General features: G+C 40.3%; 1 protein-coding gene across 9 annotated transcripts; it reads left to right on the top strand.

Annotated features, from left to right (window-relative positions):
* The first annotated feature begins 72,253 nt into the window (after positions 1-72,253).
* On the top strand, positions 72,254-277,538 carry LOC132833495 (protein polyglycylase TTLL10-like). Of its 9 annotated transcripts, none has more exons than XM_060851808.1 (16): positions 79,673-79,937; positions 83,100-83,163; positions 129,774-129,821; positions 142,277-142,463; positions 145,562-145,641; positions 160,830-161,245; positions 197,225-197,381; positions 202,332-202,450; positions 206,561-206,681; positions 218,875-218,960; positions 221,502-221,673; positions 226,401-226,572; positions 233,270-233,410; positions 239,244-239,360; positions 276,462-276,555; positions 276,708-277,538. In XM_060851808.1, the coding sequence occupies exons 5-16, from the start codon at positions 145,622-145,624 to the stop codon at positions 277,319-277,321; spliced, it is 2,229 nt and encodes a 742-aa protein (XP_060707791.1). In that variant the 5' UTR covers positions 79,673-79,937; positions 83,100-83,163; positions 129,774-129,821; positions 142,277-142,463; positions 145,562-145,621; the 3' UTR covers positions 277,322-277,538. The 9 variants fall into 9 exon arrangements, with proteins under 9 accessions (XP_060707794.1, XP_060707791.1, XP_060707788.1 ...); XM_060851805.1 differs by having other exon boundaries at positions 79,673-80,013; XM_060851811.1 differs by lacking the exons at positions 79,673-79,937; positions 83,100-83,163 and adding an exon at positions 72,254-72,318.
* Positions 277,539-288,358: the final 10,820 nt, after the last annotated feature.

Below are 288,358 nucleotides of genomic sequence, written 5' to 3'. Positions count from 1 at the left end.
CCCTTTCAAGTTTCACAACATCTTGCTGATAAGAAGGAGACCAGAATTGCACACAATATTCCAAAAGTTGCCAATGTCCCGTATAGCCGCAACATGACCTCCCAACTACTGTACTCAACACTCTGACCAATAAAGGAAAGCATATTAAACGCCTTCTTCACTATCCTATCTACCTGCAACTCCACTTTTAAGGAGCTATGAACCTGCAGTCTAAGGTCTCTTTGTTCAGCAAAACTCCCTCGGACATTACCATTAGGTGTATAAGTCCTGCTAAGATTTGCTTTCCCAAAATGCACCTCACATTTATCTAAATTAAACTCCATCTGCTACTTCTCTGCCCATTGGTCCACCTGATCAAGATTCTGTTGTAATCTGAGGTAACCTTCTTCGCTGTCCACTACACCTCCAATTTTGGTGTCATCTGCAAACTTACTAACTATACCTCTTACATAAATGATTTAGATGTAAGCATAAATGATGAAAAGGAGTGGAACCAGCACCGGTCCTTGTGGCACTCCACTGGTCACAGGTCTCCAGTCTGAAAAACAACCCTCCACCACTACACTCTGTAATCTACCTTTGAGCCAGTTCTGTATCCAAATGGCTAGTTCTCCCTGTATTCAGTGAGATCTAACCTTGCTAACCTGTCTCCCATGGGGAACCTTGTCAAACGCCTTACTGAAGTCCATATAGATCATATCTAATGCTCTGCCCTTAATCATCTTTGTTACATCAAAAAACTCAATCAAGTTTGTGAGACATGATTTCCCACGCACAAAGCCATGTTGACTGTCACTAAATCAATCCTTGTTTTTCCAAATACATGTACATCCTGTCCCTCAGGATTCACTCCAACAACTTGCCCACCACCAATGTCAGGCTCACTGGTCTACAGTTCCCTGGCTTATCCTTACCACCTTCCTTAAACAGTGGCACCACGTTAGCCAACCTCTAGTCTTCTGGCACCTCGCCTGTGACTATCGATGATACAAATATCGCAGCAAGAGGCCCAATCACTTCCTTAGCCTCCCACAAAGTTCTAGGGTACACCTGATCAGTTCCTGGGGATTTATGCATTTATCCACTTTTATGCATTTCAAGATGTCCAGCACTTCCTCCTCTGTAATGTGAACATTTTTCAAGATGTCACCATCTATTTTCCTACATTCTGTATCTTCCATGTCCTTTTCCACAGTAAATACTGATGCAAAATACTCGTTTAGTATCTGCCCCATCTTCTGCGGCTCCACACCAATCCCACCTTGCTGAACTTTGAGGGGCCCTATTCTCTCCCTAGTTACCCTTTTGTGGGGGGACTTTACACTGCCAGGCACGAGAGGTGAGTTGGTTAAGATGGATTTCAAAACTAGATCAAAAAGTGTGGGAAACATTTAAATAGTTAATTTGTAACAAGTTATACATTGCCTTAACGGTTTAAAAAAAATCTCACAGGGAATCTGGTCCAAGCATGAAATATTAAAGATAGTGTTGGATTAAAGGAAGGGTCTTCTCATGTTGCCCAAAAGAGTAGAAAGGCTGAAGATTGTGAGGAAGGAAAAGCACGCAAAAAAATGAAAATAACAATGTTGTGTGGATTGACCAAGCAGTTACTCCAGGAATGTGGCAGTTGTAATTCCACAACAAATGTGTGAATCTTAATTATGGTTGAGTCATCGATCCCCAGTTGTTTGCTGGGGATTTGTCATGAGAGCACTACTGAAATTAGCCTAACCTCTCCAGAGCAGACCAGTCCCGTTGTAGTCCCAAATCCACATTCATCCTGTCAAAAAAAAATTGCTTGAAAGCAATCCAACTCTTAATTGTAAAACATTTGGGTACATGTAATATGCAGGAGAGCATTCTCAAATTACCTGTGAGCAACAGTACAGGAAATTTAGCCAGAATATTTTAAAGACTGGACTGTTTGAGGTTATTCATGTTCCATGGATTAATATATCAATTGTATAACCAGTGTGTTCTTTGGCTTTGGTTCAGATTGATGATTGATTTGTTTGTGTAAAAATATTTCCTGACTAATAATAACAGAAGATTGATAGGGAACAGGGACAGTGCTTTCAACAAGGTCACCTATCTTGCACCCTCCCAATATCGAGTTATGAATACTGTTCAGATTACTTTCTTGGCGCATTGTAGTTATAACAGCTGAAAATGTCGGTCCCACAAAATCATTAGTTTTTGGTTTAATGGTGAAATAGTGCCTGTTGCTGATACCTATTTTCAGCATGGCCCACATAAGTCACCCACTTAGTGAGAGTGTTATGATTGGCCTATGCAGTGGGCACAATAGCCACAACTATCTGTTTTTTGTGCAGTGTGTGGCTCCAAGGTGTGGAGAGATCCCCCCCCACCCCCCCACCCCATTTCCAATTGACTTCTGTTTTCCTAGGATTCCTTGATATCACATTCTATCAAATTTTGCCATGATTTTTGGGTCATCACTTTTACTTCATCACAAGAATTTAGACTTTGACCGTAATGATATCTGGCTTTGATGGGCTGGGATAGAAACTAAACTGAGCATTAGTGGGAAGATTGCTGCTGGTTAAGTGCTGCCTAATGGCACTGTTGATGCCATCCTCTATCATTTTGCTGATGTTTGAGAGTAGACCAATGGTAAAGACATTAGTTTATCAGGTTTGTTCTTCCTTTTTGTAGACGAAGCATACCTAGGGCAATTTTCCAGATATATGTAGACCAGTTTGATTGAACATAAAATTGATTTGGATTCACAGTTCATCGATATTACTGCCAAGAATGTTGTTGGGACCCATATATTTTTCTGTATCCAATGTCTTTAAGCTATTTCTTTATATCACATGGAGTGAAATGAATTGGGTGAAGACTTGCATCTGTGGTGGTTTGTCAAGACGAGGTTGAGTTATATTATCCATGATGCACATTTGGCTGAAGAAATACCTTTGTGGGAAGCTAGGGAAGAGATTGCTGGGCCCCTTGTTGAAATATTTGTATCATTGAGTGAGGTGCCAGAGGACTAGAGGTCAGCCAATATGATGTGGTTGTTTAAGAAAAGCTGAGGGGAAAAGCCAAGGAACTATAGACTTGAAAGCCGTATGTCAGTGGTGGGTGAGTTGTTGTAGGGGATTTTGAGGAAGAGGATTTCCATGCATTTGGAAAGACATGGACTGATCAGGAATAGTCAACATGGCTTTATGCATGTGAAATCATGTCTCATTAACTTGACTGAGTTTTTTGAGGTGGTGACAAAGAAGATTGATGAAGGCAGAGTGGCACATGTTGCCTAAGTGGACTTCAGCAAAGTGTTCACCAACTACAGAGGGGAGGAGCTGGGTAGATTGTCTGGGAACGGAGACCAGTAGGAAAGACAGCAGAACAGCAATGGCAGGAGTTTCTGGGAGTAATTCAGGAGACACAGCAGAGATCCATTTGAAGAAAAAGAAGCATGGAACAGGGAGGATGAGACAACCATGGCTGACTAGGGAAGTCAGGGATAGTATAAAAGCAAAAATGTGTTGAAGGGCACTGGGAAACCAGAGGATTGGGAAGCTTACAAAGACCAACAGAGGGCAACAAAAAAAGAAATAAGGAAGAAGGAGATTAAATATGAGGGTAAGCTAGCTAATAATATGAAAGAAGTCTGTAAGAGTTTGTTCAGATACATAAAGGGCAAAAGAGAGGCACAAGTGGACATTGGGACACTGGAAAATGATGCAGGAGGGATAGTAATGGGGAACAAGGTAATGGCCGAGGAACTGAATAATTACTTTGCATCAGTTGTCGTGGTGGAAGACATGAGTAATATCCCAAAAATTCAAGGGAATGAGGGAGCACAGCTGAGTATGGTGGCCATCACTAAGGTGAAATTGCTAAAAAAAAACTGAATGGCCTGAAAGTGAATCAGTCATCTAGACCAGATGGACCAAACCTCAGAGTCCTAAGGGAGATAGCTGAAAAGATAGTGGAGGCATTAGTGGTAATCTTTCAGGAATCGCTAGAATCAGGGAGGGTCTGAGAGGATTGGAAAATCACCAAATGTGACACCCCATTTAAAAATGGAGTAAGGCAAAAGATGGAAAATTACGGACTGATTAGCTTAACCTTGATCGTGGGTAAGATCTGGAATCCATTGTGAAGGATGAGATTTCTGAATACTTAGAAAAGTATGGTAAAACAGGGCAAAGGCAGCATAGTTTCATTGAAGGGACGTCATGAATTCTTTGTGGAAGTAGTGAGTAGGTTAGACCAAGATGAGCCAATGGATATTATCTACTTGGACTTCAAGGAGGCCTTTGACGAGGTGCCACCCAGGAGGCTACTGAGTAAGATAAGGGCCCATGGTGTTAGAAGCAAGGTGTTAGCATGAATAGAAGCATGGCTGTCTGACAGAAAGCAGAGAGTGGGGATAAAAGGGTGGCAGCTGGTGACAAGTGGTATTCTGCAAGGTTCAGTGTTAGGACCACGTTTCATTTTATACATTAATGATCTAGATGAAGGAACTGAGGGTGTTCTGGCTATGTTTACAGATGATACAAAGGTAGGTTGAAGGACAGGTAACATTGAGGAGGAGAGAAGGTTTCACAAGGATTTGGACAGGTTAGGAGAGTGGGCAAAGAAGTGGCAGATGGAGTACAACCTGAGAAAGTGTGAGGTTATGCACTTTGGTAGAAAGAATAGAGCAATGGAGTATTTTCTAAATAGGGAGAAAGTTCAGAAGTCTGAAGTGCAAAGACTCTTGGGAGTTCTAGTCCAGGATTCTGTCAAGGTAAAGTTACAGGTTGAGTCAGTAGTTAGAAGGCAAATGCAATGAAGTCATTTATTTTGAGAGAGGTTGAATATAAAAGCAGGGATGTACTTCTGAGGCTTATTAAGGCTCTGGTCAGACCACATTTGCACTATAGTGTGCGGTTTTGGGCCCAATGCCTCAGTACTGGCCCTGGACTGTGTTCAGAGAAGGTTCATGAGAATGGTCCCAGAAATGGAAAGCTTAATGTATGAGGCGATCTTGAGGACTCAGGGTTTATACTCAGTGAAGTTTAGAAGAATGAGTGGGAATCTAATTGAAATATACAGAATACTGAATGGCCTGGACAAAGTTGATATCAGGAAGATGTTTCCATTGGTCAGAGAGACGAGGACCCGACGGCATAGACTTTAACTAAAGGGAAGATCTTTTAGAATGATGATAAGGGGAAACATCTTTAGCCAGATAGTGGTGAATCTATGAAATTCACTGCCACAGCAGGTTGTGGAGGCCAAGTATTAAGTATATTTAATATTGAGATGGATAGATTATTGAATATCAAGGGGATCAAGGGTTACAAGGTTAGTGTGGGAGAATGAGGTTGAGAAATTTATCAGCCATGATTAAATGGTGGAGCAGATGCAATGAGCTGAATGGCCTAATTTCTGCTCCTATGTCTTATGGTCTTATAGCCTTATGGACAAGATTCCACATGGTAATCTGTAAGGTTAGGTTAAGTTAGATTAGATCACTTGGGATCTGGTGGGGGGGGGGCTAGCCAATTGGATGCAAAATTGTCTTGAAGGTAGGAGACAGAAGGTGGTGGTGGAGGTTGCTTTTTTGACTGGATGCCTATGATCAGCAGTGTGTTACAAGGGCTGGTCCACTGCTTTTTGTCATTTATATAAATGATTTGGATGTGAACATAGGAGGAATGGTTAGTAAGTTTGCAGATGACACCAAATAGGTGGTATTGTGGACAGTGAATAAGATTATCTCAGAGCACAACAGGACCTTGATCAGATGGGCCAATGGACTGAAGAGTGGCAAATTGAGTTTAGTTTAGATAAATGTGAGGTGTTCCGTTTTGGTAAGACAAACCAGGACAGGACTTATACAATTCATGGTGGGGCACTGGGGAGTGTTGCTGAACAAAAATACCTTGGGGTGTAGGTGCATAATTCCTTGAAAGTGGAGGTGTAGATAGACAGGGTGGTGAAGAAGGTATTTGGCATGCTTGCCTCCATTGGTCAGAACATTGAGCACAGGAGTTGGGAGGTCATGTTGCAGCTGTACAGGACATTGGTGAGGCCACTTTTAGACTACTGTGTACAATTAAATCAAAATGATGTTGCTAAATCTAAGAGGGTGCTGAAAAACGTGTTGCCGGGGCTGGAGGGTTTGACTTCCTGGAAAAAGCTGAATAGGCTGGGGCTTTATTTCTTGGATCGTCAGATGCTGAGGGATAATCTTTTAAAGGTTTATAAAATCATGAGAGGCATAGCTAGAATGAATAGCCAACAGCTTTTTCACAGTGTGTGGAAGTCCAAAACTAGAGAACATAAGTGAGAAGAGCTGAAAAATATGTTGCTGGAAAAGCGCAGCAGGTCAGGCAGCATCAAAGGGGCAGGAGAATCGACATTTCGGGCATAAGCCCTTTTCCAGCAACATATTTTTCAGCTCTGATCTCTAGCATCTGCAGTCCTCACTTTCTCCTAGTTGATTTTAACATAAGTGAGAAAGGCAAGATTTGAAAAGAATTCTGAGGGTGGAGGGTGGTGCATGTATGGAACGAACTGCCAGAGGAAGTGGTGGAAGCTGGTATAATTACATGATTTAAAAGGCATCTGGGTGGGTCTATGAATAGGAAGGTTTAGAGGGTTTTGGGCCAAATGCTGGCAAATAGGACTAGGTCAGGTTTGGATATCTGGTCAATGTGAACGAGTTGGACTGAAGGATCTGTTTTCATGCTGTATGACTCTATCACTCCATGATTCTAAGGTTGCAAATGTATCAATCAGGTATTTTGGACTGAAAATGCAGAGTCTCTCCCATTATTTAAGGATGAGATTCTGGGAACCACTACTTCTGGTTTGTTGTTTAAATATCCACTGCAGAAATTTGATCTGATCTGTGAGATTGCTTGGCCTTGTCCATAGCTTATTACCTTCTATGTTCAGCATGTTCCTCGCCCTAAATTGACCAGATTAGAATTTTATTTTTAGGTATGTCCCTGTGTTGTTCCTAGCATGCTCTTCTACACTTCCTAATTTAACCAAGGTCCCTTGGCTTGATGGTAAAAATAGAATATGGGAATTTTAAAAGTTTTTTTATGACATGCAGGTGCAACTGGCAGGGCCAATATTTGTTGCCTATCGCTAATTGCCATTTAACTGAGTGGCTTGCTGGACTATTTAGAGGGCAGTTACAAGTCAACATGGTCAGACCATGTAAAGGGACAGATTTCTTTTCTCCAAAAGGCATTAGTGAACCAGATGGGATTTTTTTACAATTTAAGATCATGATCACCATTATTGGGAATTGCTTTCAATTTTTTTATTAATTGCATTTAAATTTCAGTATGTGGTGAGATTTGTACCAGTATTCAGCAACATTGGCATTAACTTGGGTCTCTGGGCTGTTAATTTAATGATGTCGCCAATTAACTCCTGTCTCCCTCTAGATGCCAGGCCATGAGGTTATAGCTTGAGCTTGAATACAAATCTGCAGATGCTGGTGCTCCAAGTCATCTCCAGAATACCCAGTTTTAAGCTGCTAGATCTATCTGAGTTTATTCAATTTAGTGTGGTAGTGATTTCATGCAATTGCATAGAGAGTAAGCTCGGTGTTAAGACAGGACTTCATCTCCCCATCTCTCTGCAGTGGTTGCTTCTACTAATACAGTAATGGATAGATGCACCTGTGACAGGTAGAATGGGAAAGATGAGGTTGAGGCTTTTCCCTGATGTTGGTTCATTAACTATTTATCTTGGCTCTTCATGAATAGACAAACATTCATAAAAACAAATGAGTTGGCCGCAGTAAATGACCACTCAGCCTCTTAAGCCATTCAATAAGAGCATGACTGATCTGATTACTCCACATTCCCATCTATTCCTGATAAACTTCTATCTACTAACTTATAAAAACTCTGTATAATTCTGCCTTAAAAATACTCAAAGACTCTGTATCCATTGCCTTTTGAGAAAGTCTTTCAAAGACACTCAACCCTCCCCGAGAAAATAAATGACCTTTGTGAAAATTATTTCAAAAATGTCTCCTTTATGTTGGTGGTGTTGTCTGGTCTTTCTTTAAAACAATGTAGACAATTCCCACTAGAATGTTCTGAATGTATTTGCCCAGGAGTCTCACAATACTGAAGCGGTCAAATCAATATGAACACAAGCCAGTAGCAATACAAAGCAGTCTCAACTTTATTAGGAACAAAGTTACCGAGATCTATAATATTAAACTAATCTTTAATCCTATTTAGCCCTTTAAGGTTGTAATACTTCCCAAATCTCTTATAAATTTATGCAGTTGCACTCTCTGTGGCTCTGTGTCTGCAAAGCTGCTTTCTTCATTGCTCCCTCTGGATGCAGGAACAACAAGGGGTTGAAATACAGAGTAAACTTTCCTCTACTCAGTCAATCTCAAAGTGAACTAATATTCAAATCCCCTCAGCTCTGAACCTGTCGAATACTCCAAGGACAGGAACAGGGGTTTAAAATACATACAAAATTTTATTCTCCTCATTGGAACTGAAAATAAATAATGTAAAGCTCCCCTCACACTAACCCCATCAAACACTTCTGGGACAGGGATGACAGCAGATTAAAATAAAAGCTGCCTTGGTTTGTTCAAAGAGTCCAAGATGTCTCTCGGATTTCTACACAAGAGGCAAACATCTGTCCTCCTCTAGGCAGACTTCCTCACAGTCCCATTACACCTGCATTAGCTTTTTACTACTCATGGTCTGCTCGCTCTGGCGATAGAACACCTGGCTGATAGGCCCATTGTGGTCAGTGCCAGCATCTCGCATGTTCAGTTTATATCATGTCCTTCACATGGGGCAGCTGCCCTCTTAATAACCAGCTCAGGCTGAAAATGCAAGGTATCAGGCAATGTTGGAAGGTTATTACTCAACATACGTGACAGAAGATAGGTTAATCTTGATGAAGCATAAAGATTTATTATACATGACATTAACTGAATCTTCTGAGAAATCGTTGGACTTACCAGTAAATACACAATTAAACCTTTGCTTTGTGCTGTTAATACAAAGAATAACAACTGAAGAACTAGTTAGGAAACACTGCACAACTTTGAACGCATGTTGCAGTCTGTAGCATTGAAATCATTAAGCGTCTTCCTACAGTGCATTCTGGTCTTTGGGCTGTGGTAATTGACTGCAATTAGTACCTTCTCCCACTGCCTTCTGTATAAAGACATAGGAACATGGGAGAAGGAGTAGAGTATTCAACTCCTTTAAGCCTGCTCTGCCACTCAGTAAGTTCATGACTGATCTAATTGTGGTAGTAGCTAGATTTCCTGCTTGTCTCCAAAATCCCTTGATTCCCCTGTCAATCAGAAATCTGTCTTAACTCAGCTTTGAGATACTCATTGTTCACAGGGAAGGGAATGCCACAAATTAATAAACTTCTGCAAAAAGATGGGCTTCAGATTGGTATAACTGGTCAGCGCAACATCGAGGACTGAAGGGCCTGTACTGTGCTGTAATGTTCTATGTTCTATGTTCTTACCTTCACATTAAATGGAAAACCCCTTATTTTGAAACTGAGCCCTCTTCTTCTAGATTCTCCCACAGGAGGAAACATCAACAATGTTTCAATAAGATAATTTCTCATTCTCCTAAGCTCTAATGTGTAGAGGCCCAATCTGCTCAAACTTTCCTCTGTTTAGTGAATCTTCTCTGAACTGCTTTTGATTCAAATATATCCTTGGTTAAATAACGTCTTCAAGTCTTCTTTGCTGCTGCGGCCTGAGAAGTTTATGGGGATGATCGGAGATTTACTGAAATCTGTGAAAAGGATTAGGTGGGAGAGGGAAAGACGAAGGCTATGATCCAGAGGAGTGTAACCTGGCGTAAGAGGGGCTCAAGGTTCCTTTTGAGGCCTGGACGACTACATCTGGAATGTAAGATAAAACAGAGCACATTTTGCTTCGACTGTACAGTGCTTAGTCTATGCCATTTAACCAAGGGCATAGAACCAATGAACGTTATAGTGACGATAGGAGGTGTGAAAAAAAAGCTTATAAATGCATAATGAGGATTGGCTGACAGCCCAGAAATCTAATAGTCTGTTAGGACAGCTGGGCCCCGAAAAAATATTGCTTGATTAACAACTCTGGCACTGTGATCTCTGCTGTCAATTGCACAATTTTATTTAATCGAGATTAAGAGGACTCAAGTGAATCTGCTATTGACTTTTAAAGGGTTTGGATATTGACCCTTTCTTAGTCCTGCAGTAAAAGGATGATTTTTAACAGTGTATCAAGACTTACTTTTTTAAAAGCTTTCTTCACTAATACATTCTATTGCCATTGTAAGGTTAATTGTTTCTAAACAGTGTAAAGTCAATCAGTGGACATGGAAATTCAATAGCTTACCTTAAAGGTCTGGGAGCCAGGGAAGTGGGTGGAATTGAACCCTTTGTACAATCCTCTGGCCTGATTCAGCCTGCAACCACCCCTCGGGAATAAAGATCCATTTTTACAAGTCAGTAACTTACAAAATAGGAGCAGAAGCAAGCCACTTGGCCCCTTGAGCTGCTCCACATTCAATAAAATCATGGCTGATCTGTTTGCATTTTGAATGACACATTCTCATCTGCCTAGATAACCTTAGATTCTTGTTCGTCAAGGGAATCTAGCTCTGGCTTAGAAATATTCAGTGACACTGTCTTCTAGAGAGAGAATTCCAACCTTCACAATCTTCAGAAAAAAATAAAATCCTCATCTCAGTCCTAAAAGGGCAACTCCCAATTTTAATACTGTGACTTCAAGTTTTAGACCACCAAACAAGTGGAAACATCCTCTCCTTGTCCATCACTCTGCATCCTCTTTACTTCAACCAAATCACTCCTCTGCCTTCCAAACTCCAATGGAAATAAGGCCAGTGTCTCCAACTAATTCTCATAAGATAATCCACTCATTCTAGGTATCGATGGTGTAAACCATCTCTGAAATAAGGAGATGAAAACCAAACAGAGCATTGAAGCCAAACAAAGACACGCACAAGAATTTCAAGAAGCATGGCATTCCAACTGGAACTCTATCAATAAACACATCAAGTTAGACCCCATCTATCACCCCCTGAGAAAAGGAACAGGAAGTGACTTTATCACAGGAGAAACAACACCACAGGAAATGACATCACCAATCCAAAGAAACCCAAACATATAAATAGAAAGCAGGAATTTTCAGCATTGCTTCATATGAGGTCCACTTAAGATGTTACCTAGTTAGATAACGAAACATCCGGAAATGGACCTCTTAGCTCAGCGAGCAAACCTACATCCAGAGCATTCAAGATGTGGTTTCACCAGTATCATGTTTGGAGGATCCCTGATTTACAAGCACCTGGTTTACAAACGTGATCCCAAACAGTTGTGTAATCTTAAAGACCTGAAATACAAACATTTCTTATACTTACAAACGGCTGCTTTATGTTGTCCTTCATTGTGTCCCAACTTGTTTATAAATTTACTTGTGAAGGGACTCCTGACAGAACTCATTCACAACCCAGAACCTGCCTGTATAACAGAAGCATAACAACATCCTTAATTTCATATTTAATTCCTCTCCTAATAAAGGACAGTACCTCATTAGCCTTCTTAATTACTGCTGTAACGCATGCTAATGTTTAGTGACTTATTCACGAGAACACCTTGATCTGCATCTAAGAATTCCACAGTGGTTGCCCTGCTTTTTCATTCTTCCTACCAAAATGAAAAACTTTGTATGTTCCCACATTATACTCCATCTGCCAGATGTTTGCCCACTCACTTAACTTTCTCTACATACTTCTGCCATCTTTTTGTCTTCTTCTCAAAATACTTCCCTACCTATCTTTACCTCAAATTAACAAACTTTACTTTAGTTCTCCTCATCCAAGTTATTGTAAATTGGAAAGAGTTTGAACCTCAGCACAGACCCTTACAGGACTCCACTCATCATACTGGGCCGCTCCAGACAAGAGCCTATTTATGCATATTCTGTTTTCTGCCAGCCAGCCAGTGAACCTTTTATCAATACTAATATGCTTCTCCCTAGCACCGTGACCTTTCTTCTGTTCTAATAGCCTTTGTGGTATCTTATCAGATGCCTTGAGGAAATCCAAATGGCCATTTACAGACTTTCCTTCATTCATAACACATTGCTCATTTAAAGAAGTCTAATAATTTTTTTAAAACATGCTTTTCCTCTCATGAAACTTCTGAATTGATTTGAGATTTTCTAAATGTCCAGCAATAACTTCACTACTGATTTATACATCTGACACATGACATATGTCAAGTTAACTGGCATTTCTTGTTTTCTGCCTCCTTCCCTTCTTGAATAAAGAGGTTACATTTTCTACTTTCCAGTCTTCTTTGACATTTTCCCCAAGACAGATGCTCTTAGCCAGGAAATTTCCTGAGCCCAGCTCCCCTCCTCAAACTTGAAAATCCTTCACTTAATGACATCCAGACCAAATATGTACATTTAAAGTCAGAATCTCCTCCTTCCTTTGTCAGCTATGACTCAAATTGTGGACCTTTGCCTCTGAGCCAAAGGCCTCTGGACTCAAGTCTCACTTTAGGTATTGAGCACGAATGTTAAGTCTGATGCTCTAGTACAGTTCAGAAAACACTGCTGTGCAGTTAGAGTTGCCCACATTTGAATTAGATCTTAAGTCGAGGGCTAGTATGCTCTCTCAGGTGGATGTCAAAGTTCTCATGATCCTGTGTCACAGAGGAGTGGGGGTGGGGTTCACTGTAGTGTTCTAGCCAAAAGTTATCCTTCAAACAATGCAGAAAAACTAACTTAGCAATTTGAAAATTATGTTTATGGAGTTTGCTATAGACAAATAAGTTGCCACGTTTCCTATATTTTGAAGTTTAAATGTACTTTATCGACTAAAACAATTTGAGATGCTGTGTAATTGTGGGACACATTACATAAATGGAAGACCTCCCTTCTGTGAGAATTCCTTACCTGCTCAAAAGAACCAATTAGTATGGGGAAACAGTGGAAAGGAAGTGGGATCAGAGAGGTTAAATTGCATTTTGTAACTTTATTTGCAGACCTCCACCTGGTTAGAGGCAGGCATATGCAATTAAACTTGAGGCTTTTGTATGCTACACCGTTTCTATATTTGTTGATCTATCACACATGACTTACATTGCATAGTAATTAAAACATTTTTTGTAATCGTAGCATTTTATTATGTATTTGTAGCTGACTCAATTAGCTAGAAGTAGATCTTGAAGCAATTATTCAAGATATCACAGTGTGATTTTTTTTTCTAGACAGTCAGCCAAATTGAATTTCTTATAGTATAAAATCAACAATTTTCAGTACATGCAAGAAATTGTTCTGATTGTTTCTTTTGTTGAGGAGGCATTTGAGTTAATGGATATGTAGACATTGGACTATGACTGCCTTTGAATGTTAGCCCTAAAAAAGACCATCTTGGATAGAAACATTGAGTTTATTGCTTTTTGGATTGATCTGATCCCTATTGATTAGTGTTCAATCACCTAGTTTCATCATGACTGTCTCTACCATTGAACAGAGAGTACCACATGTAGAAAATGTTCCTCTTGATCGAACTAATATAACTAATTTGCCAGTTTTTTTTCAAAATTGATCAAGGAGAAAAATCTAAAATGGACCTGACGGACAACTGTTTCACACAAGGGTTGCTTTATACGTAGAATGAACTGTCAGAGGAAGTGATAAATGCAAGTACGTTGCAACATTTAAAAGATATTTGGATAGGTACATGTATAGGAAAGGTTTATAGGGATATGGCAAATGCAGGCAAGTGGAACTAGTTTAGTTAGGGAAATCTGGACAGCATGGATGAGTTGGACCAAAGGGTCTATTTCTGTGGCTATGTGACTCTTTGACTCTTTGACTCTAAATTTAGTGGCCCCGGTTGGTGCAACATTGAGGGCTGAAGGGCCAGTTCTACACTGTATCGTTCTATGTTCTAACTACTTTTCTGTTCGTTGTTGCTCACAAATTTGTGACTTACCTTGGAAGATAAAAATTAATCATGTAATCCTGTTCCCAGCAGGAGGGGAGCATGTGCTCTCAAGAAGTGCTTCTTCATGTCTACTTTCTTTTGTGTTATTTGATCCCAACATCTAGTTTTATCTAATTTTGCACTGTGGCAGTTAATGTTTGGACATGCTACCCTGAAAAATCAACTGATTACTTTCGTATTTGAATCTGTGCTGAAACAGTTTACTCCAGAAATGCGTTCATGCTACTTTTCCTTGTTGTCTTTATCTTAACTGGAAGAAATTGGTAAGTGTTCCTACAGTCCAGTAGCCCTGGTATGGATGTTTGGTGAAGAAAGTGAGGACTGCAGATGCTGGAGATCAGAGCTGAAAAATGTGTTGCTGGAAAAGCGCAGCAGGTCAGGCAGCATCCAAAAAGCAGGAGAATCGACGTTTCGGGCATGAGCCCTTCTTCAGGAATGAGGAAAGTGTGTCCAGCAGGCCAAGATAAAAGGTAGGGAGGAGGGACTTGGGGGAGGGGCGTTGGAAATGCGATAGGTGGAAGGAGGTCAAGGTGATGATGATAGGCGAGAGTGGGGGTGGGGGCGGAAAGGTCAGGAAGAAGATTGCAGGTTAGGAAGGCAGTGCTGAGTTCGAGGGATTTGACTGAGACAAGGTGGGGGGAGGGGAGGGGAAATGAGGAAACTGGAGAAATCTAGGTTAATTCCTTGTGGTTGGAGGGTTCCTAGGCGGAAGATGAGGCGCTCTTCCCCCAGCCGTCGTGTTGCTATGGTCTGGCGATGGAGGAGTCCAAGGACCTGCATGTCCTTGGTGGAGTGGGAGGGGGATTTGAAGTGTTGAGCCACGGGGTGGTTGGGTTGGTTGGTCTGGGTGTCTCAGAGGTGTTCCCTGAAACGTTCCGCAAGTAGGCGGCCTGTCTCCCCAATATAGAGGAGGCCACATCGGGTGCAGTGGATGCAGCAAATGATGTGTGTGGAGGTTAAGGTGAATTTGTGGCGGATATGGAAGGATCCCTTGGGGCCTTGGAGGGAAGTAAGGGAGGAGGTGTGGGGTGCAAGTTTTGCATTTCTTGTGATTGCAGGGTAAGGTGCCGGGAGTGGAGGTTGGGTTGGTGGGGGATGTGGACCTGACGAGGGAGTCACGGAGGGAGTGGTCTTTTCGGAACGCTGATAGGGGAGGGGAGGGAAATATATCTCTGGTAGAGGGGTCCTTTTGGAGATGGCGGAAATGACGACAGATGATATGATGTATGTGCAGGTTGGTGGGGTGGTAGGTGAGGACCAGTGAAGTTCTGTCCTGGTGGTGATTGGAGGGGCGGGGCTCAAGGGTGGAGGAATGGGAAGTGGAGGAGATGCGGTGGAGGGCATCGTCGATCATGTCTGGGTGGAAATTGCGGTCTTTGAAGAAGGAGGTCATTTGGGTTGTATGGTATTGGAACTGGTCCTCCTGGGAGCAGATGCGGCGGAGACGAAGGAATTGGGAGTATTGGATAGCATTCTTATAGGGGGCACGGTGGGAGGAGGTGTAGTCTAGGTTGCTGTGGGAGTTGGTCGGTTTGTAGTAAATGTCAGTGTTGATTCGGTCGCCTGAGATAGAAATGAAAAGGTCCAAGAAGGGGAGGGAAGTGTCTGAGATGGTCTAGGTAAATTTGAGGTCGGGGTGGAAGGTGTTGGTAAAGTGGATGAACTGTTCAACCTCCTCGTGGGAGCATGAGGCAGCGCCGATACAGTCATCGATGTAGCGGAGGAAAAGGTGTGGGGTGGTGCCAGTGTAGCTGCGGAAGATGGACTGTTCCACATATCCTACAAAGAGGCAGGCATAGCTGGGGTCCATGCGGGTGCCCATGGCTATTCCTTTGGTTTGGAGGAAGTGGGAGGATTGGAAAGAGAAGTTGTTCAGGGTGAGGACCAGTTCAGTCAGTCGAAGGAGGGTGTCAGTGGAAGCGTACTGGTTGGTACAACGGGAAAGGAAGAAGCGGAGGGCTTTGAGTCCTTCGTGATGGGGGATGGAGGTGTACAGGGACTGGATGTCCATGGTGAAGATAAGGCGTTGGGGACTGGGGAAGCGAAAATCATGGAGGAGGTGGAGGGCCAGGGTGGTGTCCCGAACATAGGTGGGGAGTTCTAGGACTAAGGGGGAACAGGACTGTGTCGAGGTATGCAGACATGAGTTCAGTGGGGCAGGAGCAGGCTGAGACAATGGGTCGGCCGGGGCAGTCAGGTTTGTGGATTTTGGGCAGGAGGTAGAAACGGGTGGTGTGGGGTTGTTGGGACTATGAGGTTGGAGATGGTGGATGGGAGATCCTCTGAGGTGATGATGTTATCCATAGCAACACAACGGCTGGAGGAAGAGCGGCTCATCTTCTGCCTAGGAACCCTCCAACCACATGGGATGAACCTAGATTTCTCCAGCTTCCTCATTTCCCCTCCCCCCCACCTTGTCTCAGTCAAATCCCTCGAACTCAGCACTGCCTTCCTAACCTGCAATCTTCTTCCTGACCTCTCTGCGCCCACCCCCACTCTGGCCTATCACCATCACCTTGACCTCCTTCCACCTATACTCCCCCAAGTCCCTCCTCCCTACCTTTTATCTTAGCCTGCTGGACACACTTTCCTCATTCCTGAACAAGGATTCATGCCCGAAAGGTCGATTCTCCTGCTCTTTGGATGCTGCCTGACCTGCTGCGCTTTTCCAGCAACACATTTTTCAGCATGGATGTTTGGTGGACCAGGATTGGATTTAGCTATTATTTCAAACAGCCTGGCTAAACTTCTATGGTTGCTTTGATGTATACAGTACAGCATCTTTGTATGTAAACTGTAGGATATGAAATACTACAATAAGAAAATGCTTTACTTTGAATTTGTGATGTTAATTTTTATACAGGTATATGAATCATCCTGATTGGGAGAAAGTGTCAGCTAGAGTTCTTACCTGCATTAAGGGCCAGTTGCTGATATCACCCACATTATGACAAGAGTGGGATTAGAATGGAATAAAATTGAAGCCTTGTTGAGCAAGAGGTGAGATGAGAAAAGGGGAGTGTAGGAAGGCTGAAAAGAGAACGAGGTTTTGCTGTGGGGGAGGAGCTTCTCAAACTGTGGTATGGGAGGAATGCTTTATTTTGGGTTTATATTACAAAACTGAGTATTCTCCAATTTATCAGGAGAAATGACATGAAATATTCACCAATATATTGTATATAGTGTTTTAATTCAAAATTAAATTAATCAGACTGCATGTACAATTGTCAGTACACTTGCTTTCAAAATATTCAAATATCTTTAGCCTGTAGTCATAAATGAATCCATCAAATCAAACAACATTATCTTAAAAGTTTCCATTATTTTTTTAATATGAAGGGAACATATATCAGCGGTACTGTACCAGGCAACGATATCCACTAGACCTCTCTTGCATAACTGAGGCTCAGATAACAGGCCATTAACTTTATGCTTTTGGTGGAAACTCACTGTTCTTAGCCTGCCATCATTTCTTTCATCTCAATTTAATAATTTATTTTGTTCATGTTTATGCAGAGGTTTTTAAAATTCTGTTTGCTGAATTAAGAGTCTTTTAAAGGGAAAGGTAATGTATATTTTCTCTTAACCATTATAAAACTAGAGAAAAACTAATTGTCTACAGTTAACTTGTGATCACTTAATGAAATACCTGATAAGTGCTTTCTTAAGGAAAATTACATTTTAAGTTTTTACTGCACAAGAGAATTTATGAGTCTTAAGACACAGCAACTAAAATTTGCTGATAAAATTGTTTTATTTTTGTTCATTAAGTAGTACTCTAGAAACAAATTAAGTTCTGCCTTAGGTCAGGCACTGGATGACTTGTAAGCTTTCTTTGAAACCAAAATGGTCAACATAAATATTGTACAGTTAGTTGAAGTGTGATAGTTACACAAAGTGTGACAAAGTACATTCCTGCTGAGACTACTACTGAAACTTTGAAACTGGAATATACAATTATTCTGTCGTCAAATGATGTCATTTTTCAAGGAAATGGGAGAAATGGAGGCAAAAAGGTATTGAACCTGTGTGAAGGAAGGTTCGTCAAACAAGCTATCATCAACAAAGTAATGGGCAAGTTTCCCGGATAGTCCTGAGACATTATTGAGGGCAACAAATGTAGTGCACCAAATTACTTCTACTTCAGGGAAATCAGTTGATGTTTCTACTTACTGTCTCCCTTGAAAGTGTGACATCAAATGAAGCTCAGTTGGAATGTCCTGTGCTGATACCATACCTGTCAATTCTTGTTGTTTGGATTTATTCATAAAGATTGATCATTTGTTGAGGTAATGGTGGGAAGTTTTAGCTGATATGTGTACGCTGGAAATGCATATGGCTTAAGCCGAGGTGAGAGAAATTGGAAGGAGGAGTGGATGGACCAGAAAACTATGAGCACTGAATAGTTTATCAATACGTTATGCGCCTTTAACTCGATAGGATAAACATGGGTTGTAGAAAATTCCTTTGGAGTTACTGTAAATTAGAAGTTAGATTACTTGGTGAGACACAACTTATAGAATAGAACTTGCTGAAATGCTCTGGAGCTAGTGAATGATGGAAATTGAAGATAAAAGCACGAATGCAAAGATAGCTATGTTTTCAAAATTGGAACTATTTGTCTCTGTCAAACAGTTCATTAAGTAGAAAGATGTCTCCTGGAATAAAACTGTTTCCCCAACCCGGAAGAATGCAAAATGCTTTAACAACAGTGTCACGTAAAGAGAAGTTGTAGAATTTCAAAAAGCACAAATAATTGCTATAACTTTGAATTGTGTTTGATACTCTTGATGCAGTTAACAATGTGGAAATTGAAACACAATAAACGATACATGTCAACAGTATTTTTCACATCCAACTATTTACACAAATGTTCTACAGCAGCAAAGGGCCTCGGAAAGGGCAGGGACTGAAAGGGACTCCTGAGCTGGCACTGACAAGCCACTGCTCTGAGTACACTTCATTTTTCTTAGTTCTGGAAACTCTTCAACTACCATTCTCATGGCTAGGCATGCAAGAACCAAATCATTTGGTGGTTGTCTCAGTTGTCCTTTTGGGTCTTCAATTGATAGAGAATGTTGTGTAGTTCTTCATATTCCTGGTTGAGTGCATATAAAATTGACCAAATATACCAATCAAGCTGTTGAGTGAATGCAACTCTTTACCTTCAATCTCTTAGCAAAGTATTTATTTGCTTTACCTCCGGTCTTTAGCTAACAACAGAGAGGACAACAGCTACTTCCTTTTTACAAATTCTAGAATCTTGTCTTTGTTCCGAGTTAGGGTTGCTCCAATGTAATTGTTAAGATAAACAGAAATGTTATATTTTAAGACAGGACAAATGCCACATAGGTATTTTTGCAGCAGTAATTTCGCCTTTGAGAAACTGGTTCCTCCAAGATCACTATGAAGTCCTTAACACAAGAGCAGACATTTGGAAAACCCTCCTAGTTACTGCTTTATTAGGAAGGACAAAAGAAACATTCATTTGTATCACAATATTTAGGTGTCTCCAAGTGCTTCATAAATTTGAAACAAATTCTCTATTGATATATGTAGGCATAGGCCACAGTCAATTTCAACATACCTATAAATTTCATAAACGTTAGTGAGAAGAATGACCAGTTAATTTGTTTTGGTAGTGTTGGCTCAGGATATTAGGCAGAATATACGGAAACTTATCATTCTTCATGGTAAAGTGCTTTGGTATCTTTTTGGCAATTTTTACGCCTCCTTCGAAAGAATTGATTTGGTTTAATGCCTTGTCTGAAATATGACATAACAAACAATACAGAATTAACTCAATGCTCACCAAAACATGACAAACTTGAATTATGTAACAAATTGTGCTTGAACCCACAGCATTTTCACCTAGGTGTCAGCTGAGGCCACTTGTTGATCCAAAAGTAGTGTCTATGGGATTCTCTGATCTTTATGATAAAGGCAACAACAACAAAACAACCTCCATAACCACGCAACAAATATTGAAACCTTTAACATTGCAGGAGTTCTCAAAGTAAGGCATCTACTGCTATGAATCCAGTTGAAATGTATCTATCCAGATTAAATGTTTAAGATGATCTCTGTAAAGTATTTATCTTTGTTGTCATCTGGATAAAAGATTTTCATTATATAGAATGGACTGAAACCTGACAACATTGTCAAATAACTCTGATTATTAGCATAGATTGAAAAATAAAAATAAGTTCCCTCACTTCCCCACTGCAGGGACACGTATTTAGTAGTTCTCATGACGTGTAATGACTGTACTATAGCTTGCATGTCTGAAGCCTTTGCGTTTTGTAAAACCTACCCCTTGTGTTTTCTGGGGCATGATGTTGGAGCCAATGGGAGCTTTTAATCTATACTGTGCATTTGTGATGTATCTTTCAAGTTCTAAGCAGAATTTGACGCTTTGTATATGTCATAATGTGAATTTACCATTTGAGCAAGATTCACTGCTTTAGGATTAATGGATTGATATTTTTTTCAGAAATTCTGCACCTGTGTAGGTTTTACACACGACGGGTTATGTGAACAGCAGTAGTTGTTTGCTAAACACACCATTGGAATAAACAATTACTTCATTTATGTGTGTTTTTAAAGCTCTTGTAGGTTAGTAAAGAGGATTTTTCAATGTAATGACCTCAGCTGTGTGCTTTAAGTGTGTGAAAGCAACAGCAAAAGTTTACAGTTTTGTCAACTTTTTCTGAGTGCTAAGTGGAGTAGCTTTTTAAATATTTATTAAGTTTTTGTAAAATTTACACTCATTTTGAATTATGAAGATAAACTGTAATTATTGGGTTTCATAAAGACTTAGTGTAAACTTCCATTACTATTATCTAAAACATCTCAGCCTTTCCTCAGTGGTTTAATACTTACCTCTGAATCAAAAAAATTGTGTATTCAAGTCTCACAGTAGAGCTTGATTTTGCAGCAAAATATTGAGGAAGAGCTACATTTTCAAAGACATGATTTTACAACTGAGGGATAAAGCAAATGCCCTCTCGGGTGGAAGTAAAAAATTACTATTTTGAATAGAATCCCTACAATGTAAGAAACAGGCCCTTCGGCCCAATAAGTCTGCACTGACCCTCTGAAGAGTAAACCACTCCCTTTCATTTAACCCCTGACTAACCCCAACCTACACAACCCTGAGGGTGATTTATCACAGCCAACTCACCGAGCCTGCACATCTTTGGATTGTGGGAGGAAACCCCCACAGACAGTCATCCAAAGCTGGAATCGAACCTGGGTCCCTGGCACTGGGAGGCAGCAATGTGAACCACTGGGCCACCATGTCAGTTGAGAAAATGTACCAGGTGTTATCCCTGGTGTCTCCAATCAATATAGCTAATGTAGATGCTGTTTTCAAGCCACTGATCAATATCAAATTACTATTTTTGGGAGCTTGCTGTTTGCAAGTCGACTGCTTAATTTTCTACTTTTCCTTCACTGGCCGTAAAATGCTGTGGCTTACCTTAAAGTCAAGAAAGGCCCCAATTAAACACAAGTCTTTTTCAGGTACAACATTTTTATTATTTTTCCTGGTATATAGTCAATTTCCCCAACTGATTGTGATTGGTCACTGGCTGAAAGTAGCAGCAGGATTCATGGCTTTGTCATTGCAATGACAAATCAAGAGTATCAGTAATTTGCAGCCTCTGATAGTAGGATAATTGTCTTAAGTTATAGGGAAGACAATCAATCCTCCGTGGTCCTCATGATTTATATAGCTTGCAACTTTTTACTTTGTGGGGTTTGTTTTGAGTTCTTTCAAAAATATGGTAGGTTCGTGCCTGAAAATCTTACAGTTAGAACTTGACAATTTGCTGACAGCTCTGCTGAATGTTTACAGGAAACTTCAATGCTTCATTCCTGTGGTTAACCTGCTTGAGTCTCTATCTTTGGAGTAGATGTATGAAATTTAATAAACTAATTAGAAAATGTATGATCATCATGAAGCAATCAGTACACAGTTTGATGCAGGCTATGTAAATGTTTCTGTAATCTGTAGGAAGTTATAATGGATTCCAGACATTTTTGTGCCTGAGGTTTTCCTCTTGCTTTTTATTGCCTACAATAGCTATCTTTCAATAGTTTAACATTCTATAAATAGAACTTGGTTCTTACCAAAAAGATTAGTAATTTATATTTATGTTAAAAGTAAGATTGTAAGGTGGAAAATGCTGCCCCATGCAGTGACAAACTTGGATGTGAGAAGAGCATTTAATTAGGTCAGTTGGTTGCATACCTGAACCTACCCATTGTCCTTCAGAATTAAGTCCTGGGAGGGAAGGACAATGTTTGGTATCCTGCCCTGGTGCCATTTGAGATCTTTAAGTGGCCAATTGATGACCACTTGAAGGACTCAGCTCTATGAACTTGGGACTCCTAGGTTGCTGGTTGGCAGCAGCCACAGCTTTCTGTGTGGTGGTCAGCTGTCACTAAAGTGGGTCTTATGTCTCTGAGGACTGATTCCAGAGCCTTGCCATGCCTGTGTGGCTTGTGGTTTGGTGTGCTTTCCCTGGAAGAGGCAGCAGTGGACTCCTACTAGCTCTTCAAACCATTGTTTCTGATTTAGATTTATTCAATTCTCTCATTCCTTCCTGAAGTAGAAAATGTTACCAATTTTTGTTGAGAACAACTAAAGGACTGTAACACAAGCCTATTGTCAGATGTTATTGTTAATACTAAAGCTAAAAAATAGTAACCAATGGTCCACCAAATTGTTTGCTGACATTTAGTTCCTGTATTAGGCAGTTCTTTAGGCAATGGATAAGAGTAGAGGTGAAACACACACATTGAGGGCAGAGGCTCAAAGGGGATCAACAGTTTTGTGTACCTTATGTGGAATGCACTTGTCACCGAACTTATAGAAGACTGTCAATGCATTGGAAGCAGTTCAGAGAAGGTTTACTAGACTAATACCCGGAATGAGCAAATTTCCTCATGAGGAAAGGTTAGACAGAGGCCTGTAACCTCTAGAGCTTAAAGTCACAGGCAATATTTTGTCTCAGCTGTTTGTGTGTACACGTGCTCCAACATTCTATGCACGGTGATCAGCATTGGCATAATGGCCGTGGCATTGATTGTGGTTTAGATGTTGCTGCTGCACACAGGTCTTGGAGGCCCTGCAGCTGGTAAGAAAATTCAAGGGAACACTCATCAGAGGTGAGTTACTTAAAACATGTAAAATCCTGAGGGGACTTGATGGGTGGATGTGGACAGAATGTTTCCTTTTGTGGGAGAATCGAGAACTAGGGATCATTGTATAAAAATAAAAATTGAAGACAGAGAGTAGAAATTTTCTTTCTGAGGGTTGTGAGCCTTCAGAATTCCTTATGTGAATATTTTTAAGGTAGAAGTAGATAGATTCTTGATTACCAAAGGGATGAAAGATTTTTGGGGTTATGCAGGATTGTAGAGTTGAGGTTAAAATCTGATCATATAATTTTGTTAAATGGCAGGGGAGACTTGAAAGGCTGAATGGTCTACTCTTGATCTTTATTTGTAGAGGACGTGCAATGAAGGTCTGCTCAAATGTTTGTATGGAAGACTACAAGAGGGCCTGAAATGCAAGGTACCATGAGGAATTCAATAACTGAATTAGGAACAAGTTGAGTGCTAAGGCCATATTTGATTACTTTGCAAGAGAAGTAGCAGCAAAAAAGATGTTTGTATTCTAAAAATGCAAGTGAACTATGTTTAATCAAGCTAATGAACTTTGAAGAATAATGAACAGTATACTGATGAATGGGGATTGAAGACCAAGACTTAGCTAATTTGGTTAAGGGACAGTTTTAGGCGATGAGTGATTGGGCCAGGAAGGAACTGATGGAGTTAGAAAGAGGGAGGCCAGTAGGCGACATGATACTGATGATGGAGGATGGTTGTGGCGGTTGGTAAGAGCAAGAAGTGGTGGCAATGAGGATCAGGGATGATATTGAATGGGATTGCCCTGTGTTCTTCAAATGTGGAATCAGGAAAAGTAGTCCTACTCCTTCCAGCTTCATATTCAATTAAGGCTGTTTTCAAAACTTACTTTATGTGTTATCTAAAAGGCAGGCCATATAAAAAGATTAAACCACATGCATCTAAAAGCAGGTTTTCCGGGGCAAACTAATTATTTGGTGGCAGACATTAAATTATTTGCATTTGGATCCAATGCCAGATTAAGTTGTGGACTCCCATTCCCAATTTAGTGCTTGACATTCTCTGGCTTGCAGAATGAATCCTATTTTCGTCCATCATACTAGTACAAAAGGAGGCCATTTAACACTCATCAAATAGGTACTGCATTAATATAATTCTCATCATTCGACTAGCTCTGATTCATGTCACCCCCAGATAACTTTCCAAGAGTTTAAATATCATCCAGCACAAACAATAGCTTGTTTTTTGCACTTTACTACAGAATGTCATATTCTTTGAGAACACTGACAAATATGTGAATTCACCATAAGACTTTTTTGTGGCACAGTGTAAATTTGCTGCTTGACTCGAATTCCTGATCAGTAAATATTTTGAAATAAAAACAGAAATAATGAAAACAAATGCAATAAGAAAGCAACAAGGATAAACAAAACAAAGCAAATTAATAAGAACTACTTTGAGGTGGGCATTCCTGGAAGAGAAGTAAGAGTTGATGTTTCCTTCTGGATTTCTGCAGCTGTGTAGATTTTACACATCTTAAGTTATGGACACAGCAGCAACTGTTTGCTAAACAGAAGACTGCAGTAAACACTGACTTCATTTATGGACTTTTTTTAAAGTACTGCACACTGATAAATAAGGATATATTTTGTACATCCATTACATAATTGTCTTTGTGTGTGAAATCAGCGGAAATTAACAACTTTAGTCATTTGTGTTTTATACACAAGTAAGTAGAACTTCCTCATTTATTAAAATGAATTATTAGAGTTTCAATTTATTAAAAATAAAAATTGAACTGAATTTATTGGTGGTTTTAAGGTAATTGAGATAGTCTTCAGGATTAATTCATTCAGTGCATCCAAACATCTCATTTGAATGTAATGTTTCCTTGGCACCAGTGCATTCATTTATAGGAATCTGAAATGAGGATAAAGAAAATTAAAAGTTTCAGGGCTAGCATTTAAATTGATGTTATAGCTATTTCAAAATAAATTATTCAATTAATTGAATGACAAAAAAGCTTGATGAACTGCGTTAATAAATTTGTATGCATTATGAATATATCATCATCATCTCACAAATGTCTGATGTGAAGGTGATGAAAGTAACTCCTGGGTCATGTAGCACCAAACAATTTGAATGGGTGGCTCAGAAAGCCTCAGGTTTTGTGGCAGTCTTGTAAAGAAGAATCAGATCTGTAAATTTGATTTTTAAAAGCAAATGGCCTCTGACAGATAATTACATCAATGGACAGGAACAAAATAGAGGGATGGGAAAACTGCACTCGCAAAGTTTCACTTTTCATTGAATATTATTGTATGAGATAGAAAAAATGTTTCTTTATGTTTAATATAAGTCCATGCCACTTCAGAATTTACACTTGAAATTTGTCAAAATAATAAAATATGGAAAATGAACTAAATTTACATGGTCTTGCCAATCAGAAATGTTTTTCCTCAAGAGTATAATTTAATTTTCTAATGGATCTTCTCAATTTGCACCATAAGTTTTTTCAGTAATAGGGTCATTACAGCACAGAAAAGGTACTTCTGCCAACCTGAGTCGAGAGTGTGGTGCTTGAAAAGCACAACTGGTCATGCAGCATCTGAGGAGCAGGAGAATCGACGTTTCGGGCATAATCCCTTCATCAGCCCTTCTGCCAACCTATCTACACTAATCCCACTTTCCAGCACTTGGCCCATAGCCTTGAATGTTATTACATTTCAATTGCTGATCCATATACCTTTTAACAATTGTGAGGTTTCCCACCTCTTCTTCTGTCCCCAGCAGTTAATTCCAGATTCCCACCACCTTCTAGATGAAAAAGCTTTTCCTCCAATGCCATTATACTTCCTGCCCTTCACCTTAAAATTATGGCCACTTGTTATTAACCATTCAACTATAAGAAATAACTGCTTCCGGTCCATGCCCCTCATAATGTTATACATCTAAGTCAGGTCTCCACTTAACCTCCTATGCTCTAAGGAAAATAACCCTATCCTATCTATGGGGCTAAATGATTCAACATCGTGGTGAATCTCCTCTACACCCCCTCCAGTGCAATCACATCCTTCCTAAAGTGTGACAACCAGAGTTGCACACAGAACTCCAAACATGGGTTACCCTAACCAAGTTTTGTACAGCTCCAAAATAACAAATAGGTCGTTTTTAACAGAGCTCCATCTTATAGTTAAATTATGCATTTTTATATTTGTGTTGTTATAAAACAACATATCACAAAGAAGTAGTTAGGAGTTGCTAATTTTAAATAATAGACTTGAGAGCATGTACAAAATAATTCATTTGTTGTTTTACTGATGTAACCAATAGAGATTGAAGTAAGGAGTTGTTCATGACAATTCTAAAGACTTGTCACAGCTTATTAAATACCAATCTATTATCCTTTCATGTCATGTGCACAATCTGAACAGAAAATTACATTTTGAAAAAAAGATATGTGGTTTGGAGTTAAATTGTAGCTCAAATTACAGGTTGTAAAGTTATAAATTAAGTGGAAGATCAAAGTGCTGTTCACTGGTTTAGGTTTTTATGTTTTGCTTCTAACTGACTTTTTTTTCAAATTGTTTTGGGGTGTAGGTGATATTTTGTTGCTAACTGGTTGTCTGAATTTATTTAATAATCCAATTTTGACCCTTTTGAATATTACATTTGTACTGTGCAATGACTTATGTTTGAACTTCGGCATCCAAGGCATTTTTTTCTTGAAAATTATTTTTAACTAGATAGGACCTTGGTGGTGAAGTATGAAATACCAACAGTACATCAAGTAGAATGGAATAGTAAATCTTCACAACTAGCTCACTTCTGCTATAATTCTGAAATTTGGAAATGCAGTGCTAGTATTTGCTCTCAATTAGAAGTGAGAGTGATAAATATGATTATTGCAATTATTTACATTTTGTCCATATGATCTTGTCTGACTTTGATTGCAAAATTTCATTCAAAAAAACAGCCTGTCTTGGGGGAGGGGTAATGTAGAGAGGTAATCGGAATTGACTGGCTGTGATTTCTTATAACTACACAGATAGCCAGGGTGAGATAACTCTGCTCAATAGCAAGCCACCCTTTCCAATTATGTCCCATGCTGCAGACAGGTTTTTGTTTTTGCCCTTGAAGAATGCACAAGAACCGATCTGTTTCTGTGTCCATCTCTATGACTATAACCAGGTATAAAACACCAGTTACAATTCTACTGGAGTGGGCTAATGGGATTGAACATTTTGTGTGCACCAGCCTCTGTTCAAGCACACTATTCCATGAAGAGAATTGTCAAAGTTCTATTACCTCCCAAGCCTTGTATTGCAGATAAAGTGGCTGCCATTCTTTCATTGCTATAAGTAAACTAGCTTGTTTCCAGACAAAAGGAAACAGGACAACAAAAGGACTTCCTCTCACCCTAAATGCTGAAATTCCATCATGGTTGAAAGGATTCAGAACTACGAATCTCGACAACCTACAAAACCAAATGAAACTGATTGTTCAACTACCGGAACTGCAGTGGAACAGCCGCAACATTCAACTACCCACACTTTGTGAAAATTCAGAGATCTGTACATCTGTTTTTGTTTCAGCTTTCATTTTGGACTTGCATCTTATTTCTAATTTGTGTGTATATGTTACTAATTATTCTCGCATTTAGTAATTAATGAATATGCTCTTTATTAATTCAAGAAAGCCCGGTTAACTTGGCTCCTTTTAATACAGAAGTTCATTTGTCTTTGAGAGGTACCAAAAGAGAAAGGGTATCTTTTTAAAAAGAACCTTGCTGAGACCATCTGAGTTGTGGGTAAATAAAGAAGGGGGATCAGTTTATGCCCTTCACCTGGGAGTTTAAAGATTTGGGGTATCCTGTCTGGAACAGTAACAAATTAAGGAACCTCCTCCAGGGTCTAGGTGTAACACTAGGTAACTATTGAGAAGGAGAAGACAAAATAGGAAGTTGAGAGAGGTTACTTGATAGCAGAATTCGATTGTAAAGCAAAGTAATGCAAAAACATATTACAGTACACCCACTCTTATTATTTTATTTCAGAATTACTCAATGAAAACATATTTTGAAAATAATAGATAAATGGGTTTATTGCCACTTTGGGTGTACTTACTTGATCACAGCAAACTGTAAGAAAACCTATGCTGAATATGTAGATGGATAACAATTTGATTTAGGAAACTGTAATTTTCAGTATTTTAAACACATTCACCAATTTTGAAATGTACCTCTCTTTTTTGATGGTGAGTACTTCTGATCATTTTTAAATTGCTGCAAGTTCCTGGCAAATTAAGTTTACAAGAGTTCCTGGCTATGAATGAAATAAACCAGTCTAACCAGTAATGTTAATGTTAACAAACCTGACATCTTACCCATCTGTTTTGTGTTGAACATGTTAATACAATTCAGTATAATCCTTGTTTTACCAGCAAGTTCTGATTCCTGAAGGTAGTGTGTGTCAATGCTGGACAGGTTATACTGGCTGTGAATAACAGGTGCTGTCATAATATGAAACAAAGTCACATAGTCATGAAGTGAAATATGATATGTCACAGTGCATTGGTTTTTGTGAATATGTTGTCATGCTTCTGGTTTTGGCGAACATTGAAGCACCCAACTTGTATTACCATGTTATACTTTCTCTCCAGCATTCTGCCAATCTGAGGAATTGGATGAGATAGGAGTACCTTCATTATCAACACACCTCTCCAAATGTTATACTTGGGTCTGCAAACCATGATGAAGATTGGCATAATTTTGCTTTTAACACCTCCTATTTCTCTCATTTGTATTTACATGGCCCACATATTGGGTAAGAATAGTGTAATAGTGTTGTTGTACTCCACAGTTCAAAATCTTCTTTTATCCTTTTCCTCTCTATCTCTTGATTGTGAAGTTTAATCTACCATTGTCCTCTCTCAAGTTCTCAGTCTGCTGATCCCAATTTACCTCTTTAATATCAAAATATATTTAAAATGGTATGTTTATATCAAATATAAAAAGCTATGCTGCGAAAAATAGTTGAACTTAAACTGATCATTGTGCTCTTAACTATAAGCCTAAACTTTTTGTTTGCTTTTAAAATAGAGTATCATTTTTAAATGAAAAATGTAAACTTTATTTTAAAATAATCATCCTTGTGTTTGAATCCTTCCATGACTTTTATGAAACAAAATATTAGTTATAGTAATTACCTCATAATTACATTGAGCCCAGAGAACCCTGGATATGTCTAGGAATATTCAGAATTGAAGAAGAAAAAGAAAGGCTTTTAGCAGGTACAAAAGGAGCAAATTAATGGAGACTCTCGTGGGGTATAGAAAGTAATTTAAGATACCAATTCAGAAAGAAAAGAGAGCACATGATAAAACACTGGCAATTAACTTAAGGAGAATCCCAAGATATTCTATGACTATATTAAAGGAAAAAGGACAACAAAGAAAAGAGTAGGGTCCAATTGGGACTGAGGTTGCAATCTGTGTGTGGAGTCAGAAGACATTGGCTGGGTGTTAAACAAGTGCTTTAAATCTGTCTTCACTTAAGAGAAGGAGAATTTAGGAGCATAATTTGAGGAGATGGATTGTGAGGTTCTTGAGCAGTTTGATATAGGGAGTGATGAGATATTGGAGATTTTGGCAGGCGTAAAAGTGGATAAAGCCCCCAGGACCAGATGAATTGTATCCTAGGCTAATGCAGGAAGTGAGGGAAGAAATTACAAGGGCTATGTCCCAATTTTTTAATTCCTCTGGGGCTACAGGTGACTTGCCAGAGGACTAGAAGACAGCTAATGTTGTACCACCTTTCAAGAAGAATAAATCATACAATTACAGACAGTGAATCTTAGACCTGTGGTAGGGAAACTATTGGAGAAAGTTCTGAAGGCGAGAATACATTTCCACATAGAGGCAAGGTTTGATTAGGAATAGTCAGCGTGACTTTATCAGAGGGCAGTCATGCCTAACAAATTTGAATTTTTTGAAGAGTTGTTCAGGTGTGTGGATGAGGGTAATGCAGTTGATGTACTTTAAATAGACTTTTGGGAGACTGACAAAGAAGGTAAAAACATATAGGACCCAGGGTAAATTAGCAAGTTGGAACCAAAATTGACTTAGTATAGGATGTAGAGGGTAGTGACAGAAGCAGTTTGTGTGCCTGGAAGTGCTGTTCAGTAGCATATCGCAGAGTTAAATGTTGGGTCCCTTAATGCTCGTGGTATATCTCAACAATATAGATGAGAATATGGGGAGAATGTTAAGTAAGTTTGCAGATGATATGAAGATTAGCCAGGTAACTAATAGTGAGGAAGACAATCTTAGGTTACAGGACAATACAGATGAGTTAGTCAGATGGACTGATAAATGTCAGATGGAATTTAAACCTGATAAGTGTGAGGTGATGCACTTCAGAAAAAGTAATAAAACAAGAGAGTACTCAGTGAATGGCAGGACACTAGGAAGTTCAGAGAAACAGTGGGATCTTGGGATACTTTACCAGAATATGTTAATCGGGTGGTTAAGAAGGCATGTCGGACACCTGCCTTTATTATTTCTGGCATAGATTTTAAGAGAAGCGAGGTTATGTTGGAGCTGTACAAAACTTTGGTTAGGCCACAGCTGGTGTACAATGTGCAATTCTGGTTGAAGAGGAAGTTCGCCAAGATGTAGCTTGAATAGTAGCATTTTAGCGCCATAGGCTCAGATTGTTTTCTTTAGAGCAGAGGAGGCTAAGGCCGGACCCCATTGAGACGTACAAGATTATGAGAGGCATAGGTAGGATGGATAGGAAACAGCTGTTCCCTTTAGTTAAAGAGTTAAAAACAAGTGGATATAATTTTAAGGGAAAGCTTTAGAGGGGATTTGAGGAAAAACATTTTCATCCAGGAGGTGGTGGGAATCTGGAATGCACTGCCTGGGACAGTGGTAGAAGTAGGAAAAAGCACTACCTTGAAAAAGTATGTGGATACGCACTTGAAATGTCATCATGTTCAATGTTATAGGATTAGTGTAGTTAGGTTGGCACCGACCCGATGGGCCAAAGGACCTTTTAATCTTTATCCTAGGGATAAGTACTGGTGATAATTGTCCTTGCATTGAGTATTTATTCAAGTGATGGGCATCAATTGGGAATTCACCTGTTTCCAAATAAAAATAGATTGAAACAGTTTGTTGATGTCAAATCACTTGGAAAGGGAGTCTGTGTCTGCAAAGTTTCAAATAACACGTTCTGTCTCCCATCGTCTGAATATAATTGTAGTTGTTTATTTAAGCCCTTGAATGTTCACTTAGATGAGTGTGGACCTCATCTTACTGGATGATCTCAATAGTGCCCAGATCCATGAAATATCAGAGGCAACAGCAAAGGAAGCAATTAACTTTAAGTTCATCTCAATTCTGAACTGTATGGAATGAGGGCCCCATTAAGGCAATGGTTTATACAAGCAGCAGGGAAAAGTTGGAACAGCAACCAATCACTAAACCAAACACTATGGGAGACTAACAATGACTTGGTTGAGGAGAAAATGAGGACTGCAGATGCTGGAGATCAGAGCTGAAAATGTGTTGCTGGAAAAGCGCAGCAGGTCAGGCAGCATCCAGGGAGCAGAAGAATCGACGTTTCAGGCATGAGCCCTTCTTCAGGAATCACTGAGCCCTTCTTCACTACCCTCTATATCCGATACTAAGTCAATTTTGGTTCCATCTTGCTAATTTACCCAGGGTTCTATATGCTTTTACCTTCTTTATCAGTCTCCCATAAATCTATTTAAAGTACATCAACTGCATTACCCTCATCCACACACCTGAACACCTCTTCAAAAAATTCAAATTTGTTAGGCATGACTGCCCTCTGATAAAGTCATTCCTGAAGAAGGGCTCATGCCCGAAACGTCGAATGACTTGGTTGAGTCGTGAATTCTATTTTAATCCAACTTCAACATTGATGCACACTATAGGTATCTCAGGTGGATGGAGTTGCCATAGGGTGTGCAGAACTAAAAGTGCACCACTGCAGAAGCAGCAGAATGTTGCAGAAAATACTTCAATTGCCATTACACAAGTCTCTTGAAATAGTGCAAAAATAGTTAGTTCTGCCTGCATTACAGAAGCTACGGTTTCAGTTATAGCATTCTTCATTCATCAGAGAAGCTCTTATTAAGAATGAAAAAAATGCACTTCTTAAAAGCACATTCTCACAGCAAGATTTTACCTTTAAGGTTCAAGATAGCCAATACTGAAGCACAGAAATTTCTATCAATGGTCACCAGGGATGACAATGTCACCCATGCTGACACACAACACAATTCATGCTTCGTTGGGCATGGTCTAATGAAAAATCTTGGATGCGGACATGATGCTAAAGAACAGGTAGTTAAAACTAAGATCCATATAAAGTGTAATGAATGACATCAACAATTTGGAGTCCGCACTTAAGAAAAGTTGCCAGAAGACACAGTTTACATTGAGATTGGTGAAGACTATTTGCAAATCTGGCCAGATTTGCTATTTAGCAGGAGAGCCTGTATAGCTCTCACCTTCATCCTTAAATTAATTGCAGTTATTAATCACACACCAACAAATGGGCTTAATCAATTTTATTGGGCAAGAAAGGGTAATACTGTATACAACATAACACTCATGGCACATGCCAAACGTATCTACTTGTTCACATCCAGGACGGACCTGCATCCACTTTGTCTCAATTATGTCTTTTACCTTGATTCTGTTTTCAGGAACAGCAGTGTTTCAAAAATCATGCAACTAACAGCGTGGTGCTCAGTCATAGTACAAGTTCTTGAACCAAATTGATCCATTAGAATTTATGTCAAATCATTGTATTTGAACAAAGAAAAACAACATGAAATATATAAGTATGGCTAACTTTGCAAATAGTCTTCACCAACCCCCTAGAGAATATAGGGGGATATACATAGACTGGAGAGTTGGGCAGAAAAGTGGCAGATGGCTTTCAATCCAGACAAATGTGAGGTGATGCATTTAGGCAAGTCTAATTCTAGAATGAATTATACAATGAATGGAAGAGCCTTGGAAAAAGTTGATGGGCAGAGAGATCTGGGAGTGCAGGTCCATTGTACCCTGAAGGTTGCTGCACAGGTGGATAGAGTGGTCAAGAAGGCATATAGTATGCTTGCCTTCATCAGACAGGGTATTGCGTATAAGAGCTGGCAAGTCATGTTAAAATTGTAGAAGACATTGGTTCAGCCACATTTAGAATACTGTGTACAGTTCTGGGCGCCACATTACCAAAAGGATATGGATGCTTTGGAGACGGTGCAGAGAAGGTTTACGAGGATATTGCCTGGTATGGAAGGTGCTATCTATGAAGAGAGGTTGAGTAGGTTAGGTTTATTTTCACTAGAAAAAAGGAGATTGAGAGGGGACGTGATTGAGGTTTACAAAATCATGAAGGGTATAGACAGAGTGGATAGAGACAAGCTTTTCCCAGGGTGAAGGATTCAATAACGAGAGGTCATGCTTTCAAAGTGAGAGGTGGAAAGTTTATGGGGGATACACACGACAAGTACTTCACACAGAGGGTGGTGGGCATTTGGAACGCGTTGCCAGCACATGTGGTAGAGGTAGGCACGGTAGATTCATTTAAGATGCATCTGGACAGATGCATGAATAGGTAGGGAGCAGAGGGATACAGATGCTTAGGAATTGACCGACTGGTTTAGACTTTTCATTTGGATTAGCTCAGGCTTGGAAGGCCGAAGGGCCTTGTCCTGGGCTGTAAATTTTCTTTGTTCTTCTTCTTCTTTGATTCGCAGTACTGTTTTGAACATTGGAGTCATATCAGTGTTATTAATGAAGTTTTGAGGAAAATGAGTAGTTGATGGTCTGACAAGCTCTCCATCTGGACATCCTCTAGAAGATCCATCAGAGATATCTATGAGTTTCGAAGTAGTAGGTAGGGCACATCAATTGATACATTTGGAATCTTTGTTGATTTTTAACTTTTTAAATCAGTTTTTGTTTTGGAGCTGAGAGCTGAAAGTAACCTTTGAACTGTGAACAGCAGTTTTTTTGTTAAAAATGAACAAACAAACAATTTATTTTTGAGGGCAGGTTTGGACGTAATTGCAGGTTTGTTCTTGTTCAAAGTACTTCAACTCCAGAGAGGCATTATACTGAAAGAGATGGCAGATGTTTGAAATTTAACAGGGGTCTCACAGGGAGTTATCATGCCCAAAAATCTAACAAAGAGACTTGAAAAAAGAACAAAAAGGGAAACCAAAGTTTGAATTGGTTTTGAACTGTTTGGATAAGAAGGGTTGTGCTGCAAGAGCTACAGGGCAGAGATTTGGTTGCTCCATGGTTGTCCTCTCATTATCAACTTATTGAAAGTTCAGAGAATAGAATCTCAGTTATAAGTATTAAGTGAAATTCCTCAAAGCCAATTGGAAGCTATTTGCAACCTTCAGTGTTGTCAGAAGCCAAGCAAGAACATTCCATGTGTTGGTGATATTATGAATTGTGGAAACTGCTTTAGTGAACTGGCTAGTTAAACACATTTTGGTTTTCTTTTGATTTATCCCTTAACTATATCTATCTCTGTCATAGATATTAATTAGATTATCTTAGTGTTTAACCTTTGCTCTGCCAAAGCTATTGTATTATTATTAATAAATTATTATTAATAAATTGTTAAATCTTTTTTTAAAATTGCAAACCTTGCTTTTAGTATTGGTTATTCGCAAAATCTAATACTGATTATTCAAAAAGTCTGGTTTGAAACTATTGGGGTCAATTTGAAGAGTCACTGAGAATTGCAATTTTACTGTGTTATGAATGCAGCGTTGGGGAGGCTGATTTGGTTGGGCTGCATGTCTCTTTGTCATTATACCTCGTTTCACATTTCCAAAGAAGTGTTCTGTAACTACACCACTGGTGCTACACATTAGCAGGGGCAGAAAAGTATCAGCCTTCCTACTTTCTAGACAAACGATGGAAATGTCTCGTGTTGATCTCTGCAAGATTAAGGGGACAATTTTGCTAATCTTAGTTGAATATTATTCCTGATGGATTGAAGTGCATAAATTAAATCAACCTACATGAAGGTCTGTGACAATCTATGTGAAAACTGATTTCCTTGTCTTAATGTTGGTGTGAACAAGTATGATAGAAGAAGGAAGGTTATGGGACAGACCAAATTCAAATCTTTAACTAGTGACATAGGGCTCATGACCTACTCGTACTGTAAAAGGAACCCATTTTATGCATCAGGATAAACAGTATGTGTGCCTGGCTTCAGCAGCTGTAGCATTTGTTTCAGTCAAATGCCAGGCATTGACCAGCTCCAATAAGAGAATCTAGCCATCATTCCATGACATCCAATGAAATTACCATCACAGAATGTCCTGTTATCAACAAACTGGGCATTATTATGGCTAGAAATTGAACTGGGCTAATCATATGTATACTGTGGCTATAAAAGCAGATCAGAGATCAGGAATCCTGTAGTGAGTAACTCACCGCCTGACTCCAAAAAGCCTGACACCATCTATAAGGTACAAATCAGGAATGATAGAATACTCTCCACTAGTTTGGATCAATTCAGCTCCAAAGACAATGGAGAAGCTTGACAACATCCAGGGCAAAATAGCCTGCTTGATAGACATCACATCTACAGGCACCATTCCCTTACCACCGATGCTCAGTGGCAGCAGTATGCACCATCGACAAGATGCATCTCAGAAATTTACCAAGGCTCTTAGACAGCACCATCAAAATCCACAATCACTACAATCTAAAATAATAAGGTCAGCAAATACATAGAGTTGCCACCACTTGCGTATTCTTCTCCAAGCCACTCACCATTCTGACTTAGAAATATATCGCCATTCCTTCAGTGTTACTGTATTAGAATCTTGGAACAATTTGCACTTGTTCTAAGCATAGAAGGATTACGAGAACTGGTAGACAGACTATTAATAACAAGTGTGAACTTTGGAAAGTCGGTGATGCTTATCCAAGACATTAAGAAATATTCATATATTCATAGAAGGGTAAGAACTAGAAAAAGTTCAAGAATGGCATTGTGGGTGTACCTATACAAAATGAATCGCAGTTCAAGAAGGTAGCTCACCATCACTTTCTCAAGAGCAGCTAGAGATGGGCAAGTGATTGTCAAAATAGTTGAAAAATAAAATTAGGGTTCGAAGAAATAGTGCAATACCTTTGGGAAATGTTGACCATCAATTTGAATTACATTCCATGGAACATTTATTGGTTCAAAATAGTTAATTGAAGGTAATTCATGTTGATTCATAAAGAATGTTGACCTGTGTCCTTTTTTCTGTCCCACTAGTATTAAAGTTAAATGGTTAATGTCCATTAAAAAATAACCCACTAGATTTCTCACTCTTTTAAGGGATTTTGTAGTCTGTGGCTCTGGTCTGTCATACTAAATCATGTTAGTAAGCAAACCATGCATCCAACAGCTGTCTGTTTCAAACTGATTTAATTGATTACACTTGATTATTGATATGAATATGAACAAAAAGTGCAAGTATACAGTTCTATTTATTGGCATGTTTTGGCATGGAATGTATCAAATATATTTTGATATATTCCCATCAAAATTTTGAAAATCAATGGGAATATATCAACTGGACATACATGCATTTAGATTATCAAATAGTTCTCAATTAATATTGTGTGATATGACTTGTGTGTGGGTTTGCAGATGTAGTGACTCTTTTTGTTTGCATGTTTTATTGTTTTGTACTGAGTTTGACAACAGTGGTGTTACAACATTTCTGTGGAAGCGATGATTTAAAATGTTTTTAATGATGTACAATTTAGTGTTAGAATTTGAGGGCAAAGGATGATATTAGTTAGATTTCCAGATGACACAACACTTGTTACAAAGACAGAAGAAGGATTACACAAAGTTGTAGATAGACTATTAACAATAGTTATGAACTTTGGAGAATAAGTGAACATTGACAAAAACAAAGTGATGTATATCCAAGTCATCAAGAAATATTCACATATTCATAGAAGGAAGAGAGCTAGAAAAGGTGCAAGAATTCAAGTTTTTAGGAGGAATACTGTCTGTACATGGAAGATGCAACAGCAAAAAACAAGATAGCAATGAGAAAGGCCACAATTGGTAAGAAGAAAAGATTATTAACAAGAAAGCTGAACGGAAAATGCAAAGTAACTTGTAAATAGCTTGATGTATAGTATTGTGTTGTTTGTATGTAAGATGTGGATCTTGTGTAAGGTGGGAGACTAAATTGCTTAGTATCATTGAAATGTTGGTTTGGAGGAGAATTGAAAGGATCTGCTGGACAGAAAAAAAACAAATCGAATGCTGTGGAGACTGGATGAATGAAAAAATATACTTGTTGAAAATCATTAGTCAAAAGCAGATTTTAAGAAGTCTTAAAGTCTATTTTTAAGAAGATACATAAGGGGTATTATGGAGGGCAGTCTCAAAGGAAAAAAAGATGAAAAAAGACAATCAGTGTTCTTAGCTTGAAAATTGAAGGAAGTTATTGGGAAATGAAAAGAATGGTACTAGATGGAGAGATATAGAAAGACTAGTAAGAACCAAGGATCTATCTTTGAGCAGAATGCATATGATGCTAACAACTTTTGTGGGAAGATCATATTAGTATATTAGGTATACATTTTAAAGGAAATTTAAGTAATCCTACTGCTGTCTTGGCTATGCACAACATATAAGGGACACTCCTATCAGAGACTCTTTGTGATCTTACTAGCAAAAGTTCAAAGTGAGTAGTTCAATGGATTTTTCTCCTTGCAGAATCATGCATCAAGAGGTCAAGATGAGGGTGGACTTACCAATCAATCAGTGGGATAGGCCATAACAACTGAAGATTCTTGTATATAATGTAGCGGCAGTGTTTGCAGTTCATATTCAACTGGGATTTGAAGGGTGATCTTTTGGGTTTCCAGTGACTTACAATTGGTTGCCATACACTACTGGTGGCATTGCAGCCCACTACAGCACTCAAGATTGTCAATGTCATTCTGGATATCAATTTTTCTATAATACACTATTGTGAGAAAGAGATAACTGAAGGCCTGCTCAACCCTGCATATCCATCAAGCTTCATTTTAGAAGGCATAAACAGTAGGGGTAGCAAGAGGTTTAACACTTTTCTGGCTGTTTCTACTACTATTGTTATTATTATTATTGGCAATATGTATAAAGTCACATGCATATCTATCAATAATTTATTAATCTTCAATTGGCCTGAGACTTTGGCAGAAAAAAATACGTTTCCTGGGAAGAATGACTCTACGCTGCTTTCATTCTGATGCAGTCAAATGTGTTGCAATTCAAAGCAAATGAAACTTGGAGGCTTGATTCTTCAGAAATGTGATTTAGTTGATTGATGTTTTGGATGCATCTTTACAGCAGAAACTAAATGTAGCCGGTCCTGATGTAATGCGATACTTCTGTTCTCATGCGATTTTGTGTTATAAGAAAATCGTGCAGTGGCCATGTCATTTAAACTGATGGGGCCAGAGTCATATTATAGCCAATGCAGGTAAGGAAAATTCGTGTTCTACAAATAATGATTTAAATTCTTCAATTGTGGTAAAGTCAAGTGTTGAAGAAACTCGCATTATAAACTGACTGTATAAAAGACCACTGTCATACCCAGGGTCCCAGATGTGCAAATATTCAAGGAAGGACATAAGATGATTCAGAGGAAGTTTATCAGACTGAGACCTGGAATGTATGGGTTTAACCTACCAGGCCTGTTTTCACTGGACTTTAGAAGTGCGAGGGGTGAGTCGGTTGACATTTATAAGATCATGCACATTAATAAAGTCAATTTGGAAAGGATGTTTCCTCTCATGTGTGAGTCTAGAATAAGGGGACATGGTTTAAAAATTAGGAATCACCCTTTTAAGATAGGTGAGAGTCTTATCTTCTGTGGTGGTGGTGCAACTTTGGAACTCTGCCTCAGAAGGCAGTGATTCTTTTGAACGCATAGGTGGATAGATTCTTAGGAACAGGAATGAAAGGTTATCTGGAGTAGGTAGGAGTATGAAGTTCAAAGCACAGATCTGCCATGATCTTATTTAAACTGGACCAGGGTAACTATTTAATACCTGACTTATTGGGCACGGAAGAATATTCTGATGAATTCGGTGTCTGAGTACCCACTGGGCTTTTTGGAATGGCGGAAACTAATTATGGAGCACATTCCCTTGGATTTTTTTCACAAATGTAGTCCACCACACAACAGACTTTTTTTGTATAAGACATGGCAGTCTTTTTTGAGTTATTTGGATACAGATTTGTCTGCTCTCTTAACTAGGACGTTCATCTAACCAGATAGTTAGGTTTGCTGAACCCTGGCCCTGGAGAGGGGGACTCCTGAGTTAATATGGGTATATATACAATGCTCCCATTTTTTTATTTGGGGGCTTTGCCCTGAGCATTTTATTTTGTGTTCTTGTGTGTTCTTTTATTTTATTTTATTAGCCACTTATTTATTGGTGTTGTTTTGCACAGTGTTTGTTTTTGTTTTTTTATTATAGGATAGATTAGTAATTAGTAGACAGTAGTTGTATTGTAATTTGCATTTTTTTATTATACCAGTATTTGTTATATTTTCAATAACTTTATATTTTTGTCAAGTCAAAAACAAATCTTTTGTGCTAATAAATAGTTACAAAAAAAAATTGGACCAGGCTCAAACAGCTGAATGGCCAACTCCTGCTCCTGATTCATACAAACATGTTTGTATTTACTGTGGTAATGTTTGGTGGTCTTACAGGACTTTATAATAAGAAAATTTGAACAAAATTTGAACATTGTTGCATCTGTGCATATTATCACAGAGTTTCCGCCATTAACCTCAGATTAGCAAGCACAACCAACTAAGTCTACAGAGGGATTATGTATTAAAATGAGCATATTTTAAAATGAACATGCTAGAGCTTCATTGAGTGTATTTCTTTCAGCATGCCATGTGACTGGTGGTCTGAAACGCAGATACATTGTTATTCAACACATGACTGCAGTACAGCACCCTGGGAAATCATAAATCAACTAGTTCTTGGCTCTTTACAAATAATACAATATAACAACATAACATCCTTTGTCTATCCATAATCAGTATTACTAACTGTTCCAATCATTAACTTTAAGTAAAGAAAATTAACAGTCAACTTTTAAAAATACACTGATCACCTAAGAGTCTTTTTATGACTTGTTTTATTTTCACAGAAGAAGCATTAATATATTGCTTAGGATATTGTGCTTCCATTTTGTGCATTTGTCATTTATTATTACCACTTGTGGTTTGGCATGCTACATAGACAATGTTATGCATGTTTCTTCTGATTCTGTAAGAATCATGCTTGATGCTAATACTCCATCACTTGCTGATCACAGTGATATTACTGACACTGTTAGTGTTGTCTTGCTCGTTAGTGAGTTATAGAATCATAGAATCCCTAAAGTGTGGAAGCAGGCCATTCGGCCCATCGAGTCCACACCAACCCATCCCAAGTTCATTCGCCATCCTGCATTTTCCATGTCTAATTCACTCAACCTTCACATCCCTGGACACTATAGACAATTTCCCATGGCCAATCCACCTAACCTCCACATCTTTGGACTATGGGAGGAATTCGGAGCACCCGGCAGAAACCCACGCAGACACGGGGAGAAGAGTTCTCATGTTGTTCATTACAGTTCTGTTTTTACTGATGTAGGTGTACATTGATGATAATCAAATAAACAGAACATTGGAACAGGAAACCTTGAATGAAAAGCAAATTTAAAAATTAAAAATGCAAATACCTGAAATATTTAACTCTATTACTTTCTCCGCTGCTGCCTAATCTGAGTTTTTGTTCCCAGCATTTTATTTTTGTTTTGAATGCAGACTCTATTTCTGTCTTCACAACAACTTGTTGCTGGTTCGAAGCTTTCACAATTGGATCCTCTAGATATGCAGTTTCAGTTCAACAGCTCAGAGGTTTAACTCTCTGTTAAAGTGTTGACCATGCTTGATCTATGCTTTAGTAAATTGTTGTCTGACCTCCTCATGGTCATTTGGAGGTAAATTGTGTATGGCAGAGTTATGTGCAATTTCATGTCAATTAAGAGGTGCAGTTGTGAGTGATTTAATAAGGCAAAGTTTGAATCTTACTTTGTCTCTTGGCATTTTGTGAGAGTTGTCTTGACCATCTGGGCATGTCTTTCTATACAAGAGTGTTCCTTTGGGTAATGTACTGATGAGGTAACAGTATTGATCCCATAGTGTTCCATGAATGTTTGAAATCCTCTGGAGGTGAATTGGATTCCATTCTCACTTATTAGTCTTTTAGGAATCTCTTGCTAAGTAAAGAGAGCTTATAGTGTTGAGAAGATTGTGATAACTCTCAAATTTTCACCTTTCAACTAAAAGAGAAATTTGAATGATCTTTGTGCAAATAATTCGGCCCCACTGGTAAACCATGGTACCTAAGTAGCTATTATCATTTTCTGTTGTCAACTTCTGGAATATACAGTATGTATATATCCTTTTGTCTGGTCAGCAGTGAATGTGTAACTCCAAAATACTTATTCACACAACATTGCACTCCCAGCTCTTTAAAAAAAATAATGTAACAGTATAACCAGATGCGTTTGGGAATATCTCACCTACAATTTGCCACTGTGACTTTCTATTAGACCAACTTAGAACTTGAAATCTGCTATTGTTTTATGAAATGACCACTTTGCATCAGGCCACTTTGCTAAGCCAATGCACTCTGATTTTGGCGGAGAGTGTGAACCTGATGTGCATTTGATACCTTATGCTGTTAACCTGATAATTTAAGTTATACACGTGTTTGACAAAGGCGGTCCAGATAAACCAATTGTTAATTTTATATTTAAGTCTAGATCTAATCTGAAATTTAGATTATTTTTTAAAAATTATGTTTAAATATTAAAATGAAACTTGTGTGAGGAGATTGTGCTTAATTGGATAGACTTACCAAAATGTACAAATTACCTGTTTGTAATTTCACTGTTTTCTGTCCTATGTTATTCTGATTCTATGATTCTTGATTCAAAATAACAATTTTTAGAAAATGGACAGAGCATTGCTGTAATTGGGGAAATTGGTTTGATAATGATAGGCAGAGACGTAGGATGCTCACCTTTGAAATTACAGTCATAAATATACTAGATTCAGCTGCGTTGCCAACAAGTTATTGCTGCCGCCATTAAAGGACAAACCCTTGTTCATGAACACATGGGAATCTTATGTAGAAGTTGTGAAATTAGTATTGTTATCTTTTATGCATCAGAATGGTGCTTTGGTTTAAAGAAGGTAGGTTTTGTTATAATTAAACATACTTTAGAATTATCTGTGTAGCACTATTTAGAATTCATGAAAGAGCTTGGGTAGAGATGAGTGTTTATGATTCTCTGGGTATGAAATTCCGGATTCTGTTAGGAGTAATGTACAGATAAGGAAGAATAGATGCACAAGTTGTCCCGTACTGCTATCATGCATGTCAAATTGGTTACGGTGTGGGGGGGAGCACTGGCAGGGATTTGGGATCAGATTGCCCTGTTTGCTTTGAACAGAGCCCTGCTTTGTTTGGGAAAAGAACTGTAGAAATGAAGTAAGATGCTAATATTGGATGGGAGAGTGTGGGGCCAGTTGGTAAAACCATAAAGTACCATTGCTGTTCTGAATTCAATAACTTGTTTTTCAATTCAAGTTGCTTAGTAAATATGATGAATAGGATTGAAAGGTTACAGTTGGATTACAAATCAGCCCCATTGTAATTAAAAGCATAATGGAAAAGATTGTTATTTTTGTTAGTTCATCACACCTGGAAGCCTCAGGCAGCATTGTGACATTTTTGGGTCCTTGTGAGACCAATTATTAAAGGTGAAGTCATACTGAGTACTGAGTGTGTTGTTAAGAGTGGGAATTACTGTAATGAACCAAAACTCTGGGCAGGGAGCACTGCTCAGGAAGCAAATGACAGATATTTAATCATTAAACAAGGGGAAAATTAATATCATGTAAAACTTTTAAAAATCTTCTCTATATCCTCTATTTTGTTTTAATTTCCTTTTTGCATATTCAAAAGCTTTTTAATGTTTTGTCCAAAACAATAGACTTTTCCACATTTTGTTATTTCCTCACTTTCTGCAAATCTTACAATTGAAATCCATGGCATACCAAACATGGTGCAGCGGGAGCTGTTTGATGCTTTGAGAGTTGGCTTGCAAAATAGTATGAAGCAGATTTATCCCCACGAGTGCCAATGCAATGAAGTCTTATTCTTGGTTAAGTGACTAGGGTGTTTTATTTGACAAATAGGTTATGATAAACTAGGCAAAAGTGCCATGAACTAATGGATCTGTCTGTCAAGTAATAAAATGATATAATTGAGTTTGCCTTGGTTGCTGTCTCCAAACACATTTGACTGAAATGATTGTGATCAGATTTTACTTGTATGTTAGTAATGCAATCTGAGTTTGTACACTTTGTATACACTTGCCTCGGTATTGCTGCTCTATAAGGCTGAACTCACAATGTTCTGAACTTGTCCTATGATTTTATTGGAGGAAGTGAGGACTGCAGATGCTGGAGATCAGAGCTGAAAATGTGTTGCTGGAAAAGCGCAGCAGGCCAGGCAGCATCCAAGCAGGAGGATTGCATTTTGGACATGAGCCCTTCTTCAGGAAATGAAGAAGGGCTCATGCCCAAAACATAGATTCTCCTGTGCCTTGGATGCTGCCTGACCTGCTGCGCTCTTCCAGCAACACATTTTCAGCTATGATTTTATTGCATAATTGCCTGGAAACTGCAAGAAATGAGTCATCTTGAATGTGATTCTTTCATAATTTAGATTTTAGTCAAATCACTTTAATACAACTGGGAAGGATTAAAACTTTGGAAACAATATTGGAAGTATGTATCCTATTATAGAATCTTGACCTATTCTGATACCAAATAATGGTGTCATGTTCAAACACTTGTGATGTGTATTCTTTGTTGAATGTAAAAGGGCACTGTTTTGTACTTTGGTAACCTTGACTTTTAGACAGCTTTCATTTAAGTTGGTATATCTAGAAATATCACCAACAAAATTTAAATCTGCAATTAAAAGCAGAAAAAAAAATATTTTTTGTTCATGAGCTATGAGCAATGCTGAATAAGCTATTGTTTACAGTCCACCCCTCATTGCCCGAGAGAAAGTGATTGTGATTGCCTGCTTGAACCGCTACATTCTTTGGCATGTAGGGACACTGTAGTGCTGTAGGAGGGAAATTCCAGGCTTTTAACCGAAAAACAATGAAGGAATGGTCTACTAGCTTCAAGATAGGATGATATGTAGCTTAGAGAGAGCTTGCAGGTGGTAGTGTTCATGTGCAAACATTGCCCTTATTCTCAGTGGGAGATGACATGTGTTTGGAAGATGATATTATCAGTCTAATGATGATCATGAAACCTGATTATTGAGGTTAACTATCTGCTTCACTAATGTCCTTTAGGGAAGAAAACTGTCACCCTTACCTGGTTTGGCCTACATGTGACTCCAGACCCAGAACAACATGGTTGACACTTAACTCCAGGCATTTAGGGATGGGCAATAAATGTTGGTCCAGCCAGCAATGCCCACATCCTGTGCATGTATAAAATATTTTTTGAGGAGTCTCAAATGATTTTGAACATTGTACAATTATCAGCAAACATCCCCACTTCTGGTTTTATGATGGAGGGAAGGTCATTGATGAAGCAATTGAAGATGGTCAGGCTTAAGACACTGCCCTGAGAATTCCTGTACTGATGCTTTGGAGGTGAGATGACAGTCTTCCAACAACTCAAACCGTCTTCCTTTGTGATAGGTATGAATCCAGGCAGTGGATAATTTTTCCCCTTATTCCCTGTTGACTTCAGTTTTGCAATGGCACCTTGATGCCTTACTTGGTCAAATATTGCTTGATCTCATACCTCAGGAGTTAAATCTTTTGTCCATATTTGAACCAAAGCTGTAATGAGGCCAGGAGCTGAGTGGCTTTGTGGAATTCAAACTGAGTTTCTTTGAGCAGGTTGTTCCTTTTGCAAGTGTGGCTTGATACAGTGTTGGTGACCCTTTCCATCACTTTTTGCTGCTGATTGAGAATAGAATGGTAATGAGTGGAATGGTAATTGGTCAGGTTGGAAACATCCTGCTTTTGTGTACAGCACAAATCTGGATACATTTTCAGGTAAATGTATGCGCTATAGCCATACCGGAACAGCTTGGATTTGGGTGCAGCTAGTTCTGGACCACAAATGTTCAGTGCTATTGTTGGTATGTTTTCAGGGCCAGTAGTCTTTGCAGTTACCAATATCTTCAGCTATTTCTTAATGGAGTGAATCAAATTTGTTGAAGACTGGCATCTGTGATGTTGAAGATCTCAGGAGGAGACTGAGATGGATCATCCGCTTGGCACTTCTGACTGAGAATGGATGCAAATGCTTCAGCCTTGTCTTATGCACTGATGTGCTGGGCTTTCCCATCATTGGATGGAAACATTTTTGAAACCACTTCCAATTACTTGTTTAATTCTCCACTGCCCATTCACTGGCGCTAGACTGCTGAGCTTAGACCTAATTCATTAGTTGAGGAGCTCTGCTTTAACGCTGCATATTATACCCATAGACTTGCATTGATAGGTCTTTTCATGACCAGATGTCTCAAAAAACCTTGAAGTCAATGAAGTACTTTTGGAGTATATCCATTTTTGTAATGTAGAAAATGAAGCAGTCACTTTGCGTAAAGCAAACTACCACAACAGTAATGTAACCATGAGCAGATAATTTGTTTTTGAGATGTTGATTGAAGGATAAATGTTGGCTGGGACAATGGAAATAACTCCCATGCTCATCTTCAAAATCTCACCATGGAATCTTTTACAGCCACCCAAGCAAACAGATGGGGCCCTCAATTTAATGTTTATTTGAAAGATGGTTTCTCTTGACAGTGCACCATTCCCACAGTACTAATACTTAGAGTGTCAGCCTTGATTTTTGTGTTCAAGCCCTGGATTGGGAATTGAACCTGTAACTTGTGACTCAGATGTGTGAGTCACTCTTGAGCAAGGATTTTTTAAAATTCTTAAATATAAATCTCATAAACCAGTTTGTCTCCAACCACTAAAATATGGCTAATTTCAATAGTATTATCTAACATCTTTCTTGAGAAAGCAATGTTAGGAGAGGCGGTGGCCTAGTGATATTGTTGCTAGACTGTTAATCTGAAGACCCAGGTAATGCCCAGGGGATCTATGTTCAAATTTTACCATCGAGACTTTGAAAATTGAATTCAATAAAAATCTGAACTTAAGAGTCTGACATTAAATTGTTGTCAATTTTTGGAAAACTCATCTGGTTCATAAATTTACTTTAAGGAAAGAAATCTGCTATCCTTACCATGTCTGGCCATCATATGACTCCGCCTTACAGCAATGTGGCTGACTCTTAACAGCCCTTTGGACAATTAGAGATGAGCAATAAATGCTGGCCCAGCCAGTGACACTCTCACCTCATGAATAAATAAAAAAATGTCAATTGAAGGCATTACAAAGTTTACTGTCAACTATATGGGCGGCACGGTGGCACAGTGGTTAGCACTGCTGCCTCACAGCGCCTGAAGACCCGGGTTCAATTCCCGACTCAGGCGACTGACTGTGTGGAGTTTGCACGTTCTCCCCGTGTCTGCGTGGGTTTCCTCCGGGTGCTCCGGTTTCCTCCCACAGTCCAAAGATGTGCGGGTCAGGTGAATTGGCCATGCTAAATTGCCCGTAGTGTTAGGTAAGGGGTAATGTAGGGGTATGGGTGGGTTTCGCTTCGGCGGGTCGGTGTGGACTTGTTGGGCCGAAGGGCCTGTTTCCACACTGTAAGTCTAATCTAATCTAATATATCAAGTCCTGACATAGTACCTAGGGAAACATTGTAGTTTTGAATATTATTGGAAGTATTCTTTTCTTAATATTTCAAGAAATAAATTCCAAGAATGTATATTTGATATAACGATGGTATTTGGGGAAAGAAAATAGCAGTAGATCTATGAGACAACACTAATACTACTTTAAGGTAAAATATACATCATTTTAATTTTTTAAATACCATTGAAAGCAATAGCAAATTCCACAGTAAAACATTAGTAAATTTTAAAGTAGGAACTAATGAGGTGTGGTACATCATTGTTCAAGTGTTGTTTGTTCTGGACCATTTATCTTGACATTTTGTTTGTTTTCTTTTGTTCATCATGGTCAACCTTGGTCAGGAAGATGAAATGGTTCTGTATATATTTACAGATAACATCTGTGCCGTCTTTTGGGTGTCAGTACTTCTCAGAAGTTATCTTTGTTTAGCTTAAATGTCTGTTTATAGCACATGACTTCTGGCAGGACAGTGTAGGCTGACTTGATCTAACTTAAAATATAGTACTTTGTTATTTTCCTTTGGATGTAGTATATGGAACCAGCTGGGATTCAAACCTTGGATTTTCTGGCTCTGTTTCAGCTATCATACAAAGATTTGGTTCTGCAGAGTGAAAAGCTCTACATTTCCAGCTCTGGCACTCATTGCTTTGCTCAACAATCCAGCTGAGACTGGCAAAGCTTTATCCTCTGTATGAAAAGCCTAGGTATGAGTATTAGTGAGGACCAGTATGTTACTCCATTCATTAAGAATGCTAATTCTTAAAATTTAAGTAAAATCTTATCCTGGACTCTCCCACCAGAGGAAGTAGGTTTTTTTTTATCTCTCTCATGGAACAACTGTTTAAAATCATCTTTCAGACCTTGATTGGATCCCATCTTAGTTTTGTGCAGTGAGTTTCTTCTATACAATATACTCATTCATAAGGATATAGTTTCAGGCATAAGCCCTTCACCAGGAATGAGGCTTATGCCTGAAACATCAATTCTCCTGCTCCTTGGATGTTGCATGAAGGGCTGTGCTTTTCCAGCACCACACTCTTTGATCCTGATCTCCAGCATCTGCAGTCCTCACTTTCTCCTAATTCATAAGGATATAGCCAATTACAGAGCATTGATGTGCCAGTATTAAAAGCCAAGTCATCTTAAATAACATTAGATTTAAGAAGAAAGATTACAGCACTTTTAGATTTTCACACTATGCTGGATAACCAGGTTTGTATTCCTTTGAGTCTGAAAGATTAAGAGATGATCTAATTGAAGTGCTTAAGATGATTAAAAGATTTTATTACAATGATACTATCTACTAAATAAAATGTCTGTGTGAGACTGCAAAGTACAATCTGAAATGGGCTTTTAGGCTTGATATCAGGAAGCATTTATGCACATTAAAGCATATGGAAATATGGTATTTATTCTTTCTGCATAATATATATAGAATTTGAATGTTAGACCAAAACCCACATGCCAGTAATTCATATGCATCAGGGGATTTAATAGTTAACTTGTCAGTCTGCTGAAGCCATGATTATAAACTAGTATGTATCAGAAAGCATGCAACTGAGGACCTTATGGTGCCATTATGAATTTGTTTATTTTGTGAGTTTTATGACTAGAGCGTGCAAACATTGAAGGACTTTAGCTTGTTCTTGGTTTAGAAGGATCAAAAATTGATTTGTGCTTAGGAGAACTCTTTGGATTGGAAAGCTTTTCAGGCAATTCCAGAAGACTTGGCTGGGGTCAGATTTAAGAATTTTTTTCCCCTGTAAAAAGGAATTAGTTCAGAACAATTAGGGAATCAAGTTACACTGTGTAAGGGTTTGAGATTGAAAATTCTTAACTAAATATTTGGTTAGAACTCTGAAGGGGTTATTTGAAGTTAAGAAAGTTTAAGCTCTTTGGTTCAATAATCAACGAAAAAGCTATTAATCTCTTAAGACTGGGAATTGAAAGCGACAGTTAATTCAAACCTGCACATACAATAGAGAATGGAACACTTTCTGTCTGTTTTTTAAGTACTGTATAGTGATGGTGTTGGGATAGATAGGATTTTATTTAGTTCTGTTTTTGAAATCTTTCAAATTTTTAGATATATAAATTATTTGGTCTGTTCTACTTTATTTTAATTTATTTTGTGCAATACATTTCTGTTATGTGTTTAAAAATAAACCTGCCGTATTGCATGCTTGTGTTTCAGTGAAAGATTCCTGAGTGGGTAGAAATAAAGAAGTGTGATTGAGCAAACTAGATTCCAGACTGCAGTCTGACTTGTCTACTAATAGCATCAGTTGGGATCATTATAACTCTCTCAAAAAGCTATTGAGGCAAGATCAGTTCAGAACATAAAAGCTGACTAAGAATTTTGTTATGAATTGTTGAGGCTGAATGATGTTAAGACTCAGAGCAGCTTGATCTGATTGAGCATCAGAACCGGCTTGAGGGCTGAAAGGTGTGCCGAGGAACCTCGATTATCCGAATATCAATGATCCGAATTTCGGATTATCCGAAGAAGATCCCAAGGAACCGATAGCAACATTACATCAAAGAGGTGTTTCAACACTGATTGCGTCTTTTGTTTACAATGATTAAAAATGAACCTGGCTTTCTGAAATGCTGCAGAGAACAGTCCTGTGCATCGATGGGAACCCAGGCACTGTCTCCAAATGACAGATCTCCCGCTCTCTCTCTCTCTCTCCACACTTTCCCTGGAGTTCTACACAGGGGTGTACCAAAACCCCACTTCCCCAGATAATCTCTCCAACATTGTCCTGTAGAGGGCAAAGGTGGAACCTATCAAATAGGTGCAGTAAAACATTGTGTGTATGTGTGTGCTGTTTTGAGATCACCCCCCCAAAGGCAGCAGCAGTCTTACTGCTGGTGCCCAGTCTGGCTGCTCTGGAGAGGGGGTGGGGCTAGGCAGTGGGACAGGGGCTCACGGGGGCAGGGTGGTGGCGTGGACGGGGGGTGCAGACAATGGGTGGGGGCAGACAGGGGGTGGGGTGAAGCAGGCAGAGGAAGGGGTTGGCAGGTTTGGGGGGGGCGAAGGGGTGGGGGGCTCATGCGCGGTATGCTGCTGCTTAGTCTTCTGAAAGGGGAGTGGACTTAGCAAGTGCTCGCTGTGTCGATCCCATTGAACTGATGGGGTGGGGTGGGGGCGGGGGAGTCTTCAGCAATGTGTGTGTGTCTGCTCAAAAACAAACCCTGAGACAGAGAGAGGGAGTAAGGTAGGCGGAGCGAGGAAAAAGGAAACTTCAGAAAACTCCAAGCCGCAGAGGAGAGGCATTGAAACACTTAACCGAATAATCAATTATCCGAATGAAATAGTTCCAGCGCATCTCGTTCAGATAATCGAGGTTCTTTTGTATTCCTGTTCCACCATGGAGAAAGGATGTTTGAGGAAGAAAGGTTCTTGGTGGTAAATGCAGAGTTATCAGCTGAGCAGTTAATATCTGCAAATATTCTCTGAGTTACCACTTCAGCTTTTCAGATGGTTGGGAGTGAGTTAGTGAGTATGATTGTACACATGCATAAAACCTATAGATCGTCATAGGTAGAGGCCACAAACACAATCCTCTAATGAATGCTCAACTTGTATTGTCCAAATTTTGTGGTAAAATAAAATCCATGGGATATTCACCGTACCTAAGTTGAACATGTAACAAGTACTCTTTGTCTCTGTAGAACCGAGTAACAGAGAGAGCAATATTCAGCCTTGTGTCCATGAACCAAAAGAGACTATAATCTTTCAGACACCTTAAAGGTTGCTGTTGAAGAAATAATTTAACTGAGTACAAAAATAATTTTGGATTGCTTTTACTCCTGGACCAGTGAATTCATGCGTCTTTTTTTGACGTTTTGAAATAGGCCGTCATGGTGTGATGTAGTGGTGACATTAAAACAATTATTTTTCTCTGGAATTTCAATGGCCAATTTAAAGAGCATGCATGGGAGTTGTATACACTTGCACCCACTGTATTCACTTTGGTTTCCTGTCAATTATAATGTCACAGTTTAGGACACATTATGAATATGGACCAGTGTAAATATACCAACTGCACATTCGTAAGATTAGCCCAATCTAACGAACATACTTAGATCACATCAATGTAGGAATTGTTTACCTTCTCTCTGTAGGTTGTTGGCTAGCTGAGGCACTCGAGATTCAATAGCACAAGGATATGCTAATTGCTTACTTTTATAAGGAGTTACAAAAATCCCATTCCAATAGCATTGGTCCTTGACAAACTAGCTGTGCTGCGATTTAACTGTATTTGCCCTGTATTGTTTTCATGACCTAAGACTGACAGTGGGCACTGCTTATCTCACGCTAAGGATCGTATTACAAACACACCTATTTCACATTTTTCTGTAAACGTATTTGTGAATGTCAGCAGTTCTGAGTTTCTCAAATCATATAATTAGGAAACAGCCTGAGGTGCCTGACTGCAGACTATGGAATGAAAGATGTTGAAATCTGCCTGCTTTGGAACAAAGTTGAATGTTGCGTCCATGGGTGTGACGAGTTTAAAATCAGTTAGTGGGTGTGTTGCTTTGTTAACAACTCAAATAGTTTTTTTCTAAATTTGTGTTGATTTTCAGACCGCTTGCAAAAGGTGAACTTTCCAACACAATACTGGTACTATATAGATAACTAAATCAGAATGCAAGCTGTTTAAAGTATAGTCCATTTTATTCTGTATATTTTGTTTTAGTGTAATTATTTGAGAAGAATAAATAATCTTAAAAGAGAAAATCTGAAGAAAAGATTGCAAACAACAATACTTCCTTATTGCTTATATATGAATGGGTTGGTCAACTATATCCTGAGCAAGCTACGTAGTTGTGTGTGTGTGTGTGATGAAAAGGTAGGTCTTTAATACTTAAAGCAAAGGTATCATATTTACTCATACCACAGTTCTAGGCAGTTAACTGTAAGGAGAAGCTCTTGCTTATTTTAGTGATGATGTGGATTATAACAAATTCAACCAACTTTGAGGATGTGTGGATTTCATGCAGGTTGCTGACGGAGTCTTAAAGCTGTTCTAAAGTGTGATAAGAGACTTGGTCAGTTAGGTAGTGTGATGCTTTTGAGTGAAGATTAAAAATTTTCCTGACACTTTGGGGGAAGGGAGAGTGTTGGTTTGCTCCAGGATTAATGGCTTAGTATTGCACTGGAGAGAGACTCTGGCTCAGGCATTTAAGTACTTTCAAAAAGAAAAGGCAAAGTAAATTGTCTGCAAAGGCGATTGTGTGCAGTGGTCTCAATTTGAAAGCTTTTAAAAGACTTGCTGTGTGTTTCAGCTTTTTACATTTAGGCTTACAACTGATTTTTCTTTGTATTTTCATTGAGAGTGACACCATGAAAGCGCCATAATAAACTTCTTCGAACGGGCCCATAATTGATCCAGCATTATTGAGCTTTAATATGCTATGACCTTTAATAATAAAGACTTCAATTTATAACACACCTTTCATGATCTCAGGACATCTCAAAGCACTTTATGACTAATTAAGTACTTTTGAAGTGCTATTACAAGTGAAATATGATAGCCAATTTGTGCACAAGCAAGGTTCTATAGAAAGCAATGGAATAATAATCTGATAAACCGTTTTAGTGGTGGGATGATTGGAGGATAAATATTGACCAGAATACTAGTGAGAATTCCCCAGCTGTTTTTCCAAATAGTGCCATGGGTTCTTTTACATCTGCTTGAGAGGGCAAGTGAAATCTTGATTTAATATCTTTTCTCAAAGACTGCATCTCTGATAGTGCAGCAGGCTCTTTGTGTTGCATTGGAGTGCCAGTCTAGAATATATTATGAAGGGTCTGGAGTGGGTCTTAAACCCTTTGGGAGGAAAGAGTGCTACCCACTAAAAGCTACAGGTCTGTGTTAATTTTTGTTCTCTTGGTAATAAAGGCAAATAATTGGGAAATCTATCTATTGACTAGACAAATAATTCTAAAGTAATTCTATACATTACTATAGTTATGTATACCATTTATTATAACCAGAAGTATTCAATGCTGTCAGATTATCCTAGGCCACCATTGCTGGTGTCAGTGCCATGCTAAAAGACCTTTGTGTGCCTGAGTGTTGGCAGTCCAGAACTGCCTGCATGATTGGACATGACAGACAAAGGGAAATTGGCACCCTGTTTTGTGTACAGGGACATGGACATCCTATTGAATTAGGTGGTGCACAAAAGAGATATCTTCTGCCCTCAGGATTGGCAGAGGAGGCCACTTGCCATCGCGGTGTGAGGTCAGCAGCTGGGTCAGTATAGTATCCACTTTTAGCTCAGATATAGACACCTCGAGATTAGGGCCAAAAGCAATTGCTGATGAGCATTTCTCTGCCATGTCTCTGCAAGTTGTTGACACTTGGAAGACTGCCAGAAACTAGGCAGTCCCAATCGGGAAAGGACCCCTGTGCTGTCAACAATTAGGGTAAAAAATGAGGTCTGCAGATGCTGGAGATCACAGCTGCAAATGTGTTGCTGGTCAAAGCACAGCAGGCCAGGCAGCATCTCAGGAATAGAGAATTCGACGTTTCGAGCATAAGCCCTTCATCAGGAATAAGAGAGAGAGAGCCAAGCCGGCTGAGATAAAAGGTAGGGAGGAGGGACTAGGGGGAGGGGCGATGGAGGTGGGATAGGTGGAAGGAGGTCAAGGTGAGGGTGATAGGCCGGAGTGGGGTGGGGGCGGAGAGGTCAGGAAGAGGATTGCAGGTTAGGAGGGCGGTGCTGAGTTGAGGGAACCGACTGAGACAAGGTGGGGGGAGGGGAAATGAGGAAGCTGGAGAAATCTGAATTCATACCTTGTGGTTGGAGGGTTCCCAGGCGGAAGATGAGGCGCTCCTCCTCCAGCCGTCGTGTAGTTGTGTTCTGCCGGTGGAGGAGTCCAAGGACCTGCATGTCCTCGGTGGAGTGGGAGGGGGAGTTAAAGTGTTGAGCCACGGGGTGATTGGGTTGGTTGGTTCGGGCGGCCCAGAGGTGTTCTCTGAAGCGTTCCGCAAGTAAGCGGCCTGTCTCACCAATATAGAGGAGGCCACATCGGGTGCAGCGGATGCAATAGATGATGTGTGTGGAGGTACAGGTGAACTTGTGGCGGATATGGAAGGATCCCTTGGGGCCTTGGAGGGAAGTGAGTGTGGAGGTGTGGGCGCAAGTTTTACATTTCCTGCGGTTGCAGGGGAAGGTGCCGGGGGTGGAGGTTGGGTTGGTGGGGGGTGTGGATCTGACAAGGGAGTCACGAAGGGAGTGGTCCTTGCGGAACGCTGATAGGGGAGGGGAGGGAAATATATCCTTGGTGGTGGGGTCCGTTTGGAGGTGGCGGAATATTATCCGCCGCCATTTCCGCCACCTCCAAACGGACCCCACCACCAAGGATATATTTCCCTCCCCTCCCCTATCAGCGTTCCGCAAGGACCACTCCCTTCGTGACTCCCTTGTCAGATCCACACCCCCCACCAACCCAACCTCCACCCCCGGCACCTTCCCCTGCAACCGCAGGAAATGTAAAACTTGCGCCCACACCTCCACACTCACTTCCCTCCAAGGCCCCAAGGGATCCTTCCATATCCGCCACAAGTTCACCTGTACCTCCACACACATCATCTATTGCATCCGCTGCACCCGATGTGGCCTCCTCTATATTGGTGAGACAGGCCGCTTACTTGCGGAACGCTTCAGAGAACACCTCTGGGCCGCCCGAACCAACCAACCCAATCACCCCGTGGCTCAACACTTTAACTCCCCCTCCCACTCCACCGAGGACATGCAGGTCCTTGGACTCCTCCACCGGCAGAACACAACTACACGACGGCTGGAGGAGGAGCGCCTCATCTTCCGCCTGGGAACCCTCCAACCACAAGGTATGAATTCAGATTTCTCCAGCTTCCTCATTTCCCCTCCCCCCACCTTGTCTCAGTCGGTTCCCTCAACTCAGCACCGCCCTCCTAACCTGCAATCCTCTTCCTGACCTCTCCGCCCCCACCCCACTCCGGCCTATCACCCTCACCTTGACCTCCTTCCACCTATCCCACCTCCATCGCCCCTCCCCCTAGTCCCTCCTCCCTACCTTTTATCTCAGCCGGCTTGGCTCTCTCTCTCTTATTCCTGATGAAGGGCTTATGCTCGAAACGTCGAATTCTCTATTCCTGAGATGCTGCCTGGCCTGCTGTGCTTTGACCAGCAACACATTTGCAGCTGTCAACAATTAGGGACTTCATACAAATGCACAAGCAGTTTCAGGAACAGCAGGCAGATTTGTTGTAAGCATTGGACAACCTGATGTAAAGGCTGCAGGATTGGGTTGTGGTTGGGACTCTGAGGACTCAGACACGTGATCATCTTGCCACCTCATGGACAGGTTCGAAGCTACCCTGGAGAGCCAAGTTGAGAAGTCTCAATCTGTTTTGTGTGTGTGTATATATATATATATATATATGTAGATCTGCATTCTTATCATTCTAGCCAGACAATGCGATGGATGGTGAGGGACCTTGACTTCACTCAAGATCTCCCTTTCTCACAAAAAGGCAGGGTGGTTCCTGTAGGCACCCAGTCAGAAGAGGAACCACACACAGGTCTTCCAGAACCTCCTTCCTGGTGGGTTTCAGCTTCAGTACATGAGTGTCTATGAAATAATGTTGCCCTTTGAAAGGCTTCACATTGCTAAAAATTGCAGCTCCTTCACAGAACAAAGTACTGGAATCCCCAACCGCAGGGAAAAGACTTTGCCTATTTTAGAGGAAGTTGTGGAGGCTGGTACAATTGCAACATTTAAGAGGCATTTGGATGGGAATATGAATAGGAAGGGTTTGGAGGGATATGGGCCGGGTGCTGGCAGGTGGGACGAGATTACATTGAGATATCTGGTCGGCGTGAATGGGTTGGACCAAGGAGATGCTGTACATCTCTATGACCCTATGACTTAGCCTACTTATCCAGGTCACAGCAGTTTTCATGCATGGTGGAAAGCAGCAGCGGTTGCTCCTTGAACAGACAGTCTCAGGCTCACCCTCTCTGTCCTGTAATTGCCCTTCCTGGTAACCCTCTAAAAAATTCACATAGATATTCGCTTCTCTGAGTCTCAACCTAATGTGTCAGTTGAAATGACTTAGCCTATCCTATCCAGGTCACAGCAGTTTTCATGCATGGTGGAAAGCAGCAGCAGTTGCTCCTTGAACAGACAGTTTCAGGCTCACCCTCTCTGTCCTGTAAATGCTCTTCCTGGTAACCCTGTCAAAAATCATATAGACTTTCACTTCTCCGAGTCCCAGCTTAATGTGTCAGTCGAAATGATCATTTGTTCACTTTATACCCTCAGCTCCAGTCATATCAAGTAAACATGCCAGGTGTGATAGTCCACCAATGCATGTACACACAAACTTCTCTCCCAAGCCCTATCATCTCCCCCAACACCAATTGTAGTTTTGTAATTCCCTCTGCATCCCAGCATTCTGATTTCAATCTCTATAACTGAGGTCCCTTACCTCCCTCTCACAGCAGTGGCCCCTGATAAAGCCTCTCGACTTTTAAAGGACAAAGTTCCAGAACTGATCAGAGCCACCACCTAGAGTGACTTTGTTGGGCAGCCCTCAAATGATGAGTGACCAGACTGCTAACTGATATCTGTTCAGATTACCAACTGTCCTCCTGCTAATCTTTGGGCACACAGGCTGACCCTGGCCCACTCTGTAACTCAGACCACCATGAAAAGCTGCCTGACTGTACCTAAGCCCCTAGACATATTTTGAGGCTGCCCTTGACTTACTATGTCAGGACCACCTGATTGAAGGGATTTTATTGAGAACTGCTGCCTTTATACTTTAAGACATGGTTACTTGTTGTTGCACATGCATTGTGTCTGTTATGAAGTAGTGCAGGTGTGAGATTAATGTTGAACTCAGTGTTCCCTCTAAACTGCATGGCTGCTCAGAAGGACTGTATATGCCTGGTACCTGAATGCATTAACTTCCCATGCTGGAAGCTGCTGCCATACACAGACCTTGCAAGTCCATGCAGGGGTGGAAAGCATTAAAGGGAATGTAACTTGGACTTGGCATTCAGAAAAATGTTCACTCCTTGACTGACGACTACAAATAAGCTGCAGGGCTTTCTATGTGTGCTAAACTGCAAGGCAAGATAAAAAATACTGAGCCTTTAAGGTGCGGCTTAGGGGGCAAAGTGCTAAAACACAGGCAGGATTCTGTGACCATCTAGGTAGGTGTAGTGAATGAGCAATAAAAGAGTGAGCGAGCAGCATTCACCTGCAGCCTGGTCCAGTCAATGAACTTGGTACCTGTTCCAACATAATTAATGTCTCTGCAGAAGCATTACAATTCTGTTGCACATTAAAGTGCAGGAGCATACTGTAAGTGAATTGGAGATGCGCTATGATGATGCCGAAAGGCTGGCATATGTTGGTTGCTAATGTCTGTTGAAGGAAGCCATCAGCAAAACAGCAGTTGTACAACAGGCGTTAGGACGGAACCGTCACTGGATGAGATCAAAATTGAGCTAGATGATTACAATTATACTGCAGGCTACACATCAGTCTCTGACGAGGTAAAACATTTCATGCTAACATGCAGCAGCTCAGTCGCCAGACGCTGCATAAACTTTAACCTCATGAGTCCAGTTGGACCTCCACTAACATAAAAATCAAGCTTTCCAACACTCTTAAATAGTAGTGTATTTCACACCGGCTTTGAATCAAAAGCAGTGTGAGAACATCTCCTTGATTTTATATCTAAGTTATGTTTAACAATTTATGATAATTTACAGTAGTTCAAATTTCAATGTCATGAATGTCTTACATTATGTACTCAAGTACAAGTTCATAAGTGATATGTTAAGATCAGGTGAGAAGAGATTCAAACCCTAACCCTATTTATCTTTTCTCATTCATTTGACCAAAACAAGTTGTTTGAAAAGGATTAACTTTACTATTCAGTGATTGCTTGACTGAATATGTATTGCAACCATAAAAGGCAATCAGGCAAGGTTGTTAACATTTTTTGCAATAAAAGGTTTCACATTATACTTAACTTTGTCCAGGTAAAGTAAGAAAAATAAACCAATTTTCTTTCTCTCATAAAGTGTACACACAAATAGTTTAAAAAGAGGGATGCGCAATGAGGATGTTATATAATTTAGAGTTCAGAAAAATAAAAGGGGTACACTGCCCTAAAGTTTGGTGAATTCACTAGTTTCAGGCTTAATTAAATGGTTCTGCTGCTTTCAAGCATCAAGGCAATTTAACATTGTAGACAAACAAATTATCTGTTCTTCAGGAGACAACAGTGCTAGGTTTGAATTATTTTTTATAAAATCTCCTTTGTCTGCAGCATTTGAGTTAAAATCAGCAAACAGGGTTTGAAAATATCCACATTTGTTAGAGGGAAAAAGGAAACCACTCTGTCTTGTTGCTTAGTGTGGCGATCGCTTTAGCCTAGTTCTGTACAGAAAACAGATGCTTAAGCACACAAAGGGTTGGCTTGTCATGTTACCTTTTATCACCACCTAAAGGTATTGGCTATTGTATTCCAGTCGTCTGGCTTACATGAGAATATGAATGAATGTAACTCTTTCATAGCCAAGGTCCCACTGTCCAAGTGATTACATCCAGTTAATTACACCAGGTTACTGGATGCTGTACGAATGGGTTAGGAGATGCCCATCAACATCTATCCCCCAACCCACATTCATCCTGTTTCAAAGCCAGTGTTCTGGTTTACCTTTTCAAATACATAGGGTTGAATCTTCACAGACAGATAGCAAGAAATTTGGGACAATTGAGAGAAATATTGAGTGAGGCCTTCCTTGACATAGTCTAACAGGTTATAATTTCCAAGAAAGCCCTGGACAAAGAGTTGAGATTCTTGCTAGTGAGCAATGTGAGGTGTTTTGATAGGAACTATTGTTTAATATCACCACATAATTTTATTGTAAAAATAAACTTTAATTATAAAAAGTCTTTATGTATAAACAGAGTTATTAAAGCAGTTCTGTACAGTCTTTGCATATACAGAAAAAAAATTTGGAATTTGACATTCTCTGCAGTTGCACAAATTCCACAGGTATTTCCTACTCTTGTAAAACTATTTACATACATTTGAGGCAAAGAGAGAGTCTTATGACTGAACAGTTCTATGTTGTACTTTGGCAGAAAGATCTCAGACAATGGTCTTTCCCCGTTGCGCTTTGATGACAGCTGCCCCGAACTTTAACGTGTCCCTCAGTATGTACTTCTGCACCTTAGATTGTGCCAGTCTGCATCACTCAGTCATGGTCTACTCTTTGCACAGGAAAATTAATGGATTTTGGGCAGACCAAAGAGTGTCTTGCACGTAGATGGTCTTGCAAGCGCAGTCAATGTTCATCTCAGTGCATGTCTCAGGGAACAGACCATACAGCACAGAGATCTGTTTCACGGAAGTGCTTGGGATGAATCTTGACAAAAAACAGTGCATCTCTCTTCCATGCCTTCCTTGCATAGGCACATTCCAAAAGGATGTACATGGTAGTCTCCTCCCTTCCTCGACCATTTCAAGGGCAGCGTGCACTGGCACAGAGAGCCCAGACATGCATGAAGGATCTGATGGGCAGTGCCTTTCTTACCACCAGCCAAGCTATGTCTTGGTGGTTGCTGCAAAGTTCTGGCAATGAGGCATTCTGCCAAATGACCTTGATAGTCTGCTCAGGCAACAAGATCAACCCGCTCTTATTCGAGCAAGGTCTCAAGGACACTGCATGCTGATCACTGCCTGATCGGCCTATGGTCAGGCAGCATCAGAGGAGCAGGAGAGTTGACATTCGGGCATAAACCCTTCATCAGGAATGTGGATGGGGAAGGAAGCTGACAAATAATTAGGGCAGTGGGGATGGACTGGTGTGAAGGTAGCTGGGAAGGCAATAGGTGGATACAGGTGGGGGGTAATCATGATAGACTGGTGGGGAGAGTGGAGTGGATTGGTGGGAAGGAAAATGGACAGGTAGGATGGGTCAAGAAGTTGAGTTGGAGGGTTGGATCTGGAATGAGATGGCGGAAGGGGAAATTTGGAAACTGGTGAAGTTGATGTAGATGTTGTGTGATTGAAGGGAGATGAGGCATTCTTCTTTCAGTTGTCAGGTGATTTGGATTTGGCAGTGAAGGAGGCCCTGGACGTAGATGAACAATGGACACAGTAGATGAGGTGGGTGGATATACAGGAAAATTTCCGACTCCCAGGAGTCTTTTTAATAAATTGAAATTCTTTCACATTTTTGTCTCTGCTGCTTTGTCACCTGGATACAAAGCTTGGCATTATCAGCAAATTTTATATTGTACAAGAACTGCTTTCCTCTATACTTATGAAGTTAGTGATCTGCAGAGGAGCAAGAGCAGAATTTCATGGAGCAGTGGTGGACACAGGTTTAGCAAGTTTAATTAATTATCAATACCCTGTACTATTGTTTCTTTAAAGGAGTGATTTGGGCACTGCAGTTAAGTTTAAGTTGCACCAAACACAAAATTAACCTAGCTTAAAAATGTGTTGCTGGAAAAGCACAGCAGGTCAGGCAGCATCAAAGGAACAGGAGGATCGACGTTTCAGGCATAAGCCCTTCTTCAGGAATGAGGAGGGTGTGCCAAGCGGCTAAGATAAAAGGTAGGAAGGAGGGACTTGGGGGAGGGGCATTGGGAATACGATAGGTGGAAGGAGGTTAGGGTGAGGGTGATAGGCCAGAGAGAGGGTGGAGGCAAAGAGGTCGGGAAGAAGATTGCAGGTCAAGAAGGCAGTGGGTTGGGACCGAGAAAAGGTGGGGGGAGGGGAAATGAGAAAGCTGGAGAAATCTGCATTCAAGATAAACGTATGCAACTTCCAAGCAAAAGGCTCAATATGTCTTAATATCAGATGAGCCAGTTTGGAGAATGTCATAGCTCTTAGTTGATTTTAATACTGATACAGTAATGAGTCTCCAGAACGAATAATCAGTAAAATTTGGAAATGGTTAAACTAGTTCAAGCCTGTCTTGTACACCTTAAAAGTAGAACTTCAGTTTGGACCAGTACCATTGTTAGATAAATGTGAACTGCTGCATTTTGGAAAGGCAAATTAGGGCAGGACTTAGACATTTAATGGTAAGGTCCTGGGGAGTGTTGCTGAGCAAAGAGTCCTTGCATAGTTCCTCAAATGTGCAGTCCCAGGTAGATAGAATATTGAAGAAGGCGCTTGGTATACTTTCCATGGCGGGGCAGAGCATTGAGTATAGGAATTGGGAGTAAAAAGTGAGGTCTGCAGATGCTGGAGATCAGAGCTGAAAATGTGTTGCTGGTTAAAGCACAGCAGGTTAGGCAGCATCCAAGGAACAGGAAATTCGACGTTTCGGGCCAGAGCCTGATGAAGGGCTCTGGCCCGAAACGTTGAATTTTCTGTTCCTTGGATGCTGCCTAACCTGCTGTGCTTTAACCAGCAACACATTTGCAGCTCAGTATAGGAATTGGGAGGTCACATTGCGGCTGTACAGGGCATTGGTTAGGCCACTTTTTGAAAATGGTGTGCAATTCTGTTCTCCCTCCAATTGGAACGATGTTACGAAATTTGAAAAGGCTCATAAATGATTTAAAAGAATGTTGCCAGGGTTAGAGGATTTGGACTATAAGGAGAGGCTGAACAGGCTGGGGCTGTTTTCCTTGGATGTGTGGAGGTTGAGGGATGAACTTGTAGTGGTTTATAAAATCATGAGGGGCATGGATAGGGTAAATAGACAAGGTCTTTACCGTGCGGTGGGGGAGTCCAGGACTAGAAGGCATACATTTAGGGTGAGAGGAGAAAGATTTAAACGGAACCTAAGGGGCAACTTTTTCATGCACAGAGTGGTGCGTGTATGGAATGAGCTGCTAGTAGAAGTGGTGGAGCCTGTACAATTACAACATTTAAATGACTTCTGGATACGTACATGAATAGGAAGGTTTTAGAATGATATGGGCCAAGTGCTGGCAAATGGGACTAGATTAGTTTAGGATATCTGATCAGTATGGATGAGTTGGACTAAAGGGTCTGTTTCCGTCCTTGCATTTCTATGAATCTATGACTCTATTTGCAAGCTTTATTTTGTTTTACTGGTTTTCCCTTTGCACTTGTGAGGGTAGCAGAGAAAGTTATGGTCATGAACTAATGTTCTCTGTGACAAGGGCATCTTCATTAGATTAAATTAGGTTACTCACAATGCGGAAACAGGCCTTTCGGCCCAACAAGTCCACACCAACCCTCCGAAGAGCAACCCACCCAGACCCATTCCTCTACATTTACCCCTTCACCTAACACTACGGAGAATTTAGCATGGCCAATTCACCTAACCTGCACATTTTTGGACTGTGGGAGGAAACCGGAGCACCCGGAGGAAACCCACACAGACACTGGGAGAATGTGCAAACTCCACAAAGACAATTGCCTGAGGTGGGAATTGAACCCGGGTCTTTGTGCCACCGTGTCACCCTAATGGTTTATCATTACTTTGGACCTGACAACAAAAAAGAAAACAAAAATATTATACAAGGACATTGCTTTGCAGTAATTTTGGCTGCAACACAGATAGCAGGCTAGACCAAATCAGATTCATTAACACTGAATTCACAACACAGTGCAATTAAAACATTCAATGACCCTCAAAATTGTCCAATTGTTCCTAACCAGACAAATAACAGATATTAAACACCAAATTTATTATTTAAACAAAAATGAACAATTTATTATTAATACTGTAACTTTAGCAGAGCGAAGCTAAACAACGGTAAAATTGGGACTAGATTAATTTAAAATATCTGGTTGGCATGGACGAGTTGGACTGAAGTTTCTCTAATTTAAACCAAATCTTCTTTGAGCATAACTCCACTCTCTCACACAGCCAGACACAGTTAAGGGATGAATTAAAAAGAAAATAGAAGGGTTGTAATTCACTAGTTTGATAATTGTTCAAGGATGAGTATCAGGTATTCATAGAATCTTTAAACAATGTGTTGTTTTACAGGCACGTGGGATTGGATATTGCTTGAATTTGGAGATCACTGCTCAATACTTTTGTATTGAGAATAAGGACTATTCGCTTATTTCTTATAATTAGGTATGCTTTTCTCAGAACATTCAACAATTCTTTAACTGAATATAAAACCATGGAGAATAAAACTAAAACATAACTTCCTAGTCCAAAAGCTTCTGAGCTCACAAAACCCCAGTCAAAATCAGTTCAACCTATAGTTTCTCTTTCTTTTTCAACATTCTTCAGCACTAGCCTCCCCTTGATTGTCCAATACAATATCCAACCAGCTCCCAGACCTTAGGCATAACATATCCCGGTGTCACGGTATCTGTGCTGCTCTTAGAACAATAATTAGCCTACATGCTGGTGTGGAACTGGGGTCACACAGTGCATGTCCATCTTTCTTGCAATCAGATTTCCACTCCTACCACAATAAAATGGAATAGAAGGTTAGGTGCTTCCTTTAAATGGGGAAAGGTGAACAGGCTTGTGCAGTTTAGGCACCAGCAGAATTGGATGGAAAATATGGCCTGTTTCTGTGCTGTATGTTTTATCTGATTCTATGTAAACCCCTGAAATGCTGATAGCGAATGTCACAAATCAAATTCAAGCAGCAGGTAAATGTTTTGTTCCTATTCTCCTCAAATCCTCAATCACACATTCCCTTCAACAGTTGCTTATCCAACATGAACCAACCTTCAGTATCACATCAGCTTATTTAGAATCAGCAGACCAATAAATATGCTAAATGACAGGTCTATCATTCTATGTTGCAGCAGATTTGGTTTTAGAAGTAAAACAGAAGTCTATTACACAAAAGAAATAAGAATAAAATAAACCAAATGAAGCTCTGTAAACAAAACAGTTTGAAAAATTTCAAAACACATGCATAACGTGTGGTTTGAAATCCCATCTCCTCCCTAACACCATCACTTTATAGGTAATCAAAGACTAGAAAAAAATTTCCTGTTTAATCTGTGAGATTGACTTAACTACTTCTTTACCTCAGTCCCTGTTTTGTGAGCCTGAAACCTTTCCCTCAATATTCACAGAACTGAGATGTTAGATTTTCTCAATTTTGAGTAACAAATGTATGTTTCTAACCAAACGCTCCTGGCCTGGAAGATACACAAACTGAACTCTTTCCTGCAGGTAAATTATTCCCTAACTGCTCTGAACAATTTTTTTTCCCAAAGGAAAGACTATATAAACATCTGACTTCAGTCAGGTTCCCTCCAAACTGCCCAAAAGCTTTCCTATCTCCATGTTTCTCTCACCTAAAATCAATTATATATACTGAAAAGGAAGCTAATGTATCTCAAGTTTTTCTCTTGCCTGTAATGAGCCCTCACAATACAAAGAAACTTCCATAAACACCATTGGATGCACATACTAGTTTAAAGTCAAGGTTCCAGAAAGATCGACCGCGTAAAGCTTTGAATCCTTTCACAAAGATAGACCAAATCTGATATGGCCATTAGTTAAAAGTCCAAAAGGAAGGACATTGTGAAACTGGAAAGGGTTCAGTAAAGATTTACAAGGATGTTGCCAGGGTTGAAGGGTTTGAGCTACAGGGAGAGGCTGAATAGGCTGGGGTTGTTTTCCTTGGAGTGTTGAATGCTGAGGGGTGACTTTATAGAGGTTTATAAAATCATGAGGGGCATGGATGGGGTAAATAGACAAGGTCTTCAAAGTTTGTGCGAAGATTTGTAGCTCGGGTGCTCGTTGTTGTGGTTCTGTTCGCCGAGCTGGAAGTTTTTGTTGCAAACGTTTCATCCCCTGGCTAGGCGACATCATCAGTGCTTTGGAGCCTCCTGCGAAGCGCTTCTTTGATGTTTCTTCCGGTATTTATAGTGGTCTGTCCTTGCCGCTTCCGGTTGTCAGTTTCAGCTGTCCGCTGTAGTGGTTGGTATATTGGGTCCAGGTCAATGTGTTTGTTGATGGAGTTTGTGGATGAATGCCATGCCTCTAGGAATTCCCTGGCTGTTCTCTGTCTGGCTTGCCCTATGATAGTAGTGTTGTCCCAGTCGAATTCATGTTGCTTGTTGTCTGCGTGTGTGGCTACTAGGGATAGCTGGTCGTGTTGTTTCGTGGCTAGTTGATGTTCATGTATGCGGATTGTTAGCTGTCTTCCTGTTTGTCCTATATAGTGTTTTGTGCTGCCCTTGCATTGTATTTTGTACACCACATTAGTTTTGCTCATGTTGGGTATCGGGTCCTTCGTTCTAGTGAGTTGTTGTCGACAACAACTCACTAGAACGAAGGACCCGATACCCAACATGAGCAAAACTAATGTGGTGTACAAAATACCATGCAAGGACTGCACAAAACACTATATAGGACAAACAGGAAGACAGCTAACAATCCGCATACATGAACATCAACTAGCCACGAAACAACACGACCAGCTATCCCTAGTAGCCACACACGCAGACAACAAGCAACATGAATTCGACTGGGACAACACTACTATCATAGGGCAAGCCAGACAGAGAACAGCCAGGGAATTCCTAGAGGCATGGCATTCATCCACAAACTCCATCAACAAACACATTGACCTGGACCCAATATACCAACCACTACAGCGGACAGCTGAAACTGACAACCAGAAGCGGCAAGGACAGACCACTATAAATACCGGAAGAAACATCAAACAAGTGCTTCGCAGGAGGCTCCAAAGCACTGATGATGTTGCCTAGCCAGGAGACGAAACGTTTGCAACAAAAACTTCCAGCTCGGCGAACAGAACCACAACAACAGACAAGGTCTTTTCCCTGGGGTGGAGGATTCCAGAACTAGAGGGCATAGGTTTAGGGTGAGAGGGGAAAAATTTAAAAGGGACCTAAGGCGCAATATTTCCATGGAGAGGGTGGTGCCTGTATGGAATGAACTGCCAGAGGTAATGGTTAAGTCTAGTACCCTTACAACATTTAAAGGGCATATGGAATGGTATATGAATAGGAAGGGTTTAGAGAGATATGGGCCAAGTGCTGGCAAATGAGACTAGATTAGTTTAGGATATCTGGTCGGCATGGATGGAGTTGTACTGACGGATCTGTCTCTGTGCTGTACATCTCTATGACTCTGTGACTTTAAGTGATGTTCATATGTAAGTTTCACAAATCTTTCAGCACCCTTTTCACCAGAACGGTGGTGGAGCTAAAGTTTTCAAGTTCTATTTAAAATTACACAACAGTCAATGCCCTCTCCATTATCTGTGTAAGTTAATAATGCAATAAGATTGGTGTTCAAAGAATGAAGGTGAAGGGTTCTTAATATTATTTGACTATGTGGGATTCATTGATGGCAACAACAACATTGAGTGTCACGGGGCAGTCAAGATTTCCTCTTATTGGACATGGCATGTTGAGCATTTGTGTGATGCAAATGTTACTTGCTGTTTTTCAGGTCAAGCCTGGATATTGACAAGGTCTTGTTGTATTTGAGCATACATTGCATCAGTACTTGAGGAATCACGAATGGTGCTGAACATTGTACGATCATCGTTGAACATCACCGCTTCTGACTTCATGATGGACGGAAAGTGGCTAAAGCAGCTGAAGATGGTTAGGCTGGGTCACTACCCTAAGGAGCTCCTGCAAAGATGGCCTGCTGCTAAGATGACTGACTCCAAAAATCACTCTTCCTTTGTACCAGGTACGACTCCAACCAATAGAGAATTTGCCCAGATTTTCATTGATTCCAGTTTTGCTAGGGCTCCTGGATGCCTCAGTCTGTCAAATTTGGCATTGATATCAAGGACTGTTACTCTTACTTACTGATGCAATTCAGATTTTCTGTCCCTATTTGAAACAAGGCTATAATGAGGTCAGGAGCTGAGTGCCCTGGAAGACCCTAAATGGGGCATCTGTGAGCAGGTTGCTGCTAAGCAGGTGCTGCTTAATAACATTGTTGAAGACATCTTCCAAGATTTTACTGAGGATCACAAGTAGACTTATAGGGTGGTAATTATTGTGAATGTGACATACCTGGGAAACTTTGCATATTATTGTGTAGGTGCCAGTGCTGTGGCACTACTGGAAGAGCTTGTCTGGGGGAGTAGTAAGTTTTGGAGCATACGTCTTCAGTACTATTGCCGCAATGTTGTCAGGGCCCATTGTGACGTTGGAGACCACTGTAAGTGGCCGAGATGGACCATTCACCTTGGCATTTCCGCTAAAGATTATTGCGAATTCTTTAGTCTTATCTTTTGTACTGATGTGCTGGGCTGTCCTGTCAATGAGGATGGGGATATTTATGGAGCTTCATCCTCAAATTACTTTGTTTAATTGCCTACCACTGTTGATAACTGGATGTGGCAGGACTTCAGATTTTGGATCTGATCTGTTGGTTGTTGGATCACTTAACTCTGTCCATCAGCTTTTCCTTGTATTATTTGGTACACAGGACTTCGGTTTGATAGCTTCACCAGGTTGACAACTTATTTTTAGTTATGCCTGGTGTTGTTCCTTGCATGTACATCTGCACTCTCCACTGAACCAGGGCGGGTCCCCTGCTTGATGGTAATGGTTGAGGGGGGCATATGCCAGGCCGTCATGTTGCAGATAGTCTTGGAGTACAATTCTGTTGCTGTTGATAGGCAACAGCACCTCAAGAATGTACAGTATTGCTAGATCTGTTTGGAGGAGAAAGTGAGGTCTGCAGATGCTGGAGATCAGAGCTGAAAATGTGTTGCTGGAAAAGCGCAGCAGATCAGGCAGCATCCAAGGAGCAGGAGAATCGATGTTTTGGGCATGAGCCCTTCTTCAGGAATGGGGTTTGTCCCATTTAGCATGGTGATAACGCCACACAATATGGAACATATTCTCAACATAAAAGTGGGTCTTTTTGTCCACAAGGACTGTATGGTGATCACTGTCACCAATCCTGGCATAGACAAATGCATCTGCAGTGGGTAGATTGGTGAGGATGAGATCAAGTACGGTTTTCCCTCTTGTTGTCCCCTCACCACCTGCCACAGACCCACCATAACAGCTATGTCCTTCACGGCCCAACAACTCGATCTGAAGTGTTGCTGCTAAGCCACACTTGGTGGTGGATGTTGAGGTTCCCCCATCCAGTGTACATTCTTTGGTGTTGTTACCCTCAGTACTTCCTCCAAGTGTTGCACAACATGGATGAGCCCAAGGTGAAAGTGAGGACTGCAGATGCTGAAAACCAGAGTTTAGATTACAGTGGTGCTGGAAAAGCACAGCAGGTCAGGCAGCATCCGAGGAGCAGGAAAATCGACGTGTCGGGCAAAAGCCCTTCATCAGGAATAGAGGCAGGGAGCCTCCAGGGTGGAGAAAAAGATGGGGGTGGGGGTGAAAGAAAGTAGCAAAGAGTACAATAGGTGAATGGAGGTGGGAATGGAGGTGATATGTCGGAGAGGAGGGTAGGGGAAGGTAGCAAAGAGTACAGTGGGTGGATGGAGGTGGGGATGAAGGTGATAGGTCAGAGGGGAGGGTGGAGCGGATAGGTGGGAATGGAGATTGACAGGAAGGACAGGTCATGGGGACAGTACTGAGCTGGAATGTTGGAACTGAGGTAAGGTGGGGAGAGGGGAAATGAGAAAACTGGTGAATTCTACATTAATGCCCTGGGGTTGAGGTGTTCCAAGGTGGAAGATGAGGCATTCTTCCTCCAGGCATTGGGTGGTAAGGGAGCGGCGGTGAAGGAGGCCCAGGACCTGCATGTTCTTGGCAGAGTGGGAGGGGGATTTGAAATGTTGGGCCACAGGGCGGTGGGGTTGATTGGTGTGCGCGTCCTGGAGATTTTCCTGGGAGCAACAGATACAATAAATGATATTGGTGGATATGCAGGTGAAACTTTGATGGATGTAGAAGGCTCCTTTGGAGGTGAAGGAGGAGGTGTGGACGGGAGGGTAGGTTCTTGGGGGGCGTGGACCTGACCAGGTAGTCACGGAGGGAATGGTCTTTGCGGAAAGTGGAAAGTGGTAGGGAGGGAAATATATCTCTGGTGGTGGGGTGCTGATTCATCAGCTATGGTTGCACAGCATGTGGTACTCAGCAGGAGGTATCCTTGCCCATGTTTGACCTGATGCCATTAGTCTTCAATGTTGAAGACTTCCGGATCTACTCCCTCCCAACTGTATATCACTGTGCCATCACCTCTGCTGCCAGTGGGACAGGACATATCAAGGGATGATGATGGTGTTGTCGGGGACATTGTCTATAAGGTATGATTCCGTAAGTATGACTATGTCAAGCTCTTGCTTGACTAGTCTGTGAGACAGTTGTCCTAATTTTAGCACTAGTCCTCAGTATATAAGGAGGGAATCATAGAAAGCTAGCACACAGTACATCAGGTAAACAGGAAAACTAATGGAAAGTTGACATTCATTTCAAGGGGATTGGTCTATAATAGAAGGGAAGTCTCACTGCAAAGGTTTGAGGTGCTGGTGAGTCACATCTGGAGTACTGTGAGCAGTCTTGGTCCCTTTATTTAATAAAAGTTATTACATTGGAAGCAGTTCAGAGAACGCTCAGTAGAATGATCCCTGGTATGGAGGAGTTGCTTTATGAGCAAAGGCTAAACAGATTGGCACTCTACTCACTCGATGCAGAAGAAGGAGAGATTATCTCATTGAAACATGTAGGATTTGCAGGGATCTCGGATTACAACAGGATCTGGACCAGATGGGCCAATGGGCTGAGAAGTGGCAGACGGAGTTTAATTCAGATAAATGTGAGGTGCTGCATTTTGGGAAAGCAAATCTTAGCAGAACTTATACACTTAATGATAAGGTCCGAGGGAGTGTTGCTGAATGAAGAGACCTTGGAGTGCAGGTTCATATCTCCTTGAAAGTGGAGTCGCTGGTAAATAGGATAGTGAAGAGGTGTTTGGTACACTTTCCTTTATTGGTCAGAGTCTTGAGTACAGGAGTTGGGAGGTCATTTTGTGGCTGTACAAGACATTGGTTAAGCCAATGTTGGAATATTGCGTGCAATTCTGGTCTCCTTCCTATCGGAAAGGTGTTGTGAAACTTGAAAGGGTTCAGAAAAGATTTACAAGGATGTTGCCAGGGTTGGAGAATTTGAGCTATAGGGAGAGGCTGTTTTCCCTGGAGCGTCGGAGGCTGAGGGGTGACCTTATAGAGGTTTACAAACTTATGAGGAGCATGGATAAGATAAATAGACAAAGTTTTTTCCCTGAAGTCGGGGAGTCCAGAACTAGAGGGCATAGGTTTAGGTTGAGAGGGGAAAGATGTAAAAGAGACCTAAGGGGCAACTTTTTCACGCGTATGGAATGAGCTGCCAGAGGATGTGTGGAGGCATTTGGATGGGTATATGAATAGGAAGGGTTTGGAGGGATATGGGCAGGGTGCTGGCAGGTGGGATGAGATTGGGTTGGGATATCTGGTCAGCATGGATGGGTTGGACCGAAAGATCTGTTTCTATTGCTGTACATCTGTATGACTCTATGAGTCCAAGTTGCAATGTATGCTGCCAAGGCAAATTACCTGGTACCCGCTCTGATTGACTCAAGTTCTTATGCCTTCGAGTTTGTGGATTGCAAAGAGGAAAATTTGAAGTGCAAGGTTATTTAGAGTATTAATCAGATTAAATACAAGGAAGTAAGTTTTTCACCACCTGATGTTGAAATTTTAAATTTGCCATCTAAGGCTTGAGGACTTAAATGAATGAAATTTTCTTGATGTTGAGGAACTGATTTTTGGATTTTCTCTCATGATAAACTCAGCTTGCTCTTCACCATTCTTGTCATCTCAGATGGCAAAATTCTGCTGTGTGTTTGTTTGTCATTTAATCATTTTTGTCCCTTTTTCTTATTTTTCATCTGTTATTTGCATTGCACCACATGCTTTCAAAAAAAGATAGGCTGATTAGACAATTTGGTCCCAACTCTTAGGTTCACTTTTGAACTAGCTGTTGGGAGGATAATGTGGTTTTAATGGGTTGTTTGATCTTAATGATTTGAGTGCATAAAGAAAATGTGCTTGCTAACCACTATGTGCTTTACCTGCTTCAAATAAATCTGAGTGAGGTGAAGTGATCATTCATTGTCTGTAAATGTTTTGATGCAGCCCTTATATATTCTCAGAAGCAATTGCACATTTCTTTGTGTTCTCTTTGATTTTCCTGTTGTTCAATAGAAATTTATGCTTTCACATATTTGAAGGCATTCCTACATATGCTGCTCCCACATTAAGCAATGTCAAGATATTATCCTGCATTGGGCATTAAGGAAAGTGGAATACTCCTTCAGACAGGGTGCTTAACATAGTATGGCGCTCAGGATTGTGTAGTCTGATTCTTGTAACTGCACTTATAATGATAGTCGATCAGAAAGGTGTTATGTAAAATGGCAATTTATGAATGTGAGATCTGTTTCAAATGAAGTGTCAGTTGAGCACCTGTGTACCTGTACACCTTACTCGTGCTTATCAACATTTGACCTGGTGCACTTTAAAGCTGGACTTTTAATATGGTGCCAACAGCAGAAATTTAGAATGTCCCAGCAATAGTAAGCATTTCTGCTGTTGGTGAATACAAGGTAGTACCAGGGCAAGATTCCCCAATTTATTGTGGTTCCAGACAGGATACCCCAAATTGTTATCCTCCTGGGTAAGCAGAGATGAACGGGCTTACCTTCTTTATTCACCACCACCCAATGCCTCATTTGGTTGGAGCAGTATCAATTTATAAAGGATCCCTTTCATTGTAGATAGCTTCCTCCCAGATCAAATGATCTTGTGCTTTAAGGAGCCAATTTAACTAGACATTCTTGAATTAGCAAAAAGGATTTATTAAATCATCAAGAAGAATTTGTAACTCAACATAAGTAAACCAAGATTAGAAATAAGAGATAAGTCCAAAAGGATTCTTGAAAATTACTAAAGACAAACACAGGAGCAGTCTCTGAATTGTTCGTGAAGAGCAGATAGTTTAATGTTGTACTGTTGCAGTGGATGTTGCTGATAGTGTAGAGGTTGATAATTGTAAAGTTGGTTTCATGGTCCTTGGTTTACAAATCATTGATTGCAGTTTTGTCCTTAAGATTCCTATCAACCATGATTGAATTCCAGCATTCCTGCAACTCAGGGTGATGAAGAGATAGTTCTTCAATAGTGAACTTCACAGCCCACTGAACACCTCAAGATTGGTAAGTATACAAAATGTTCAGTCCCACTAGCACATTCCAGTAGAATTGAACCTGGCTTTTTAGCCCTGTCCTTGTATATTCTTGAAAAGGCAAAACATAAAATGTCTACTGCAGATTGTTGACCGGGTGTGGTATGGATGGGAACATCACCATTCCCTCATTATGTTTGTTGTCACAAGAGATCACAGTCGGTCAGTTTTAACTTATCCTTTCCTTTCCCTCTGAAGGACTGTTGTTTGTAGTTCCTTTGTGTACACAGATCTGGCAGTCCATTGAGGTCTTTCTCTTGAGGCAATCACTTCATTTACATCTGCAGCCATTTTTAGCTGCATCAGCCCTCTTTTAAACAACACATTTTGGAATTCATAGAATAGAATCCCTTCAGTGCAGAAAGAAGCCATTCACCCATCAAGTCTGCACCACCCCACCGAAGAACATTCCACCCAGACCCAGTCTCCCACTCTATTTCTAAAACCCCGCATTTACCATTGCAAATTCATCTAGCCTGCACAACCCTGGACTATATTGGGCAATCATCATGGCCATCTACCTAAACTGCACGTCTTTGATTGTGGGAGGAAACCGGAGTACCTGGAGGAAACCCATGCAGACAGAGAATGTGCAAACTCCACACAGTCACCCAAGATGGGATTGAACCTCAGGTTCCTGGTGCTGAGAGGCAGCAATGCTAAACACTGAGCCACCATGCTACCCAGTTTAAAAATGGAATTACCAGTTAAAAATATCAGAGTTCTGATTCATGGTCATCACAGTAGCACAAGATTATTTCCATGGATGCCCTCTATATACCTAATGAGGTGAGCAGCAGAGAGTTGTATGAGGTAACTTATTGATTGGAACTTGTGGAGAAAAACCCACCATGAAGTCCCCCAAAATTGACATTTAGCTGAATTTTTTTAAAGTTCAGCCCAATATGTTTACTATTTTGAGAAAAAAAGTATTAACAAGAATCACTTCTTTGGACTTTTTAACCAGCCTGCCCTACAGGAGCACAAAGGATATTTTTAATCACCTTGCACTATTGTTAGCTGATTTCTATACAGTGGTTTAAAAAGTTATCAAGATTTTCTATTTTCGTTGAAGGGGTTAATAGAAGTATGTTCACTTTCCCAAGGTTTATGAGCTTTTATTGCATCAAGATAAATGTTTTTGCATCTACTGAGCAGCTGTTTCAGGAGTTGAGTGGGTGGTGCACAAGATGTATTTGAGCTGAAGATGTCAGGGTGGGACTCCAGCTCTTGTTTTAAAAATATCTTTGTTTTCAGTCGGATGGGAAACGCACCGATAGAGGTGAAGAAATGACTAAGTAGGCACAAAGTTGAGGCTAAACTAATACTGCAGAATTGAGGGTAAGCTGTGCAGGTAGATTATTGCTAATTGAGTTTACAGTCACAATGATGAAAGAAGGACATTGTTTTTTTAACCTAAAACCATGCTGATTTCACCTGAGGCTGCTGTAGTGATTGTTTATCTTGAGAATGTGGCCTTTATGCATTGAGCATGAAAGTACCCAATCAGAACAATGAACTAGTAGTTTTATGGTACTTTCCTTCCTTCTTTTCTACATACCTTTTTTGTTATTTGTATATTCCTTTCTCTTTTGGTAAAGGTTTTCCATAAAAGATGTAAGATGAACATCTACTTCAATTATGTTAGTCTTCAGAAGGAACTGCCACTCATAACTTGGCCTCTACAGCCACAGCCAATGATATACAATCCAGAAGTGGCATACATCCTGGATGCAGCCCATTCTCACCTGCAACAAGCAGGTACCTTCAACATGTATTTTTTAGATTGAAAAATTTTTAAAAATTGCTGGAGAAACTCACCAGGTGTGGCAGCATCTGTGGAAACAGAAAGAATTAGCATTTCAAGTCCAGTCAGTCACTGCACAGACTCTGCACAGATGCTGCCAGACCTGCTAAGTTTCTGGCAATTTCTGTTTTTTTATTTCAAATTTCCAGTATTTCCAGTTCTTTATTTTATTTTTCTGTTTTTTTAGATGTTCATGATGAAACTAATTAATAGAAGCATCTCTAAAATGGTAACTTGCCATATCTGTACAATCACATGTTGTATTTCTGTCTAAATATTTTTAATGTGGCAATCTATCACTGACTATTTTCTGCTACTAATAATCTCTTGTCTAATATATGAGCCAGATACTGAAAATGTGAAGATAGTTAAGATCTGTGCTAATAGCGTCAATTTATGTGCAGGTCCAAGTTGGTGGTTGGTGGTTGGTTGATCTTAATCCCTTAGTCAACATCACAAAAGAAATTACCTGGTCATTATCACATTGCTGTTCATTGAGAGGTTGCTGTGTGCAAATTGATTGTTGCATTTCCCATTTAGTTGATGACACTTCAACAAAGTACTTCATTGGTAGTACAGATCTCTGGAATGGCTGGTGGTTGTGAACTATATTATATAAATGCAAGTATTTTTAAATTTTATAGATCAGCTACGGATGGTCGTAGTAGAGGCAATTTAAGGTGATGAATTCATAGCATCAATAGATTTGCGTTAGTGAAATTTTCTTTCTTTATACTCTATTAAAACTAACATGTAATTAAAGTTGTTGACAAATTGTCTACTCACTGAGCAATGTTTTATAAATGATGCACCTGTTCTGATTTAAGTAGCATCCTGGTGCCTTCCTTGGTTGAATTTTTAACATGAATCACCACTTGGTTTTTATAAATATAGTGTCATGGGATTTTTACAGCTGCAGGTGTAATTTTGTTGTCTCACTCTGACAGCGCCATGCTTTATTTTTCACTGGAGTTTCAGCCAAGTTTGTTGTGGTCAAGTCCTGGAATTAGACTTGATCCAATCACAACTTTCTGACCGAGTGAAATGAACAGGGCGATGACTGTACTAAGGAACAATGTGAGTGAATCAAATACAGCATTTATTGTAACCTACAGATAATCATCCAAAATAATTTTGTTTTTCTTTTGTTTCTAACCCAGTCATTATGCTAATTTAGACAGCAATGAAGAATTCCTTTAACAACTTGTGATTCCAATGATCCAGTATCCCAATCACCCAGCAGTTTCCTATTATCTTTAACGCAGTTTTATCTAAATCCTGTCATTTATTTATTGAGTGCATTATTTCCTGTTACTCAACTGCAAATGATATCACGAAAACAAACAGAAAACACATACAATTGTTAACTTTTAATAAACTTTCTGCCATACATTAAAACCTCCCAGTTTAGTCTGAGGTATGTGGTCTCCCTAGTATCTGAATGCCTTCCTTCAGTCTTGGCAAGTAGGATTGAATGGAGAGTTCAAAGTGTGATCTGACCAGAGTCCTTTGACTACTGGTGTGCTGCTTTTGGCTGTACAACATTCTGAATAGTTGATTCTTTATTGTAACCTGTCTTTTACAATGAGAAGTACAATAAAATATGCTGAAGAGCTTTCATTCGTCACCACAATATGGCACCATTTTGATCGTTTAAAAATAAGAGAAAAATTAAAAGAAACAGCTTAAAGAGAAGTCCATCTATATTGAAAATAAACAAATACTTTTAATGGCTCCTATTATTTGAAACAAGTATTTACCTGCATTGTTACTGACTGTGTCTTGAAGGCTCGGCAAGATTATGGATGCTGAGTGTGTACTTGCAGTTGTGGTCAGCAAACATAGCCTAAAAGGAGAAGCTGAAGCATAACAGGTTGGCTGAGAGGTTAAAATAATGGACTGCTAGCCAATGGCTCTGCACATGTCAGTTCAAATCCCATCCTTATTAGGCATTTGTTAAATGTTAGGGCTCTTGTAGTATGATGGTAGTATTCCTACCACTTAGGCTAGAATATCTGGGTTTAAGTCTCGCCTGTGACATGTCTGACAGATTAATTAAAACAACTAAAAAGAAGGGGTAAATAAACAGAATTTCTTTATTCCTAAAACTTTGACCCAAAGATTATGCATTTTGTTTCAAGACTATATTGTGTATTCATTTTTGCTTATTATTGGAAATGTGAAAAGGCAAACTGGCATGTGATCATTGCTTCCATTTGTTTCAGCCTTCACCACTCTCATGCAAATATTATACTTTAGATGTTGTCCATTATAGACTCTGAACCTTCACTTTTTTGGATCTTCAGTGTGGTGCTGAGGTCTAACCGTCTGAAGATAGTGAACAGACAATCTAAAAGTTTACAGCATTTACATTTCTTATTGGATTCAGGCTGTAAATACAGTTTATATTTTCTCAGCTTAAATGTTTGTAAATTAACTTGTGCCAATCTCTCCCCTCATATAAAAGTAACTGCTAACCTTCAGATTATTCTACATTTTGTGTCCTAATTTGTGCCATGAAGTGAGCAAAGATGGCCAATCTTGACAACTTGATTGCATCTCTATATTTTAAGCTTTAGATTGTTACCCTTTTAACAGTGTAAATTTTTCTGTCTCAACGGCAAATATGTAACAGAGCAATTGCTAAGGAACAAAGACCTTTAATGTGACAGGCTATATGCCAGCTCTGTTACTTCAGCCCAAATTGTATTTTAGTGTGTTACTAACTGGCTGTTTATTTAAAATATGCTATAATCTGTTTAATGCTATAAACAAAATTGACATGTTAAATAAATGCAGACATTAATTTCGAACTTATATTATCTGCAATATAAAGGAAATGTAATTCTCTTCTCCTAAAATTGGATAAGTATGCCACTGCTATCTCGTATATACTCTCTTAGCTAGACACATCAAGTTCCTGGAATGCATCATTGAAGCTTTATGAAGTGTGTTGCCTTCCATCATGGCTTGGGATAAATACATTTACATTTTTAAAAACATTTCTTCAGTGTAACAATGTGAAATATTGTACGTTTCCCATGTCTCTCACTACTGGTTGTGAAGAAAGTGGGAAGATATAGATTGACTTGTTAAATTTGTACATTGGTACACTAGCATGAGATTAAATTTCTCATTTTACTCTTTCCATCCCTATCATCCATCCTTTCCTTGACAATTGGCAGACTCTCTTCAAATGTGGGCTGATTGTATATGTATTCTCATATTATGCCTTGCATTAATAGTCTAACACTTGCTTTATTTAAAATAAAATCAAGCAAAGGTGGGAAATCCACATCCACATTTGTTTAGGGGCAATGATCATCCATCAGACCTTTCTTTAACTTTTCAATTTTGCCTGTGCAATTGCTTCCCAAAATTACCAATCTACAAATTTCTTTGGAAAGTGGAGACTTACTAAGGCCACTAGCGCAGTAACATAATCACCATAATTTTGTGCAGTAACACAATCACTACAACTCTTTGGAAATCTGCTAGGTATACAGACCAAAAGCATTCCAGTTTTGATGTCCTTCTTTTGTTGAGTTAGTTGTCCTCATCTAAGACAAAGCCCAGTGGTGAGTTTGGGGCCACACCTAAAATCGGCCTTGTTACACCTGAATATACAGGAAGAAAATGAGCAAGAGTTTCTGTTCTGGTTTTCTACCTGGTGCATTTTTCTGGAATTCTGCATCAGTAAACGCTGGGTAATGATAGATTCAGTTTGATTTTAATGCTTACCCCATTTAGTTGTGCAAAGGCTCACAAAGGCATTCTGTTTAAGAATGAGATTGGCACCTTAGAACTGTATTCTAGTAAGGATATATTCAAGAGAAAAGTGGAGGTAGGGGAAATATGACAAAATGTTAATAATTTATGTGATCTCTCTAAACTTTTTAGTAATCGTTCAGTGATGGAACAAAGAAATCTAGTTAAACACCTGTTGTCAATTATGGGAAACATGCATTGCGCATGAGCCTTTTTTTACATCATTAGCGTATGGGTAGCGAGTTGCTGAATTTTTGTTGCTGAAAAAAATATACAAAATGCTGAAAACAATGCATTTTGTACATTATCAAAAACGTTTTAGCTATGCAGCTGTGAAAATGAATGATCAGTAATAATTTTAGGGAATTTCATCTGTAACTGCAATTGCCCAAATAAATGTAACTTTTAAATTATAAAATACACTGACATTTAACTATATAGTAATAAACTGGTTGATAAAGGCATACTTTGAATATTGTTTTGGTGTGCCACACATTGAGCATTTTTAACTGCTATGTTCTTTGCCTCTTGGCTTCATTTGTATCCGTCTGTATCGTTTTCTGGCAAGATAAGAACCAATTTATTTCAAGGCGACACACCTTTGTTTTGCCAGTATGCTAATTTATGTGCCTGGAATTTAGATATATATTCTATTAGACCAACTTGGCTTTCATTTGGAAACTCCATTATATTTCTGCAACAATAAGGCATTGTTTATATGGATTAAGTACAGTGTCAGGCAGATTCTAGACTGAAGATACTGTGTAGCAGCCATTTTGTACTAGAGAGCGCAGAGTGACCAAGCCTTATTGTGAAACAAATTCTGTGTTATGAATTGCACCTATGATGTAATAACGTAAATTAACTCTCATGGATAAAAGATCAAATTTCCTGGAGTTTCTGTTTCATGTGCGCTGTCTGACATGGCATCATAAAAGATTATAGAAAGCACAAAATTATGTTTGCGGAGAATTCATGAGCAACTTTACAATCTTAGGTACTAAGCTTTTAGAAAGAAATAGTGGAAGCATGCAGTTGATATATGGTATTTAGAATACAAGAATCTGAATATTCTGTAATTTAGAAATTGGCCGTGACAAATTTATTTCCTTTGTAGTAAAGTTCTATGCATCATTTCCACACTTCATAGTTTTTAAATATGGAACATTAAATATCATATAGTTCAATTTTTTTAAAAAATCACTTGTCGTCTAACCAAGCTAAAAATTAAGAAAAGAATTCTTAGTGTTAGTATTCACCACATCTTGTATGCAATAGCATCTAAGACATCTGGAACTATTCTGAGAGTGCATGTTAAGGATATATTTACAATTGTAATTATCTTCAGCTAAAAGTTTATTTTATAATCTCCTTTCTTTTTGTTTATGAAATTTTGTTTTAGTATTCAATTGAGAATCTTTTACATGCACAAAAATTATATTAAATAGTAATATTCATAGTGCAAAATATTCAGTAAATTTCCCCTGCCTGTTTGCATGTTTTTCTGGTAACGTAGGGAAAGAGTCTGGAATTTCTAGAATTGAGATCCATTCTCACGGAAACTGCGCAAGCATCACGCAAATTAGATTCTTTTTGACCTATCATTCTGCTGAAAGACACACCTGTCAACGGCCAAAGGCAAAGCAGATTGGTCTGAAGCAAAGAATGCACCTGTGTAGGGGAGGGGTGGAAGTTGCATGTAAGTAGGGACTCTCTCGACGTCCCCTGCCTCTTTGCTTCTTCACCTCGTTTGAGCAGCATCACTGCGATTGTCTCCGAGTTTCTTTACGTGAAGTTGGAGAACGGAGAGTAGCTTTTTTAAAATTTATTTTTGAACAGTTTTGAAATAGAGACATCATGGCTTTTTTTTAAAGATATTAAGTTGCAGAAAGTTCGACTGTGAAGTTCTTCTAAATCAACAAGTGGAGCCATCGGACAACAAAGAAAATTATCCTTGCTGCAACCTGAAAGCCATGACTTGTGAAAGTTTTCAGGTTTTGAAGCAATTGTGGAGTGTAAGGTTAAAGTGCTTGCAGGCACAGAATTAAAGCATTCTGTTTGTTTCACCGTCTTGCTGACCTTGGCGTGCAGGTATATTGGTTAAATTAGGAGGACGGTTATGAAGCAGAAGTATTGCTGGTAGAACAAATAGCCTTCTAATCTTAGTTTGCTAAGCTGTTCAGTAAAAATAAGTATTATTTTGTAGCTATAAGGTAAAAACATAAGTGGTGTCAATCTATTGTCAAAATCTGTTAAATGGAAAAAGCTGACACGTAAATTGAAATGTGCCTCTTTCAACCAGTTTAACCAGTTGGGGCAGGTAGAGACAGCATGAAGAAATGTAACGACAGGGAGCTGAAAGTAAAGCCTTATTTATCTGACCTTTGAATTAAACAGCTTCAGGAATTAGTGCTTTTAGAAGTTTCATATATTTAAAATATTCTCCAAAAGAGGCTCAGACAGCTCTTTTTAATCCATTCATATTTTTAGGAAAGGAAGGCTATCGTACCAATGGTGTATGTTTAAGTGAAGGGCTTTTATTAAACCGAAAAATTCGGCTAACATTGAAACAAATGAGCACCATAGATATTTTTGAAAAGAAGTATTTAATTTTCTTTTGCAGCAGGGTAAAATATGTTTGCAAGTGAATTTCATTTTTGTTCCACTTTGTCTTTATTTGAGGCCTTACAAACCTTGGCTTGTTGTTACTTGTTTGGTATGAGATATAGTTCTAAAGTCTCCAGACAAAAGAATACTACCTTTCTGTTTACCTTGGTAAGATAGAATCTTAGACTAGACACAGTGTGGAGCTCAAAAGTGCAATTTCTTTGTTCAACCTCATGGTTGGGAAGAGTATTTTTGTTTCCCGATGCAAGCATTCTTTTATTTTCTTCAGATAGTTATCCTAAAAACCTCAACCAAGACTTGTTTACTCAACAGGGCAATGTGTCTTGTAAATATAGGACATATTGTCACAACTTTAGCTGTATGAGTTTAAAAAAATACTGAATCCTTTGATTTCAGTGGAAGAGATAAGAAACCTTTACCTCTACTTTACTTCAGCAAAAACTTTAGTATTGTTCCAAATAATTAAATGTGCTTGTGGAAATTGACAAGACTTTTAACAGAAATTATTTTAAAATATATGCAGAATGATTTGATTGTTTGTTTACTGTTAAATTGTTCAATTTTAATCTGAACTGGAATTCAAGTCTAGTGTTATTTAGGCCCATTATTACAGCACGGCTCACCCCCACCCCCAACCCACCAACCTACCAACCCATAGAGATCTTAGAATCAAAAATTATTGCATTCTTTTCATCAGATTCGGTTTGTTTCACTCAAAACACATTTTAGCAACAGGTAAATGTCTAAACATTTTATGTAGTATTGATAGATTACAAACTGTTGCTGTCACTCTATTGGACTATAAATTATTATTTGTATTTGATTTGCTAATTCTCATAACTCAAAATTGGGCTGTTGGTCAACATTAAGCAATTTCACTTTTATTTTCATGTGTGCTATTAGATTAGATTACTTACTTACTTGTAAGAATTAGTTCTGAATGCAATCAGTTGATGATTTAATTTTTTTTGAAAGAAACAGTCATTTGACTGAAATTTCATAAATACCAAAAATGAGAGTTTGGAACCTAAAATTGAATAACCATATTTGTTAACTTAAATCATTGAAATACTTCAAAAGCCACAATCTTTGAAAAGTATTCTAAAATCCCAAGAAGCTATGGTGCTGCTGCAATTCAGTATTAAAACAAGATTTGTTTCTGCACATAATTTAAAATAGATGAATCAGTTATAGACACGTATCAATGATGCATTTACATAAGTATTCACTATGATGCAAATCAATAAAATAGCTGAGCGTAGCCTGAAGAATGGGTCCTTTTATTCTAAAGTTAAATAAATGTGTCCATATCTAGTCTAGTGTTGCCTTTGCAATGAACTAAATGTATAATTAGTGTAAGAATCAGATTATATATTTTAGGCAGCAATTTGGTTATTGGCCCTCTTCCCCAAAAACATTAGGGGGTGCTGCCTGTCTGCACTTGCGGTGGATAAAACAACTATATCGTTATTTTTCTAAACTGAAGCTAAATAACAGAGAAAACTACGCAAATCTAAAGTGAAGAAGATGGTGACTAAAGTAAGGCAGAAGAAACCATTTTGTGTCTTTTTTGGCATTTTGCACTAATATATTGATATACAATAGGAAAAAAGACTAACAACATATTGCCAAGATTTATAGTTTCTGTTTTATGTTCTGCTAGTTTGCAAAACATATTTCAATTTAATTTCTGTTTAAATTGAAAAGAATACTCTCATTCTTGATTTCATGGCCATTTGCTTAAGGGGTGGGGTTTGGTAATAATGGGACCAAGTTTAGATTTAAGTTAAAGAATGTAATATAATTCATTAAAAAATGAGTGCTAGGATGAGTACTAGTGTTATTGTATAATTATAAAAATCACCCAATACATGGCTGCATGTACTTTTGTTTCTACAAAACATTTTCAGTAGTTTTGTTTGATGTTTGAATATTTAAAAATTTTTGGACCTCTGTGAGAAGCGTGGTAAGGTTATTGTTTGCATAAAATATGATTTGAGTGACTTCTTTAGTTTGCACCTTAGGTATTAGTAGACATGTAAATTGCCACTGTGTAATTTAAGTTTGCTTATTAGCACTTGTGGTGTATAAGCTGCTAAATGTCTATGGGTCCAAAGTACCAGTGCGACTTACTCAGTTGGGGCAAAAAGAAAACAGGTCTTTTACTTCCCTATGGACTCCAGATGATACTCTGGAGATCAAGCATTAGATACAGTGTAGTGTTTCATCTGCCTTGTCCATTGCACAATTGCTAACCATTGATTAAGGTTCAGTCACAGTTAACTAACAGGTCGATCTCTTCACATCAAAATTGCATTCCACAGTGAAGTGTAAGATCTTTACTCGTGGTGGTAGGTTCACTTAAAACCTAAAATTTCGTACTACCTAGACATTCTTGAATTTGTTTGAACCTTGTCCAGGCGTTGGCTGAAGGGGTGTGGAAAGCAAAGGTAATACCAGTGGCTAATTGCTAGAATTAAACAGAGGAGGAGTTGGAGTATGCTTCTTGTTTTCTACATGTCTTATTCATTGTTTCCTTTCTTTCCAAGGCCTGCACATTGGTAATAATGCTGATGATTAACTAAATGAAGGCTGTAGCCAGGCAACCATTAGGTGGGTTTTATATTTCAAGGGTTCAAAATGACCAGAGAAGCCACATTATTCACGAGTCGGGGAAATTGAGATTTTTTCTTTGCACTCTTTGTATTGCCTTTCACAACGGTAAGGTTACAGGTGTTTTCTCCTTCCCACGCAAACTTTCTCTGCTCCTGCTTTCTTGGCACCTTTTCTGCTTATTAGCCCCCTCTCCCAAGATTTCCTTTCATATCTAAATCACAAGGGTTTGTCTCGTTTAAGCTATTTGTACTTTATACACCAAAGTCGGAATATTCTTATTAATTATATGTAGACAGAACACTTTTCAGGAGCTGGAGGTTACAAAATAAGTTCTTTTCAAAAGTATTTCTGAACAAATAAGTTGGGTTTAACTTTTTATGCATTTTCATTTTCTACTTGCAAATCTATGGAGAAAATAATAACAGGTCAATAGGTTCGGCAAAAACTTTTGGCTTGTTGTATAATTATGTAGACTATATTTCTGAATTGTCACTGGTAAAGCTGTGAGGATTCATTGCTATTTGGTTGATAAGCAAGTTTAAATATTATTGTAAACAAGGTTTAAGATTTCCTTTCTTGAATACTGCTAACAAAACTGCTTTTGTTTTACAGCGTATTTTCTCAATAGTCTTTGCGGTTTTTTTTTAAAAGATTCTTTATCCTGTATAAATTGATGAATCATTCTAGCACATTTTGTAGTTCAAGGGTTAATGTAAATGGGAGGTACCCTTCACCCTTTTATACAAACTAGGATTACAATCAACCGCCAAGTACAGAAAGTTCCGGCACGATATATTCCCTATCATAATTATGAGTTAAGTCTAACTAAACATGGATTCCAAAACTGAACTTTTACTGTACCTAAAAGCTAGACAAAATCAGGTGCAATATAGATAGTAAAAATTATTTTGTTTGGTGTTGGAACTTGAATGTGAGCAAAAAATAAGTATTGTGTTAGTTGAAAAAAAAACCGTAGCTAACCCAGTGATTTGTACATGTGTATCCTTTAGCTATTAAATCTTGTCTAACAAGCACCGAGGCCACTGCTTGGATAAAACTTGCTGCAAATATCTTGAAAACAGCATGAATTTTGATTGACATGTTGAGAAATAGCATTTTTAGCCGGCCTCAACACATATTAGGAACATTGGATTGCAGTTAGTGGTTGCAACAGTAATGGAGGTGTCATTGAATGACCTTCCCAAAGTAAAGGGTGTGTAGGAGCAGATTATCACATTAGTTTCTTTTCTGTAAGAAAAACAGATTATTAGAATATAAAAAGTTTTACTTTAATTATGAATAAGGAGTTGTTGTTCTGTAGGTATTTTGGTTGGAATGGGATGCTGGTGTTGAGGATGATATCGCAATGGAGCAGGGCACTTTGTACCTGCTTACTTTCATACATGCTTTTTAATGGCAAATGAAAACTTTCCCACTAAGAGAACTTGCATTCCCATGCATCAGTTCCATTTTCAGCAATTACTGAGCTCATACGTTATTTTAATTTGTTTGGCTGTGATACATCTTGTTTTTTAACTCAGTCAAAATGTCTCTTGTTCAACTCATCAAAATCACAGACATGTGGATATCTGAAGTGATCCAGATATAGAATCGCTGGAATATTTCCTTCACTCTTACAGAACAGATAATGTTTCATCCTCGTTGACAAAAATAATTTATTTTGTGCACATTTTTAAGGAAAGAAATACAGAAACTACGGACCGCATTTAGTTCTTTGTTCACATGATATTTATTGCAAAGGCAGTTTTGCTTTGAAGGATTTGGATTACAGCCATGTTTCTTGCTTAAGATATTTCACTGTTCTTTGTTCTTTACTGAACAAAACTTTTCCAAAGTCTGGCCTTTAAGCGTAAACTGTTGTGTTCACACTTATTAGAGAAACTAGTAGAGAGATTAGGCAAATAAGGGATCAGGAAGTATATAACCTAGCCTATTATTTCTGAGCATTTGGATTGCTTGCAACCAATAATTATTAGGTGTGTCTCTTTTATTTTCATATATTCTATATTAAAATTTTATAGTTTTGTTGCAATTCTTACATTAGTTGCAAAAGTTGAATATTGGCAATATGACTAAAATTAGGTAATTTTAATGTAAACTTCATTCCATTTGAATCATAGAAATAATATTTCTCACAGGTAAAGAGGGATGTTGACAATTCAACAGAAACTTAATGTTTTTTTTGAAAGACTGTTGTTTAAGTTACATTTACAAAATATGCCCATAGGTCATTGATTCCAATTGTTGAGACAGGTTTTATTTAAATAAAATCTGAGAATGAACTTTACTACTTTTTTTGTGTAGAATGAGCTACTTTTTTCTGGGTGTGACATTTCAAGGTGACGTGTCTTTGTTGCTGCACTAGGTTTAAGGTTAGCTTAATGACATGTTGAAGCTTGCTTTCATTGTATTGATTACTAGGCATTGCAATCAAATATAGAATTCTACTCATTCCCTTAGTACATTTCCATTAACATTAATATGATCTCTTAGGATAATCAGATATTTAAAAACAATCAGATAATGTCTACTTTTCTCATGTAAAACTTGAAAATGCAGGTTAGTCAAGGATTGGTGAAAGCTATGCATTATAACCAATGGGCAGGATGTAATATTTTTTGAATGTTTAGATTTTTTTAACATTTAGTTTACAAGACAGAAGTTCTAAATTAATTATAGGCTGCAAATAAACTAGAATTTTTGGCTTCCTTTAAGGAAGAATTATATATTTTGTAATCTCGAAAGCATGTTGAAAATATTGACTTTTAGATCACATTGCTATTTTTCTTTGAATTTAATATTTTTGCCAAAGTAATGATACATGGCTCATAAATGGATGTAATTGATTTTTATAACACTATCAAAAAAATTATTCTGTTCAAAATGTTACAACTGTTTTACATTTATTAATTCATTGGTAATAAATTATGATTTTGCTTGGACATGCTAAGACAACATATAGCAATCGATGAAAGGAACAAAGGCTGTAAATCTTTTTTTAAAAAAATGTAACAAAAGCATGGCTGGTCTGTTAGCACTTGTATACAGAACAGATCTTTCTCTGAGACTGGAGAAGTAAAATTTAACATAAATTACAATCTTTAATTGAATTACTACTTGCATGTTATCTTCTATAAAATCCTTTAAATTTTAAATGCTGCATTGTTGGGGATCGTACAAGTCAGAACCAGTAATGCTATCATTTCCTGTCTGCTTATGGTGTTTTAGATTGAAAGGTAGTTATTACTATTGTAGCATTCAGGTTACTGGAGGCCATTTTGCTTACACATAACTGCAATATACAAAATGGTGGAATTAACTCATGGCCCTTGTAAGCTTGAATCTAGACAGGTGAAGTCATTTTGTAGTCTGTTTTTCTTTACGTTTCAAGTTTAACAAAAAGCACATGACAAGAATGGCTTTCTGTGGGTGAAAGCAGATCGTATTATATTTCATTCCAGTGTTTGTTCTTGCTTTTTGTGAGTTGCTTTCATTTTGAAGAGAAAAGTTAGTGATGTCACTTCTTTACATAATATGTAAATATCTGCCTACATGATTCATATGAGGCTTCGTAGTCAAAACATGTGTTTTAATTAGTTTGAGATGCACGGTTTTTTGCATGGAAACAATCACAATAGATTCTGCCTTAATTCATAAAAGAAAGTGACTAGAGGCCTGAATTGCGCTGATTTTGTGATGACAAATGGAAAAAGATTCATTTCTAAACAGTGTATCAACTAAATTTATATAGTATCAATTTAAATTGGTAATTATTTCATGTTGCTCAAATCAGGGCAAAGACTGATTACAGAAAGATAAAACTTTCGTATTTTCAAATTGGAAGTTGTTTCAAACTTTCATAATTAAAACAAGTCAATGTATGCACATTTGGGATAGAACAATCGTTTGAAAGTAGATATGGGTAGAAATGGGAGATAATCAGCAATGTGCATTTTTAATTATTGATGAGTTACTACAAATAACCAAGACTATAACTGCTGGGAATACAACATTGAAAGACCTTTGGGGAGGTATTGTCATCTTACTGGGCAGCATTGGATGTAACTGGTATTCTAATACTGCCTGGTAATGATGATGATGGCTTTCTGATTTCATCGGAGAAGAAGTGAAGGCAAAGAGAAGAAGGAAAATGTTTAGCTTATAGGCTTGAGCAGTACAGAATACTTATAAAGTAGCCTAGGAACTGCATATCTATTATGAGGCCAAGTTACTTTTTGCAATGGACATTGGAATTGTACCTTTAGTTTGTGTTTTTCTATCCCATTTACAATATGCTTCCATTTCCTGCAGCACTTTAATGGCATCATTTGCTGGCCAGAGTTGCAGCTAATGGCTTTGTGAATGGGTTCAATCACAAAAAATAGTTTAAGCCACTAGGAGAAGAAAATGGTGGGGCATGGTTAGACATTTAAGGTGGGGTATATAGATATATTAATAAGTTCATTACTCAATAACTTAATTACACATTCTGCTACTGCTTTCTCGAATGGTGCAACCAAATTAGAAAAGGCACAGTGGCTCAGTGGTTAGCACTGCTGCCTCACAGCACCAGGGTCTCTGGTTCAATTTCAGCCATGGGTGACTGTCTGTTTGGAGTTTGCATATTCTCCCTGTGACTGCACTCCCGCAGGCCAGGTGAATTGACCATGCTAAGTTGCCCATAGTGTTAAGTGCATTAGACAGAGGGGAAATGGGTCTGGGTGGGTTACTCTTCGGAGGATTGGTGTGGACTGATTGGGCCGAAGGGCCTGTTTCCATACTGGAGGGAAACTAATCTTAAAAAAAACTCTTTTTCTGTGCCACCTGAGTTAAAATAACTTATAAACTAGTGGATAGTTGTATTTCATAGTATTACATTATAAAGAGGAAATGGCTGGCTTTTTCAGTTATATGGTGTTTTAATACTCTCCAGCATTATCATTATAATTCACCCTCCAGCATTTCTAATCTATAACATCCATTTCTGATTTGTTATTAATGTGAAATAGCCAATGATTTTGTGATGATTAATTTTAGATATAGACTGTTAGCTTTGAACTGATAGCAGGCAAAGAAATAAAATGGAGTGGTCAGGAAGGTTCAGAAAGAGTAATCTGAAAGAGGCATTTGAGTAGATTTAATAGATCAAGCTATCAAACAAAATTGTTGTTCATCCCAGAGAAAAAAGGGAGGTGAAGGGCCAAGACATAAATAATTGGGTGCTGATGAAACTAATTAAGAAATAGTGGTTAGATACCACCAGATTTGGTATTCAAAAATCCATGGAGGGAGTAGACTGAGGGAAATTGAGAGTTGCAATTGTGAATATTGGGGAAAAATGAGTTTCACGAAAAAATTGTGCCATAATTCATGATTTCGACATAATGCTTGACGTAAGAACACAAGAAGGCAAAATCAACAGACAGCAATCACACCTTTATCGCATTCCATACAAAATGTGACTTGTTACATTTGACTTGTTTTTGCTTGCTTTCTCTTATACTCATCTTCACTCTCTCTGACACAAATGAACACACATATACACACTCCAAACAATACAAAAGTCCTATTTTTGTTCTGATATTTTAATTATTCAAATGTTTGTATTAAGCTATGGAAATAACAGAAGTAGGAATTTGGTATTTTTTGAAAAGAATTGAGTTTGCAGATAATTAGAATTAAAGAGTAAAGAAAGATAATACTCAAATATTTTACAGGCAACTGCTTCTGCGTTAATTACCTCCTCAAAAGTACAGGTAAAATCTTGAAATGTAGTTATTCGAATCGATGTCGAGCTCAGAAATTTTGGATGATAAACTTGAAAAGGTGTAATTGGCTCCAAAAACTTAAGAGCTATGATATTTTGAGTAGTGGGGCAGGAAATTGATTGTTCACTTGTTGCTTGTTAGATTTAAAATGCAGAACTTTTGAACAGCAATAAGCAGGATCATAATGTGAATGATGCTATGCAGGGATACTGTTCAGCTGATTCGTTATACAGTTTCTTTTTCCAAAATCTATTTCACCCTTTGCACTGTATAGGGAATAGAAACGTTGCAATACATCAAAATTTTCAAGGTAGTTAGAAAATAAATTATTTTGGTCTGCCAAAGGCCCTAAGTAATCTGCTCATACTGATTAGTTTGGTGTCTTACTGAAAATTTTATCTGAGATGAGCTGATGAAGAGATTAAAGCTGCAGGATCTTGTTGATTGGTGTAGATTTACTTAGCCACTGGACAAAACGTTTGAAGTTCTGAAAACCATTTCATGAGTTCTTACTATATTAATTCTGTTTAAGAAGTCACTTTTTGCCAAAAGTTTAAATAAGTCAACCATCAGGAAGAAGTTTGCAGTTTGCATTCTATTTTAATTTCAGCTGATAATTTAATATTATTTTTATCCCTCTGTCTTTCCCCCACCTCTCAAAAACACAGATTATAGTTTTGTGGGTGCCTCCTGGCCTTTGGCACCTGTATCACTTGCTCAGGAAACTAATTTTCATGTCTGCGATTATCTTTTTCTAAATTGTTCAGGCCAGCATTTATTATCCTTCACCAATAGCCCTGGAGAAGTTGGTGATGAGCTGGCTTCTTGAACTGCTGCAGTCCTTGTTTAGGGACATCCACACTGCTATTGGAAAGGGAGTTCCAGGTTTTTGACCAAGCAACAGCAAAAGAATAGTGATATAATTCTGAATCAGAATGCCCATAGATAGAATGTTTGGCTGACTGCCCTTATGGCTGTCCAACAATTATATACTGTACCATCAATAGTTCAAAACTCTGCCAATTGCTTATACTCCATCATTCAAAGATACGTTCTGGTATCCTTACTGTCATCCCAACTCAAGATCACAACATTGTGACTGAATTCAAGGTCCTCCCAAGTATGTCTAGCTCAACACAACATTAACAAGTTGGGAAAGCTTTGTTTTAAAAGATTAAATGATAATATTACTATGGGGGATTATCTACATTCAATTTATGAAGTTGCTTTTGTTTTAAAATTGGATAATCATATATCTATCACATAGAATTTATAACAAGGAATGGTTACAAAAGGTACATTTTTAGTGAAAATGTTTTAAAAATGCCAGGAAGGTACAAGATAACAAGGAAAATCAACATATATTTTGTAAGTTGTCTATCTTGGTCCTATTCTGACATCTTCCAACAAATTTATTTATCATAGTTTGAGTAGGTAGTCAGCACGGGATTGAAAATGGCAATGTTTTCTTCCTATTACAGGAACTGAAAAACCTCTAGTTTGGGTCAAATCATGGTCCTCTGTGGGCATCTTACTAGACAGTGCTGGATTGCACTGCTATGTTCTAACACTGTCTGGTAACGATGTTTAAAGAGTGCTCCACAATCAACAGACACTGGATACAATTTATGCACTGTCAGTGACAGCTTCCTTAAACATAGGCTTAACTTACTGACCGGCTGAAACACTAAATGGTTTGTGCCAGAAATCACGCTGCGTACAAGTAACTGTGTTGCAGACAAGTGGTCTCAGAGACAAATGTGTCATAATTTAAATGAAATGTTTTGTACTGTGTTTGTAAATTAACACAATGTTGTGTTTGTTTTTTCTGCATGATGTTTGGTAAATGTAGCTGCAAAGACTATGTTTATTGAAACATCTATGTTTCAGTATCTTGAAGTGATTTCCAGGGATTTGGTATATGAAAAAAGGCAATTGTTTTCAAGTACTTGTGAATGCAAAGATATCTGGGAATTAATGTTCCCAGTTATCTAGAGAATATTAGTAGACTCACACTTAATAGACTGCTTGGGATGTTGGGAGGGAAAGACTTTAAGCATGAAGGATTGACCCAGAAAGTTCTTCCATTACAGTCATACCCCCTATTAGTTATTCACAGAGGTGAATTGGTGGTAGTTGTGAATTGGTCGACAGCCTGGAACATTTTGCTTCAGCCTTAGGATGGTAAGTAAGTAATGGTAAGTAGATGACATATATAAAGTAAAATGATCATTAGATTTTTATTTAAAAAAAATTAAAAACATCCACATGTTTCTATTTTCCCCCGTTTTAAGCCTCGTCCTCCTCTTCTTCCATTATTACTCTGTAGTTTTCTGACAGAGGGAATGCAGTTGCTCTTTCCATGCTCTCTGTCAATGTTGCTTCTTTGCCAACCACAGGGATTTGAGGCTGAAAGCATTGACTGACTATCACATGAATGGATGGCATTTCCCACTTTTTTATTTTAGCTGCGTTGTTCATGGATTATTCTGTGCCCTCTTCCCTGTTGCTGTCAAGGTAGAATATGTACTTTTCCTTTTTGTGGAAATGTGTGGTTTAATTGGGGTTGTATATTTTTAATATTTGATCAAATATCAATGACAAGTTTCTCAAGAGACTGTACAGCTCAATGTGTCAACATATAAAAATTGGATACAAAGTCTTATCTGGGCTCTTGTGCACACCAGTATCCAGATGCTACCTAATCAAATGGTGTTCTGGGGCATGCTATCTTTCCTAAGTTTTAGACCTTTTGTATTGTATATTACCATGAAGGAATGAGTAAGAGCATAAAGCTGTACCAAATTTTCTTTCATGATTAGCCCATGAAAATACTATTGGAAATATACCTTTCTGAAAAGAGACTTTTTAAAATCATCCTATCAAATTATTGATTGCACTTTGCTGCATTGAATGATAAATTAAAACACTACAAAAATATGAAAAGTGATAATATATGCTCAAATCCACTGTGTTATTGTTTCTTGGATTGGTGCAGTTATGATGTTGGTTAATTCTTAGCTGAATCAGTTCAAGTGATTGTTGCCCACGGTGAATAAAAGTGGCTTTAGACAGGTGAAAATGACTAATATTTGAAGTGATTGCCCATAAAATACAACTTATTATGACATACTGAAGAATTTAATACTGTTACTTTCTTTTACAATAAATCTGCCATGAAAAGATTGGAGACCCAATTCATCATTAGATTGTTCTAAATTTGCATTTAGCTGTGAATTTTGAACAGGACAAAATGCGAAAATGACTCTTAAAGTCAAACTGCATGTTACAGATTTAGTGAATGTAGATTGTCTTGTGATTTTCTTATTTTTGAAAGCCGATGCCCAAACTAAAGAAGGTTAATCCTCTAATTCATCAGAAAAAACTGACTTTAGGATCTTAAATCTTGTTGACATTTTCTTTTATTAATCCCTAATATGTAAAAGAATATTGAAAAGCACCTACTTTACCATCAGATTTTTGCTCCTACTTGCTTGTTCTGTTCTCTGTGCATGACATTCACAATCTGAATAAGAGTGAAAGATTAACTATCTGCAATAGCCTATATTTGTATAGTGCTATGCATACAAACCAACATCTCAGAGCACTTTACAAAGAGGTTGAAATCACTACAAAGCAGGAAGTAAGAAATCCTAAGGGGGAAGGGAAACCAAAGCATAATTCAGAGTAATTTCTTTTATAGAAACTTGTAGAGAATCTGAAGGGCGGATTAGTTTTGGCTGAGAACCTGAGTCATCTACCTTCATCATGCACAAATTTTGATTTTTTTTAAAGGTGTTGGCTTCTCTCTCATTGGTATTTTAGCTTTTAACTATCTCAAAACTGTGGTTTTCAATTACAAATGAAATTTACACCCACAATATTATATTGACTTCCTGCAGGAGAAGAAAATCCAGAAGTATAGGAAAGTAGCAAAGAAGTAACATTTATTGGATCACTTTCAAAAAACTGGCACATGCACAGTAGACCAAAAGGCTTCCTCTGTGCTGTGGTCATGTTTTTTAAAAAAAATAGTTTTTGTTTTGACAGATAAGTCAAGCAGTGGGTAAACTTTTAAAAAGCTGTTCACAATCACCCCGAGATTAAAGTGTAACACTTCTAACAGAAGCATTAAAGCTTTTAATCTAAAATTAACTGCGACATAATCTTTTGGGGCTGCGTTTTCCCGTGAATGACAAGAACCTAACTTCCAGACCATTGTCAATGCCCCTACCCTGCAACTTTGCCTGAAGCAGGCTTATAATTAGCTGCTTTGACATTTGTAACTAAGGATAGCAGGCTAGTTCTTGAGGTTGAAGGCCAAATACAATGACCCATGACCCTGGCTGGCTGATGCCCTGAATGAGAAAATGTGGGCACTGCTGTAGCAAAAAGATAAGCACACAAACACATTGAAATGAAGTTTCACTTGGAAGCAGCTGAATGTTTAAAACCAAAAAAGGCCCACAGTTGTTAGTCATCTTTATGGAGAGGTGATCTCTCCACAGGATTGGTTTTGCCTGTAGTGCTTTTCATACTTGTGGCTCATTCATTGGGCCAGTGAAAGAGGCCCAGATTCTCTCGCCAGCCACACGAAGGCCAACCACAAGGTGCTGCTCAGCAGGGTGCTGGTCCAATGTTTAAAGATGCAAAAAGTTCATCCAATCATCTTTCTGGCATTCACTTCTCCGTTGCTACCTAGAAAACCAGTTGCCTAACTCATCTTAAAAGTTGAGATGATAATTTCAAAGCTGAAATGTTAGACTTTTTAAATGAGAGTTCCAAAATGTACTAGTTACAACTGACTTTCATCCCCTGTGCTAACAGCCTATCACATTTAGAGGATAACTACATGCGTTAATTACAGGAGAGCTCTTCTTACCTACAGAGCAAAATCCAGTATTTCAGGAAATGTTGCGAGTATAGTTCTTATTATCTCTTTTTCAAAATAAAAGGATAATATTTGTGTCCAATGTACCATTTATTAAATGTCATGTATGAGTGTTGCTGTGGTGCAAGCAGGAATTGGAAGCAATCTTAAAAATTTCTCCCTAAATTCTCATCACTCTACTTAATTGTAAACCACAAAATCTTTTGGCTGCTTTAGGATTTTATCACTTTCAATGCAGAGCACTTAAAAGTCCTGTTGTCTAATGTAATGGTTTAATCTTTAAGATGTTAACATATTTATTAATCAATCAAATCTAATGCATTGATGTGTCTCATTCACCAAATTAAATGGTTATACCTTACCAAGAGTTCTTTGCTCATTTCAGCAATATGTTGATGTGATGAGAGTATCCTGAGTATAGTAGAAACTCAGAAATAAAAAATGCTGATGCTTAAAATCTGGACTAGAGAAATGGTTAATGTTTTAGATGTACATATTTTGTCAGGCTGGAAGCTGAGCTTATGAAATTTTCTTTGCATTCATAGTTCAGAGGAAAATGATTTATTTTCCTTCGTGTAAAATCTCGTGGATTTATTTGTTGCTTTTACCAATCATGAGATTGGATCCCATCCCTCAGTTGAAGCAGAGGATCTGTGTTTACAGAGCACTAGGCAAACCAGTAATGAAACTTAAGAGAAATTCATGAAGCACATGGAGTCCCCATTTGGAGGAATACTGTAAAGTTGCATTATTAACTCTCCATTATGCTTTTGATAGCATTTTATTTTAGGTGGGATTTATTGGGTTAACATCGCAATATATTATCAATCAAGGCTACATCAGGGGTCATATGTTGAACTGCTTCATCTTTTTCCCAGAATGCTTGTAATTGTGCTTATCTGTGTTTGGTTACTGGGTGCAGGTATTGCGTGAGAAGTACCTAATCCTTTGTTTAATATTAACTGAGCATGCAAACAAAACACACACAACTCTTGCCAGTTACCGCTGGCTAAGAGTACTGTAGTGTAATGTTGATATTAAACCCAAAAATGGATAAAGCAGAAATTCACTTTAACCTCTCATGTAAGTTGCTTAACAAGTTAAACCTATACTAAATTAGTGAGCTGTTAAAACATCTTTGACTTTTACCTGTGTACTTCAAACAGAAGGGTGTAACTTGGTGAGTATGGAAACTCTTACAGCAATTCACTTTCTGTGCTTGCATGTGCACTTTCTTAGCACTCATTAATTTAGTAAATGTTTTAAGCTAACAATAATGGTCAGTAACAGCTTAGTGGATGATAATCTTTCTTAAAAATGAATCTACCTCTGATTGTATTTAAAGTGCAGCAAATAGAATGAATTTGTTGATTAGAATTTAAATATTTTGGCAGAAGTTATTAATGAACATTGGAGATGAGCAATTATTATGCAATATCAATATTGCTTTATTCAGTTTTAGCATACAGATATTTCTATTACATACTTAATATGCAGAATAACTAAAATGCCAATTGGAGTATACAAACAAAGTTGCTAATCCACAGAATATCCTGCGTTAATGTTAGTTTCTTGGTAGCAATTGTTTTCAAAAGCTGTGTGTCAGTTGCTCAGTCATTCAGAACACTGACTATGTGCTATGGGGAGAAGAAAAACTACTAGAGATATATTAAAAAGAGAAATTGTATGTCTCCTGAAAGGTTCCAGGAATGAATGATGAAAATTCCTACTTTACCAAAGTGATCAGGTTTTAAAAAGTATACATTTGGCTGTTAAAATGTGATGGGAGTATTTGGAGGTATTCAAAGGTATAGTAAGGTTCGCTTTTCTCCAATATTTTGCAAAATTTGCAATACTATGGATTTAAAGTGGTTTTCCATGCATTTACCAAATGAAACTGTGAAATAAACCTGCACAATATTGTTTGCTCACAAAGTGGAAATTAGTTTAAAATCAATCTCTTATTTTGCCAAACAATGTATCCATGCATGGAGTCAATAATCTGGAACTATACTGGTACAATATACTTGATTAGTCTGTTTGGATTTTTAAATGCAGAAGAACAATTGAGTATTGGTTCAAATGAAGTTTCTGCAAATTCTTTGGCTAGTTGAAATTAAGGTGCTCGCAGTTTAGTATTGTAATCTTCTTCTGAATTATGTATAGTACAGAGTTGCTGCATATTTTTAAAAAATGTTAACTATACAAGAGAGTGTTATGGAGGAAATGTTTGCAAAATGCAATATGAGTTTTTTTTTGACTGCCTTCTTTTCCAAAATAGCCTCTGAGAATACAGTATAACCTTATCCATTGTGATCACAATTCCAGTATAATTCAGTGACCAAAGGTTACTGATTGTAAACGTTGACTGCATGTTGATTGATGTCTTACCAGGCAAGGTTAGATATAGCTATTTAAGTCTAATACTGTCTGGTAATGCCGTTGATCTCATGTCATAAGTTCTTCACCTTTTGAGAGGCGTTTTAACCAAATTTAGTTATCAGCGTCACTTCTGTAGGTGAGGCCAGTCCAGGAGTTGAGCTTGGGCTGTTCACTGCTGTTTGGACGTGTCTCTGAAGCCCATTCAAGTGCATCAGTTCAAAGTGCAACTTTAATATGTCTGGCCTGTTAATGTCTAACAGCATTATTCAGCAGAAAAAGGGCATGCAAGGAGAAGAACTTGTACTACTGCTTTCCATAATTTATGCCAAACTGCCTTGTAACAGAACTAAGGCTATTGATTAACACATTAGTTGACTGCACCAGACAAAAATGTGCCTCAATGGAGTAGTTTCTAGTTTCAGGTTGTTGAAATATTTGCGACATGTTTATATGATATAGAACGTATGTCCATTTTTTAGGACAATGTATTAAGCTTTTTCCATATGTCCCATTGTTTATTTTCCCTCTTACGTGAGCAGCTTTTGTGATAAAGTACATCCTCTAGAAAAAGCATCAAAGTCTCTGTAAACATTAAAAATCATGCAAATTTGCTAGTAGCTGACTCTGGTAAAATTTTCCTTTGTTATTAGCAACAGGACTCGGCAAATTGTGTTTCAAGTTGTGTAACAAGTTTTTTTAAAGGCAGTATTTTACCTTTGATTTTGGTGCATATGTTCAGAAATCATTGTGCATTATGTTTATGCTTGAATCGTTTTGGAAGCTGCCTCTTCTTGTAAATTTTCATTAAGTACAGGTTGTATCCAAGAAAGTCTATAATAGTTTTACAACATTCCAACTGTTTTGTGCATTCAAATACAGCTTCAATACAATTATGACAATGTCCAGAACTAGACACAATGTGGGGTTTGTATGGGGTTGGAGTACACTCAAGAGTTGAATCTTAATTTTGAAATTAAAAAAGCAAAAAATGGAACCAGAACCAAATCCTCCCATTTCAGGTTTTAACAAAGTTGTGATGAAGTTTTAAAGAGAATGAATTGGATATTTTAGAAGCTGGAATATTCACTTAGTAACATTGATATTAAAAACTGGGATATTTTTAGGAAATGCGTGATTATAAAATGAAATATTTAGGGCCAAGGATGTTCTTCGACAACAGTTATGACTCAGTATGCAATTAAGATTGCAGTTACACTTCATTAAAAAGGCATAATTTTGGATGTTTTTAAAAGTGATATTAAGCATAAAAGTCTAAGTTTACATCAGTTCAGTGATTTCTGATTGATTGCCATCTGCAGGCAGTTCTAGTTGCACTTTGGTGAGAAGCTTAGAATTACTGAGAGCAATTTCAAGAATTTAAGTTAAATTGCAAATGTGTAAATTCCAGAAGTTGCTGTTGGTTTCAGAAAGTAACAATGGTGAATTTTGAGAGTTTAATTGTCATTATCACCACTTCAAAGTCAGAATCCATATATTTTTTTAATTTAGATAGATCACAGAAAACTGCAAGTCTAGACAAAAAAAAAGCCAGATCACAGCCCTGAACCTTGAAGATCTCAATGCATTCAGATATTAGCAGTCTTAAACTGATTATGGCTGAAACTGCAATTGATTTGAATGGAACAGCAAGTGGAACAGTACTTACTGTAAGTCAGTAATCACAAATTCTGTTGTTTACGTTATATGTAATGTCCATGTCTCATTTAGTTATCTTGCTGCATGTGACCTTTTCCTGATAGTACATCTATAACTGTGGAGATATTAGGAGAGAGTGCTGACATTAATGTTTTGAAAAGAACAAATGAAGTTGCAATTATATGGCTCCTTTGATGTCCTCAGGACATCTTAGTGCACTTCACAGCCAGTGAATTAACTTTGAAGTACAGTTGCTGTCATTTCATAGGCACACAAAATGGCTAATTTGTGTAGGGCAAGGTGCTACATATGGGGTCAAGATAGATAACCAAATTATTTGTCCTCAGACATGTTGTTTGAGGGATAAGTGGCAGTCAGGACACCAGGAGATTCCATGGCTGCTAGTAAAATAATGTCTAAGATCTTAACATTTCATCTGACAGATGGCACTCCTGAGCATCTCCACGAGTTTCAAGTTGTGGTGGGACGCACAAGTGAGTTTATTTGTCATTGTTTAATGATAATGTACTTTGGATTGCTGGATTGTTAAAAATCAGCCAAATTAAAGTCCTTTTTCCTTTATTATTTGTTATAAATATTTGCAGCATTGGGGACTTATTAATCAATTTGAAACACTTGCATTGCCTGGAATTACCCAGCTCTTAAAAGGGAATATTTTAGACTCGCAAACATCAAGAAAACAGCAACACATTGCTAACAAATTTTCTCATTGCCTGTTCAGTCAATTTCAAAAAAGTATGTGCATTCCACAAAATGAAAATCAAACCTTTACTCATATTTCAACCTGTTTGCTAATCAAGCAGATGTTTCAACAATGTCAAAGAACCCATCTGCCTGTTAATTATAATTTAAATGACCATAAGATCTCAAAAGAAGTCTAGTCCCAAGATTTTGAAAGCTTCATATGGAAAAGGAATTAGCATTTTGGCAGATCTATATGTCCAATATGCCTGTATTTTAGGATTTGTATATGTAATACTGACTCCCTCATTTTCAGCTGTATCTTCAGAGTGTAGGTGGAAGGTATGTCATTCCCTTCAGTCTTGTACACAATCTAAGTTAAAATTTAAAGAGGCCTGGGGATGGAGGTGCATGCCGGTCCTCTTCATTGATGAAACAGGAACACTAAAGGAGAAGAAGAAATGAAGGCCATGCAGCTGAATTTTGATAGGGTGTAACTAATTAAATTCTAGATACTTTTTATAGTAAATTGGCTAAGAAGGAACAAAAAAATATCACTTTTGAACAAAAATAAATTGCATTTACAAAGATGAATGTCAGCTAGTTTTAAATTGCTATTATTAAAAAGCTAATAAAAAGGTAATATAATAGATAGAAAGCTTCAAATGAAAGGTGGTAATCACCTAATTCCTAATGATGCTGCATTTCAGAGAAATTCAAGGTGATTGTTTGAATCCAGTTCCTACTCTCTTAAGTGTTAAACTTAACATTTTAAGTGGAAATTCCATGATTTATAAAATACCCATACAAATGTTACCTCCTATTGCGTATGATAAGTTGTAGTTAATCAATTGACTGTATTATTTATTTAAAGTTTTAAAGAGAAATGTGTGGACCACAAATAGTTTTGGAATGTGTTGCATGATTTTATTTCTTGTATATTTTCTATTCTTTTATACTTTTATGCTTCTGGAAACACAGTTTTACACAGTTAAAGTAGGGTGTATGTAATGAATGAAGCAGAGAAATATGTAAATTTCAATGTAACAGTGTTTTTGAATAAACAATATATATTGAATTGAATTATAATGTGTATTTGTCTTTCCTGATACTACGTGTGCAATACTGGGTAGATGGAAATTGCAGGATTCTGATTCAAATAGATTAAAATTTAGTACTTTGAAGTTTTTAATCTTTTCAGTGCAATTCATTATAAATGTGTGATATTGTCAAACTTTATCAGAAGTCTTAACTGAAGTAACTAAACTAAAAAATTTAAAATGACTAATTTTAACATTAAAATACTTTACTCACTTTATTTCTATTACTTTGTTCAAATATCTTGTTTAAATTAAACTGAAGTAATTGGGAACAAATGGTTTGCAGGATGTAAGGAATTGTGAATTGACAAAAGCAACAGTGGTATCCACATCATTCACAATTTTGACAACCCAGAACTCAGTCTAGTATTCAATCTCAAGTTTGTGATGAGTTAGCTGATTATTTTGTCCAAGGAAGGTGATTGTGGCAATACTCTGACAAGGAAAGGGACAAGACCAGAAGAAATGCAAACAGGAGTAGACTGTTTGGCTCTGTGAATATGCTCTGCCATTAGGGTCATGCCTTAACCAATATTCCTCACATCCACTTTCCTGTCCTTTCCTATAACCCTTGATACCTCTCCTGATCAAAAATCTATCTCAACCTTACACATATGAGAGACTTTGCTCCCCAGCTCTTTATGACAAGAATTTCCAAAACCACTCAACCATGAAAAGCTATCAACTATACAACATTCTTGAGAAAATCCCAGGGTTGATTCTAATCTGTGCTAAGTGAGCTAGACAGTTGAGATGGGAGGAATCATTTGGTGGCAATCAGTTGTGGTTCTTAATTGCTGAGTCTCCTCAAACAATGTGAAACATCTGATGAGCCAGGATTAAGCTTGACTTCGACACCCTCATAATCAAACAGACCACAGTAGAGTTTGACTTTGCGTTAGTGTAGAGTTATAATATCTCCCGTTTTTCTCTTGCCCTGCCCTGAATAAGATGATAAAGAAGGTGTATAAAAGTTGGTTAGTCATGTTGCAGCTGACTTTAGGTCACGATCAGAGTATTGTGTACACTTTGGGTCCCCACACTATAGGAAAGACATGAAGGCTTTAGAGAGGTTGTAAAACAACAGGTTTGTCAGGTGTTGTGTAGATTGGAGTGTATTATTTAAGGAGAGTTATCTGAAAGATGTATATAAAATGTATGAGAGGGTTGCATAGGGTGGATAGTCAGAATCTTTCTCCCATAGTGGAAATGTCAAAACACTAGAGAGCATAGGTCTAGAAGAGAGGGGAAATATTTAAGGGAGATGTGTGTGGAAAGGTTTTTGCACAGAGGGTGGTAGGTACCTGGAACGCACAGCCAGGGGAGGTGGTGGAAGCAAATACGATAATAAAGGTTGAGGCATTTAGACAGACACATGAACAGGCAGAGAATACAGGGATGTGGACCATGTGGAGGAAGATGAGATTAGTTTAGAATGGCATCATGGTCAGCACATGATTTATGTTCTATGTTATGCATTGACTTGAATAAAAGTTAGAGGAGGTGTAAAATCCACTGTCAGCTTACTGCCATCAGTTTTACACTATTGCTTTGTCAGGATCTATTCAAGTGAATCTAGAATCCCTACAGTGTGGATGCAAGCCACTCAGCCCATTGAGTCCACACTGACCCTCTAAAGAGCGTCCCACCCAGATCCATCCCCCCCTAGTCTATCCCTGCATTTCCATGACCAACCCACCCAGCCTGCACATCCCTGGACACTTTGCAATTGATCATGGCCAATCCATGTAACATGGTCATCTTTGCACTGTGGGAGGAAATTGGAGCACCTGGAGGAAACTCACACAAACAAAGGGAGAATGTGCAAACTCCATGCAGATAGTTGCCCGAGTCTGAAATCAAACGCCAATCCCTGGTGCTAAGAGGCAGCAGTACTAATCACTGAGCCACCATACTGCCACAGTGCCTGTGCTAGTATGGAATGAATGGTCATTTGGGACAGATACCAGATGACTGCTGTTGTCCATCAAATTACAACAGAGGAAATAAAAGGAAAGGAACTTGGGAAAGAAAAACAAGAATGGCTTTCATTATTGTCAATCCAGTGAACAATAGACATTTAATAGGCTTCCCCAGGTAGATTATTGTCTAAGAAACAGCAAGTGTTTTGCCAGTATCATCCATGTACAGAGTATTGGCTAAAGGGCAGGAAATGGCAAGTGGGAATAAGGGGTTAATTTTCAGGTTGGCTACCTGTAACCATTGGGGTTCCACAGGAATTAGTGCTGGGACTACAACTATTTACAATATAGATTAATGACTTGGAAGAAAGAAGCAGATTTACAATAGCCAAACTTGCAGGTGAAACAAAAATAGTTGGAAAGGCAAGTTGTGAGAGATATTGATATAAGTGGGAAAAAGCTGTCAAACAAAATATAAAGTGGGAAAATGTGGAAGGAGAATAAAATAGACACACCGATGCAGTAGATAATCAGGAAGTCTATTGGAATAAAAAATGAGGTCTGCAGATGCTGGAGATCACAGCTGAAAATGTGTTGCTGGTCAAAGCACAGCAGGCCAGGCAGCATCTCAGGAATAGAGAATTCGACGTTTCGAGCATAAGCCATTCATCAGGAATGAGAGAGAGTAGCCAAGCAGGCTAAGATAAAAGGTAGGGAGGAGGGACTTGAGGGAGGGGCGATGGAGGTGGGATAGGTGGAAGGAGGTCAAGGTGAGGGTGATAGGCCGGAGTGGGGTGGGGGCGGAGAGGTCAGGAAGAAGATTGCAGGTTAGGAGGGCGGTGCTGAGTTGAGGGAACCGACTGAGACAAGGTGGGGGGAGGGGAAATGAGGAAACTGGAGAAATCTGAATTCATACCTTGTGGTTGGAGGGTTCCCAGGCGGAAGATGAGGCGCTCCTCCTCCAGCCATCGTGTTGTTATGTTCTGTCGGTGGAGGAGTCCAAGGACCTGCATGTCCTCGGTGGAGGGGGAGGGAGAGTTAAAGTGTTGAGCCACGGGGTGGTTGGGTTGGTTGGTCCGGGCGTCCCTGAGGTGTTCTCTGAAGCGTTCCGCAAGTAAGCGGCCTGTCTCACCAATATAGAGGAGGCCACATCGGGTGCAGCGGATGCAATAGATGATGTGTGTGGAGGTACAGGTGAACTTGTGGCAGATATGGAAGGATCCCTTGGGGCCTTGGAGGGAAGTGAGTGTGGAGGTGTGGGCGCAAGTCTATTGGAATGTTGACCCTTGGAGCTGGTGCAGGAGAGAAGGATTCATATTTTTGGTTCATTGGAATCTCTTCTAGCATAAAAACCACTGCTACAAGAAAGACAGACTGCATCCGAATTGGAACAGGATTAATATATTGGCAGGGAGATTTGTGAGACCACAGCAGGGCCGGGGGGGGGGGGGGTGGAGTTCGTCAGTAAGACCCAGGGAAATAGTGGGGAAAAAGATCGATCTGAGACTGATACAGTTGGGAAAAGGAGCGAGTCAAACGGTAAGGACAGGCAGGGCCAAAGCAGAGAACAAGGTAATACTGATAAATTGAATGGCATTTATTTCAATGCAAGAGGCCCAACAGGGAAGGCAGATGAACTCAGGGCATGGTTAGGAACATGGGACTGGGATATCATGGCAATTACAAAAACATTGTTCAGGGATGGACAGGACTGGTAGCTTAATGTTCCAGGATACAAACTTTATAGGAACGATACAAAGGGGGCAAGAGAGGAGGTGGGGGGGTGGGTGGTGGTAACATCTTTGATGAGGGATAGCATTACAGCTGTACTTAGGATATTCCTGGGAATACATCCAGAGCAATTATTCGGGTGGAACGGATAAATAGGAAAAAGATGATCACCTTATTGGGATTGTATTATAGATGCGCCCCCCCCCCCCAGTAGTCAGTCGGAAATTGAGAAACAAATTTGCAAGGAGATCTCAGTTACCTGTAAGAATAATAGGATGATTATGGTAGGGGATTTTTAACTCCCCAAACATAGACTGGGGCTATCATATTATTAAGGGTTTAGATCGAGAGAAACTTGTTAAGTATGTACAAGAACATTTTCTGATTCTGTATGTGGATCTACTGACTAGAGGAGATGCAAAAAGTGACCTACTGTTGGGAAATAAAAAAGGGCAGGTGCGTGAGATGTGTGGGGGAAGCACTTTGGGGCCAGCAACCATAATTGTTTTAGTTTTAAAGTAGTGATGGAAAAGGGTAGACCAAATCTAAAAGTTGAAGTTCTAAATTGGAGGAAGGCCAATTTTGATAGTATTAGGCAAGAACTTTCATTCCTAATGAAGGGCTTCAGCCCGAAACGTCGATTTTCCTGCTCCTCGGATGCTGTCTGACCTGTTGTGTTTTTCCAGCAAGACATTCTCAATTCTGATCTCCAGCATGTCTCCAAGAACTTTCAAAAGCTGACTGGAGTTTAATTTAGATAAATGTGAGATGCTGCGTTTTGGAAGTAGGACTTATACCCTTAACGGTAAGGTCTTGGGGAGTGTTGCTGAACAAAGAGACCTTGGAGTGCAGGTTCATAGTTCCCTGAAAGTGGAGTCGCAGGTAGATAGGATAGTGAAGAAGGCATTTTAATTGAACAAAGCATTGAGTATAGGAGTTAGGAAGTCATGTTGCAGCTGAATAGGACATTGGTTAGGCCACTTTTGGAATATTGTGTGCAATTCTGGTCTCCCTCCTATTGGAAGGATGTTGTGAAATTTGACAGGGTTCAGGAAGGATTTACAAGGATGTTGCCAGGTTGAGAGATTTGAGTTACAGGGAGAGGCTGAATAGGCTGGGGCTGTTTTTCCTGGAGTATCGAAGGCTGAGGGGTGGCCTTATAGAGGTTTATGAAATCATGAGGGGCATGGATAGAGTAAATAGATAAGGTCTTTTCCTTAGAGTGGGGGTGTCCAGAACTTGATGGCATAGGTTAACCGTGAGAGGGGAAAGATTTAAAAGGGACCTAAGGGGCAACTTTTTCACACAGACGGTAGTACGTGTATGAAATTAGCTGCTAGAGGAAGTGATGGAGGCTGCTACAATTACAGCATTTAAAAGGTATCTGGATGGGTGTATGAATAGGAAGGATTGAGAGGGACATGGACCAAGTGCTGCTAAATGGAATTAGATTAGTTTAGGATATCTGGTCGGTATGGAAGAGTTGGACTGAAGGGTCTGTTTCTGTCCTGTACGTCCCTATGACTATGAGGTGGAGTATAAGACTGGGGAAGTTTTGCAAGAACTATACAAGGTGCTGGTGAGACCACATCTAGATTATTAAGAGCAGTTTTGGCCCCCTTATTTAAGAAAAGATATATTGGAAGATGTGGTGAAACTAGAAAGGGTTCAGAAAGGATTTACAAGGATGTTGCCAGGTTGGGAGATTTGAGTTACAGGGAGAGGCTGAATAGGCTGGGGATGTTTTTCCTGGAGTATCAAAGGCTGAGGGGTGGCCTTATAGAGGTTTATGAAATCATGAGGGGCATGGATAGAGTAAATAGATAAGGTCTTTTCCCTAGATTGGGGTAGTCCAGAACTTGATGGCATAGGTTAACCGTGAGAGGGGAAAGATTTAAAAGGGTCCTAAGGGGCAATTTTTTCACACAGACGGTAGTGCGTGTATGAAATTAGCTGCCAGAGGAAGTGATGGAGGCTGCTACAATTATAGCTTTGAAAGATATCTGGATGGGTGTATGAATAGGATTTATTCCTGATGAAGGGCTTTTGCCCGAAACGTCGATTTCGCTGCTCGTTGGATGCTGTCTGAAATGCTGTGCTCTTCCAGCACCACTGATCCAGAATTATTTTGTTGGAGGCAACTCAGAGAAGGTTCAGTCGGATGTTCCTTGGCATGGAGGGATTGTCTTATGAGCAAAGGCTAAACAATTTGGGACTCTACTCATTGGAATTTAGAAGAATGAGAAATGGTCTCATTAAGATATATAGGATTCTTAGGCTTGATAGGATAAATGCTGAGAGGATGTTTCCTCTCATGGGAGAGTATATGACTAGAGCCATAGTCTCAGAATGAAGGGGTGCCAATTTGAGACTCAGGTGAGGAGGAATTTCTTCTGAGGGTTGAAAGTCTTTGGAGCTCTTTGCAAATAGAGCTGTTGGGGCAGAGTCGTTGTGTATATTTAAAGCTTAGAGATTCTTGATCAGTAGGGGAATCGAGAGTTATGGGAAAAGGCAGGGCAATGGACATGAAGAGTCTTGGATCAACCATGATTGTATTGACTGGCAGAGTAGGCCTGCTCCTGTTCCTATTTCTATGATCTTGCCCCTTTCCATGGCAGAGCTCAAAGTTGTATTGCCATAGTCACCTTCCTTGAATGAGATCATCAGCTAGCTCATCACAAACTCAAGATTGAACCTTGTACTTTCGTGGTCTGGAAGACTCGGTATCATATTGTACATTGCATTAACTTGAGCCCTTGTGAAATCTTAAATTATAAGTTGAAGTTTCACTGTTAATTGTTGTTTCTGATTATGTATGGTGAAATTATTTTCAAATATCACTTAATCACTTAATTTAAATTGAATGCATCTAGTTCATGCTTAAATTGGTACTTTAATTTCTTTGGTAGGGAAAATAATTCCATATCAGCCTTGGAGGCTTTGCTCTTGAAAGTTTTTTTGTGTTTTTAGATTAAGTTATTTTTGTACTTCTTTCTTCTCCTTTATTTCAGACTTTATGCTTCATGAACTGAGAATGGACAGGTAACCTACAGCCAGGTTGCTGCTAATATTGCTCTGTTAATGATACTAGTGGCATGGAGGCTAACAAAGTGACATTTGTTGCAATCCTCTAACTGTACCTATGAAACATTTTAACTGGGAATTCCTTCAACATTACGGTGGAGCTTAGAAACTCACCTTGTGAAGGAATTTGGGTGGGAATACTTGGGGATTAACAGCATAAATGTCACCAATTTTATATATAATTATTGTGAAACAGGATGGGACTTATACTTCTGACACTAATTCATTCAGTTACCTGAGCCTTTTTTTCACCTTCATGAGGCCACCATTTCACAACACTGTCAAGAAATTTCAAAACTCCTATAAAATCTGGCAAACTGTAAAATTCTAAAATAATTCTTTAAGGCTTGCCCTTTTAGCAATGTAGATAAATGATGCCAAACAAGGATGATGGGTAGAATTGCCAATGTTCGAGATCTGAAACAAAAACAAGAATTGCTGGAGAAACTCAGCGGGCCTGGCAACATCTGCAGGAAGAAAGCAGAGTTAATGTTATATTTCTTCCCACAGATGCTGCCAGATGATTTTTACTTTCATTTTTTGCCGGGGCTATAATCGAATAAGAATCAAAGTATCCCTACAATGGAGAAAGAAGCCATTTGTGTCTACGCCAACCATCCAAGGGGCATCCATACCCTCACCCTATCCCCACATTTAGTTCAGCTAATCCACCTAGCTTGCACATCCCTGGACATTAAGGGAGCAATATAGCATGACTAATCTACCTAACCTGCACATCTGCGGAGGAAACCAGAGCACCCATTGGAAACGCAGATACGTGGAGAACTTGCAAACTCCACACAATCAAACAAGACTGGGATCAGACTCTGATCCCTGGCGCTATGAGGTAGTAGTGCTAATTACTGTACCCCCATTTCTGTATGGGTTTTACAAAGAGCATTCAGCCCATTGTTTCTGCTGGCTAATTCCACTGCAATGCTTTCTCTCTCTTGCCTTAAAATATTTATTAAGATTTTTAAAAAAAAAGTCCCTGCTCAACCACTGTGAGTGACTAGGGAGTCCATGTTCCAATCTTCTGAATATCTCTCATAACTTTTCCTTGCTCTTTAAGTGACTATTATAGATTGGTGGCCACTTGTTACACTTTTACGAACTAGAGGGAATAATTTTTCCTGCTCATTTCATTTAATCCCCTCAAACCTTACAAATCTGTGCCTGTCATCTCTTACCGTAGAAACAACAAATCTACAATGTGGCACTTCAGCCTCAGTTAAGGCTCTTAATGCACATTTCACATTATCTGTGTTTTGAACTAGCCTGTACATGTGAGAGAGGTGCTCTGATACAGAAAGTATGCTCAGTTTCTCAAAGCAAAATGTCTGTGAAATACACTCATTTCCTTTTGCCTCAAACCTTTTGCTTTTAATTCTGTTGGACCTGTTCTGTATGGCCTATAAATAAAATTATGATGAATTGCAGTTGTGCAGGGTACAGGTTATTCATGATTCCGTTTTCTCAACAAAGTTAGTTTCCTTTAATAAAAATATCCACACTATCAGCTTTAAGAAAAATAATCTATTTCTACAGGCTACCATATTTAAAGCTACATTTTTCTGAATAAATATTACCGTAAAATGATTTCACTGTGTTCTGTAAATAAACCTAGAATAATAGGCCTTTGTGGATTGTGGATTGTCTTGTAGGAACTAGAATGGTCATTTCATTCTTGTTAATTTGTGATTGTGGTTATCACTGCATGCCAACCACATGGTGCCCTGACCTTTAGCACTCAGTGCTGGCAAATTACCAAATGTTTGGAATGAGCTCACATTTAATCATAATCAAGTGCAAACTTTTTTTTAAAAATCCGGCATTTTCTGAAAAAATGGCAGATTCTGATTAATGATGGGCCAGGTTTTATATTTATAATGTCTGTAAAACTCAGGGATTTTACCAATATTCAGTTACTGAAACTGACAGCACCAGGAGTCTATGCATGTGCTTAAGAACATGCAATTTTCTGTCAACCATTCAGTGAAACTTCATGCCTCTCCACAAGAGTACCACATAATTGGGTGGGAAGACATGGATCAAAAGTCCCACCAACTTCCTGACTCCTTGATTCTGCCATATATAAAAGTAAATGGTAAAGTCACCATTGTCTTGCCAGACTATATGGCTGCACTCAATACAGATTGTTTAACCCAAGGGTCACTATGCCTCAGGTGAGGGGAGAGGTTGAGAAGGAGTGTCCTTCATGGTAGGATCAGTAGTGAATAGTACAGCTGCATGCTGCCAGCTGAGCATTAAAGATGGCACCAGTGCCAGGAATCTTGCAAGGTTCTCCTTGTAGCCAGTATTTTTGCGTGTTGGACAATAGACAGTGGCTATAAGAATAAGTCAAAGACTAAGGATCCTACAGTAAGTAACTCACCACCTAACTTCCCTAAGCTTGTCCACCATTTACAAGCTGAAAATGTGTTGCTGGAAAAGCGCAGCAGGTCAGGCAGCATCCAAGGAGCGGGAGATTCGACAAGAATCCTGAAGAAGGGCTTATGCCCGAAACGTCGAATCTCCTGTTCCTTGGATGCTGCCTGACCTGCTGCGCTTTTCCAGCAACACATTTTCAGCTCTGATCTCCAGCATCTGCAGATCTCACTTTCTCCTCACCATTTACAAGGCCCATTTCAGATGTATGATAGAATTCTCTTCATTCGACTGGGTGAACAAAATACCAACAACACTCAAGAAGCTTGCCACTGTCGAGGACAAAGCAGCCGACCTGATTGATGCCACATCCATAAACATTCATTCCCTATATTACAGGTGCACAGTAGCACCAGTATGTACCATCTAAAAGGTGCATTGCAATTTTTGACCAAGCCTCCTTAGACAACACCTTCCAAACATACAGCCACAGCAATCTAGAAAGGTAGGAGCAGCAGATACATGGGAACATCACCACCATATGTTTCCTTCCAAGCCAATCACTTTACTTTCTTGAAAACATAGAACATAGAACAATACATCACAGAACAGGCCCTTCGGCCCTCAATGTGCGCCGACCTGTGAACTATTCTCAGTTTGTCCCCCTACACTATTCTATCATCATCCATGTGCTTATCTAAGGATTGTTTAGATCTCCCTAATGTGGCTGAGTTGACTACATTTATCTCTCCACCCTTCAGGCACTTTGCCTGTATTCCTGATGAAGGGCTTTTGCCCGAAACGTCGATTTTCCTGCTCCTCAGATGCTGCCTGAACTGCTGTGTTTTTCCAGCACCACTAATCCAAATACATTAGCAGGTAGGGTATTCCACACGCTTACCACTCTCTGCGTAAAGAACCTGCCTCTGATGTCTTTCTTAAATGTAGCACTCTTCAATTTGTAGTTATGCCCCCTCATACAAGCTGACATCATCATCCTCAGAAAAAGACTTTCACTGTCTACCCTATCTAATCCTCTGATCATCTTGTATGTCTCTATCAAATCCCCCCTTAGCCTTCTTCTCTCCAATGAGAACAGACTCAAGTCTCTCAGCCTTTCCTCATAAGACATCTCCTCCAGACCAGGCAACATCCTGGTAAATCTCCTCTGCATCTTTTCCAATACTTCCACATCCTTCCCGAAATATGGCAATCAGAACTGTACACAATATTCCAAGTGTGGCCGCATTAGCATTTTGTATAGTTGCAGCATGATGTTGTGGCTCTGGAACTCAATCCCGCTACCAATGATACCTAATGCACTATATGCCTTCTTAACAGCACAATCAACCTGGGTGGCAACTTTCAGGGAGTTATGTACATGGACTCCAAGATCCCTCTGTACATCCACACTACCAAGAATCTTTCCATTGACCCAGTACTCTGCCTTCCTGTTATTCTTTCTAAAGTGCATCACCTCACATTTAGCTGCATTGAACTCCATTTGCCACATCTCAGCTCAATTCTGCAGCTATTCTAAGTCCCCCTGCAACCTATAATATTCTTCCAAACTGTTCACTACTCCACCGACTTTAGTGTCATCTACAAATTTACTAATCCATCCATCTATGCCTGCGTCTAAGTCATTTATAAAAATGACAAACAGCAGTGGTTCCCAAAACAGATCCTTGTGGCACACCACTAGTAAGCGGACTCCAGGCTGAATATTTTCCATCAACCACCACTCGCTGCCTTCTTTCAGAAAGCCAGTTTCTCATCCAAACAACTAAATCACGTTCAATTCCATGCCTCTGCATTTTCTCCAACAGCCTACCATGTGGAACCTTATCAAAGGCTTTGCTGAAGTCCATATATACCACGTCAACTGCCCTACCCTCATTTACATGCTTGGTCATCTTCTCAAAAAACTCAATGAGGTTTATGAGATACGACCTGCCCTTGACGAAACCATGTTGACTATCTGAAATCAAATGTTGCTTGCTGGATGATTATAAATCTTATCTCTTATAATTCTTTCCAAAGCCTTTCCTACAACAGAAGTAAGGCTCACTGGTCTATAATTACTTGGGTCATCTCTACTGTCCTTCTTGAACAAGGGCATAACATTTGCAATCCTCCAGTCCTCTGGTACTAAACTTGTAGACAATGACCGACTCAAATAACAAAGCCAAAAGCCCTGCTATCTCCTCCCTAGCTTCCTAGAGAATCCTCGGATAAATCCCATCCAGCCCAGGGGACTTGTCTACTTTCACTCCTTCTAGAATTGATAACACCTGTTCGTAACTAATCTTGATCCTTTTTAGTCTAATATCTCGTACCTCATTCTTATTCACTACAATACTCTCCTTTTCCTGAGTGAAAACCAATGAGAAACGTTGGTTTAGCATCTCTCCGATCTCCATAGGGTCCACACTTAATTTTCCACTTCTGTCTTTGACTGGCCTTATTTCTACCCTAGTCATTCTTTTCTTCCTCACACACTTATAGAAAGCTTTAGGGTTCCCCTTTATTCCAGTTGTTAAAGACTGCACGTGTCCTCTCTCTGCTCTTCTTAACTCTCTCTTTAAATTCTTCCTAGCTGATCTGTAACTCTCCATCGCCTTATCTGAACCATCTTGCCTCATCAACACATAAGTCTCCTTCTTCTGCTTAACAAGAGATGCAATTTCTGTAGTAAACCATGGTTCCCTTACCCTTATCACTTCCTCCTGTCACCAATCTTTTGGTATCATTGGGTCAAATCCTGGAACTCCCTCCCTCTAACAGTGTTGTGATCCACCTACACTAAATGGTCTGCCACAGTTCAAGATGGCAACTCACCACCACTTTCTCAAGGGCAACTAAAGATTCACAATAAATTCTGACCCAACCAGCAAAACTCACAACCTACGAATAAGACAAAACATCTTCACTGTAAGTTCTTTTGTTCACATTTATAATTTACACTACTTATTTTAACCTGAAAATATATCCCCATCCTGTGCAAAGTAAACATACAATTAAAAATGTTACTTAACATTTGCACTCAAAATTGTTTTTGGTGTTGCCTGATTTCAGTTAATGAGGATACTTGTTACTACAATTTGATGACAAAGTTGAGGGAAATGCTTCAAAATCTCTCTGCAGAGTCACATATTGGCCAGAGTCTGCAATTACATAATTGCACTTTAAAGGGATGTTGACATAGAAATTTACATACCATTGACAGAAAAGCATGACTAAACATCATGGGAATACAAACGTGGTCTGTGAACAGTAAGCACATGTCACTAACAATATGTAAGTATATTTTTAATTCCCAATTTTTCCTGAAGATTGAGTTTGAGTTTGAATATTAATGTTGCATAATTTATCATCTCATGTGAAACCTAAACATAGACTAAAGGATAAATTTTACCAGAAATCAGAGAGTCATCAGTTTTGAGGAGTTCCATGGAAAGTTTCTGTCCACAAGACAAGCTCAAGCACTTTTTCTTCATGCCATCTTCCCAATCTCATCTGTGCTCCTCACTCATCCTACTCTCCCACTCTCAGCAGGCAGAAGCACTGGCCACAGCCAGCCCCCTAAAGTTGTTTGCACTGGTGCCATCTTCAAAGCTCAGCTGTGCAATCTCTCAAGCAATGGCAGCGTGCAGCTATCCTGTCAATTTCTTCAGACTGTTGGCCAAGGGAAATTAGTGCCCTGTATTGCTGATGGGACCTGGATGTTCTGGATGAGGCGGGCGTGCCTATGATCACTGCCCATCTGATGTGTCCTGAGATGTTGGTGCCAGATTGAGGGCTGGACAAGTAAGCGGTGAACAGGAGTCTCTATGTTACCACTGTGACTTACACATTAGGAATAATTTTCATTTGGTTTCTATGCAATGATGAGGCACATCAATGAGCTGAGATTATTTTACAATGAGGGTGCTAATACATGCAGATAGGCCTTTTGTTGCTCACTACTGAGAATCTCTTCTTGCTATTCAACATCTGGAAGGTGGGACTTCTTGCTGCCACCTCACATTATTCTCCCAAATTACTCACCATTGATCAAATTGTTTAGTGGATAGGAAGAGACTGCTCTGAGTATGTTGCCTTTATTTTTGGTGGTCTATTTTATTTAGAAAAGGGATTACTTGAAACAGTAATCAGCTTTTATACATGCGTCCTACCTTTAAAGCAAAAAAAATTCCAAGCTTTTGAATGGCGTCAGTATTAATGAGAAATTTGGGAGAATGAGGCAAGAATGAGGAATGAGATTCCTGATGAAAAGAGGTGAGTTTTCTCTTTTTCATTGGCTAGATGAGACTCTTGAGTAAGCAGCAAGGAACTTATTCACACACATTTTCATCTCATTAGGTAATTTTACTTCATTTCTATGCAGTTTGCATTCTCCCAGACACTGGTGGAGAACTTGACAGCACCAATCCCAACTTAAAAGCATTGGCAAAAGCAGGGCTGACCACTTCGTTATGTCAATCCTGGACTAAGTCATATGACTCTTCCGGACTACTACTGCACTTTGGGACTCGTGGACAGCATGTATTGCAATGCATCTACCAGGCCGCTCTGTGTCCAAGGACACACAATTTTGTCCATCTGCTCAGGGTATATTTTATGGCTGTTGACTTGCTTTCTTAGCACTCGCTCACTTTGTACTTACATGGACACTTAAAGCATCTCTGCCTTGCCTTTTACCGTAGTGATGCTTAATTCAGGGTTTACACATCACAGCATCTCTTCTTACCTTGCCTCTTAGCATAAATAAGAAAACCTGATCCATTTATCTCTGTGGAGAAAGTGAGGACTGCAGATGCTGGAGATCAGAGCTGAAAATGTGTTGCTGGAAAAGCGCAGCAGGTCAGGCAGCATCCAAAGAGCAGGAGAATCGACATTTCGGGCATAAGCCCTTCTTCAGGAATCAGGAACCGTCGATTTTCCTGCTCTTTGGATGCTGCCTGACCTGCTGCGCTTTTCCAGCAACACATTTTCAGCCCATTTGTCTCTGTCCCTAGCACCAAACATTTGAGGGGGCGGACATGTTGCTGTACAGCAGTGTGTTATACACAATGATGGTCAACATCCCGAAATGCTCTAACCATTTTTAACTCTTCATTCCAAATTGTGTTCTTAAAAGAGGATGTGTGCAAGATACAAAATGATTACAGATATAAATTCAGTGGACGTCAGGTAGAAGTTCTGTGTGTGACTATAGAATGTTACATTTAAAAGTGTCAAAGAAATTTAAAACTGAGAGAGAGTAACTTGAGGTAATGAAGAGGTTGACTGTTTGTGCAACCTCTTGCAGACATTTTTGTGGTTTCTCCTTCCAGGAATATACAAAGTGGAGTTAACAGCAGGCTTCAATACTTGACTGTTATTATTAGGCTGCTGTGGAGTAGTGTGTCTAGTGTGCTGTTATAGTTTGAGAACTATGAACTAGTCCAGCACCACCGGTGAAGAATGCAAGATTCTCTCACACAGCTTGTACAATAGACAGTTAAAAAAGAAATCAGGATAAAGGAGCTTTAATTAGAATACAAGACCAAGAATCTTCAAAATCAACTGTTCAACTCCAAACGTCAATGGTAGCATTGGAGCCCCATCACAACTGCTTAACAGTTTGGGATACATTGTCTGGAATCATAACATGGGGAATTTGGTCTGCTATTTGGTCTAACATGCACTATGTCAATGTCACACCTACAGAACATGGCAGCAGCTTATGTGGCAAATGCATTGCACTCAATCAAAGGCATCGTCCATTCTCAGTCCAGGGAGTTGACTGTGATCAGTCCTGGGAGTTTAGGAAATAACATCAAGGGAGGGGATTTGATCATTGAGAAAACTCCATGCTGTATCAGGATAGTATGAAACTCAAGTGTAGAGTTTAGAACTATTTTGCTGGAGGGCATAATGGTTGTGAAGATGTGGCTAATTCCAAATATAAGAGTAGGATATGATATAGTATGGGATAACAAACGATAGTGTGGGAGGGAGATTCTTGTAAGTGACCATTGCCTAAGCAAAGAGAGGAACTGAGTGAGATGAAAGTGCCTGGAAGAGTTATTAGTGGTAGTGCAGGAGCAGGAAAGATTCTGAGTTGTTTTCAGTCAGATTAGGACGAGCGCAGGAAGCCTTAGTAGTTTGAGAGAATGAGGTGGATGAGTATCATATAATGAAGATGCTGCATGCAAGAATGGTAAACCATTATCCTTGGTGGGTGATGTGGGCAGTGACAGAGTTCAAGAGAATTTGAGATAGCAGAGACATGATAGTAATATTGTGATCAGACCCTGGGTGAGGTTCCCTAATTTGTTGCAATTTCACACAAGCTTCTCAAACTATTATATTTCAGGAGAGATGGGATGAACTGGCTCTCCTTATTTATTTGCCCACTCCCTTGGTTTGTGGCAACAAGGTTAATTTGAAAAGGATCCCTTCCCTTGTCCGAGATCAAATAAGCTTATGCTTAAAAATTTAGTCAGGCTTCTTTGAACAACAAAAAGATAAAGTTATTATTTATTATATGTGAGAAGAATTACTAACGCAATGCACGTACACTCAAATTAGAAATAAGAGATAAGTCCGCAAGAATGAGGTTTGAAAAAAGACAACTACATTGATCAGTCTGTGAATTATTCAGATTTGAAAATTGGTTGAAATTTTGTAGTTCTGGTGCCTATCACCTGTGATTGAATCTAGCATTCAGGGTAGTATCTCATTTCCTTTTCAAGTGGTTTGTAGCACTCTGGGTTAGATGGGATCTTAACCTGCAACACCGAGGTAACTAGGTTGTATATAGTCAACTGTGACAATTACAGCAAGCCAATGCTTAAACCCACTAGCCCCCTCCAGTAGAGTTTAAACTGGCTTTTTAATTCCTATCCTTGTATATTTGTAGAGAGCAAGGTCAACAAATTGCTGCTTTCTGTTGAGAGGAAAGAGATAGCTTCCCACACTGCCATTATTTCTTCTAGTTAAGTCTTTCCCTATTTGAGGTTTTCTTGACAGTTTACATATGTGACATTCCACTGCCTCAGACAGGATTGTGCCCAGCCACTAAATGTAAATTTGCAGTTTCTTTCAGCAGTCTTCCTCTTAAATGTGGTTCGGAGATGCCGGTGTTGGAGTGGCCTGGACAAAGTTAAAAATCACACAACAACAGGTTATGGTCCAACAGGTTGATTAGGAAGTACTAGTTTTCAGAGCACTGCTCCTTCACAACCACCTGGTGTTGTATGATTTCTAAGCTCTTAAATGTGATAGACATTTGCCATTTTAGCCTTTTAATTCCATGTAAGGGGTTCTGATATACTGTCATAACAGAATCACTTGAAGAGTGCAGGGAGCCATAGACCTTTTGACATTGTTAGGCATCATTTTTCTCGCTGAGGACAGTGCGGTGACTGCTAACCATTACCGCAGTGCCTATTTCTGTTTGAGTTGGCAGTGTCTGTTCCATGGCCTCTTTTGGCAGTCCAGACAAAGAAAGAGATGGCCCTCCTCTCCAGCATTCCATTTAGGTGAACCTGCAGATTCCTGAACCTGAACCAGTTTGCCAACTTCCCTTTCTCAGCCATCTCCTTCATAATAATGGTCAATCAGACTTTGAGTGGTAGTTAGAGTCATAGAGTCATAGACATGTACAGCACGGAAACAGACCCTTCGGTCCAAGTTGTCCATGCTGACCAGACATCTCACCTGCCAGCACCGAGCCCATATCCCAAACCTTTCCTTTTAAATGTTGCAATTGTACTAGTCTCCACCACTTCCTCTGGCAGCTCATTCCATACATGTACTACCCTCTGCATGAAAATGTTGCCCCTTAGGTCTCTTTTATATCCTTCCCCTCACTCTAAACCTATGCCCTCTAGTTCTGGATGCCTCCACCCTAGGGAAAAGACCTATTTATTCTATCCATGCCCCTCATGATTTTATAAACGTCTATAAGGTCACCCCTCAGCCACGGACACTGCAGGGAAAACAGCCCTAGCCTATTCAACCTCTCCCTATAGCTCAAACCCTCCAACCCTGACAACATCCTTGTAAATCTTTTCTGAACCTTTCCGAAGCTTCACAACATCTTTCCGATAGGAGGGAGACCAGAATTGCACACAATATTCCAAAAGGGGCCTAACCAATGTCCTATACAGCTGCAACATGATCTCCCAACTCTTGTACTCAATATTCTGACCAATAAAGGAAAGCATACCAAACACCTTCTTCACTATCCTATCTACCTGTGACTCCACTTTCAAGGAGCTATGAACCTGCACTCCAAGGTCTCTTTGTTCAGCAACACTCCCAAGGACCTTACTGTTAAGATTTGCTTTCCCAAAATGCAGGACCTCGCATTTATCTAAATTAAACTCCCTCTGCCACTTCTCAGCCCATTGGCTGAGCCCATTTGATCAAGATCCTGTTGTAATCTGAGGTAACCTTCTTTGCTGTCCACTACATATCCAATTTTGGTGTCACCTGCAAACTGACTAACTATATCTCTTATGCTCACATCCAACTCATTTATATAAATGATGAAAAGTAGTGGACCCAGTGTCGATCCTTGTGGCAATCCACTGGTTTAAGGCCTCCTGTCGGAAAAACAATCCTCCACCACCACCACCACCACCACCCTCTGTCTTTTACCTTTGAGCCAGTTCTGTATCCAAATGGCTAGTTCTTCCTGTATTACATGTGATCTAACCTTGCTAACCAATCTCCCATGGGGAACCTTGTTGAATGCCTTACTGAAGTCCATAGAGATCACATCTACCGCTCTGCCCTCGTCGATCCTCTTTGTTACTTCTTCAAAAAACTCAATCAAGTTTGTGAGACATGATTTCCCACGCACAAAGCCATGTTGACTGTCCCTAATCAGTCCTTGCCTTTCCAAATACATGTACATCCTGTCCCTCAGGATTCCCTCCAACAAATTGCCCACTGCTGACATCAGGCTCGCTCCTTGCTTGTAGTGTTTAAACTTATGCACTGCTGGTGTTTAAGCATGGAGCCCATGAATCAGTGTCAACAGGAAGTAGCACTGGTGAGTGCATCCCCCTCTTAGGCCCTGTGAATGAATATAAAGAGTACCATGAAGTCCAGATGCATAACTAATAGGTTGAGCTGTGGAAGTCTGTGTGAGGTTATCATTGCCCAAGGCTGAAAATCTTCCATGATTCTCCCCAAAAATGGCCCTTAGCCAAAATTATGGAATATTCAGCCCATTAACTTTAAAAAGAAGCAATAATCCTGCCTTAAGTTACCATCATATTTCTGCATGGTCTCAGATAAATGCACCAAAACAGGGAAGTATTCAGAGCAGGAACTACTCAACTTCAGTATAAATCTGTAAAGACTCAAAATGGAATCTGACAGTTTTAAACTGTTGGTCTTCTATTTTACCTTAAACTACTGCTAAGTGATGTTTTGTACACTTCCCCGTGAGATAGTATCAACACAAACGGCATGGATATGCTTTGATGGATAGACTTATTGCTATAACTTATTTGGGAAATAGCCAAAAAGGAACTTCAAATCGGGAAGCATTGCTTATACTACTGCATTTGTTGCTTCTTATCCTCCTTGTTTCCTGCACCAACACCATCCCCACCCCCACAGTCATTGTCTGAAAGGCTGCTATTTCATACAGCCTTCTCATGTGTTGTCACTCATCACGGAGCCCTCTGGGGCTTTGTCTATCCTGATTTAGACAGTGAACTGCACTCAAACAGTGCTGGGTTTCTTATCTAACACCCAACGTTTGAAAGCAATTCTGTTCTTCAGCTCCAGAGCTGCCAACTTTTTTACGACTGTTTTTATGACTATATTATTGCCCATCAAACATTTCTTTTAATGTATTTGTGATTTCAATGTCAGTCTTTGAACCATACAACCTGAGTTACCTGGATTCTATAAAACTGGTTTGTGCTGTTTGGGCTGCTGCAGTGTATCTCTTGCGTTTCAAAGCTTCCAGTAATCCCTGCCCCCACATCATAAATTACAGAAATGATATGGGTGTCACTGATCCAGGAACTAGTTCCGCCTGTATGTTTAAAACTGAACCTGGACTGAAACTTGGAATTTGGAAAATTCGGCTCCAGATCAGGATCACACCCAAGTTAAAGTAGGATAATGTGGTGAAAACATTCTGTTAGTTTAATAATGTTAATGCAACTTCTGAATTTTATAATGATTTTTTTTAAAAATCAGAAGTTGCATTTGAGTGACAGTGCAAAAAATCTTTTGTAATCTTGAAGTCCTCTTTTAACTATTTCTACTCTGCCTACCATGGACAGAATTTTCATTCTTTTTCAGAAGCCCTCTTTTAAACTCCAAACTCCAAATATCCTAGGAAGTGGGAGGTGTGGTGAATTTATGACTTTACAGTTGCAAATGCCCCAGATGACTAAGGAAGGAACATAGGGATAAAACTAAGCCACGTCCCAAACCACTGAACCTGTCAGTATATGGGAGTAGGGGAGAAGAGAGAAGTGAAACAGACAACTGGAGCTCAGTTCCATGATGCCCTCCCTTTCTCTGATCATGTTGCTTCTACTCAAAGATGTGGAATTATGTGGATGATACATACGAGAATAATGCTATCTCTTCCATTTTTGCAATCAACAACATGGCTGTAGCTATTGTCCAAATGTTTGAGTATGGTTTTCCAGTACAGATTGAATGTGTGTGTTCCTAACACTGCCTGTGGTCAGTACTTTTTACATGTGTTTTCTTATCCACAGCTGAAAATGTGTTGCTGGAAATGCGCAGCAGGTCAGGCAGCATCCAAGGAGCAGGAGAATCGACGTTTCAGGCTAAAGCCCTTCTCCTGCTCCTTAGATGCTGCCTGACCTGCTGCGCTTTTCCAGCAACCCATTTTCAGCTCTGATCTCCAGCATCTGCAGTCCTCACTTTCTCCTTTTCTTATCCACAGTATGGATTCAATCAAATTATCAGCAGCAAGCTATTGTGAGTTGAAAAGAGGTTATTTGTTCTCTCATGCTTGCCACAAATCAACAATGTTACTCACTTAATTTCTCTCTCTCTCTCTCACACACACACACACACACACACACACACACACACACACATCTAGGCTGTATATAGTACACTTTTACAAATTATGGTGAATGTGAATTGGTTTTATAACCTCAGATCTCCTTTGGGTCAGACCTGGTTTCTTAAGCTAAGCTTTCTGAAGTTGAAGCAAAGATCTTGTAAAGTGAAGGTTTCGAAGTAGGTTGAGACTTTTTGTTATCAGAAGTTGGTTCTCAGATGAACTTGAAGTTGGGAGAGTCGTTCCATTTGCTGGACAAGAGGAAAATATTTCATCATACTCCTGACTTGTGCCTTGTAGCTGGTGGACAGACTTTGAGAAGTCAAGAAGTGAGTTACTCGCTGCTGATTGCTCTGATAGCCATTGTGTTTATATGGCGAGTCACTGGTAACCCCAGGATGTTGCTAGTGGGGGATTCAGTGATGGTAACACCATTAAATGTCAGGTAGCAGTGTTAGATTGTCTTTGATGGAAACGGTCATTGTTTGGCATTTGTGTGGTGCAAATGTTCCTTGTCACACGTCAGACCTGGCCTGGATATTTTCCAAATCTTGTTGTATTTGAACATGGACTGCTTTAGTATCTGAGGAATCGTAAATGGTACTGAACATTGTGGAGGGAAGGTTATTGATGAAACAGATAATTCTAGGATTAAATTTCTTTTTCGTAAAATAAATCAAATATTTTCCCTAAAGTGTTTCACAAATCCAGAACTCCATGATTGTACATCCATTACCTTAGTTTCTGGATTTAAATTTCCTATCAAAAATCTTCAAGATCTTCTTTCTGGGCTCTGATGACTCCATCATATTGTCCTGCCCTTTCTAGAAAACTTTCCCCAGCTACAGACTCTAGTATGCACTGTCATGGTTCTCTAACTTACTTCCACTTCCTCCAATCTACCAACCAAAGCTGACTTTTAAGCATCCATAACTAGTCCTTTTAGAATTTTTCTGAAGCAACATAACATTTCTGTACCTCTTGCTTGCCTTCACCTCCATTAAAGCCTCTCTCTAAAGCCTAACATTTCCCATTATAAATCTTTCATGTCTTATTTGATGCCCTAATGCATAAGGCTCTGCACGTTCTGCATAAGGAAGCCAATACCAGTATAAGTCCTTTCCTTAGAGAATAAACTGAGTACATAACTGCTGGGATATACCTTATGTAACCATTTTGTAACTGGCGTGGGTACTGAAGTTGGACAATTACCAGTTAAACTATAAACAGAAGCAATATGCAACATTAGTTTGGATATTTAAAATCCAGGTTGTAGATTGAACTGATTACAATAAATTCCAATCCTAATTTAAAAGATTTATCTTTGTTTACATGTTCATCAATGGTGTCACTGCTACCATTGCAGCGTCCTAGCTAAACCCAAGGCAATCATTCTTTCCTGGCCACCTTCAACTGTGTATTTTTCTTACTTTCATATTACTCATACGTAAATTGATCTACCAATGACATCTCAAGTCCTTATCTCTACACCTAAACCCATTCAGTTTACTCCCTCATGAAATAATCGTTACATATTTGATCACGTCTCCAGAATTTTCTGTTGTTTCTCAATTCATGTTTGTCCTAAGTCTACTGCTGTAGGACATTCACCAGTGATAAATAATTGAGTAGAAATACAGAATGCTATTAAAGTAAGGAGCCAGTTTTAGTCAGTCTTCTGATTTGTTTTTATTCCCACTTAATAGGGTTACTTTTGCATATTAAATTCTTTGCTATCCTAAAAAGAATTTGCTGAATATCTTTTTTGTGCCAATCCCATCTCCTGTAATGTACATTTTTCCTACTAAAAGTGTGTTTCAGAGTTACAAAACAGAATTGTAGTTTTTTCATTAGTATAACCCATTAATATTGCCTTGCAATGCTGTATAATCGGGCTTTCAAAAGCACCTGTACTGCATCTACATTTCAAAAAAACTCTGAATTAGTTGTGACAGTCTTTGGACTTGTTCCTAATATAGTTCATCATGACACTGCTGAGAACTGTTCTGTACAAGACAAAGACTACCATTTCCTTGTGATGTGGATAAAGTTGCAGTCAAACACAACCCCCCAAATGCCTGCTTTTATTACTTGTCTGTTTTTTCTGGGGGGGTGTGGTATAGCTATTACTGTGTGTTGTGTAAATGAATTAAATACAGGCTTTTGTACTAAGCCTCCAATAAAGCCGAAGAATTTGTTGTTTTCATTAGCCTTTTAAGAGAGTATGAGCAAATAACAAATGCAAAAAAAAAACAGACTTAGTGGAAATTGTGTACATTATATGCACATCAGACATGGTTCACATTTAGTTCTCTTATGGACCATGTCCCATTTGATTGATTTGTGATGAGATCTTTTGTCCAGGGACTGTTAGAAAACAATGGCACATAAAGGTGGGAGGAAGGTTGGGGTGGGGGGGTGTACTGTCACAATCTGCCACTCAGACCTCTGCTCTTCAGTATCCCAAGTCAACAACCAATTAAGATGTTGACAAGTTAACCTCTGAGCACATACTCAGGTAAATGTGGTTAGCAGTGTGTATTTAACTGAAGTGGCCTTGATAAATTTAATGTTGAGCATCATTGGCAAAGTAGAAGGGATTTAGTTAATATTCCAGTCTGAAAGTGAGGTGAATTTTGAATAGATGTTGTACTACGCTTTGTTTATGAAATCAAATAATTCTTAGAATAAAATCTTAGAATGTATAAGATTTGTTGAACATGTCATTATTTACTTTCACTGTAATGAAAATCCTTGTGCTTCTCATCCTGGATTCATTCCAGATTGAAAACTTATGTTCTGCTTGCCACAATCACCAGACACCTCAAGGTGTTATACACCAATGAAAGATAAATTGTAGTCAATGTCGTCACATAGGAAATGTGACAACTAATTTGCACCCAGTAAACTCTCTCTAACAATATGTGATCATGACCAGACAATCTGTTTTTGTGATGTTGATTGGCGGATAACAGTTGCCAAGACAACCGGGCTATCTCTTTTTGCCCCTCATGGAATAATTTATACCCCTTCAAGTGGGCACATGAGGCCTCAGTTTAACACCTCACCCCAAAGGCAGCACTTTCAACAGTGCAGTGGTCTTTCACTGCTGCAAGGCCAGGCTTGATTTTTGAGCTCGAGCCTTGAAGTGGGACTTGAACTGCACACTTTGTGACTGAAGTAAGTGTGCTGTATTTTCTAATCAATCTATTTAGAGATGCTATTATACACCTTTGACAGGTGAGACTTAAACCTATGCTTCTAGGTTCAGAGATAGGGATGCTACTACTGTACCACAAGAGCCCTAATAAGTGTGCTCTGAACTGAATCATAAACTGTTATCACCTGCTTCCAGAATTGGCTCCAAGAATAAATTTATTACTGGCGCATTGGGAATGAAAACCGAATTACTTGTCAAATCCATTGCAAAGTAACTGCTCCGAGTTATCTCTGCTAATTCCAGCCTTGTGAATGTAGATGTGAGGGATATAATCTACAAACTTTTTATGTCTTCATTAATGGAATATTTGAAAAATGACTAGATGAATGTCGTCAGACACTCATTAGAAGCACAGTGATATATATAAAGTATGTAGCTTGACAACATGCAATATAGCACAGTTACACTGAGATTTTTTTTGTTGCAGCTAGTTTGATAGTTATTAGTGTGTTTGGATAATTGCCTTTTCTTAAAGGGAAGAAAGTTCCTTTTTCACTACAAAGCTGAAGTTTTGCAATGCACTGCTGTAAACCTAGATGTCTCATTGATATCAGGTTCAAAGTTCAAGCACTGGCACGTTATTACGACATGGGCGTAGTTTTATATATAAAGTAAAGTATTTTAATTAAACTTTCTGACAGTTTCAAAGCTGAAACTGAAGCTATCCATATCAGTGAGAATTTAACCAGTTGTTTTACAAAAAAAATTACACAATCATAATTTGAAAGATACAGATGAGGAGAGGCATGTCCTGGTTGGTTGTCTGTGAAGCTTCCTGTTTTTGCGGTTATATTCTTTTGTTAGGTGATTTCTGACGTACACTGGTTGCTATGAGGATGTACCGCAGAGGGATCCAGATTCTACATATTACTTGCCAAATGGGATCCAGGTGGAACAGGTGACTTAAGACCTACACAAACAGAGCAACCTAGCAATTGATAACCCCTTCATTACCAGACGCTGGCTGTGTTCATTTTAATTCGTCTTGGCCTTGGTTTAGGAGTAAGCTAGTGATCGCTGCCACCCAAAAATTCATTTAAAACAATGACTCCCCTTACACACACAGGCACACAGACTCACATACACACATACACACACACACACACACACACACACACACAAAGTTCAGGCAGAGGTAGTGTAGAGTGAGCAAATGTATGCTGATGAGCTTCTGCACTCTGTCACTTGAAATTGTCACTTAAACCAACATTTGAAGGTTGGTTGCTTCAGCTCGGGGAGTCTTGTCATGTCATTGGTGTTATAGTGCTATTTTAACAGAACAAAGGGTTTTGGAGATCTGCACAGGACCAAATTCAAGAGTAAAACGTGGTAGAAATTGTTAAATGAGCCAGAAGAGACAAAGCTCAGTATCTGGGTAAACTTAAGGATACTTTATGGGCTTCACAGAGTAGGGGCCAGAAGTCCCTTGAACTTCCAAGCAATCAGCATACCTCTATGTGTCTCTCACTCTATCCTGCCCCACCCCCCACTAATCATCGTACATTATCCACCACAAATGTGTTCCAAGCTAAAAGCAAAACTATTACTTCTTAAAGCAGTACCACTCTTTTGCTATCTTGATTTTAAGTAAATTGTTTTCTTTTAGTACAATTATGGAACCCATTTTAGTTTTAGGCACCTGGCACAAAAAAAATCTTTTGGTTTGACCAAATCAAAACACATTGTTTTAGAGATACAGCTGCCCAGCATCTGTTAATGGGTTGCTAAACCTCCAATAGAGTAACAAGAAAGCATATATTCATTACAGCAGCATCCATATATATAGCAGCTTTAATTTATCAGTACTTTACATGAATAACTTTGCGACAGAATTTAACACCAAATCATGTAATGACCTTTCAGGATTAGTGCAGTAAGATTTAAACTGCAACTTTACGGAGGGAGAGTCAGCGAGGTTTGGGGAGGGCATTCAAGAGGTTCAGGCCTTGGCAGTTGTTGCCATTGGTAGGTTCAAGAAAATCAGATCTATAAGAAGTCAACATTGGAGAAGTCCAAATACCTCAGAGGGTTGCAGGGCCAGACTGTTGCTGGACAGTAACTGCTGCCATTGTTCATCCACCTCCAGTGAGAACATGTCAACCCACAGGTCTGACAGTCTAATCTGCAAAATTATCTCACACCTTTCTGAATCCCACAAAAGTAGGTTTGAAGATCTTACTTGTTCTGAGCAATAGTTTATATGTTTTGGGTGCGATTTTGTTAAGAACTCTTTTCACAATTAGAATAATAGATATCTTAGCATTTCAAAACTAATTTGAAGCTGAAGAAACACTAATCAAGAATTCCATTAATCTTTTTAAAACTCCCTTGATATAAGCTAATTTAACTTCTTGTTGGTTTGGAATCTTTAAAACTTCAGTCACTATTTTTTGCCATCTTAGGCATAGTCCAGTGTTTGATTGCTGTTTACTGGTGCTGCTCCTTGATGTAGTGTATCAATTGTCTGTCTTATGTCCTGTGAATTCTTCTTTGTCATTGCATATTGATTCACACTAAGATTTTTTTAAATTTATTATTTCCTGTTCTCTTTTTGCATTATGGTAGTACACCCTTATATGCACATTTTTTGCTTCATAGGGTAAAGATTCCCAGTCAAATTTTAGACCTCAGTCTGCTACCTTTACTAATGTAATAAAAGTGTGAAAAGATTGTCCTTCAAGGGCATAAAAAGATACAACATGTGAATGTTTATGTCCATTTTGTTGATATGAAGGGGCATTTTCCACTTATTCTTTCTTTTATTTGTGCTTTCTGTATCTGTCTTGCCAATTTTCTCTGCATCAGCCCTGATGGCATCAAGACTTCTTTGGAATCAATGTTTTGGATGTCTTTTAATAACTTGTCAGCATTGTTCACTTATGACCAACGGCGATGTTAAAGTTTACATCGTAGGTAATTAGACCAGAGTTTTATACTAGTTTCCACTAGATTAACAACGCAAAGTGTCAAGGCATGTTTCTGTCCTGTTCTGTTCATGTCTCTTCTAAACCGTGTATCACTGCAGACCAGTTATGGATCATGAGTTCCCCATGCCCTAAGCTTTCAACAATATTACCGCTGGGAGATTTGCTCCTGACTTCTGATTTTCTATCCTTCCAGTTGGAAAGAACCCTGAGGCTCCTCCTCAGCATTCCAAATCTTGCTCTGCCAAATCCAATTGGTAGAATGATACATTGAGGTCCTCACACACTATAACCTGGTAGATAGGTTATCCTCCTAAGTTTGTTAACTTATTTATGCTGACACACTGCACATTGACCAAGTATAAAGTTGCCTATTCCAATCAGACTTCAATGAGAACTTATTTCTTTTCTTAATAATTTCTGTGGATGGTTCTTCTGACAAATGGGTTGTTATCCTGAGATCACAGATTTAAAATAATTGGCAAAAGAACTTGAAGGGAAATGAGAAGAATATTTTAGACATTGAAGTTTGTCGGGATTTGGAAGCTGCTACCTCAAAGAGGACTAATTCTAAAGCTGACGAGGAGAAGCTGAGATGTTGAACTAAATTGGACAGCCCTTCCAAAGAGTATGATAGGCTGCACGATATATTCTGCAGTCTGATATTTCATGACTGACAAGGAGGAATAGGAATCCATGATATCTGTTTTTTTTATCACTTTGAAAGATTATCATGTATATATGGTAGCTCCTAGAATTTTAAGCATAAGGTATTATTCCATTAGTATCCATATCCAGAATTAGCTCAAATGTCCATCTCAATCAGGCCCTGAAGTAAAATCTACTTTAGTTAGTTCCGTGAGAATAGCTCCACAGCAGAAAATCGCCCTCAGAATAAACATAGCATTTTTTTTAGGCAGTTCAATGAAATAACTGCATCAAGAATACAGCCAGAAGTCAAATATTCATTCTTTTATTTTACAAGATCGATCACAATTGTTTGTGCATATCAGCTAAGTTTCAATTTTGTCTGATCTAAGCTCTACTTTTCCTTAAAATATTGCTGAATATATTTCTACATTCGAACTGTGTGTGGCCTGAAAGGTCACTGACTGTTGTAGAAAGTTTTTAATAGTCCTGTGAGATGCTGCTGGGCTATAAACCCCTTGTAAGCCCACCCACATGTGTGAAAACTTTGGCTGTTGCAGTTGTGCCCTCATGTTGACAAGTTGTGTTGTGGAGTATAAACAAGGATCTTGTTGCAGTGTTGTGCTCTTAAAGATAGCCCTCAAAGCAAATACATGGAAATCCTTTTAACCCTCAGTTCAATGCATTAGAATTCCATACTGTATTTTGTAGGATAGTGCACCATAGAGTGGATGGACAGGTGCATGCACTCAGTACTTCATACTTGGCCCCCTAATGCAGCCAAACCTTTGGTAGGTGTGTGGATAACTGCTGACTAGGGAGGGAAGATCAAAGGGATCATAAACCACTTAGCATCACTATATCCTTCTGGGAGCTGAATTCCAAGTGAATTCCAGATTATTTGTTCAGTTTCACCCAAGTGCACTCATAGAAACTTAAGATGAATAAAAGGGCAAGTACTTTTGGAAGTTTGAGTATTATGCTTGGAAAAAGCCTGCATATTCCTTACCCAGGCCTTTGTTACTTTCATATTCATTTACTTCAGCACTGTACTGATCTATGTCTCACTCTCTGAAAATTTGAACTCAGATAAAACTTTTCTGCCTGTATCCTGCTTCGCCCATTTATCATTGCCCACTAGCTCACACATCACTCCTGTCTTATCCTTATTTTCATGTATCCCCAGACCTTATCCCTCCACATGTCTGTCAGGTTCTCCAGCCTGACAACTTTGTGAAGTATCTGAACTTCACCATTTTTGGCCTCTTGTGTATCTATGATTTCTATCACTGAACAATTATAGCAGCTATGTCTTCAGCTGCTTAGGTCATAAGATTTGAAATTCCCTCCCTATATCCCTCGGCCTCTCTGCCTAAAATGTTCCTTAAAATGTAATTTTTTGCCTATGCTTTGGTGACCTTATCTCCTGTATCTTCATATAAGTCAGAACCACATTTTCTTTTCCAAGTGAGACACTTTGGAATGTTATGATGTACAAATGTTTGCTCATAGTTGGAATATCCTAGGCAGAATGAGTTGTTGCATGACTCATGTTATGCTGCAGAATTCCAATGTTATCATTCATAGTACTAAACTGACTAAAATAGTATTAAATCTCATGAAAGCTGTGTATTCATGTGGAAACTTGATGATATTTGCATTTGTCAAAATTAGACTATTGCTAAACTAAATTGCATGCAAAAACAGAAACTCACTCCAAACCCATTGAATTGAGCAAACCTGTTTTCTCTCCCACAAAGCGCTTGGATACAGGCTACACATCTTTCATAAATAGAGTTTAATAACTCTGGAGTAGGGCAGGGCTGGTTACGTGGAAACTGAAACCTGTCATTTCTGTGCAGGACCAGTTCAGCAATGTAGTCTTCAGGTTTTATTTTTGAAAGATGAACTGACTCTAAAGGAACACTTTGGATTTGACAAATCAGATTGATAACCTATCAAGTTATCACTGTATAGCTAAAAATGATTTTAATGTCTCCTGTTTAGTACACTATTGTTAACATTATTGAACTGGAATAACTGGCAAGCCTGACTGCGGATGCTGTCAGGTATTGTGATGACTAAACCAATCCTAACCAGAATGAAAAAAAACATTAAGATTACATTAAGGTCATTTTTATAAAATAACCATACAATAGCAAAATGTAAAACCCTATGGCTGCAATTGTGTTTCACATCTTTCTTTTATCCCTTCTTACCCCTAGACTTACCTATTCCAATGTACATCTGTCTGGTCTCCCACATTCCATCTCCCTAAAGTTGAGGCCATTCTCCTCACAGCCCAGTGCCTGTTAATTTACACTGGCTCCTGATTGAGCAACATTTTAGTTTTAATTCTGTTGTCCTTTTTTCAAATCCCTCCAATGCCTCACTGTTCCTGTCTTTATTCAGCTCTGGCTCCTCCAAGCCTCTAGAGATATCTTTGCTCATCTAATTCTGTCTTTTGAATGGCTTTGGTTTTATTTGCCTCATTATTGATAGCCTGAAGTTGCAAAAGCCATAATCTCTGGAATTTCCTTTTGACACCTCTCTGCCTCTAAAGCTGTATTTTCTCCTTTAAGACACTCGTAAAAACTACTTTGAGTAAGTTTTTTTTGTCATCAGTGTGGGTTGATGTCATATTTTGATTGCAATAGTTCTAAGAAGCACTTTATGATGCTTTATTGAGTTAAAAGTGTGACATAAATGTAAGTTGTTACATGATTTATTTGCCCTGTATTTGTCCTCTCTTTCACACAGGAGAAAGTGAGGTCTGCAGATGCTGGAGATCAGAGCTGAAAATGTGTTGCTGGAAAAGCTCAGTAGGTCAGGCAGCATCCAAGGAACAGGAAATTCGACATTTCAGGCATAAGCCCTTCTTCAGTAAGGCTTTTCCAGTAACACATTTTCAGCTCTCTTTCACACGGCATTATAATGTTAAATGTCACATCTGAAACGTGCTTAACAAGTACAAAATATTTCAGCAGTTAAATTAATTAGGAACATTTATTGTTATCATAACCTGCAGAACAGAGCTCAATTAAAAGACATCCAAAATTTGGACTTATTGAATAGGGCTAATAATTTTCCTTTTCCTGATTGCAGGAGGAACTATGGAATCTGAAAAGGATACGATTAAACATGTGCGGACAGGTAAAGGAACCAATTATACGTGGCAGCTACGCCTGAAATTTCTGAAAAAGAGCAAAGCATTATATTGATGTGCCATTCACAAGAAGTACCGTGAACAAGGGAGTGAGCACATTTATTGGTGTTTCAGCAGAAAAGCTAGAGTCCACTGTTGCTGTTTATTGTATACTCTTTCACATATATTTCCATGTTCTTTTTGTGGATGGATCGATTTCTCCAATGTACGTGTAAGCAGATGTGTCTTGCATGCCAAATTTTAGAATAATATTGAAGAGAAGATTTTTAATGTTGCTAATATTTTTTTGACTTTGATTAAGCATTACTTCTATTATGGCTGCATATATTTCTGTTCCAAATGCATAGAAACTCCACAGAAACTTCATTTAGCTGGAAATGTGCTCATAGTTAAATAGGTTAAAACTAGGTGTCAAAAGTAATGATTTATATTCCCAGTTTGTCTGGGGGTGTGGTGGTTTCTGAAAGGTTTCCTCACATACCATTTTGGATTGGGTGAAAAAAAACTTATGGAAATCTCTGTAAATTTTGAACAATGATCATTAAATGAGTCATTAGAAATGATGAAGAAACACCCTGTGGTCCTTTGTATGCCTGCATGAAAGTTTTTCTTTACATTGCTTAATAAAGGAGGAAAATTGGAGGTCTGTATAGGGTTATTTTTGACACTATGAAGGCAACTTGTGGCACACTGGTAATGTTCCTACCTATAGCTCAGTAGCTCTGGGTGCAAGTTCCACCTGCTCCAGAGGTGTATCGTGACAAGTTTGAAATGTTGATTAACCTCAACTCAACTCAAATACAACTCAGCAAAGAGAGCCCCAGAAAATGCATGGCTTTAAAACACCCAAATATTTAACCACTATCAGTAAAAATCTGGAGACGATGCTAATGCATTTCTCACCCTATGTAAGAATGTAAAGTTACATATTTGCGGTTCTCTTGATCCATGATAAATTGCTGTAGTGTTAGGTGCATTAGTCAGGGATAAATGTAGGGGAATGGGTCTGGGTGGGTTGCTCTTCGGAGGGTCGGTATGGACTTGTTGGGCTGAAGGGCCTGTTTCCACACTGCAGGTAATCTAATCTAATTAAGTAGGTTAGATGTGCCATCACTATTGTCCTGTAGGCAAACAACTATTGTCATGGCAGGTAAATTATTCCATAACAGCAATGAGACAAATTAGATGATTCTTTTCAGTGATGTTGATTGAGGGATAAATGTTGGACAGAACAGTAGATAAAACTCTCTTGCTCGTATTCAGAATAGTGCCATGGGATCTTTTATATCAATCAGACCAGACAGGGCATTCCAGAGCTACTGTCTAACATCTCTTCAGAAGGTGCCACATCCAATGATGCAGGTTCTTCCTCAGTATTGCACGGGACTTTTAACCTAGACAAAGCTTTAAACCCAATGCTGAATGAAAGATGAAGAAGCATTCTGCTGGTATTTTCTGAAACATGCTCATTCAGTATTTGAGATTTACATAATTACAAATGAATCTGTGCCACACTTCTAGAAGCCTTATTGTTGGTTCCCAACAAATAGATTGTAGACAAAAGAGCTGAATTCCCGAGTTGAAGTGAGAGTGACTGATCTTGACATCAAGACTGCACTTGACCAAGTTTGTCAATAAAGAGAAAACATGACTCAATGGGAGTCAGGTGGAAAAACTCCTCGCTGGTTGCCGTTATAGCTACAGAAAGGAAGATACTTGTGGATGTTAGAGGTCAGTAATCCCAGCCCCAGGTCACCGCTGCAAGAGTTTTTCAGGGTACTGTCCAAGGCCTAACCATTTTCAGCTGTTCTATCAATCACCTTGCCTTCACCATAAGGTCAGAATTGGGAATGTTTGCCAATGATTGCATAATGATCAGTATCATTCATGACTCTTCAGGTACTGGAGTAGTCCATGTTCAAATGCAGCAAGACCTGGACAATATCCAGGGTTAGGCTGTCAAGTGATATTTTGCTCAATACAATGCCCAGGCAATGATCATTTCTAACAAGAGAGAATGTAATCATTGCCTCTTGACATTCAATGGTATTCCTTGACTGTCACCATCCCGGGAGTTGCTATTCACCAAAAATTGACCTGGACCAGCTATATAAATAGGGTAGCTACAAGAGCAAGCTAGAGGCTATGCATCCAGCAGCGAATAACTCACCTCCTAAATCCCACAAAGCCTGCCCGCTTTGTCTGGGTGAGTGCAACTCAAACAATACACAAAAGTCTTGGCACCATGCAGGACAAAACAGCCTGCTTGGTACGTCATATCCACAAACATCCATCACTGATGCTCCGTAGTAGTAATATGTCCATCTACAAGATGCACTGCAAAAATTGGACAGCATCGTCTAAATCCATTATTGCTATCATTTGGAAGGGTAAGGGCAGCAGATACATGGAGACACCACCACCACCATCTACAAGTTCCCCTGCAAGCCACTCTTCATCCTGACTTGGAAATATGTCACCATCTCTGCAGTGTCACTGGGTCAAACTTCTGAACCTCCTCCCCACCAGCGTTGTGTGTCTACCTATATGAAATGGACAACCACAGTTCAAAAAAGTAGCTCATTACCACCTTCTGCAACTGGAGATGGCAATAAAGGTGGTCAGTAAACAATCGGATAAGGTTCCCCATGGAAATCTGGTTAACAAGGTTAGATCTCATGGAATACAGGGAGAACTAGCCATTTGGGTACAAAACTGGCTTGAAGGTAGAAAACAGAGGGTGGTTTTTCAGACTGGAGACGTGGCGTGCCACAAGGATCAGTGCTGGGTCCACTGCCTTTCGTCATTTATATAAATGATTTGGGTGTGAACATGGGAGATATAGTTAGTATGTTTTCAGACGACAACAAAACTGGAGGTGTAGTGGACAGCAAAGAGGTTACCTCAGAGTACAAATGGGCAATGGACTGAGGAATCATGGATGGAGTTTAATTTAGATAAATGTGAAGTGCTGCATTTTGGAAAGGCAAATCAAAGCAGGACTTATACATGTAATGATAATGTCCTGGGGACTGTTGCTGAACAGTGAAACCTTGGTGTGCACATTCATAATTCCTTGAAAGTGGAGTCGCAAGTAGGTAGGATAGTGAAGAAGGCATTTGGTATGCTTTCCTTTATTGGTCAGAGCATTGAGTGTAGGAGCTGGGACATCATGTTGCAGCTGTATAGGACATTGGTTAGGCTAATTTTGCAAGATTGTGTGCAATTCTGGTCTCCTTCCTATCGGAAAGATGTTGGGAAGCTTGAAAGGGTTCAGAAAAGATTTACAAGGATGTTGCCAGTGTTGGAAGGTTTGAGCAATAGGGAGAGGTTGAATAGGTTGTTTTCCCTGGAGTGTCAGAGGCTGAGGGGTGACCTTAAAGAGGTTTATAAAATCATGACGGGCATGGGTAAATAGACAAAGTCTTTTCCTGGAGTTGGGGAGTCCAGAACTAGAGGGCATAGGTTTGGGGTGGGAGGGGAAAAATTTTAAAGGGATCTAAGGTGTAACGTTTTCACGCAAAGGATGGTGTGTGTATGGAATGAGCTGCCAAAGGAAATGGTGCAGGCAATTACAATATTCAAAAAGCATCTGGATGGGTATATGAATAGGAAGGGTCTAGAGGATATGGGCCAAGTGCTGTCAAACGGGACTAGATTGGGTTGGGATATCTGGTCAGCATGGACAAGTTGGACGGAATGGTCTGTTTCCATGCTGCACATCTCTATGACCAGTCAGCATTTTCCACATCCCATGAAAGAATAAAGCAAAAAAATCTTTGTTACTTTACTGAGTTTGTGAAAAAGTGTCTTAATTCATCAAGGTGTGCTCAACTTTCTTGTGAATATGTTACTCAAGGAAGAAAGGATAAACAGACTGGTATTAATCTATTTCTTTGTTATAGCTTCAGACTATCTTGGAGCATTAAGCATCAATAGATTTTAACTGAATTCATCAATTTGTAACCGCATAGTAAACTCCCATGCACTTTGAATAAATTGCTTGGCGGAAAAGTAGAGATGAGGCTACAATCAGATCTGCTATATGGATTCATAGAGGTTTTACAGCACGGAAAAGAGCTCTTCAGCTCATCATGCTCACATGGGTCGCTAAACATCCAGCTACTATAATATACTTTTCCAGTACTTGGCCTAGAGCCATACGATGTTTTCGAATGGCAGAGTAGCCTTGAAGACCCATGGTCTTCTGCTTTTCCCCATTTATATGTTCATGTGAATGAACATCCACATATTATATTTTCAGTAGCTTGCTGAGGGGAGACTGTTGACTAGGATTCTGTAAGGCTTCCTTGCTAATCCTCAATGGAGCTATTTTTACATTCTCTTTCCTGGCAGTGCATTTAGTATTGTACTGAAGTAAACGGGCAGGTGTTACACTTTTGCGGTTGCAGGGAAATGTGCCGTGGAGCTGTGGAGGGATATGTTGAGAGTGAAGGAAGAGTGGACCAAGGTGTCTTGGAAGGATGATGAGGGGGATATGTGTCTGGTGGTGGCATTCTGCTGGAGGTGACTGCTAATGATCCTCTGGATGTGGATGCTGATGGGACTCTATCGCTGTTGTGAGACAGAAGAGAGTGGGTGATGGCAGAAGTGCAGGAGATGGGTTGAACCTGGCAGAAGGCCCTGTCAACTACAGTGCTGGGGAATCATCAGTTGAGGAAGAAGGTGGACATTTTGGAGACCCCATTGTTGAAGTTGGCATCATCAGAACAGGTGCAACAGAGACAGAGGAACTGGAAGAATAGAATAGAGTCTGTCCAAGAAGTAAGGTATGAGAATCAGGTTTGAGAATCAGTGGGAATCAGGTTTGTAGTGGATATTGGCAGACAGCCAATCCCCGGAGATGGAACAGAGCTGTCAAGGAAAGGGAGAGAGGAATCAGAGAAGGACCAGGTGAAGGTGAGAGGAGGGTGGAAATTGGAAGCGAAATTGATAAATTTTTCCAATTCTGGACGAGAGGGGGAAGGAATACTGATGACATCATAGATATACCAGAGAAAGAGTTGTAAGTGGGGTCGGAATAGGACTGGAACAAGACATGTTCGATGTATCCTACAAAGAGACAGATATAACTGGGGCCCGTGCGGGTACCCATGGTCACTCCTCTGACCTGAAGAAAGTAAGAGGAGTTAAAAGAGAAGCTTTTGAGGCCGAGGATAAGCTTGGCCAGGCAGAGGAGGGCGGTGCTCATTGGTATGTTTCAGACTTCTCATCCAGGAAGAAGTATAGGGCCCTGAGACCATCCTGATGGGGGATGGATGTGGAAAGAGGAGGCAGCTGGAGCCTGCAAAATGGAAATTTTGAAACCGATGTAAAGCATCAGAGGAATCACGGATTAATTTGGTGGGGTGTGGGAACCAAGAAAGAAACGTAGAGGGGAACACCAGGATTCACAAAATACTTGGGGATAGAGCTGGCTTTAGCATAGAGAAAAGCATGTTAATAGGTGAAGTCAGACTAAGGGAGAACAAAAAGAATTCCAAAACAGAGTTAACATGTATATATGTAAATGCACAGAATATAGCGAATGAGGTTGAGGAGTTACAGACATGGATTGTCATGTGGAAATGTGATGTTATTGGGATAACAGAGATCTGGCTCAAGGAGGGGCAAGACTGGGTGTTAAACATTCTGGATATAATCTATCCAACAAAGACAGAAAAGGAAGGGAAGGAGGATGGACAGGAGTACTCGTTAAGGAGATCATTGCAGTGTTTGAGAGAGAGGATGTCTCAGAGAATTTGAGGACAAAATCAATTTGGTTAGAACTAAGGAATAAAAAGGGTATAATCAATGTAGTCGTTAGACCACCAACTGGTGGAAAGGATTTAAAGGAACAAATCTGCAGGCAAATTACAGAAGAATGCCAGCATTAGACGGTAGCTGTAATGGGGATTTTAATTGACCAAATGCAGACTGGGATACTGTAGTGTAAGAGGCAGAAAAGGGCAAGTGTTCCTGGATTGTGTTCAGAAGAGTTTCCTTAAGCAGTGTCTGTCCAATTCAATAAGAAAGGTTGCATTGTTGGATCTTGGTCCTTGTAAGTAAGATATCACAAGTGGGTTAATTGTCACGAGGGGAACAATTAGACAACAGTAATCATTGAATCATAATGTGGAGGGTAGTGCAACAGTTCAGAATAAGAAAAATCAATTGACGAAGAGTTGACTTAAATGGGACAAGAACCAAGCTGGACAGGATTGATTGGATCAGGAGGTTTGGGTGAAAAACAGGCAGAATAATGAGCTAACCTTCAAAGAGCAGATGGTTTGGGTACAGTTGAGGTATTGTCCCAATTGGGGAAGGTAGGAAAAGCAAATTCAGATTTCCCTGGATGACAAAGGAGGTAGAAATTAACATTGTAAAGAAAAATTGTGCCTCCCAGGTAGGAGGCTGGGAGAACACAGCAGGCCCGGCTGCATCAAGAGGTGGAGAAGTCAACATTTCAGGTGTAACCCTTCTTCAGACCCTGCCTGTCTATTTTGGATTCCAGTAACTGCAGTTTTTCTGTCTCTATGACAGGTATAAGGCAGAAAATACAATTGAGAGAAATATTGAAGGCTTAGAGAGGAGGTGAAAAAGCAAATAACAAAAGCAGAGGAATGAGAAACGACCAGCAGCTAACATTAAGGGAAATCCTAAAGTCGGCTATAGGTATGTAAATAGTTAAACACAGTGATTAAAGAAGCAGCAGGGCTGATTAGAGACTAAAAAAAGGATTTACACATGGGGCAGAGGCACCTACCTGAGGTATTAAATGAATACTTTGCATCTGTCTTTACAAAAGAGGATGCTGCCCAGTCCATGGTGACAGGGGAGAAAACTCTCTCCAGAAGGGTTCAAAATTAAAATGAAAAATCTTGGATAGATTGCAGGTACTTGAAGTTGACAAGGTACAGGGTCAGGTCAGGTGCATGCAAGAATTTTGAAGAAAGTGAGCATAGAAATTGCTTACATGGTTCAGTCTTTCCTGAATTCAGGATTAGTGGCAAAAGGCTGCAGAGTTGCAAACATTACAGCCCTGTTCAAAAAGGATTGGAAGTACAATCCCAGTAATAACAGCCCAGTCAGTTTAATTTTAGTAGTGGGGAAGCTTTAAGAAACAGTTATTTGGGATAAAATTAGTAGTTACATGGAAATATGTAGGTTGATTGGGAAGAGCCCGTCTGGATTTCTAAAGAAGAAATCATATTTAGCCAACTTGTTGGCGTTTTCTGAAAACATAACAGAAAGGCTCAATGAGGGTAATGCTGTTGATGTGATGGACATGAATTTCCAGAAGGTGTTTGCTCACAAGTATGTTGTGTCACACTGTATCAAAGTTATCGGTCAGATATAAAAGGGACAGTAACTATGTGAATAAAAAATTGGCTGTGATAGAAAACAGCCAACAGATCTTTTTTGGACTGGATCAAGGTTTGTAGTGGAGTTCCTAGGGGGTTGGTTGGGACTCTTGCCTTTCCTGATAGACATTAGTGTTCTGAATCTTATTGTGCAGGGGACAATTTCACAGTTTGCAGGTGACAGGAGACTTGGAAGGTTTGTAAACTGTCAGGAGGACAGGGTTGTACTCCAAAAGGGCAATGGGGGAAGGTGAGGACTGCAGATGCTGGAGAGCCAGAGTCGAAAAGTGTAGCATTGGAAAAGCACTACAGGTCAGGCAGCATCTGAGGAGCAGGAGAGTTGACGTTTCGGGCATAAGGAATAAAGGGCTCATGCCCAAAACGTCGACTCTGCTGCTGCTTGGATGCTGCCTGACCTGCTATGTTTTTCCAGCGCCACTCTTTTCGAGTTTCAAAGGACAGTGACAAGATAGTGGAGTGGGTGGACAGATGGCTGATGAGATTTGGTTGGAAGAATTTTGAAAGACAATATCAAATAGGGGATATTTTCTAAAAGAAGCGCAAGAGTAGAGGGACCTGGTTGTATAAGTGCACAGATCATTGAAGGTGAAATGATAGATGGTGAAGGCAGTTAATGAAGCAAACCGCGTACTCAGCTTTATTAACAGAACATAATGTATAAGAACAAGAACGTGATGTTGAATTTGTATAAGAATTTTGTTAGGCCTCAGCTGGAGAATGGTGGACAGTTGCAGATGTCACATTATCGGAAATATGTGAATGCATGGAGAGAGTCAGAAACAGCTCCAGGAATAAGAAACTTCAGGTTCAACTAAAGCATTCAAGGGAACATTGGATGCTTATTTGGATAAAAATGCTGTGCAAGAGAATAAGGAAAAAGCAAAAAAAAAGGCATTAGGTAATGGTGCACAGGCACGCTGGGCCAAATGGCCTCCTGCTATGCTGTAACAATTCTGTGCTTCTGTGATTTAGTCCATCACTTCAGAGCAATATTGAGAGAGAAAAAAACACTACCAGGAATAAGAATGCAAAAATGTGCCGTCAAGGCGGTTGTTGACGCCAAGATTTAGCATTTCACCACTGGCCTTGAAATGAGGAGCCGAGCACCAATCCAAAATCAAATTTGGGATCTTTGTCATTTTAAATGTGCAGAACCTAATTGTATGCTATTTTTACTTAAATGATAGTTTGCAGGATTCTTTTTGGCATGTTGTTGATAATACATTCCGTGTGGTTAAATAAATAAAGGGGTAATTGATTTGCAAACAGCTATTGAAGTGTTGAGAATCTACACCCACTTATTGCTTCAGTTTTGTTTATCACCTCCAGGTGCAAATCTCCTTTGTTTCTAGATTGCTGTGATCTAGTGAGAAGAGTTGTGGTCTCATCTTTTGACCAGGAAATCAGGCTTACCTATTATGCCACCCTTCCCATCACAATAACTCAAGAAGAGATGGAACCTGGGGATCTAGTGTTCATTTCAGGAACCTACTTCAAATCCAAATATATTGTCAATTCTGTGATTTATCATAATTGTATACACCACACTGGTTGCTTTGATTATATCTAAAGCTTTTTGCATTTTTAAATTTCCAAACAATTTAATTATCATCATCACAATTTTAAAATTAACTTTTGATCAGCTTGGATTCACACCAACTATCAAGCAACCAATTCTCAGCCTTTTGTTACTCATTACCAAACCACTAAGACATTTGTGTAAAAATTTCCATAGATAACTCAACCACACATCCTTCCATCCTTCCTACAGTGAAAAACCCTACTTCACTGTTGATCTTAATTCTCTGTAACTCATTTAAGAACAGAAAAGGTGTGAATTTTGATTAGTATATTTGCACTTGGAACCCTGGCTGGAGTATATTGTACTACTTTAGTCATATATAAGCCATCTTTTAACTTTTGGGTTATAGCAATTCCAGCAAGGTTTCTTCTTTTGCCCCACCACAAATACTTCAGAGTCTTCCGTAGGATTTCTCTTGGTCACTCAACCTCAGCTGCATGCTCTGTCTCATTGACATTGTGAAGGAGTGGTGCACTCAGCTCTACCTCTCCACCATCCCCCTTGACTTTGCCACTGTTGTCAGATCACTTGTCTTGGGTGAGCCTCGATATTCCTCTGTTTCAACATTAAGGAGAGGAAAGCCATCCCACTCATCTACCCAGAATGTTAGTTACCTCAGAGATCATCATTGGATTGAACCAAGCTGCATGCAACCTTGGTATCTGATATGAATTTCCAATACAGTAAGTGCTCGATCATATAAAATAAACTGTTGTATCTATCTCTGTAGCAATCAGTTTTAATCCTGCCTCGAGGCACTTGTTGGTGAAACATGCACCCACCACATTGTGACATTCAGATTTGACTGTTTCAATGAGCTGCTGGTCAGTTTCCTATTCCATTTCCTCCATAAACTTCAACTGGTCCAACCCCTTGATTAGCACCACATCCTTAAACACCCATCGCCTCCATCACTGATTCTCAGTAGCATCAATGTGTACAATCTACAAGATGCACTTCAGAAATTCGCCTTAGACAGCAGCTTCCAAACCAACAACCACTTCCACCTAGAAGGATAAGGGAAGCAGACACTTGTGAACAACACCCTGCAAGCAACTCGCCATCCTGATCTGGAAATATATTGCCATTCCTTCCATGTCGCTGGGTCAAAATCATGGAATTCCTTCCCTAATGGCATTGTGGGTCCACATGTAGCATATGGACTGCAGCTGTTAAAGAAGGTATCTCACGACCACCTTCTCAAGGACAACTAGGGATGGGCAATAAATGCTGGCCAGCCCTTGATACCCATGTGCTATGAGGGAATTTACAGTGTTGCTAGTTTCCTGCACCTTTAAGAGTTGCCCACGTGAATGAAATTGAAATTGAAATTGCTATTTTGTTTCTTCAACAATAATTAGGTTAGATTGTTGAATCGATGCCAGGAAAGACAGAGCTTTCCTTTTGTGAAACTTATCAATGTGTGTTATAGAGGGAAACCTTCTCAGTAATCTCCTATGCACAACAGTCCTATCAGAGACCCTGCCACATTATCTGTTTACATTGAGGACACCAATATCTTGTATCAAGAGCTAGTCATCCCTGTAAACGCCCTTTGTTGTGCACGGCCTCTGTATTTTAATTCATGGTTCCTTTACGTTTGTTGCTAGATTTAGGGTGTGTGCAGCAGGACGTGCAGATTGCTACATTTGGCTCAGCAGGACTTCTGCTAGAGACCTCTTAGTGAGTCAGTAATTTCTTTATTTCCTTTTTCCTCTTACCTAAAAGCAAAATTACAAGACTGATGTGAGATTCGGTAGAACTGCTTAATTAAAATTTATTGTGAAAAGTCATCCTTTGGAAGATGACTTTTGGAAGGGCAATATGCTGTATTGATAATTGTGTGATCTGCATTAAAAGTAGACCTCAAAGGTTCATTATTACAATTACCACACTGTACTGGGTCATTATTTTCAAGGGATGTATTGTGGTAGGATCTTTCGGTCACGAAAGAAACTATTTCAACGATAAGAGAAGGAACAGCTAATAATTTGTGCACCCATCTGTACATCAAAAGACCCTTTCAGTACAGTGTAATATGTTATTTTAATTTATTTTTATTATTTGTTTATCAATAAAGCATCTCTACCCTTATGGTTAGAATGTAGAACCCACTACCATAAGAAGTAGTTAAAGCCTTTACACAGAGGCTAGCTCAGCACATAATGGAGGAAGGAATAAAAGGTTGTGATGGAGTTAGACAAAATAAGGTGGGAGAAGACTGTTGGAGCATAAACCTTGGAATGGAATGGAATACCTGAGCTGACTGGTCTGTTTCTGCGCTGTACACTCTATGTACAGTGGAAACTCAATTATCCGAATGAGACGGGCGGGCACTATTTCATTCGGATAATCGATTATTCAGAAAATCGATTATATGCCTTTCTTCTGGGGCTCAGAGTTTTTAAAGACTGCTCCCCGTTCCGGAGACAAGCAGCACACAGCACACGACACCCCACCCCCAACACCGCCCCCCATCCGCTCCCCATCCAACACTGCACCCCGCTGCCCTATTCCATATCTACCACTGCCTCCCAACCCGGTCCAACCTCGCCTCCTCCCCCCCAAACCGGTCCAACCCATCCCCCAACCCGGTTCAACCCCACCCCCCAAATCTGTCCAACCCCGCCCCCTGCTCCCCAACCCAGTCCAACCCTGCACCCCCGCCCCATGCCCCCCAACCCGCTCCAACCCCACCCCTGCCCCCAGCAACAAAGCGCACAAGCCCCTGCCCCCAACCCTGCCCCCCGCCCCACTCCAACCCCGCTCCTACCCCCCAGCAACAAAGCGCACAAGCCCCTGCCCCCCGCCCCGCTCCAACCCGACCCCTACCCCCCAGCAACAAAGCGCGCAAGCCCCTGCCCCCAACCCCGTCCATCCCCGGCCCCAGTCCGGGGTATCCGGACTGTACACCAACAACAAGACTGCTGCTACAGCTGCCTTTGTGAAGTAATTCTCCAAAGAGCACATACACACACACACACACACACACACACACAACTTTTTACTGCAAAGCTTTGACCAATTTCACGTTTGCCCCACACAGGACAATGTTGGAGAGATTATTCCTGGGAAGCTGGGGGGGGGGGGGGGGGTTGCAGATGGTTAAGGTACACTCCTCTGTAGAACTCCAGGGAAAGTGTGGGGGTAGAGAGAGGGCAGGAGGTCAGTCATTTGGAGACGGTGCCCGTTTAATCACTGTAAACAAAAGACACAATCACTGTGGGAAACACGTCTTTGATGTTTCCATTGTTACCTCGAGATCTCCTTCGGATAATCCAATTTTCAGATAATTGGTATTTGGACAATCGAGGTTCCCCTGTAGTTCCATTAATAGTAACATAAAAGCCACAAGAAAAAAAAATCAGTGTTCATTTCACAGTGTGCACTCCTTCATGCTCTGCAGCTCCTTTTATTACACACTCTTTACCTGCTTTATTAAAACACTGAACTTTTTTTTTCCTTTTGCTTACAGCCATAAGCCAACGCCGTGACATTGTCCATGTTGGATTGAATTGGAGATGGAGAGTGGACTCTTGATGTTCACTGGGCAAGGGGCATAGTTCAGTGTTTCAAATCCTTCAAGTTTGTTTCCAGTTCTTCTGGGAATATGAAGTACCATTTAAATTGATCAACATATGGCCGCAGGGGATCTGTATGAGGTAAATGCATGGTTATTACTGATCTGGGATATCTCATAGATTCACTTGATTGATTCCAGAAATGAGGGGTTTGTCTTATGAAGAAAGATTGAATAGTTTAGATCTATACTCTCTGGGATTTAGAAGAATGAGGGGAAATCAAATTAAGGTATTCAAGATGATAAAAGGTGTGGATAAAATAGATGTGGAGCAGATGCTTCCTCTTGTGGAGCATTCTAGAACGACAGCTCATAGTCTTAGGATAAGGGGTGGCAAATTTAAACAGAGTTGAGAGAAACTATTTCTCCCAAAGTATTGTGAATCTGTGGAATTGATGACCCCAAAGTACAGTAGATGCTGGGACAGTGAATAAATTTAAGGAGGAGTTAGACAGATTTTTAATTGGCAATGGGTTGAGGGGAGGAAAATGGAGGTGAGGAGCATATCAGCTGATTGAGTGGCGGAGCAGACTTGATGGGCCAAATGGCCTAATTCTGCTCCTACATGTTATAAACGTATACAAAGCATCCACAAGAATCGCCTTATTGAATCTGGTTGAAAATAGAAGATGCAGCCAAAATAATCAAGTAATCTTCCAGACTCTCTCATGTACAAATACACCGAGGATTAGGGGGAAACAGGTCAGCAGTGATGTAATGAATCTGATTGGCAGAGCTGAGTTTTCCTTACTGACTTTGGAATTCTGCCATTAAATGGAGATCAGAAGTCTGCTCCCATTGGAAAACATTCACTCTTTGTGACTTTCCCCAGAGCAACAGTTAAGGACCAGGAGCTAGTTTTTCTGACTCATTTAGAATGGTTGGTGGGCTTTTGAAAGGGGAGGGTCAGTCAGAGACCTTTCAGCTAGAAACCAACAATAGGATGCCACCATGAGGGGTAAATGAAGGAAAGGCCATCTGAAAATATAGATGGTCCCTCTCTTTTTTTTTCAAACTCTGAAGTTAAAATGGCCTTATCAGTGTGACAATTTAGGGCTTGCCCGTCTCAGTTCCCACCTCCATAGTGAGAAACCTGCTCCATCTCTTTCTTAATATCATTGTGAAACCAGCCATGCGGTCCCAGATTAATTCTCCCTCTTATCTCCTCTGTTTCTCTTTCCTCATGAAGATATAGATGACCATTACTCATCACTTTAATTATGATATATCTGAAATGGGGATCTAAATAATGCTGGGAGTACTGAGTTTCCAGTCAACGCAATGGTACTCTGTGGTGTCTCACATTTACTTCAATGTGACATGTTAAGACTTTGCCTTTATGCACATTTGAAAAGATAGAGGGAAAGGCCAGCTGACCCCTCAATACTGTCATGATGCAAGCAGTGATTAGAACATAGAACATAGAACATAGAAAGATACAGCGCAGTACAGGCCCTTCGGCCCTCGATGTTGCGCCGACCGAATCCTACCTAACCTACACTAGCCCAATAACTTCCAAATGCCTATCCAATGCCCGCTTAAATGACCATAAAGAAGGAGAGTTCACCACTGCTACTGGCAGGGCATTCCATGAACTCACAACCCGCTGTGTAAAGAATCTACCCCTAACATCTGTCCTATACCTACCACCCCTTAATTTAAAGCTGTGTCCCCTAGTAACACCTGACTCCATTAGCGGTAAAAGGTTCTCAGTGTCGACCCTATCTAAACCCCTAATCATCTTATACACCTCTATCAAATCTCCCCTAAACCTTCTCTTCTCCAATGAGAACAGCCCCAAGTGCCTCAGCCTTTCCTCATAAGATTTTCCTACCATTCCAGGCAACATCCTGGTAAACCTCCTCTGCACTCGTTCCAATGCCTCCACATCCTTCCTATAGTATGGCGACCAAAACTGCACACAATACTCCAGATGAGGCCGCACCAGAGTCTTATACAGTTGCAACATGACCTCAGGACTCCGGAACTCAATTCCTCTACCAATAAAGCCCAGTACACCATATGCCTTCCTCACAGCACTATTTACCTGGGTGGCAACTTTTAGAGCTCTGTGTACATGGACACCAAGATCCCTCTGCTCATCCACACTACCAAGTAGCCTACCATTAGCCCAGTAATCCATCTTCTTGTTACTCCTACCAAATTGAATGACTTCACACTTAGCTACATTGAATTCCATTTGCCACATTTCTGCCCAGCTCTGCAACTTATCTATATCCCGCTGTAACCTACCACTTCCTTCCTCACGATCCACAACTCCACCGACTTTTGTGTCATCCGCAAACTTGCTTACCCAGCTTTCAAGCCCTTCCTCTAGATCATTTATAAAGATAACAAAAAGCAATGGTCCCAAAACAGATCCTTGAGGTACACCGCTAGTAACTGCACTCCAAGATGAACATAGTCCATCAACTACTACCCTCTGTCTCCTTCCAGCCAGCCAATTCCTAATCCAAACCTCTAATGTATCCTCAATGCCATACCTCCGTAGTTTTAGCATTAGCCTACCATGGGGAACCTTATCGAACGCCTTACTAAAATCCATATACACAACATCTACTGCTTTACCCTCGTCCACTTCCTTAGTCACCTTCTCAAAGAACTCAATAAGTTTTGTGAGGCATGACCTGCCCTTCACAAAACCATGCTGGCTATCCTTGATCACGTTATTCCTATCCAGATGTTCATAAATCTTATCCCTTACCATTCTCTCTAAGACTTTGCCCACCACTGAAGTCAGACTCACTGGCCTATAGTTACTAGGGCTATCCCTACTCCCTTTCTTGAACAAGGGGACCACATTCGCTATCCTCCAGTCCTCTGGTACTATTCCCGTTGACAATGACGACATAAAAATCCAGGCCAATGGCTCTGCTATCTCCTCCCTAGCTTCCCATAGGATCCTAGGGTAAATGCCATCAGGCCCAGGAGACTTATCTATTTATCTATTGTGACACAGTGATATCTGAGTGCAAGTCCTGAGCTTTACCACCTCTGCAATGTACATTTAACTCAATCGCTCTGAGCGGTAAATCCCAACTCTAAAAGCACACCAATATGGACTTATTTTTCACTCTTTTGGGTGAGTTGGGCTGACAATATGCTGCCAGAATATGCGATTACCTGGGAAACTGCATACAAAAATCTCATCTCTTTCAGATGGAAAGGAGCAGTGCAAAATTGACTTGGGCGGAAGTCATGGAACATGTGACGTAGGCGATGTCATTGGCGGTGTTCCGGTGAGTGACCTCTGTTGGGGTGGAAGTGGGTGTGGCAGCGGCAATTCCAGGGGCGGAGATAACATGTCGAGTAGACTTAGCATTAGTTTCAGTGACAAAACCTTCTCTCTCCCTGCCTCCAGTAAAAACACTATCCATTCTTCCCAATTTCTCTGCCTTCACCGCATCTACTGCCAGGAGGACCAATTCCACCATAGAACATCGCAGATGGTCTCCTTTTTCCAAGACCGCAATTTTCCCTGCCATGTAGTTGACAATGCCCTCCTCCACTTCCTGCACCTCCGCCCTTTAACCCCACTCTTCCAATCACAACAAGGACAGAACCCATTTGGTCCTCATCTTCCACCTCAATAACCTCCAGAAACATTGCATCATCCTCCACCGTTTCCGCTACCTACAAACAGACTCCACCACCAGGGATATATTTCCCTCCCCGCCCCTAACTGTGTACCAGAGAGATCATTCACTCCACAACTCCCTTGTTAGGTACACACTGCCCCCACCCCCCCACCCCAACAACCCACCCTCTACTCCCAGCACTTTCACCTGCCACCACAAGAAGTGCAAAACCTGCACAAACATCTCCCCCCTCACTTCTGAACCCAAAGAATCCTTCCACATCCAACAGAGATTTACCTGCACTTCCACACACATCATCTATTGTGTCCTTTGCTCTTGATGTGGTCTCCCCTACACTGGGGAGACAGGACGCCAACTTGCAGAGCATATCAGAGAACATCTCTGAGACACACACACTAAACAACCCCACTGCCCCATGGCCGAACACTTCCTTTCCCTCTCCACCAAGGACATGCAAGTCCTGGGCCTCCACTACCACCAAACCGTAATAACCCGACACCTCATCTTCCACCTTGGGACCCTCTAACCACGTGCAATCAATGTGGATTTCATCAATTTCCTCATTTCCCCTCCCCCAACTTATCCCAGATCCAACCTTCCAACTTGGTACTGTCCTATCTGATAGCATTCCTTCCCACCTATCTGGCCCACCCTCCTCTCTGACCTACCACCTTCACCCCCATCTTCATCTACCTATCACATTCCCAGCTACCTTCCCCCCAGCCCAACCCCACTCCCATTTATCTCTCAGCTCCCTTAGGCCACAAGCCTCATTCCTGATGAAGGGCTTATGTCCGAAACGTCAAATCTCCTGCTTTTTGGATGCTGCCTGACTGCTGTGCTTTTCCAGCATCACACTCTTTGACTCTGATCTCCAGCATCTGCAGTCCTCCTTGGTCAATTTCAGACCAGTTCTGATTGGGCATTGACCCACAGCATAACCCCATCCCGATAGGGCAATGTCACTGAGGAAATCAGTAGGATTGGGAAATAAAAACATCACATTGGTGCATAGATGATTAGAAGGAGTTGGAAATAAGGGTATATTGTTGGAGAATGAATGAGGAAGATTTACTGTGTAGCTGACCACTATTCTGTGTGATATAGGAGTTCTTAATGCAAAATTCTCCATCATCCAATAGCCATTGCTTCTCCATCTCGATGAGCCAAATATTCACAAACGAGGAAATTAAGGACAGTTTGTGCAATGTGTTCTGATGATGTCTGTTTCAGTCAGAAGCAATAACTTTTATATAACATCTTTATTCTGGCAAAATATCCCAAGGTGATTCACAAGAATTCTATCAATCAAAATTTGTCACCGGATCATGTTAGGACATTTCAGAGCAAATGACAAAAAGTTTGGTTGAAGAAATGGATTTTGGGGCACATCTTAAAGGTGTGGAGGAAGTTGGAAAGACGGAGAGATTTAGGGAGGAAATTCCAGCAATTCAAAACAAGTCAGCTGAAAACACAGTTGTCAACGGTGTGGCAATTAAAATCGAGAATATGCAAGATTTTGAAATTGGAAGAATGCAGAAATCTCAAAAGCATGTAAGGGTGGAGGAGACGACAGAGACAGGGTGGGGTGATGTTATGGGGAAATTTGAATGCAACAAAATGAGCAAGCAGATCTTAAATTAATTTTAAGCCAGTTTTGTCATAAAAACAGGTATAAGTGACCACGAATAGACAAATTTGTGTCTACTGCAACTTCCCACATTGCCACTTATGTCTCTCTTGTGTGATATATCCAATTCCCTGATGACCATTTTTGGTGTAAATTTGAGGTGTGCTCACCATCTCCAGCAGTGGCAGATGTTCATTTGCATGTACCAACCATTAAACAAATTTGCATCTACAACTATAAACACAAATTTGTAATGCAAAGCTTAGTTTGTATTCAATTTATCTCCCAGATATTAATTTTTGTTTGGCCTGGTAATATTTGCTAAGGAAGCCTTGAGCCAGGAAGCTGAGGTCTACTTTGTGTGGTTAATTGTTTTGTTATGTTCTTTTCTTTTAATCCATCCCTTTTCAGCAAATTGACATCCATCAATTTGGTAAAAAACAATCATGAGGAAATAGACCATTTTATAGCTTTTATCATGAAGCCAGAACAAGTGTGCCTAAGGTTAGCCAACAGCATAGAAAATGTCCCCTACCCTGTTTCATAGTCATAGAGTCATACGGCATGGAATCAGACTCTTTGGTCCAACCAGTCCATGCTGACCACAATCCCAAACTAAACTAGACCCACCTCCCTGCTCCTGGCCCATATCCCTCCAAACCTTTCCTATTCATGGACTTATCCAAATGTCTGTTAAATGTTGTAATTGTACCCACACCCACCACTTCCTCAGGAAGTTCATTCCACACATGAACTACCCTCTGTGTAAAAAAATCTGCCCCTCATGTCTTTTTAAAATCTCTATCCTCTCCTCTTAAAAATGTGCCCCCGAGTCTTGAATTCCCCCAACCTCAGGAAAAGACAACTACCATTAACTCTATCTTTACCTCTCATTATTTTGTAAACTTCAATCAGGTCGCCTCTCAACCTCACATGTTCCAGTGAGAAAAGTCCCAGCCTATCCAGCCTTTCTTTATAACCCAATTGTGAAACCTCCCCATTGTAGTATTGTGACATTTTCATTCTTAATATCAATGACTCTATAAGACCCTGTGTCAAAATAATCATTTTCTACTATTTTCATCATGATGAAAACACCAATTGAAAACCAAGGTAACGTTTTACAAAAGGACTTACCAAAAAAAAACAGAATATGGAGGTTACATCTACAGAGAGTTATTCAATTCAAAACATGTATTGTGGGATTTGTGTGTGTGTATATATTTGAATGGCAGTTCTTCCTGGGATTGAGATATTTGCATTTGCTTTGAGCTACTTTTTGAAACAAAATGCATTTCTCTTCTTGTCAGTAAAACTGTGCAACCCATTTGAAGCTATCTGAAAAGATAGACCAAAAAGAATCTCTGGAACTCTCTCCCAAACAGCATTGTGCTTGTACCTACCCAAAATGGACTGCAGTGGTTCAAGAAAGCAACCTTCTCAAAGCAACTAGGGATAGGAAATAAATTCTAGGCAAGCCCATGACACCCAGACCCCATGAATGAATAGAAAAGAACAGTGGACAGCAATAAACCACTGTGCAATGGTTGCTATTCACGAATCTTAGTAGCAGATGCATACTGTGAGAAAGGGTTAAAACAAAATGAGTCACCCCATCTGATCCACTTTTTTTGCAGACATGTAGATGAACAGAAAACACGCAGGAACGAAATTGATCCCTCTTTAAATTTGCACATGTGAACCCAATGATGTCTTCAGAAATGTTCCATACTTTTAGCTGTAGGCCTTAGCAGAGGCATGCCTGCTTTCTCATCAGGCCAAACAAGACAGATAGGAGTGCTCCAATTGTGGCTAGATCTTTACATCACCTTGTTTCCCATAGGCTTCACACCCTTCTATACACCTCAATTTCTGCTGCAGCCTTATGCCCAGCAAGTCCGCTCTTCATTTCAGCACAGGCTCTGCCCCAGTCTTGAACAATGTGGATTATGATGAGATTTGTGGCAGAATTCTGCAATATGTCCAGTGAAATATATCTCAAAGTTGGGAGCAACTCACTGCATCTTTTATACATATAATTCAGATGAGGCAAATTTCTTACTGGGCAGCAGCATGCAGCCAATTAAGGAGGATTGTCTTTTGTTAAATGCCTTATTAATAGCATAACTTTCCTCATTAATCTTCAGCTTCCTAGATTACAAAATGCATTGAAGTCAGAGGGAGTGTCTGACAAATTCAGCTCACTGTTGGCTGCATTGAACCTCCATGTTAATCAGTATCAAATACCATCTTGCAATATAGCAAACCGAGTCTAACAATTACAGCTGAATCAAAAAGTGTGGTGCTGGAAAAGCACAGGCGGTCAGGCAGCATCCAAGGAGCAGGAGAGTTGACGTTTTGAGCATAACCTCATCATCAGGATTGCTGATTGCACAGCAAACACATATTTATGCAATCAAATGGCCATGTCAAAAAATGGGTTTGATCTAGACCTCAGTTTAGTCATGTTGGGACAGTGTGGTGATGTTGGTCAGGGGCCTTGGGACTGTCAGGCACAGGTACAGTCTGCAAACAGTCCAGGCTTGACCGTGGCCAGTTGTCTCTTTGAGCCAGGCACGGTCAGGGGAAAATGGGCAATAATCAGTCCTGTAGAGTATCTACATTGAGATTCCGCCACAGAAGATGGATAGGGTCGTCGGAGGCTGAGGGGTGACCTTATAGAGATTTACAAAATTATGAGGGGCATGGATAGGGTAAATAGACAAAGTCTTTTCCTTGGGGTCAGGGAGTCCAGAACTAGAGGGCATAGGTTTAGGGTGAGAGGGGAAAGATATAAAAGAGACCTATGGGGCAACGTTTTCACAGAAGGTGGTACGTGTATGGAATGAACTGCTGGAAGAAGTGGTGGAAGCTGGTACAATTGCAACGTTTAAGAGGCATTTGGATGGGTACATGAATAGGAAGGGTTTGGAGGGATATGGGCCGGGTGCTGGCAGGTGGGACTAGATTGGGTTGGGATATCATGGACAGGTTGGACCGAAGGGTCTGTTTCCATGCTGTACATCTCTATGACTCTAAGATGTTTTCACTAGTGAGGGAATTCAAAGCCGGTGACATAGTTACAGAAGGGGATGTTCATTTAAAAAGATCCAAAGAGATTTCCAACACATTTTCAGCTCTGATCTCCAGCATGTGCAGTCCTCACTTTCTCCTCGAGGTTCAAACTTATTCTAAGACTTGAATAGAACAGTGCACTTTGATCGTCAAGAGCTGAGGGATTGTGCAGCACTATCAGTGATACATCTTTTAGATGAGATACTAAACCGAGGCTTCAAGATGCTCGCAGGATATGAGCTAGTCATTATCATGGTGCTATTTGTGAGATTTAACAGCTGGGTTTCATTTAACACTTCGAAAGTACCTCATTGGCTGTAAAGTGTTTTGAGATATACTGTATAAGTTCAAGTTCATTTGCCTTTTCATAACAATCCCCTAATCTGGTACCGTTCTGAATCAGATTTAAACATTACCTTCAATAAAATTCTTCTCAGCTTTCTCAATTTGTAGTTAGTATTTTAAATTTACTCTGTTCACTTAGCAAGAAATGGTGTCGAAAATGGAATAGTTTCTTGTACATTGGTATAAATATATAAGCTAAAACCAATTAATATAGTATATATTTAACACAAAGTAATCCCGAATCAATTATTGGGTAAAGCATAATTGTTGTTTATAGTTCAATTAGGGGTCTATTTAGCCTTTGTCAAGAATTGTGTTCGGGCATGTTTTCAGTAGCTGGGGTTGGAATGTATAATTTGTTCTTGTAGTAGTTGTTGCCTAGTAACAATAGTTGTTCATAGTTCTTTGGTGGGGGTGGGGGGAGGTGGGGTGGTTTGAGGGAGGGAAAGGAGGGGAAAATGATCTATCCTCAGCTAGGCAAACAGGTGTCCACTGGGTGAATGAACAAATAGTATATTTTCTGAAACATTTGCCTGGTTTTGGTTGTAAGTATTCTGTAGTAGTATGGGGCTGGGTTGAGCGTATTGGAGTTAGCAGGTCCTTTAAGTAGTGTATGTAGAGTGAGGTTCTATGTTCACTTTATAAATTGGTGACTCAATTCCAAATGGTTCCAACTTAAGTTGGTTTCTCAGAAATAATGTCCAACAGTTCAATATTTTTGTACCCACAAATAAATATGCTGCTTAGTTTCCATTTTGTTGTCTCCACGTTTTGCAAAATGATGCCTCTATATGGAAAGGATACAACTGGCTTATTAATCAGTTATCTCACTCATTACTATTTATCAGAGTTTCTTGTGCACAACATGACTGCCAGATTTGCTAAATAGTAATTAAATGCATTTCAAATGCATTATCTGTGTTGGAATTAAGGTGTTACTGAAGTCTACATCTTTAGCTGTTCAAGAGCCAAAGCTAAAAGTAAAGATATGTAAGATGAAAGGACCAACAATACTAACCTTATTCTCCCATATATTTTGAAAATGCATCTTTTATCCACCTTGCGACACTCTTACAAACTTAACAACTGGATTTGGAGTAGTGTGGTTAAAGCATCTGGAGAAGATTCTGAGTTAGCATTTCAATGGTTATATTGAAGCAAAAGAGAGGAAAGTATTGAACTGATCTAAGAAAATGGGACTGAAAATTTAAACTGTGCTCCTGGCCATGTCTTTCTGCATTTTTGGAAACTTCATATTCGTGAAGGATGAAGAATCTTGACCAATCCCTCGTCAGTGTTGAATTAAACATTCACAGTCATTTGGATTGTGATGACCAGGGAAGACCCTCTTTTCCATTGAACCGGCCCCTTAGAAATGATCCCTTTTGTATCACAATATATGCACACGCCCAGCTGAAGGCCATATGATCTTCTGGGTGAGGTAAAAGATCCACTAAAAACTTAGGCTAACTTGAGAAAATAAAAGCAAGGAAATTCTTCTCCGACTCTGTTAGTGATTGAGACTAGTTCAGGCGATCACTCTGATCCTGATTAATACCACATAATACCCACTTTTAGTACAAGACAATCTCTGCTACAGCCTGCATTAGACCCAGCTCTCACTTGAAGGAATTCAGCGAATCAGAATCCATCACTTGAACCTGTAGCCTTTTACCAAAAGGTCCACTGGGGAAGAAATACCTCTGAAATCTAGCCTTATGGAGTTTGAGCTGTGACCCTCTGGATGTCTCTATTTCATTGAGTTGAAACAGGCTCTTTGCTTGTAGACAATCTATTCACTTTACCACCTTCTGAACCCCAATCAATCACTCCCATGTCAGGTCTTCTGTAGAGCATAGAAGCTAACTTTTCTAGTCTATCTTGAAAACTAAAGCGGTTCAAATTGGGAATTAATTTACCGGACCTTCTTTGCACCTTTTCTAAAGTCTCACTATCAGTCATTATATGAAAACTAAGACTAGACAGTATTCTAATTGAAGTTTAACTGTGTAAATGAAATATATTTTCCCCAACATTTTATTCATTCTAGTTTTCACTCAACTTTACTCTTCCCAGGAAACTACATGGTTTGATTGAGAGGGAAATGTGTATACTGCACTGTGTGTAAATCTTCAGATATCTGTGAGTTAGAATGTCTTGGTCTTTTTCTTTCTTCACTAACTTCTTTATTTCTCCTTGAAACATATGCAAGTAATCATGATCAGGATTCAGTCTGCTCACATACATAGCATTTCACTTTTCAAAGATAAGTATAATTTGCCAACCAAGAATCCAATGGCCAACATAGCTAGATCCATTTAGAATTTGAAGATTGTCTACTGTTCTGACACTCACACAAATCTATATAGATTCTGCAAATAGATGTTCCACATATACCTAGATCATTAATAAAAATAATATAGAGCAACATTCCTAATATTTAAGCATCTGGAACATCTCTAGTAACCAGTCTTCAAAAGGATCCAAATTCATTTCTGTTTACTGCCTTCAACCTACCAGCTAATTCTCAATGAGATTCCCTACAGTGTGGAAACAGGCCCTTTGGCCCAACAAGTCCACACTGACCCTCCGAAGAAGAAACCACTGAGACCCATTCCCCTACCCTGTATTTACCCCTGACTAATACGCCTAACACTATGGGCAATTTAGCACAGCCAATTCACCTGACCTGCACATCTTTGGACTGTGGGAGGAAACCAGGGCACCCGAAGGAAACCCACACAGACACGGGGCAAGTGTGCAAAACTTCACACAGACAGTAGTCTGAGGTGGGAATCAAACCTGGGTCCCTGGTGCTACAAGGCAACAATGCTAACCACTGAACCACTGTGCCATCCAAGCAACTTTGATTTAAATCAAATTAAAGCATGTTAAAATTCATATTCTGACTAATATCAGAAAATTCAATTCTGTCAAGAAAACCTCTTGAAAAGTTGTTGAAAACATTTTAGAAACTCAAGTAGTATGAAGTCACAAAATCAAAACAGAAATTGATGGAAACACTCACCAGGTAATGGCAGCAACTTTAGAGAAGCAGTTAATATTTCAATTCTGCAACCATTCATCTGACCTGATGAAAGTCTGAAAGCTGAAGGGTTAACTCTGTTTCTCTCTTCGCAGATGCTGCTATAACCGACTGAGTATTTCTGTCATTTTCTGTGTTGATTTCAGATTTCGGGCATCTGGAGCAGTCTGCTTTTTGATTGAATTCAAGCTCAATCAGGTGTCCCTAATATGTAATTTGGTCTCCCCAAGCAGCTTATTTATCATTCATATCAAAATAATCAACCTACAGTTCTAGGGATCAGTCTATTTCCTTGTTTCAGTGTAATTGGCACACTGTTCAGCAAGCCAGCAGAGATATTGGGCTGCATCTTATTTCTGTGGATCCTTAGATGGCTATGAACAGGTTGACTGCCTTTATTGATTGTAATATTCCTACTTCTATGAAAAACACATATTTTCAATGTTAATTTTAACAATTTAGTTACTAACAGCATGGTTGCTTTCTGATAATCAAGCTTTATTGTCAAAGATCATGCAATTCAAACCTGTTCTTTGAGTTCTTGACAAATTGTCCTTGTGAGTTTTTCAGTGACCCAGTAGAACAACAATTCAATGCATCTTCAAATACTGAAAAATCTGTTTTCATTATAACCATAATTGTCTAAGATCCTTTTAGCTAATCTAATCATGACATTTGTTTGCATTAGCTGTTCCTGGGATCTGTTTTTGTTTAGTTGGGTATTAGATAACTTTGATCTGCAGAATCATTTTTGTTTATTCCCATTTGTCATTGTTCATGACCAGTCAGCCACAATAGGTTTTTCTTACCACATGCCCTTCCTTGGCCACTGATTTACAACAATTTTTCGTTAGACTAGTTTCATTTATATTTTGTAGTTTCATCACCTCCCAATAGAGTTAATAGGTGTCAAGCCTTCTGCCATGCTATTAAAGTCTGCCCTTCTGAAATCTGAAGTGAATTGTATATTTTCAGTATCGTTACTTCTACTAGCCATGTGAAGTCTTGTTTAAAACATTGTGGTCATATTTCCCAGGTGTACCCTCACACAGAGGCTTAATGTAAGGTCAGGCTTGCTGCTAAGCACTGGATATAGGATTACCCCGGGCACCTCATTGACAGGCTCAATATGAAACATTCCCCCATATTTTCAACAATTGTTTGCAGCTGCACTGTGACCACAACAGACAGCAAAGACTGCACTTGTCTTCAGCATCCTGGGCTATAAAGGGAGGGCAAACTGAATAGAGTTCCTATCCTTTATCAAGTCAAAAAGTGTGGTGTTGGAAGAGCACAGCAGGTCAGGCAGCATCCCCATTTCGGACATAAGCCCTTCATCAGGAATGATTTGGAGATGCCGATGTTGGACTGGGGTGTACAAAGTTAAAAATCACACAACACCAGGTTATAGTCCAACAGGTTTAATTGGAAGCACAGTAGCTTTCGGAGCGATGCTCCTTCATCATCTGATGAAGGAGCGTCTTTCCGAAAACTAGTGTGCTTCCAATTAAACCTGTTGGACTATAACCTGGTGTTGTGTGATTTTTAACTTCATCAGGAATGTGTGTGTGTGCGGGGGAGGTGGAGTGGGGGAGGGGGTGGTTAAGGGGCTGAGATATAAATAGGTGGGTGAGAGTGGGGTTTGACGGACGTTAGCTGGGAAGGCTCTAGGTAGATGCAGGTGGGGGTGAAGCACATGTGTGGAGCGGATAAATGGGAAGGAAGATGGACAGGTGGGACAGTTCAAGAGGGCAGCGCCGAGCTGGAGGGTTCTATCCATGTTGTGGCTGGAGGGATGGGGTTCAAGGGTGGAGATGTGGGAAGTGGAGAAGATGTGCTGGAGGGCATTGATGACATGTGAGAAGGGAAATTGTGATGCTTGAAATAGAAGGCCATCTGGGATGTTCGGGAGTGGAATTGGTCCTCCTGAGAGCAGATGTGGCAGAAACGGAGGAATTTGGTGTTAGGGATCACATTTTTACAAGTAGGGGTTTGGGTGGAGGTGTAGTCCAGGTAGCTGTGGGAGTTGGTATGTTTGAAGTAGGTGCATGTGTTGAGTTGGTCGCCAGAGATGGAGATGGAGAGGTCCAGAAAGGGGAGGGAAGTATCTGAGATGGTCCAGGTAAACTTAAGGTTAGGATAGAAGGTGTTAGTGAAGTTGATGAACTGTTCAACCTTCTTGTGGGAGCATGAGGTGGCACAGATATAGCCATCAATGTAGCGGAGGAAAAAGTGGGGAATGGTGCCAATGTAACTACGGAACATGGACGTATCCGATGAAGAGGCAGGCATAGCTGGGGCCCATATGGGTGACCATGGCTACCCCTTTGGTCTGAAGGAAGTGGGAGAATTTGAAGGAGAAGTTGTTGAGGGTGTGGACTAGTTCTACCAATCGAATATATGTGTCGGTGGAGGAGTACTGGTCGGGCCGGCAGGAAAGGAAGAAACAGAGGGTTTAGAGGCCTTCATCATGGTGGATGGACATGTACAGGGACTGGATGTCCATGGTGAAGATGAGGCATTGGGGCCTGGGGAAACAGAAGTCATCGAGGAAGTGGAGAGCATGGGTGGTTTACCAAATGTATTTGGGTCGTTCCTGGACCAAGGGGGACAGGACAGTGTCAAGGTATGAGGAGATAAGTTTGATCCTCCTACTCCAAGGACTGTAATTTCCCTTCCCATGTGATCAACAATGTCTTCCAGCGCATCTCCTTCATTTCCACACCCCTCCAACAGCAATCAGAACATCCCCCCCCACAGTCCTCACCTTCCACACTAATCTCCAGATACGGTACATTATCCACCACCATTTCCACCACCAGAGACATGTTTCCTTCCTCATCTCTATCTCCATTCTTCAGAGACCATTCCCCCCGTGACTCCCTTGTTTGGTCTACGGTGCTCACTAACCCACCCTCCACTCCTGGCACCTCCTCTTGCCACAGCAGGAGGTGTAAAACCTGTGCCCACACTTCCTCCCCTCACCTCTGTCCAAGGCCCAAAGGGTATTTTCACATTGGGCAGAGATTTTTCTGCACATCCACCCACCTCATCCACTGTGTCCATAGTTCTTGATGTAGTCTCCTCTACACTGGGGAGACACGACGCCAACTCTCAGAATGTTTCAGGGAACATTTCTGGGACATGCGCACCAAACAACCCCACAGCCCTGTGGCCAATCACTTCAACTCCCCCTCCCATCCTGCCAAGGACATGCGAATCCTGGGCTTCCTCCATCACCAAATCCAAGCCACCCAACGCCTGGAGGAAGAACACCCCATCTTCCACCTTGGGATCCTCCAACCACAAGGCATCAATATCGACTTCACCGGTTTCCTTATCTCCTCTCCCCCCAGCTTGGCACTGCCCTCTTAAACTCTCCTACCTTCCCAGCTATCCACTCCCCCCTCCTCTCTGACCTATCACCATCACCCCCCACCTACATCCACCAATTCCCTTCCTAGCTATCTTCTCCCCACCTCCACCCTTCCACCCTCCAACATTCCAGATGAAGGACTTATGCCCAAAATATCAATTCTCTTACTCCTTGGATGCTGCCTGACCTGCTGTGTTTTTCCAGCACGACTCCTTTTGTCTCTGGTTTCCAGACTCTGCAGTCCTCATGTTTTCCTATCTTTGATGCCAATTTAGTGATCTTTGCTGAAAGCTACATGGCTACAGCCTTGGGGTGAGGATTAGACTCATCTGACATCTATGATAGCGTTGTTTAATGATACCCAAGTAGACTCTGCTAAGTTGGTCAAATGAAACTTTCTGATTGTAGCACATCTTTGATCAGGTACAGGAGGGCAACCCATTTTATAAAGGAAAAAGTGAAACAAAGAAAGATGCCGAATTCATCTCTTTACTTGGCTACATTTTAATTATTTGAAAAAAAGCATGAATTTTAAGTGAATATTATCCAAATTAAACATTGTGATCAGTGATTAAATATTTCCTTGGAATGACCTTCCCTCTTTGGTTTCGGAATTCACATCACATTCAAACGAATTTTTCATTCCAGGAAGAGTTGGAGTATTACTTCACTAACCAGATTATCTGTCAAATTGACATCTAAACCAGCAGAAATTGTGTATTTGAATGAATGAAAACATAACACAAGAGTTTCCATTGAATGCTCGTGCTATTTCACTTCCCTCTCCTGATTAGGCTTTCATATTTATTTTTCCCTTGAATATTGCTCAATCCTGTAGCATTCTTCTGGAGTTGAAAATGCATATTGTCACCTTCTCATCTGAAACATTACACATTTCTGTTCAGTTTAAGGAAGCAATGAAACCTGCTTTTATTTGTATCATACAGCACATTATGTCTGCAGCAGCCCTTCGAAATCATGTAAGGATTACATTGACTAACACTCGGTCCTATTTTTGGTGGGCGTCTAGGCTGCTAATCTTGGTATGCCTCAGAAAATACCATTTGGCTTGCAGTCAGCTGCAGTAGACACAGATGTCCAGAACAAGCAGCATGAGTGAAAGTGTTGCATAATTTAATAGCTGCTTAAAACAATCTATGTAAGTTGTTGTAACTCATTCAATGGCAGGGAAAGGAGGCAACTTCACATAATCACTGCTTGGGGAAATAAGATAATGAGCAAGGACAAACACGAAAAAACACTTTAATCCATTTGGCAAGTCCAACCCAATTGTAATATCGAGTGTATTACAATAGGCCTTATTTTAATGTATTCAAAGCTCATCCACTTGCACAGAATTAAAATTGGGCCCATATGTACGGACTTTCCTGATCCTTGGACGCTGCCTGACCTGCTGTGCTTTTCCAGCACCACTCTGATCTAAACTTTGGTTACCAGCATCTGCAATCCTCACTTTTGCCATATGTACTGACAGCCCAATCAGAAATCATACCAACTCCCAGGAGAGGCAAATAACTTTATTAAAAAGTGCAGACTGAAAAATTACATATGCGTCCTTAGGCAATGGGCCCAGTACAGAAGACCAGGCTGACTCAGTGATGTTATACAGTATCTAACTCTGGTACTGTGTGATCATCATCTCAACCGGATACTGTTCTTGTTTCTGCTGGAAGGAATTACATAAACCAATGACTGAAAGGTGACAGGTTTAACTGTGACAGCATTACAGACAATCATTAAAATATGATGCCATCAGAAAGACATTAATAAAATATAGTTAGCTTGTAAATTCAGCGCAGGATGTTAGAGCAAAAATGCATTGTATTATAGTGTGGTAGAATGTGATTTTCTGCAAGAATAATTATTCATCAACTCTATGCCATTGTGGAGATATGCCATTAAAAGCCAGACACTTCCCTCAAGGAACACAAGACTCAACTTGAATTGCTGTCTTGTCAAGTCACAGTAGCTAACTTCATCCTTGCTTTGGGGACAGTCAAGGATGACGGAGGGAGCCCTGAAAAAAGATGCAGGAGAAAATGCTTTAAAAAGAAGCATCAGCCTTAAAGAAAGATGCCAGTTCCTGACACCCAGGAGCTTGGTACAATAACAGTGAAATCATCAAATCCTGACAGTGTGGAAACAGGCCCTTCAGCCCACCAAGTCCAAAGAGTAAACCACCCAGACCCATTCCCCTACCCTTTATTTACCCCGGACTAATGCACCTAATATACACTTCCCTGGACATTATGAGCAATTTCCCACAGCCAATTCACCTATCCTGCATATCTTTGGATTGTGGGAGGAAACTGACACAGACACGGTAAAGAATGTGCAAACTTCATTCAGGCAGTGACCCAAGGCTGGAATAGAACCAGGTCCCTAGCGCGGTGAGGCAGCAGTGCTAACCACTGAGTCACCATTCCACCCATACATCTTTGATTTAAATCAAATTAAAGCATGTTAAAAATCATAAAAACATCAAAACAGATTTATAAAATCATGAGGGGCATGGTTAGGGTAATTAGACTGTGTCTTTCCCTTAGGGTAGGAGAGTCCAGAACTAGAGGGCATACGTTTAAGGTGAGAGGGGAAAGATTTAAAAGGGACCTAAGGGGCAACTTTTTCATTCAGAGGGCAGTACGTGTACAGAATGAGCTGTCAGAGGAAGTGGTAGAGGCCGATACAATTACAACATTTAAAAGACAGGTATATGAATAGGAAGGGTTTGGAGGGATGTGGGCCAAATGCTGGCAAATGGAACTAGATTTATTTTGGATATCTGGTCAGCAAGGATGAGTTGGACTGAAGAGTCTGTTTCCGTGCTGCACATGTCTATGATTCGATGTGGAAAAATATTTAAATTGGGGAAGAGAAAATTTCTATTAAACGAAGTATTGAATATTTTTTAACAGAAATTTTCTCTTTTTAAACTAAAACAAATCAGCGTTGCATTGCATATACTGAAAGAGAATGGAGGTAAGCAGCCGAAATTTATCATTGTACCATGGTGTCAGCTGACATTGTTAAAAAAAGAAACAAATACCAATGCACTAATTTACTTTTTTCCATTGCACCAAATATATCTGATGTTAAATGTTGTTTTTCTTGCTTGTCAATCTTTGCAGTAAACATAATTGGAGCTAACCCACACGTATTTTTGGATGAAGTTCTGTCTTCTCATTGGGGGAGAAAAGGATGAAACTGCAGACAAACAGGTTGATAACGAAAATTTAAAAACACAAGCACTGGAAGAAAACAAACAAGAAACATCAGAAAGGGATTAGATTATCCATTACAGTACCATGTGATTCTAATATGGCAATTTCTTTCAGTTCCCAGAGTGAACCATTAGCAATGAAGTCAAAGACCACAAAACAGCGAGAGAATGAACTGAAAGCAATAAAAGATTTGAAAACAGTCAAAACATGTGTCCCTGTTTCCAGAGCAGCTGCATGTGTGAACCTCAGTGAAAATGCCCATCATGTGCCATGCAAAGAAATAGTTCACCTCGCAAATACCACTAAGGCTTTCTGCAGTCAGACAAATGACAGCTTTCATGTTCAAAAGAACCAGGGGTCAGTAGATTCTATGAAGGTGGACACAGACAGAGGTGCAGAAAGCAAGAAGAAGAAAAAACCAGTCAAACCAGAGGGGAAGAAAGGAAAGCGGAAACAGGCTCTGGATCAAGCAGTAGAGGTTGTGGGTCACCAAGTGACAATGTCTTCAGCATCCGAGACAAACACTTCAGGTCTGTGTACTTTAGATTTACTCACCTAATGTTTAGCTTTATTGCTTGCCTTTGTCCTCGAGCTCCTTATCTATTGGAGAGCATGATGCAAACTGCAATTTATTGAGCAGCGTAGGTAAGGGTATGTTTAGAACTTGTCCACAATAGCAATGTTTTAAATGTACTAATTTGAGTCTGTTTATATTTGTACTATCATATAAAAATTGAACCTCCAAAAAAATCTCTCAATCCTCTGGTCACTCTGGCTTTAGCCTCTTGGCCATTCTTCCTCCCTCTTTGTTCCACCATCGCTCCACTTTGTTATCTGCCATATCGTCTGTCTGTCCTGTTCCTTTAAGATGCTCCTTTTTAACCAAACCTTACTTCTTCTTTTCAAATCTCTTTTAGTGTTGAGCATGTGTTGTTCTTGGGAGGTATCTTGGGGTGATTTCTCCAAATAAAAGGCAAATGCAGATGTTAAATGTGAGCTGCTTTATTTGTGGAATCCATTCTGTTAAGCACAATGGAAATATGAGCTGCAGAATTGGATTGCATTAGCATGTGGTTCCAGAGCTTCAGATGTTGTCTTGGTTACTAGAATCCAGCCTGCAGTATGCTGCATACTAAGCAACAATTTACTGATTGAGTTAACACAGGCATTGGGAGAGTACACAGTAAGCACATGGAGTAGGCAGATGTGAGTCCAGTGGACATGTAAATCTGTTTGGGCAGATTTACTAAAACCCACTATTAACCTTCACCTTAAAGTGGCTGGCTGATGGCAAGGGTTTGCTGGCTTGAGAACCAGCTTTGCATCCCAACCACACTTGCCTAGAATCCATATAAAGAGAGCCATGTGGCCTTAAGAAGCACCATTGGGTTGAAGGAACTGTTCTGCTGTTGTGAAAACAATAGAGGAACCCAAGAGTACTCAGGGAGCAGGTGTTTGGATTCATGGTTGATGAACCTCCACACCAGCCCTATTTGTAAGGTTCAGGCTGAGTTCCAGGTTGTTGACCCAGCGACTATGAAGGAACAATAATATTGTATACAGTAATCAGATGGCATGTTGCCTGGAGAGCAACTTGAAAAAGATTATGGTAACCGCATCTGCTGCTCTAGTCCTCTGAATTAGTAGAAGTTGCAAGTTTAGAAGGTGTTATCTGAGGAGCTTCGATTAGTGACTGCAGTGCATCTTTAAAACAGTACACACTGCTGCAACTGTGTATTGGATTTACAGGGAATAGATGTTGAAGATGGTGGATGTGATGCCATTCAAGCAGATGGCTTTAGTATTGTTGGAGATGCACTCATGTAGGCACATGGACAGTATTCCATCACATCCTGCCTTGACCTTCAGGCATTGAGGAGATAGCAGATGAGTTATTTGCTGCAGAATTCCTAGCCTCTGGCTTGCTTTTGTAAAGCCTTGGTAATTGTATAAGACTAAGAGAATACTAAATAGGAACAGGAGTGGTTATTTCGGCCTCTCAACCATGCTTTGCTATTCAGTAGGATTATGGCTGATCCAACATTCCTCATATCCACCTTTCTGTACTTTCTCCATAATGCTTGATTCCCCTGCTGATCGAGAATCTGTCTATCTCAGCCTGTAATACACACAAGGATTCTGTCCTCACTGCTCTCTATGACAAGGAGTTCCAAAGACACTCAACTCTTAGTCTTAAATTGGCGCCTCTTTATTCTGAGATGATGCTCTCTGGTCCTAGACTCTCCCCTTTGACCCTGTATGTTTCAATGAGATCATGTCTCCAGTGAGTAGAGTCTCAAACTGTTTAACTTTTGCTCATAAGATAATTTCTTCATGTCAGAGATCATCCTAGTGACCCTTCTGTGAGCTGCCTCCAATGAAATAATATATTTTCTTAAAGAAGGGGACCTATATAACTGGTCCAGTAAGAAGTATTGTCAGAAGATACAGCAGGATATAGATAGGCAAGAGACTTGGGCAGGGAAACAGTTGATGGAGTTAAATCCAGACAAATGTGAGGTGATGTATTTTAGAAGATCTAGCGCAGGAAGGAAGTATACAGTAGCATCAATATAAAAGAGGGATCTAGGCATACAAGACAACAGTTCCCTGAACGTGGAAACACAAGTGGATAAAGTGGTCAGGAAGACATTCGATATGCGTGCCTTTATCAGTTGTGGCAAAGATTTTCTGGTTAATGGTAACCCCCAGGATATTGATTTTGGGAGGTTCAGTAATAGTAATGCCATTGAATGTCAAGGGATGATAGTTGGATTCTCTGCTAGTCATTGTCTAGCATGGGTGTTACTTGCTACTTATCAGCCCAGGCCTGGATATTGTCTAGGTTTTGCTGCAAATGAACACCGCCTACTTCAAAATCTGAGGAGCTGCGAATGGTGCTGAACATTGTGCAATCATGAGTGAATGTCTCTGTTTCTCACCTTATGATAGAGGGAAGGCCATTGTTGAATCAGTTGAAGGTGGTTAGCCTAAGACACTATCCTGAAAAACTCCTGCAGGGATATCCTGGAGCTGAGATAGTTGGCTCCAAAAGCTACAACCATCTTGCTTTGTGTTTTGATGCCATTCTCTGTTGAAAGCTGCCTTAACATCAAAGGTAGCTCCTCTCACCTTACCTCTGGAGTTCAGCTCTTTTGTTCATGGACGTGCTGGATGTTTTGAGGAGATACACACAGTTGGTGAGGTTTGCAATGCTTTCTGCAATGCTTTAAGCAGTGCAGCCTGGCTTTAAGTGGTACTGACATTAGTTTGGGTCTCCTAGGTTCGCAGCTACTCAGCCATGCACTACTCGGAACGCAAATTAAAAATTAATGTGAACATTTTTAGTCAAGCTCCCAGTAACTATTATTTCTAGCACAAACATTCCTTAATTAAGGAATAGTGTAGTTTTAGTTTTCATAGAAATTGCTGAGCTACTGCTTCAGCCTATATCAACACTATTCTTTGATTTTTGGGAGCCAATGTCTGCTCTGGGTAAAAAATGAGGTCTGCAGATGCTGGAGATCACAGCTGCAAATGTGTTGCTGGTCAAAAAACAGCAGGCCAGGCAGCATCTCAGGAATAGAGAATTCGACGTTTCGAGCATAAGCCCTTTTGTCTGCTCTGGGTAAAAAATGAGGTCTGCAGATGCTGGAGATCACAGCTGCAAATGTGTTGCTGGTCAAAGCACAGCAGGCCAGGCAGCATCTCAGGAATAGAGAATTCGACGTTTCGAGCATAAGCCCTTCATCAGGAATAAGAGGGCTGAGGTTGTTGAATATCCTGACCAATTTAATCACTTCCTAACCTGGAGAAACTGAAACTAACTGCTGCTATCAAATTCACCACTTTCTGAGGTCTAATGTAGGTCGTGTGTGAGGATACAGTATGTGCACTTGTTCACTTTGTAATCTCCTGGCAAGTTAAAAATGAGTACTGTTCCTGCTTCAACTTGCTTGAATGCTCCAGGAATTAAATGCTGCAGGAATTCTTAAACTAGTACTGTGAGATCTTGATTTCTGATCTCTAAAATCTTTTGCAAGAATTCCTGCCCATAGCAACATTCCATCCCTTCGAACGGCTCAACAGGCAGGAGTGAGGAAGTTCACTGAAAAAAAAGACTTTGGTTTTTCATGACCACTGGATGTCTCAAAGCCTTTACAGTTGATGAAGTACTTTAGAATGTTGTAATGTAGACAGTGAGGTGGTATGAGTTGGAGGTGGCCTGGGGAGAAGAGATGGAATGTTGGGGAGGGGGGTCACATGAATGAGTCATAAAGTCATCCAGCACAGAAACAGACCCTTTGGTCCAACAAGTCCATGCTGACTATAAGCTCAGACTAAACTCATCCCACCCGACTGGCCAATATCCCTCCAAATATTTCTTATTCATGCACTTACCTGAATGTCTTTCAAATGTCATAACTTAGCCCCATCCACCATTTCCTCTGGAAGTTCATTCCACATATGAACCACTCTGTAGGAGAATGTGAGGACTGCAGATGCTGGACATCAGAGCTGAAAAATGTGTTGCTGGAAAAGCGCAGTAGGTCCTGCATGTCCTTGGAGTGGGAGGGAGAGTTAAAGTGTTCGGCTACGGGGCGGTTGGGTTGGTTGGTGCGGGTGTCCTAGAGGTGTTCTCTGAAACGTTCCGCAAGTAGGTGGCCTGTCTCCCCAATGTAGAGGAGGCCACATCGGGTGCAGCGGATGCAGTCAATGATGTGTGTGGAGGTGCAGGTGAATTTGTGACGGATGTGGATAGATTCCTTGGGGCCTTGGAAGGAAGTAAGGGAGGAGGTGTGGGCGCAGGTTTTGCATTTCTTGTGGTTGCAGGGGAAGGTGCCGGGAGTGGAGGTTGGGTTGGTGGGGGGTATGGACCTGACGAGAGAGTCGCGGAGGGAGTGGTCTTTCCAGAACACTAATAGGGGAGTGAAGGTAAATATATCCTTGGTGGTGGGGTCTGTTTGGAGGTGGCAGAAATGACGAAGGATGGTACGATGTATCTGAAGGTTGGTGGAGTGGTAGGTAAGGACCAGTGGGGTTCTGTCCTGGTGGCGATTGGAGGAGCGGGAAGTGGAGGAGATGCGGTGGAGAGCATCGTCAACCACGTCTGAGGGGAAATTGCGGTCTTTGAAGAAGGAGGCCATCTGGGTTGTTCAGTATTGGAATTGGACCTCCTAGGAGCAGATGCGGCGGAGGCGAAGGAATTGGGAATATGGGATGGCGTTTTTACAGGGGGCAGGTTGGGAGGAGGTGTAATCTAGGTAACTGTGGGAGTCAGTCGGTTTATAGTAAATGTCCGTGTTGAGTCGGTCGTTCGAGATAGAAATGGAGACGCCCAGGAAGGGGAGGAAGGAGTCTGAGACGGTCCAGGTAAATTTGAGGTCGGGGTGGAAGTGGATGAACTGTTCAACGTCCTCGTGGGAGCCCAAAGTAGCACCGATACAGTCATCAATGTAGCGGAGGGAGAGGTGGGGGGTGTGGTGCCAGTGTAGCTGTGGAAGATGGACTGTTCCACATATTTGACGAAGAGGCAGGCATAACTGGGGCCCATGCGGGTGCCCATGGCTACTCCTTTGGTTTGGAGGAAGTGGGAGGATTGGAAAGAGAAGTTGTTCAGAGTGAGGACCAGTTCAGTCAGTCGAAGGAGGGTGTCAGTGGAAGGGTACTGGTTGGGTTGGCGGGAAAGGAAGAAGTGGAGGGCTTTGAGTCCTTCGTGATGGGGGATGGAGGTGTACAGGGACTGGATGTCCATTGTGAAGATAAGGCGTTGGGCACCGGGGAAGCGAAAATCATGGAGTAGGTGGAGGGCGTGGGTGATGTCCCGAATGTAGGTGGGGAGTTCTTGGACTAAGGGGGACAGGACCGTGTCGAGGTATGCAGGTATGAGTTCGGTATGGTAGGAGCAAGCTGAGACAATGGGTCGGCCGGGGCAGTCAATGCCCAACAACCCCCATACCTAACTGCCCCCATGCCTAACCCCGCCCCCACTCCTAGCTCCAGCCCCACACCAGGTCCTAGGTCCCAGCCCTGCCGTATTTTCACCATCCCTCCAGACCTCCCCCTCTCTGAGGATGAATGATCAGTCCTCAGTAGAGGCCTCACCTTCATCCCCCTACGCTCCCAGATTAACGAGTTCAACATGCGGCGAGACATCGAACAATTCTTCTGCCACCTTTGCCTCCATGCCTACTTCTTCAACCAGGATTCTCGCCCACCCTTTGACGACCCCTTCTCCCACCTCCAACACACCCTATCCACCTGGACATCCCGTGCTAGCCTCTTACCCGCCCTCGATCTCTTCATAGCCAACTGCCGCCGCGACATTAACTGCATCAACCTGTCCACCCCCTTACCCACTCCAACCTCTCACCCTCGCACTCCCTCCGCTCCAACCCCAACCTCGCTATCAAACCGGCAGACAAGGGAGGCACTGACCTTTACACCGCTGAGGCTAAACGTCAGCTCACGGACACCTCTTCCTACTGCCCCCTTGACCATGACCCCACCTCCCACCACCAAACCATCATCTCCCAGACCATCCATAACCTCGTCACCTCAGGGGATGTCCCATCCACTGCCTCCAACCTCATCGTCCCACAACCCCGCACCGCCCGTTTCTACCTCCTGCCCAAAATCCACAACCCTGACTGCCCCGGCCGACCCATTGTCTCAGCCTGCTCCTGCCACACTGAACTCATCTCTGCATACCTCGACACAGTCCTGTCCCCCTTAGTCCAAGAACTCCCCACCTACGTTTGGGACACCACCCACGCCCTCCACCTCCTCCATGATTTTCGCTTCCCCAGTGCCCAATACCTTATCTTCACCATGGACATCCAGTCCCTGTACACCTCCATCCCCCATCACGAAGGACTCAAAGCCCTCCGCTTCTTCCTTTCCCGCCGACCCAATCAGTACCCTTCTACTGACACCCTCTCCTCATTCCTGATGAAGGGCTCTGGCCCGAAACGTCGAATTTCCTGTTCCTTGGATGCTGCCTAACCTGCTGTGCTTTAACCAGCAACACATTTTCAGCTCTGATCTCCAGCATCTGCAGACCTCACTTTTTACCCTTCTACTGACACCCTCCTTCGACTGACTGAACTGGTCCTCACTCTGAACAACTTCTCAATCCTCCAACTTCCTCCAAACCAAAGGAGTAGCCATGGGCACCCGCATGGGCCCCAGCTATGCCTGCCTCTTCGTCGGATATGTGGAACAGCCCATCTTCCTCAGCTCACTGGCACCACCCCCCACCTTTTCCTCCGCTACATTGATGACTGTATTGATGCTACCTCATGTTCCCATGAGGAGGTTGAACAGTTCATCCACTTTACTGACACCTTCCATCCCGACCTCAAATTTACCTGGACGGTCTCAGACACCTCCCTCCCCTTCCTAGACCTCTCCATTTCTATCTTGGACGACCGACTCAACACAGACATTTACTATAAACCGACCGACTCCCACAGCTACCTAGATTACACCTCCTCTCACACTGCCTCCTGTAAAAACACCATCCCATATTCCCAATTCCTTCGCCTCAGCTGCGTCTGCTCCTAGGAGGACCAATTCCAATACTGAACAACCCAGATTGCCTCTTTCTTCAAAGACTGCAATTTCCCCTCAGACATGGTTGACGATGCTCTCCACCGCATCTCCTCCACTTCCCGCTCCTCTACCCTTGAACCCTGCCCCTCCAATCGCCACCAGGACAGAACCCCACTGGTCCTCACCTGCCACCCCACCAACCTCCAGATACATCGTATCATCCTTCGTCATTTCCGGTACCTCCAAACAGACCCCACCACCAAGGATATATTTACTTCCACTCCCCTATTGGTGTTCCGGAAAGACCACTCCCTCCGCGACTCCCTCGTCAGGTCCACATCCCACACCAACCCAACCTCCACTCCCGGTACCTTCCCCTGCAACCACAAGAAATGCAAAACTTGCACCCACACCTCCCCCCTTGCCTCCCTCCAAGGCCACAAGGGATCCTTCCATATCCGTCACAAATTCACCTGCACCTCCACACACATCATTGACTGCATCCGCTGCACCCGATGTGGCCTCTTCTACACTGGGGAGACAGGCCACCTACTTGCGGAATGTTTCAGAGAACACCTCTGGGACACCCGCACCAATCAACCCAACCGCCCCGTGGCTGAACACTTTAACTCCCCCTCCCACTTCGCCAAGGACATGCAGGTCCTTGGCCTCTCCATCGCCAGACCATGGCAACACAATGCCTGGAGGAAGAGGGCCTCATCTTCCGCCTAGGAATCCTCCAACCACAAGGGATGAATGCAGATTTCTCCAGTTTCTTCATTTCCCCTCCCCCCACCTTATCTCAGTTCCAACTCTCGGACTCAGCACCGCCTTCTTGACCTGAAATCTTCTTCCCGACCTCTCCACCCCCACCCCCTCTCCGGCCTATCACCCTCACCTTAACCTCCTTCCACCTATCACATTCCCAACGCCCTTTCCCCAAGTCCCTCCTCACTACTTTTTATCTTTGCCTGCTTGGCACACCCTCCTCATTCCTGAAGAAGGGTTTATGCCTGAAATGTCGATTCTCCTCCTCCTTGGATGCTGCCTGACCTATTGTGCTTTTCCAGCAACACATTTTTCATGAACCACTCTGTGTAAAGAAACTACCTTTTGTGTCTTTTACAGACATTTGTCCTCTCACCTCTTTCATAAACATCTATAAGATCACTTCTCAACCTCTTACACCCCAGTGAAAAAGTCCCAATCTATCCAGCCACTCATGACTCAAGCCTTCCATTTCCAGCAATAGCCTGATAAATTTCTACTGAATCCTCTCCAGTTTAATAATAATCTTCCTGCAGAGGAACCAGCACTGCACACAATACTCCAGAAGAGCTCTCACCAGCGTCCTGTACAATCTCAATATAACGTCCCAATTCTGATACTCAAAGGTCTGGGCAATGTAGGCATGCATGCTCAATGTCTCTTAACCACACTGTCTAGCTGTGACGGAATTGTCAAAGAATTTTGTACCTAAACATCTCGATCTCTCTGTTCTACAACACTGCCCAATGCAGTGGGGAAATGATAGGTATATGAACTGCGAGAAGAGGTAGATGACTGCCCGTGTAAGATTTGATGTAGAGATGGTTGTGTCAGACTGGGCTGGACAGAAGTCAGATGACACCAGGTTATAGTCTAACCATTTTATTTGAAATCACAAGCTTTCGGATGAAATCCTGACAAAGAGGCAGTTGTGCAAATGCTTGTGATTTCAAATAAACCTGTTGGACTATAGCCTGGTGTCATCTGACTTCTGACAGTGCAAGATTTGGGAAGGGTTTGGGGATAAGTAACCAGTTGAGGCTTCTGTTGTGGACTGAGGAGAAGATTTGAAAATCAATGGCCATTTAAGTTGGGTAAAGTTGTGGAGGGCCTCAGTGAGATCACATCTGGTGTATTTACGACAGTTTTGTTCTCCTAACTTAGGGATATAATTACATTAAGAGCATTCAGAGGGTGGTCAGTTAACTGGTTCCTGAAATGAAAGAGTTAGCACATGAGGAAAGGTCGAACAGATTGGACCAATACCTATTGGAGTTTAGAAGAGTGAGAAGTGATCTGGTTAAAATATAGAAGAAAATATCTGAAGTTGGACTTGAAAAATTAATTTGGTTTCTCTCCTCACAGATGCTGCTAGACATGCTGAGCTTTTTCAGCACTATCTGTTTTTATTTAAGAATTTGAGGGGATTTGACTCGATGGGTCTTACTCCTAGAACAATGAATCACATTTTAAGAATTAGGAGGCCTTAGTTTCTGACTGAGATGAAGAGGATTTTTTTTCTCTGAGAGTCATCATTCTTTGCAATTCTCTTCCCCAGGGAGCCGTAAATAGAGTCATAGAGTCCTACAGCAGAGAGCCCAAACTTGTCCATGGTGACCAAAATGTCCATCCATGCTAACCCCAATTCCCTGCACCTGGTCCATTGGCTGGGTCATTGAATATAATCAGGTCTAAGTTAGATTTTTGATTAACAGATGAGGTGAAGGTTATGGGGCCAGACAGGAATGTGGTATGAAGGTCAGCCATCAAATGGAGGAGCAGGCTTAAAGGGCCAAGAGTCCTATTTCTGTTCCTGATGTTTGCATTTCTATTCTGTGACGCATGCTGACTACTATCATAAAGAGTGTTGTCACGTTAAAATGAGAAATTGTCACTCTTCCAGGCAGGGTCTCTCAGCAACCCCACTGATCTCTTGGGAATTAGGTTGATGGGCTACTATATTGCCCTTGACACCCTTTTGAAAACCTTGCAGTTGCCATCTGAGCTTCCATAACAACAGTCAAATATTTGAGAGCTGTTTGCTTCATACTGCAAGCTGTGATGTTGGCTGTTAGACAATCCATCACAGAGGGTTCCATTCCATGTGGGTTTCCATTCCTTTCCTTGAGTTCCACACTCCCCAAAACCTGTGCCAAATTAGTGCTGGTCACACCCATACTGCTTGTGTGCCAATATAAACTGAAGGGGAAGGACTCTGTAAATGTGATGTGGAGGTGAGGATCATGGCATGGGGATTGTGGTATCAGCATGGCCAAAGGGGGAATAGAGTTGATATATGAATTTAAGTATTCCTGAAAAAGCTCATTTTGTCAACATTTTCATCTTGTACCCATCAGGACAATTTGCAAGAGTACCAATAAAGAGAAAACAATATTAATACTGTGTGAGAGGAGAGTGCTGATTTGTTGGCTATTTACATTACATTGGTATTCCTTGGTAAGATTAATACCTATATGTCTCCATAAGATTTGAGAGTGAATTTCAGCAATTTCTGTTATAGTTCTTCATTATACAGGCACATGAATTATAATTCATGCCTCCTGCACTTTCACAGGGCCATCATCAAGGCTGTTTTAGTTGTGTTTATTGTTGAGACTGTTGGTCAGCTATCTGCAAATTTTGAGAGCAGCTGCTGTTTTATTCTGTAGCTTCATCTCATATTGCAGAAAGGGATTCCTAGCTTCATGATACATTGAGAAGTTCTTTCTGCAATAAAGCAAATAAAACAGCAAATGTTGCAGCCAGGAAGCACTGGATCAGAGAGATCCCAACACAGATGGATTTGGGGAGGTCGGTGTGTGGTTTTGAGGGGGCAATAGCATAGTGATCACATACTGAAATGGTCCAATATTTGTGGAATCGTGCAGAAAACGATGCATTGAACAGACACCCAGAGAAAACAGCATAGCACCACATCACAGTCATTCTGCTGACTGCCTCACTTTGTTGTGCTGGTAACCACCTGGCAGCTAGCAGGCTGCAAGGTGCAAATAAACCAGGAGCAGGGAACCATAACCTTGAGGCTGTTTGGGATAATATCTCCCAAATTGAGGGGAGGGAGGGAGCAACAGATCAGGATTTTGGATGCGGGGAAGGGGTTAGTGAGGATGAATAGAGAGCATCACCCCTGCAATCTCTCCAGCATCACTAGTGCTGATACAGAAGGAGGCCAGAGGCTGCTGCCCTGTCCCACAAGCAGTACTATGGGAATTGATAGCTCTGTCTCTATTTGGGTGCCAGTTTTCCCAGTTGTGAAACTGGTGCAGAAATTATTATATCTAAATTGGGCTACCACAATGAATATCACAGTACGTAACATACCTTTCAACCCACTCTCATCAAAATACCATTGTGGTGAGTTAGATGAGGCAACCCCTCTCCTGCCTCTCCTAGGGGTGGGTGGAGACGAAAGAATTAATATTGAGGCCAAAGTTTCTATAGAATCTGGGGCTTCTTTTAATAAGGCTAAATCAAGACTGTGCTGCATCTTGAAGGAGCTTGAAAATTGCAGCATTCTTCAAATCTTATGTAGCTCTCTTGAGCACACATTAAAAATATTATCTGCAGTTCCTGTAAGTATGAAGTAGTGGGTAGAAAAAGGTGTGTGGACACAAACCAAGTGACAATAAGGTTGTAGTATGAAATTGGACATTGCTGCGTTACTCTGAGGCTCAACAATTTGAACTGAATTTCTGTTGCGATATTAAATGCAATTCCTCTTTACTTTGGTATTTTAACACAATTAATGGCGAGGATGTATACTTAACATTCCAATAATGGATTTCTGAGATGGCCTTTCAGCACTGATAGATCAGCAATTTCACTGTCTGAGCCAGCCTTTTTGACATTAAAAGGACCCCAGCTGCCCAGCCATCACCATGTGGCCGACTGCTCAACTCTGCTCAACCACCCCAAAGTGTGGTGGATTCTGGGACATTCAGAAAAGATGGACAGAATTTTAGTTGGTAATGATTGAAGAGTTGAGGCTGAGGTGAGATCAGCCATGATTGTGTCAAATGGAGGAGTAGGCGAGAGGGGCTAAATCTACTCCTGCTCCCATTTTTTATGTTCTTATGAGCAGCCAGTCACCATTCCTATGGTTTGATAGCTGTGATGAAAGTGGTGTAGGGGCTTCCCCAACTGGGTGCAATGTTGTCCACATCTTGGTCTGCACCCTGGACATCGTACAGCCATGTTTCAGCCTCAGTGGGGAGTGTTCAAGCCTACTCAAATTCCAGTTGACCTGTGGAAAGTGAACTTAGTGGTTGACCTTCACCCGCACCCACTCCTACGTCGAACATCCTCAAAAGAAAATGGCCCGGGGATGGGACCAAGATCTTTAAGCAGAAAATTGCACGGTTGTGTCTCATCACAGCTATTAGAAAACTCAATCCTTTCTACGAGCTTTTCCATGAGCAAACTGAAGCTGGGTAGGGAAACTGAGGGAGAAAGAATCCAATTTGTGTTGAATTGCTTTAAAGTTAGTGTTGATGAAGTAAACCATGTAGGGGAGATAATGACCTAGTGGTATTATCACTGGTCTGTTAATCCAGAGACCCAGATAATGTTCTGGGGACATGGGTTTGATCCTCCCTCTTCAGATAGTGGAATTTTAATTCAATAACAATCTTGAATTAAGAATCTAACGAGGACCATGAATCCATCGTCAACTGTCAGGGGGAAAATCTCATCTGTTCACTAAAATGCAGCTGTTCTTACCTGGTCTAGCCCACAGCAATGTGGTTGACTCTTAACTGCCCTCTAGGCAATTAGGACTGGGCAATTAAAAACTGGCCAGTGATACCGTCATCTCGTGAATGAATAAAAAAAAAGTTATTTAACTTAGGCATATCAACAGAACATATTTACCTTCATGTGAATTGAGAAAATGTTGATCTTTGTGACTCAAAGAAATGGATAAAAGGGCAAATTGATCAATTATGGATTGGGAAAATGTGACCTGATTCTTAGCAACAATTCATTCAATATCAGTATACTCCTTGCAACATCATTCATATCTGTTTAAGAAAAGGATTAAGAAAATAATGTAATGGTAAGACCCTTGTGGCACAGGGCCAGTATTCCTCAGCCAGGAAGCCTGACCTGCTCCAGAGGTGTATAATAACATCTTTGAACAGATTGATTAGAAAATATATGGAATCTAAAGATTGCTGGAATGATAAAATTGTAACTTATGGAAAAAAACTTGTTTAAATGGCCATCGTGTGTGCCTTCTGCGCGACCCACCCCCAGCCTTGCTGTTGAATTTTGTGCAAGAATGATTCCAAGAAGTAATTAATTTATTTATTTTCATCTTAATTTGAAATTATTATTCAGCCAAAAATCATGAATAACAATGGTTCATGTGGAACAGATTGGTGTGACAATGCATCAAGCGTGACCTGAGATAGAAATGTTGGCAGGCTATTCGATAGGAGGAATGAGCTTGGGGAAGTTACAGGTCAGAGAGGACAAGTATGTTTTCTACCAGGAGCTTTTGTAGAAGTGATACAAGTATTAGGAAATTTAGATTTCTCTGGCTAGTGCTTCCAAATAAACCTGTTGAACTATAACCTGGTGTCGTGTGATTTTTAAGGAAAAAGTGAGGACTGCAGATGCTGGAGATCAGAGCTGAAAATGTGTTGCTGGAAAAGCGCAGCAGGTCAGACAGCATCCAAGGAACAGGAGATTCGACGTTTTGGGCATAAGCCCTTCTCCTCATCCTGAAGAAGGGCTGATGCCCAAAACGTCGAATCCCCTGTTCCTTGGATGCTGCCTGATCTGCTGCGCTTTTCCAGCGACACAATTTCAGTTGTGTGATTTTTAACTTTGTCCACCCCAGTCCAACACCGGTACCTCCAAGGCACATTTCTAATTTGGAAACCTTCTCTGTGTTTGGAATTAGATCAGCAGTATCCCACCTTTACACAGACTGGCAACTTGATCTTGTTCAGGTTTGTAAAACTCTGCTCCTGTGCAATTTTGTTTTACTGTCTGATAAAACCAACTGCACCGCCTTTGCTGAGGACAGGGTTTTACCAGCACAAATCCTTTCTGTATGCCAAGCACATTCATCTAGGAATGGCCCACCATCACCTTCTCAAGTGTAATGATGGCTGCATTTGCGGCAAACGTCACTGCTCAGTGAAACACCATTTGCACGTGTAAAACCGGAGTGGAGATTTTCAACTCATATCCAGCATCTCTTCTTAAGTTTGGCATACAAGTAACTACAATACTTTCTACAATTATAGGGAGTTAAGTCAACATGAATAACTGCTTATTGATGATGGAATTTATAAAGAATTTTTATTCTATAGTGTACATTAATGCTGGCTGACAGAAGAACTAACATGAACTAACAATCATTCCTGAGCAGACAGTGCTCTGAAAATCCCTAATGTTTGCAAATCCAAACACTTGCTGTCTAATGCATTAGTTATCATACTGTGCCTTTCTGTTCTGTTTCTCATCAGGCGCAGTGACTATTTACTAATACAAAAGAATAAAAACATTGGATGCAATGGTGCATGGATCACGGAGGCCATTTTTAATGGTGGTCCCTTGTCTCCTACATTGGGAGTACACACTCTGGGCATGTAGGGATGGACAATGGGTTCTGGCCCTGGCAGAGATGCCCATCTCCCATGGAAAAAAACCTGGAATTCCATTAATTGAGTTTTGTTCTCGGGCCCATCACTCCTCAATTCTTGCTTCTTACACTTAGCTGTATTCTTGAGTCACTCGCCAAAGGCAGAACAAGCAAAAGCTCAGCCACATAGGGTTTATCTGGATTGGTAAGCTGATTTATTTTACTGTAAAATGAACAATCGATGTTTGCAGTGAGACTCTCTTAATTTAATCAATATGAATTACTTTTGTTTAATAATATAAAATAAAGAACATAACACACCCACAGAGTCCTATCTTGTTTGACTTCATCAGAATAGTTCCTAAACCTGCGTTCTCCTGCATTCATGTAACTTTAACTGGACCTTCTTTGGTGTCATCATTCTATTTCAAAGACCTCACTGACTGTGCACCCTGTTTCAATAAAGTCCTTGGCAATTGGTTTATCTGAACTTTTTAATTATCTTTTTCAATTCACAACCTGATTAAAAAAAACCTGCCAAGTGCTTGGGATCAGCGATTCTCCAACTCAATGTGTGACGAGACTAGCGACTCAAACTATGGAAAAAACAACATCAAACATCAACATTTTAAGTAGGCTTTGTCTCAGAGCCCTTTTCTTCACATGGGAATATTCTATGCTTTATTTATTTAAAATTCCAACATCGCAAACAATTCTTTATCCAGAGCTTTTCTGTGGAGAAAAATGTCAAAACATCCTGAAATACGACACCTTCGAACCACAATTTCCAAACGTCTTCTTATTATTCTGCCAACTCAGTAGGAATGCATTGTGATCTGTTTGAAACGTTGTATAATTCTCGTCTCTCGTAGTCATAAGCAGGGAGAATCACGATCTGCACATTGAATTTACATGTGGAAACCCGAAGTGGGAGAATCAGTTAACAGCTCAGATGGCCTTAAGAATCCTTCTACATCATTCCTGTGGTATAAGGTTGGATTTAGTAAAATTATCACCACCCTTAGGAGATTATCTGACTGCTGGGTGGTTGAGCAAGAGTGTGGTTTTGGGAGGGTGATGAGTGGGGAGAAAGGGTTGGGTGATGGAAGAAGTTTACTATTTAGTCACAATATTGTGGCACCATGGTGTGAGTAAGGCTTTCTTGATAGACTTTTCCTTCCTGTCACTTTTCATATTCATAAATTTGTGCCATTTGGGACCCTTTGCCTTCACTCACAGATTTATATTAATAAGTGTTTCTTTGACTGCCTTGCTGCCTCCCTTTTTCCTTCACCTTCTGTTTACAGAAAGTATCCACACCTTCTGTGGCGATCTCGGTTTAATTCTTATTCAGCTGGAGCTAAATCTCCTTGAGCTTCTCCTTGGCAACCTTTAATTTAAGCTTCTCTAAGTGGTCTGCATGTTTTTTTGAAGTCTTTTCTTTAATGGTCAGTGTCTTTCTGTAAACTGGTGCTCATTCTTTGCGATGTTTAATTTTGGTAATTTACTCAGACTTATAGCCTGGTTCTGTCATCATCCAATACTTCAGCCTAATTAAATTGCTACCATTTGTTGTGATTAGGGTTTTTTCTTCCCTGATCTAATGTCAAAGGATTAGTTCCATATTTGAGATTATTTTCCCTATAAGATATTGTCCCTGTAAGCAAAATAACCAGAATGTAGCTTGTCTGGAATGATCATGGATCCGTTTGCGGCTGGTATACACTCTGGGTTACCCAGAAAATTTCTCCAAATTGACACAATAAGTTGCCAGATGGATCATATGGCACAATCAGAAAACTAGTGATTCACATTTGTTAGGATTTAGAGCAGACGTCAGTAAGAGTTGGAGAAAACAATTATATAAATAGAATATTTGATTTCTCAGTTAGCTATCATGTTCATGATTGTAAAAGGATCGACCTCTAGCAGTACACAATGGGAACTTTTGTAACTTGAATCACACAATGAGAAACCTTGCTGCATGAGAAAACACCCTTTAGCCTGGAGTACAATTGCAATAACAAGATAACAGAATTGAAGAACCTCAATTGCCAACCCGAGTACAGAACAACCTTGGTTACCTGAATGTCAATTATCCGAATTTTGGATTATCCAAACAAGATCTCAAGGTCCTGTGAAAACATCATCTATTATCCGAACAATCAGTTATCTGAACAATCAGTTATTCAAATAAAATACATCTCGCCCGTCTCGTTTGCATAATCGAGGCTGTTCTGTATATGCCTTCCCTTCCTTTGAAATCAATTTGGTTAAAAATTAAGATTTCACTATTAAACAACAATACCAACAAATTAATGTAAAGAGGAGTTAAGTTTGTGAAATGCACAATCTGAGCAAGATGTGTAGATGAGTACAATGTTGTCTTTGGTTTGTAATGTTACACCTCAGGACAGTTTAATGCTATGATATATATAGCAATCCACCCTTGACATTCAATGGCTTTACCATTGTTGAATCTTTCACTAATGAAGTCCTGGAGGTTACCATTGACAAACTGAACTGGGCCAGTCATGTAAGTAATGCAGCTACAAGAACAGGTTCTTGTAGCCTGTTCTGACTCCCAAAGTTTGTCACCATCTACAAGACACAAGTCAGTGGAATAATTAAATATTCTCCAATTATTTGGACAAATGAAGCTCCAATGACATGCAAAAGCTTGATACCATCCAGAATAAAATAGCCTGCTAGTTTGGTACCCCCCCACCCCTCATCCACTATGTGATTTTTTTGCTCTTTGCACACTGATGCACAGTGACATCTACACGATGCAATAACTCACCAGTGCTCCTTTCCAAATCTGCAAATTCTGCCACCTAGAAGGACAAAAGCAGCAGAAGCATGTGAACACTACCACCTGCAGGTTCCCCTCCATGTCTACTAGACATCACCCCTCTAATAACACTGTGGATGATCAAATACTCCATGGACTGCAGGGATTCAAAAAGGTAGTTCACCACATTTCTTATGGATTAAGATGTGCAATAAATCCTAGCTTTGCTAGCGACATGCCATAAAATAATTTATTAAAATGGATTTTCCCCACAGAAAGGTGATTCAGTATATTTTTAGGAATATATTTTCTTTATATTTCTTTATATTTCTTAATTCATGTTGAAGGTTTCTGAATATTTGTTAGATTGTCTCTGATCTTGTGTGTCTAGTATTGTACATTTGCACTTATAAAGAAAATGTATTTTTTGTAGCCTATTTTTAGATTCAAAGATGAAAAGATTCATATTTAAGAAAAAAGTCAAAATTTGACAAATGTCTATTAACAATTACTCAGTTATATTTTTGATCAAATGATTGATTCTGGAACCATTGATAAAATGAAAGGTGTTTTTACTTTCTCCTATACACATTTCAATTTGCTTTTATGACTGTACTCTATTTGTGACCACCTCTACAGGCTGAGCTTTTCTCAGTTGTGTTGTTGTTGTTCTTTTATTGCCATGCACTAATTGTGTAGGAAATAGGGAGTAAGATAAAAGCAGCATGAAAGCAAGGGACCTTGCATCAACTTCTTGTCAATGGCCAGGAAGGCTGATTTTGAGTGATAGCAATAGTGTTTTAATACATTGATGTCCTTTATCAATTGTGTTCATGTTTAGTGGTTCTTATTCTTCCACACATTCTTGTAAATTTTGTATTACAATGTGGTGTGACTTCCCGCTTCCACGAAGCACATCCTATGTAGGAAAGTTTTCTGTCCCAAGCAGGCCAAGGACCTGATTCAGCCTCAATGCATACATCATTTTCAAGAAGTTAACTATTTTGCATAAAGCCCCATCTGTTATTGGCCAGATGGCACCCGTTTGACCAGTAAGTTGAATCTCTGAGTGCATCAAGCAGATGAAATAAGATTGTGGCCTTTCCACTGTCAAGGAATCTGAGCTCCATTTGTCCAGGCTGGTCGGGAGACATCATTTCAAGAGGTTATGCATAGTTTGACTTTCTTATAAATTACTGCAGTTTGAGAATATGGCATCATTTTTCTCATGGATTCTTACTCTTCATGGCATATGTTTGTTGGAACATCAATACTTTGTCTCACGTAATTAATAAATCAAAGCATGAGACAGGAATATGAGGGAAAATCAGAACATACTCTTTTCCCTCCTGAAGGAGGGAACTGTCATTGGTAGCTACTGTTGTCATGGAAGTCAGGTAAAGGGAGGATCATTCTTTGAAAAATTTAACTTCATAGTTGCTTTTTTGGTATACTCTTCCTTAAGGAAGATAAGGAAAATGTTTTCCCAGTATCCGAGAAGGCTGGTTCCTGTTGAACTGAGCAGCAAACGTGCTTCATTGTTATATAACAGGTAAAGGATTACTTTATAATTTTATAGTTACTAGCAAATATAACTGAACATAATACCAAAAGTGCCTAGGAGCAACTAGAAAATATAGTAACAAGATAGCAAGGATAGAAAGGCTTGTCTCCCTGTTAGCTAAGCAAAAGTGGCAGCTTGTCATTATAGAGGTGAAGTAATGCCTCAGGTGTGTCGATAACTAATGTCAATGTGCAAATTTACCACCTTGAATATGCCTGTTACTGGTCAGTCTGAACATTGTGCAGCTACCTTTCCTTTTATCTGTATGAATGAATACATGCAGCATTTTTATTTACTCTTTGATTGATCCAAACTAACCACATTCATTTTCATTGATGTGTCTGGAAGGACTAACTTTGCCTGAGAATTTCATGCCAAAAACAATATTGCACATTAAATCCAGTGAAAGTGTCCCAAGATGCATCACAGGAGTGAAATCAAATAAAAAATAAGTAGGCAATATTAGATCCATAACATCCATGGCAGACTTTAAAATTAGTTTGAGATGGCTCATGAATTGCTGTAATAATACAAAACATACCAGAAGCTCTTAGCTTTTAGAAATTTGTGTTCTAACAGAGATGTTGAAGGTTGAAGGCCCATGCACATTAAAAAGCCTCAGCTTTAATTTATCTGCTGCTGTAGTTAAAGGTATCAACTGTTCAACTGAACTTAATTCCAAAAAGGGTTTGTACTTTGTTCATATAGGCATCAGTACAGGAGAAGAAGCAGTCTCTCAGAGTCCTTTAATAATCTACAAGTTCACTGCTGGCACATAGTCAAATCTGCTTTGAAAATGTAGAACGTAAATTAGGTATGAAGGCCCGAACTGACTTTGAAGTAAAATGGAGTTAAGCCTCAGGTTTAAATACACAAGAAATGGAGCAGGTTCAGGTCAGACACGCATATTATACTTTATCCGATTATGTTATGTGAAGTCAATCGAGAATGAAATCAGGCCAGGTGTAGAGTGAAGAATAGGTAAATCTTTTACTGAGAGACCTGCACCTTGTGCTGTCACAGCATGATGCTATGAGGATATAGAACAGTTCCATTTGAAACAAGTAATGTGACTTTTTTACTGGCCCAATTTTAATTGTGTAAGTGAATGTGTTGGAACTGAACTAAAATCAGATCCTGTTCAGCTAATTAAAGATACAGACCCTTGGGATTTCAAGTGATAAAATTGACAATATCTTTGTAAAACATTATCTGTCTATGTTTCCTCAGCATATATTATGTGAGAGCTCAAACAAAGTGTAATCAATCTTGGATTTACCTCACATTTAGATCACTTAAAAATTGGTGTCCTATTTTTGTCAATGCTTTGAGCCTTTTTTCATTTCATTATGCTTAACATAACACTTTTCTTTTGCACATAAGTTGCATAATATTTACAGCAGGTAAGCTGGAGCTACTGCTAAACAACTGTGATAAATAGTGGCTTAGAAGTCCTTGTTCAAAAAGAGTATGCTTTTCTTCAACCTACAATGATTATCGCATTTAACCTTGAAGGTAATTATTACACATTGTGTCCTTCCTTCATTTTGTATCAGTTAGATGCACTTCATAAACTTTGACCTCCAACAGGCATGCTGACATTGTTCTACCTCCACCCCATGAAGTTAATGTTACTCTGACCTGAGAAGTGTTGACTTGGTTTGATTAAAAGCTGTGTAGCAGGAGGCATTTTTCCAATAGAACAATACTGTTTCATTTTATTTTTTGCAGTTGAAAAGTGATACACCCTCCTTCAATTTAGGACCTAGATTTGCATACTTATAACATTTTTAAAAAATGCTAATTCCTTGCACTAGTTAACATTGCTCTATTTATGTTGCACAGATCAGATAGGATGCAGTTTTGAGGTGTCGGTGATGCCTTTGCCTTTTCCATAATTAGATTGTTAATAGACTTAATTGGCTATCTGCTGCAGGTGAGCAGATATTTGCCACATGACCCTGCCTCCACAAGATTGTTCAGAAAAAAACTGGCCTACTGGAAATTCATTTGACAAGTTTTTATTGTTCCTGCATCCTAACTTCTCTCTTCAGGGTCAGGAAACTTCAGCCCGACCTCTGAGTTCTAGTGTCACCCTTGCATATCTTTTTGCATCTTCTCTAGTACTTGTTTATCCCCTTTTTAATATGGAGACAATTATAATGGCTAACCAGACAATGCTGCTCTAAATAATCGTGTATTTATTGGAGTGTGTGTTCCCTGATAATGCTGCATTTGCTCCCGAGCATCTTGTTCTTTGTATCTTACTACTTTGGAACTTAATTCTAACTTGTAAACTCAAGTTGACATGATATTACTTGTGCTCCTACATCCAAATGGTGTAACTGTATTGTTCAGATCCCAGTTTGCTTTTATCTAAACTATCTAATTTGCTTGATTTGGCACTAGTATATACACGTAGATTTCCTCAGTGACATCTCTTCAACAGATTCTATCTGTAATTGTTTTGCAATGTTAGAGCTTGAATCAGAGTTATTTTAGCCACACCTAAGTCTGTGTGGTAACATGGTGCACACTATTTTCTTATTATTGACTCGGTTAGCTTTACTGGGTAGAATTTCAGACTTCTGATATTCCTTAATTCTACAATATAGGCTCTCAGTGGAGAGGTGTCTTGCATTATTAAGATTTTTTTCAGATTACTTGCCGTCAATCAGCCAAGCGTATTTCCTTTTAGATGCTCATGATGCTGTTCAATATCAGAAAATAACACAACATAAGAAGAAAAAAAATACTTAAATAAAATATTTACTCTGTTGCAGTTGAAATAATGGGCAAGGGTGAAATACCTGTTTATCTTTCACTGGCACGGATCACCTACTCTGGTCACTCTCAACTTGTTTGCTTGAGGTTTGAGGTAATGCACAGGTGCTTATTATTCATTCCTCTGAGTTTCCCATTGACTGATGTGCCAGTAGTTATAATAAAAGCTGCATTACAGCATGACATGCTATGGGTTTAAGCACAGTGCTTCAGCTCAAGATTAACAAAAGCCTACATAAGGCCCTGGAAATGAGATTTAGCATGAGGTGACTGATACACTATCACTGCAGAATTTTAGTATAAACATTTTAATTTGAGAACTGGATAAACCTGTTTGCCCAGCCTGGCCTCAACTTGCTATGGGCTGACTGTTTCAGAAATGCTCAGTGCGTTTGTCATCTTGTAATGTTGATACCAGGATGGTTGCTTGACCTTTTAGGGCTTTCAGCTTTTATTAATATTAAGAAAAAACAGTTTCACCTGCCAACCATTGACACAGCTGCTAAACCTAAGCTCCAATCCAGTGATTATGCCCTAGAAATCCTTCAGGCATTTTGAGATTTGCCTGGCAGTTATACAAAGGAATGCTGTTTTAGCGTCAACCTTGTTATTAGGTATAACTCTAAATTTTAGATGGTTGTGGTTGAAAGAAAATTTTGAATTCTCAAGAATTTGTTTTCATGATTTTCATTACACAGGGTTATAAATTCTTCTTGAGAAATTTGCCACGCTAAAAAAATGCAATGTGAATGCAAACTTTAACATTAATTAATAACAAGTAGTATATCGTTGGAATGCTGTACAATTTTGGGCGTAAGAGCTGTTTGTTTTCTCCATATAAGTTTCTACTTTTCTGTATTTGTTTTTGGAATGTGGATACTCCTGGCTAGGCAAACATTTATTGGTTATCCCTAATTGTCCTTGAGAAAGTGGTGGTGATTTGCCTTCTCAAACACCCACAGTTTAATTAATGTAGATACTCCCATAGTGCTGTTAGGAAGTGAGGGCCAGTATTTTGACACAACAGTTTCCCAGTCAGGATGGTATGTGATTGGAGTGAAGCTTGTGAATTCTTGTGCACCTGCTACCATTGCCCCTGACTGTAGAAATTACTCGCTTGAAAGATGCTACTGAAGAAAATATATACAACCTCTATAATGTGGGGATATTTGGCATCATCTCTATCAAACTACAAATAAACTTGATTAAACATCATCGCAGCAATTATTTGTTGGACCATCTCACCTGTGCGTTAGCTCTGATACCGTAGGTACAGGACCACAAATTGACAATGTACATGTATTTTTTGAAGTTTTGAGTATTGCTGGGGTACAGTTGCATGGATGTCAGCATCCACCTGGAATCTTGACCAGGCTCTGTCTAGGGTAGATATTACCATTTTCACTGTGCTTTAGGAAAATAACTCAGCCTGTTTAATGGGACTGTTTTCTTTGTCAGTTTTGTGTTAGTTCAGGTGAAGTCCTAAAATTTGTAACTCTTTCAATGTTCTAATAATTATATTGTATTATAAAAACAATCATATTCGTAATGCATGGTGTGTGTCAGATTACATGCCCCTTGCACATTTATATGGAGTTTAACCCTCTTTCTGTTCTGTAAGATCATGCAAAATAGGCACAGGAGCTCCTCCATTTAATAAGGTCACGGATGATCTAAGTATGGCCTTAACTACACTTTACTGCTGACCCCCATAACCCTCAATTCCCCAGTCAATGAAAAATCTCTCTAACTGAGCCTTCAATGATCCATTGGATCTTGGTGGAAGAGAATCCTAGAGACCAATGACCTTACAAGAGGGGGAATTCCTCCTCATCTCCATTATAAAAGGAAAACTCTTATTTTGAAACTATAACCCTAGCTTTAAATTCTCCTGTGGGAACAGTTTTATATGGAATGCGCTCTGGTCACTAGCTGCTGACTTCTTTGTGGAGGGTCTACCTGTCCCTCTTGCAATGCTAGGCCTCAAATGTTTGCTAACTAAAGAATGTCTAAAGCTATACAATCTACAAGATGCACTGCAGAAATTTGCCAAAGATCCTCAGACAGCACCTTCCAAACCCACAACCACTTCCATTTAGAAGGACAAGGACATGGGATCACCACCAGCTTCAAGTTTCCCTCCAAGCTACTCACCATTCTGACTTGGAAATATAACACTGTTCCTTCACTGTTGCTGGGTCAATATTGTGGAATTCCCTGCCTAATGGCATTGTGGGTCAACTAACAGCAGGTGGACAGCAGCGGTTCAAGAAGACAACTCATCACCTTCTTCTCAAGGGCAACTAGGGATGGGCAATAAATGTTGGCCCAGCCAGCGATGCCCATAGCCCACAATAATGAATAAATAAAAAAAGCAGCCTCACATAGTAAAGAATTGTAATGATTACAAATTATGTATAAGCTCTCGAACCGCTGGAATTGCAACTTTGTGGCTTGAAAAGTGCTAAAGGAAAGCATACATCTTGCTTCTTACTCTGTTGTTTGTATTCTCAAGCTCAAAGCTGAAAAGTTTAATGATAGAGAGCCGCTAGATTCCTGCTTTTACCTCAACTACTGCGCAGGTTTTCCCACTCCAGAGATCAACACCTAAGTGTGTTTCAAAGCCTTCCGCACTTCCACTGCTATTTCCATAATCACCCTTTACTTTCTGTATGAGCAGTGGCTCAGTGGTTAACACTGTTACCTCACAGCACCAGGGACCTGGGTCCAATTCCAGCCTTGAATGACTGTCTGTGTGGAGTTTGTACATTCTCCTTTTCATGTATGGGTTTCCTCTGGCTTCATCCCACAGTCCGAAGACGTGCAGGTTAGGTGGATTGGCCATTCTAAATTATACAATAGTGTCCAGGAATGTGCAGTTTAGGTGGGTTAGCCATGGGAAATGCAGGGTTACAAGTGTAGTGTAGAGAGGTGGGATGCTCTTCGGAAGGGAGTGTGGACGTGATGGGTCAAATGGCCTGCTTCCATTCTGTAGGGATTCTGTGACTGAAAGGGGTACCAGCATTGTTTATGTAACCTCTCCTCCTAAAGCCCTGATAATGTTTTGGTACATCTGCGTTTTCCTCCTTCCAAAACCAATATTGCCTTTCTAAGGTGTGGTGCATCAAACACATGCAGTACCTAAATTGTACTAGCCAATACTTGCAGATGTCACTAACCAGTTTGTTTGGATGTTACATCCCCATTTCAAAGTGCTGGTATCACCTGTCACACAGCTTCTCTATAACCTCCCCTTTCTTTATAATGCTTTTACACACATTAGAGCTTAACTCTGTGCCCACCACTCCTACACCCATCTGTTTCAATATTTTTAGTTTTGTTTCTGTCCTGTTCATAGTATGAACACCTTTGATGATTGTATTGGATTAATGACCACTGATGACATCTTGACTAAATTTAATTTCCTTACTCAGGTATGTAACATAGTATAACATACCTTGGGATATTTTGCTTTGCTGAGGGCACATGATGTCTCAATACAAGTTACAAATGTTCTTATTCAGTGATGGCTTTTATTCTTCATAAGGCAAGGGGAAAGTACTTCTAGTTTTTTAACCAGTTTTCCTTGGAGACACCGAGAGATGGTGATGACTTCTGGGTTGAAAATTTGTTTCAAAGTATGTGGGGAACAGGATGGGGTGCTGAATCTGCCCATAGGGGAACAGTCACTGAGTTGGAATTTTGACCAGTGTGTCATGGTTCATGGAGACAGGATCCCCTGTCCATTTAATACGAAGCATGATTGTTTTCCAACCCAACAGGCCAATCAGAGGCCTTCCAGTTTGAGAGGACCAGCAGCCTATAATAAAGGGTAAATAGCCTTGAGGGTGTTTGAGCATAGATGTGCCTTCTTACTGTTTTCATAAATTTAAATAAAAGGAAGCCAGACCAGCACTGTGGCAGACTTGAGGGTCACGATGGAAGGCATGAGTTGGGGAAATTCTCTCAATAAGATGGCCTTGGCATTCGTTTCCATCAGGGAAGACAGGAAGGTGCTGCAAGTCTGTTTGAAGACAGCTTGCCAATGACTGCCCATCCCCAGGCGACGTAAGTGGGCCACCATAATTTTGTACTGACTGGAAAATACTGGAAAATTCCACCAAAGCCAAAATGGCCAGTGCAGGGCAGAGGACTAGTGCAGGTCTTTTCAGATCCTCTCTGCCTTGTTCTTGACATCACCAGAGCCTGAAAATGCAGCCCCCTTTGTCTACATTACCAAAGCTTTACTAACAGGTAAAAATCAATCACACATTACCGAAGTGGCAGTAAGGCTAAAATTTGAGTTAGAAGCCAATTATTAATTGCTCTTGCTTCGCTGTCCTGTTATGATCTAATCTGAACTATTCGATTAGATCCTTAACATGTTTGGCAACCCTTCTCTTTTTTTCATTAAACATCTGACATAACATTAATTACATCACAATGTGTGGTCACAATGACATGCTGCATACTTAGTTTCTCTCAATTTAAAATACGTTTGTTGAGTACTTTCTAATGTAGACAATGCCTAATTGATTCTCTCTCTACCATTCACAATGACAAGAATAAGTCATGACTTTTGATTTCATCTTTTGACCAGTGTATTTTTAGGATTGATTCCAGGCAGGATTTGTTCCCAAAATAGACATGAATAGGATACAGTGAACCTTTTCAAATGATGTTTATGTAGCTGCTGTAAATCAAACTTACAGCATTGTTTGCAGGTTTTATTCTGTTTACAGGAAATTTGACCCAAAGATGCAAATGTTCAAAGTATCAGCAACAGACATATCTGCAATGTACTTTATCACAGTTTTCTGGTAGTATCCCTTTAAGTCTTTACGACTATCTGTGGTTACCAAGAGCATCACAGTGGATGAGGAGGACTGGTTTCAAAATAATATGGCATCAGAGCAAGGTGTTTCCAACACAAGAGAATTTAGAGATAACTTCCTCGTAAAACTGTCCACTCCACGAGACATAACTTCTAAGGAGTCAGGTGCTTCTCCAGGTTAGTGTTTAGCCTTAAAGATGAAAAAGATGGACATCATACAGTGTGAAGACAATGTAAATCTCAGCGTCATCTCTAACCCAGAGTAGATTGGGCTTACGTTTCAAAGTTACCAGGGATTCATTCACCCTTACAATAAGTGACTTTCAGACCTTTTATTCCAGGACATGCAACACTCACCTGAGACCCCATCTGTCTGCTCTGGAGAATGTAAAAGAGCACCAGACATTATTTCAAAGAAGAACAAGGGAATTATTCCTCTTCTTGACCAATATTTATCCCTTATCAAATTCAGGTTACCTGGTTGTTATCACTTTTCCTGTTCATGAGAGTTTGCTGCATGCAAGTTGGCTGACACATTTCCTACATTACAGCAGTGACTTTATTGGCGATAAAATGCTCTGAGATGTTTGTGGGTCCTGAGAAGTGCTATATAAGTTCAAATCTATCTTTATTTCTAAGTCCCTCTGAGATATATTGAAAATACGTGACTTTGCCGACAGGGTAAAACGTATCTCTTTTTTTCTGCTGACAGATGAGATCATTCCCTGGACTGATCAATAAGGTATTGGAGCAGAATTAGGCAATTCAGCCCATTGAGTCTGTTCCACCATTGGATCATGGCTGACATAGTTTTCAACCCCATTCTCCTCATAACCCTTGAACCCCCTGCTAATCCCCTTCTGCCATTAGTCAGCTAATCCTCTATCTATGCCAATACCTTGCCCCTAGCACCATACGTTCTTATCTTATTTAGCAGCCACCTGTGCGACACCTTGTCAAAAGTCTTCTAGAAATCACCTCTACTGGCTTTCCTTTATCTAATTTGCTCATGCTTTATGTGACTTGGTCTCAAATTTTATTTAATAAGTCTCCTGTGAAGCACTTTAGATTTTTCACTCCACTAAAGATTTTATATCAATGTAAGTTGTCATTGCTGTGTCTGTGTACTTGTGTGTATGTATCTACTGGGGAGTGGATTAGATTCTGTGGATAACACTCATTGTCAACACTCACTGTTGAAGCTCAGAGATGACCAGTTGGCTGACATGTGAGAGGGTGGTGATAAAGGTCCACTGAACTATACCCCAGTGCAGAGTCAGTCCCTACTGTTAAGCAGAGGGCAAAAAATTGGCAGATAAACAAAAACAGCTGATGCTGATTCCACTGCAAACCTTTCTGAAATGTAAATTTTGCTGTTACATCACAAAGGCATTGAGGCATCTATTCACTGTACTTTGCAATTAATCACAGTGAGGCAAAGTCAATTGATTGACTAAAGTAAAGATCTTCAATTGTAGACTAACTTGTTAATCTGTATTATCTAGACTGGATATGCATTGTGGGGCTGGGTCTTATTTCTATAATTGGATATTTCTCATTTATGCTTTCATTAGATGGCTTTCCAAAATTCATTTGGAGCTTGCTGTTATGTTATCAGAAGAATATCAATGATTTCTGTTTAATTTGCATTACCTGTTCAATGCCATTTTTGTTTGGAGGTGTATTCCGCCATCTTCACAGCAGATGCACCTTTGCAATATCTTGCACTTCACATTTGCCTCATCAGAAAGTGTTCCATTTAAAAATATAAACAGACTTTTTTTTTAGATTAGATTTGATTACTTACAGTGTGGAAACAGGCCCTTCGGCCCAACAAGTCCACAGAGACCCGCCGAAGCGCAACCCACCCATACCCCCACATTTACCCCTTACCTAACACTACGGGCAATTTAGCATGGCCAATTCACCTGACCCACACATCTTTGGACTGTGGGAGGAAACCGGAGTACCCGGAGGAAACCCACGCAGACACGGGGAGAACGTGCAAACTCCACACAGTCAGTCGCCTGAGTTGGGAACTTGTGTTCTCCAATTCAACATTTTTATGTCCACTGTATTGTTACAACGATGGACTATTCCCAGATAAATATCTGCCAAAATCAAATGTATAACATCATTAACATGTTAAATTTCCCAGGAGCTTCACAGGATAGGAGGGAGACTTGAGTTGCACACAATATTCCAAAAGTGGCCGAACCAATGTCCTGTATAGCTGTAACGTGACCTCTCAACTCCTATACTCAATACTCTGACTAATAAAGGAAAGCATACCAAACGTCTTTTTCACTATACTATCTACATGCAATACCACTTTCAAGGAACTATGAACCTGGACTCCAAGGTCTCTTTGCTCAGCAACATTTCCCAGGACCTTATTATTAAGTGTATAAGTCCTGCCTTGACTTGCCTTTCCAAAATACGGCACCTCACATTTGGTTCTGTATTTATTTCTGGGCAGTAAAACAGACTTTTCTGCAGGAGGTGTTTGTAGCCCCTTTGCTTTCTCTTCTTGTTAGGTTTCTTCTTGTCTGAAACTTACAGCTGCCACATTCTAGGGGCTTCACAGGCAATCTCTGAATTTCTATCCACAATGTTTCTTTTCTGCAGCATTCCTCTTTTTAACAGAACACATTTTGGCATTAAAGGTATAGAATATCTAGAAATACTGAAGGAATCTTATCCGTCATCATAACAGTAGGCTTTGTTGACCATAATTATGTCCAAAAGTTGGTAAAAGAGAACATCCCTCGAACCCTACACATAGATCCATCTGATCTGATGTTGTGAGATAACTCCTGTCACACTTGCTCAATAATTCCTCTCAAAATGAAGGTATAGTTAACCCACTTTCCTCCACAGTGCCATGTATGCTTCATTACCTCTTGTTCCTCTGACTTCTGATGCCTTCAGCTGACCGACCCATGCTCCCAAATTCCAATCCAGGCAGCAACCAATCCACAAGGTCTGAGGTAAGTATACCTCTTCATCTGGGCAGGAATCTGGGAAAGTATTAATCGTTTTTACTGTGAGATAATACCCTATTGTTGACGTAACCATTTCACTGAGTTGATGGTCCAGTGTTGAAGATGTTTGAATAAATTGGGAGGTGTGTCTCCCAGAGTGACAGAGCTACAGCTCCTAGGAGACGAATGCTGTAGGGAACAAATTATTCAAACCTTCCTGTCAGTGAGGAACAACCATAGATACTTTGAAAATGACCTGTGAACGAAATACTTTAAAAAAGCTGATTGACATTTTCCTTGCTTTATATTTTCTTATGACCAGGCAAATTAGTTAAGGGTTTGATTGTAGGAATACTGGACAGGAAATCAAGTGAGGAAAGTTAACATATCTGACACACTAAAATTAAAAGTACTATAGAAATATCATCAAATATTGAATTGATGACTACAAAGGGGTGGCACAGTGGTTAGCACTGCTGCCTCACAGCACCAGAGACCTGGGTTCAATTCCTGCCTCAGGCGACTGACTGTGTGGAGTTTGCACCTTCTCCCTGTGTCTGCGTGGGTTTCCTCCGGGTGCTCCGGTTTCCTCCCACAGTCCAAAGATGTGCGGGTCAGGTGAATTGGCCATGCTAAATTGCCCGTAGTGTTAGGTAATGGGGTAAATGTATGGGTATGGGTGGGTTGCGCTTCGGCGGGTCGGTGTGGACTTGTTGGGCCGAAGGGCCTGTTTCCACACTGTAAGTAATCTAAAAAAAAACTGGATTTATATTAAAGCTGAGCATAGAACAAGATGAATGCTGGTGATACTAGATAAAAATAATTGGATTGTCATGTAGCTACTTTTTATTTACCCTGTCCAGAGCTCTGTGTTTCTGCACCCAACTTCTGCTTTGACCATCACACAGAATGTGGAACATGCCTGATGTGAAAGTCTTCCAGCGCAGCACAGAATCAGTGCTGGAGTTCAAAAAATATAGGCGCAGAATTCAACAATTCGGTCCATTAAGTCTGCTCCACCAATCAATCGTGGTTGATAATGTTTTTCAAACATCATCTCCTGTCTTCTCCCCGTAACCTTTGATCTCTTTACTAATCACAAACCAATCTGTCTCTGTTTTAAATACAGACAGTGACTTGGCCCCGACAGCCTTCTGTGACAATGAGTGCCACAGAGTCCCCACCCTCTGGCTGAAGAAATTCCTTCTCATCTCAGTTCTAAAGGGTGTGCCTTCACTCTGAGGCTGTGCTCTCGGGCCCTAGTCTCTCCTAATAATGGAAACATCTTCTCCACATGCACTGTATCCAGGCCTTTTAGTATTCTATAAGTTTCAATGATAAGCATGCTCATCCTTTGAAACTCCATCGAGTACACACCCAGAGTCCTCTACCACTCCTCATATGACATGCCCTTCATCCCTGAGATCATGCTTGTAAACCTCATCTGAACCCCCTTCAACACTGGCATATTCCTCCTTAGATATAGAGCCATAGAGTCACACAGAACGGAATCAGACCCTACGGCTCAAATTGTCCATGCCGACCAGGTTCCCTAAACTGAACTAGTCCTACTTGCCACCATTTGATCCATACTTCTGTAAATCTTTCCTATTCATGTACCTGTCCAAATGTCTTTTCAATGTTGTAATTGTATCCTTCTCCACCACTTCCAATGTATTGGGGCTCAACATTGTACACAATATTCCAAATGTAGTCTGACCAAAGTTTTATACAACTTCAAACATACATCTCTATTCTTGTATTTTAACCCTCTTGAAATGAAGGCTAACGTTGCAATTACCTTCCCTGCTGCCAACTGAACCTACATGTTTACCCAAAGAGAATCCTGAACTAGAACTCCTCAATCTCTGTGCTTCAGATTTCTAAAGTCTTTCCCCATGAGAAGATAGTCCATGGCTCCTCCTGCCAAAATTCATAGCCTTTACAACAGTAACTGCCAATTTCTGGAGTTTATAGTCCAAAGCCTCTATGAGAAGCTGCAAAAGACGGTAAATGTGTAAGAGTAGGGTGGCAAATAAATGGGTGAGGTGGGTGAGGTGGATAAAGTGAGAGGTAAGTGGGTGAGTGGATAAGGTGATAGGTAAGTGGGTGAGTGAGTAAGGTGGCAAAAAGCTGGTTTGATGTTCTGAACAATTGTTCCATGCTTATTGTGACATGAGACTTGACTACTGACAGAAAACTTAAAGATCATGAAGTATGGATTATTTATTTCATTGGCATCAGATCATTACAAACAGGAAGGGAAATTAAGGAATAACAAGGAACTATTTATAGCATGCACATGGAACAAAGTCTGTGGGTTATATTAGACTGTGGAATCCTTTGTTTATCTGCTCTTCTTCCCATCTTCCCTCCATCCATTAAAGACCATATTTTTTCCCAGTGAGAGTCCAATCAACTGTTCCAGCTGCCCTCCCTTACTGTCACCACCTGCTGGTGGAGGTCCTGGCAAACTGCTCAGCTCCCTTGATCAGTGCTCCCTGCCACCATCAGTATCTGCTGCTGAAGATCCTGTTATATTCATGTAATGGGTTTGTTTAAATGGCGGAGCAGGTTTGAATGGCTGAATGGCCTATTCGTGCTCCTATTTTCTATCTGTCCATTCTTCTGTTATGCAGTGAATTGGAGCTTTGAGGGTATTTCACATATAATAGCTGTATTAAAGGGCTTCTCATCATTAGAAATATTTAGTGCTGTTAGCAATTAATGTGAATATACTTTTATTTTGCTGAAGTCTTTAAAAAAACCTTAGTCACAATTAATTCAGAAATACTTTTGTATGGAGCAAGAATGGAGCTGCTCTGAAGTTTGAATCACTGCGACTCGAAATTAGGTTTTTAATATAAAGGTGGAGTCTTTGAAAATGTCCCACAGAAAAAATCATATATGCCTCATTTGTGCAATTTTGAAGTATTTAATTTATCATTCTTTGGCCATGTATTTTCATCATACATGTGAGAAAATTTTGTATGAAAGTGTAATTGTGGGCAGTCACTCACTAATGAGTATATTTGAACATGTAAATTCTGTGTCACATGGGATTTTGGGGGTATAACTCCTCTAGGTAGACACCATGTGCAAGACATCTTTTAATATGGGAATGCTTTTGCATACCATGTTGTAGACACGTGGTTCCAGTTCCAGTGGCAAGAAGACCTCAACGACTAGAGATCTCCCTACTGCTAGGGAAATGCTGGAGATTGGAGTCGAGAGTGTGGTGCTGGAAAAGTACCAGAATTCCTGATGAAGAGCTGTTGCCCGAAATGTCTATTCTCCTGCTCCTCGGATGCCGCCTGACCTGTTGTGCTTTTCCAGCAATACACCTCCCTACTACTGCAGTCTACATCCACCATCGTAGCTTTTGATATCACATAAATATCATCTGCCTGAATCATTGTTGAGTACTTCTTTTGGATTTTGGTTTTGAATGAGTAATGTACTATTGATGATATAAACATATAAGTGAGTACACTTCAAAAGAGCTTCATTGGCCTTGTAATGCACTGAAGACATGAAAAGCGCTAGATAAATAAAGCTTAGATTTCTATGAAAGGTAAACTAATTGAATGTTTAAGAATATTTCATATATTCAAACATATATCCTTTTGCTTTTCTTCACTTAATCTTCTTTATAGTAAGGAATTTTGTTGTTTATGGGCATGTTTTGTGAATGGTCAGCAGACTCTAAAAGTGATCTGACTGCTAACAGAGTTTGTTCAAACTGCGCGAGCTTCATAGATTTTAGCAGCATTGGTTCAGCGGAATAATATCTCTGAAGATGCCCATTACATGAAATAGTAAATGCCTGGAAAGGATTTTTAGGAATTCCATCTGGGGCTTCCAATAACTAAACTCTAAAACCTACACAGTCATGGCTTTTGACTTCAGTAGACCCCCTTTGATTTTATTGTTATTTTATAGAAACAGCTCCTGTTACCTTTCAGCTAGGCTCATTGATTTTAATGTATTGGTGCTTTTGTTTCTTTTATAAGACATGGTGGCTCAGTGGTTAGCACTGCTGCCTCACGTACCAGAATCCCAGATTCGATTCCAGCCTCGGGTGACTGTCTGTGTGGAGTTTGTATGTTCTCCCCGTGTCTGCGTGGGTTTCCTCTGGGTGCTCCGGTTTCCTCCCAGAGTCCAAAGATGTGCAGGTCAGGTGAATTGGCCATGCTAAATTGCCCGTAGTGTTACGGGCAGGGGTAAATGTAGGGGAATGGGGGTCTAGTTGGGTTGCGCTTCGGCGGGTCGATGTGGACTTGTTGGGCCGAAGGGCCTGTTTCCACACTGTAAGTAATCTAATCTCAAAATTGTCATGAGTAGGTAGGAATGTGGTGCAATTGGATCAACCATGATCTTATTAAATGACAGAGCATGCTGTAGGGATGGAGAGTTTAGATCAGAGTGGTGCTGAGAAAACCTTGGGAGAGGCCTATTCCTGCTCCTAATTTGAATGCTCATATCAAATCAGGTTAGAACCAGCCTATTAGAAGCTGCAAGTTGAGTAAGCCAGATGTTTGTTATTATCGGGGTGTCTGTAGAAGATAGGAACAGGAGTAGCTTATTTATTCCTTTGAACCTACTCTACCATTCAAAAATATCATCCAAACCAATCTCCTCTGCCTACTTTCCTAAGGTCTATCTCTAACTCCTTCTTGAAAACATTCAATATTTTGACCTCATCTGCTTTCTGTGACAGAGAATTTCACTGGATCACCACTCCGTAGGTGAAGAAATTTCTCTTCATCTCAGTCCTAAATGGCCTACCTTGTATCCTTACACTGTGAGCTCTGCTTCTGTATTCCCCAATCATTCTGTGTTTACACTGATTATCCTGCTAGAATTTTATGACTTTCTATGAGATCATCCTCATTCTTCTGAACTCCAGTGAATACAATCCTAACTTATTCAGTCTCTCTTTATGTATCAGTTCTGTCATCCCAGAAACTAGTCTGGTAAAGCTTCATTGCACTGCCTTCACAGCCAGAACATCCTTCCTGAATTAAGGAGACAAAAAAAATGCACACAGTATTCTAGGTATGGTCTCACCAAGGAAGGCCTTTTCAATCGCAGCAACTCATCCCTGCTCCTGTACTCAGATTCCCTCTTGCTGAAGGCCCACACACCATTTGCCGTCTTCACCACCTGTTTACTTTCAGCAACTGTTGAGCAAGGGCACCCAGGCTTCATTGCATCTCTCCCTTCCCAACCTACCACCATTCAGATAATAATGTGCCATCTAACTTCACCTTTATCCACATTGTATTACATCTACCGTGTATTTAATTGCTGATTCACCTTGTTCAAATCACACTGAAGCAGCTCTGCATTATCCTCATAGTTTACCTTCACATCCAGCTCTGTCATCTGCAAACATGGAGATATTACACTTAGTCCCTTCAATCTAGACAATTAAATAACAATGTGATAACTTTTTAGACCAGTACAATAGACAAAAATATAGCCCACAAAGGGGTTTTAATTAAGGAGGTAAAGTGCAGGTCAGCTGTAACCTAATTAAATGACTGAACAGGTTTTGAGGGACTGAATGGCTTGTTCCTGCTCATATTTTCCTATGATTGACAGAATTGGACAGTAACCAAGAAAAGTAGTTACTTCAGATTGTAAAAACAGTTATCTGCACCAAGATTAATCCAACAAGAATTGGGTGGAGAGTTCCTTTCAGAATAAAGCTTCTGGTGTTAAGGTTTTTTAAGAGCTCATTTCTGTTTTGGTGAAAATACCCCTGACCCAGATTCCCCAAGATATCTGCAGTTGCCTAGTTTGTCAGGAATGCCCAATCCCCGATCTGCTGCAGAGCTCTCTTTCCACCAAGTGCAGGGGATTACTTCCAGAGGTGCCAGTGTGTCATGGGAATGGTTTATTATGTTAAAGATACTACGTAAACATAAGTTGTTGTTGTGGTGTCCTTTTACACCTACACAGCAGACAGTCACTCTGGCTGAATGTCAGACAAGAGCCAGTGAAGGTTATTTAAATGGGGCCCTGTCATTTGTACAACCAAGGGTTAATTATATCATTAGTCCAAGAATGCCTACTGACCACGTGAAAAGCACGAGATCGTAGTGACAGCAGATAACGTGGAACTGAAGTCCAAGTCTGTGACAGTCACCTTAATCCTACAGGACCATAGGGCTCCTCTTAGATTAGAGAGAGAGGTGACCGATGGTACTGTAACTTGAGGGGTCATCAGGTCTTGGATAAGGGATGAGTGAGGTTGAGAATCTAAAGTCTGAAAAGACATACAGTTATGTCCCCTCTTACCATGTCTTGTGAATAGTTATGTTTAATAAAGCTAATTAACATTCACTTCTAAGACTATAGACTTCACATTACTGCATTGTTGAAATCAACAAAGCTTCATGTCCCTGCCTGTAGGGCTGCCTCATACACTCCCTGCCCTTTTTGTTATTATCATGTGGTTCGTTGCTGAAGGATGAGTTGGGCCAATAATTGCAAGGGGCACAAATGAGCAAAAAATTGGGGAAATGCATTATTAAAAGTGCTCCTACTAACTTTCTAACTTACCTTTTACTCTTTATCCCACTGAATCACCCCTTGGTAAACATTAGGGCCTTCCAATACACAGTCTGAGGCATCAGAAATTGGAAAGCGAACTGGCAGTGCTAATCAGAAACTAGGAGACAAGTCCATTAATGGCAAGCAACAGGAAGAAAATAAAGAGCAAGGCCCTTTCTACTACATTGGAGGCACGAATGGAGTTTCACTGTATGTATCAAAGTAGAGTTTTATTTTAAGTTGAAACACTGATTGACAAATCCTGGGTTGATGAGTGAACTGACTACAGTATGTTGTTCAATAGATATTAGTTCATATGATTTTAATTTTTTAACTTTCTTTAACAAACCAATCTCTGATAGTATATTTTATTTTGTAATAGCTGGTTTGTATGTCTGTAACTTGAGTAGAATCCAGTTTTGTCTTCATATGCCAATGCAGATTAAGTGGGCTCAGAGCAGGAACCAGAATTTCTCATTAATATTAAAACAGAGTCAGGCTCCACATCTCTAGCAGTTTATCTCTCACTCTGAAGCACACTTCTCCCAAGTTAGGCCAGACATTCCCCAAGTTACAGTTGGCATGCTTGAGTAAATATTCTTATATCACAACAAATCTAATTATCAAGGGAACAGAATAAATTTATGAACATATTTAAGAATTTTTCTCCATGCCTCAGATATAAAGAATTGAGACATTTGTCAGTTCCATGAACTTGACCCTGGAATAAGTGGCTCAAAAATTGGGATTTTTGTTCTGGAGTACTGGGTTCCCTCAGAGTTCAGACCAGAAGAGATCAGAATGAATATGGAGGCTGCTGAGTGAAAAGACAGGCAGTGCAGATAGTACAGTTTTCAAGTTTTTTTTAAGAGATGCAATAAAATAATTAACAACTCTCCACCTTTCAAATCCCACAACCTCACACATACTCCCTATGCCCCATCCATGCTTTTCCATCCTACCTAATACCCAGTATCAACTGCTCACAACTGTTATCAACTCTCTGTGGTCCCTTTTTGACTCTATGACACCTTGGTGCCAACTCTTGTCAGTCAATGTCAGCTGTCCCCATCCTTGATCCTGACACCTACCATGGCAATAGTGAGAACTGCATTTTCTGGCGATTCGAGTCAAGGTTAGAGTGGTGCTGGAAAAGCACAGCAAGTCAGGCAGCATCCGAGGAGCAGGAAAATCGACATTTCGGACAGGAGCCCTTCATCAGGAATGACGTTTATTCTTGATGAAGGGCTCCCACCCAATACATTGATTTTCCTGCTCCTTGGATGCTGCCTGACCTGTTGTGCTTTTTCAGCACCACTCTAATCCTGACACCTACCATGCCAACTCGCACAGTATTCAACATGGTGAGATCTCATGACTCATGCAGAGATTAAAGTTATCAGTGTTTATTACAGACTTCACAATATTGAAAAGAAAGAAAACCATAAAAATTGCCATTTACATTCCTCCAACCAGATAAAGTCTGACAGCAACAATCATTTGATTCAAGTTCATCATCTTTTGTAACAACAAGCTTTGGAATGCACTGTCCTACTTCCCATGGTGGTACTACTGTAGAATGCCAATACAGATGTACGGAGGGAATGATGTACTTAGAGGGAGCCATTTTAGATGAGACCTTAAACCAAGGCCCCATCAACCTTCTCAGGTGAATGTACAAAATACTGCTATTTTGAAGAAAAACAAAGGTGTTGCCCTGACAATCCTGGCCAAAATCTACCTTTTAACCAGCACGACTGAAACTGATTTTCTGATTATTGTCACAATGCTGTTTGTAGGAACTCATTGTGCAAGTTAACTGCCACATTTCTAACATTACATTTCAAAAAAGTAGTTCAGTGGGTGGAGAAAACCTTGGAATGTCCTGATGTTGTGAAAAGTGGGATATAAATTCAAATCATTCTTTTATTCAGCAGCAGCAATGTCTTCATGAGTGTCGAGTATTTTAGGAGAAAGTTCAAACAAATATAACGAGTGTACTAACTTGTGTCATGTGAAGAAGGTACAACTGGCTGATCAACCTGAAATTGTTGGTTCCTGTCAATTGTTATGAATAAGATAAGTTTCTCCTTCTCTGTTTGCTTTTTCCTGTTGCTTAAATTATCATACCGTTTTCATCTTAGACATTACAGTTGCTCAGTAACATGGAGAGGTAAGTGCAGAAAAACAGTATGTAAAGTCATTCATTTGAAACATATATAAAACATACAATGATATTTAACATAGAGGGTTATTAATTGACTTAGTTTAATAGACCCATACTTCCCGAGGCTATTAAGGGCATGTTAAAGATAAACATTAGGAGCCGAAGTAGACCATTTGACCCCTTGAGACTTCGCTTCCACTCAATAAGATTAAGGCTGAACTATCTGTTTGTTTAATTCCACATTTGTACCTACTCTCCAATAATCTTTGATTCCCTTGCTTAGCATGATATGAACATAATGAAACTAACTTACTGGTCTCTCTGTGTGTGTTTCTCAGGTGAGGACAGGGGATTATGATCCACAGTCTTTACAATGTGTGGGTCCATTTCCAGACAAGTATGTGAGAAACACAAAGACATAGAAAATAGAGGCAGGAGTAGACCAGTCAGCCAATTGAGCCTACGCTGCCAATCAACATGGCCATGACCAATCCTCTATCTCAATGCCATGTTCCAGCTCTCACGCCATACCCTTGATACCTTGATCTTCTCAAAATCTATTTCTTTCTTAAGTATATTCAGCAAGATCGCCTCCACAGCTATTTGTGTCAAATAACTCCACACATTCAGCACCCTTAGACTGAACAAATTTCTCATCATCTCAGTTCAAAATTGCCTGCTGTGTATCTTGAGATGCCACCCCGCCCTCCCAGTCAGAAGAATCGTCATCCTCGAGCCTACTCTGTCCTGCCCCGTCAGAAGTTTATACTTTTCAATGAGATCCCCTTTTATTCCTCAAAACTCCAATGAATAACATGCCTCTTTCTTTCTCACTTTAAGTATTTAAAGGACCCAGCCATTCGGATAATCAGAAAGGTTCTGATCTGGCATAGGAACCAGCTATCATGGGGCCCAGTTTAGATCCTATAAAGAAGGGAACCAGAGAAAAGGTAATGAGCTAGTATCCAGGATTGAGAGTGTGTTGCTGGAAAAGCACAGCAGGTCAGGCAGCATCTGAGGAGCAGGAAAATCAACATTTTGGGCCAATGCCCTTCATCAGGAATGAGGCTGGGAGTCTCATCTGTCCACCCCCGAGGATCCAGCTTGAAACATTGATTTCCCAGCTCCTCGGATGCTGCCTGACCTGCTGTACTTTTCCAGTAACACACTCTCAACTCTTATCTCCCACATCTGCAGACCTTTCTGTCTCCTAGTATTCAGGATTCCTGAGAGAGAACAATAACCCAGAATCCAGAAGAAGAGATGGTGATACAGAGGAGCAGAGATCGCTGGAAGGAAATCTCTGGCAGAGGAGGCAGGAAGAGGTTCCAGGCAGCTGAGTGATCTATGTGCTTGCTGTGTGTAAGTGGAGCTGAGGAGCTCAGGGGGTACTGGAGGTTCACCAGTGAGTCAGTGTTAGAACAAAGTCTTCAAAGACAGGATGAAACCATCAAGAGGTGAACAGATGTTCAGACACTCCATTTTGGAGCAGCGTTAGAGTGAGTTCAGAAGCAGAATCTTTGAGATTGAAGAGTAGAAATTCCTCTAGAGGAAAACTGAGTGTTAACAAGATTGCTGTACTCACAGTGATTCCTATATGGGTTGTTAACAAATGCGTGATTCTGGCCTGGGTCATATCTGGCATTTAATCTGGAAGGTACTGTGTTTGATTACTGTTTATTAATTAAATCATATTTACCTCATACTAATATTGGATTTCAGAGTGTAAGATGGACATTGTAAGCTATTTGACTTTTTTAAAAACTTAATATAATGAAGTTTACGGTTGGTTATTCAAACCTATGGAATCCCCTGGCTTTATTCTATTAGTAAGGAACTTGGATCAGTCCAGTTCATCCACTTAAAACAAAAAGTTACTAATCCATAACTGCATCATAACCAAACTTCGGGTTCTTGTCTGGAACTGTAACAGACATATTAGTGGAAATTGCAGAGTCTCTGTGTCCAATCTTACAATCTTCCTTAGACACAGAGATGGTGCCAGAGGATTGTTGTATTACAAATGTCACACACCTTTTTGAAAAAGGGGAGAGGGATAAGCCTGGCAACAACAGTACTGAAAGCTGAACATCAGTGGTGGGTGTAGTGATTGTGGAGTGTGAGACTTCCTGTCACTATAAGAGCTGGCTTTGAGGGAGCGCATCAAAGTCAAGGACTATTTATCTCAGAATATAGGGTGACTTGGTGATGGGATGCTAGCCTCTGTGGAGTTAATATTGTGGGTAAACTTTTGGACAGCATACTCCAGGTCAAAATTGAAAAGCTGGAAGGACATTCAGTGGTAACTATGAAAAGGGAAACATTAGAAAGGAAAGTCTTTACAAGGCTGTGTGGAAAGAGCAGAGGTAAGAAACTAACTGGATAGCTGTTTCAGAGGCAGAAGCAATGTTGATAAGATTGGTCTCCCAGCGTACTGTATTCTGTGATCATTATGGATGATAAGTAGACAAGTTAATTTGAGCTTAAGAATGATTTTAATAAAATCAGTTTCTCACAAATTGAGCCGGAAAATTAGACAAATGAGTTCTTGACTTGCCAGGCTGACTTCCTACATATCAGGAAGATGTCATTATATAAGTTTCAATTATCTTTTTACCTGACTTGTTTGTCTACCCAGTAGAAAAGGCAATCACAATGATTATATTTAAATTAAATATAGCAAACGTAACCATGATGAAAACTTAGCAAAACCACATGTATATGCATCAAATGTCAGAAAGCTTTTGATTAACTTTAATCTTCAGTCTTATGTAGGAGATGAACCAAGTAGAGGAACAAATGTGACCAACAGTGTAACTCTAAACTGAATAGCTATCATCAATTGAATTAATGTAGTATAAAAAAGAGCTTGGGGTTCAGAGAATGGTCTGAATTGGTATAAGGAGAATGGGATTCCATTTTTTTTTTAGTTAATCTCTCATCTAGATAAAAGGGTATGTATATAAACACAACATTTTGTCATTTTAACACAGTATTGTCAGCTTCTGTGAGAGCAAGGGATGGAATCGAATATTGGACAACACCCGACAAGACTACTTATTGAAATGGACTGAAGTTTACATACCATCCAACCATCAATACTTTCACGAAGGTAGAAAGGGCTTTTAGAGTAGCATTGATCCATAATTGTCTTAATTATTCTGTAACTAAGTCATCCCATATAAAGGCCCTAGGACTTTAGTAATATAATAGAATGTATTTCATTTGGCTAGATTGAACTGGGAAGACGGTTGATAGCCCTTAGTAAATGAGACTGTGGAAATACTAATGGGGAATTAGGTATTGGCAGAGGAGTTGAATAAATCCTTGTATCAGCCTTCATGGGTAGAGGACATTAATAGTATTCCAAAATACTAAATATTCAAGGGGCTAAAGGTGGGGTGGAAATGACAATGACTATTAATAGACAAAAAAGTACTAGGGAAACTACGCTAATAAATTCCTTGAATCTGATGGTTTGTACCTAGGATTTTAAAGTGAGTAACTATGGAGATAGTTGTTGCAGTGTCATACAGTCATAGAACTGTACAACACGGAAACAGATCCTTCGGTCCAACTCATTCATGCCGACTAAATATCCTAAATTAATCTAATCCCATTTGCCAGCATTTGACCCATATCCCTATAAATCCTTCCTATTCAAATACCCATCCAGATGCCTTTTAAGGGAGGGCACAGTGCCTCAGTGGTTAGCACTGCTGCCTCACAGCACCAGGGATCTGGGTTCAAATTCCTACCTCAGGCACCTGCTCCAGTTTTCTCCCACAATTCAAAGATGTCCAGTTCAGTTGAATGGGCCATGCTAACCTGCCCGTAGTGTTAGTTGCATTAGTCAGGGGTAAATATAGGGTCAGGGGTGGGTTACTCTTCGGAGGGTTGGTGTGGACTTGTGCCAAAGGGCCTGTTTCCCTACCAAAGGGAACCTAATCTAAAAAATGGTGTAGCCGCTACCACTTGATCTGACAGCTCATTCTATACACACACCATCCTTTGTTTGAAAAAGTGGTCCCTTTATATCTTTCACCTCTCACTTTAAACCTGTGCCCTCTAATTTTGGACTCCCCTACCCATGGTTATAATCATCTAAGAATCTTTAGGTTCTGGAAAATTCTAGAGAATTGGAAAATTGCTAATGCTACCCCATCATTCAAAAAGGGAGGGAAACAAAATCTGGTAACTGTTGGCCAGTTAATTTAATGTCTGTAATTGGGAAAATGTTAAACAGGTTAAACAAAGGATTTAACAAAGTATTTAGAAACAGATAATATAACCTAGAGAGTCAACATGACTTCATGAAGTGGAGATCTTGCCCGCCAAATTTTGTTTAGAGTTCTTTGAGAATGTAACAAGCAGAATAGGTAAAGGGCTTTCCAAATGACATTCAGTAAGGAACTAGACATAAAGCTACTGAATAAAGTAAGATTCCATGGTGTTTGGGATAATAAATGAGCATGGATTGATGATTGACTAGGACTAACTAATAGAAGACAGAGGCCATATGTTTCGGGTGAGGAACATGTCATTTTTAGCAAATGTGAGAAATAAAAACCACCAGAGGATGGTAGAAATATGGAATATGTTGTCTGAGAGGGTGATGGAGTCACGTACTCTCGCAACTTTTAAGAAGCATTTAGATGAGCACTTAAATACCTTGGCATAGTATGCTATAGAAAGGGCAGGTAAATGGGATTAGTGTAGTTTGGTGTTTGTTGGTTGGCACAGGTATGGTAGATTGAAGGGCCAATTCTATGCTGTATGACTCTATGAGATTTGGGACAAAGGGGGTATTTTCAGAATGGCAGCCTGTAAATAATGGAGTACCACATGATCCATTGTTATGGCCACAATTAGTTACAACATATTAATGACTTGGATATGAATGTAATGTCATCAAATTTGTGGATAACACAAAATTAGCTAGGAAGGCAAGTTATAAGGATGACACCAAGAGTCTACTGAAAGACATAGACAGATTGAGTGAGTGAGTCAAGATTTGAAAGATGTTATATAATAAGGAAAAATGTGAGGTTATGCATTTTGGCAGGAGGAATAGAAGAGCTGAACTTTATTAAAATGGTGAAAGACTGCAAACATCTGCAGATTCAGTCGTCTTTGTCCCTGAAACACAAAAGGCTTGTATCCAAGTTCAGCAGGTCATAGGAAAGGAAAGTGAACTGTTGACCCTTATTTCAAGAGAATAAAATGTAAAATAGGAGCATCTTTTTAAAAACTCTACCAATGAGACCATACCTGGAATATTGTGACCAGTTTTGGTCCTCTTTTATCTAAAGAAAGATATACAAATATTGGAGCCAATCCAGAGAAAACTTAAGTAGGTTGATACTAAGTATGGAGGTATTTTCTGATGAGGAGGTTGAGTCCATTGTGCCTGTACTCATTGGAATTTAGAAGAATGAGAGGAGACCTTATTGAAACATATAAGAGTCTTGAGGCTTGACAGAGTAGATGGGATCAGGTTGTTTTGGAAGTCCCTTCTGGGAGTGTCTAGGACCAGAGGGCATAAGCTCTGAGTAAAGAGTCGGCCATTTAAACCAGAGGTGAGGAGGATTTTATTCTATCGGAAGGTTGTGAATCTGTGGAATTGTTTACCACAGAGGATTGCTGTCATTGGATCTTTATATAGTCAAGGATGAGATAGACAGCGTTTTATTCAGTCAAGTGATCAATGCTTACAGGGATAAGACAGGAAAATGGTAGGCTTATCAGGTTGGCTATTAAATGGCAAGTGTGACTCAATGAACCAAATGACCTACTTCTACTCATATGTCTTACAGTCTTATTTATTTGGAGGGAACTGGAGAGTGTTTCTTCTTCATTTTGTTGTGGTCTAGGGAATTGCATCTAATAGCTGTTGTTGTAAGATAGTTAAGCCTATATCTGTTGGTTGTGTTAACTTTTTTTGGAAGGAGTGGAAAATAAGATGAAGGATCTTGCTGTAATTGTATATCGGACTTTTGATTGAAGCCATATCTGAAATATTATGGACAGCTTTGGTTGCCTTATCTAAGGAAGGATATATTTGACTGCAGATGTGTACAACAAAGGTTCACTAGACTAACGGTTGTGAAAAGGAGTTGCATTATGAGGAGAGATTGGATAGAAAATGCCTATGGAGTTCAGAAGAATGAGAGATAACATAATTGACACATATAAAAATCATAGAGGTTTGACAGAGTGGAGATTGGTTCCCATTGGTGAGAGAAATTATAACCTGGGATCATTCATTTGGGACTGAGATAAGTACAATTTTTTACACTCAGAAGGTTGTAAATCTTTGGAATTCTTTATCCCAAAGAGCTCTGAATGTCACTTTTTAAGTATATTCAAAACTGCAATTAATAGAATGATGGATGAGAATTTGATGTTAAAGGTAATGAAGTAAAAAATTGGCCATGGTATTATTGACTGGTGGAACAGTGTCCAAGGACCCAAGTGGCCTCTTCCAGTTGTTTTCTTATGTCCTTAATAATGTTTCTGAATGACAAGTATCTGCATATAGTTAAGTAGTTGATAATTCTTTTGTTGAATTTCTGTGCTTGTCAAGGGGCATGTCAGCATCAAGTATTTCTAAGTAACATGTAGCATATTTAGATGCAGAGCAAAGCACTATTTATCGCCTTTTTGATAAAGTCAGACAATATTTTGACAGGCTACAATAGCATTTGCATTTATATGGCATCTTTAGCATAGAGATAATTCCAAAATGATTCATAGAGGCAAAATGGATGCCTGACTGAAGAAGGATGTTAGAGGTGGGGTCAAAGATTTGGATCTAAGGGGCATCAGAGAAAAAAAAGGTAGAATGTGTTATGGAAAGAACTCTAGATTGGAGCCTGGAGGTTTAAGAGATTAAAACACAAAATGAACATATAATTTAGAGTCTTTGGAGTGTAGCACTGAGAATTGGAGTGATGGACAGATACGACATGGTTCAGATAGCAAATATTTTAGCCATGTTATGTCTATGATTACCCAATCTGTTAGTTATCAGTTAAAATTAAAACTGGGGTGACAGAAGGTTAATGGTATATTAAGTTGCTACTATGTGGAATTTCTGTAATACTACAGAAAGTAGATGTGGATACAAAAACCAAATACATTAATTACTTTAAAGGATTAGTGTTGTGTCATTGATGAGCTTTGAAAATATTTAGGTTTTTGATTTATGTTATTTTAAAAGGTAAACAGATGTTAAACCAGATCCCAAACAACAAGGTTCTAACTACCAAGTTTGGCCTCTGCTCTTCCCTCAAGGACAATGAGCGTATAATGAATAAATATGGCAGGATCATGTTTTCAAAGTAAGTGTACTTGTTGCTTGCATTTTCTTACAAGTCTTTGTTTTTGGGAGTTTTGCTTAACTCATATTATAATTTTTAGGTAATTGATTCTTGTCCACCATATTTTAATTGGCCACACTGTTTTGAGAAATCACAATATGATTAGACTACAAATTAACTTGAGCTGTTTATGTTCCTTGATGTCAACATTTTCTTGAATAAGTTGAAATGAAATACAACCACACCTGTCTTAATATTAAAATGAAGTTCCTACCCAGTTTTGCTGTGAGCTCACAAAATTTCAATTCTACTCAAGTGGAAGCTTGTGCATGGAGCATAATGAACAGAGATTGCCTCTTGGCTTCCTGTCTCCAGTGCCTGTGAAACACCTTCAGTGATGGTGACTCAAAACTGTCCTGTGAGTTTCAGTTTCTTTTAGTGAGTTGCAAAATAAGTGCCTATTGTGCAACTAATTATCATAAACATTGCAGCTTTATACACCTTATATACCTGCGTATACAGAAAACCGACAAACACTGACCAAATACTTAACCTACACCAGCAACCATCCCAACACACACAAACGAAGCTGTATCAGAACATTATTCCAATGAGCCACCTCACACTGCAGCACAGACAAACTTCGGAAAATGGAGGAGAACCACCTTTACAAAGTATTCAAGAAGAATGGATACTCAAAAAATACAGTCCGCAGATTCCTCAAGAACAAACCACGACAAGCAGACCAAATACAGCCAGAAACCCTAACTACCTTACCATATATCAAAGAAGTATCAGAAATGACAGCCAGACTACTAAGACCCCTCGGAATCCTAGTAGCACACAAACCCACCAACACTCTCAAACAAAAACTAACAAACGTAAAAGACCCAGCACAACCCATGGACCAAACCAATGTCATCTACAAAATTCCATGCAAGGACTGCCACAAACACCACATAGGACAAACAGGAAGAAAGTTAGCCACCAGGATACACGAACAGCAGCTAGCTTCAAAAAGACATGACCCTCTCTCCCTCGTAACCCACACACGGATGAAGAAAAACCACCATTTCGACTGGGACAACACATCTATCCTGGGACAGGCTAAGCAAAGACATGCCAGAGAATTCCTAGAGGCCTGGCATTCCAAACACAAAGCCATAAACAAACACATAGATCTAGATGCCATCTATCAACCCCTCAGAAAACGAACAGGAAATGACGTCACCACAAACTCCAGGAACCCCATCCAGGACAAACATATAAATAGAAAGCAGGAGACAACAGCTTCGCTTCACTTGGAGGTTGCCACTGATGATGTTACCTAGTCAGGTAATGAAACATCTGGATATCAAACCTACACCACAAACCTTGCATACACCTTCTTGTCTCATCTTTTCTACAATTGTTATGTTTAGAGCCTTTCTTTAATCAACTTATTTCATATTTCTGCTCAATTTAGTAACTTGCTCTTTATTGGAAAGATGTTGTGAAATTTGAACAGGTTCAGAAAAGATTTACGAGGATGTTGCCAGGGTTGGAGGATTTGAGCTATATGGGGAAATTGAATATGCTAGGGCTGTTTTCCCTGGAGTGTTGGAGGTTGAGGGGTGATCTTATAGAGGTTTATAAATCATGAGGGGCATAGATAGGATAAATAGATCAAGTATTTTCCCAGTGGTGTGGGAGTCCAGAACTAGAGGGCATAGTTTGGGTGAGAGGGGAAAGATATAAAACAGACCTAAGGTGCAACTTTTTCACTCAGAGGGTGGTACTTATATGGAATGAGCTGCCAGAGAAAGTGGTTGAGGCTAGTACAATTGCAACGTTTAAAAGACATCTGGATAGGTATATGGATAGCAGGGGTTTGGAGGGATATGGGCCAGGTGCTGGCAGGTGGAATTAGATTGGGTTGGGATATCTGGTCAGCATGGACGAGTTGGACCGAAGAGTTTGTTTCCGTGATGAACATCTCTATGACTCTAGTAAGTTCCATGACTCCTTCCCAGGAAGATGGTTTCAACGTCTGTTGCTATTTGCCCCTCCCCTAGTGACACTACTCTACTAATCCTACAGGTTCCTGACAAAAAAAAACATGGTAACAAAAGTTGATAGTTTGGCATTCTCAGGAATGAAGGGGAAGAAACGAAGTCTTACTGAGGATAATGTTAAAAATTAATCGGTAGGTGGCTGGTAAAATTTGTGTCAAATAATGCCCATCTCCAATAAGAGAGAATTTAGTCATTTCACCTTGATTTTCAAGGTGTGGTCATCACCAAACCCCATATCATCAGCATCCTGAGGTTTGCATTGACCAGAAACTAACCCAAGTAGCCAGAAAAATGCAGTGGCAGCTGTGTGTGCTTTGTGTAAGATACACTGTAACAACTCGCCATGATTCCTTTGACAGTGTATTTGAGTCCCATGCTCTTCTTCAACCTTTGTAAGCAGGGCAGGGAGTGGGGGTACATCAGGGTTCCATAACAGAGCCCTGGCTTCACCTGGTCCTTAGCACTGTGGCACAAGCCCCTTTGAGCCCTGGGCCCTGGTTATGCAACACTGATGTGCCCCCACTCCTTCTGGCCCTGTTCTTGTAAGTCTTCCTCCAAACCACACATCACCCTGACCTCAAACTATATCACTATTCCTTCACTGTTTCTGGATAATCCTGGAACTGTCTTCCTAACAGCACTATCAGGCTACCCTCATCATTGGACTGCACTAATTCAAGAAAGCATCTCACTATCGGCTTCACAAGGGTAATGTGGGGTAGACAATAAATAGTGGACTTGCCAGTGTTGTTCACATCCATGAAGGTATAGAAGAGAATATTTTCTGTAGGGCAGCTGATGAAATGGTGGAACTAAGGTTTTTCATTAGGTACTAATCAATATTTTGATCTATTGTTAAAAAGATATACTGAAAGTTGTCAGTAAAATGTAGACAGGAGTAATCAATGGTCCAGACAATTTATCCTATTTAGGGTGTAGCTTTGCTTGCTGAGCTGTAGGTTTGATATCCAGATGTTTCATTACCTAACGAGGTGACATCATCAGTGGGGACATCCAAGTGAAGTGAAGCTGTTGTCTCCTGCATTCTATTTATATGTTTGTCCTGGATGGGGTTCCTGGAGTTTGTGGTGATGTCATTTCCTGTTCCCAGGAACCCCTCTCAGTATTATTTAATGTTGTTTCACTTGAAGTTTCACTTTTCAAGAACTCAACTAAAACATTAAGCAAAGAATTGGCCAATCAGGGAGAGCAGACTGGATTTTGTTCCTTTTTGCTTCTGTTACCTTTTTGAAATAAAAAGGGTAGCTATGGCTATTTGAGAGTAAACTGGAGTTTTTCACTTCCTAACATCAAGAATAAACTGGATAAGAATCTTTGAACTAGATCCCCACATTACAAAAGAACTTGCACTTGCTCCTCATAACAAGAAACAGCTGCCAGGTGACAAGAAGCTGCTCAGTGTCACCCACGCATTCACCACTTTTACCTTGATGTTAATCCCCCAGCGTGGGAAATGATTCCTGTTTTTCATTGAAACAGGATCTTGTAGTATTTCTGCTTTTCAGAAGAATAAAATCATCTGATAATACTTCAAATTACTGGTTTATTATTTAAAATTATTTTGTTTCAAATTATTTTATTGTATATTTGATCTTTAAATGTGCATCAACACAAACTATGCAGCGTGGTTTATGTTTTGTTCCTGGAGCTGGGTGACAATAACAAGAGTCAGACTGATTGCCCCACCTTGTTGCCTGAGAAAGTGCTGGTGGCTGATATTTCTTGAATATCTGCAGACAAGAGTGTGCCCAAGATAGATGATAAAAGAACAGCCCCAAATCTTCAAATTAGGATGGAAACATTGATCCTTTTTCCCTCCCAGAGACTAGAGAGCAGAAGATGCTCTTGAAGTAACCTTGGCAAGTTAGTGCATTGCATCTTGTAGATTGTACAGGTAGCAGCTGCAATGAATTGTGAGTGGAAGAGGTAGACTTTGAATCATGGGACACAGCTGCAGGAACACACATTGATCAAAATGCCTTGCTATAGATGATTGGCTTTGCCAGATGATTTTCTCTATTGTGCTGCTGAATTAATCGGTTCTATAGCTGCTCAGAACAGAATTTAAAATCATTACAAAAATTTAGGTATTTCTAGCAACAGGTAAAACTATAATTGAAAATGTGTTATTTACCAGATGTCTAATCATTTGAATGCAAATTACAACATTATCAGGATTGGCCTGGAGTCTTATTGATACATTGGAAACTTTTTTGAACTTGGGTCTTGATGTAAAATGTCCAATATTAACTCAGCCAAATGTTATACACTTCTGCCGAATTTCAAATCAAAATGATAATCAGGAAAGAATTATAAATGGGTGGTAACCCTAACCCTAACCCCAATCCTAGGCAAAGTCAGTATAATCCTCAAAATGGAAGGTGGTTTAACATATTTATTATTAAAATGATAATATAATGTAAATAAACATGTAGATTTTTAAATAAACATTATATTGATTAAGGTTCTCCATCACAAAATTGCCATTCTTCTCTTCAAATCCCAATGAAATTATAAAATTCAAGTTCCCTCACAGTATTGGAAATAGTTATACAATCAACTTTCATTTTCTAAACAGCAAATAATTTTTAAAAATTGGTCAAGAAGAAACACAAAAAGAAATAAAAGTCAACTTCTGGCATTTACCTATTCGATTATTGAAAGGAGGCTGATCGTTAGAGCCCCTGTCAAAGTTGGAATGGAAAACAACATGGACGATTTTTAAATCCAAACTTGGCACTGCACAGGCAGCTGATTGAGACCACCTTGAAATTGAGTTGCTGCTCTCATGAACATGTTATGCCTGTCATGCCTCCACGGGCAGTTTGCTCATTTGAAGAGGGGATTGCCTCCGGCAGCCTGAAGTTAGATGCTGAGAAGGGGCAATTTGGAGGAGGCATTGAAGATGGGGGATGTTTCTGCTGCTCACTTCACAGGAGGCATTTGTGACTACTTGATTAAAAAAAAAATCTGACCTATAATCGGTGTGGTATAATAAGAAATGAATGTGTCAATGATGATGACGTAGATGATGATAGTGTTTGGGCAGTCATATTGGGGCTATACAGGACATTGGTTAGACCATTTTTGGAATATTGTGTGCAATTCTGGTCTTCCTCCTATAGGAAGGATGTTGTGAAACTTGAAAGGGCTCAGAAAAGATTTACAAGGATTTTGCCAGGATTGGAGGGTTTGAGCTACTGTGAAAAGCTGAATAGGCCGGGTGCTGTCTTCCCTGGAGCGTCAGAGGCTGAGGGGTGACCTTATAGAGGTTTATAAAATCATGAGAGGTGTGGATAGGGTAAATTGACAAGGTCTTTTCCCTCAATTGTCCAGGGAATGTCCAGAACTAGAGGGCAAGAGGTTTGGTTTGAAAGGAGAAAGATTTAGATTAGATTCTCTCCAGTGTAGAAACAGGTTCTTCGGCCCAACAAGTCCACACCACCCCTTCGAAGGGAAACCCCTCCAAACCCTTTCCCCTATTTAGCCCTGACTAATGCACCTAACACTGTGGGCAATTTAGCATAGTCAATTCACCTGCCCTGTACATTTTGGATTGTGAGAGGAAACCAGAGCACCCAGAGGAAATCCACACAGACACAGGGAGAATGTGCAAATTCCACACAGACAGGTGGGACTTGAACCTAGGACCCTGGTGCTGTGAGGCAACAGTGCTAACTACTGAGCCACTGTGCTACCACACCAATTAGAGGATTTAAAAGGGGCAGCTTTTTAATGCAGAGGGTGGTGCATGTATGGAATGAGCTGCCAGAGGAGGTGGTAGAGGCTGATACAATCACAACATTTAAAAGGCATGTGGATGGATATGTGAATAGGAAGGGTTTAGAGGGATATGGACCAAGTGCTAGCAAATGGGACTAGATTAGTTTATGATATCTGGTCAGTATGATCGAGTTGGACTTAAGTGTCTGTTTCTGTACATCTATGTGACTCTCAAACTCTATGTGATTGGGATTTGACAAGAAGAATGGAAATATTGTGACAGAGAACCTTAATCAGTACAATGCGTATCATAATGTTAGTAAAGAATTTAAAGGACTTACTGAGAGTGATGGTGAGTCACGTTTAGATTAATAGGAAATGGAGTTGTAGTAGATTAGAAAAGCAATAGCCTAATGAGATAGAACAGCTTCAAAGACTTCAGTCCAGGTATCCAAAAATGATGAGAGGATAAAATCCAAAAGGAGCAGGGATGAACAGTTGTGTCTGTATGAGTATCATAATCCTTGGATCTAACTGCAGCAGCATAAAACTTTGCTTTGGTATTCGCACAAATTGGCAGTCACTGAACCAGCAAATAACTGAGAGATGATCTACCAAAGGTTTCAGCCTCCTCATTTGCGATTTTATATCTTTATCAACCACTGGGGATGGCTGAGCAAAGAGACCTGGGAGTGCACGTTCATAGTTCCTTGGAAGTGGAGTCACAGCTAGATAGGATAGTGAAGAAGGCATTTGGTATGCTTTCCTTTATTGGTCAGTGCATTGAGTACAGGGGTTGGGAGGTCAAGTTGCAGCCACATTTGAAATACTGTGTGCAATTCTGGTCTCGCTGCTATAGGAAGGATGTTGTGAAACTTGAAAGAGTTCAGAAAAGATTTACAAGGATGTTGCCAGGGTTCGACGGTTTAAGCTAGAGGAAGAGGCTGTTTTCCCTGGAGCATCTGAAGCTGAGGGGTGACCTTCTGGAGGTTTACAAAATCATGAGGGTCATGTTTAGGGTAAATAGACAAGGTATTTTCCTCAGGGTGAGAGTAAGAGTCCAAAACTAGAGGGCATATGCTTAAGGTGAGAGGGGAAAGATATAAAAGGGACCTAAGGGGCAACCTTTTCTTGCAGAGGATGGTGCGTGTGTGGAATGAACTGCCAGAGGAAGTGGTGGGGGCTGGTACAGTTACAACTTTTTAAAAGGCACCTGGATGGGTATATGAATAGGAAGGGTTCAAAAGGAAATTGGCCTGGTGCTGGCAAATGGGATTAGATTAATTTAGGATATCTGGTCGGCATGGACAAGTTGGACCAAAGGATTTGTTTCTGTGCTATAACCGTCGATTTAATGTGGAGGGGATCTCTGAGAAGACTGCACGTATCGACACATACATCTCTATGATTCTATGACTTTGACATACTCTGACCTCTTCTGGGCTTTAATGGTGATTGCATGTTGTCATTGTACTTTTGCTTTACCTGTAAAACAAGGTCAATTCTCACCTCAGTGACTGGAAATAGTGCTTGAAAGGAACCTGGCCAAGTCGATGACTGCTCCAATGAGCTATGCTACAAAGTGTATAGTGAGATGAGTTCAGGTATAGAAAAGGAAGCTGTAAGAGTATTCATTTCTGGTTGAGTCAACATAAGGCAACTACATGCCTCAAATAAAAGTATTGGCAGAGACCAGGAAGTGAAATGCTTGGTGATTTTCCCCTTATTCTGACTGCAGTTTCAAAAAGTCCTGAGAAAAGGAAAACTCTAAAAAGAAAATATATTTTAGAATTGTAGGTGATTATCATTCAGTGCATTCTCTGTTTTGTACTTGCACAGAATGGTAGTAACACAGAAGGAGGCATTTGGCCCAGCTGAATATGTTTTTTTTGTATCTTAGTGTTTTTTTATGGTGGATCTGGGATCTTTAGCTGCTTTAGCCAGTACTTGGTTTTATATAATCCTATTTTTAAGAAATAATTTGAACGGAACAAATCAAAATACAAGAAGGCAACTTAAATGGAGACAGAACTAAACAGTAAATCTTTCAGTGAACTGGAGCGATGAATTGCAAGAGGCTTCTAGCCTCACTAGTTACTGTTCTGTTACTTCTAGTAATGGTCTTTTCGATCCTCATACCAGTGAAAGCATGAAGATACAACAATTTTTTTAAACAATGATTTAAAAAACAGACACTAATGAACTGTTAAGGTCACTGCTAAGGGTGGGGAAGGGGGGTGTGGTGGTCAGGTGATCTTTGCAACTCAACACAGATTATTAAGCTTCCAGAAAGTTCTGAATCTTCTAGTTGAATGGACATGCATCAACAGCACTCCTTCCATGAAATTCAGATCAGACATTGTTCAAAGCCTACCCCAAAACATAGAGGCAAAGGACCTGTAGATCCAGGTTTGCGATGTAACAAAGGAAAACTGATACAAATGGTTACCCACAAATTTAAGGCTGAAATACCAACATTTACCTCCTATTGAATATCAGTGATCATTAAGCATGTGACTGAAACTGATTCTGAGATACTGAGCTCCTTTTATCCCAAAACTCACAAGAGATCAGAGGCAGACTGAAGAATAACACCAACGGGATATCAACTGAAGAGCAAGGCTGTGCGACCTCTGGCTTCTCAGAGGGGAGAGGCTTAAACATTTTTTTAAAAGCCTTCCAGTCTGATTCCACAGCTGTAAGTTTATCTGTGAAGAAAATGGGCCTTCTGATACAACAGCTATATGTGCCTGTCCATTTGATCTGCTGAATGTTTTTCTCTTTGAATGAACTCCGTAGTTAATCCACACGTCTGAACATATCTGAAATACATGTCAAGAATAGGAAAATGTTACCTCCTTCATTGGACTTTCAAAGACATGTGAATGGCTATCAATTCTTTAATCAAATCTTTATTGACTGGGTGGTGTGTGTGACTGCTGTAGCGCTTAAATCTTTCAGGGTGAGTGTGTGAATAAATAACGCCATGGAGGTCAGCTGCTTGTAATTTTAATTTGAGCATATACTAACTAGGATTTAGAAACACACATTTATCTTTTCAAACATAAACCATACTGAGTACAACAGTAGGGAAGGAACTGGTTGTTTCAGTTCATCCCTCCTCCCGTATTTTTGGCAAAATTAACAAGCTTGAAATAATTAAGCTCTATTTAGTGAATATTAGTTTAAAACAGTTGTTAGGTTAATATGCACACATGCTGCATCCCTCTGGATTACATTAATTTATGGTAGCTAATACTCTCCTTTAACTTTACTTCTTCTCTTGAAGGCACTACTCTGTGCAAGAGCACAATTTTATAATTATCAGTGGAGTGACTCCACAGCATGTCATGCATCCGGTCATTCTGCGTGGGTAAGGTACATATACGGGGACTAATCCTACAACCCACTGAATCCAAAGCATTACTGTATTTTGCATGCCATGGTCAATATTCTAGAAATGTACAAAAAGCAGGCCATTTAGACCTTCAAGTCAATTCCCACTATTCCGTAAGATCATGGCTGCTGTAGGATCCGGTTCAACCTTGGCTCCATATCCATTAATACCTTTGATTCACAGAAACCTATCTATCTTAGATATGAAATCAGCAATTGATCCAGCATAAACGATAAGAGTTCCATCCTTCCTCCCATGTTAATGTATATCCTGGCTTCATTCCTGAAAGGTTAGGTTCTTATTTTTAATCTGCTTAGGTTTTGTAGTTCTTGATTCCCCAACCAGTGGAAACAATTTCTACATACTTTATCAGTTCTCCTTATCTCCTTAATGTCATAATTAAACCCTCAAAGTCCTGGTATCATTCTAGCTATCCTAGTCTTCACTGCCTCTAAAACCAATATATTCTGTCGAAGGAATGGTGGGATCATTTAATTTCCAAATACACAGATGGTCAGGCATCTGCAATAACATGAGGATATTGTCTTTCCCTTTGATATTATATTGAGAGCAATACCTGCTTCCATAGGTGTTTCTATTTTGTTTTCAATTGGCCTTGGATAGTGGAAGGGCAGATAAATGTGATCTATGTAACAGAGATGCTCTGTAGTTGATGTTGGTCTTTATTCTTTCAAGGGTGTGAATGTTATTGGGAAGGCCAGTAATTATCAACCATCCCTAATTGCCCTTGAACTAAATGGCCTGCTCAGCCCTTGCAGAGAGCAGTTAGGTATCAAGCACATTTCTATGAATCTGGACTCACATCTTGTCCCAGATAAGTTAAAGACAGCAGATTTCCTTCCCTAATAAACATTGGTGAACCAGATAGGTTTACTCAATAATCAATTATAGTTTCGGGCTACCATTCTTGAGAGTTTGAGGACTCTGGGACTATACTCGATGGAATTTAGAAGGATGAGGGGGATCTGATTGAAACTTATAAAATACTGAATGGCCTGGATAGGATGGACGTTGGGAAGACATTTCCATTAGCAGAAGAGATAAGGACCCGAGGGCACAGTCTTAGAGTGAAGGTAAGACCCTTTAGAATGGAGATAAGGAGAACCTTCTTTAGCCAGAGAATAAAGAACTTGTGGAAGGCTAGGTCACTGAGTATATTTAAAATAGAGACAGATAAGTTTGGGATTGCCAAGGCAATCAAAAGGTTTCGGGGAGAAAGTGGGAAAATGGGGTTGAGAAACCTATCAGCCATGATTAAATGGCAGAGCAGACTCGATGGGCTGAATGTCTGATCCTATGTCTTAGGGTCTTATAGTCTAATGGTCTTATTTATTAATTGTTTTAAAGTTCCATCAACTGCCATGATGGAATTTTGAACTCGTCTTCCAGAGCATTACCTAGACTTTGGTGTAATAATCCTCTCTTGATAATGCTTTGAATAGTTATTTCCGTGTGCGACACTCTGCTCTGTGTTGAGTATATTCCACTGTTGTTTTGAGTGAGTTTAGCGGCTTTTGTTTTCGCTGTTGCTGTGTCTTTTGCTGTACCTACCTGTAGCAAAATGAAAAATGAGTCAGTGCTGGTGCGTTGTTCTATTCCAATCTTGGCTCAGCTGTTGTTTTGCCTAAACCTGCAGAGTTGTTTTTAATGCAACAGTCCCTAGTTAACCATTCTACCTATTGCCTGAAGATGACAACATGGAAGTTCCAGGAATGGGAAAGTAGAGGTTCTGTAAATTTATAAAATCTACATAGTCATATAGTCATAGAGATGTACAGTATGGAAACAGACCCTTCGGTCCAACCAGTCCATGCTGACCAGACATCCCAATCCAATCTAAACCCACCTGCCAGCACCCAGCCCCCATATCCCTCCAAACCCTTCCTATTCATATACCCATCGAAATGCCTCTTAAATGTTGCAATTGTACCAGTCTCCACCACTTCCTCTGGCAGCTCATTCCATACACGTACCACCCTCTGCGTGAAAAAGTTGCTCCCTTAGGTCTCTTTTATATCTTTTCCCCTCTAACCATAAACCTATGCCCTCTAGTTCTGGACTCCCACACCACTGGGAAAATACTTTGTCTATTTATCCTATCAATGACCCTCATAATTTTATAAACCTCTATAAGGTCGCCCCTCAGCCTCCAACGCTCCAGGGAAAACAGCGCCAGCCTGTTCAGCCTCTCCCTGTAGCTCAAATCCTCCAACCCTGGCAACATCCTTATAAATCTTTTATGAACCCTTTCAAGTTTCACAACATCTTTCTGATAGGAAGTAGATCAAAATTGCACGCAATATTCCAACAGTGGCCTAACCAATGTCCTGTACAGCCGCAACATGACCTCCCAACTCCTGTACTCAATACTCTGACCAATAAAGGAAAGCATACCAAACACCTTCTTCACTACATGATTGATTGTGCATACTTTTCTTTGAGTGCTCAAATGAATAAATATCCTTCAGTGATAAGCTTGAAATGGAGATGTAGTTAATAAAATTCTGAATCTCAGCTGGTCCAAACACTTTTCTCAGCTACCACAGGCTAGTGAAGGGGAAGAATCAGCTCAGGCAGCGACTAAGCTATTCATTGATACTTGCTACAAAACTTGTGTGCATTTTGTGACTGAAGGAGAACCCTGTGGCAAAATCCAATGGTACAATGAGGTCAGCATGAAGTTCTTATAACTATGCAGCAGAGAAGGAGGCCTTAAAGTCCAATGTGGCGATATGGAGTTTTTCAAACAGCTGACGAATTGGTTCTATTCTCCTGCTGTTTGCCCATTGAAGTGTAGATCCAATTTTGTGCATTACTTTTGAATCTGCTTCCTATTTCTAATGTGGACTTCCAATTTCTGTAAAGCATTTTAGTACAATGAGCCAAAAACATACCTGTTGCTCACATGCAATAGAGATTCTCTTGACAATTACCCATTGTACTGGAAAGGAAATTGAGAAGATTTTGCTCTTCATGTGTTATGCTCTATATTTTTAAGATTCATGAAACTGGATGAATTTTATCCTGAAACATATCGTATGGATCTAAAAAGTGAACGCTATGCTTTCCATCGAGTCTTCCGAGGTAAGATTCTTCCTCATTTTAAACAGTTCCTTCTTTCCCTTTACAGAACTTTCTATTCCATGGCATTCCGACTCCCAACATCAGATTTCTGCCACTATTTAATATTGTATCAATTTTGATTGAGTTGGCTTATTTGGTCATTTACTGTACTACCTTGCTTGGCTGTCTCCTTGGCATTCAGAATGAGCAGTGATAAATTTTTATACACTTAAGATTATGAACTGGTTCCTCCAAATATCCTGTCCTTCCAACTGATTATAAAAAGGTAATCGCCATCATTTAATGTGGTATCTTCCCTGATGGCAACTGTTGAAACCTTGTACTGTTTGCCATGTCTACCAGTATGGGAAATTGGATAAGGGCTGTTTGTAAAGACTGTGTACAGAAGTAAACTGTTCTAGTGACTATGTTATAAAGATTTTTATGAATAAAGAATATCTTTGAAATAAAAAAGTATTTTGCTACCCCAGTTCTATTTTGCCTTCACTTTTTCTTGGGCTTATCTTGTGATTAATAGTACAGTATACACCCTGTCCAGTCTCTTAAGACAATACTGATATTTTGAAAATTAAACATTATCTTGATATCCTGTTCATAAGACACACAATGCAATAGAAATTTAATTTTGCTGCCTTATACCTATTTTAGGATTCTTAAAATGATTTAAACTGCCTTGAGCATGCTCCACTCAGGTATATCAGACATGGATATGCTTTTGTTAGCTGTTGCCATCAAGAAGATGAGCATTTTTGTTTTCAGTTTGATGTGTTGCTGGGAAGAGAGGGGATGCCCTTGCTCTCTTACCTTCTCATAATTCTGAAGCATTACTCCTCAATTTCAACTGGCCAATGAGCCTTTTGGCTCACCTGATGTTATGCTAATCCATGTAGATCACAGTTATAGAGTCATAAAGCACGGAAACAGACCCCTCGGATCAACTCGTCTATGCTGACCAGATATCCCAACCTAATCTAGTTCCACCTGCCAGCACCTGGTCCATATCCCTCTAAACCTTTCCTATTCATATACCCATCCAGATGCCATTTAAATGTTGCAATTGTACCAGCCTCCACCACTTCTTCTGGCAGTTCATTCCATACACGTGCCACCATCTATGTGAAAAAGTTGCCCCGTAGGTCTGTTTTATACCTTTCCCCTTCACCATAAATCTATGCCGTCTAGTTCTGGACTCCCACACCCCAGGGAAAAGACCTTGTCTATTTACCCCTTCCATGCCCCTCATGACTTTATAAACCTCTATAAGGTCAGCCCTCAGCCTCCAATGCTCCAGGGAAAACAGCCCCAGCCTGTTCAGCCTCTCCCCATAGCTCAAATCCTCCAACCCTGGCAACATCCTTGTAAATATTATCTGAACCCTTTCAAGTTTCACAACATCCTTTCAGTCGGAAGGACACCAGAATTGCATGCAATAGTCCAAAAGTGGCCTAACCAATGTCCTGTACAGCTGCAGCATGACCTCCCAACTCCTGTACTGAGTACTCTGGCCAATAAAGGAAAGCATACCAAACGCCTATCCACCTGCAACTCTACTTTCAAGGAGCTATGAACCTGCACTCCAAGAACTCTTTGTTCAGCAACACTCCCGACAGTGTATAAGTCCTGCTTTGATTTGCTTTCCCAAAATGTAGCTCCTCGCATTTATCTAAATTAAACTCCATTGGCCACTCCTCAGCTCATTGGCCCATCTGATCAAGATCCTGTTGTATTCCAAGGTAACCTTCTTCGCTGTCCACTACACCTCCAGTTTTGGTGTCATCTGCAAACTTACTAACTGTACCTTCACTCGGAGGTCGCCATTGATGATGATGTTACCTAGCCAGGTAGTGAAACATCTGGATATCAAACCTACAGCTCAGTGAGCAAACCTACACCCTAAACCTCAACCTGAGCTACAAACCTTCACAAACCTTGTACCTATTATGCTCACATCCAAATCATTTATATAAATGATGAAAGGTAGTGGACCCAGCACTGAACCCTGTGGCACTCCACTGGTAACAGGCCTCCAGTCTGAAAAACAACCCTTCACCACCACCCTCTGTCTTCTACCTTTGAGCCAATTGCAAGGTAGCTTCATTGTTTTCCCTGAAGATTCAGAATGCTTTTTCCATTACTGAAGATGCTAACTCATGTCATAATTCAGCTCTGTAAGGCACTGTGTAGCTGAATAATGATCCCACATGGAAGCCTTCACTGATAACTACTGAGCCCTTACCCCCAATCCTGTGACCACATCAGCTGCTTCAATTCCCCTTTTGCATTTTCTATGACAATGTTTCCAACTATTCCAAATCATTAATCATTTTAAAATGCCAGAAAACCTTTCCCCTGCCTTACCACCATTAGTCCAGAAAGCAAAGTAAATCTGTCTGCCTCTGATAACAACTCCAAATAATAGCCTTTGTTGAAATGAGTTGACCCAAAGAGGAACCAGTGTATTAAATCGCTTGTTGTTATGCATGGTTTGTAAACAGTACCTCTTGCTGATGTTTGTTATCTATTCCTCTCTGTTTAATGTAGAAGGACAGACTTGGATATCTAAACCTGCTGAATCAAGCCAAGGTAGAGGAATCTTCCTCTTGAGGACTCTCAATGATATAACAGACTTTTTGAAAAAACTGGAAAGTGTGGAGGAAAATCCCTATTTCAGAATGTGTTCCTACAATTCTCCTCTTAGCAGAATAGTACAAAGGTGATTTTAAAAATTCCAAATAAGATTGCAGTTTATTTGCTTGTATTAACACAAAAGGTGATCTTTAAGTGATGTAATGTGGAATAAAAGGTCTTTATGCAAAAGTGTTTTTACTCTGTTGCACTTGTTGCAAAATTGCAGCATTGTTCACATTTAATGTATCTTTTTCTGTATTGTTCTGTGAGTGAACTCGACTAATCTTAGACAAAGATGCTGCATTTGTGTAACAAGGCCTGCTGGCTATTTAATGGATAAGGAATCTAGCCGGACATTATTGACCCTGGTGAAGCTGTGGGAAGGAAGGAAAGCATATCAGTCTTTAACCTCAACATAACTGTTATAGAACCCAAAGACAAATCAACAATACATCAGAGTGATATTTGTGAGCTTGCACAACAGTAACATGTTCAAAATAGGGCATCCATTGAGATTGGCAGGTATGAGGTGGTGGGTATCATGGAGACGTGGCTGCAAGGGAGTCAGGATTGGGAGCTGCATTCATAGCGCAAAGATAGGTAAATGGGTAGAGGGAGTGGGTTGCCTTATTAGTAAGAAATGAAGTTAAAACAACAGTAAGAAACTAAGTAGGGTCAGATGGTGTAGAATCTGTGTGGTGGACTTGAGGAACTGCAAAGGTTAAAAAAAGAACTATAGTTGGAGTTATGTATGAGCCTCCATATAGTAATCAGGAGCTGGGGTGCAAGATACACCAAGAGATAGAAAAGATATGTAGGAAAGGCAGAGTTGCAATGATCATGGGGGATTTCAATATGCAGGTGGACTGGGAAATTCAGGTTGGTAGTGGATTGCAAGAAAAGGAATTTGTGGAATGTCTACAAGATGGCTTTTTGGAGCAACTTGTAATGGAACCCAGTAGGGAATAGGCAATTCTGGATTTAGTGTTGTGCCATGAGGCAGACTTGACAAGGGAGCTTAAGGTGAAGGAACCCTTAGGAGGCAGTGATCATAATATGATTGAATTTACTCTGCAAGTGGGAGAAGATAGAATCAGAGGTAATGGCACTACAGTTGAATAAAAGAAACTACAGCGGTATGAGGGAGGAGCTGGGTAGAATTGACTGGGAGAGGAACCGAGCAGGAAAGACAGTGGAACAGCAATGGCTGGAGTTTCTGCAAGTAATCCAGTAGACACAGCTGAGATTCATCCCGAGGAAAAAGAAGCACGGTACCGGGAGTATGAGGTAACCATGGCTGACTAGGGAAGCCAGGGATAGCATAAAAACAAAAGTGAAAACATATAATGTGTCAAAGGGCAATGGGAAACCAGAGGATTGGGAAGCTTACAATGACCAATGGAGAGCAACAAAAAAAAGGAGGGAGAAGATTCAATATGAGGGTAAACTAACCAAGACTGTAAGAGTTTCTTTAAGTATATAAAGGGCAAAAGACAGGCAAAAGTGGACATTGGGCTGCTGGAAAATGATGCTGGAGAGATAGTTGTGGGGAACAAGGTTGAGGAACTGAATAATTACTTTGTGTCAGTTGTCACAATGGAAGACATGAATTATATGCCAGAAATTCAAGAGAGTGAGAGGGAGAAATGAGTATGGTGGCCATCACCAAGGAGAAGGCACTACAAAAACTGAATGGTCTGAAGGTGAATAAATCACCTGGACCAGATGGACTACACCCCAGAGTTCTAAGGGAGAGAGCTAAAGAGATAGTGAAGGTATTACTAGTGGTCTTTTAGCAATCGCTGGAATCAGGGAGGGTCCCAGAGGACTGGAAAACTGGTAACGTGCCACCTCTGTTTAAAAATGGAGTTAGGCAAAAGATGGAATATTACAGACTGATTAGCCTAACCTCGGACCTCGGTTGTGGGTAAGATCCTACAATCCGTTGTGAAAATGAGATTTCTGAATACTTGGAAGTGTATGGTAAGGTAGGGTAAAGTCAGCATGGTTTCATCAAGGGGAGGTCATGCCTGACAATTCTGAGAGAATTCTTTGAGAAAGTAACGAGCAGGTTAGACCAAGGAGAAGTAAAGGATGTTATCTACCTGGACTTTGACACGGTGTAGCATAGGAGGCTACTGAGTAAAATAAGGGCCCATGGTGTTAGAGGCAAGGTGCTAGCATGGATAGAAGCTTGGCTGTCTGGCAGAAAGCAGAGAGTGGGGATAAAGGGGTCCTTCTCAGGATGGCAGCTGGTGACAATTGGGTGTTCCATGAGGTTCAATGTTGGGACTACAACCTTTCCCTTTATACATTAATGATCTAGGTGAAGGAACTGAGGGAGTTCTGGTTGAGTTTGCAGACAATACAAAGGTTGGTAGATGGATAGGTAGAGTTGAGGAGGCAGGGAGTTACAGAAGGATTTCAACAAGGTTCGGAGAGTGGGCAAAGAAGTCACAGATGAAGTACAGTGTGGGAAAGTGTGAGATCATGCAGATATGTAGGAAGAATAGAGGCATGGTCTATTTTCTAAATGGGGAGAAAATTTAGAAGTCTGAAGTGCAAAGAGACCTGGGAGTTCTAGTCCAGGATTCTCTCAAGGTAAACTTTCAGGTTGAGTCAATAGTTAGGAATACAAAGGCAGTGATGGCATTTATTTTGAGGGGACTTGGATATAAGGCAGGGATGTACTTCTGAGGCTCTATAAGTCTCTGGTCAGACCATATTTGGAGTATTGTGCACAGTTTTAGACCACGTATCTCTGCAAGGATATATTGACCCTGGAGCGTGTTCTGGGAGGTTCATGAGAATGGTCCCAGGAATGAAAAGCTTTACATATGAGGAATGTCTTAGGACTCTGGGTTATACTCAATGGAGTTTAGAAGGATATGGGGAGATCTAGTTGAAACTTACAGAATACTGAATAGCCTGGACAGAGTAAATTTTGGGAAAATGTTTCCATTGGCTGGAGAGACTAGGACAGAGGGCACAGCCTTAGAGTAAAGGGAAACCCTTTCAGAACGGAGATAAGGTAGAACTTTTTTCAGCCAGGGAGTGGGGAATCTATGGGATTCATTGCTTCAGAAGGCTGTGGAAGGCAGGTCATTGAGTATATTTAAGACTGAGATAGATAGGTTCTTGAGTATCAAGAGCATCAAGGTTATGGGAAGAAATTGGGAGAATTGGGTTGAGAAACTTATCAGCCATGATTGAATGTCAGAGCAGATATGATGGGCTGAATGGCCTAATTTCTGCTCTATGTCTTATGGTCTTATTAATCAACACCCCTCCAAGAATAACTATTACACAACCCACTGTCGCATCATCACTGATTGTACAGAGTTGATGTGGAGGTGCCAGTGTTGGAGTGGAGTGGACAAAGTTAAAAATCACACAACACCAGGTCGGAAGGAGCAATGTTCCAAAAGCTTGCACACCCAAATAAACCTGTTGGACTATAACCTGGTGTTGATTGATTTTTAACTTTGTACAAATTTGGACGGCCTGCGCCTGTAAGACATCCTTATGATCCAGTAGGAGGAAATTTGGGTTATCTCTATGATTAGTCAGAAGCACTGAGTTCCAGAGAACCATCCACTCCATTTCCTCCTCTCTCAATAGAAGAACAGAAAAAGAAGCTTTGAATTTGCAGAGTCAGCTGTATGTCATTTTCTTTTTATTCTCTGTTCTGTCCATCAAAATCTGCAAACAGGGAGTACCTGTAGCTGGGCAATAATTGGAGCTGTATAAGAACTGCAGTACCATTTTAACAAAATAGCAGGGAGGCTCCATTAAGTCTCAGTAACTTCCTCAATTCCTGCGTTGTTTTGGTCTTGTTACACAGCCAGTTGCTAGGGGATACAGAAATGGAGCTAACTGAAGGGAACACGCCTTTCAAGCCGCACCTGTTGTATACAGGGGTTGAACCTATTGTATGTCATTTCTTCCTCCTGATTACATTATAAGGAATATTCCTCATTTAAACTAACTACAAACAGTCTATGCAAATGCCTTCTGTCAATAAAGACCGTATTGAACAGCACTTTTTCATTTGGGCCTGTTGACTGAATAGTTGGTGCTCAATGTGTAGCAGCACAGTGAACACAAGCCCCCTTAATGGTATCAGTTTTCAGTTCTCCTATAGCCCACAGCTTTGAATCTGAAGCTTGAGCATATACTTTTCCCAAGGAAGTAGTTGTAGCACAGACCCAAAATACCTTTAATGAGAAGAGTAGATACACATTGGCCACAAGGCTATGGGATGAAAAAGGACGAGTAGGATTTTAGAATGGAATGTTAGAATTTTACAGTACAGAAGGAGGCCATTCAACCCATCCTGTCTGTACTGGCTTCCAAAAGTGTAGAAAGGGGATTAGTTTTGCATTTTTCCCAGTAAACAGCTATGACAGGTAGGTTGGGATGGAAAGCCTCCTTGGCTGCTGTAGAATTCCTTTGGTTTTGTGTCATCATTGAACACAGAAATTATTAAGAAAAAACCAGTTTTCATCATTGAGACGTTCACCCTGAATGATAGACATCCACAAAGGAACAACTGCTTTCTATGACTTGGGATATTCTAACTGAAGCATTGAGAGAAATGAAGGAAAAATGTAGGAATACTATGAAGGAAACTGGAAAAATAGGGAACATATGAGTGAAACCTCTCTCCAGTCAACACATTTGACTGTATGATCAGAGGGGTAACCAAGTGGAGTAAGAGAAATAACTGATGCTTCTTTGGATAGAGATGCTGAGAATGAAATGTCTGACAATCAAAATGTACCAAAATACCTGTACATTCTATCCAAACAGATATGTTGCTGAGCCCTTACTCCTTGAAGGTAGGAAGTTTGATGTCCGTTCCTACTTTTTGATCGCCTGTACCTCGCCCTATGTGACTTTTTATCGCCACGGTTATGCCAAGCTTACCTGCAATGAATACAATCCAAATTCTGATGACTTGACAGATCATCTAACCAATCAGGTAAGTTGAATATTGCATAAATAGCAGTGCCTCAATAGACAGTCACAGATTCCATCTGTTACACAGCCCATCACATGCTTAGTTCCGTTCCCAATTTCACTCCATGTTCTAAAATTGATGACATCTTTACTGAATTCTACATCTGGGAATCACTTCCATTATCTGTTTTTTCAGAATAGTCAAGTTATAGGGTCATTGAGTCTACACCAGACAAAACTACCTGTTGATTGCTACCACATCTAACTTACATCGTTGCTTTCTGAGGAACCCATGTGTTCAGAGACGGAACTGCAATGCGAGCAGGGCAACCTTTTACATTTCCAATACTCAGAGGATAAGAGGTGGGGAGGACTGGCACATCTGGCCTTTGGGCTGCCTGATGGAGCACAGTTTTATATTGCTAGTCTATCCTGAACATTGACACAGTCAGAATTAGAAAGTGGAAAACACATCTTTAGGGCAACTCACCATGCAGATGGTCTTGGATTCCAAATCTACTCTGTAGTTTAAGTTTAGAAAACAAAACAAAACTGGAAGAGATGAGCAGAATCCTTAGGTCCTGGGGAGTATTGCTGAACAAAGAAACTTTGGAATGCAGATTCAAAATTCCTTGGAAGTACAGTAACAGGTAGACAGGATAGTGAAGAAGGCTTTATTGGTCTGTGCATTGAGTACAGGAGGTCATGTTGCAGCGCACAAGACATTGGTTAGACCACTCTTGGAATACTGCATTTATTCCTGGTCTCCCTACTATAGAAAGGATATTGTGAAATTTGAAAGGGTTTGGGAAAGAATTCCAAGGATGATGCCAGAGTTGGAGAGTTTGAGCTATAGGGAGAAGCTGAATAGGACGGGACTATTTTCCCAGCAGTGTCGAAGGCCGAAGGGTGACCTCATAAAGGCTTATAAAATCAGGACAGACTTCAATAGGGTGAATAGTCAAGGTCTTTTCCCCAGGGTAAGGAAGACCAGAATTAGAGGGCATAAGTGTAACGTGAGAGGGGAAAGATTTAAAAGGGAACTAAGAGGCAATGTTTTCACGCAGAGAGTGGTGCGTGTATGGAATGAACTGCCAGAGGAAGTGGTGGAGGCTGATACAATTAAAACATTTAAAAGGCAACTGGATGGGCATATGAATAGGAAGGGTTTAGAGGGATATGGGCCAAATTCTGGCAAATGGGACTAGATTAATTTTGGATATTTGGTCGGCATTGATGAGTTGGACTGAAGGGTCTCTTTCCATGCTCTATATCTCTATGACTCTAAGTGTTTTGATCTGGACTGCTTGGCATGAAAAGGCATTTGAGGCAGATTCATTTGATGCTTTCAAAAATAATTTGGATACTTAAAATGAAACATTTTCAGGATTATGTAAGTAAGATGCGTTAACAGCTCATAGCAGAGGGGGTAGTGCAGCCATAGTCAGCTGAATTATCTCCTTCTGTGCTGCTTTGTTAATACTTCACACTCACTCTTTGTTTTATTCTGTTGCTGCCTGTATTTTCAGAATTATAGTAAATTAAAAGATTTCTCCGCAATAGTGAGAGAAGTAAACTGACAGATTCATTGGGTTTCAATGGAAACTGAGGCATCGATTTTCAAAACTGAAATCTGAGAGAACCTGATAAGTACAAATAATAATCACTCAAATAGGGCTTAGTGAACATCCCGCATTGAGGTTTAGATTAGATTACTTACAGCATGGAAACAGGCCCTTCGGCCCAACAAGTCCACACCGACCCCCGAAAGCACAACCCACCTTGAGAGTTTGAAAATCAGCAATAGGGTTTTGAAAGACTGGAAGGCCTGCTCCTGCATTTGCTGCTAACATAGTTACTTCAGTGTCCTCATATTAGCACTACTTCTATCAAATGGAAAACTGGATAAAGAGAAACAGAAATAGGGAATTGTGAAAGCTCGCCTCTTTGTTTGGCAAAGCACTGTCATTCTTAAAATGAATCATTTAGTTAATGATTTGAAATAATTCAGTGACTTTTGTAGACTGTTTTGTAATTAAATGCATGAAATTCTACTGATAACTTGCAAGGAGCTTCAGGTTGGCAACAGAATTCTTAATTTGAATTGTTGGTTTGCATATTTTTTTCCTTCTTTATCCCCAATTATTTCTCCTGATTCAATAGGCTGCCATAATTGTTTTACCTTGATTCTCTCTCCCCTCCTCCCCAGAGCGGTAGTACATCCAAGAGTATTTTCTCAGGCATTAATACTATTTCACACCTTAATCAAGAGGCCATTTCTTAATCTAGAAGCAAAATAATGACAGTGCTGGAGATCTGAATTAAGAACAGAAAATTCTGGAAATACTCAGCAGGTCTGGCAGTGTCTTTGTTGGGAGAAACAGAGTCAACATTTCAGACCTATGTCCTATCAGCAGAGCAGGGAAGAAGGTTCCTTGGCATCTTTTATCATTTACTCTCTCCTGCCCTCCCCGTATCACAGATCTTCTCCTTTGTTCTTTTCCCACTTCCTTCACCATATTTTCACTTGATCAAAACCGCCTGCATTCCTAACTTTTCTCAATTCAGATGAGTGGCCCAAGGTCTGAAATGTTAAACTCTGGTTCCTTTTCCACGGATGATCTGAGACCTGCTACGTATTTCCAGCCTTTCTGCTTGTATGTTCACCCATGTTTCATGTCTATGTTCGGAAGGTTGTTTCGCCATGTCGACATCACAACACTACATCACCCAACCCTGTTGTCACTCATGGAAAAATTACATTGTGTTCAGGAAAGTCAAAAGGTGGAACAATGTAAGGCTTGATGGCAGAGGCACCTTGGTACCCAGCAGCTATCATTAGGATATGGAACATGTGAGAATGCAACTTGTTTGATCCATTAGGTTTGAACATTTGAGAATCCTGTAGGTATTGCTGCAGTTATCTCAAGGAGCCTGTTGTTTCTTTTCTGCTTGTTTGTTCATGTCGTCAGGCGGCACAGGGGATTTTATCTGCTCAGGTGATGCCCAGCTGAATTCGAGGCAGGTGTTCATTAGTATTGTGTAAATGACCCAGCAACCCCTGAGAGGGGGTTTAAAAATACCCAGCTGACAGCTGTTGACAGTCATCCCATCATTTCACCCCACCCATCTCTTGATGTTTTCAATCTATTTTTCTGTATTTAACCCTTCAAATGCCGTGACAAAACTTCATATGAGTGTTTTACTCACAGCAATATTAACAATTCTATATCAATTTTATTAAAATATTCAGTATCCAATTCAATGATCTATCGAGTTTTTAAAGTATTATTTTCCATCAAAGTACTATATTCCATCATGATTCCTGCAGTGTTCAATGCCCGATCTGAATATAAAGGATTACATATTCATCTCCTGTTTCGGTGTGCATGGAAAATACAACACAAAGGTTAACTGCACCATTCCCAAGGTCACCCTGTCACGTTATCCAGCACAGAAGATCTTATCGTTCTCTGCATATCTGAGCACTGCATCGTGTGACTTTGACACTTTGAGGCCATTACCCATCCTGTTACTGAGATTGTCAAATCAGACTTAGCTTGTACTGTACACTAGGCTTTCCAAAACTGCTTGGCAGAAGAGTCACTTTCCAAAAATGTTAATTAGCTTGGAATTCAGAGTGCAAATGAGTTGAATGATTATATTAATATTAATTAATTCTTTGATACCAATTTCATAATCATGCAGTAAATTGATACCATATTAAGATTGATTTGTTGCCAACTCTCACATGACGTTGCACACATTGATGCAGAAAGTCTGCAACTATATAATCTAAGTATGACATATGCTATTGTGTAAATGAAACGTGACATTTGCAGGAAATACACATTTAGATGCAATAGTTTTATTACTTGTGCATTACTAAAAATCTCATGCACTCATCAATGCCACAATTAATGCCATTTATCCATGTTAGAAAGACTTGGAAAGACATTTTCAATGACTTATCAGTTATGAACCCACAGGGAGCAACTATTACTCTTTAGGTTATGCCCCAGTACCCTGTGGAAGAATCTATGAATCACGATTGATTGGAGACTGGCAACAACTGATAATGTGGATATAAAATAACAAAGCCTGTGGCCCTGATGGCATTTCAGTTTTCAAAGCTAGTGGGCACTTGCATATGTCAAGACTCTATTCACTCATCCTGTGGATTTGTGAGGAAAAAAGAACTTACCCCAAATTCAGGGATGTGGTAATTGTAGCTATCACCAAGAAGGGTGACAGATCAAGCTGTTTCAACTCTCAAGGTATTTCCCTCTTGTTCTTGCCAAGAAAATCCTGACACAGATTTTCTTGAATTGCAATACTTCCTGTGGCAAAGGAAATCCTACCAGAGACACGATGCAGCTTTATAATTTCCAGGAAAATCTCAGACAAGGGATTTGCCAAAAAAATCCAGGAATAATGTCAAGTGTGTCACCAGGAATGCTTGATTGTATTCAGTGACCTGACCAAAGATTGTTCTCTAGAGATTTAAGTGTCCAAGGAATTTCTGCACAATCCTTCAACTGCTCCATGATAATATAATTGCACCTTCAAAACCTGGCCTGGTGTGAAGCAAGACTGTGTGATAGCCTGCATACTATATATAATCTATTTGATATGGTTATTCACTTCATCAAAGATCAATTAAATACTGGCTAGACAGATATACTGTCAAATGAAATCACCCTAGGTCTTTTGCATGGCTGAATAGGCCAACTCTCAAACATCATAGATGTGTATGCTCTGCAGTTTGTGGATTGCAGTGTCTTTGCACCAGATTTGAAGCCATGTGTAATCTTTCTAATTCTCCATACAAGGGACTTGGCCTGTCCTTAAATGTTGTTTAAAAAAGTCATGTATATCAAATCGGACATTATCAGTCAAATATTCCATTTCCTATATATTTTAACAAAGTGAATGAGGAATATTCCCAGACCATATTTAAAACCAAAGAAGAGGATGCTGAAGATTTGAAACCACAAGAGAAAGTGCTGTAGAAACTCTGCAGTGCTGGCAACATCTGCTGACAGTAAAACAGAGTTAACATTTCAAGTCGAGTGCCCCTTTGTCAGAACAGTGCCTTCCTAGGTGCTTGCTGCATGTGTCTGTCTAGTGTCAAATGCCCAGTGGTCCAAAGGAAGACAAAGACTCTCTGAAAAACTAACCTTGAAATTAAAGGTTGTGAAGAGCTTGCTACTAATTGTGCAAAATCACAAGAACTTGTCCATTAAGCTGCTTTAGGGTTTGAATCCAAACAACTTAACGATGATGTGCTGGAAAAGCACAGCAGGTCAGGAAGCATCCAATTCTCCTGCTCCTTGGATGCGGCCTCACCAGCTGTACTTTTCCAGCACTACACTTTCAACTCTGATCTCCAGCATCTGCAATCCTCACTTTCTCCAATTTAATGATGATATTGTATGGCAGGCATGTGTACTCAAAGATCTGCAGTTGAGAGTTGGCCTATTCAGCCGTACAAAAGACCTAGGGTGGTGAGCTTGTGATCCTGATTAATTGTCATCTGCAATTGATGGCACAGCCCGCGATAACTTTCTGCCACAAACTATATTTCCTACTGTCATGCTTTTCTAGCAATATTTCCCTTTTGATTTGTAACTCTCAGTGTCCCAGCTAGCCATTAAGTACATCCATAGTGTAGGGTTTGATATCTGTTTCCCAACACTGTCACAATATTTATATATTTAAACTTCAGTAATTATATTCAGTCATGCTAAAGCATGAATATTTTCCTCAAAGACAAATACCTACACAGCAATAAGGAAGAGTTATCTTTAGAGCTCTGAAATTTTTACCTGCACATCATCATGAGGGTTCATTCTTGTAAGAACTATTACACTGTTAGTAGTGATATATGAATTGACACAATATTGTTCACTGATGTCTGAGAGAATTTGCAGCAATGTCAGTACTCATTGCTTTTATCAGAATGTGTGTTTTTTTAACAGTGTAAAGAGGAGTGAGAGGATTGGAAACTTGCATTGTCCTATTCTTACTAGTGTGCTATTTATGTCTATTTCAAATAATTGTCAAAATTCATTCAGGTCCTCACAGGGTGAGAACAGATCTCTTAACCTGCTGCATCCATTTTGCCTTGCTGTCATGTCCTTTAGACTATGGAGTTTTCACAGTCCAATGGAAAAACAATGAAAAAAAAACACTACATATGTCAAATGGTACCAGAAAACATGTGTTGTTCACACCTGCCAACCTGCCCTCAACCTTCACAACAAGGCCAGACAGTAACTGAGGAATACAGGTAGTAGCATTACCACCTTTCAGATAATCCACGGCCAACAACACAGACTAACGCCCTCTACTACCTTTCACCCAGAAACATTTGTAGCAGCTGCCCACTGAGGAACAATTGGGGTTTTTAAAAACAAAGTTTAGAATTCCACTTAACAAAGCTACATTAGACGTTGTAAGTCTTAAAATTAACTTGGGAACAGTTCTTGTGCAGAAATATCTCTGTTATTTTCCTAATGTATAGTTTAACTTTTAAAAAGCTTCCTCACATGAGATGAATTAGTTATTTTTTATCTGTGAACTATCTATCTTGCATTTAATCGACCCCTTGCTGTGATCTCAGGAGGCTGATTTCAATCCACCTGCTCCCTTCCCCCATCCCTCTGGAGAATCAGTTTTATTCCACTAATTGCAGCTTTGCACTTTCTTACTCACAGTTCATACAGAAAAAGAACCCTCTGTACAATGAGATGAAGGAGGACACAATCTGGTCCATGGAGCGCTTGAATGACTATATTAATGAGAAATATATGGAAGCAAAGCATCTCCCCAGAGACTGGGTCTTCACTGTTTTTACGGTACGTTTATGCTGCTTCTAATTAGCAGGATGAGGCTCAGTTGGAGACTTCTCATCACTGGAGGATTGAGATACACAGGCCTCCTGACTAGAGACGAGATGATGTCCCTATGTTACTGTCGTGAAATTTTGATTACAATATATTTGTTCAGATCAACAAGCTTCTGAACAAACATGGTCGCAAAATGTAAGTCAGAAACTGAATCAAATTAGAGAAAATGTCCACAATTGAATCAGCTTATTTTAGAACTATATATTTTATAACACAATAGTGATAAGTATTTCTCAGGTTTTTGCAGATTTAGGTAATTAACAAAAGAAACAATGATGCAGCCATTGATTATGATCTGGAATGCGCTGCTTTTGGAGTAATGGTAGATTAAATTTGGGCATTCAAGGTAAACTCGGATTATTGTTTAACAAGATTGAATGTACAAGGTAGGTGGTGGGAAAATGGTATAAGGTGGATTTTTTTTCAGACAATGAGCCCAGACTTGATGGACTGAATGGCCTCCTACAGCACTGAAACCACTCACTGATTCTGTAACGCTGACGATGAATTTGATAAATGGTTCTAATTTATGAAATATTTCAAAAATGTTAAAATTTAACTAGTCCCAACAGAGGTCTGATCTCACTTTCTTGAGCTGAGAGATATGGGGTGTCTTCTACTAGCCCCAAACGCAGACGTTTGAGGAATCACTTAGTTTGTCATGTCCTTTACTGTCTCTCTCGTCCATTTGCAAAGTCCATTTCCACCTTTTTCAGTTAATGTTTCTGTTGGGATAGTTCCTGGATATCTTGATGTGCAACGGGCGGCACGGTGGCACAGTGGTTAGCACTGCTGCCTCACAGCGCCTGTAGACCCGGGTTCGATTCCCGACTCAGGCGACTGACTGTGTGGAGTTTGCACGTTCTCCCCGTGTCTGCGTGGGTTTCCTCCGGGTGCTCCGGTTTCCTCCCACAGTCCAAAGATGTGCGGGTCAGGTGAATTGGCCAAGCTAAATTGCCCGTAGTGTTAGGTAAGGGGTAAATGTAGGGGTATGGGTGGGTTGCGCTTCGGCGGGTCGGTGTGGACTTGTTGGGCCGAAGGGCCTGTTTCCACACTGTAAGTCTAATCTAAAGTAAGTCTAATCTAAAATCTAAAGCAACATTCACTGCTCTGGATAGCTCTGCATAGCAAGGCACTTAATTTCTTCGGAAACCCTTGAATCTGTTGTGGAGTGGAAACTTCTGCCTGCCCACTGAGAATGCCTTTGCTCCTGCTATTTGGGCAAATTAAATGCCATTTTCAATGTGACTTGAGAGGAATTTTACAGTAGGAATAGTGGCCCATCAAGCTCAGAGAAGGAAGGGGCAAATCACATAGCAGGTTTCAACAATGCCAATTGTACTGAGAAAGGATGGGTCAAATGGATGCCATTAAAGCTAAGAAATTCACAGTACTGAGGAGGCTATTTGACCTGTTTTGTTTGTACTGACTTTTCAAAAGTCATCCAACTTAATCTCACACCCAGCCTTATCCCCAAAATCATGTAATCATGTCTGATCTTTTTTATTTACATTGGAGGAAACATGTGGCCAATGTTTTACACAGAGTTGTCAGAAGTGAAAGAGGACATTCAGAACCTGGTCCATGAGGTCTACTTCATCCAATCCTATCTGCACATCCTTCTCTTCAGTATTTAGACCCTCTTGGCCTAAATACCCAGCTTCCCTTTAAATACCCTGCTATTCTACGCCATGTAATAGTGTGATTCATTTTCTAACCACTTTCTGGGTAAAGAAGTTCCTCCTGCATTTTTGCTTAGGTTTCTTTGTGGTTACCTTATATTTTGCTCCTCTAATGGCATTGTGTGAGGCTGAATGATCCTTCTAGCCTCCCCCTTTGATGCAGGATTGTGATCAATTGTGATCGAGTGAACTATAGTTAGTGTTTGGTAATCCAAAATAGCCCAGTAAGATTAGAGTACATTAAAATCATGGAAAACATGTCATACAGAAACTCAAAGGAATATGGTGTATTCGTGGGAGACCAATCATCTCAACCACAGGACATCATTACAGTAGCTCCTCAGAGCCAACTAACATTAGCTGTTTCATCAATGATCTTCTCTCCATCATAATGTCAGAGGTGAAGCTATTACTGATGATTGCGCAATGTTCAGCAACATTCAGAACTCCTCTGATAATGAAGCAGCCAATGTCCAAATGCAGCAACACCTGGACAACATTCGGGCTTGTGCTACTACATTTGTGAGTCTTACCACCAGGCTAAAAAACCAATAAGAATCCAAACATTGCCATTTGACATTTGATGGCATTAACATTGTTTATTCCACTATAAACACCATGAGGGTTACCATTGAGCAAACACTGAGGTGGACCAGCCTATAAATACTATGACTGCAAGAACAGATCAGAAGTGGCAAATTCTGTGGTAATTTACCTCTTGTCTCTTCAGAACCTGTCCAGTGTTTACAAGGCACAAAACAGGAGTGTAATCAAATACTCACACTTTTCTGGATTAGCGCAGTTCCAATAATACTCTCAACATTATTCAGGACTGAGAAGCCCTCTTAATTCTTACCCCATCTAACACATTCAACATATACATTCTCCATCACCAATGCACAGGAGCAGCAGTGTCTACCATCTACAAGATGGCACTGCAAAAAATCACCAAGGCTCCTTAGACAGTGCCCTCCAACACCTCAGCTCTACCTACTAGAAAGACAGATAGACAGAAAGACAGATGGTAGCAGATACTTGGGAATATCGTCACCCGCAATGTAGCGTCGAAGCCACATAACATCCTGACTTGGAACAACGTGCTTTTCCTTCACCGTCACTCTCTATAAAAATCCTAGAAGTCCTTCCCTAATAGGTTTCTGGGTATCTTTATAGTGCAGTGGCTCAAAAAGGCAGATCATCAACACCCTCCTCAAGGGCATTTTGGGATGGGTAATAGATGTTGGATTAGCCAGCAACTTCCCTGCTCTGTGAATATGTAAAATGAAAGTGCATGGAAGTGGGGATTAAGTACTGCCATGGATTGAAAACACATTGGCAGACAGGAAACAGATAGTAGGAAGAAAAGGAGTTCTTTCTGAATGGCAGCCAATGACTAGTGGGGCCACCACAGGGATCAGTGCTTGGACCCCTTCGATTAAGATGAGGGAACTAAACGTAATATCTCCAAATCTGCAGAAAACATAGAGCTGGGTTGGAGGGTGAACTATTTATGCAGACATGCTTCAGTGTGAAATGGGAAAGTTGAGTGAGTGGGCAAAAGTATGGCAGATGAAGGATAATGTGGACAAATATGAGGTTATCCACTTTGGTAGCAAAAGCAGGAAGGCAGATTATAATGTGAATTGCAATAGATTGGGAATAGGGAGGTGCAACAAGACCTGAGTGTCCTTCTACAGCACTTGCAAAAGTAAACATACAGGTGCAGCCGGCAGTGAAGAAGGCAAGTGATATTTTAGTCTTTGTAGTGAGAGTATTTGAGTACAAGAGCAGGGATGTCTTGCTGCAATTGTACAAGGCCTTGGTGAGACCACACCAGGAATATTCTGTGCAGTTGTGGTCTCTTTAAATAAGGAAGGAGGTTGGGCTATGGAGGGAATGCATTAAAGCTTTACCAGACTGATTCCTGGGATGGCAATTCCAATGTATGAAGTGACACTGGATTGTTTAGACCTTTAATGAAGGGCGATCTCATAAAAAAAACAGATAAATTTCTAACAGGACTAGACAAAGCAAATGCAGGAACAAGTTTACTGATGATCAGGGAGTTCAGAAATAGAGGTCACAGATTCAGGGTGCAGCGTAGGTATGTGGAATTCTCTGCCGCAAAAAATGATAGATGCCAAAGCATTTTTTCGAAAAGGAGCTAGACCTTGTTCTATAGCTGAAGGGATCAAATGATATGGGAAGGAAGCAGGAGCAGGGGACTGAGTTGAATATTCAGCCATGATTGTATTGAAAGGGCAGAGGAGGCTTGAAAGACTGAAATGCCTATTCCTGCTCCTAATTTCTTATATTTCTGAAATTCAGTATTGCAACCACTAATATCGGGTGAGTAATACTTTTTTTTTAAAGTCAACATTCATTATCAGATCCACTGAACCATCACCATCTTCAATTAACTAGTTTATTCAAGCTCACAAACCTGTCTTTATCGAGACCCCTATTGGTCAGAAATTTCACTTATCTTTGCAGACTAACTTTACAATCAATTCGAGCGTTCAGCTTTTGAGCGTGTTCTGTAATTTAATGCTGTGCTGCATATACACTTTCCCAGATTTGACACCAGGTCACAACTTCGTTGTTGTAATCCTTTGATTTCTGGCTGGCATTTCCTGCTGTCTGGTCTTCTGATGGTGCACCCAGACCAGTCAACATCCTTTAACAGCTGAATACAAAAATAAAGTACTGTGGATGCTTGTAGCATGAAATAAAAATCAGAATTGTTGGAAATATTCAGCAGGTCAGGCAGCATCTATGGAAAGAAGAACAGAGTTTCTGCTTCACCTTTCCATTAGAACTCAGTGTTTCCCTACAGTGTGTGGAAACAGGCCATTTGGCCCATCGAGTCCACACCAACCCTCCAAAGAGCATCCTACCCATAACCCCTCCCTCCCCTATAACCACATTTCCCATAATTAATCTATCTAACCTACATATCCCTAGACATGATGGGAAAATTAGCATGGCCAATCCACCCAACCTACACATCTTTAGACTGTGAGATGAAACTGGAGCACCTGGTGGAAACACATGCAGATGCAGGAAGAATGTGCAAACTCTGCACACACGGTCACCCAAGGGTGGAATCAAACCCATGTCCCTCCGTCTGTGAAGCAACAGTGATAACCACTGAGCTACCATGCCACCTCTAACTCATTATTGGCATGGAGTGTTAACTGTCTTTCTTTTGCCTTGAGGTTTGAGGCAGCAAGTATTTCTGTTTTAATCTTAAAAGCCTGCCCTCTGTCTTTCAGTATCTCCTTCTATTTTGAAATTTCGTTCTTCTGCAGTCATTCACTGGTCTCATTTATGATTCAATTCCCTTCCCAAATATAGGTATTTTTAAATGAAATAAAACTTGTTTTACATTTTAGAGAATTTTAGGACCATTTTATACATTTCAGCACTTGTAACAAATCCAATTCTTATCTAAAATGTGACGATATCCAAACTGACAATGAATCGCTACCTGTATGTTTAATTTTTGTGGTTCGTTATGATGATTGCACGTGACTTTTTGCCCATTTTGCTAGCATTTTGTCTATCCTTTGAGTACCATCAATATTTACAATATTCAAAAAAAATGTCCAGATGATTCAATCTAATTGCTTGGAAGGAAGTACATGTCTGGCTTTGTTTGGATATGTAATTATTGTATTGACATTAAGACTGATAGGCTTTCAGTGGCTAGTGGGTTAGAACTAGTCATTGGGATAACTGGTGGGTTCTCGTTTACTCTTCATTTATAGATTTCCACATTCAATTCAATAAAGCAATGTTAATTCGATCCTCTTACCAGACTTTAGTGAAGCATGGAATTATCTCAAACAAGGTAAACCCTGTGAAATAGAAATAGAGGCATAAAACTAAAATGGATGAGATTCTTCTTTGCTTGATGAGGTGAAATTCAAACTGAAAGATACGTAACAAAAAGGAAGGGATAAAGAACAGGACTGGGGAAGTAAGAAGAATCTACTGCTTCTGAGCATTCCCTCAAATAAAACCGAACCTATAGATTGTGTAACAAAGAATCTTGTCTGACTGCAAAGGTTATTAAGAGATTTAATATTTTCTTACAGAAGAGAACACAACAGATCATGACACAATGCTTCATTGCCACCAAGGCCAGACTTGGTAGGAAACTGGGCTACTTTGATCTTCTGGGTTTTGACATTATGATTGATCAAAATTTCAAGGTGACAGTATTTTTTAATTCTCTTTGGCTATGCGCTTTTATTAAATTAGTGAATATGAATTGATCCAAATGTGAGAGCAATGGAACTTAGGGTGTCATTGAGTCATAGAGTTGTGCAGCATGGAAACAGACCCTTCAGTCCAACTTGTCCTGACTGACCAGGTATCCTAAACTCATCTAGGTCTGCTTGCCAGTATTTAGCCCATATTCCTCTAAACCTAAGCAAAAAAAAATTGAACTTAATCAATTAAGGAGATATCAAGGCAGATGAGTAAAGGGTTAGGCTTTAAGTGGTATCTGAGAACAAGAATGGGTGGTAGACATGCATAGTTTCAGCAGGAGGCTCCAGAGCTTAAACAGCTGAAGACACAAGCCAATACTACAAAAGCAGGAATTCTCAATGTTTTTCCTTCACATTGGACTATCCATACCTGCCACACTGTTTCCTTCTGGTAGCGATGTTCTTCTGGATTCAATCAATCAGGGTGCTATTGATCCATATTTAGTGATGGGCATTTGAGATTTCCTATCCAGAATACATTCTGTGCTTTGGTGAACTGCAATGGTGCACATAAAACAATGATTACACAATTCTTTTATAGTCCAGGTATTGAGCCCAGAACTGCCATTGCAGTTTGAGAATTTTAATTCAGTTCTTTTGAAAAGTAAACCTTGCCCTTATATCTGGCTCAGCTTCCATACAAACATGATGCCCTCTGAGATGACTAAACAAGTCACTCAGCTGTATCCAAACAAGGTAACAAAGCACAATAAATCCTAGCCAGATCAGCGATGCCCCTGATCCCAAGAATCAATCTTAAAAAGAAGGCTTGCTGTGACCAATATTAATGATACAATTCAACTGTGTATGAGACTGCAAATTTAGTACTACCTACTAGTCGGAATTTATAAAAGAGTCATAGCTCTGGGTGTCAGCTTGTCTCACAGGGACACTATACATTGATAGTGGAAAAATATCCATCAGTATTCCTATTGCAGATCCTCATTCAGCAAACCCCAGTGCAAAATGCCTATGTTTATGATCAGATCCACTTGGTTATCCTGTTTGAGTACACTCATACATTCTTTCCACACAGATGAAGAAGCTTTGAGATGTCACTCCCTCCAGTGGGTAAATCATAGTTCTAAAAATTATTGCAAAAGATTCATGAAGTAGTGAATAAAAATGACAGAAGATTAGTGATGAGGGAATATGTTTTTTTTCAAATTGTAAATGCCTCAAATTATGATGATTTGAAAGGTGCTGGAACAGCTTCACAAAGGTTGAAAAGGAACTTGGATAAATCCATGAATGGTAAAACTTTGCAGGGCCAAGACAGAGAAGTGTAAATCTAATTTACAATTCAGAACAAAAATGCGGAGACATTTCTTCAGCCAGAGGGTGGTGGGCCTGTGGAATTCATTGCCGCAGAGCGCAGTGGAGACCGGGATACTAAATGTCTTCAAGGCAGAGATTGATAAATTCTTGATGTCACAAGGAATTAAGGGCTACGGGGAGAATGCTGGTAAGTGGAGTTGAAATGCCCTTCAGCCATGATTGAATGGCGGAGTGGACTCGATGAGCTGAATGGCCTTACTTCCACTCCTATGTCTTATGGTCTCTAATTGGACAGATATTTCAAAGAAGAGTTAAATTACCTTCCTCCTGTGCTTCAAAAATCCAAAGTACAATGCTAATTTACTTTTCTCCATTTTCCTCACCTCTTTTGTGACATTGGCAATGCAATGCTTAATTATGTTGTGTCCGCTATCTCATCTCCCAGATTCATTTCATGTGCGAGCCCACAGACTGAGCAGATGCGGGATAATTGGATCCACACAGATTTAAGTCCAGAACTTGAAATTGGAAGGGCACTGCATTGCCTCCATTTCTCCAATTCAACATTAATAATGCTACTCCCTTGTTCTTTTCCCACATTCCTGCAAATGTTTCTTTTTGTAGTATACATCCAATTCCCTTTTGAAAGCTACTGTTAAGTCCATTCCCTCCACCCTGTCAGGAAGGACATTTAGATAAGAATAACTTGCTATGAGAAACATTTGTCTGCATCTTGCAACTGGCTTTTTTGCCAAATACTCTTCTGATTTTTAAGGCTTTGGTAAGTTGTTGGGAATCAAAATTTGAGGCCTCTAACTGTGTAACATTTTTCTCTGATATATCTGGAAAAAAAAATGTGACAGTATTGTCAAATGCTAGCAATGAACTAATGGTCTTCAATGTTTTGGTAAGCTTGCATGTTATTCTAGGACTCCAACTTGCTATGTTGTGGACAAGGTGGAACAAGTGATTTCCCATGTAGCAGTTTGCTCCTCCCATTGTTTTGCACTTTGTATAATAAGTCCCTTCTCTATGGAGGGGGTAATTGGTTTTATTTGTTCTTGCACTGTTACAAGCAGCTGTTTATATGGTAACATTAACAGAGCTTTGGAACCAAGTCATCTACTTATTAGGTGGATGTAACATAGGGAAATACAAACACTTTACCAGGTGGATTACCTCCTGTTTTGTAGTGTGACTATTAAGTGACCTTGGAAAAGCCTGCGTTACAAATAGTCTTCTGGTAGATATTTTCTGTAAGTACAATGAAGCATAACGATTATGTCATTCACAGTGGCACAGTTATCCACAGAGCCCTTTAGGAACAGGTTTTTTTTAGCTGAATGGTGGTGTCTATACACTATACACTGTAACATAATCCAAAGAGCCAAAAGATCCCTATGGATTCCTATTGATATAATTGCTCTAGTGTGTTGTATAGATCAGTTCCAGTTTAGCATATGCATCAAGGCTGTGACTGTGGCTGCCACATGCACAGGTTTGGAGATATACTTTGTGTCAGAAACAGAGGATTGTCCCATTAACATTCGAAAGTTTAGGGACCATGGAGATTACCTGAGAGGCTTCTCTTGCTTGAGGTGAAACTATGCAGAGATAGCAACATGGAGAAAAGCTCCTCTGGTTATCTTCACATTAGAGTTATGATTCTATGAGGGTGGGGTCATTAAAATATAAACCCTCCATTACACAGCAAAGTCAAAATTTCCTCAGAACAATGCAAAATAAGCATCAGATGTCAGGATATCTAAATTCTATCTGAGTACTTCCCAAACCATTGCCCGTTGTGACCCCATTTTGAAGTTTGAAAATGCCATGTCCCCATGGGGAGAACTAAAGAGCAGGAGGACAGCTGTTTAGCTTGGTCATAGCTCTCTGACAGGAATTGCCCCATAGCCCATGACCACAAAATTTACCTTGCAATGTCATTTGGGGATCCAACCTCCTACCTTGAGAGGCCCTATTCTAGCTTCACCGCTTCACCAGACCTCTATTAAAAAACGGTTTATTTTTCTCCCATTAATGGTACAACTGTGCAGATGGACCATGGCAATTATTTTTAATGGTGCTGTTCATTTCCTACTTTGGGAGGCCACATTCTGATGCATCAATTCAAAACCAGTAAATATCAACCAAGTTTTAATTTGGTCACCTGACTATGGTCACATAAGTGGACCGTATGACACATAATAGTAGCAACAGACTATGAATTGTTTATTGTTGTGTTAACATTGAGATATAGCCATGATTTTTTGGTCAATGAGCAGAGTTATATGTCTCTCATCAGCAGTTGACAAGGAAATTTAACAGTATAACTCATGAACTGACACTGGCAGTCTTACCATGGAGATTTGCAAATGTACAATATAACTGATCTCTTTGATCTAATTAAACTAAAGCCAACATTCTGGCTGTGATATTGGAGTGGAATGTCTAGGGAAGGGTGGGATAGAGTGTTTCTTATGATCTTTTAAAATCATTTCTGTCTTGTACACAACCTATTGTTATGGACTAGGCCAGATCACTCAAAACATTCCTAAGCAGGCAGCTCACACCATAACTTTACAATTTGTTTCAGTAAGTATACAGTGAAAATTACCCACTGGTTGACTACGTTGACTACCAGTTTTAAAAAAAGACAAAAATTTATTCACAAAATTACACAATGAAACACAAATAACAGAATAAAAAATCCCTACAGAACTCAGTCTATCCAGACTAGACTTAGTTATGCTGTTCCAAATATACAAAACAGGGACAATAAGCAAACCTCCTTAAAAAAATAGTAAAAGATGGAACAAATGCTTAAAGATTGAAGTTAGAAGGGCAGAAGGAGAGAGTCTGTTTCCACACAATTGAACTGGAGTACTGTGCAGTTTTGGTCGCCTCACTTTAGGAAAGATGTGGAAGCTTTAGAGAGGGTGCAGAGGAGATTTACCAGGATGTTGCCTGGAATGGAGAATAGGTCATACGAGGGTAGGTTGAGAGTGCTAGGCCTTTTCTCATTGGAATGGTGAAGGATGAGGGGAGACTTGATTGAGGTTTATAAGATGATCAAGGGAATAGATAGAGTAGACAGTCAGAGACTTTTTCCCCGGGTACAACAGAGTGTTACAAGGGGACATAAATTTAAGGTGAAGGGGGGATGTCAGGGGTAGGTTCTTTACCCAGAGAGAGGTGGGGGCATGGAATGCGCTGCCTGTGGGAGTGGCAGAGTCAGAATCATTGGTTACCTTTAAGCGGCAATTGGATAGGTACATGGATAGGTGCTTAAGCTAGGACAAATGTTCGGCACAACATCGTGGGCCGAAGGACCTGTTCTGTGCTGTATTGTTCGATGTTCTATGTTCTATGTTCTATTAACTTGTTCTGGACTGGACTGCCCAGCTAGAGAGCTGACCACTCCCCGTTCATTATACAGGTCACTTCTAAAACACAACCACTTTGGCCTGAAGTCTCATCTGTTTACATGTAAACAAAAGGCCTCTGAAAATCCTTTCTCACCTCTGTACCACTCTGTAGTCACTTCAGAGCTGGGAGAGATTTACGATCCCTTTGAAAAAAAACCATGGACACAGTGCCCTTGAGAAAAGGAACAGCTTTTAGCAAAGAGGGACCAGCTTTGTGACACCTCCCCCCTTAAGAAAATGAACCATTAATATCAAAAGATGGCTTCATTTTTAAAACCCTTCAATAACAAGCTAGTTAGTAGTCTAAAACACAAATATACACTATACTAACTATGCATAGCCACATGCAAATGCAACGCACCCGCCACTGAATGCCCCCGCATCGAGTTTCGATAACGCATCGGCAATCACGTTTTTGCAACCTGCCACATGCGCAATTGTCAAACTGAATGGCTGCAACAACAAGCTCCATCTAAATAGTCTGGCATTTGTGTCCTTAAATTTTTCCACAAATGTCAATGGGTTATGATCAGTGCAGTGTCTCAGATGCATTGCTGGTAATATAAACACTGACATGTTGTAATACCAACACCAAGCTTAAAGTCTCTTTCTCCACCATTGAATATTTCTGTTGATGAATGTTCAACTTCCTGGAAAAATACCCGATGGGTCTTTCTATTTCCCTCGTCATCCTCCTGTAGGAGCACCGCACCGACTCCCACATCACTGGCATCGATAGCCACTTTGAAAGGCTCGTGTAATCCTGTGTGGCTAATACTGGGGCAGTGGTTAACACCATCTTTAGGCTGTCAAATGCCTTTTGATGTCTGCTGTCCACTGAAACTTCTTGCCCTTTTTTAACAAATTTGGTGAGTAGAGCAGCCACACTGCTAAAGTTTGGCACAAACATTCGGTAAAATCCACGCAATCCCAGGAACCGTAGTACTACTTTTTTCGTTGATAGTATGAGAAATTCCCTAATTACTTTCATTTTTGGATCCTGTGGGGCCATTTGTCCGTGTCCAACAACATGGCCCAGGAAGGTGACTTGGGCTTCAGTAAATTCAGTTTTAGCTCCGTTTACCACCAAGTCTCCGAAGTTGATCAAACAAGTCTGATAAATGCTGTAAATGTTCCTTCCATTAGTGACTAAAAATCACCAGATCAACAATATACACCTCACAGTTGGGTAATCTAGTAATGACCTTATTAATCAGTCTCTGAAATGTTGCTGTAGTATTTTTCATACCAAATGGCATGACTTTGAACTGTTATAGTCCATTTGGCGTTGGGAAAGCCAAAATTATCTTTGCTCTCTCTGACAGAGGTACTTGCCACAAGCCTCTGAGCAAGTCCAATTTAGAAATGTAGTTGCTTGTCTCACTTTTTCGACACAGTCCTCCAGTCGTGGAATTGGATATGCATCTGTCTTTGTAACGGCGTTGACGTTGCAATAATCCACCCAAAACCATTGGGTATCATCTGGCTTTGGCACCATGATTATGGGTGAGCTCCAGTCACTGTAACTCACTTTGATTATGTCATCTTGGAGCATACACTCTATCTCCTTCTCTACCTGTGCCAATTTTAGAAGGTTATGCCTATAAGGGTATTTCTTAATTGGACCAGCATCTCCTATCTCTAAATCATGCACAATTAGTTTAATATTTCCCAGTTTATTTCTGCATATCTCCCCGTGTGATAGCAATAAATCTTTCAGGTCATTTCGTTTTTCTTGTGGAAGGTAACTCAATAACTTATCCCAATTTTTGACAACTTCCTCATTGTCCAATTTGATTTGAGGAATGTCCAATTCAGAATCCTCTGAACTTGGTTCTTCCTTCTGTGCTGTAATCATTAACACCTTCCCCTCTTGCTTTCCTTCCCGATCAAAATACCTTTTGAGCATATTCCCATGACAAACTCTGTGAGATTTCTTCCTGTCTGGAGTCCTTATCAAGTAGTTCACCTCACTCAATTTCCTCTCAATTTGATAAGGTCCATTAAATGTGGCTTTTAAAAGCTCACCTTGTTACTGGAAGTAGCACCAATGTCTTATCCCCAATTGCAAAATTGTGAATTTGTGATTTCTTATCTGCTTCCTGTTTCATCACATGCTGTGATATTTTTAAATGCTGAAAAATGTGTTGCTGGAAAAGCGCAGCAGGTCAGGCCGCATCCAAGGAGCTGGAGAATCGACGTTTTGGGCATAAACCCTTCTTCAGGAATGAAAGGTTCCAGCAACACATTTTTCAGCTCTGATCTCCAGCATCTGCAGACCTCACTTTTTCCCATACTTTTAAATGCTGTCCAGCCAACTCTGTAGCTCTATTTAATTGTTCTCTAAAATTTGGCAAATAGTCCAAATGGGTAGTCTCTGAATTCTGACCTATTGATTTCTCCTTAATCAATTTTAATGGTCCTCTTATTTCATGACCAAAAATTAATTTAAATGGACTGAATTTGGTTGATTCATTTGGTGCATCTCTGATCGCAAAAAGTATAAACGGAATTCCCTTATCCCAATCATCTGCATAATCCTGACCCTCAACGTAGTCTTTAGAGTTTGATACCATCTCTCTAGTGCCCCCTGCAATTGAGGATGGTATACAGTACATTTGAAATGCTTTATTCCAAGTTATCCATAACCTTCTTGAACAGTTTGGATGTGAAGTTTGATCTTTGATCTGACTGGATCTCTATTAGTAGTCCGTATCTAGTAAAAGAATTAAATAATTCTTCCACAACCCTTTTAGCTGTAATGTTGCATAATGGGATTGCCTCTAGAAATCTATTTGACACATCCATTATTGTTAATAAATACTTATTCCCACTTTTTGAATGAGGTAGGGGACCTACATAATCAATCAAGACTCTTGTGAAAGGTTCCTCAAATGCTAGAACAGGTATTAAAGGTGCAGGTTTTTTTAAACTGCCTGTAGTTTTCCGATTAGCTGACACGTATGACATGTCTGGCAAAATTCAACCACATCCTTGTGTAGTCCAGGCCAATAAAAATGTCTTTGCATTTTGGCATGTGCTTTCCTCACCCCTAAATGATCTCCAAGTGGTAGCAAATGAGCCACACGTAGCACCTCCTTTTTATATCCTACTGGCAAAACAATGCCTACCCACTTCTCATCTGCTTGAGTGTGTAATGGTCGCCACTTCCTCATTAAGACATCATTTGTTAAGTAGTAACATACAGGGATGGATTCATTCTCCTTCGCTGTATATGCCTTTTGATACAATCGTTTTAACTTCTCATCTTTCTGCTGTAACTCAATAAGCATAGCAGAGCTAAAGATACTTGTATGTTTACCTATTTGTTCCTGCTCTGTCCCAAGTATCTGATCAAAAAAAGTCACAAATAAAGCTATGTCAACTTCCCTATCTGTGCCTTTTGATCTCTCCTGCTTCAGCTTTGGCTCTGTGATCATGTGATCACACAATCTGGGAAGATTTGAGGTACAGTTAGTAAGTTTGCAGATGACACCAAAATTGGAGGTGTAGTGGACAGCGAAGAAGGTTACCACAGATTACAACAGAATCTTGACCAGATGGACCAATGGCTGAGAAGTGCCAGATGGAGTTTAATTCAGATAAATGCGAGGTGCTGCATTTTGGGAAAGCAAATCTTAGCAGGACTTATACACATAATGGTGGGGTCCTGGAGAGTGTTCCTGAACAAAGAGACCTTGGAGTGCAGGTTCATAGCTTCTTGAAAGTGGAGTCGCAGGTAGATAGGATAATGAATAAGGCATTTGGTATGTTTTCTTTTATTGGTCAGAATATTGAGTACAGGAGTTGGGAGGTCATGTTGTGGCTGTACAGGACATTGGTTAGGCCACTGTTGGAATATTGTGTGCAGTTCAGGTCTCCTTCCTATCAGAAAGATGTTGTGAAACTTGAAAGGGTTCAGAAAAGATTTACAAGGATGTTGCCAGGGTTGGAGAATTTGAGCTATGGGGCAAGGTTAAACAGACTGGAACTGTTTTCCCTGGAGCATCGGAGGCTGAGGTGTGACTTATAGAAGTTTACAAAATTGTGAGGGGCATGGATAGGATAAATAGACAAAGTCTTTTTCCTGGGGTGGGGGAGTCCAGAACTAGAGGGCATAGGTTTAGAGTGAGAGGGGCAAGATATAAAAGAGAGCTAAGGGGCAACTTTTTCACACAGAGGGTGGTACGTGTATGGAATGAGCTGCCAGAGGAAGTGGTGGAGGCTGGTACAATTGCAACATTTAAAAGGCATTTGGATGGGTATGTCAATAGGAAGGGTTTGGAAGGATATGGGCCAGTGCTGGCAGGTGGGACTAGATTGGGTTGGGATATCTGTTTAGCATGGACGGGTTAGACCAAAGTTTCCATGCTGTACATCTCTATGACTCTATGATTCCTGGATAAATATCCTTCATTTCTTCAGTTGCCTGCATCTCTACTGGCTTTTCGACTAGAGTAACAACATATCTACCGGTGAATCAGCTATATCATTTGCAAGGACAAATTGTAATCCTGGAACTGAGAGTTTTTCCAGTACTCCTACCACACATTCTCCAATCTTCTCTGGACTCTCTAGCCTCACTTTACATAACTGAGCGCTTTTTGTCTCACCATGAATTCCTGTTACCAGTACCTTTTCTGGCAATAGTCCATCAGGAGTACATATCTCCTCATTCTTCAGCATTACAGACTGAGAGGATTCTGTGTCCCTTAATATTGTAATCTCTTTACCTGCTACTCCTGGCGTTTGTGAATAAACTTTACCCTTGCATGCATATTTTTTAAGCAGTTCTGGCACCTCCTCCTTGATCAAACTCTGATCGTCTTGTACACTCTGAGGCAGTTTAGATTAGATTACTTACGATGTGGAAACAGGCCCTTTGGCCCAACAAGTCCACACCGACCCGCCGAAGCGCAACCCACCCAGACCCATTTCACTACATTTACCCCTTCACCTAACACTATGGGCAATTTAGCACGGCCAATCCACCTAAACTGCACATTTTTGGACTGTGGGAGGAAACTGGAGCACCCGGAGAAAACTCATGCAGACACAGGAAGAAATGTCCCTTGTGCTTTTTGTTACCACTCCAACAAAACTCCCAGGCTTGTCTGGTTTTTCTACTTCTGTCTTTCTCCTAGCTCACCAACACTGTGATTTCGTGTGGCCCACTTTATTACAATAAAAACACCAGAGCTTTTTAACTTCCTTGTCCCCCTCAAGGGTTTCTTTTTTACCATGTGGTGAGTTCCCCTTATGACCTTCACTGTGACCTACTTTTCCCTTTCACGTGAGGATATCCCTTTGCCCAATTTCTATCCCTCATGGACTGAAATTGATTCTGGAAGCCAAACCGAATTTTATGGACCAGCTCATAATCATCAGCCATATCAGTTGCTAACCTTGCCATTTTAACTCTCTGCTCTTCCCCATGAATTCGCATTACATCAGGCAGTGAGGTTTTTGAATAATTAACTCTCTAAGGGCATCATAGGTTTGCTTGATCTTTAAAGCTCTTAATCATCCATCGAAATTACTCTGTTTGATCCTTTCAAACTCAATGGAGGCTTGACCTGGGCCCCTCTTTAGATTACTGAGATATTGTTTATAGGCTTATGGTACAAGCTCATATGCACTTAAAATGGTTTTTCACCTCCTCATACTCCCCAGATAACCTCTCTGATAGTGACGTGAATACCTTACTAGCCCTACCTACAAGTTTTGTTTGGATCAACAAAACCCACATTGCCACTGGTCAATGCATTTGTTTAACCACCTTTTCAAATGAGACAAAAAAGGCTTCCACATCCTTCTCATCAAATTTAGGCAATGCTTGAACATACTTAAACAGTTTCTCACTGGGCTTCTGACTACCAGGGGCTTGCTCCTTCTCACTCTTTTCCTCACTTAGACTACCTTCAGTCTTTATCTCCAGCCTTTTAAGCTGACTTTCCTTTTTAAGTGTCAGTTTTTTAAGTTCAAAAGCTCACTCTTTTTATTTCTCTTTTTCACTCTCCTCTGCTTTTGATTGTAACTCAAACTGTTTCATTTCTGCTGCCCTTTCCTTATCTTTCACCTCTAACTCAAGCTGCTTAATTTGTAATTGAATTATTGCCATCATGATAGATTCTGATGGTTTCTCTGGCAAGTTTTAATGCTGAGGTATTGCTGTAATTATCTCTCCTTTCCACACAGGAGCAGGCAGGTTCAATCCCAGCTGGCCTGTTAATTCCTGCAGCTTAGTCTTATTCACCTATTGCAAAACTTCCAAAGTCACTGCATCCACTTCCAGAAAACGTTTGGCGACTGAAAGAGCCATTCCTATCCCAAGCTTTGTCTACCCAACCAAACCAACACCCGAAATGAAGACACTAGCACCTACCACTTGTTATTTAAAATCCTGCTAAGAACCCCAATCTGTTACAGACTAAGCCAGACCACTCAAAATGTTCTTAAGCAGACACCCCAGATTATAACTTTTACAATTTAATTCAGTAAGTGTACAGTGAAAATTACCCGGAGTAAGTTAGCTGGGTTGACTACCAGGTTTTAAAACGGACAAAAATTTATTCACAAAATTTACACAATGAAACACAAAGAACAGAATAAAGAAACCCAACAGAACTCAGTCTATCCAAACTAGACTTAATTATACTATTCCGAATATACACAACAGTCCCAATAAGCAAATCCCTTTAAAAAAAACAGTAAAAAATGGAACAAATGCTACTAGGTTGAAGTTAGAAGGGCAGAAGGAGAGAGAGAGAAAGAGTCTGTTTCCACACAGCTGAAGTCTTCCCTTGTTCTGGACTGAACTGCCCACTTAGAGAGATGACCACTCACCTTTCATTATACAGTTCACATCTAAACCATGATCACTTTGGCCTGAAGTCTCATCTGTTTACGTATAAACAAAAGGCCTCTCAAAATCCTTTTTCATGTCTGTACCAAACTAGTCACTTCAGAACCAGGAAGGATTTATGATCCCTCGGAAAAAAAACCCAAGGACACAGTATCCTTGAGAAAAGGGACAGCTTTTAGCAAAAAAGGACCAGCTTTGTGACACTATGTCAAAACTCAAGACAGGAAAAAGACCTGTCCTTGCAACCCTCCCCCCTTTTTTGTGATCCCGCTAAGACCTCTATGCTCTCCCAAATTTAGCTGTGGTGCATTTCCCATTATTATCACCCATCTTTGCTGGCTACTCCTTTAGCTGTCAATACTCCAAACTTTTGACTTCCCACCCTGAACTTCTTCCACTCTGCAACTGCTCTGCTTTGTGATTCTCTCTAAAGGTGTTTGGTCACCTGCCGATATGTCATCTTATGAGGTTCAGTGTTAAATTTCTTTTGATGAAGCGCCTGTAAAACATGTCAGGCTATTTTAATATGCATTGAAAGTGTGTTACTGGAAAAGCACAGCAGGCCAGGCAACATCTGAGGAGCAGGAAAATTGATGTTTCAGGCCAGAGCCCTATGCATCAAGGCATTACATAAAGACTAGTTGTTGTTAATGATGTTTGTCTCACCATATATTGGAAATGACACAAACTCCCTGTAATGAGCTTTCCAAAACTGGAACGTACGCTGTTGTGATTTGCAGTAAACATCTTTCTACAATCTCAGGGTTTAATGTATAACTTCACTATTCCAGTCAATTTGGAGGAGAGAGAAAAAAACTCTTTCACAACTTCCTTGGCATCCTGTGCTGGATCACTCACTAAAGACAACTGGGCCAGTACTACATCAGAGCATTGCATGTGATCCAATAAATACAGAGGTGTCAAGCATCTTTCACATTTCCAAGAATATTCCAATAGTATTCACTGTAAAAAGGTAATGCTCCCCAAATTCTGATTTTCGTGTAGCGACTGCAAGTTATTCAATGCTTTGAAATTTCTAAATTTGACCTTAATTGAACTCTGCAGAAATATTATGAGAAATCTTGCTACTTATTCCTGAAGACAGTATACTATGATAGACACTCTTAATAAATAATTATCACTTAGACTAACGGTGTGTTCAAGAGGATATAATATCCTGCTACTGAGGGACTACTCTGTCTAAATTGCAAGCCCCAGGATGTTCACAGAAATTCCTGAGGCTAGTTAGAGAGCAATTGCTTGCAATTTAGAGGTTAGAAAAAAAAACAACATTGTGGATGAGAGAAATGTCAGTATCACGACTATCATTGTGAAATGTTGATAGGCTTTTGCCTCCATTTGAAAAGCAGGTGTTTATATTTGTTAGCATTAAGGGAAATGTGGAATTGGAAACACAAACAGATCACTCAGAAGGAAAGACCAGTAAAACTTGTGAATGGCATATCCTGGCCTGACTAGTTTTGTATACTTCAGAATGGAGCTCCAATATTTCCAGTGTTCATTTCCAATTATTACTTTGTTTCCCACTGAGGGGTATGGGCTGATTGAATGACCTACTTCTACATGTAATTCGTATGTCTGTATATATTTCATAGACCCTAGTTTCATCTTTCTGTCAATTGGTTGCTTCATGTCTTGGCTTAGTGTAATTCAATGTAAATGATCCAAAACTGTGCAGCTGTAGTGGTCGTTAAAAAAAATCTCATTTAATATACATGTATGGTTTACCTGCTGTGGTGCATATCAACTATCAGGTTTTTATTGAAGGATTTCATTTTAAAAGAAAATAATGAGACAATAGTCTGCGTTAGTCACAGTCATTTTCTTTTTGGTAGCTTCTAAATTAGTTGCCTAGCAGTGCCCAGACCAATCAAACACATGCAGATGGCAGCGTGTAACATAGCACTGACCTAGCCAGGATTTATTTGGATTGCATTAATGTATGCAAAACACTACACAATGCATACTCTTGTCATGTAATTGAATGGGAATAAAGGGAATGGCAATGAATTAGAAATAGAGACCTCTCGTGTTTCAGTAAATTGCTGCTTGTGGTACTGGTATGTAAGCCCTGCACAGTGAGTAATCCCAGAATACAATGAAGGATCTGATACCTGTTCATTGAAACATCCTTTCTGATTAATTAAAGGACTTTGTTCCTTCATTTGCTTTTCGACAGTGCCAGTTCTGAAATGAAGGGTTGAGATTATTCCAATGTTTGATTATTAATTTGTCTGCCTCACAATGAGGTGGGGGAGGTTGGCGGTGGAAAGGATGAAAGAATTGATGTCCATTTTTACATGACAATTGTGGAAGACAATGGATAGGGTTGAGCTGGATAGGGCAGTGCTTTAATAAATCTGAAAAGCAGATAACATAGACACAGCTGAGCAGACCAGGAGTTCAGTGATAGCCTTTCACACAAATAGGAGTTTTAAACTCTTAAGTATCTAGCCAGATATGCTAGTAGTGGCTCCTGTAAAACCATACTTGTATCAGAAATTTTAAAGCTTACTTGACAAAACCCAACCAAATACTCAGTGAAGGAACATAAGATTTTTATAGGAAGGGTCACTGGACTCAAAATATTAACTCTTCTTTCTCTCCACAGAGACCTGCTGAGCTTTTCCAGCAATTTCTGTTTTTGTTTCTGATTCCCAGAATCTGCAGTTATGTCATTTTTATTTACAATTCGTAATGGCTGTTTCTTTTTAATTACTTAAAGTATAACACTTCGACAGTGCAGGAGGGTAGACCTCAGTTAACATGACACTGTATTCAAAAGGAGATTTTCTCTACATTTGCAGTCTTTCTTGGCTCTGTTTTTGGTTCATGACTGTCGGCAGAATTAGATTAGATTTACAGTGTGGAAACAGGCCCTTCGGCCCAACAAGTCCACACCGACCCGCCGAAGCGCAACCCACCCATACCCCTACATGTACCCCTTACCTAACACTACGGGCAATTTATCATGGCCAATTCACCTGACCCGCACGTCTTTGGACTGTGGGAGGAAACCGGATCACCCGGAGGAAACCCACGCAGACACGGGGAGAACGTGCGAACTCCACACAGTCTGTCGCCTGAGTCGGGAATTGAACTCGGGTCTCTCTCAGGTGCTGTGAGGCAGCAGTGCTAACCACTGTGCCACCGTGCCGCCCACATTGCACCTCCTGAGCTTGAAGTGAGGTCAGAGGGGAGATCCAGGAAAGAGAAGGCACCCACAAAGAACAAAATTCCAAATTGACAGTATTGATCGCTGTCACCTTTTCTGTCGACAGTAATGGGATTTCCAGTACCTCAAAGCATAAAACAGCACTGAGCCTTTCCTTCCTCTTAGACTTTAGAGGGATTCTAGTCTTAAACACAGCAGCATCTGTAAGTTGCTTCCTGATCTGCCTGGTCCTAACTCCCGCTGTTTTGGTCTGCTGTCCTGTACTGCAGATCTTTTGGCATTTTACACAGGACTCTGGATTTCCTTTTTAAATGTACTCCTCCGTGGGGTTAAAAATCATACACCACCAAGTTATAGACTAACAGCACTAGCTTTTGGAACGCTGCTCCTTCACCAGGTGGTTGTGGTACCCAACACTGGCATCTCCAAATCTGCGGGGTTATTAATAGAGGTCATGATAATGTCCTGTACAGTTATAGGTGCCTTTGAAAGGCATATTGGAATCACTAAAAATGATCCCTCGTCATTTTTTCCAAGATAGTCTCAGTCCGAGAATGTGAATCATAGAATCCCAACAGTGTGGAAAGAGGCCATCTGGCCCATTGAGTCTGCACTGACCCTTCAAAGAGCACCCCGCTCTATCCCTGTATTTCCCATGGCTAACCCACTTATCCTGCACATCCCTAGACACTATGGGGCAATTTAGCATGGCCAATCTACACACCTTTGGACTGTGGGAGAAAACCAGAGCGCCCACTGGACACCCACACAGTCATGAGTAGAATGTGCAAATTCCATGCAGTCGCTAAAGTTTGGAATCAAACATAGGTCCCTGGCACCGTGAGGCAGCAGTGCTAACCACTGAGCCACTGTGCCGCCTGTAAAAATATGAAACTACATAATAGAATTCTCTGACAGTCTGCATCTTACAGGTGAACCCATGAAAGATAAATATTATTTCCATGGAAGTCTGTACATTCAGGTGAAAGGCCTTTGGAACATGTACATAAATTCTGAATCCTTTCTGCTTCATGTAAGAAAGTGTCACATGTTCATTGTCCTAATTGTCTTCATGAATAAGTGGTCTTTACAGGCAAATTATGGAGAAAGATGCTTTGTCTAAGTCTAAATTTCTTCCATATGCCATAATAGGATGCCTTCTTTAAGCTTGGTTGCCTCTGGTTTGGAAGATGTTGGATCCAAGTCCCACTCCAGAAATTTGATCCCATAATTTGTGGGTGGCATGGTGGTTGTGGGCAGCACGTTGGCACAGCAGTTAGCACTGCTGTCTCAAAGTGCCAGAGACCTGGGTTCAGTTCCTGCTTCAGGTGACTGACTGTATGGAGTTTGCACGTTCTCCCTGTGTCTGCTTGGGTCTCCTCCGGGTGCTCTGGTTTCCTCCCACAGTCCAAAGATGTGCGGGTCAGGTGAATTGGCCATGCTAAATTGCTCGTAGTGTTAGGTAAGGGGTAAATGTAGGGGTATGGGTGGGTTGCGCTTCGGCGGGTCGGTGTGGACTTGTTAGGCCGAAGGGCCTGTTTCCACACTGTAACTAATCTAATCTAATCTCTGAATAATCAAATCTGACACATCAGTGTAGTACCAAGCTGCACGGTCGGTGATACAGCCTATTGGATACGCTGTTAAACAATGACCCTCGCCTGCCCTCTCAGGTTGATGCAAAATATCCAAAGGCACAATTTGAAGAAGAGCAATTGAATTCAATCTGGTGTTCTAATCAACATTTATCCCTCAACCAACATGACTCAAACAGGTTATAGGAGCTAAATGAAAATCAAAAGTACTGCGGAAGCTTTCAATCAGAAACAAAAACAGAAGTTGCTGAAAAACCTCAGCAGGTCTGGCAGCATCTGTGAAGAGAAATCAGAGTTAATCTTTCAGGCGTCTGGTGACATTTCCCCAGAACTGATAAGTCTTATAGGAGCTTGCTGCATGCAAACGAGCTGCCATGTTTCTTACATTACAAACAGTGATTGATTATAAAGACCTTTGGATATTCCAAGGTTGCAGAAGGTGCTGTATAAATGCAATTCAGTCTTTCATAACAACATCTTGACATTTCCCAAATGTAATGCTGCATAATTAAGATTCTGATGAACACTTTCAGGCAGCTGGTTGTCCCACCTTGGATTTTTCATATTACTTATTTTGGAATTTTGCTACATTGACATGAGATAGAATTGTAAATTAATTGATGAACGAGATATGTGAAATTAATTTTGAAAATTGAAAGACAAATCCCAAATGGCTACCAAGCTAAATACCAAGGGAAAGACCAGTTGATTGCTTTGTGGGAATGTTGTTACTGTCACCATGGTGTTTAAATCCACATAAAACACATAGAATTATTCTTAAGTACAAATCTTCCACATGCTATTGTATCCGTAATGTTTGGATTAATAAACCTGGAGACCAGCACAATCAGTAGAGTGAAATAATATTCACAAATTCTTGCTAGAATGTTATTGATGTTTGTTATCTGGTGATAGTTTACTTGTAAAAACAGTCTTGAACATCTCGTAAATATTTTTAATCTGTTGGAAACCATTTGAAACCAAGTGACAAGTTTGTGGCATTATGCCCAAGATATTGCACACCAACCTTAATGAGCGTTAAGCAACTATGCTTCTGCTTTGTTAATTTTAACTGTTTACCTCAGAAGACACCTTTTTTCTGCACCACTGCATAAAACAATAACAGCAACTGTCACTGAGAGTCTTGAAATTTTTTAGTAATTTAAACATGATATATAAACACAGGTTGATGTTGTTGCATTTAACAAGCTCTTTAAATGAGTAAATATTTCAGTATATTTTGGGGTTGGGGGAAACACAAGAATATAGATAAGGGGATGGACACCAACACATAGTGGAGAATGGCTACAGACTTACTCAAAAAGGTGAAGTTTAAGATAAAATTGCCTGCATGGGGTTCTCATGGTATCAATTGTAGAGGTAGCTTCAGTGAAGATACCACACCAGTAATCTGAAACTCTGCAATGATATAATTTAACCTCCTAGTTTTTGAGGTTTGAAGGCTACATAGAGTCAAAGAGATGTACAGCATGGAAACAGACACTTTGGTCTGACTTCTCTGTGCTGACAAGATATTCTAACTAATCTAGACCCGTTTGCCAGCACTTGGTCCATATCTCTCTAAATCCTTCCTATCCATATACCAATCCAGATGCCTTTTAAATGTTGTAATTGTAACAGCCTCTACCACTTCCTCTGGCAGCTCATTCCATACACGTACCACCCTCTGCATGAAAAAGTTACCCCTTAGGTCCCTTTTAAATCTTGCCCCTCTGACCCTAAACCTATGACCCCTAGTCTGGACTCCACAGTCTCAGGGAAAAGACCTTGTCTGTTTATCCTATCCATGCCCCTCATGATTTTATAAATCTCGATAAAGGTCATCCCTCAGCCTCTGACACTCCAGGGAAAACAGCCCCAGCCTATTCAGCCTCTCCCTGTAGCTCAAACACTCCAACCCTGGCAACATCCTTGCAAATCTTTTCTGAACCCTTTCAAGTTTCACAACATCTTTCTAATAAAGAGCAAGTTACTAAATTGAGCAGAAATATGAAATAAGTTGATTAAAGAAAGGCTCTAAACATAACAATTGTAGAAAAGATGAGACAAGAAGGTGCAAACAATATTCCAAAAGGGGCCTGACCGATGTCCTGAACAGCTGCAACATGACCTCCCAACTCCTATATTTAATGCTCTGACCAATAACGGACAGCATACCAAATGCCTTCTCCACTATTTTATCTATCTTCAACTCCACTTTCAAGGAACCATAAACCTGTACCCCAAGGTCTCTTTGTTCAGCAACACTCCCCAGGACCTTACCATTAAGTGTATTCGTCCTGCCCTGATTTGCCTTTCCAAAATGCAGCCCTTCACACGTATCTGAACTAAACTCCATCTGCCACTCCTCAGCCCATTGGCCCATCTGATCAAGATCCTGCTGTACTCTGAGATAACCTTCTTCACTGTCTACTACACCTCCAATTTTGGTATAATCTGCAAACTTACTAACTAGACCTCCTATGATCACATCCAAATCACTTATATAAATGATGAAAAGCAGTGGACCCAGCACCGATCCTTGTGGCACGCCATTGGTCACAGGCCTCTAGTCTGAAATCCAACTCATCCTCACCACCCTGTCTTCTCCCTTCGAGCCAGTTCTGTATCCAAATGGCTAGTTCTCCCTGTATTCCATGAGACCTAACCTTGCTAACCAGTCTACCATGAGGAACCTTGTCAAATGTCATATGACTGAAGTCCATATAAGTCACTGCAATGAGGTGATGCTGGCGATCAGAGTCAAAAAGTGGGGTGCTGGAAAACCACAGCAGGTCAGGCAGCATCTGAGGAATAGGAGAGTCAACATTTTGAGCATAAGCCCTCATTCTCAGCACCACACTTTTTGACTCCATGTAGATCATGTCCGCCTGCGCTGCCCTAATCAATCCTCTTTGTTGCTTCTTCAAAAAAAACTCAATCAAATTTGTGAGACATGATTTCCCACACAAAAGCCATGTTGATAATCCCTAATCAGTCCTTGCTTTGCTAAATACATGTGAATCCTGTCCCTCAGGATTCGCTACAACAATTTGCCCACCACCATCGTCAGGCTCACCAGTCGATAGTTCCCTGGTTTTTCCTTACCACCTTCCTTGAATAGTGGCATCACATTGTCAACCTCCAGTCATCCGGCACCTCACCTTTGATTATTGGTGATCCAAATATCTCAGCAAGGGGCCCAGCAATCACCTCTCTAGCTTCTCACAGTGTTATAGGGTACACCTGATCAGATCCTGGGGATTTATCCACCTTTATGCGTTTTAAGACATCCAGCACCTCCTCATTTGTAATATGGACATTTTTCAAGATGTCATCATCTATTTCCCACATTCTATATTTTCCATGTCCTTCTCCATAGTAAACACTGATGCAAAATACTCATTTAGTTTCGCTCCGATCTCCTGTGGCTCCATACAGCGGCTGTATTGCCGGTCTTTGAGGGGCCCTATTCTTTCCCTAGTTACCCTTTTGTCCTTAATATATTTATAAAATTCCTTTGGATTCTCCTCAATCCTATTTGCCAAAGCCATCTCATAGCCCCTTTTTGCCCTCCTGTTATCCCTATTAAGTACACATCCACTGCCTTTACACTCTTAATATAAGGATTCACTCAATCTCTGTGGTCTATACTATACCTGATATATGCTTCCTTCTTTTTCTTCAGTAAAACATCTCAAGGAGAAAATGAGGACTGCAGATGCTGGAGATCAGAGTCAAAAAGTGTGGTGCTGGAAAAGCACAGGCAGTCAGGCAGCATCTGAGGAGCAGGAGAGTCGACGTTTCAAGCATAAGGTCTCCATCAACAATTCCTGATGAGGGCCTTATTCTCGAAATGTCGACTCCCCTGCTCCTCGGACACCGCCTGACCGGCTGTGCTTTACCAGCACTACACATTTTGACCTCAATTTCATTAGTTGTCCAGCATTCCCTACACCAACCATTCTTGCCTTTCACCCTAACAGGAATATACCATCTCTGGAGTCTCGTTATCTCATATTTGAAGGCTTCCCATTTTCTAGCTGTTCCCATATTTGCATTCTTCTGCCCTCCAATCAACTTTTGAAAGTTTTTGCCTAATACTGTCAAAACTGGCTTTCCTCCAATTTAGAACTTCAACTTTTAGATCTGGTCTATCCTTTTCCATCACTATTTTAAAACAAATAGAATTATGGTCGCTGGCTCCAAAGTGCTCCCCCACTGACACCTTAGTCACCTGCCCTGCCTTATTTCCCATAGGTCAAGTTTTGCACCTTCTCTAGTAGGTACATCCACGTACTGAATCAGTAAATGTTCTTGTACACACTTAACAAATTCCTCTTCATCTCAACACTTAACATTATGGCAGTCTCAATCGATGTTTGGAAAGTTAAAATCCCCTACCATAATTACCCTAGTATTCTTACAGATAGCTGAGATCTCCTTACAAGTTTCTTTCTCAATTTCCCTCTGACTATTAGGAGGTCTATAATACAATCCCAATAAGGTGGTGATCCCTTTTTTATTTCTCAGTTCCACTAAATAACATCCCTGGATGTATTCCCAGGAATATCCTCCCTAAGTACAGCCATAATGCTAAACCCTTATTAAAAATGCCACTCCCCTCGTCTCTTGCCTCCCTTTCTATCCTTCCTGTAGTATTTGTATCCTGGAACATTAAGCTGCCAGTCCTCTCCATCCTTGAACCACATTTCTGTAATTGCTATGATATCCCAGTCCCATGTTTCTAACCATACCCTGACTTCATATGCCTTCCCTGTTCGGCCTCTTGCACTGAAATAAATGCAGTTTAATTTATTTATCCTACTTTGTTCTCTGCTTTGTTCCTGCCTGCCCTGACTGTTTGACTTGCTCCTTTTCCCAACTGTATCAGTCTCACATTGATCTCTTTCCTCACTACCTACATCTTCAAGAGGAGCTCTTTCTCTTGTTTCTCTTTGGGACTTGGGTAGTGCTGGCTAGACCAACTATATTGCTCTTTCCTGATTACCTGAGAAGACGATATGGCACCTTTTTCTTCAAACTCTGCCCTCACAGCGATGCCACTCCCATGATCGTGTTTGATCAGGACGTTGTGGTGATGGAAGTCACTGGTATGTGTCCCAATCAGAATGACCTGCGAGTTAGCGGAAAACAAGCAGTTGGTGATTTTCCAATCCAGTTGTTGGGTTGGATTTGATTAATTACACGTCATTAAGGGCACTATTCAGAAAGAGAGTATGACAGATATTGCCCCACAGTTTCCAAGTGAACATTCTCCAAGTGCAGCAAAGAGAAAAATCCATCCTAAACTTTCTTCCCATTTAGTTTGACACTCAGAGGCAAAGGGTATTGTTTTACATTATTATTGCATCTATTCCTCTCTCCAAGGATGTTGATGAAAGTATCTTGGACAAGAATTAACTAAACCTACCAAATAGGAATAACTAGTTTCAAATGGCTGAGAGTCCCGATATTTGAACTTGAATTCCTTGTTTGTCTGAAAATGGAAAAGTGCAGCTTTGGCAGATGGTGTCCCAAATGGGACACAGTGGTTCACAAAGGCAACTCACAGCCACCTACTCCAATAAACATTGGCCTCACCAATGCTGGTCAATTGCCATAAATTAATAAAAGAAGATATTAATTCCCTCCCCGTTTGGAGGCAGCCGGATCATTATTTGGTTGAGAGTAAAGATCCTGTTGCCATCGCACCTCAGTCTCAATAAACTCTCGGTCTGGAATTCTCTTGGAATGTCTTCCTACCTCAAAGCTCAATTAACGCTCTTAAGTGAACAGTTAATATCCACTAATAGGCTTCGTCATACTTCTAATGGTAGTCAACCTGCGTTGGCTGGCACAGTCGCTGTGTGGGGAGCTCAAGAAGCAAAGTCAGGTTTGAGTTTCAAGGTGGAGATCCCTCATTCACAGGGACTCACTGCTTGACAGCAGGTCCCAGCATCGAAAAGGGGTGTACTCCCTTGATCCCTCAGCCATCACCCCTCTCCCATGAGTACCTTCACTCACCTATGACAAGCCTCTGACCCTGTCTGATCTCGATCCTCTTAATGGGTGCTCTCTGGTCTGAAAGCAGGTCAACAAGTCATTAAGATTCAAATTGCTATAGGCAATGAAGGTCTCACAGATTAGACACATTGGGTCTGTCCGATTAGCACCTTAAAAATCCAGAAACAATATGATTAACTCTCAAAGATTAATGACGAGTAAAGCTCAAATTCAGAATATTCCATCAGGAATCCCTGTCCTTCGGACATCAGCTGACAAAGGCCGTAGACTAATTTAGAAGTATTTGCAGAGACAAGTCATACCTTCATGATTTCTCAGCAGCAAAGCTAGTCAACACAATAATTAAGTTTGTCATAACTTCTCCCCAGTGGAAAAGTTTCAAAAAGACAAGATGGCCCAGCACAATATAAGGTTACACCATGGAAGTACAACAGTAAAACAGATAGAAATACAAAGCCATGGGCAGAATCTAGAGGCTTTGCCTGATACATCCCCTAATTACCAAATAACCAACTGAGGTAGGCTTAGCAAGAAGTGTAGGCATTGGAGCCTCATTAATGTGCCCAGAAACTACCCAGCTTTTAATATGGTACGCAAGGTATGGGGTAGCAAAGGATATTGGAAATGCCATTGCAGAAAACAAAACCCAAAACAAATGTTTCAATGTTATGAGAACTCAGAAATGGGTGTCAGGCAGGTCCAGCATCTAAGCAAGCAGGAGCACATACCAAATAACAGCAAAACAAGATCCATGAAATATCTAGACAAACTACACAATCATATAATAAGGTTGACCAGCATATTGACACTCAAAGTGGTGACATTTAACATTGTTTACTTCAATGTATGCACCAGCAGAGTGGTAACAGCAGAAGCTTCTGTCACCATCCAGTTATATGCTCAAAATATGCAGGGAGAATTTTATTCATTCACAGGATGAGGACATCGCTGGTTAACCCAGTATTCATTGGCCACCTCTAATGCCCAGAGGGCAGTTAAGAGTCATCCACATTGCTGTGGGTCTGGAGTCACATGTAGGCCAGACCCCAGGTAAGGATGGCAGGTTCCTTCTCTAAAGAGCATTAGTGAATCAGATGAGTTTTTCCTGACAATTAACAATCATTGGACTCTTAATTCCTGATTTTTATTGCATGCAAATTCTACCGTCTGCCATGGTGGGATTCAAACCGATGTCCTCAGAACATTCTCTGGGTTTTTGAATTAAAAATCCAGTGATAATATCACTAAGTATTGTCTCCCCTGAGAGCTGTGCGATACTCATGCAGGTGCAAACAGCCTTCTACTTCATACACTCACCTGGATGGGTGCAGCTGTAACAATACTTAAGAGGTTTGACATTATTGAGGAGAAAGCAGCCTTCTTAACTGGGATCCCATCTACTTTGTTCATCATTCGCTGCTTTCGTCACTTTTTGCACATTTACCATCTACAGGATGCACTGTGCTATCACATCGAGGGTCTTGTGACAGGATCTTTCAAACCATGCTCTCCACCACCCAAAAGGACAAGAACAGCAAATGCATGGAAGCACCATCACCTGCAAATTCCCCTCCATTCCACACACTTTCCTGACCTGTAACTATATTGTGTTACTTCTTGTCTCTGGATCAAAATTCTGGAACACGCGCCCTTATAGCACTGTCAGTGTCGCTATATCCTATGATTCAAGAAGACAGCTCAACACCACCTTCTCTAGAGCAATTAGAGATGGGCAATAATTAGTTTAGATTAGATTCCCTACAGCATGGAAACAGGCCCTTTGGAACAACATTGACCCTCCAAAGAGTAGCCCACCCAGACGCAGTCCCCTCCCCTATATTTACCCCGGACTAATGCACCTAACACTATGGGCAATTTAGCATGGCCAGTTCACCTGACCTGCACATCTTTGGATTATGGGAGGAAACCCACGCAGACACGGGGGAATGTACAAACTCCACACAGACAGTCACCCAAGGCAGGAATCAAATCCAGGTCCCTGGCGCTGTGAGGCAGCAGTCACCTGTAATGGCCATATTGCATGAATGAATAACGAACAATAAAGCTGGGCAGATAAACATATTGCCAATAGGTTTCAGAAATTTGTTAATTTATTGCTCTGAATTTTAAAAATTCAGACACTAAGTTATTTTGTTGTTTTGGCATGTAGGCCAGAGCTGAAAATGTGTTGCTGGAAAAGAGCAGCAGGTCAGGCAGCATCCAAGGAACAGGAAATTCGACGTTTCGGGCATAAGCCCTTCATCAGGGCTTATGCCCGAAACGTCGAATTTCCTGTTCCTTGGATGCTGCCTGACCTGCTGCGCTTTTCCAGCAACACATTTTCAGCTCTGATTTCCAGCACCTGCAGACCTCACTTTCTCCATGTAGGCCAGAGCCCAGGTAAGGATGGTAAGTTCTTTGAGGGGAAAACTTTCAGACATCAAAAAGGTGGATGATGTGTATGATCTGTGTGTACCTTTGCAGGGATGTGTCTTAAACAATCACAACATTCCTTGACAGAATTAGTTGTATCATCTTGTTGGTCAGTCTGAAGCAGTAACGATCATATTAAATAGATAGTCTTAAATAGTCTTCAAGAAATGAACTCAAATCATTAATAAGGCAATATACAAATGATAATGATGCAACTGATGATGTTACACTAACATTGGTAGGGAAGTTTGGAAGAAGATAGGATACAGTGGGATATGGATCAGTTGCAGTTATGGGCAGAGAAATGGCAAATGGAGTTTAATCCAGAGAAGTGCGAGGTGCTGCACATTGGGAGATCAAATGCTAAGGAAAAGTATACAGTTAATGGCAGGACCCTGAACAGCATTGATGCACAGAGGGATCTTGGGGATCAAGTCCATAGCTCCCTGAAAGTGGCCACACAAATAGATAGGATGGTAAAGAAGACATACGACATGCTTGCCCTTATTGGTCAGGGAATTGAGTACAAGAGTCAGAACGTCATGTTGAAGCCTTATAAAACTGGTTAGGCCACACTTAGAGTATTACATTCAATTCTGATCACCACATTACAGAGAGAATGTGGAAGATTTGGAGAGGGAGAGGTTTACCAGGATTCTGCCTGGATTAGAAGATATGAACTGTAAGGAGAGAGAAGAAAAACTCAGGTTGTTTTCTCTGGAGCATCAGAAGCTGGGAAGAGACATAATAGATGTATATAAAATTATGTCATGGATAGATAGGGTTGACGGTCAGACCTTTTTCCCAGAGTTGAACTGTCTAATATTGGGGAACGTGTATTTAAGTTGAGCGGGGAAATTCAAAGGACATGAGAGGGACAGGAGCTTTATACAGAAAGTGGTAGGAGTCTAGAACATGCTGCCAGGAGTGGTGATGGAAGTAGATAAGATAGGGGCATTTAAGGGACTTTTAGATAACACATAAATATACAAGAAATGGAGGGATATGCGCCAAGGGCCGGCAGAAGGGATTAGTTTAATTTGACACCATGTTTGGCACAGCATCTTGGGCAAAAGGGCCGTTGCTGTGCTGAACTGTTCTATGTTCTATATGGCACTCAAAAGATCTATGAAGGATAGAGATTTTAGACACTCCAGTAAAGACCTGTATTTAGTATTCTGAAGTACACTGATACACATAAAGGAGTGGAGGAGCCTTAGGATAAGGAGCCAACAATACGTGTATGTGTAGATTTCCACATCCCAGAGAAACCAAGGAGAAATATCTAACATTGCTAGTAGCAGCATTGGCTGAATATCAAGAATAAAGCAACTGATATGTTTATGTTGAAGGGAAGAACATAATAATGTCAACTAATACAGGATCGTTGACAACAGTGTGCCATGTTCTCAGAGTGGTCAACACATGACCTCCGACCCAAGAATTTGATGCATTTGTGGGGTGTCTAAGAGCCTTTGGGTAAAGTTGAGGGTGTTGAAAAACGTATTTTTCTAGCTGCAATCAGTTACAGGATTTCTACTCCAGAACTGACCAATTAGAAAATGGCACACTTAATAAGCAAGATCCATTGATCAGTGCGGCTGGCAGATGTTGCTTGCCTGTGTTCTGGTGCCACAGTAATTTGCCAGGTGCGCCTACAGAGACTTGTATGCTAAATATTTAATGACTATTATAAAGATTCAGCATCAAGGTTTTAGCCTAGAAACAGCTGACAGAAAATGCATGTGAGAATCTCATGCCCATGACAAGTACAGTGAATACCATCAGAGGCATTCAATCTTGGCCACAGTAAAATATGCTACCTCGCATAATCCCCTCAAAAGGGAGCTCAGAGTCAGAGATAGCCATGATAAATAGGCAGGAGCAGTCCTCTGCTGGCCAAGAATAAATTCAGCACCAAACGGAAACTGCAGCTTTGAATGACCGTCTGATCATTTGAATGCTACCTCGCATTTAAAAGTGACTGAAATTCACATCGTTGTTTTCAAATCCTTCTATCAAATCCATCACGCCACCATCGCCCCCAATCACCCTCCCCAAATGTCTGTAATCACGTCTGGCTCCACAATCCTTTGAGATCTCTGCAGCTCATCCAATTATTCTGGCTTCTCATCCTGCATCATTGTCACATGTCTCCAGGTGCCTCTGGGATTCCCTACCTTGACCTCTCCTCTTCCCTTTCCTTTATGGCATTCATATTTCTTTGATGAATTGCTTTCGGTGACTTTACCTAGTATCTTTGCATTGTTCCTTGTAAATATTGCAGTTATTTGCTGCCATCTTGTGGATATTCAAAGTATTAGTTACACTGAAAGACTTGCAAACTCATTAAGATGTTGTAAAAGATCATAATTCTTTATTCTGACAAACAAGAATTTAGCGGCCCTCCAGCCTCTACCCTTTCCAGGTAGATATGTCTGTGACCAAACTGCCCCTTCTAATATAGTACTTTTTAATTTATAGGGAGGCAATGGCCAAGTGGTATTATTGCGGGACTGTTAATCCAGAGACCCAGGTAATGTTCTGTGGTCATGCATCTGAATTGTGTCACGGCAGATGATGGAATTTGAATATCTGGAATTAAAAGTCTACTGATGACCATGAGTCAATTGTTGGAAAATCCATTTGGTTCACTAATGTTCTTTAGGGAAGGAAACTGCCATCCTTACTTGGTCTGGCCTACATGTGACTCCAGACACACAGCAATGTGCTTGACTCCGATTAGGGATAGACACTAAATGCTGGCCAAGCTGCCAATACCCTTGTCCCGTGAATGTTTCGAAAAGTAAATTACAAACACAGAGAATCAAAATGACCATTCATTCACACAAAAAAAATCACAGTAGCTCAATTTTAAAATTGATTTTATAATGTGTAATGGTAAAGTCGGATTTATAGCTAGTTCCGGTTTTGCCTGTGGCTTGAACAAAGGTGGAAGAGTGGTCCTCGGCAATCCAACATCCTATGGGACCTGCCCAGAAATATTAGCTTGAGGTTTCTCAGCCATTCGATTACCGAATAACCACGTCCATTCCCTGCTCAACCAAACATTGCCAGGGATTAAGGACATTAGTGAAGGACGATAACAGCACCTTAAAGTTACTTAATCCTGTTAACAAGGTAAAATGCCTAGTGCATCACAAGAGAGTTATGAAACAAAATTTAATTCCAAGCCACATAAGGAATCATATATCAGGGAAAACAAGGCTGAGAATTTCAAAATCAGGACATTGTGGTCAGTGTAGTTTGATGCAAGCAGACTGATGGATGAATGAGACTGCACGAGTTAGGAGAAGGACTGCTGAGTTTTGGGTACGCTGAAGTTTGCAGATGCAGGACCTGGGTTCGAATCCTGCCATGGCAGATGATGGAATTTAAGTTCAATGAAAAAAATCTGGAAATAATGATCTAATGATGAGACCGTTGTCTGTTGTGAGAAAAACCTAATTAGTTCATTAATGTAGTTTAGGGAAGTAAACTGTCATCAGACTTGGACCTGGACCCGATTTACCACCCCCTGAGAAAAAGAACAGAAAATGACATCACCGTGGGAGATGACATCACAGGAAATGACATCATCAAACCAAAGGGACCTAAACATATAAGTAAAAAGCAGGAATCATCAACAATGCTTCATCTGGAGGCTCACTGAAGATGTTACCTAGTATTGTGTCGAAACGTTTGAAAATGAACCTTCCTGCTCAGCGAGCAAACCTGCATCCTGAAAAATCTGCAGTTGGATATATCACCTGGACCAGATGGACTATACCCAGAGTTATGAAGGAGATAGCTGAGGAAATTGTGGCGGTACTGGTGGTGATCTTTCAGGAATCATGGGAATCAGAGAGGGTCCCAGGGGACTGGAGAATGGCTAATGTAACACTTCTGTATAAGAAGGGAAAGAGGTAAAAGACAGGAACTTAAAGACCAGTTAGCCTGACTTCAGACCCTGGTAAGATTTGAGAGTCCATGATGAGATTGCCAATACTTTGAATCACATGGTAAAATAGTGCTGAATGGGCATGGCTTCTTCATGCCTGACAAATTGTTTTAATTCTTTGTGAAGGTAACGAACAAGTTAGTCAAAGGAGAGCCAGTTGGATTTCCAGAAGGCTTTTGACAAGAGGCTACAAGATAACATAAGACGCCATGGTGTTAGGGACAAGTGTTAAAGACAGAGAGTGAGGATAAAGTGGATTTTTTTCAGGATGGTAGGCAATGACTAGTGCAATTCTGCAAGGGTCATTGTTGGGATAACTTTACATTATATATTCACAATGTGGATATGGGAACTGAGGACATTGTTGCTAGGTTTGAAGATGACATGAAGATTGGTGGAGGGACAGATAGTGTTGAGGAGGCAAGGAAGCTGCAGAAGGACTTGGACAGGCTTGGAGAGTGGGCAAAGAAGTGGCAAATGCAATATAATGTGGGTTATTGGGAGGTTAAGCACTTATACATAAAGAATAGACACATAGACTATCTTCTAAATGGGAATGTTTTCAGAAATCTGAAGTACAAAGCAACTTAGGAGTCCTAGTTCAGGATTTGCATCAGGTTAACAGATAGGTTCAGTTGGCAGTTGGGAAGGCAAATGCAACGTTAGCTTTTCAAGAGTGGTAGAGTACAACAGCAGAGATGTTCTGCTCAGTCTGTATAAGATTTAAAGAAATGAAAGCTTTATTTATATAATGCCTTTCATGACTTTGACACATTATAAGACCAGTGAAGTCTGGTCAGTGTTATACTGTTTATAATGTCAGTAGTACAATACTCATACAAAAGCAAAATCTAAAACAAGTTCTCAAGGTGACTCAGGTAGAAGATATTTGTGTGATATTAACAGCTGAGATGGTGGATGTAGGCTGCAACAGTAGGCAGATCCTCAGATGTTGAGATTTGCTTGCCAATGGAATTGGATCTGCCTTTTGATTGCTGATGTGTGATACTAGCATATATCCCACACAAGTTGTCTAACTGGAGGAGTTACAACCCCACACTCCCATGACCACTGACATAGAATTTCAGATGTTGACAATCATACACACGAGTGAGTGATTGCAGACAATGACACTTTCGTATAGAGTTTTTTCACATATGTGGTGAAAACACAAGAAAGAGAAAATAAATAGTTTAAAATTGCACAAGTGATGTGTGTGATTACTTCTGTGGTACATTGTCAAATACTCCACCTTTTTATAAAAAGTCTAACTTAGAGTAGCACTATTCAAAATTCAGAGGCGCCCTCTACATGTTCATATATAGAAGTGTGTCTAAATTAACGTGACTAAATGTTTTTTATTGAAAATCTCAGTAAAATAAAATTGTATTCACATTACTCAGTACGCAGCACTAAATATTACATTTTATGATGATGAGAAGCACCTTAATAGCAGACACAAAGTCCTGTTTACTATAGTAATAGAGTTGGAAACACAGAAATTAGGAACAGGAATGGGCTGTGATCTGCCACTTAACACAATACTGTTACAGTAATGCAACAGGATCTTCAGCAGCAGATGCCTGATAGTGACAGGGGGTTACTGAACAAGGTAGCTGAACAGTTTGCCAGGACCTCCACCAGCAGGTGGTGACATTGAGGAAGGGCAGCTGGAATAGTCGATCGGACTCCCAGTGGAAAATAATATGGTCTTTAATGGATGGAGGGATGATGGGAAAGGGAGTAGATATACAAAGGCTTCAATAGCCCGATGTAAACCACAGACTTTGTTCTATGTGTACACCATAAATAATTCCTTGTTATTCCTTAATTTCTCTTCCTGTTTGTAATGATCTGATGTCAATTAAATAAATAATCCACCCTTCATGATCTTTGGGTTTTCTGTCGGTGGTCAAGTCTCATGTCACATGACCATTCAGCCCATCAAATAGCCATGTGCCACCTTAACCACTCACCCACTTACCTATCACCTTACCCACTGACCTTTCACCTTACCCAGTCACCCACTTACCTATCACATTACAGAGCAGCAACTGTTAATAGAGGTACTATGGATGGGTCAAGCAGTCTGCCACTAACAGATTATCAGAAATGACCAACTGAATGATTAGTGTACCAGTAACTTTTGTAGATAGTACACACTGCTGTTACTGAGCATTGGTGGTGGCAGGAGTGGATGCTTGTGAATTTGGTGCCAATCAAGTGGGCTGCTTTGTCTTGAATGGTGTCAAGTTTCTTGAGTGTTGTTGAAGTTGCACCCATCTATCCATACTTCTGATTTATGCCTTTTAGACGTTGGGCAGGTTTTGGGGAGTCAGGAGATGAGTATTCCTGGCCTCTGACCTGCTCTTGTAGCCGCTGTGTTTCTATGACCAGTCCAGTTTTGTTTCTGGTCAATGATAATCTCAAGGATGTTGAGAGTGGTGGATTCAGTAATGGTAACACCATTGAATATCAAGGAGCAGAGGTTAGATCATTTCTTAATGGAGATGGTCATAGCCTGGCATTTTTTGACACTAATGGTACTTGCAAGTTGTCCCTCCAAGCCTGGATATTGTCCAGATCTTGTTGCATTTGACCATGGACTGCTTCAGTCAGAGGTGTTGTGAATGCTGCTGAACATTATGCATTCATTGGCTAACATTCCCATTTCTGACCTTATGGTGGAGGGAAGATCATTGATGAAGCAGCTAAAAATGGTTGGGGCTAAGACACTACCCTGAGAAACTCTTGTAGAGATATCCTGAAGCTGAGATAACTCATGTCCAACAACCACAACCATTTTCCTATGTGTCTAGTGTGTCTCTAACCACCAGTGAGTTCATCCCCGATTCCCATTGATTCTACTTTTACTAGGGCTCCTTGATACCACACTTGGTCAACTATGGCCTAGGTATCAAGAGCTTTGCTCTCACCTCACGTCTGGAATTAAGATCTTTTGTCCATGTGTGAACCAAGGCTGTAATGAGATCATGAGCTAACGGAACCCTAGCGGAACCCTAGCGGAATCATATTATGGAAACATAGAATCCCGACAGCGTGGAAACAGGCCCATCAGCCCAAATAGTCCGCACCAACCTTCTGAAGAGTAACCTGCCCAGACCCATTCCCCTACTCTATTATCCTATATTTACCCTTGACTAGTGCACCTAATCTACACATCCGTGGACACTCTGGGCAATTTAGAATGGCCAACACCCTAATATGCACATCTTTGGATTGTGGGAGAAAACCAAATCACCCACAGGAAACCCACACAGACACGGGGAGAATGTGCAAACTCCACACAGACAGTCGACTGAGGCTGAGTCCCTGGCACTGTGAAGCAGCAGTGCTAACCACTTAGCTGCCATGCTGCCCAAAGACTGGGTATCACTGAGCAGGTCATTGCTGAGCAGGTGTCCCTTAATACACTGTTGATGACAACTTCCATCATTTTACTGATAATCGAGAATAGACTGATGGGGAAGTAATTGGTTGGGTTGGGATTTGTCCTGCTTTTTGTGTTCAGGGCATACCTGGGCAATTTGCATATTGTTGGGTAGATGGTAGTGTTGCACAGTGTTGCTGCACTAGAACAGTTTGACTCGGGGAGGGGAAAGTTCAGGAGTCTTCAGTACTGTTGCCAGAATATTGTCAGGGCCAATAGCAGTATCAGTGTCTCCAACCATTTCATGAATTCACATAGAATGAACCAAATTGGCTGAAGACTGATATCTATGTTCCATCATTGAGGATGAGGATATTTGTGAAGCATCCTCCTCCATGAGTTGTTTAATTGTCTCCCATTATTCACGGCTGTAGGGGGCAAGGACTGCAGAGCTTAGACCTAATCCCATTTGCTATCATTTGCTCCTTGTGCTATTTGAGACACAAGTTGCCCTGTTTGGAAGCTTCATCTGGTTGACACCTCATTTTCCCTTTCCTGAAGTTTATGTGAGAATGTAATTGAATGATCCAAACTCAGAATTGCATCAGGTAATCTCAGGGGGAGTGGCTATCCTACAAAGTGCCTATCCTATCCCAGAATGATTCAGCCTTCTGGACATGCCATAGTGGACTACAATGATACAAATGACTGTTGCTTTAAAATTCAATATCTAATTGTTTGTTCGCTTATACTTTAACCAATATTTTGTCTATTGTTCAAAGGCCCTACCACAAAATAATAACACAAACAAAGAACTGAATACTTTATATAATGAATTCTTGTCTCTTAATACAGCTCACAGCTCACAATTATGTCAGTATTGTTGTGGTTCTGTTTGCCGAGCTGGAAGTTTTTGTTGCAAACGTTTCGTCCCCTGGCTAGGCGACATCCTCAGTGCTTTGGAGCCTCCTGCGAAGCGCTTCTTTGATGTTTCTTCCGGTATTTATAGTGGTCTGTCCTTGCCGCTTCCTGTTGTCAGTTTCAGCTGTCCGCTGTAGTGGTTGGTATATTGGGTCCAGGTCGATGTGTTTGTTGATGGAGTTTGTGGATGAATGCCATGCCTCTAGGAATTCCCTGGCTGTTCTCTGTTTGGCTTGCCCTATGATAGTGGTGTTGTCCCAGTCGAATTCATGTTGCTTGATGTCTGTGTGTGTGGCTACTAGGGATAGCTGGTTGTGTCGTTTCGTGGCTAGTTGATGTTCATGTATGCGGATTGTTAGCTATCTTCCTGTTTGTCCTACATAGTGTTTTGTGCAGTCCTTGCATGGTATTTTGTACACTACATTAGTTTTGCTCATGTTGGGTATCGGGTCCTTCGTTCTAGTGAGTTGTTGTCTGAGCGTGGCTGTTGGTTTGTGTGCCGTTATGAGTCCTAAGGGTCGCAGTAGTCTGGCTGTCTGTTCATCCTATGATGATAAGAAAAAGACAAACACATAACCTCAACACCAAGGAGAGGGAAGCACTGAAAGCACTAAGAAATGATAAGAACATAATCATACTACCAGCAGATAAAGGCAGAATGACGGTCATCCTAGATAAATCAGATTATATCCAAAAAGCGCAACAACTACTCGCAGACACCAACCCCTGCCAAATGAAGGAATTTGACCCTACACCACAACTCACCAATAGAATAAATAACACACTAAGGAATCTACAAAAAAAACGGACAGATAACCAAAGCTGACCTACAAAGAATGAAACCAGAAAGCAACAACACCCCCAGATTCTATGGACTACCTAAAGTACACAAACCAGACATCCCACTCAGACCCATAGTATCACTACCAGGGACACCATCATACAAACTGGCCAAAGAACTACAACAGAAACTGAAACACCTGGTCAGCGGATCCAAACACTCCATACAATCAACACAAGAATTCTTGGACATCATCAGAAATATACACATAGACAAAGAAGAAACCATGATCTCATTCGACGTGACGGCACTGTTCACTTCGATTGACAAAACCCTAGCCAGAGAAACAATAGCCAACCTACTGGACATACAGAATAGAAAACAGGACGCGGAACCTATCAACAAAGACGGCATACTTAAACTGCTGGACTTGTGCCTCACTACACACTTCACATTCAACAACCAGATATATGAACAAATCAACGGAACACCCATGGGATCACTAATCTCGGGACTCATAGCAGAGGCAGTTATGCAAAGGTTAGAACAAACAGTCCTACCACAAATTCAACCCAAATTCTGGGTCAGATATGTCGATGACACGTTTGTAATTATTAAAAACACGGAAATAGAGAAAACACACCGGATCATCAACGCCACACTCACAGGAATCCGATTCACAAGAGAAGAAGAAAAGGATAGCCAACTCCCATTCCTAGACGTGATAGTACAGAGAACACCGAACGGAGAATTCACCACAAAGGTATACAGGAAAGCAACACACACAGACCAAGTCCTAAACTATGAAAGTAACCATCCCAACACACACAAACGAAGCTGCATCAGGACACTATTCAAAAGGGCCACAACACACTGCAGTACACCAGAACTGCAAAAAGAAGAAGAGGAACACCTCTACAATGTATTCGCCAAAAACGGATACCCGCGCAACTTCATCAACAGATGCCTAAGAGAAAGACCACGGAACGAGGACATGCCACAACCCAAAGGACTAGCCACACTACCATACATCAGGAGCGTTTCTGAACTGACAGCCAGACCACTGCGACCCTTAGGACTCATAACAGCACACAAACCAACAGCCACGCTCAGACAACAACTCACTAGAACGAAGGACCCGATACCCAACATGAGCAAAACTAATGTAGTGTACAAAATACCATGCAAGGACTGCACAAAACACTATATAGGACAAACAGGAAGATAGCTAACAATCCGCATACATGAACATCAACTAGCCACGAAACGACACAACCAGCTATCCCTAGTAGCCACACACACAGACATCAAGCAACATGAATTCGACTGGGACAACACCACTATCATAGGGCAAGCCAGACAGAGAACAGCCAGGGAATTCCTAGAGGCATGGCATTCATCCACAAACTCCATCAACAAACACATCGACCTGGACCCAATATACCAACCACTACAGCGGACAGCTGAAACTGACAACAGGAAGCGGCAAGGACAGACCACTATAAATACCGGAAGAAACATCAAAGAAGCGCTTCGCAGGAGGCTCCAAAGCATTGATGATGTCGCCTAGCCAGGGGACGAAACGTTTGCAACAAAAACTTCCAGCTCGGCGAACAGAACCACTACAACAAGCCCCCGAGCTACAAATCTTCGCACAAACTCTGTCAGTATAGCATTTTCCCAAGTAATAGTCCCTTACTAAAAGAGAATTTCTGGTAGTGAATATCAATACACGCACCTTGTCAGAATCTCACCTGAAGTTTGAATTCTTACTTTTAGGGGAGAAGTACATGTGGAGATAAAAACGTTATTTCGCTGGTTCAGTAAGGGGCCTGGCTATATTTATGTCTCTCTATTTATACATCATGTCAGTGGTTACTCTCCAAAAGTGATGCTTGGCTCAGAATTGCTTTGAAATGTCCGAAAATTGTATAAGATTCCAAATGGATGCAAGATCTGACTTTCATCAGTGGACAATACTATGCATCCTCTTTCTAATTCCTGTTGTGCTTGTGACGTTTTTCATGATTTGTAATGTATTGTTATTGAGAAAGCACTGCTGATTGTGCAAGTTTATGGTGTGGGCCAGTAACAGAACTGAAGAGAATGAAAGAAACAAGAGGTACTGTATCACAAAGTAACAAATGTTTGAAAGTTCCAAAGAGTGAAAATAAAACTGCGACTGAAGGGAGGGAGAGATGGTGAAAGGATCTGGCAACAACTCTGGAACACTGCAACATCTTTGTGGGGCATAGCATTGTCTATAAGACATTGTATGGGCCGAGATTAATGGTTTATCATAGTTAAAGTTGTGTTTGATATCCATTTCACCCTACTGATTGATTGTAAATAGCAAGATAATTATCTATTGATGCGTTTTACTTTTCAAACATTTGTTTCATTTTGACCAAATGAAGAAAGTCGTACTGAACTCTGTTTCTCTCTCCACAGATGCTGCCAGACCTGCTGCGTTTCTCCAGCATTCTCTGTGTTTATTGTCAGGTCTTGCAGCATTGTGACATCATCAGTAAGCACCCCACCACCAACCTTAAACAGGGAGGGAAGGTTACAGTGTGGGGGTCAGAAGCACAATGTCAGGGTTCCTGTCCAAACCACATAATCTTGTTCAATGGGAGAACATGGCTTCACAATCATTGACAACTTCAGAACAAAACTTTTCTTAACTGACATCTGTTCATTCCAATACAGTCATGTAGAAATCGACCAGGAGCAGATGTCAGGAATCTAAATGAACCTTTCCTGTAGAAACTGAAGTGGTTCATTTCTTCCTCTCCCTGGCCAAACCTAAGTGAAATCAACTAATTCTGCACCAGTGTTCCTTCAAAATTTGCTTCATACTGGTTGATCTACAAACTTCCTTGAGCAACCAAATATTTCTCCTAATGAGAGATAAAGAATTGACCAACCTGTTTATCTGTCTCCCTCTCTCTATCACACACACACACACACACACACACACACACACACACACACACACACACTCACTCACTCACTCACTCACTCTCTCTCTCTCTCTTTTGATCTGCCTGGCTCAGTTATGTACTTAAACCATGGGACAAACATCTGGAAATGATTTCTATGACTTGAGGTTAAATGAAAATTGAATTCAAAGGGTTGACACGTTCTTTTTGATCTGCTTTACAGGTCTGGTTGCTTGAGATCAACTCAAACCCATCTTTACAGATGAATTGTGAAATTCTCAAATCAGTCATTCCCAAAGTAATAAATGAAGCTCTTGGTAAGATGGAAATTTCTATCTTTATGTAGAGTTACAGAAGAATATTTGTACAAATTGACAGAAGCTGAAGGATGCAAATAAATATTTATTTATGAATAATGGAATAGCTATTCAATTGGAGTTTTCTTCTCTTTCTTTCTCTCTGCTATTAGATCTGATATTTGAGATCTTCACAAAGTGTTCTAGAGGACTGTACATCATGCCGCTTGAGGCACAGAGAGAATTTGTCCTCCTTTATAATGGTTCCCCAAAAGAGCCATTTGAGAAGAGATTTAAGGCAAGGCTTGAATACAGAATTTCGGAGAGAGCAACCATTCTTAAACGGCCTCAAAAGGCTGACAACAGGCCCCAGATAAAGGTTCTGACTAGTTTAGAGTTTATACCAACGTTAGATTCTACTCTAAATCACACAAAAGAAACTCAGAGGTTTAGGTCACTGCTCTCACAAAGGCCACTCCCGGAAATTTCGCTAGTACAGCACCTGAGTTCTGCCAAGGCTAGACTTAAAAATAATCAACAGCCAAGCAACCATTCAACTGGAGTGTCTTCAGAGGAACAGAGTCAAACCAAGCACAGCTCAGAGCCAGGCCTTTGCAAAGAAAGAACAGCAGCTACACAGTTAATACGCAAAAAACATTCTGCCAGTCGTCAGCTGTGCAAAAGCTTGGAGAACACCTTGATGACATTTAATGCTTCCTTTCATTCCCTGATCATCACCAGGACTCCACTTACATCCAAGAAAGCCACTGCAAACTATCTGAGATGAAAGTTCGCTCCAAAGAAATCAACACATGACATAACTTAGTCACTACTGGCAGGAATGTCTTTTTGTTTAATAGTTCATGCCAGTATTAAAAGTAAATTTGATTAATGGAAAGCCAATCATGAAGTGTTTAAGAAGCACCACCTCAGAGGTGAGCCAGTGACTTTATGTCACACCTGACACTGTGTAGTCAATGCTCCATTACAATCATAAGTTACTCAGCTCTAATCAATAAAGTGTTTATAGTGCAAGTTTAAGAGTCTTTGATAATTGTGTGTCTGTCTGTTTTATTTTTGTGAAATTAAAATCTTTCTTATTGTTTGTCATGGTTTGTTCAGAATAAATGTGTCCTAGGCTAACTTTCTGGAGCAGGTTAACACAAGAATCCACCAAATTCCTAGAAATAATGGGGAGATAAAGAGTTAGATGTCAAGCAAATGGTGGAGCTGGGTAAATCAGCCAGCAAGTATCAGAGACTCATATTCACATCTCTGTGTTGAACTTGCTGGTAACATTGAGCATTAATAACTAATCTATAACATTAATCTTTACCACAAAATGTAGCCTTATTGAACTGAACTTATCTAATTAATTGAAATAAGGATATTAAACAGGACATTGCTATTCAGAATGCAGGCATATTTCTGAAGTACTTTTATGAAATGGTTCTACTGATGTTAACCTGTGCTTACAAGCAAACAAATAAGACGACTGGCCACCTGCTTGGTGCAAGCACATGTTTGAAACTTTGCAAAGGTGCTTTTTGGTTAAAATGGTATACAACTGTCGAAATAGAGATCAGAGACATTGGACCCACATTAGATCCTCATTTTACGTTGAATTAGTTGATCTCAATCAGGATAGTTGGTCCTGATGGCTCCTGGTAATCAGCTATGACTCCCTGATGATCAGCACTGAGTCCTTTTGAAGTTTTGTGTGTGGTCTTTGGCTCCACTGTGATTCCTCCTGTGGTTAGTTAGCTTGTCAATACTGTGTTATTTTGGCTCACATCCAAAAGATACTATTTTTAGAAAGATGCAAAACAGCACCCAGTATCAGTAGATCCATAAACCATCCAGAACTGTTGTCCTCATGAAGTGGACAGAAAGAAAATTGGGAATCACAAGAGGAGGAGAAATGACAGAGAAGAGTTCATTTGTAAATCAGTTCAACATTATAAAAAAAGAAGGTTTTTTTATTCAGTTTTAATATAAGAATATTTGCAGCAAATTCATAGAATGTTTCTCCTGCACTCATGAGACATCAGCATCAACATTTGAATTATATTTATGTAATGAAGCATTCACTTCTTTAAAGATATAGCCAGGAGGAATATTTGATTTAAAAAAAATTCTTCCAATTTCAATGTACTTCAGATTTTTTTCTATTGAAAATTATGTTCGTTTATCTGGACAAGAGGAAGGTTTATAATGGAGTTCCCTCGTGATCAGGATCTCTGCTCCTCTTTGTATGTATTATTATTATCTTAGATGATATTACGACTGGACAAGTCTGATTCTAAATCTGAAATCTGGCTTGATTTTTTTTTTGGTTTTAACAAGATAATCTTTCAATGCACCACAAATGCACAATGCCGCGGATTCGGTTTTAACAATTATACAAATATTTATTATGCAAAAGAAATGAAGATAAAATAGAATACACAAAACTATTTAGCATAACATTTAAAGATTAATAAACTCTTAGTAAAAATACAATCCCATTAATTCCAGCAGCATCCCATTGTAATAATAAACACCAAAGAGAATGCGCATCTCTGTAAGGGTTCGACTTAGCTTTGATCATGAAAGTCTGATATTCTCTTCCTTGATTCATTATATAATGATTGCAAACGTGCTCAGCTTCAAATAACCCTTCTACAGTTTTAACCAAAGACTTCTGGTCTGGAACATTGAAGCAAAACTCCTAAAACTGAGGGAACCTCTTTTTAATAATTCTAAACTATTTCCTCCATTTTGTAATGAGCAGCTGCTTTATACATTCAGTTTCAGTTGGGAACCAATGCAGAATTGTCCCAAACTGAAAGTTAAAAGCTGTTTTCCAAGATACACCAAAGACCAACCCCTCCCCCCAACACCTCCCCCCCCCCCCCGCTAAAAAATGTAGAATCTTTAATCTTGAAAGGATAATGTAGTACTCAATTTACATTGTTTTTTCATAAATTCTTCCAAAGTGAAAACAGAATTCCAATTAGATTTCAAAACTATTTCTCTCAGACTACATTTTTTAAAAAGAAACCACCATGACAACAGGAATACTGAAGCTAATCAGCAAACACCTCTGACACACAAATAGTCAAGTAGTTGATAAAATATAATGCAGAAAGGTGTGCAGTGTTTAATCTTGATGGGAAGAGAAGCAACATAAAACAAAGGGTGTGATTTTATAGGGACTGCAGAAGCTAGGGACATATATACATATGTATGTCTATCATTGAAGGTAGGATACGTTGAGAGAGTATTTAATAAAACATAGAGTACCTTAGGCATTATTATAAAGGCATGGAATTCAAAAACAAGGAAGTTATGTTAAAGTTGTACAAAATACTTGTTCAGCCAGAGCTGGAGGATTGCCTCCAGTTCCAGATTCCAGACTTTAGGAAGAATATTAAGGTGTCAGAGATAGACAAGATTCACATGAATGTCATGGAAAACTTCAGTTACTTAGATAGATTGGAGAGGTTGGGATGGAGATGAAAAATGTGAAAAAAGGATCAGTAGTGATGCTCAAGATCACAAGAGGTCTGGACACAGAGTAAATACAAAGAAACCATCCCCATTGGTGGAAGGATCAAGAACCAGGGTGTGCAGATTTAAGATAACTGGCAAAACAAGCAATTGACTCAGATGGAGAAATATTTTCATGCAGTGAGTGGTTAGAATCTGGAGTGTGCATCTTGAGAGGGTGGTGGAAACAAATTCAAGTGAAGCACTCAAATGGAATTGGATCACCTGGAAAAGGAGAAAACGTATAGGACTACAGGGAGAAAACAGGGAAGGGGCACTAGGCAAATTGCTCGGTCCAAGAGCAAGCACAGACATGACAGGTCAAAAGGCCTCTTTCTATATTACACCGTTACAGTGTGTTGAATAGAACTCTACAAATTTGAGGTACTCAGCATTGATATCAGGTTTGTGTAGGTGTAGCACAGTAAGATGAAGAATAAAGTTCATATCCTCCTCTTCAGTGTCTATTTAGTTGGGTACAGAATGACCCCTCTATACTGTTTTTTTTCCCCCAATGTCTCAAAATGACTCCTTTATATAAAATCAGCCCAGTCACCAAATTAGGATTAGGTTCATACTGTAAATCCTTCCTTAGATTTCAAGACAGCTAGTGTCCTGCACATTGCACTGACCATTTTTGAGGCAAAAGTCTTTAACTATGTACGAAGCAAACCTACTACTCCTGAACACTTCCAGCTGCCAGTAGTTTATGTGTTGAGTCAGTCTCGAGGCTTCAGTACGAATGCCAGTTTTTCTGCACAGATGACTTCTACTCTACTGAATTTATTCATTGACTGACATTACAGCAGTGACTAGAATTCAAAAGCACTTCATTGGCTATAAAGTGTTTTGGGATATCCAGTGGTCATTAAAAAGCTCTATCTAAATGTGAATCATTCCTTCTCTGTTAGTCTTCTGTCTGACAAGGGACCAAGCATATTCAGTTGTATAATTACGTGACCTGAATATTTTATTCCAATACAGCACCATCAATCAGAAAGGGTATCTGCATGATTACAGCAATTTCTGTTTTAATTTGAGATCTCTGGAATCTACAGTTTTTATATGTTTATCCTTAATGAATGCTAAATACAGCATTCTGTTGTTTACTGCATGTTCTCAATAGGTATAAGTTTGGATTCCCTGCAGAATGGAAACAGGCCATTTGGCCCAACAAGTCCACACTGACCCTCCAAACAGTAACCCACCCAACCCAATCCCCTTCCCTATATTTACCCCAGATTAATGCAACTAACACTATGGCAATTTAGCATGGCCAATGCATCTAACCTGCATGGCTTTGGATTGTGGGAGGAAACACACAGACACAGGGAGAATGTGCAAACACCACACAGGCAGTCACTGAGACGGGAATCAAACTCGAGTCCATGGCGCTGTGGGGCAGCAGGGCTAACCACAGAGCTACCGTGCCACCCATAATAAGATTTGCTGTTGATACTGAATTCAATACTGGAATAGGAAATAATTTCATAGCAACTGTCAGCTCAGCTCAGTTGGTAAGACATTCATTTCTGATTCAATCAGTTGGGAGTTCTAATCCTTATTTCAGGATCTGAGCCAGTTAGTCCATGCTATTCTTCCACTGCAGGACTGATGGGGACCTGCATTCTTGGAGTTACCATAGTTTGATAAGACCTTAAAGTCACTGATTAAAAGTAACCCGCTTGGTCATTAATGCCATTGCTGTTTGGGTGCAAAATGATTGCAGTGTTTAGTTAATATAGCAACAACCTCACATGTGGAAGTAATTGTATGCAAAGGACTTTCAAATGTCTTGAGAGAAATGATAAGTCACCACAGAGCTCCAACTGAAGTCTTAATACTTCCTTGAGTTTATTCTGTTGAGTATAGAATTAGAGCAGTCCAGTGTGGCTATTGAATTAAATTTTGGAAGAGAGCTGTCCCTGCAATTACTGGTGAAGGTGGCATGACGCTGAGCTTGTCGATGTAAAGAAGCATTGATTTATGCACATCTATGACAAATATATATTGAAAATGTTAAAATGCAATTTTCCTTGTTAAAGTTAAATGTAACACAGATTATTTAGCAACAGTGCACTTTCAGTTTTGAAACATAGATAGGTTTCAACCCATCTACTTGTTCTTCGAGATATTTTTACTCAACCTGTTCAGATACGTTATGACAAATATCTGGGCTAGGTGAGACTTGATCCAATCTTCTGGCCCAGAGGTGGGGACACACTCATTGCACTGGAAGTGCCCTTACTTGTCCTTCCATACTTCTAGATGTTGAGTACGTTCAAGACAGGGGTTGATAGGTTTCTATGTATTAAAAAATGTCAAAAGCATAGTGGACAAAGTGGTATTGATTGAGAGGATCAGTCCCTATTCCACTGAATGGTCAAAGACTGAATAGCCTATTCCTGTTCCTGATTCTTAAATTCTTAAGAAGTGTTCAGAAAACTTAGCTGGGACCTGATTCTGGCATTACTGCAGGAATGGACATGGTATGTGATCAAGGTTCAATAGGATTAGGGGTCATCCATATAAAGCGAATGTGAATAAGGTGAGTTTATAACTTTACTGAAATAATTTTAGTGCCTGTAATATTGAATGCAGTGATGTCAAAGCAGTGTTCCAGCATGTCAGCTGATTCCTATCTGATGTTTGAAAAGGCTCTAGAAACAACACCTTTTTTTTCAATGCTGGTGAAACGAGTTTGATCAAATAAACATTCTGACAGATGTTGTGTGGTGAAGAACTCTGTAGAATTAAAGTCAGTATTCTGAAGTAGAAAGAACCTTAATTAAAGATTCACATCAAGGCTAATAAAGGTCCAGATGGTAATATACTTCTTGGCAGCTGCCTGTTTTTTTTGATTTGGTGAGTTTAAATTTAAATGTCTGTTTCTTGGGATCAGCTGCAGAATGCAAATTCTTAATGTGATCAGTGCCCTGAATGGTGCTGAGTGAGTCATGCAACTAAATGTTACATTTCAAAAGGAGAATGTATTTTCTTCTTTGAAAAGTAAGGATCCTTGTGCGGTTATTATGATAGTTCAACTCCTCAATTAAAATGGAAGCAGTACCTTTTTTGCTACCTTTGGAACATAAATTTGATTGAGTTCACTACGTCCCATACCTGGATTCAGCTGGTTGACACTGATCCAAGGAAATTGAAATGGAACAAGCAACATTTGGTGGGAATTAGTGACAATTATATAAATCTGAAAGCCTGCTCATCTACTGCTAAAGATTGGTTATCTTGTTCAACTTCCAGCACTAGCCCTTGTGACTTGATTCGACTCGAGTTGCTTGTCCTCCTCATCCATCCCAACTCTGACTGAGCTTACTTCATCCAAGCTAACACTGGTGTAATTTTCCCCTCTTAAGAGGTGATGGAGAAGGTAGTGGTAGGGGAAGATAACTGGGTAGATTGGCTGTGAGATACTGCTCTGTACTTCCCACTCCTGCTGAAAACTTAAAATCCCTGGTTCTGTAGTTTGGAGCTTGGCCACACTCATTCAGGCTGCTTCTATTGTTCCAGCTTTCAAAGAAAAACACCTAAGGCTTCACAAGTTGTTTATCTTCTTATAGACTGCTCATTACTTGCCCCTCAATCTCTCTCTCTAAAAGAAACCCAGACAAAACGCTCCTCTTAAAGCTATAGCATCATTACACATGATCCCAGCAAACAGATTAATTTGGTGCTGGAACTTCATTGAATTGGTTCCAATGTGCAGTCTGTGCTATTTAATGCCAGCCAGTTTGTTTGTGTGGGGTGGGCATTGAGTTGCTCTGCTCTATAGGGAAGTACACCCTACTGCAGAAACATGGAATCACATCTGAATGCAGAAATACTTCCATGACCATGAGTCTCTGAAATTCTTTGCTACTATTTTGGAGGCAGTGGTCGAGGAGGTGGACCCTGTTCAGTCCTGCCTGTGTGTGTGTGTGTCTCTCTCTCTCTCTCTCTCTAAAGGCGCAATAGCGAAATCATTATCTCAGCAGCCAGAATTCAAATTTTTAAGAGACAGGCAAGAGGCCAAAAATATCCAGAAGTTAATCAACAGCCTTAACAGACCAGCCAACAGCAAACCTGCAAGGATGTTATGGCTGAACTGTTTAAAAAACAATGGTGAAATGTTCAAACCACAGATTGATAGTGGTCTGGGTTACACATTAAAAGTGGGTAAAGGAGCCAACGGGACAGATCAGTCATTATTTAAATGAATGGAAGAACAGGGTCAAGGGGCAAAATGGTCTCCTCCTGTTCCTCTGACTTCCACCTCCTTTTTGTCTGTCATCACTATGAATTGCAAAACAAGTTTATCATAGACAGGAAGTGGGTCAAGGAGTCCAATATCAGAAAAGTTTCTGACCACAATTTTAGGACCCTTATCAAAATATTATCGTTAACTGCCATGCATCATGCACCTAGGGAGCTCTCCCGTGACATATGATTACTGGCTCACTCTATGGAAGCCCTGAAAATCTCAAGTACCACTGAATATTCAGGAATAGTTTCTAATGGATATGATTGTCAATTCTCTTGTGAAGTCTTAAATAGTTATATTTAATTGTTACATTCAACATCAATTTTATACAAGTGGTCCCTTATCAGTAACTGAATAAAATAGGATCATCCTTTAGTTCAATTTACTTACTTTTGAAGACCTCATCAATCGTCTTCACAAAGACTTGTGATTATATAGGTATTCAATAGCTGGTACTGCAATTATAATTACTCTAAGCTAACCAGCAGCTGTTACCTGGTAACAGCAGTTGTTTACACTGCTAGGGGAAATGACTGATCCTCATCAATTTGCCAAACAAATATCTAATGTGTGAGCAGAATAAGTGCTGTAGTTCCTGATATATTTATCAAGCTAAACTGTTGTAAGTACTCTGACATGCAAAATGGTTTGGATGGTATGATTTAGTTAGCAAGTGTATTCAATTGTTTATGCAGAGTTATGCTCCCAGTGTATCAAGTTATACAAATATCAGTAACTTTACTGTTGATTACCTTGTGTTGCAATTTATGTAAAATCGTCATCTTTTGTCTTATGCTTCAAACACTTTTTGCTTTTTTTTGAATGAATCTCTAGCGTTGCGGTATGTTTTAACCAGCTATAATGATGTATCTGAAAGCTATGGCTCGATCGTACTCATGTTTCTGAGTCAGGAGATTTTGCATTCCAATCCCGTTCCTGGGGGGGACTCAAGCACAAATTCTAACTGACAATTCTGGTGCAGTTAAGCAAGTGCCATCCTTTGAATATTAAATGTTAAATCAAGGCACTGTCTGCCAACTTCATGTTGTGAAAGATTATGTTGTTAATGTACAAGATGAGTGATCCAGAAAGAGTGAGTTCAAATTAGTTGATTGAGATCATGAATGAAATTTGTATTTTTTTTGAATATTCAAATAAGTAGTTTCCTGCACATTACCTCTATGGGCCCTCAGTGCCATTTTGTTGATCTATATTAATGCAATGCAGTACTGTTTCATAATCAAGATGTTCTTCCTGCTTGCTATACTGGAGACTTGCAATGTTATTCAGGATCCAAAAAGCGAGTGCTATATGGTCAATGTCTGGTTAAACAATGTTGATGAACCATGTTACTGATGAGCTACTGAGTTCCATGCTGCAGAAATGTAAAGCAAAGATCAAATACTCTTCTTGAGGAAGGATGGAAAATCAGAAAGAGAGATTTATCCTGTTTTCTGCTTTTGATCTCAAAGCAAGACTGTATAGGGCTAAGAGCAAAGAGAGTAAAAAATGAGGTCTGCAGATGCTGGAGATCACAGCTGCAAATGTGTTGCTGGTCAAAGCACAGCAGGCCAGGCAGCATCTCAGGAATAGAGAATTCGACGTTTCGAGCATAAGCCCTTCATCAGGAATAAGAGAGAGAGAGCCAAGCCGGCTGAGATAAAAGGTAGGGAGGAGGGACTAGGGGGAGGGGCGATGGAGGTGGGATAGGTGGAAGGAGGTCAAGGTGAGGGTGATAGGCCGGAGTGGGGTGGGGGCGGAGAGGTCAGGAAGAGGATTGCAGGTTAGGAGGGCGGTGCTGAGTTGAGGGAACCGACTGAGACAAGGTGGGGGGAGGGGAAATGAGGAAGCTGGAGAAATCTGAATTCATACCTTGTGGTTGGAGGGTTCCCAGGCGGAAGATGAGGCGCTCCTCCTCCAGCCGTCGTGTAGTTGTGTTCTGCCGGTGGAGGAGTCCAAGGACCTGCATGTCCTCGGTGGAGTGGGAGGGGGAGTTAAAGTGTTGAGCCACGGGGTGATTGGGTTGGTTGGTTCGGGCGGCCCAGAGGTGTTCTCTGAAGCGTTCCGCAAGTAAGCGGCCTGTCTCACCAATATAGAGGAGGCCACATCGGGTGCAGCGGATGCAATAGATGATGTGTGTGGAGGTACAGGTGAACTTGTGGCGGATATGGAAGGATCCCTTGGGGCCTTGGAGGGAAGTGAGTGTGGAGGTGTGGGCGCAAGTTTTACATTTCCTGCGGTTGCAGGGGAAGGTGCCGGGGGTGGAGGTTGGGTTGGTGGGGGGTGTGGACCGCAGGGAATGTAAAACTTGCGCCCACACCTCCACACTCACTTCCCTCCAAGGCCCCAAGGGATCCTTCCATATCCGCCACAAGTTCACCTGTACCTCCACACACATCATCTATTGCATCCGCTGCACCCGATGTGGCCTCCTCTATATTGGTGAGACAGGCCGCTTACTTGCGGAACGCTTCAGAGAACACCTCTGGGCCGCCCGAACCAACCAACCCAATCACCCCGTGGCTCAACACTTTAACTCCCCCTCCCACTCCACCGAGGACATGCAGGTCCTTGGACTCCTCCACCGGCAGAACACAACTACACGACGGCTGGAGGAGGAGCGCCTCATCTTCCGCCTGGGAACCCTCCAACCACAAGGTATGAATTCAGATTTCTCCAGCTTCCTCATTTCCCCTCCCCCCACCTTGTCTCAGTCGGTTCCCTCAACTCAGCACCGCCCTCCTAACCTGCAATCCTCTTCCTGACCTCTCCGCCCCCACCCCACTCCGGCCTATCACCCTCACCTTGACCTCCTTCCACCTATCCCACCTCCATCGCCCCTCCCCCTAGTCCCTCCTCCCTACCTTTTATCTCAGCCGGCTTGGCTCTCTCTCTCTTATTCCTGATGAAGGGCTTATGCTCGAAACGTCGAATTCTCTATTCCTGAGATGCTGCCTGGCCTGCTGTGCTTTGACCAGCAACACATTTGCAGCAAGAGCAAAGAGAGCCCAAGGAAGGAAGGGCTGATAGAAGAGAGAGAGGGAACAGAGACCATTCCAGTGCAGTACAAGCCCTTCAGCCCTCAATGTTGCACAGACCCCTAAGCTAAATTAAATTGAAAAAAATAATTAGTTGCCGGTTGTGGGAGGAATGAAAGAGAACCTGCATTTATATAACAAACAAGAACGGAAATTGCTGGAAAACTCAAGAGATCTTGCAAAATCTATAAATAGAGAGAAACAGTTAACATTTCAAGTCCAGTGATCCTTTTTCGGAACTTCTTGAGTGTTGCCAGACCTGCTGACATCTCCAACAATTTCTGTTTTGATTTGTTTCAAACCTCCAGCACCTTAAGTTTCTTCTTTTATATACATATTTAAATTACACCATCTTAGAGCATCCCAAAGAGCATTCTCCATTTTTGAAGTACAGTGATTGATGTAAAGTAGGAAATGTGGATATATAGAAAAATCTCAAAAGCACAATAGGTGAATGATCACATAATCCATTTTATTCTTATAGTGTGAGGTACAAACATTGACCAAAACACCAAGGCAATCTTGTGTTTAACTTTGCTTAATGTTGTAGGATTACTTACATCCAGGTTAGAAGGTAGATCCTCAGTTTAACATTTCCCCTGAAGGACCTCTGTTAATAAAGCTCTTCTGCAATGCTATACTGGTAGGTTAGTCTAGATTGATGTAGGGATGACAGTGTTGGACTGGGGTCGACAAAGTCAGAAGTCACATGACACTAAATTACCAGGTTTGTTTGAAATCACAACCTTTGAGAGCACTGCTCCTTCATTATCTGAAAAGCTTGTGATTTCAAATAAATATGTTAGACTATAACCTGGTGACATGTGACTTCTGAGTTTAGCCTAGATTGAGTATTCAATATTCCAGGTAGTGGAGCCTGAAACAACAGCAGTCTGACTCACAAGGGTCCTTGTGGACATACCGAATTTCCTTAGCCTCAGAAGTCAGAATGCCTTTAAGTATGGAAAATCAGTATGAAATGAATACCAAATGCTTG

The sequence above is a fragment of the Hemiscyllium ocellatum genome, chromosome 37, assembly GCF_020745735.1.
Source record: "Hemiscyllium ocellatum isolate sHemOce1 chromosome 37, sHemOce1.pat.X.cur, whole genome shotgun sequence".
NCBI classification, from domain to species: Eukaryota; Metazoa; Chordata; class Chondrichthyes; order Orectolobiformes; family Hemiscylliidae; genus Hemiscyllium; species Hemiscyllium ocellatum.
This window is presented reverse-complemented; position numbering and strand designations above follow the sequence as displayed.

Bases quoted from the DNA above. Each gene is read 5' to 3' on its own strand.
- LOC132833495 (XM_060851811.1), top strand. From the start codon at position 145,622: ATGTCATTGGCGGTGTTCCG. The intron at 221,674-226,400 runs GTGATTTTAAAA...CTATCCAAACAG, and splicing joins CTTAGCAGAATAGTACAAAG to ATATGTTGCTGAGCCCTTAC. The intron at 233,411-239,243 runs GTACGTTTATGC...ATTTTCTTACAG, and splicing joins GGGTCTTCACTGTTTTTACG to AAGAGAACACAACAGATCAT.